The 288,358-nt window shown below is 44.3% G+C and overlaps 1 protein-coding gene across 2 annotated transcripts; it reads right to left on the bottom strand.

The window, feature by feature from the left end:
- Positions 1-119,212: 119,212 nt before the first annotated feature.
- CPLX1 (complexin 1) lies at positions 119,213-253,105 on the bottom strand. Of its 2 annotated transcripts, none has more exons than XM_033173588.1 (4): positions 252,736-253,105; positions 250,525-250,639; positions 169,096-169,271; positions 119,213-119,522 (listed from the first exon to the last, which is right to left on the bottom strand). In XM_033173588.1, the coding sequence occupies exons 2-4, from the start codon at positions 250,553-250,555 to the stop codon at positions 119,325-119,327; spliced, it is 405 nt and encodes a 134-aa protein (XP_033029479.1). In that variant the 5' UTR covers positions 250,556-250,639; positions 252,736-253,105; the 3' UTR covers positions 119,213-119,324. The 2 variants fall into 2 exon arrangements, with proteins under 2 accessions (XP_033029479.1, XP_033029480.1); XM_033173589.1 differs by lacking the exon at positions 252,736-253,105 and adding an exon at positions 252,472-252,518.
- Between the last annotated feature and the right edge of the window lie 35,253 nt (positions 253,106-288,358).

The following is a 288,358-nucleotide window of genomic DNA, read 5'->3' as shown; positions in this document are numbered from 1 at the left end:
CCATAGTCGCCTTTGACTGTACTTAACCATCCAGGGGTCCTTTACCTTTTACCTTTACCTATTTATCTACTCGCACTGGTATGCTTTCAAACTGCTAGGTTGGCAGAAGCTGGGACAAAGTGACAGGAGCTCTCCCCATCGCGCAGATTCGACCTGCCGCCCTTGCGATCGGCAAGCCCAAGTGGCTCAGTGATGTGCCTCCTCAGTCTCCTGCTCCAGGTGTCAAATGTGGATGGGCCCCTGTTCTCCCTTCTTTGGATATATATCTTTAATTGCTGACCACTCAGCCCATCATACTGTGAAATAGAGGACTGTGAAATAGAGGGCCTTACCGGTTGTGGCACCTGCCCTGTGGAACGCCCTGCCATCAGATGTTAAGGAAATAAACAACTATCTGACTTTTAGAAGACATCTGAAGGCAGCCCTGTTTTGGGAAGTTTTTAATGTTTGATTCTATTTTTAATATTCTGTTGGGAGCCGCCCAGAGTGTATAAATAATATATTATTATTACTACAATAATTATAAAGTACATAAAGGTAAAGGTAAAGGACCCCTGGCAGTTAAGTACATACCTTCCAACATTTCTCCAATGAAGATAAAGACATCTTATTCAATAATAATAATAATAATAATAATAATTTTATATTTTACACCCCGCCCATCTGACTGGGTTGCCCCAGCCACTGTGGGCTGCTTCCAACATATATAAAAACATAAAAAACATTAAACATAAAAAAAACTTCCTTCAGATGTCTCCTAATGGTCGTATAGTTACTTAACTCCATGGCTCAGGCATCGCATAATTCTATACCCACAAACATTTCTCAGATTAAAATAGGGATGCCCTACGATATCCTCCATCGAAGAAAATAGGGATTCCTAGGGGAAAGTGGGACCCTTTGGGATCAAATCAAAAACCGGGATGGTTTCTGTAAATCTGGGACTGTCCCTGGAAAATAGGGACACTTGGAGGGTATGCAGATGTGGGTGGGCCCCTGTTCTTTGGGTATATCTTTAATCCCAGACCATTCAGCTCTTCAAACCGCAAAATAGAGGACTGTGAAGTAGGCCATGTAGCCGTGCAAAAAGGTGCAAATGATTCGCTGCTACTGCCCTTTGCTTAGGGGCCAAGAAATTATTATGGCAGGGATTAACAAATTAGGGTCAATTATTCCGCTGTATTCTTTTAAAAATGTAATATTAATAGATAATGCATTAGCGGTTTTGTTAGCAGGGCCAGAGTGTACTGCTGGTCATTAGGCTAGCCTTGATTATTTGTTAAATTCCTCTCCCTGGGTGTTTTATTCCGCTTTGCTTCATTAGAACGTGTATCGAGCAACCTTTATTGACCCTTTAACAAAATAAGGCTTCCCACCTCCTCCTCCTTCCTCCCCTCTCTTCAACCTCCCTTCCCCACACTTTCTGTGAAATGAGCTCCATGCCTATCGGGGCGCTGCTCATTATGGTTGCCATCAACAAATTCCACATAAATAATGGAGCCAACTGAGGATTAAATGCAACCATAAATGTGATGAATGGTAATGAGAGATGCAGACTATGGTAGGGAAGAGCTAACATCTTATCGTCTTGGGTTTAGGAAATACTTTTTGGCTTTGCGCATCGGCGCTTTTCAAATCTAGCGAATGTATCACTCCGGATACAAAGTGCCGAGATTTTACAGTACTGTATAGTTAATGTTCTTTTTAAAGGCACAATAGAAATCTCACCTGTTTGGTTTTTCTTTTTTAAAAAATAATAATCCATAAGGGTATTTTAAACTGCACTAAGGCTGCAGTGTTTTGTCAATTGAGCCCTTCTCAGGTGCTAGAATTCCCCATTTGAGGGGCATACCCTCCAACATTTCCCAGCTGAAAATATGGATGCCCTATTCCATAATAATAATAATAATAATAATAATAATAATAATAATACCCCACCCATTGGACTGAGTTACCCCAGCCACTCTGGGTGGCCTCCAACACATATAAAAACAAAATAAAACATTTTAAAACTTCCCTATACAGGGCTGCCTTCAGATGCCTTCTAAAGGTTGGATAGTTACTTATCTCCTGGGCTTGCGAGTTGCATAGCTCCATACCTTCTCCGATGAAAATAGGGGAAAGCGGCACATCCTGGGATCAAATCAGAAACCTGGATGGCTTCTGTAAATCCGGGGAGTGTCCCTGGAAAATAGGGACACTTGGAGGGTCCAGATGGTCACTGTGTGGGGAAAAGCAGAGAGTGCTGTTCTCCTCCATGAGCCTCCATGAGTTGGAGAGCAAACCTCTGAAGGAAGAAGCCTTCTGAACTCATGGTGGCACTGGGTCAGGAAAGGGTGAGGTCTAGGGAGGATACCGAGGGCTCGGTAGAGAAGGCCATATTAGGCTTTCGATTCCCCACCTGTGACCTGTACGGTGGCGCCAGCACGAAATAAACCTATAGTTCTCTCAAGGTGAAAGATGGGCTAGCAAGCGAGGTACAGGACCATCAAGCAGGCCTCAGGCCCTCTGAGACACCTTCCTTCCAGAATTTGCTTCAAATGAGGGAAGAATCTAAATGCCCCACCTTTTGTTGTTTCAGCAACAGGAGTACTCCAGGAAACTGGAATTCTACAAAGATAAAACAGGGAACAGGAAATTGCTGGGTACTTTTTTGCTGGTCAGATAATATGGACCAAGCTCACCAGTCTCAGAGGCACTTTCAGTTCTTTATGTGGCTGTGTCTAGCTCCACTCTTAGCTGCCAGCAAAGTAAATGCTAGCTGGGAAGAACAAACTATTCTGAAAAGCCAATAATGTCTCAGGAAAATCCCTCAGGAGTTCCAGTCACGTTCAAAATGTTTGGGTTTTCTTTTTCTTTCTTGACTCATGTCTTGTCTTGCTCTTTTTCAATGCCTGTTTGCACCTCTCCTTCTCTGTCCCCTCTTTAAGTGATTTCACAGCTATGACAGGGATGTCTGGGGAATTATGTCACTGGAGAGAGAGAGAGAGAGAGAGAGAGAGAGAGAGAGAGAGAGAGAGAGAGAGAGAGATATCAAGGAACCAGTTCACCTTCCACCAAGACAACTGTAACCTCAATGGGAGAACAAGATAATCTACTGGAATCAGGCCTCTCTATGGACTGATTCAATTAAGTTTTTGCACTAGCTGAAGCCAGGGCAAACACTACCCACTACCTCTGGCCACCTTGTAATGACAAGGTCAGCTCAAAACCCCACATTGACCAAAATTCCATAGAATTTGTCAGCTGCCCAGAAAAGAAGACAGAAAAATGGAAGCCTCTTTTGCAGAGGAAGAAAACCTTTGAGACAATGGACAACAGATTTCAGCATATAATATTTTTATTAGATTTCATTACAATCCAATAACAGCCTCATTACAACAATGCCAAATTATAATACAATTACTAATACCAATCATTCAGATACCAAATTATATAATTTTGGTAGCCCACCGCGTGCTAGAATTGATGGTTTGATTATATTACTTTATTTATGCGTTCCAAAATCTTACTAATTTCAATTACACTCTGCTCAAAATAACAATCCCTTATACAACAACTGCAATATTAACAACTTCCATTCGCATTGACACATTAGATGATTTATAAAACTACAGGTGAGGCACTCAAACTATATCCTTGTTCTTTCTGTGTGTGACAATTATTCTGTCCGTGATGTTTCTTCCTGTCCTTATAAAATATCATATCTTATCTTTTCCCGGTTGTTGCTGTTCTCCACCATGCCTTGGGCAGAGCTAATATCCCATTGTGGCTTCAGAAACCCTTCATTGCTCCGTCCCGATTTCAGCACAGTTCTAGATAAAATATCAATTTCCCACCATCGCCCCCACCAGTTCTGCCACTACTATATGGCGCTATCTATGTACTTGCCATGTTACGAAGAGCTGGTATGGCAGGTTCATACCCCAAGGAGATTAAAATATAAATTTAGATGCCATTTCAGGTGGAATTCAACATGGTGCTATTCAAAATGTTCTATCACTGCAAACACTTCATATGGAACGATCCCTCCTCTCCTCTCCCTGCATGCTGTTCTGGGGGCTCCCCAACCACCTCCAAGTGCCAATTTTGGGGGTGCAGGGTGGAAGAGAGCGGGGAAATCCCCACTGTGCAAGTAGACATCCTTGCTTGAGCTTCCACAGATTAGTTGAATCCTGCCCTAGTTCTTTACTTTCTTGTTTTATGTCATCTTTTATATATCTACAGGTAAAGGTAAAGGGACCCCTGACCATTAGATCCAGTTGCAGATGACTCTGGGGTTGCGGCGCTCATCTCGCTTTACTGGCCGAGGGAGCCGGCGTACAGCTTCCGGGTCATGTTGCCAGCATGACAAAGCCACTTCTGGTGAACCAGAGCAGCGCACGGAAACGCCATTTACCTTCCCGTCGGTTCGATACCTATTTATCTACATGCACTTTGACGTGAAATGAAATGAAATGAAATGAATTTATTTACGGTCACAGACCAACTCACTAAATCAACAATACAAAAGTGATACATTAAAATTTGCACAGCAAATACCATACACGTATATGCACGTATACAGCAGCATCTAAAATATATAGATTAGAATCGGGGCATTTAAAATATTGCCTAAAAATTGCCATTTAGGGTTCTGTTCATAGCGATAACACCGCTCGTTCTCTGAGCCTCATGGCTGCTACACAGTATTTCCAATGTCTGGAAATGGCGCAATTTTTGTAGACAAATTCGGCACCCTAGAGGCTATCCAAGAGGAAGTCTGATGGACAGATTCAATGGGTGGAGGTTGTGATGGACAAAGTAGGCACCTCAATCCAGTCCTTCCTTCAGGTGATGTTTCTTCTCCTTACCATACTTCACCCACTCCACCTGAACTCACCACGTTGGAGAAGCTCTCCTTTGTAACATGGAACATTGCAGGCTGGCCCAAAAAGACATGTGATCCATCTTTTGTAAAATTTATACAAGGCTACGATATTGTTCTCCTACAGGAAACTTGGAGTTCTAGTGAAATAGCTGCACTTTGACGTGCTTTCAAACTGCTAGGTTGGCAGGAGCAGGGACCAAGCAACGGGAGCTCACCTTGTTGTGGGGATTCGAATCGCCGACCTTCTAATTGGCAAGCCCTAGGCTCTGTGGTTTAACCCACAGCGAAAGGGGGGGGGAACCCATATGGATTTAGCAGAAGCGATTGTCCTGTTTTCCCTTTTATTATTGTAATCCCTCCCAAAAGCAAACATTTTTAGATCAGTCCTGCCAGATATGTTGGTAATCAGTCTGAGCTTCTCTACATCTTCAGCCGTTGTGGTCTGGGGAAGACACATTCTTTTGTGTTATACCATCTGTACAGCATTAAAAAAGTATTTTAAAGTGATGCTGTCTTTGGCCAGCTGCTACAGAAGAATCTATTTGCTTGGGTAAATATATACTTCCACATATCCTTCATGATGTTGCTGTTCAGATCCTTTCCCAAGACTGTTCTAAATGTTTGCACATCCTAACATTCAGTTTTTAACAAAAATATATTGTATTTAGAAAGCTGGGGATCACAGTGCTAAAGACTTTTTCCAATTACGTCAACTGTCTCTCTGTCTGCCTTTTCCTAAACACATACCGGTACAAAATATCTGATTTAAAAATCTTGAAATGAAACTGGTCTTATCTTCTTACATATAACCAAGCCTCCTCACCCCCCGTATCATTTGGTTGCAAATTCTATGTTCGCACTAATATTTTATACATTGGCTAGATGACAGGCTTTTGCAAGAAACAGGAGTCAAGGATGTTCATTGCAGGCAAATACTATATGATTGTGGATGTGGATTTATATCTCTTCATCATATATTCACATTTTATTTTTATATTAAAGGTTGATGTGGCCACCTGATGTGACAAGCTTGACTCTAAAGCCAGATATGCCTATTGGAAAGGATGCTGAAGCCAGTGATTTGGGGAAACACAGACGATCTTATTGCCTGTTTAATCAAAATGTGCTTTAGCAGGGGGTCGTGTTTGCTAAAGAGAGGTTCTTCTAGCTGCTCTTGTTGAAGCTATTGAAGGGGGGAGGGCAAAAGCAACCCTTAGGTCATGCACTGACCAAAGGTATATTTGGGAAGAGACAATGTGAACCCAGAAGCTTGTTAAAATAATAAGTTAAGGGGTTGAGAACTCTTCCACTATATCCTTGAGTAAAGGTCAGCAGAAAACATTGTTCGGGCTTTCTGTTCCAGAATGTATTTCTTGCTTGTTATTTGTGAGTTAGTGCTCCTTGAGCTGGCGCTTTGTTTCACACAAGTGCACAAACATATTTTTTAAAAAATGCAACCGAAAGCTAATAGTTGTGTTCCAAACCAGGATATCAGCTGGCATTAGAAACATGGGAACTTGTGGGGTGTCTTCCTTTTGCAACGGGACTCCAGCTGAGATTGATCTGAATCACTGAGTCTACTTCGACAAGAAGGGGGTCCCTGTGGCCACGAGTCAGGTAGCCTGAAGGACCCTGCACTCTGAGAACATGCGCCAGCCTTTCTTTTCCGAAAAGCACCATTTGGTGCTCTGTCGAGCATCACTTTGGTTCTGCTATTTTGAGCTGCTCACATAAGCAGATAAAAGGTACCTTCCCTTTTAACACTTCCTTGATCCCTTCCGCTTGTGAGCATGGAAGAAGAACAGAACTGGATCAGACCAAAGGTCTACCTAGGGCACATCCACCCCACACACATAAAGCACATCCAAGGCACATGACTCCCCCCGCCCCGAAAGTCATGGGAACTGTAGGTTGTTAAGGATGCTGGGAATTGTAGTTCTGGGGGGAAGGGAAAGTACAGTTTCTAGTATATGGGGAAATAACGTCTTTTAAATGTGCATTGGATGTTCTTTAAATGTATGGTGTGGATTTGTTCTTAATCTAGCATTCGTATTTCCAAAAAATAGCTCCATGGAAGTGCACAAGAAGTTGATGGCCATTCCCTGGTAATCAGAGGTATATTGCCCTTGAACAGGGGTGGCCAACTCCCAAGAGACTGCAATCTACTCACAGAGTTAAAAACTGGCAGTGATCTACCCCCTTTTTGTGGGTTCAGGAAGGCCTATTTTTGGGGGGTTTGGGTCAAAGTTGTTGAGTTTTTTTCAGGGAGGAGGTAAAATGTTGAGCATTTTTTAGGGGAACCACAGTTGTTCAGCTTCTTTGGGGGGGTGTCAGTGATCTACCAGTGATCTACCACACATGTCCAGTGATCTACTGGTAGATCACGATCTACCTGTTGGACATGCCTGCCCTTGAACATGGAAGCTTTACTTAGCCACCAGTAGACTCATCCTCCCATGGACTGGCCTAATCCTTTCTAAAAGCCATCTAATCTATAACTGCACCTGGAGACAATCAGTTACATGGACTGATCCCAAGTTTTCCACTCTACCGCTACCACTTGTATTTTTTTTTTTTATCAAACTCTGCTGCCCTGCATCCCCACCCCCAGTCATGCCATCCCTCTAACCTAAAATGTCCCAGTTGCTTTGACTTTGCCTTGTAGGGAAGGTATTCAAATGTGACAGCGACTATGGAGCACAGAAGGGCAATTATTATACTTGAAACGCTTGCCGTTTTCCCAGGGAATTGTAAAGCAGGGATGGAACATATAATTGAAGCTCTTTCCTTTCTGGGCCACAGGGAGGTTCTTTAAATGTGGAGCCAGATCATCAAGCTAATTTTTACAGAATGAGAGCCTGTCCTTAACCCAGCCTCAAAGTTGCATTTCACAGCTTGTGAGGATTAAAGTTATACAGCTTCGCTCCTTCTGCATTCAAGGTGTGGCTGCAAGGCTGCCAGAGTACCACCCTAATCAAAGTGTTGAAAGGAGAAACTCCCTGTCGGATAACCTCGTGTCTTTTGTTGTGAGCTCATCTGAGAGCCTCTTTGGTGGCTGGGGGTTGGACCAGCAGTTAACATCGTCCTCTCTTTGGCGCCTCTCAGCTGAGTTTAAGTGCTGTGCAATGTCTGGGATGTTCCCTTTGGCTTGAGGTCACTAGTGGAGAAGCCAGATCATGGCAGTTCCATGGCCACAAATTTTGATAAGTGATGCATTGAACCAGTTATACCAGGGCATGGTCTGGGGGCATAGCCAGTATATGGTTCAGCTGATTAGAGTGTGGTGCTGATAACACCAAGGTTGCAGGTTCAATCCCTGTATGGGACAGCTGCATATTCCTGCATTGCTGATCCTTAGGGCCCCTTCCAATTCTCCGATTCTACGATTCTATGATGCAGCCACTTCAGCAAGCCAAGCAGGTCTGAATCTGGTTGTTGTCTAGGTGGGAACCCTGTGTAAGTCACCTAATTAATAGCAACACTAATAATAAATCAATAAATCAATAAAACAATTCATTTCATGATTCTATTGGCTGCTAAGCTTCTTGCCAGTGAGCCACAGTTTGATGGGAAAGCTGCAGAATCCTTTTTGGAAAATCATTTCCCAATAAACAAATAAATAAAGGGTTTTTTAGAAATGCAGTTTGTTCCCTCCTTGTTTAATAACAACAAAAGTAATAAGATCATGGAAAGAAAATGGAATGGACCTGAGATTTCGCCATCACAACTCCTAGGAATACCTCAGGTCATTGAAAAGCAGAGAATTCCTCACATTTATTAGCTCCCCCTCCTTAATAGCCTTACCATTAATTAAATCATGCCTGAAGGTGTGAAACTCAAAGAAGCCTAGTCATCTGAATAAAACATGAAGCAAAGGAGTGAAATATTACTTTTCTGGTTAAATAACAATGGCGGAAGCCCCTCTCCGCATCAAATTGCTAGAGCAGTGATAAGGAAGTGCTTGTGCCACCATTTACTGAGTCTTCTGTTGCAGTAGAGTGGGCGGTGCCAGGTGGGCTGTGCCCCCGGGTACACAGTTTTTGAGCAGACGTGAACCAGGTGCCCCGATGCAGCCCAGCCCAGTGCTCCTCTCCACCCGCCAAAGGCTGCGTTGGCCTTCTGGGCTTCCCCCTGTTCGAGTGGGCAGGTGGCTCAACACAGCCCCTATTTGCTCTGGTAGGGGTTGGGTCACTCTGGCGGCATTGGTGGTGAGGGCTGGGCTGGCATCCTCCCACCTGGTGCATGTCCTCCCTGGGCACTGGCAACTGATGCTACACCACTGCTGCCTTGATGTCCTTTGCAGATATAAATGCAATACATAAACAGATAACAGAATAAACAGATAACAGAATAAAGCATTCTCGAGCACATATTTAAATCAGGATAAGATTGGCGGCTTCTTCTTCTTCTTCTTCTTCTTCTTCTTCTTCTTCTTCTTCTTCTTCTTCTGCATCTCACATCCATCTTTGGATATATAGTCGTACCTTGGATCCCAAACGCCTTGGTACTCGTCAGTTTTGGCTCCTGAAGGCCGCAAACCTGGAAGTGAGTGTTCCGGTTTGCAAAAGTTCTTTGGAACCCGAACATCTGAGAGGCTTCTACAGCTTCTGATTGGCCGCAGGAGCTTTCTGCAGCCAATCAGAAGCCCCACTTTGGTTTCTGAACGTTTTGGAAGTCGAACGGACTTCCGGAACGGATTCCGTTCGACTTCCAAGGTACGACTGTACTCCTCTTCAAATTCTGCACATTGTTTTCTGTTCGCATAGGTGGCTGTCCCCTTGGTCTTTCAAAATTGTGGGGTCTCTCGGTATTCTGGCAACTCTTTGGGATTTTGGAGGACTTGTGCATATGAATGGATTAAAAGGGACTATTTGCTTTAACTGTAGCAAAGAAGAACCCTGAGTGATTTCTCACCCCTATCCAGATCTCTAAAGGGTGTAGGGAAAATATGCATTGGTATTTATTGCCGAGGTAAGATCAGGCAAAATCATCACCTCTGGCTTGCCAAGTACAAAGGGTCATGCTTTTATCTTAAACATTCTGAAGACTGTCCTGCAGCACACAATCCTTTTAGTCTAAGGTCACTATCTAAGGCAGGGGTCTGCAACCTTTAAGACACAAAGAGCCACTTGGACCCGTTTCCAAAGGGGAAAAAAACAACTGGGAGCCGCAAAACCATTGCGACATTTAAAACAAATATAACGCTGCATATATTGTTTCTTACCTTAATGCAATAATAATAAATAACGTATAGGAGCCAATGCAAAGTATAATTAGTAAAAACAACAAGAATAAGTTCTTACTTTTTTGCATTGACTCAGGGGCGTACCCAGGATCAAAACTGGGGGGGGGGGGGCAAGCCATGGTCGTTCAGGTTGTGACATTTCAGCACGGAAAGGCGAATGAAACCAAAATTTTAGGGAAATTATATATAATTATAGCAGTGCTTTATTACAGTAGTTATTACAATTATTTGCTTGGTTTTTAAATTTTTTTATTCTAGTTACATGTCTTATGCCAGGGGTGGCCAACTCCCAAGAAACTGTGATCTACTTTCAGCAGTGATCTACCCCCGTTTTTGGGGGTTCAGCTCAAAGTTGTTTGGGGGGGTGGTGGGTGGGAGAGAGGGCTTCCCCCTCTAAGATAGGTTGGCAAGCGAACTAATAAAGAAAGAAAAAGGGGGGGTGGGAATGGAAAAGTGGGGTGGAAAAATATAAATTGGGGGTGGGGTGGGGTGAGGAGGATATCTATTAAAAATATGTAGTAGTTTAAAAAATTAAAATAAAGGGGGGAAATCTTTTTCTTCTTTTTCCTTTTTTTGAAAACAAAAACAAAAGGGGAAGAGAAAAGAAAAAGGGGGGATAGAGGCAGAAAAGGGTAATAATAAAAATTCAAATAGAGTGGCTGCAGCAGCTGTGGGGGGTGTTTGTTTGTTTTTCGTTTGTTTGTTTGTTTGTTTTAAAAATGGGATTTCTCCCCTTGGATTAAAAAAGGAGGGGAGGAAGAAAAAGAGAGGGGGTGGGAGAGCAAGGCAAAAAGCAAAAAAGCAAAAAACAGGTTTGGGGGGGGGGAATCGCGCCAGGCACTGCAGCGCGCCGGCCTTGGGGCTCCGGGCCCCCGAGCCGCCCTTGGGGCCGTCGTTGAGCATGTACACCGCCCGCAGCGAGCGCTGGCAAAGCACTGGTTGGCGGAGGTTTCAGAAGCAGCCCGGACGTTTTTGCCGCCGCCGCCCCAAAGCAGCTCTACTTCATCCTGTCGGCGACCATCACGCCCTCCCGTCACGGCGACGCCTGGCCCGCCTGCTCCGCCCTCCGCGCGGCCGCTTTGAAAAGGATTCCGCCCGACAGGGGCCACTCCAATCGCCGCCGCCACCTCCTGCCGCCTTTATTATCCCGACTCTTCTCTCTCTCTCTCTCTCTCTCTCTCTCTCTCTCTCTCTATCTCTCTCTCTCTCTCTATCTCTCGATAACTCGCAAAGCCCAGCTCCTTCTTCTCCCCGCCCTAACGCCACCCTCATTGGCACGTTCCCCTCAAACAGGAACAGGCATCCCGGCGGCTCATTGGCCGGACGAAGCGTCGCTCTCCCGTGCCCGCCTCCCGCCTTCATCCTCAGTGGCTACCTCGGCGGTAAGGCCCCGGCTCCGAGCCTATGCGCCAAGGCGGGCAATCTGTCCTGCCAATCGGCACGCCGAGGTGGTAAAAGCTCAGCCCTCCCCACACGCTTATTGGTGTGAAGAAGTCGCTTCCTCTCTCTGGGAGTGGTCAAGGTGGATATCAATCTTGGGTCTGTCCTCAGGAACCCCGAGAGGGCTGAGAAAGACCGCCCAGCTGTTCAACGTTGATGCGGATTATTCATGGTTTTTTGGCCCTTTTTTTGCCGATAACCATTTAATTATTATTGAAAGGGCATTGAAAGGGGGCATGCCGGAGCCGCAGGAGACCTGTCAGAGAGCCGCATGCGGCTCCGGAGCCGCAGGTTGCTGACCCCCGATCTAAGGGCTTGATTGACGTCAGCAGAGAGAGAGAGAGAGGGAGGGAGAGAGAGAGAGAGAAACATTCTTTACATTAAGTGTCCTGGATCAGCTTCTGTTGAAAATACCAGGATATGCAGCTCCCAAGCCTCAAAGACTTCTGTTGACAACTGAAGTGAACAAGTCTTATAGCAAGTTAACAAAAATCTTCTGTGTGTATGTGATTGCTGGTGGCATTACATCCTTCTGTGTACCCCCCATTCTGGGTTTTTTTCTGAACTAACAGGGCTGTTCCTTTTTAACTGGAGCAGAAGAGCAAGAAATTCTTCAACTCTACCCTGGTATGACTCAGCTCTTCAAGGAACATCTCTGCAAATTGGGAGGAAGGGGGACATTTCTGTTCATGGTCTACACACACACACTTGCAAATTGCTGGGTTTTTAACTATTCAGGTCTGTCCGGACTGATGGTTCCAATTCTGCAGACACTATAAGTAGTAGCATGGGCTGAGTCAAAGCATCTAAGGGAACAATCCTTCATTTGTTTGTATGTTAAAGCACCCAACAACAAAACTGCTGTTAGATCTAAAATTAGAAGGAGCTCGGTACTATGAGAATGACTGCCTGCAGGAGATTTCAGAGTGGGGACCTTCCAGAAACTGGTCTGGTGGATGGATGGCGGCTAACAGATTGAGGTTGAATCCTGACAAGACAGAAGTACTGTTTTTGGGAGACAGGGGGCGGGCGGGTGTGTGGGACTCCCTGGTCCTGAATGGGGTAACTGTGCCCCTAAAGGAGCAAGTGCGCAGCCTGGGAGTCATTTTGGACTCACAGCTGTCCATGGAGGCGCAGGTTAATTCTGTGTCCAGGGCGGCTGTCTACCAGCTCCATCTGGTATGCAGGCTGAGACCCTACCTGCCAGCGGACTGTCTCGCCAGAGTGGTGCACGCTCTAGTTATCTCCCGCTTGGACTACTGCAATGCGCTCTACGTGGGGCTACCTTTGAAGGTGACCCGGAAACTACAACTAATCCAGAATGCGGCAGCTAGACTGGTGACTGGGAGTTGCCGCCGGGACCACATAATACCGGTCCTGAGAGATCTACATTGGCTCCCAGTACATTTCCGAGCACAATTCAAAGTGTTGGTGTTGACCTTTAAAGCCCTCGGTCCCGTATACCTGAAGGAACGTCTCCACCCCCATCGTTCAGCCCTGACACTGAGATCCAGTTCCGAGGGCCTTCTGGCGGTTCCCTCATTGCGAGAGGTGAGGTTACAGGGAACCAGACAGAGGGCCTTTTCAGTAGTGGCACCCACCCTGTGGAACACCCTTCCATCTGATGTCAAAGAAATAAGCAGCTATCCTATTTTTAAGAGACATCTGAAGGCAGCCCTGTTTAGGGACGTTTTTAATATCTAACGCTGTATTGTTTTAACATTCGTTTGGGAGCCACCCAGAGTGGCTGGGGAAGCTCAGCCAGATGGGCGGGGTACAAATAATAAATTATTATTATTATTATTATTAATTTATTGAGCCACCACTTCCCCCTGAAAACCAGAGATCTTGTAGATTTAGAACCAAGCCACCTCTCCTGGCTTGGACTGTAATGTGAGCTGGAAATTTACCTCCCCCCCCCTTCTCCCCCCTTACTTACCTAGCTCTAGCGGTGTTGGTGTTAGCAGGGAGAGAGGATAGCACAGAGATTTCTCTCTCCCCCTCCCACTTCCCCTCTTTTCCCTTGTTGTTTGGAACACTGTTGTGGCAGGGCAACTGGGAAATGCCATTTTCCCATGGTAACTTATACCCATCAGTTGCCAAGCGGAAAGGGAAGTATGGGGGCAAGAGGAAGAGACAGTAGACCCCCTCAGCTTGTCGTTGCCAGCCAAGTGCCTGCTGTTGTAGCAATAATACCAGCAACCAGTGCCACTATTCTTACAGCAGCCAGGGAAAGGGGTTTGGGAAATGATTCAGACCCTGGCCTATCATGCTCCCAGAGAGGCACAGTGGGGTCTGAATAGGTCTCAGAATTAACTGAGGGCTTACCCACACTTCCTCTTGTTCCACTGCTTCCCAGGGGGAAAACACTCTTTAGCACTGTATCAGATCAAGCAACAATTTGGTTTTTCGCCAGATGGATGTTTACTCCGATTTAGCACTAAATAGTGGATTTTCACTGGGAAATGAGTGGGGGAAGGGGAAAACTGCTCAGACCCACAAGCGATGGTCTGAGGTATTGTTTTCCAGCTTGAACTGCTGACCCTGCTAGCATACTAAGTTGATGGACTATGCCGAAATGGCAAAATTAACTGGGAAGCTCAGAAATCAAGAAGACAAGGACTTTAAGAAAGAATGGGAAAAGTTTATAATTTATTTACGAAACCACTGTAAGCAAGTTTAAACATTAGCAGGATTTTAATCACACTTGTAAAATAACGGAAAGTATGGATAATTTAGAGGGATAAAAATTTGGATAAGTATTGGTATGCAGTTGTAAATATTATCATTAGGACCCATGGAAGGGATGGGAGGAAGTCAGGAGATTCAGAGTAATCTCGATATTTGGATTTGGAATTTTTTTGTTACATGTTTATACTTTTTCAAAATCTCTCTCTCTATATATATGTACATGTATATGTATATGAACTGCTAACCCTGTTCTTCTTCTCTGTGCTCTTTGACTGAACCTGTCCTGTTGGACTGCCTGCTTGGCTCCTCTCCTTGGCTTGGCATCCTGGCTTTGAATCCACCCCATCCCTCTATTTAGGCAGCTTGACCTTAATGTTCTGAAATGAAATTCATGGAGAGCCACAAAAGTTATGCCCGAGGCCCTGATCTTGCAGGAGAGGCTGTGCACCTCAAATGCACAACACCAAGCTAGGTCTATACAATCCTAGTTTCCTTTATCACACATCCACCACATATGATAAAATTCACCGTCTGAATCCTTACACTTCCAGCATGTTTTATCCCTCATTCTTTGGGAGTTGATCTACAATGAATTAAAGAAGATGTTTAGATACACTTTCCCTAAAAAACCAGAAGCTTTTTTACTTGGTTTGATGGGAAATGAGATTGTGAGGATAGACCAAAGACTATTTATGTACGCCACAACTTCAGTGAGAACTTCGTTGACCCCAAAGTGGAAGTTGCAAGAAGTAGCTACTATTGCGGAGAGGCAGACGAAGATGATGGACTATGCAGAAATGGCCAAACTGACTTGCAGAATCCGAGACCAGGATGATCAGAAATTCCAAAGGGACTGGAGTAAATTTATTGCTTATTTGAATGACAGTTGCAAGAATCTAAAGACACTAGCGGGATTGAAATAAATCCTACAATGTGGATTATAAATATAGACTTAAATTGCGCAATTGGATTGGAAAAGGTATACCTGTTGAGGGGAGGGAGGGAAGTTGCAAACTCGGCAGAGCTGAATGTTCTACGGTGTGGTATTGTAATGTGGAGAATGTTGTTTAAGATGGAAAATAATAAAAATTTATTTTTTAAAAAACCAAAAAACACCCTAGTTTCTTAGAAACTCTGTCCGTGGTACTGAAAATGCCTTTCCAAGCATAGTTCACATTCTCATGCTCCACCTTCACCCCGTCCAAACTCTATGTATCCTGCCACCCCAAACACAACCTCCACCAATGTGACACTCCCATAGCTGTCAACTTTTCCTTTTTTGTGGGAAATTCCCTTATTCCAGCGCCGTTTCCCAATGCAAAAAAAGGAAGGTTGACTGCTCTGCACACCCCAGATGTTTTGCATTACAACTTCCAACAGCACCAGCCAGAACAGTGGCTAGGTTTGATGGGAATTGTAGTCTAGAACATCTGGACTGCTCCAGGTTGGCAAAGGCTGCCCTAGCATAATAATCTGAGCCCTCATTTCTTCTTGATTCATGGCATCATTTTAAAGGGACACACCCCTTGAGCTTGATGGTGGTTTCAGCATCTGGGACTATTTTTCTTCTCAGGAGGGAAGAAGAAAGAAAGAGTTGGGAGGACAGGAGCTGTTTATCCACAGTCTATGGCACATCCCAACACAGCATGGAGGGGTTGTTTTAGGGGCCCTGCTGTCTTGTCTTCCCAGCACATGGTGACTCAGCCTCATGACTAACCTTTTTGCTAAGAAACACCAACATGTAGACAAATAAGGCAAAGTCAACTCTGGTCTTTTGATGTAGACCTAAAACTTTCTGAGAAACATTTTGTGGACATGGGTTTGGAAATGACAAAGCAGCTCGCCAGTCACTTCTTTAGACTGTAATGGACAGAATGCACAGTAGCCTGCAGAGGGATTTATGTATCTATGTTTTGGGCCGGCGCCTGAGGTACCTTTATTGAAAAGAGAAAAAAAATAGCTCAGAGCACAGGCTGCTCTCTACATCACAGGGCACATGACTTACTGGAACTGAGGCAGCTCAGGTTGCAGGTGGGCAGGAGCTGGTTGCATGCCTCATGTGAAAAATGCATTGCATGGAGAAATATGGCACGTCAGGGAGAAGGCTATGCCAGACACCTTTCCCAGATATGGTTTCCTATGGGCACTGAGATTGTGATGCTGTCCCTTTGTTGGGGAAGGGCTGTAGCTCAATGGTAAAGGTAAAAAGGTAAAGGACCCCTGGATGGTTAAGTCCAGTCAAAGGCGACTATGGTGTTGCAGCACTCATCTCGCTTTCAGGCCAAGGGAGATGGTGTTTGTCCACAGACAGCTTTGCGGCTCATGTGGCCAGCATGACTAAACTGTTTCTGGTGCAACGGAACACACTGTGACGAGTGCCAGAGTGCACGGAAACGCCGTTTACCTTCCTGCTGCAGCGGTACCTATTTATCTGCTTGCACTGGTGTGCTTTCGAACTGCTAGGTTGGCAGGAGCTGGGACAGAGCAATTGGAGCTCACTCCATTGCAGGGATTTGAAACACCAACTTTCCTGATCAGCAAGCCCAAGAGGCTCAGTGGTTTAGACCACAGCGCCACCCGCTCAATGGAACATCAGCTTTGTATGCCCACCTTCAATCCCTGGCATGTTCAGGTAGGGTTGAGAATGCCTCCTGCCTGAAAGTCTGGAGAGCTACTGCCAGTTGGGGTAGACAATTCTGAGCTCAATGGACCAATGGCTGGACTTGGTAGAAGGCAGATTGCTATGTTTGTGTGTGTGTGTGTGTGTGTGTGTGTGTGTGTGTGTGTGTGATTCAAGCTTTTTATCTGCTGTCTGAAATTGTATGATCCCAGAAACTCTGTTCCATGAGATTTGCCACAATACATAGATTGGCCCTTATACCTAGTTATACTAGCATGTTAGACCAGCATGTGAGTGAGGAACAGAAATGTGTATTGCTATATCTGTAACCAGAAGACAAGTGTTATCATGGATGCGCTCAATACAAGGATCTCTCTATTGCGTCTGTTATGACTTAGATGATGACTTCTCTAGAGTCTGCTGGACAAAGTGTTCAAAGAGGAGCTGACTCCCAAACCAGCTACCAGGTTCTGATTCTCGGAATAGTATATTGAGTCATTGGACATAAGGTGTGTGAATGGGCTTACACACTATCTAACATCATTTTCTTTCTTTGGGGTGCTCCACTGGAAAAGGCCATCTCGGTACACTTTGAGGCCAACAAATGCCATGCAGCTTTACATGAGGGGTGTGGCTCTGGCAATCTTTGGTCCTGGCTTGGCAATCTAAGGACTATTGCCTTTGGCCCTCCAGAAGTTGCTGAACTACAATTCCCATCATCCCTGGCCATTGGCTCTGCTTACTAGAGCTGATGGAAGCTGTAGTACAGCAACATCTGGAGGGTCAAAGGTGTTCCATTCCAGACTATTGGAGCAACATCTTTGAGCTCTCCAAGCTTGCTATCTGGAACCTGCCACCTGCATCCCTTTCCTGGGCAATTCCTGTTCAGTGTGAGCTGCCTGCCAGACTTACATAGTGCCTTTTGGGCCCTTTGAGCACACAGCAGAGCCAGAACAGGACAGCCTTGTTCAATGCAGAGTCTCTCTTTCAAAGAGGGAATTGTTGCTGCCCTGGTGAAGATAACGGCTTCTCTCACATCTTCCATTTACAGTCATTCACATCTTTAGACAGCTGCCACTTGGACAGTCACTCATACATTGCTTGCCTTTCCTTGTTTTTCTCTTGAGGGGGCCTTCTCCCCATCTTCTCCTCTCTCCTCCCCTTCCCACCCATGGTGATTTTTCTCTCTGTGGGCAGAAAATTGGACATAGGCTCCACGGTCTTGGATCTGACTGCCTAATACTCTGCCTCCTGCTTCCTGGTAATGAATAAGTGACCTGGCTCATTGTCTTGTATTTATGCTCCATGTCCTTCATCTCGTCTCCTCCCAAGTGCCTCTAAGTCAGCCCCTCATTGTCTGCTGCACTTGTGGTATCATTTGTGCATCTGCTGACAACAGCTCAGGGCTCGCCATCCCTCTGGTACCCTGCGGCCCTGTTTGTTCCTTCCCCCCTCATTGTTTTGGAATATATATGTATGTTCTACCAGATGCACCCTGTACTTTCCCTGAGCCACTTAGGAAAAAATGATAGGCATTAAGTGCTGAGTTCCTCTAGTATTACCTTCATGCTTTCTGTCTGCTGTTGTTCTTAGAATGATTTCAGGAGGAAGGATTTCTCCCCACCCGCCTTCCACCCCACGATTGAGGCAATCCATCCAGGATATAAAATGAAACCCCAGTAAAAAGAGTCTCTTCCCCCTCCCTTCTTCCCATTCAGTTTCATTTTATTCTTTGATGAAGAGCTGAAAGGAGGAGTGGGTGGCAATGTGGGTGGCAAGGTGAGAAGAGAATAGGTGAGAGCAGTATGGCAGGGGCAGCAGCCGATTTGAAGCCAAGCATTTTGCGGCTGAGCCTTTCAAAAGAGGCTCCAGGCAGGGATGGGGATTGCGAAAGCTCCACTACTTATTCTGGAGGGGTTGAGACAAGGATAACTGGGGGCATCTTCTTTGGCTATTGTCAGGAGTGCGTGCAGGAGCCAGGTCCTGGGACCAGCAGGGCTTCGCAGGACTGGGGCCCTCTTTGGCTTGTTCTGGAGAGGCAGGGCGTGGTCCCACAGGTGAGGCTACTTGGTAACTCACTGCACCTGGTGGCAAGAGCCGGCAGGGGATATAAGGCCAGCTTTTCCCCTCGGCTCTTTGCCACAGCAACGCATTCTCTGCCTCGCTGCGTGCTGCCTTGTTTCTTGACCGCGACTTTGTGCTTCTGGTGCCTTGACCCTTGGACTGTGACTTCTGGCTTCTTGTGTCTTGACCCTCGGACTGCGACTTTGTGCTTCTTGCTCTTCGACTCTCAGACTGTGACTTCGTACCGCTTGCTGTTCGACCCTCGGACCCCTGCGCTTCGGATTCTTGTTCCTGCCATCTTGCCCCTGGTCCTGACGTGCCTTGCTGGGACTTGTTCGCTAACAGCCCAGACCGTGACAGCTATTCTTTCTGCACACCTTAGCCAAAATGCTGCCATTTCCAAATTCCACCACCACCATTTATTATTTATACCTCGCCCATCTGGTTGGGTTTCCCCAGCCACTCTGGGCAGCTCCCAACAGATTATTAAAAACACGATAAAACATCAAACATTAAAAACTTCCCTAAACAGCGTTGCCATCAGATGCCTTCTAAAAGTCAGATAGTTGTTTATTTCCTTGGCATTTGATGGGAGGGTGCCACTACCGAGAAGGCCCTCTGCCTGGTTCCCTGTAACCTCACTTCTTGCAGTGAGGGAACTGCCAGAAGGCTCTCAGAGCTGGACCTCAGTGTCCGGGCTGAACAATGGGGGTGGAGGTGCCCCTTCAGGTATACTGGGCCTCTATTAAGAAATTCCACTTTATATATCAGAGTCAGATTTGGGTCTTTCAAATTTCACCGGTGTCCTGTGTGAGGCCAAAAATTGGCTCCCCCTCTCAGTTCACTATACCATAGTTGCAAGGCCCTGCTGTGCTCCCCTCTGCCCGCCTCTGTGGGGATGAGACCAAGTTGTTTATCTGGCTGCTTGATCACCAGTAGTTCAACCAGGAATTAGCCCCAATGAGCTACAAGTGTGTGTTAAGGGTAAGCCTTGACCTTCCATGACGTTTCCTGTTTCGTGACTGCAATGATATCCGATTGGATAAAATCAAAAAGATAATTAGACCAGACCTCTTCTGTCCATTTTTTTCTATCCTTCCACCCCAGCGCTATTGTTGCCTTTCCTGCTAGAATCATGGCTTTGAATGTAAACTGGTCCCCTTTCTCTATGGCTATATTTCCAAGTAATCCCATTGTCATTTGTAACCCAAGGTACCACTGTAATATATCCTGTTCCACTGCAATCCATGGTCACACCCTCATTTGCCATGCAATTTTACAGCACCCCCAGAGCTGCTACAGGAAACCTCTCTCCCATTGACTGTGGTGCGAGAGGAAATTTTTTGATGTTTGTTCCCTTGCTGGAGAAGAGCTCAGTGATACAGCATTTGCTTTACATGCCTTCGAGTGAGGGGTTGTTTTTTTCAGAAACAGCCATACCTGCAGCAATCCCCCCCCCCCACATCACCATCCTGGATGGCTAATGTTCCTTTTGCGCAGCATTTACCTGTTACGCTATGGAACACTGTCTTTTCAGTGCATACCACCATGTATCACACTAAATTTTAAATGGCAGAAAATAAATGTATGCCAGAAGATGCCCCCAGATTTCGTCACGTGAAACTGCGGTGCAAAATTCCCTCCAATTTTCCAGCTTAACGGAGTCGCAATCCAATTTCTCCTGGAGGGAAATAACATGGAAATGAGCGCTGAGCTTCTGCTACATTCTGTTAGTTTTCCAGAAGTGGCTTTTATGTTTGTATGAAAGATCACGTAAAATGAAGGATCACATAAAATGAGGAAATTATCAGGGAGGGAAACGTTGGGAAGAGAAGAATGCAGACTTCTGCCAGCCTCATAGTTCCAGTTTGTTGCTGAAAACTGAGTGCTTTTGCCTTCATGACAAAACCAAGCGCTTTGGACTCTGTAGTTCAGGAGTTGCAGCACGGTGTTCTGTTCTTTTTATAAGCCTTTGAAGGGTGCTAACAAAGGAGCGGCATCATGTTTTCCTTTGTGGTTAGTGCAGAACAAAACAGTTCCTTTCCACTGACTTAAAATGTGAGCAAAACAATGGAGCCAATCCAACAGGACACCACCTGAGACAGTGGCTGCCCTGCAGCAGAAAAGTGGGGTGGGTTTGGCCCATTGGATTAGGGAAGGAAAAATAAAATTAATATGCTCAAGTAGGGATATTATGTCTGTTTCAGTTTCTCTCGGTTTTTCATTTTCACAGCCTGAAGTTCTGTTCTCTGCATTTTTGCATCAGTTAAAATAATAATAATATTCTCCTGTTTTTTTAAGTGCAAATTCCTCCTAATAGACAAGTTTTAATATAGCAATTCTCCAATATATGCACTTGACACACACTTTCCCCTGATATACACATTTTGGAACACATTATTTGATTGGAGAAAAGCATAATGAAATCCAGAGAGGTGGAAAATTTGAAGGATAGAGCGGATCCTCCATTAAAGAGGTCACGTGTTGCGGTGCTACCTGGCCACCTGACCCAGTGTTGTGGGTGGGTAATCTTGGAATAGCCACAACCCCTGATAGGTGGGTCCTGCGTTGTTTGGGGTCAATCTGACCAATGGGGTGCTCTAGAGAAGGAGCAGCGCGGGACCTATATAACCCATGCGAGGCTTACGAGCTTCCTCTTTGGGGCTATCGCATCGGAACACCCGCCCACCTCTCCCTATATTTAGGGCTTGCACTTGACCTTGCTATGCCGTCATGTGTCATCTGCTTTTGGGGCAGGGGCATGGTAGGAATTTTCCCCACTTGGCTGATTGGCTGGTACCATTTGGGTTTCGCATGCCGCGTAGCAAATCGTCACATCTTGTAAGGTTGCAGATAGGCTCTGGTTCAGGTGATCGGCGTGGCACGTGACATGGACATGCCTATGCAATGTAGGGTATTACGGTAAAGGAATCCAGGGACTCACTGGTTTGGCGAACCCCCGAGAGGGGTTCGGCCCGTGCCCGAGTCCAGGGGACATTAGGGCGGCTGTTTGGTGCTCCCTCCATCAGCTGTCCCATGTGTTCATCCTTGGCTGTCCTACGAACTTGGCTCTGGGACAGCTCAGGGAGATAGTCAAACCAGAACCTATGCAACCACTCACTTGGTTTTAATCAATAAAGTTGTGGCCTAAATTTCTGCCAAAAACCAAACCAAATATTTGACTCCTGTGTGAATTTATTTATGGGGAAAGGTAAAAGGTGTAAACACACAACTATGTTTGCATAATGTAAATTAGGGAAGTTCTCAAGGCAAAAAATGAACCAAACTGAATTTCTTCCCTATCTCTACTCTTGAATAATCTCATCACTGAGCCATTCTATGCTCAACAACGCTTTCTTCTATGGCAGGGGGTGGTGGTGCAGCAGCTTGACAGAATGCTAGAAAATGAGTGCTTCAGAAAGTGCCCGTTTCAAGGAAGTTGCGGTGTTGATGCTTATGTGGAAACCCACACACTTTGATGTTTGATGAATTCTTCATGCAGAGCAGAAAAATGCCACTGAAATGCTTGCAGCTTGCCGAGGAATGAGATTGACTTCAAATCCAGGAAGAGAGAGGAAGAGAAAAGGAGACATTTATCAGCTCCCAATAAGGCTATTTATGTGAAAATTGGGGATTGTCTGACTGAGCATAGATTGCATGTTCATAGTTCGTTGAAGGATTTAATAAACACATTGCTCTTCCTTTGGCTAGCTGTTTGCGAGTTTTATTTTTCTTACATTTGCTGGAGAAGCCTAGTGCACTACTATAGCATTGTAGAACCTGATATATGTAGTGACATTTGGTGAGTGAAAGAAAGAACATCCTTATCTCCTCAGGTGGATATGAACCGCACACCACCTGAGAACTAAGCCAGACTGTTTGTGTTCTGTGAACTGCCCAGAGACCTCTGGGTATAGAGCGGTATATAAATTGAATAGATTAATAATAATAATAATAATAATAATAATAATAATAATAATAAATACTCCTTGATGGGTGAATCTGTTGATTCTAGTTACAGGTAGGTAGCCGTGTTGGTCTGCCATAGTCAAAACAAAATAAAAAAATAAAAAAATTCCTTCCAGTAGCACCTTAAAGACCAACTAAGATTGTTCTTGGTATGAAACAAAAGCTCATACCAAGTACAAACTTAGTTGGTCTCTAAGGTGCTACTGGAAGGAATTTTTTATTTTGTTTTGACTGTTGATTCTAGTTTGCGTCTCTTTGCAGATTTTTTTTTTTGCCACAATTCAGTATGTGTGTGTGTGTATATATATTTTCTGTTTTACAATTTAAAATACTCATTTAAACAACCTTAAAATATCAATGAATTCCCTTCTTCTCTTTCCATGGTTCATTTTGCATGACATAAATCCCTGCATATTTTATATAAACTACCGTAAACCATTCAGTATTCCACAATGACATCCATCAAAACTTATTTACACTGTTGAATTTATCTTAATGCTGCCAGTGTTTTCACATCTACTTCAACCCCCCCCCCCAACTATTCATTAAACATTTTCCAATCTTCTTTAAACGTATGTTCTTCTTGTTCTCTTATTCTATGAGTTAAGTCCACAAGTGCACATATTCCTTCAGTTTAAGTTAAGTTAAGGACTTCCATTTCAGTGTATCTGAAGAAGTGTGCATGCACACGAAAGCTCATACCAAGAACAAACTTAGTTGGTCTCTAAGGTGCTACTGGAAGGAATTTTTTATTTTGTTTTGTTTTGACTATGGCAGACCAACACGGCTACCTACCTGTAACTTCAGTTTAAGTTGCCATTCTTCTTTGGTTGGGACCTCCCACATTTTCCATTTTTGGGCTAACAAAACACGGGCCACAGTAACGGCATACATAAATAACCTTTTTTGACACCTGGGAATTTCCATCTGAATTATCTCCAAAAGAAAGGATTCTGGGTTGTTGTTTGTTGTTGTTTTGAAAAGTGCTTTTAAACATTTTTAAAAAGTGCTTTAAAACATTTTTTTTCTCAATTCAGTATAAATTATTTTCCAATACTCTTTTACTCTTTTACAGGTCCACCATGTATGAAAGAACTTCCCCTTAACCTCATTCCATCTCCACCACCTACCGGTATCTGATTCAGATTTATACATCTTAGCAAGCCTACTTGGAATTAACTACCGGTAACATCTGTAAAGCATTTTCAAGTAGTTCTCCTTTGAGGAATAACATGCTGTAAGCTTCAGATCTCTCTTCCAAAGTCTATGTTATGTCCTATATCTATTGCCCATAATGATTTTCAATCATGATGGTTTGGGGGCAGTTATACTCATCCTGCCTTCAGTATTGTTTGTGCCTGCAAAGGTTCGGGATGAACATACTGCTTCATTCCCAGTCAGTGCATATTCTGCAGCTTCCTGCTGAAGTCCTGTAATTTTTTAATACCGCAAATGGTCCCTTTTTTGGCCCCAATTCTGTGTCAGTATAGTGCAAGAGCGTCCCTCCGGATGGCAATAATGTGGCAATCTTGGAGAAGCATTGCAGTTGGCCCCCGTGAATATTTGACGTTTTCTCCCCTTATGGCTTTGATCTATAGGCTACCACTAAAACGAGGCTGCATTTTAAGCTGCATTTTAAGCTGTATTCTAACTTATATTTTAATTAACTGTTTGTTTGGTTTTTTGTTTTGTTTTGTTTTTAATGTTTTTACTGTATTTATATTCGATGTAAGCCGCCCTGAGCCCAGTCTTGGCTGGGGAGGGCGGGGTATAAACAAACAAACAAACAAATAAATAAATAAATAAATATTAATATTATCACAGAAGAAATAAAATGGAATGATGTGGGGGTGGTCCATTATAAATCCATCACTAATGTGCTATTACTGCATCAATGATATGTTGCAGAATACACCTGCAAAAAAGCACCAGTCCAGAGAGTCTGTTAGTTTCAACCTCAACTTCTCTGTATATATCCAGGAAGTCAAACCAGCCCATGAAGAAAAGCTTAATTGTCCCCTCTTACAGCCCTCCTGTTTTCCCAGTAGTAATGTACAGAAGTGAGAGCTGGACCATCAAGAAGGCTGATCGCCGAAGAATTGATGCTTTTGAATTATGGTGCTGGAGGAGACTCTTGAGAGTCCCATGGACTGCAAGAAGATCAAACTTATCTATCCTTAAAGAAATCAGCCCTGAGTGCTCACTGGGAGGACAGATCCTGAAGTTGAGGCTCCAGTACTTTGGCCACCTCATGAGAAGGGAAGACTCCCTAGAAAAGACCCTGATGTTGTGAAAGATGGAGGGCACAAGGAGAAGGGGACGACAGAGGATGAGTTGGTTGGACAGTGTTCTCGAAGCTACTAACATGAGTTTGGCCAAACTGCGAGAGGCAGTGAAGGATAGGCGTGCCTGGCGTGCTCTGGTCCATGGGGTCACGAAGAGTCGGACACGACTGAACGACTGAACAACAACAACAACAGCCCCCCTCCACCTTGTATTTGACAAACCCTGCCCCACCCTGCCTCCAAGTCTGAAGATCTCTCATGCACCTCTGAGATCTTTTTGCCCTAGACACTGCAGTGAGCAAAACTACAGTACAAGCTGTTCATTATTATTATTTTTTAACAACATTGAATTTCCAGGATCGCTCCCACAGCCCTTTTGCATTTCAAAAGTGCTTTTGATGTGAGCTGAGAGAGACTGTAAAATACAGATTTTCCAAAAAGCGTTCTCCGTGTGAACTCACTATGCCCTCATTATTAGAGTTAAACCATCTATAATTGGCCCTTTTTAATTAAATCATTGCCTATACCTCATGCATCATGAATAATCTGACAAAAGTAGACGTGAATAAGCTTAGCAAAACTCTGCATTTGAGGCCTCGTTCACATTCACCTCTCTCCAGGTGGAAGGGAGGTGGTATTAAAATTGGCTTCCTCTAATTGGTTTACTACCTTTTAAAAAAAGAGAATTCCCATAAATGCAAACTACCTCTTGCAAGTGGTGCCATTGTAGTCTGTAATTTCCTGGTCTTATAACTAGGTGTGGAGAGTCTGATAATACTGGAGCCATGTTGGTTATCTAGCTAGTCCAGCCAGTCATCAGAAATGGATCTAATACAGGTCTTGAAAAGACCGACAAAATTCCGTATTACCTTGTCATGTGGCACTGCTTTCCCTCTGTGATCTCCCAGTGCATTTTTTTCCAGGGCAAACTAATCCCTAGATTTATTGGCTGAGTGAAGTGAATATTTTTCGAATGCACTCACCTATTCAACTATTTAGCATTAGCTTCTTAGTAATGCAACAGGCACTTCCAGACATGAGATTCTTAATCTCAGGGTCATGGGTTCAAGTCCCACCTTGGGCAAAAGATTCCTGCATTGCAGGGGGTTGGACTAGATGACCCTCGTGGCTCCTTCTGACTCTACAATTCTGTGATTCTGTGACTGCTGCTATTTTCAGGTGGGGTTCAATCACAGTCTGGCAAATTCAGATAACACAATTATAGTTGATTCAGATTCTGCATATGACTGGGGTTTGGTTTTGTTTTTTGCAGAAAGGCAAGTGACAGGAAAATGCATGGGGAAATGTGAGAGAACATTTGCTTTGATTCAGCAGCAGCATTTAACCTCCCTGCAAACAAATGCTCAATAGGTATTTTAAAATGTGGGGTTTTTTTTGGGGGGGGGGGTTATTGGGTTGTTGCTTTTATTTTGATTACAGTATATTCTGGCGTATAAGACTACTTTTTAATCCAGGAAAATCATCTCAAAAGTTGGGGGTCGTCTTATACGCCAGGTGGAAAATTTGTGGTCGAGTATATCTCAAACTCTATATTTTAACTGGAAAAGTTGGGGGTCGTCTTATACGCCCAGTCGTCTTATACACCGGTATATACGGTATGTATTTTGTGGTTTTATATTCTGATTTTATTCTGTGAACTGCCCTGAGACCTCCAGGTATAGGGTGATATATAAATTCAATAAATAACAACAACAACAACAACAACAACAACAACAACAACAACAACATCTCAGCTGAAAAAACAGGTATCAGACTGAAATCTGATATGCTATATATATGTCATAGATGTCAACTTTTCCCTTTTCTTGCAAGGAATCCTATTTGGAATAAGGGAATTTCCCTTTAAAAAAGGGGAAAGTTGACAGCTATGATATACGTGTGTGTTTGTGTATAGAAAGGAAAATTCCTGGATGTCAAGATCCAAGATTGGGGCAATTACTCTTTGGTGTGAGAACCCTAGCAGAGATTTGTAGTCACAAAATATGCAGCAAATTAAAGCATGGAAATATAGGCTGTTGGGCCTTTGAAATATGCCAGGGGTAGGCAACCTAAGGCCCGTGGGCCAGATGCGGCCCAATCGCCTTCTTAATCCGGCCCACGGACGGTCCAGGAATCAGCGTGTTTTTACATGAGTAGAATGTGTCCTTTTATTTAAAATGCATCTCTGGGTTATATGTGGGGCATAGGAATTTGTTCAATTCCCCCCCCCCAAATATAGTCCGGCCCACCACATGGTCTGAGGGATGGTGGACCTGCCCAAGGCTGAAAAGGGTTGCTGACACCTGAAATATGCCCTTCCAAGTGGCTTCCAAAATTTCCTCTTTTCCCAGCAAAGGAAAAGACCACACATTTGGTAAGTTACAAATTGGTTTACTTACAAACTCTTCAAAGGTCAGATTCATGTCCTTTTCCACATCAGAGAGAGATAGTGTAGGGAGAGGGTCACTCTCCGCCTTCTTCAGAGAAAATAGCCACATGAGACCTTGACCCTTATAGGGACTGCCCCATGCGGGGAAGAGAGAGGGCATTACAGGAAGTTGGACCAGGTGACTAGATGACCCTTTGGGCCCCTTCCAGTTCTACGGTTCTCTGATTCTCCAATTCTTTGCGTGCAGCAGCCCAAATCCATTCAGCCTTTTCCTGAAAAAGAAAGGAAGTGGCCAGTTCTAAGACTGCTTTTGGACTTGATTGTTTAATGTAATGTGTAGTTTGGCTGTACAAGGAGTGGAACAGGCTGCCTGGGGACAGATGGGATCAGTGCCAGGGACTCAGAGCAGAGAAGGGAACAATGTCAATTAAGCTGATGGAAGGTGTTAAAAATTAAAGGCACCCACAAATTAAAATATAAATTATGTAGGTGAGTGGGGGGAAAGGTGAGGGTGGAAATTGCTATCGCAGGTTCTTCCGTAACTCTGCCAAAGAAAAGTAATGAAGGGGGAAAGGAGGGGGAAAGAACACTCATTTTCTTATGTGAATAAAGCTGCCTTCTGAAATCAGACTGCATTTTGTATTTGTTGATGGCAAGAAAGAGTTTTGTCATCGCGGCTGAATCGTTTCCCCCAAAGTTAGATCTTTGGCAATCTGCACAGTTCTGTGATGCTTCATTGTGTGACAGTGCATAAAAGGATGTTTCTGACTTTCCTCAGTTTACTTCGATGGTGACAGGCAGTTCTGATGCCCAGGATTCAAAGAGTCACAGGACAAAAGGCACAGAAATTCTTTGGTCAGAAAGGACTGGAAACATGCGTGGAAAGCTGAAAAGATCAGTTGCTCTGATGTACAAAATAAATAAGCAAGTCCTCGACTGCTATTCTGCGAGCCGAATCCCAATGACTCTAGGCATTTTTCACCAGGATAAGAAATAAGAATGTCTGAATAAGAAATGTGTCTTGTGGGATCACAGAAACTTTTTCAAACTATTGAAATGTTCTGCCCTTCTGTCTTCAGAGCAGCCTGAGCTAGGGACATTTCTCCATGCTATTCAAGCTTGTAGCCTTGGTGGAGCAGACCAAGAATCCATCTAAGTCTTCTTGCATCCCAAGAATTTGCAAGAGTAACCAGAAAGATGAGCACGGCCTTTTGCACATTGCAAAAAAGAAAGGTTGGGGTGGGGTGGGGGTGAACACATCATGTACAGAAACCCAAACACTGATTTGCATAACATAAGGAAATCAGCCCTGAGTGCTCACTGGAAGGACAGATCCTGAAGCTGAGGCTCCAATACTTTGACCACCTCACGAGAAGAGAAGACTCCCTGGAAAAGACCCTGATGTTGGGAAAGATGGAGGGCACAAGGAGGAGGGGATGACAGAGGACGAGATGGTTGGACAGTGTTCTCGAAGCGACTGGCATGAGTTTGGCCAAACTGCGGGAGGCAGTGGAAGACAGGAGTGCCTGGTGTGCTCTGGTCCATGGGGTCACGAAGAGTTGGACACGACTGAACAACTAAACAACAACAACAACAACAAAGTTGTATGTATGGATGCAAATATTTAGAAATACAGTACATTTCATCATAGTGTCAGTCAGATTTATTCATCAGAAACCACTGGTCACCAGGAAAATGCAAACAGGATAAGGTACATTTTAGTATAACTGTAGGTGGTCCCCAGAGCATGAACGTGCATGTTGCACAATGACATTTTGTCTGGTCCGTTGGGCTGCTAAGACAAAACTTATATATAGTATATTTATCTCTGCCCATCAATTTAGTTTTCTGCTCATTATTTGAATGAGAAACACTATGGGGAATTCCTTTGAGAAATTGATCTCTAGGAGAATGATACTGTACAGGGAGCATCTCGGCACATAACGAAAATGTCTTACCATCATGTGGAAGACATTGACCCATGTGCCTTCTCAGTCTACTGTCCAAGTTCAAATTTTGTTGTTGTTGTTGTTGTTGAGTCATTCAGTCGTGTCCGACTCTTCGTGACCCCATGGAGCAGAGCACGCCAGGCACGCCTATCCTTCACTGCCTCCCGCAGTGTTCCATGCATAATAGGATGCATGATAACCTTAGATGGTAGTCAAGTTCAAACAGGCATGGTGAGAAGCTCCCATGCAGTGTATTCAAGTGCCTTTGCACAGAGATGGAGATAGGTCAAAGAAATCCTCTGACTTAGCTGGGGATTTGGATATCTAAATGGGCACTGCAACCCTATACAGTTTCCATTAGGAGACACGGGTTGCGCTGTGGTCTAAACCAACAAGCCTCTTGGGCTTGCTGATCAGAAGGTTGGTGGTTCAAATCTCCACGATGGGGTGAGCTCCCGTTGCTCTGTCTCAGCTCCTGCCAACCTAGCAGTTTGAAAGCATGTCAGTGCAAGTAGATAAATAGGTACAGCTGCAGTGGGAAGGTAAACAATGTTTCCGTGTGCTCTGGTTTCCACCATGATGTTCTGTTGCGCGAGAAGCAGTTTAGTCATGCTGGCCACATGACCCAGAAAGCTGTCTGTGGACAAACGCCAGCTCCCTCGGCCTGAAAGTGAGATGAGCGCTGCAACCTCATATAGTCACCTTTGACTGGACTTAACCATCCAGGGGTCCCTTACCTTTTTACCTTTACAGTTTCCCTTCCAGCAAATGGATGTGTGTGCAGCAGCTGTTTCTGTGCATGGGGCCTCATTTCCGGATGGGGTACTTGTAGCAGCACTGTAGCATTTTCCAGTTCTTTTGCCTACGATGTATGAGGCTGGGTCTGCACTCTTTGGACAGGAAGCGTTCTCTGCAGCCTGCTATCGCTACTAATTTTCAGAAGAGCATCTCCTGTAAATATGGGCAGAAACCAAACTGTATGAAAAAGAACACACAACGTCTGAAATTGGCTCAGGGGCACGGCAAATCACACAAACTTCATAAGAGAGAAGGATAAAACAATCAAAAACAACGCGGCTGGAACCTTTCTCCCTGCTATGAAAAACATCTCTGTAGGGGTGATTGACAAAGTGAGGGAACTTTAATAAAGACAACATATATACCAGATCAACAAACTAAGAATTAGTGTTGGAGAAAGCAGGATGCTTTAGATCTCTAGCTGAGCTCGAGGTACATAAATAACTTTTATTAATTTTGCGAAATGCGGCCTTCCTAAATATTTAAGAAATTTATTGCCGGCTCCAGGATGGCAGCCAAGTCCTTTTTTAATCAGTCATCTGCTTGTAAACTGCACCACAGCACACAAGTCTAGCATTTAGGGACAAGCACAAGGCCTGTCATTGCCATTTGGGGGCCATGATTTGATGTTTATTATGTCTCTCATATTTTAAGTGTGCCTACTCTCTCTCCCTCTCTCTGTCAGCATCTGCCTCTGGCTTATCCTCAGGCAGGCAGAGCAGAGAGCATTAAGGAATGCAAAAATGTGATCGTTTGCCATTTGGACTTGCTCTCTTGTGTGTTTGTGACGAAGCACCAGAGCTGAACCTAAACTTCTCCGTAGCTTCAGCTCAATGGCAAGCTTCAATGGGCAGTGGTGGCTGTATATTAACCACCATTCAACCAAGGTTAAATGTGGCGGTTAATTTCAGTGGCAGGTAGCATGGTGATAGTGGATAGAACATTGGCTTTGAGTCAGGTCAGGGATGGGAAACCTTTTTCAGTCAGGGGCAACCCACATGGACAACCTTCAGAGGGCTGCATGGCAATGATAGGTGTGGGCAGGGCAACAGGTGACCTGCCTTTGCAGAGTGAAAGTCAGAGGCCTACACAAACGACACTCATCACGCCATCCTGCAAGCAAAGAGGAATTATCAATCAGGGAGAAAACACTCAAGTAGGGCACAGAGCAGAGCTGCTGAGGTGTGCAGCTTGGAGATAAGGGTGTGTGGACTGGGAAGGGGGCATGGTCAAGGAAGACTTCTGAGGGATCCTGGGTCTGAGGTTCCCCACCGCTGGATTAGGGAGACTCCCAAATCCCACCTGGCTGTGTAGGTGTCATGGACTGGTTGGACATAGTGGAATGGTGGGAGGAACCAGCTGGGGAACCAGCAAGGGATGAAGGTTCAGAGCCTGGGAAGGTGCTGGTATGAGAAGGTGGTATGAGTGGTCAGAGGGACAAGTGTGGGAAGAGGAGGTGTCAGAAGCTGAAGAGGTAACAGGGATTAGTGAGATGGGAGAATCAGTGGCAGACAGAAGTTCAGAATCAGAGGCAGAAGCTGAAGCAGGTGAGTGAGGCAGAGATGAGTCTGGCTGGTGAAGAGTCATGGGTGTCTACCGTTCCTTCTGCGACAAGCTCGACTCCCCAACTGGACTCCCAGAACCAGAAAAGGCATGAAAAGGGTGGAGGAGAGATTGACTTCACAAAGACACAGCCTCCAATTGCTTGGGAATAGCCCTGGAGAGGAGGGGACATAGATAGCTGTGAGGAGGCAACTTTCAGTTTCAGCATCTGAATTTCTTGAAGGAAGACCACTGGGAATGAGCTGCGCTGTTCAATTAGGCCCAACACTCAACCAAGTCTGTGGAGATTGTGTTTTTGTTAATAAAGAGTTAACTCCATCTTTGAACTTTGTGATTACTGATTGGCACACTCACGTGACAGAAGGCAAATATTGTAGCCTAGAGCAAGTCACAGGCTTCTTACCCCACCTCTACCCCACAGAGCTGCTTTGAGGATAAAACAGGTTGAGTCCCTTGCTGTCTTGCTACCCTGAGTTCCTTGATTCAGAAAAGGGACTCTGCTGTCACTTAAATCAGGATGGGAAACTCAGTGGTTCCAGAAAATGCCACTCGGGAAGAACCAGAGAGTGGATGGTGATGGCGGGCATAGAGACATGGCACAAGCATACTGGTTTCATTTCTCTTTAACTGTCCTTGATTCCCCCAAAGAACCCTGGATTGGACATTGTATTTTGATGTGGAGCTGAGGTCCTCCTCTGGCCGATTGTAGACCTTCAGATTCCCATGAATTCCTGAGAAGAGCAGCTCTTAAATGAACCCATCTGGGGCTGTAATTGTATGAACACAAACATGGGTGTAAGACCCACTACGTTCCATGGAAATTACTTCTGAAAGCAAACATAAATAGAGCTGTGCTGTAAGTGTGTGATGTTGATATGCCCCAAAATGCTGCTAAGAAAGATTGGCTGCCTCCTATAAATGGTGCTCTTGGATTCCAGCTTCAGAATCTTGTAGGAGTTCAGTCCAGGTTGACCATGGGGTATTCTGGATTATGTTTTTTTTTTCTTCAGTTGGAGGCAGTGTGCTCATGCCATTTCACTAATAGATGAGAGAAGGATTCATCTTCTGCTTCAGTGATGTGATCATGCAAGGGGAAATAGTAGAGCTTCTCACTAAATAAATACCTCTAAGAGAACATCAAGACTATTCCCCCTCCCCTCAATGGCATTATAAATTCCTCCTCCTTCTAATGTCCTGGAAGAATTTGTCCCCTGTGAATTCCAATATGAAGTGACTTCATCCACATCTCCTGGATTAATATGGAAATTAGAACAGATTTTCCACCTCTCCACATTTTGTGAGGGAGTTCTTGGCTCCAGAACTGTACCAAAGGGATATAAGCTGTGTCTATTAGAAATGCGCCATTGGAAGGAAAATACATTTAGCAATGTGTATGTGCTGAATAAATATGCTTTAAAATATGCATTTAAATATGAAGTTTTGTGTGGATTAAAACACCTCCACAGATTTATGTGGAAATGGTACAGATTGGATTTATGAATGAATGCATATGCAGCTAGCAGAGGCTGGATACAGACTGATCCATCTATCCCTACCTGTGGGAAATGTGCAGTCCATGCTTTGTGTTTTTGGAAATGTCAGAAAACATAGCATTATCACCAAATCTGTTGCAACTACTCAGGGTGTGCATCAGCTCTGTATGTGCAAATTATGTGGTGAACCGAGAGGTGAATCAGAGACTCTGAAGCTTCCAAGTGGCTCTGGGATTTCAGCTCTTCAAAACAACAAATGGATGTTCTCTTCTGCCCTGGCCAAAAAACAAGCTGTCTGGGGACAGGCCCAGTGACAGAGAGGGGAGGGAATCTTTTATTGTGATGGATAGCTCTAGCTTTTAATCACAGCGAGTTATTTCCCCAGGGCACTCCAATCATAGGGACTGGGAGGAGGGATTAATAATTGTGTTTGTTTTCTTCACATGGAACTGTGCTTTCCCTTCTGCAAGTCAATGGAAAGACACTTTTAAGATCGCTGCCTGATAAATCTTGTGTAGAAACGTTTAATGTGGTTTGCTTGTGAAGCTTTCTGGTTTTGCGCAAATCTGAGTGATCAAAAGAAAAAGAAAAGGGGGGGGGGAGGCTACACTCCTCCATTCAGGAGCAAGCCAGAAATAATTACAAGCACAGCCAGAAAAGAAATGAAAGCATCAAGTGTTGGAGAGAGAGATTTGGAAGAGAGATTCTTATTCAGCAGCAGCTGAGTTAGTACAATGTCAATTGCTCCAAGCACTTTAAAATTTAGTTAGATTAACATCTGTCCTCACCCACCTTTAACCAAATGCTCACCATGAAAATAGTTAGGCTAGAATAAATCTCAGATGCTTAGCTTTGCAAATAAATCGGGTCCTCCCTCAAAGAGGGCACGTATTGCGGTGCGACCTGGCAACCAAACCCTGTGTTGTGGGTGGGATCGTTTGGATAGCCACAACACCCTATTGGTAGGTCCCTTGATGCTGGGAGCAATCTGACCAATGGGACGCAAGTAAAGGACACCGAGGGACCTATTTAAGCCCATGCACGTGTACTTGAGCTTCCTCTTCAGGCTAGTGCATTGGAACACCCGCCCACTTCTCCCTATATTTAGGGCTTGCGCTTGACCTTGCTATGCCGTTGTGTGTCGCCTGTCATTGGGACAGGGGCATGACAGGAATTTTCCCAACTTGGCTGATTGGCTGTTGCCACTTGGGTTTTGCCTGCTGCGTAGCAAATCGTCACAACTTGTAAGGCTGCAAATAGGCTCTGGTTCAGGTGATAGGGGTGGCAGAAGGGTCTCGCCATCCCTATGCAAAGGGTATTCCAGTAAAGGAACCCAGGGACTCAATGGTTTGGTCAACCCTGAGAGGTGTTGTGCCCGTGCCAGAGTCCAGGGGGACATCCGGGTGGTGGACTGGTGGTGTCCCACTTCCTGTTGTCCCTGGTGTTCATCCTTGGCTGACCTATGATAGAGCTCTGGGTCAGTGCTGCCTGACTGGTGCAGGGAGCTAGTCGAACCAGAGCCTATGCAACCACTCACTTGATTGTAATCAATAAAGTTGTGGCCTAAATTCTGCCAAAAACCAAACCAAAAATTTGAGTCTTGACTGAATTTATTTCTAGGGAGTGGTTAAAAGGTCTAAACATGCAAGTGGAGAATTAAGTCACAGAGTTTCAGGAGTTACAGCAAACCAGTCTCCATCCATTGGCAGTAAAATGATGAAGAAGAAAAGTTTCCAAACAATTTAAAAAAGAAAACTTGTTTCCTTATAAAAAGGGTCATGTAATCTTTGGGTTAGTAGGCTGTAAAAATATTCTTTTAGAGAGACTTTTCATTCATGTGCAGCATTATGCTGAGCTGGGAACCAAAACACTGCTTTCTTCCAGGACGTCAAAGAGAGACAGAAAGAGGGTGGAGCAAAGGCTGCTGGGAACCTGCTAGCACCACCCACTGGCTACCTGAGCTCTGGGCTCAGGCTAACCCTTTCATGCATGCAAGTGTGAGTCGATAACTATATATTACAACATTGAGGAAGTAGTGGGCATGGAAAGAGAAGTCGCAGAAAGTGACAAGTACACTCACTCCCAAACACCAAAAGAAATAATCTGCAACCCTGAGTGCTGCAGTTTGGGATCTGATTTCCCCCCATTCATCAGATTATCCTTGTATTGGGTAAACCTAAATTTAACACAGGGAAGCATCCAGGTTGGTGTTGTTGAAAGGTAGGCTAATGTCATGTGAACTACACAAACTACACGGAAACACAAACAGCTGTAAATACGCAGTAAACTGTGGATGAGTCCTTAATTCACCCTAGAGGGGAACCACCAGCTTTTCTACTTCTGCAGAAAAGAAAATAAGTTACAGCCACTTTCAAAAATTTCCATTTGTAATGAACGAGAAGCACATAATTTCATTTTATACAGAGCAGCTTGGATTGGAACCGAGAGAACAGATCGAAGAGAAGTGAGCACAGAGCGTTTCAGAAACAGATTAGAATTTTTAAAAATCACACCAATTTAGATGCAAGTGGTCTCTGCATATCAGATGATTGCCCACCTTTAAAACTTGGCCCACAGGGGTGAGGGAGTGATAAATATCTGGTCCATGGGCCTGAAAATGCCCCCCTTGAGTTATGTACAAACACTTTTTGTACATAAAAGTAAGCTTATGTTGATTTTAACAAATACAAAGTGATCTTGTGAAGTTGGCCTTTGGTTCCTTCACAGGTCATCTAATTGCAGGGCTGAATCAGGCAGTGCTGTGATCTGCTGAATGCCCAGCTCCTGACAGGCTGAAACATCACCATCTCATCTCTCCAGAGGGATCCTAGTGAGTGAGTGAGTCTGATTTGCTCTTAAAGAGACTTGAAAATTGTTAAGAAACCCAGGGTGTAAGCAGCTGGCCTCCCAAAAGGATTTCCCCATGTTTCCTGCAGGCAAAAAAAGGTCAGATGGTAATTTCTTTTATTCGATGGAGACCAAGCTGCTGCTCCTCCCCCCCTGCCCCCCCATTACCTAATGGATTAATATCGCAAGTAAATGGAGATGACTCGCTGAAGGAGCAGTCCCTGCATTAGGGGGAAACGTATTACTTTCCCAGAGACGTTTTATTTTATCTGCTGCATTCTTGCCCCTTAACATCAAAATTAAATGTGATCTTAACACCCTTGTTCTTGCTTCTGCAACTTGTTATTTGAGGAGAAACAGGAGCTTCCGTAGCCTCCCTGAAGTGCAATTCACACAAGCAGAGCAAGCATCCCATCTTACGGAAAAGAAAAAGAGGTTCAGTACTCACCAAAAAAGAAAATCGAATGAAAATACTTTGTCAGCTACGCTGTAAAAACAAGAAATGGAGCACAAATAAGGCGATGACATCAGAATCTAGAGAGTGCAGTCTGTTCAGGTTGAGACCCGTGGTAGCCTTAGCAGACTGAGAAGCAAGGGATTGTAACATTGTCGCACCCAGGAAAAACTCGTGTGTTCAGGCTTTAGGGCAGAGAAACCTCAGGCACAGGATTTTACCTGGTGCCTAAAAGCAGACAACAATGATGCCAGGTATGTTTCCTTGGGGAGAGCATTCCATGTGAGGAGTCACCACTGAAAAGGCCCGTGCTTGTGATGCCACCCTCTGCACCTCCTTTGGAGAGGGCACACAAAGAAAGAACTTGGATAGTGCATACAGTGTCCAGGTTTACATACTCTCCAACATTTCTCCGATGAAAATAGGGATGTCCTGTTCAATGATGATGATGAACAAGTACAGTGGTACCTCGGTTTATGAACTTAATCGGTTCCGGAAGTCTATTATTAAACCAAAGCCATTCTTAAACCAAGGTGTTGGAGTAACCTGCTCCAACTATTCCAGAAGGTCGTGAGATTTGAGGAGTAGAAGATAGGAGGTTCAGGGCTGAAGAAGCAAAGGCGGCTGAAGAAGCAAAGGCGGCCGAAGAAGCAAAGGCGGCCGAAAATAAAAGGACTGCAGTCATTAGTTCAAGTGCGCTCAATCGTAGCGAGTGAGCTCTCCTCAAAGCCAGTGAGCCAGTGTGGTGTAGTGGTTAAGAGCGGTAGACTCGTTATCTGGGGAACCGGGTTCGTGTCTCCACTCCTCCACATGCAGCTGCTGGGTGACCTTGGGCTAGTCACATTTTCCCTGGAGTCTCTCAGCTCCACTCACCTCACAGAGTGTTTGTTGTGGGGGAGGAAGGGAAAGGAGAATGTTAGCCGCTTTGAGACTCCTTCGGGTAGTGAAAAGCGGGATATCAAATCCAAACTCCTCCTCTTCTTCTTCTTCTTCTTCCTCTCTTCAAACAGAGGCAGGGGCTGTTTATTAAGAATTTGTACAATAACGTAAGCATAACAATAACCAATAACATCTAAGCATAAGGAGCCCTTCCGGGCGGGAAACAGCTTCAGGGACCGTTATTCAGGGGGCTTCCTGGCACGCTTTTCCTGGAGCGGAGGGAACTCAACTCCAGCTCCGTGATCTCGGCCAGATCTTCTTTCTCTCCTCCGTGCGTGGCAGCACAAGATCAGGAAGATAGCGGCTGCGCGCGCGGGAGGCGACGGAGCGTATTCCCACACCAAGGCACACTTTTCCTAATGAGGCCCCCCACTGCCAGTGCCCTTCTACCATTCAGCTTCCGTTCATAGACCGAAGTAAAGTTCACTAACCAAAACACTACTTCCGGTTTTGCGGAGTTCGTATACCGAATAGTTCGTAAACAGGGCTGTTCTTAAACTGACTTACCACAGCACTACTACTGCTAATAATTATATTATTTATACCCTGCACATCTGACTGAGTTTTCCCAGGCAATCTGAGGAGCTTCCAATACATATAAAAACATAATAAAACGTTAAACATTTTTTTTAAAAACTTCCTTATATGGGGCTGCCTTCAGATGTCTTCTAAAGGTTGTATAGTTACTTATCTCCTTGGCTCAGGGGCAGTGATGGATTTATGTATAAGCTAAAGAAGCTATAGCTTAGGGCGCCACTCTCTTGGGGCCCCCCAAAATTTTTTAGGGGAAAAACCCCTGGATGTACATTTCCAAAATATAAGATAAAAAACAAATAACATAAAACCTACATACAGCAATAGTGTTTTGTGTTGTGTAGGCTCCTATGTAAGTAATGGGCCCCGCCTGCTAGCCTGCTCCCTAAAATATCACTGGTTTGCTCATTTCTTTATATCGGGTCCATAAATTACCATATAGCATATTCAACACAAAAAACAGCGACAATTTGTTGTTGACAAAGGACAGCTGGACATATAAAGGGCCCCATTACCTTCAGTAGCTTAGGGCCTCATCAAACCTAAATCTGGCCCTGGTCAGGAGTCATTTAACTCCATAGCCTCCAATGAAAATAGGGACATCCTAAGGAAAAGTGGGACATTCCAGGATCAAATCAGAAACTGGGACAGCTTCTGTAAATCCAGGACATCTCACCCCTTGCCTTTCCCTGTAAGACCCTGCAAAATAGGGACACTTGGAGGATCTGCATCTCCTGTTGCTACCTCCTGTGCACCCCAATTGTCTTGGGCGTGGTGGTGGTTGGGAGAACCCACAGCAAAGCATACTAGGGGGAGGAAAGGGAGACCGTTCCATTTGGTAAGCTGACAGAATGATCTCCACTGTGCTGTGTTGAATTCTTCCCAGAGATTCTTCGCCCAATCCGCATCTCTCATATTCCTGCATTCCTATGGATTCACAGCATCCACCCACACTGCTGTGGCCATGCCGATCACAATAGTTTTTAGCTGTGCTGAAAATAATCTCCGCTTTCTCCCCAAACCAAATCCTAGCAACCAATTAGATCATCTAATTTTAGCCACAAGAAACAATGTTTTGTGACTATCAATAAATAACACTTAATCATATGTATTATTTCACCATCCAGGATACAGTACTTGCCAAGGACCTGGAATTCATTGCAGAATGCCATCACCTCGAAAAGGAAGGCAATTTTATGTTCCAATCACCATGTTTCGTGAATGACTTATGTGCGTGTTTTTGTAGCATAGGTGATTTTTTTTTTTTAAACTCATGAAAATGCACAGGAAATCTCCCCAAAAGCCACAAGAATACTCTTTGTCCCTCTCCTTTGGAGTTGTCCCCCCCCCCGTCTTCCCCAATTTGTTTGATCAAGTAGAAGACAGAACGATTTCTGCAAATGTCCCATAGAGCACTGCAGTGCATTTATTCAGAGGGAAAGGGCCCTACAAGTTAAAACTAGGTCACCTTTTACTTTCTTGCTGTAACAGCAAGAGGGGGGAAATGGATTTTAAAAGGGGGGGAGGAGCCGTGGAAGAAATAAGATGCAGTGAACAGGGAAAGGGGCATTTTAAACTGGGGAATGAAAGATCATTATGGATATAATCTCAGCACTAACAATTACCGGTACAGTAGGGGGGTGTTTTGGGCACATTTGGAAAGCAGACTGATCCCATCTTGGAGCTAATCTGTGTCTTTTGAGGCCAATCCAGCGTTTTGTTTCCTCATTATTTCAAGGTATTTCATTCTTTTTTTTCTTTTTTCTTTTTTTAAATTTATTGTACACTGTCTCGATTTCTTACATCCACCATTGTCTCAAACATTTTATACATGCTTTCATTTGTACTTGTTTTACAAATTAAATTCCACAGTATAAATTAATAAAATGTACGTACCCCCCCCCCCCAAAAATACATTATTTCAAGGTATTTCAAGTCACTGGTCTGAGAGTGGGGCTGTTCCCCCTCCTCACTTTCCGTGGGAAAACTCACTCTGAGAGTAAGGATGTAAATGGAGCTCTTCAGGAAAACAGCTCTAGGCTAAAGGGGTTGGAATGTAATGCAGGCCATGGAGAGAGAGAGAGAGAGAGAGAGAGAGAGAGAGATATGTTTGTCAGCTCTGATTATAATTTTATTTTACTTCTAAGATGTTGAACCTGTGCTGGACAGCACAATACATTGTATATAGATATTTTGGATGTAATTTTGATGCTTTTGTTCTGTTTTTGAAAAAAAGTTCTGCAAGTAAACTTTGGAATTAAACTTATGGGCCATGATAATGTTTTCATTCCGAAAGGAGTCAGTTTTCATGCCTTCAGTCACTTTTAACGGAACAATATTAATATTAATATCTGCAACAGATATAGTCCCTGGGTATGTGCTAAATTTCAACCTAAAAATGCCTCCCCACTTTCAAAGACCCATGCCAGAGAAGTAACCCCTTCCAACCCTCTCCCCCCAACAATCATCCAGCTTTGAGACCCCTCCACAACATTTCAAGATGTTCTTATAGCTTTCATCTCACCCCACACCCCTCATTGTGCTAGAGAAAGCTCTCTAAGAAAAAAAGTTCTTTCAGCTTTAGCATGCCCCAGAATAATTCAGTGTTTGTGCACTGTGCAATAGAGAATGTGAAAAAGTAATTCATGAAGTTCCATGGGCATGCCAAAATAAGGCGCACGCACACACACACACACTCTACTAAAGTAGTATTATAGAATACAGTGGTGCCCCGCTAGACGAAAATAATTCATTCTACGAGTGTCCTCGTAGAGTGAATTTTTCGTCTAGCGAAGTGGCAATGCAGAGCGGAGGTTTCGTGACAGAAATTTTTTTTTCTGTCTTGCGAGGCAGCCCCATTGACATTTTTGTTTTGAGGGGCAGCCTTCCGCTAGTGAATGCCATTCGTTTAGCGAGTTTTTCATCTAGCGAGGCATTCGTCTAGCGAGGCACCACTGTACTTTATCAGAGAAAACCTCTAGGCAGTTCAAATAAAACAATATGAGGTAGGTATTAAAAAGAATGAGAAAACCAAACTATAAAAACAAATTGATATAAGTAAAACCAGCAATGTTAAGGCAAAAAGAGTAAAATTACATATCTGAGTAGGCATATCAGTTGGCACTATGACCAACTGTCTCCCCCTCCCCCTTCCCCCTCCCCCCTTTTTTCTTCCTCCTTCTCCCCAGCTGCACAACTTAGGCTGAATAGCATAAAAGCGTGGAAGAAAGGCTATAATTGACAGCAGAAAGTTCCCTTCCTGCTTCCCATCACGTGCCGAGTTGTTGTTTTTCCATCGGACAGCTTGACAGGCATTGCCGACTTAATCAAGTTCTGACTAACAAGCTCAAATGGCATGATTGACGTTGACACAGCTATCTCTTAATAACTCAGCATGACGCGTAAGCTGGCGCCCTTTGGTGGTGTGTTGAAATGGAAAGTGAGGAGACAGTGATGCATGAAGGTGCTGCTGGGCCGGGCGGATTTATCTTGCCTATCCAGCTGATTTTTCTTTCGTGCCCTTTAATGCCGGGGATTTAAATTGCTCCTAATCCAGTGCCAAGGCGAGCCATTGCTGTATTCTCCGCTTTCCTATCTCAGGGTGCAGATGGGAAAGAGAGGATCCCTATCACCACTGAGCCTCCAGATTATTACGTCAGGCGGGGATTTTAAATGCTGCCAGGCTGAAATTGCAGAAAGATAGGAAATCATCCAGAGTTGAAGAGCTGTTTCCATGAGAAGTTGCTTTATGCTGAGTCAAACCATTGGTCCACCTAAGTCAGTATGGTCCACCTCTTCAAGAATTGCGGCATGCATGCTGCCTCCTAATATTTGCTTAACTTTACTTCCTTGCTACATATTTTCTATGTACATAGTGTAGTGAGCTGGGGGTGGGCAGGGGGTAGGTTGTATCATATCATCCAACATCTCTCCAAAGAAAATAGGGATTGACCACTGGCAGGTGTATGTGTATGTTGGAACCAGGCTAGCAGTATGCTGTAGGCAGATTCCTGTGAGGGAGAGACAGGCTTGATTTCTCCTTGAATCCAAGGCTTGTGGCTATAGGAGAAGCAAGAGCACCTCAGGATGCTAATGCTGTAACCCCCTCCATCGTAGGCTCAGGTTGCAGATATGTGTAAATAAACCATCTATGCTAAAGGCACCATGGTTTCTGCTGTCCCTCTTTCCAAGGGAACCAAACCCCGGGGAAGTGCCCATAACCACACACTGCTCGGAGATCAGGCTGGTGTGCAACAATATTTTCTATACAGCGTCGCCGTCATAATGGTCCCCAGAGCTATTTGCAAATAGACTCCACTGTGGCGCAAAAGTTCTGCTTTGTAGGTTAGGCTTACAGAACATGCTTATATAGTTGAACTCTGTGTGACTCCTACATTGTGCGACTTGTCCCACACCATACACATTATGGAGAGAAGATGTGCACGCCTGATAACAGGTCGCTTGCAAAAGCACACCATCGCTGCTTGTTGTTGTTGTTAAAAAAAAGAATGGGTTGCCTGGGCTGATTGACAGCCTTTGAGAAAATACATCTTTTGTTTATCCAGCAAGTGAGAATAGGTAATTGCTTTTCCAAAGTCTTACAAAGGCCTGACAGATGGGGGTTATGGAACTCTGCTATGGTTCAATGGGCAATTTATAACTCATGTTTATTTGGTCCTTAGCCTCACTGATGAAAAATGCTAACATAAAACTATAATGGGGGAAAGCTTTTTATTGCATCCCTACACACACACACACACACACACACACACACACACACGGAGAGATCTATAGTCTTCTGAAGACTAGAGGAAGAGAAGAAAAAAATCAATTTAAAAGGGGGGTCTTCCCCCCCCCTTGAGGTCTGGATTGAGGGGGAAGGGGATGAGGAGATGAAAGACTCACAAGCAAATCCTGTTCTGAAATAGGCTTGGCTATTCAGTAGCAGCTTTTCGAGGAAAACCTGGTGTGTGTGTGTGTGTGTGTTTTAAATTTGCATATGCATTTGTAGGTAGCATCCTACATCTTCAGCTGCAAAAGTGGAATACCGGTAGCTAGCAGCAAGGGGCACAATGCAGCTAATGGGATTTTGATTCTTGGCCACCCTCATTTTTAGAGGAACAGGAAACTGAACTGTAAATAACACGGGGAAGCAAGAGGCATACAATGATAAAACTGAAAAGAGTTCACTCCATCTCTATCAAGGAAGGAGACCTTCTCCTCTCTACCGTAAGTGTTAACACAGACATATTTGTGTATGCATTCCTACTCTGCTGCCTCCTATTCCATCCACTTGCCATGATTTGATCTCTTGAGGACTGTTCTGAGGTCTCGTTACTGCAGTCTCCAGAAAGGTTGAAAAGCTTATTCACAATTTTATTTTATTTTATTTTATTTCTGTTTTTTATGCTTGGTTTATGTCAATTCATACTTGCCCCTGCTTGGATGGAATAAAATATGTTGACTAGTATTGAAAGTATGGACATGCATGGACATGGGTTAGCTTCTCCCCCTGGATTCGAAGACCAGCTCCAGCAGATTGAGCTGAGGAGACCAAACGTGGGTCCAACACTCAAGAAGACAGTTTCTGCACATGCTGCAGAGGATAGTGAGGGCCAGATGGAGCTCATCAACCTGGGAAGGTGGCCCATCTAGGAGTTGGAAAACTCTGGTTTTAAATCTCAGCTGCCTTGTGGGACATCTTTGGGAGAAAAAAAGGCTAGGGAGTAAACCCTACACATCTTAGTGGAGTCCCTAAGACGGTTGGATGGTGCCTTGTACACCTCTTTCTGGCAACTCTTGTAGCCAAGCTGTTGCCAAATGTATTGCTCTGCTTTCATTCGGACCACATCAATCTTGTTGTCTGGGCAGCCTAGGACCTCCATACACACTGCCCAGGCTTGCCCCCCCAAGGTCACTTTGGGGCTGCTAACACGGCAGTTTGACTTCACCCCTAGAGGTGTCTCTTGAGACAGACAGATGCCGACAACAGCATGGATATGTATGGAAGATATTGGCAGCTGGAGGACATGTGTGCACAAGAATAAAAGAAAATAGTAAGGAAGTTTTGGTGAAGATCAGAATGCTGAGGATGACTACAATGGTTTTGATGGACATATAGACTAGGATCCAAAGGGGTCTTTGTGTGAGTGGAGGGGACCCTAATTTCCACTGATTCTCCGCTTTGTGTTGTTGCATCCCATGTCATTTCTGGGGGTTCCCACCCCTCTGAAGTGGATGTTTGGATGGAGGATGCAAAGAGATACATTGGCAAGGAACAAGCTGGAATGCCCCATTCCACCCACAGAAGTTAGGCTCCAAATGATAAATCGACTTGGAATTAAGCCCTACTGAATTCACGGGGGCTTAAAGTCTCTTCAGCACAATGTGTGCACACACAGTTGCAGCTGGGCAGCAGAAAGCTGAACATGCTTTTTGCAAGGATTTTGTTAAAAGATGACCAGGAACTACAGCAAGATAGAAGAGAAATGAGTGTGTGCACAGCTTTGCAATGACCGTGTCTTTGACTCTGGTAAAAACAATGGTACTGTATTTCTCCTGCCTCGATTCCTTTTCCACTCTCCCACCCTCTTCTTGGCATTCAGGAATCAAAAGGATAAACAGCAGGTGACAATGATGATGATAATGATGGGGGCTAGACCTTTGCTAGATCAGGCAGCTATCTCATTCTTCTCAGCTTGTCAAGGAACAAAGCCGCAAGAATTTCCTCCTGCCTCGCTCATTCTCAATAGAGCAGCAAGAAACCCACAGGACAAACACTGAAGGCGGGGGTGGGGCACAGAAAATAAATCATGTTCTTTTGTCAGAGGTCTGAAGCCATTTACAACGAGGTCTCCATTTGGCTTGGCTCACTCCAGGGAGAGCAAGAAATAACTGAGCTGTGGAGGCTGTTGCTGCATATTACAATCCGGGATGCGGGTGGCACTGTGGTCTAAACCACAGAGCCTCTTGGGCTTGCCGATCAGAAGGTCGACAGTTCGGATCCCCACGACGGGGTGAGCTCTCATTGCTCTGACTCAGCTCCTGCCAACCTAGCAGTTCGAAAGCACACCAGTGCAAGTAGATAAATAGGTACCGCTGCAGCAGGAAGGTAAACGGCATTTCCATGCGCTCTGGCTTCTGTCACGGTCCTCCGTTGCTCAAGAAGCAGTTTAGTCCTGCTGGCCACATGACCTGGAAAGCGTTCTGTGGACAAATGCCAGCTCCCATAGTCGTCTTTGACTGGACTTAACTGTCCAGGGGTCCTTTATCTTTTTGCCTTTACAATTAGAAGCCCTCTCTGGCTTTTTCTCTGCTGATGCTATTGCAGATTTGCAAGATAGCCATGAAATCAGTGACTTCCTGTCCTTAGAACTTGGGAGGCCCTTTTGCTGAGCTTTCACATCTCGCCCAAGATCACTGTCCCCACCTAGTACCTAACCCTACTGGTAGGCCAGAGGAGCTGAATGGATCCTTCCTTTTGTCAGCCATGAGACTAGAGATGGGGGAAGAAATCCATTTGGTTCACACTTCCATGCTGAACAAATCTGATGCACGTTACCATGACCCAGTGCACAAACTGAAACACAGCTATAGGTAGGTAGCCGTGTTGGTCTGTTTGGTGAGGTTGATGGACTTCCATTTCATGCGGCTCAATGTGGTGCCTTCCATAGTTCCAGTTACAGGTAGGTAGCCGTGTGCTTCAGGATTCGGACATCTCCAAATTATGCAATGCAGCTCTGCGGCCCAAAGGTGTACAAAAGTGCAAATAATTAGGAGAAAGTGTGCCCCAAAATACATAGTGAAAAGATATGTACAAAAAATGTAACTTTTATAAATTGCTTGCAAAATGTGCATGTCAGGTGAAATTCTGTACAAAAATGTGTATGTTGTGCATGAAAATGTGTACAGGTTTTTATGTGGACTTTTTCTTTTTTAACAAGAAGCAAATGGTTGCACAGATGGGGTCAGTTGAACTAAAGATGGGAAAACTGAAAGGAATCCTTACATGCCACCAGAATGCTTGGAAAGAAAGATACATTGCAAAAATACAAATTAAAATGCAAGTAAACCCAGCAATATTAAATCCCTCAAGATCAGGACAAAAATGAGACTACCCCATAACAGCCAGTTCTAGTCAACTTTATTAGCATTGTCAGCAATGCCAACCTCGATAACATAAATCCTCCCAGATAAATACCCATGACTTGGGGGGGGCAACTAGAGATGTAAGATATTTCACAAGTCAAACAGAATCTCTTCTTGCTTTGCTTGAAATTCAGTTCTGCTTTGAGTGGCATCTGAAAAAGTAGTATATGGACTAAGGTTGCCAAAGTTCAAAAAGTGAAAATCCAGACACAAAGGCTGTTGAGCCCCCCCCCTTTTTTTGCAAAGCTGTTGAACTTTTGAGCTATTTTTAATGAAAAATGTCAAAATCTACACTATCAACATGGGCTGTAATTCATCTGGATTTTTCCAGACATTTCATCTTTTCATTTTTAAAAGGAAAACAAAGAAAAAGGAGCTATTCCCTTATTACTGTGCCATATTGAAAACTACCATTTTGGTGGGAGTAGAAGGGACTATGACTTCCCACTGTTCCTGATTATTTGGGGGATAAAGTAAAACAACATCTGGAAGTCCTCAGGTTCCTCACCCGTGCTTTATATCTCTGTGCCAAGGGATACAGGTGGCACTGTGGTCTAAACCACTGGGCCTCTTGGGCTTGCCGGTGGGAAGGTCGGCAGTTTGAATCCCTGCGATGGGGTGAGCTCCCATTGCTTTGCCCCAGCTCCTGCCAACCTAGCAGCTGAAAAGCACGCCAGTGCAAGTAGATAAATAGGTACTGCTGTGGCGGGAAGGTAAATGGCATTTCCGTGTACTCTGGCACTCATCACTGTGTTCCGTTGCGCCAGAAGCGGATTAGTCCTGCTTGCTACATGACCCAGAAAGCTGTCTGTGGACAAACGCCGGCTCCCTTGGCCTGAAAGTGAGATGAGCACCACAACCCCATAGTCGCCTTTGACTGGACTTAACTGTCCAGGCGTCCTCTACCTTATCTATCTATCTATCTATCTATCTATCTATCTATCTATCTATCTATCTATCTATGGAGGAAGCTATTTACACCTGTGTTAATCACCACCCAAATGGCCATATCCAATACTATTTTTCCAGAAAAAACAGGTGCCAGAGCTCACCATGAACATCTCCTTTGTTCTCTTAGAATGGCAGTGGCGTCTGCCTGAGAGAAGAAGCTCTGGGCGTATCCATTAGGAAACCAGAAGGAACAAAGTGGCAGAGCTCAACTGGGAACCCTTTGGAGCAATATGGGTTCCCATCCAGCTTTGTACTGCTTACATTAGCTGACAAAAGTTACATAAGCATGGCAGAATTAGAACTTGTCAGGACGTTTGATCCTATTCATTTGAGGTGTCAATTAGCTAGCAATGCTAAGATAGCTGGCATAATCAGCAAGTGCTACCATTGTAAATGACCCCCCCCCCTGCTTCCTTGGAGTACATTTCCATTTCAATTCAGTTGCCAATCACTGCACTTTTTAAATATATATACACACCCCTCCCTCTGATCTCGCTGCTTACCATTCTTCTTTCTCTCCACAGATCTGTGCATATATACCTGCTAACTGAGGGTAACACTTTGCACATCTGGTGAAGTGGGCATGAAAGTAGTACATGAAAGTTGATGCCCCAATAAATGTATTAGCCTTCGAGGTGATACAGGACTCCATCATTTTCTAAGTTCCCATAGTAACCACCAGGAGGAAACACTCGAAAGGATCCCATCTTGCTTTCCCCCTTGTTCTTGCTTATTACTACAATATATAGGTCAAGGTTTCCTTTCATTCTTTTCTCCATTGCATTCGTTCCCAGGCTAGGAAATGAGACAAAGCACAAGGCCGCATGGGAACCCTTGCTGAACGGGCTGTGTTCGTCAGCACGAAAACAACTTCAGTTGTAATAAGCAGAATTCTTACATGTTCTTCATTCTTTTATAAAGATGGACCAAACTCTCTGGTCAATATTTATTATGAGTTTTGATTGTGTCCTCCTTGAAAAAGGCAGTGTATACTATGCTCTGTGCTGGGTACATCAATTTATGGTTTCTCGGTAGACAGGGTCTACAAGCCTGCGTGCCAGTGTAATTCTGGAGCACTTTGGAGCCATGAGGGTAAACACAGAAAAACAGCAGCTGCTTGGAATCCACTTCAGATTGCTTCCTGCAGTAGCTGCACATGGAGCACAACAGAGTTGCCTCCACTGGCATAGCAAGCCCAGATAGTACCAGGTGCGGAATTCTTTTTGTCACCCGTCCCCGGACCCGCGGCAGCGCCTGTGTGGCACCCCACATGAATTGCGCATGTGCGGAATCCCGCGCATGCGCACTCTGTATGAAATGCTGCTAGACAGGAAGCAAAACAAGAGTCGTAAGGGTCGTAAGTTCAATATCTTCTGTCAACGCCGGAAGAAATCTTCAGAAGGATCATCTTGAGTAATGATGCCAGAGGCTTTGTCAGAGCCGTCCAGAGCTATCTGTTTGTTTTTGCAATAAATCCTCCTTTTTAATTATCTACACTTACTGTGTTATCAAGGGACGCGGGTGGCGCTGTGGGTTAACCACAGAGCCTAGGGCTTGCTGATCAGAACGTTGGCAGTTCGAATCCCCACGATGGGGTGAGCTCCCATTGCTTGGTCCCAGCTCCTGCCCACCTAGCAGTTCGAAAGCACCTCAAAGTGCAAGTAGATAAATAGGTACCGCTCCGGCGGGAAGGAAAACGGCGTTTCCGTGCACTGCTCTGGTGCACCAGAAGCGGCTTAGTCATGCTGGCCACATGACCCGGAAGCTGTACGCCGGCTTCCTCGGCCAGTAACGCGAGATGAGCGCTGAAACTCCAGAGTCGGACACGACTGGACCTAATGGTCAGGGGTCCCTTTACCTTTTTACTGTGTTATCAAGCTGGGAACCTAGACTCCTGACACTATGAATGGACATTTTATTTTGTATAGGAGACTCAGTTCTACATACATTCACACTCCCTTCTCTATCCTCCATCAGGTATTCATGAGGCATTATCAGAGTTCAAGGACACGTTCAAGTCAGGAAATGCACTCAGGGTTCGATGCAGGGTCAGTGGGGTATGTGGTCTGGAGAGAGTCCAGACAGAGGTCTGGAGGGCCACATTCAGTCTGTGGGGCTGAGGCTCCCTACTCCTGTTTAGAGCATAAAGCTGTGCTGTTACTATTGCACCTCTTACAGATTCTCCATATTGGACTTCACTTGCTCAGTCACTTTTACGACTGTGCTTGTGTGGGGGTGGTAACATGATTTTCCAAAGCTGCCTATTACAAGAAGGAAGCTGGTAACTGGGAATTAATTGCATGCGTGTTAGGTTGAAAAGTGTTAAGATTAAAGCTGGGAAATAAATTTCCTATGCAAGGGGAACATTTCTTTTGAGACAGGCACCGCCACGCCAGTCCGATCGATGGAAATCAGGGCAGGAATGTTGGCTCGGTAAATCCCAGGAGAGGTTCAGCTGCTGTTTTGAGGTCATAGAACCTGCCTCTTCCTCCCATCCCTCAATCACTATTGCAGCAAACACAATCTTGATTCAAAGTAAGAGTGAAAAATTATCTTTTATTGTAGAGATGCAAAACTGAAGAGATGAAATATTTATCAGTAGGAAGCACTTTTCATTATCTGTATGGGGAGGATCTCTCCAGAGCAAGATAAAGGGAAGTGTGGGGCAAGGGAGGGGGGGAATGTAATCCAATGGCTGAGAGTGGGGGCAACACACTAGACAGATATAATGAGAAAGCCTTCATTTGCTCACAATATTTTGGTTATTTCAGATTTTTCGGTATGATTGGGATTATTTTTTTTAGCATTTTCTTTTAAAACGTATTAAATATGCAAGTTATATAATTTTGCCACAGTGGGTGAGGCAAATAATATTTGCTGGCAGAAGATGAATTGCAGTGGAATGGAAATGCGCAACAAATACACAGGGCAGATGGTTTCTTACATCCCTACTCAGAGATGTAAGTGCTCCTAAAAATATTTATTTGTGGTCTGAAGCACAGAGGTAATGATGGTGGCTATCTACCTCTGATTTCCACCTCTTTCTGGAAATGTTTGAGTACCTCTTTCTTCCTTCCTGCCTGCCTTCTTTGACAAGGTAAGACTTTATAACAGGGTAGGTGTCACAGTGCTGTCAGGCAAGGAATGTCCAGAATGAGGAATTTATTGTGAAAAATACACTTACAACTTAGGGAAAGGCATGTCCATCAGGCCTACATCTCTCACCTGATGAGGAATTTGCAGTAACAGAGAGGCCCCAACCCGATCTCAGCTTATGTATCTCCCCGAACTGAGTTGCACGTAAGTAGGCAAAGACTACACCTGCATGTAACCTGCTTCTGCTCCTCCCTCTTCAACCCTCTTCTGATCCTGGGGGACAGTGGAACAAGATAGGTGGGGGCAGGGGAAGGAGGAGGTGTGGAAGCCCTTGACTCTATACCCACCAGACCTCTCTCTCCCACCTCCTGCACCTGTTCTCCACTCTTCAGTCCTGCAGCTTCTCCTGCCTCTGACTCTTGCCTCCTGGCTGTTACAGGCTGCCCCAAGTCAGTGATCCCTTCTTCCAAGTCAGTCATCGACTCCCCTTCTACTGGTACCCACTCCTCAGTGTCCAGCCAGCCCCTGACACCAGGGGACCTGTGTGCCTCCTGATGCTATTTAACTCCAATTTCCATCAGTCCCAGTCAGCATAGCCAATGGTCAGGGATGATGGGAGTTGTAGTCTAGCAACATCTTGAGGACGGCAAGTTAGGCACCCCTGCTTTATAGGGAGTAACATTGAATACAGAACTCTTATGCTTATGCTCATGTTGTGTGGGGTGTGCTTCCCATAGACATCCGGTTGGCCACTGAATGCCAGACCCAAGGGGCCTTTGGTTCTTAAATCTGTGGAAAGAATAAAAATACATTAGATGGACAGAGCAAGCCTTGACTTTCCTCTAGCAAGGACTGTAGGATCTGCAGAGGAGTGAAAATATATGATGATATTGCAATAAAAGGGTTTGATAGAGGAGAAAATAGCCTGAAAGTTGATTCCATTTAAATTGTAAAATAAGTAGTTCTTGTCAACTCCAGGAAAGAAAACTTTAGGCAGCTGTTGAAAAATAATTGCCGCAGTCAGTAATGCCGAATCAGTGAAAAACTGCCCTAATTAATAAACTGGTAGCTAGCTAAAATGATAACTATTTTGTTTCCTACAGAAGAGAGTGCTGATTGGAAGCCCAAGGACCAAATCAAGCCCCACCCACAGAATTTTACCCAGGACTGAATCAAAATTGTTTGGTTTTTATTTTAATTTTCACTTAGATTGAAAAACCCCCCTTCTACAGTACCTTTACTGGATACTTTTGCTATGTTTTGATCGATTAGCCCCAGGAAATATTCCACATTGTTGAATCTACACAGCTAGTAAAAACAACAACATAGGTAACCAAGATGGTGGCAGCCTGGTGGTTTTTTTTTTGCCACTCCTCAGTTAGAACTAGGATCTTTTCTAAACCACCGAGCCTCTTGGGCTTGCTGATCGGAAGTTCGGTAGTTCGAATCCCCGCAATGGAGTGAGCTCCCATTGCTCTGTCCCAGCTCCTGCCAACCTAGCAGTTTGAAAGCACACCAGTGGAAGTAGATAAATAGGTACCGCTGTGGCAGGAAGGTAAATGGCATTTTCTTGGGCTCTGGTTTCCATCACGGTGTTCGGTTATGTCAGAAGCGGTTTAGTCATGCTGGCCACATGACCCGGAAAGCTGTCTGTGGACAAATGTTGGCTCCCTCGGCCTGAAAGCGAGATGAGTGCCAGAACCCCGTTGTCGTGTTTGACTGGACTTAAGCACCCAAGGGTCCTTTACCTTTACCTTTCTATCAAGTATATACATCCTGCCAGGGCTTTTTTTCCAGCTGGAGCTCAGCTCTGGCACCTTTCAAGTGGGCACCAGTGCTACTTTAACAGAAAAAGGGAGAGGTTCATGGTGAGCTCTAGAACCCCTTTTTCTAGAAAAATAGCACTGCTTCCTGCAATAAACATAGCTTTCTTATTTTCCTAAACTTGGAGTCACAGTATAGTTATATCGAGGCTGAAGTGTGCTCCTCCAACAGGGATCGGCTATTCAGTTCAGCTTATTTCGGCGCTTTAACTCCAAATGCCAAACACGTAGGCTGTTTTTGGAAGTGAGGTTCATATTAAATGATGAACTGAATTCTCCCCTTGTCACTAGTTCTGGATTCTGCACCTCATTCTGGAGAGAAGGGCAACCCCGTTGGGTAGAAGTTGGCCACCCTTTTCTTCCAAGCGAAAACTTCTCATTGGCTCAGCAGAAGCTGGGAATGATTTGATGCAATGCAGCCCCTCAGCTGCAGCCTCTCTGTCAGGCAGTCAATGTACTTCTCTAAGCTTCTGAGGCAGAAGCAAAGGTGTTTGGGTAAACAAGGACACCACAATGACAGACTTGTTTTATAATGAGTATCTCAAGCCTGCTGGTATTATGGCTGTGGCTTCTCTCTGACTCGGCTGTCTCAGGCTGCCTGCTTCTTCTTTGCGTTTCTATTCTAATTGGGTGCAAGCGATGGCAGGACTTAGCCTATGCAGAAAAGTGTTGCTTTCTACTTGAAGCAGTTATTTCACTTTCCCATTTTTAACAGTTTATTGTTGTTGTTGTTGTTGTTGTTATTATTATTATTATTATTATTATTATTGGGCTCGGTTTAACTTCAAGTCCCATGGAACTTCAGGGTACTTATTTCTCTGCAGACATGATTGAAACATGAGTGGGGAAATGTGAATCTGATGCAAGCCAAAATGCAGCTACAGTGGTGCCCCGCTAGACGAATGCCTCGCTAGACGAAAAACTCGCTAGATGAATGGCATTCGCTAGCGGAAGGCTGCCCCGCAAGACGAAAATGTCAATGGGGCTGCCTCACAAGACGAATTTTTTTTTTTGCGCGCGAAAACCTCCGCACTACATTGCCGCTTCACTAGATGAAAAATTCGCTCTACGAAGACACTCATAGAACGAATTATTTTCGTCTAGCGGGGCACCACTGTATTTTTCATGAGGATATATCTATTTTTAATGCAAATGGATGCAGAAATCTGGAGAACTTAATACAGGAAAAAATAAGAAACCGAGAGAAACCAGAACATGGCAGATTCCTCAATCCATATGGAGACTGGAACTGGATATTACAATGTATACCTCACTGGTGCTGTAAATAGCAGCCCTGTGCCTTCGACTTCTCAGTAATACAATATGTCATTGTGTACTCGTGTTGCTCTTCACTTAATTAGCTGCCACTACCAGGGGACCCTTTGCTCGGTCCCTGCTCCTGCCAACCTAGCAGTTTGAAAGCATGCAGTGCAAGTAGATAAATAGGTACCACTCCAGCGGGAAGGTAAACAGTGTTTCCGTGCACTTCTCTGGTTCGCCAGAAGCAGCTTAGTCATGCTAGCCACATGACCTGGAAGCTGTACACCGGCTCCCTCAGCCAGTAAAGTGAGATGAGCGGTGCAACCCCAGAGTTGTCTGCGACTGGACCTAATGGTCAGGGGTCCCTTTACCTTTACCTTTTACCAGGGGGAAAGATGGCAGGAGGAATTTCCAGGGAGATTTTCCAGGCCATCTTCCTCCACGAGCAAGAATTCCTAATGCGGGAGACCCTCGTTCTGATTTTGATGAGTTCCTTTCCTTCAATGTAACATATAACATCTATACTGTGGGAATGTTTTGGGATGCAGGAGAGGATATATTGTTTAAGATATCCTATTCCAACTTGTGTTTACAAGTCCCAGAAATTAGCAGAGTTCTCATTCCCCTTTTTAAACACACACACAGCAGATAGCTTGCTCAGGTTTGTTAAAACCTCTGTAATAAATGTCCCGGTATTTTCCCCATTAATCCCACTCAAAATAAGACATTACACAGTCTTCTATAAAAGTATAAAAGCGTTTACTCACGAGAAGTCATCTGTTCACAATTGGATCCCAGACGGCAGACTTAAACTTAGTAAAAGTTACATTTACTCAGGAGAGAAAACATAAGGGAAAACAGCTCCTTTGTGTTAGCGGTTTCACTTCTTTGAGAGTGTGGTCCCAAAGAGGAAGATGGAGTCTTGCCCCTGTGTTTTTGTGTTAACCTGCCCAGGTGAGACCACACCCATCTCCAGTTACACAGAGGAAGTCCATCCCAGTCCAGGAGAAACAGCAAATTCCAACTGGCTGGCCTAGAGTTCCCCTTCTATGTCTGCTCTAGCAATGTTGTGTTTGATTGCTCCTGCGTTTTACACCCCACATATACTTTTATGTTACACTGGGACAACATTCAGAGCAAAAATTTGGAAGATAACGCTGAGTGCAAATGCTGTGTGACTTTAAAGATGGCCGTTGTTTTGCATAGTTGTTACCAAATAATTTTTTATTCCTAGTAGGGCTGCAACCTCAAATGGGCAAATGATTAATTGGTGGTGACTAATTTTGATCAGCGAGGAAAAATGATAATTGGACATTGCTTGTTTTCTGAGGGTGTTTTTCATCTGAAGTGTTATTGTAAAGGAAAATGCATTTTAAAATGGTCTTTCCTTACTAAGAAAGAGCCGTTGCTCTTGTTTATTATGTTATAAGTTATTTCCCGCCATCTTTTAATATTTCAAAAAGGCACTTGAATTGCTGTTTTGGTGACATTCACATTTGTTTATGCTTCATTCATGAATTGGCAAAAAGGAAGCTGATGAATCACTTAAGGGTCACTTAAAATTCTTTAATCCACCAACAGCTCTAATTCTGAATCATAGAACAATATATCTTACTTTGTGAATGCACAAGAAAGGAAAGAAAGACAGAAAAGAAACCCTGTGCTAAAGAAGGATAAGGTTTTGGCTATCAGAAAATGCTGTTTTGTGTAGAATATGTGCTCTCATAAAGTATTTATCTTTCCTTCTTCATGGAAACCTCAATGGCAGTGAAAAGGGACTTGTAAGACACAAGCCGTTCATTCAATTTGATTTGTTTTAATTCATATGATTAGGCTGGCTGCTGTTTCTACTCTCTCGTGATTGCTTTTGCATCTGAAAAGACCAGCAGCAGACAAAACATCAGGCCATCAAGGAAATGGTAGCGGGGAGCATCCATCTTCTTCTTTGCCTCTTTTTAATCCATGGCAAAGCTGTCACTGGCATCAGGAAATACCCTTTCAACTAAGGATCATTATTTATGTCACAGATCTACAGCTGGAAGGTACCACTTCCTTCCAAAGCCACTACGCAAACTGCATACATTTGCAGGAAAAATTACGGCTTTAATCTGCTCCCCACCCCGATAATATTTAGAAATAATGCTTCCCCCGCAGATCCCCAGCATCTGCTTTCTGAAATGTTGTATTCTTTCCCTAATATTATGGGTTTGTAGTCAACTAAATTTTACTCATAGTAGACCTGTTGGTTTCCCCCCCCCCAAATTTTTTAATTGATTTTTAACATAATACAAACAAAAACACTACACACTACATACAAAAAAGAAAAACAATAAAAGACAATATAAGCAAACAAAAACAAAAATACATATTTAAACCTATCTATTCTTCTATATAGCATTGTAGGTTGACTTCCTCTCGTCCTCTCTGGCTGCTTTCCTTGTAAATCATCTTTAGTAATTTCCTTACCTTCTTCTATTCTAACTTAAAACTCTAATCATCTTATCTTATTTTAATTACCTTATCATTACTTCCTCTATTACTAAATCTAATCTAGCTTCTATATCTGTAGCCTGCCTATTTCTACCTGTCTGCATTTAAATACTAATTTTAGTATATTTTTTCAAATATACTTTAAATTTAGCCTAATCTTTCTCCACCGCATCATCCATCTGGTTTCGGAGTTTCCCGGTCAGTTCGGTGAGCTCCATATAGTCTATCATTTTCATCTGCCAGTCTTGAATTGTAGGTATTTCTTCTTTCTTCCAATTTTTTGCCAGTAAAATTCTTGCTGCTGTTGTGGCGCACATAAAGACTATTTCTATCTTCTCTTGAAATTTCTTGGTTTACGATACCCAGTAAAAAGGCTTCTGGTTTTTTACAGAACGTGTTTTTCAACACTTTTTTCATTTCGTTATAAATCTTGTCCCAGAAGTCTTTTACTTTCGGGCACGTCCACCACATATGAAAGAATGTCCCTTCTGCTTGTTTGCATTTCCAGCATTTACTACATTGTCCATAATACATTTTGGCCAACTTAACCGGGGTTAAGTACCATCTATACATCATCTTCATTACATTTTCTCTCAAGCTATTACTATGCTGAACATAGTAGACCTGTTGGAATGAATGAACCTAAGTGAGTCATGTCCATGAACTTCGATGGCTCTAGGCTGAGTAGGGTCACCCCTCAGCTTTTACCTTCTGTGCAATAGACAGGAAACTTTTGTCAGGAATCTCCATGATGAATTCTTCCTAATATTTCTACCTTTGTGTGGTCTAAGATTGGCAGATGAGTGGGAACCAGAACATGGGTGCCAGCTAGAATAAAATATTGGGGGGGGGGGCAGGTAATAAACCCTGCATAATCAATCACATGTTGCGGCGCATACACCATCAACTGTTTGTGGGTGGCCCTCTGTGGCGTTTGCCCTCTTATGCTGGTGATGTCATCCCAGTATGAGAGTGAAAGAGTTAACTGACTGCCCAATGAGAACCCAGGGGGCGGAGTCAGGGATCATAGAATCATAGAGTTGGAAGAGACCACAAGGGCCATCCAGTCCAAGCCCCTGCCAAGCAGGAAACACCATCAAAGCATTCCTGACAGATGGCTGTCAAGCCTATGCTTAAAGACCTCCAAAGAAGGAGACTCCACCACACTCCTTGGTAGCAAATTCCACTGCCGAACAGCTCTCACTGTCAGGAAGTTCTTCCTAGTGTTTAGGTGGAATCTTCTTTCTTGTAGTTTGAATCCATTGCCCCGTGTCCGCTTCTCTGGAGCAGCAGAAAACAACCTTTCTCCCTCCTCTATATGACATCCTTTGATATATTTGAACATGGCTATCATATCACCCCTTAACCTTCTCTTCTCCAGGCTAAACATACCCAGCTCCCTAAGCCGTTCCTCATAAGGCATCGTTTCCAGACATTTGACCATTTTGGTTGCCCTCTTCTGGACACGTTCCAGCTTGTCAGTATCCTTCTTGAACTGTGGTGCCCAGAACTGGACACAGTATTCCAGGTGAGGTCTGACCAGAGCAGAATATAGTGGTACTATTACCTCCCTTGATCTAGACGCTATACTCCTATTGATGCAGCCCAGATGTTATAAGAGTAAGCACAGAGGTTTTTAGTTAGAAGAGAGGAGAAGTCTGGAGTTAGAACTCTGAAGAGAAGTTGAGTCTGTGGGTCGGGCTAGTCTCGTGGGAGAGCGAGAGAATTTGTTAAGAGGAGTCAGTCAGGAAGTTGAGATAATCAGTCAGAAGGCATTAGGAAGATATAGGAAGGTATAGGCTGGTATAGAAACTAAAGTTAAGATGCTGACAGGATATTATCTGAGAAACCAATAAGCTTGTTACTGTTTGAAAATAAACTTGTTTTTTGGTTCACTTTTAAAAACTGCCTGGACTCAGTGATTTACCAGGGAGTACCTGGTTGGCGGCAGCGGGAAAGAGGGAATGTGGTAGCATAGGGATCAATAGACAATTAAACGTCCGGGGACCCTGTGTGCGATCGCCACCCCCCCCCCCTAAATATTTTATTAGGATGGGGGTGAAGGAACCTCAGCTCCTAGGAGTTGGCTCCTATGAACCACAACAAAAATGAAGAGTGCTTCCATTCTGTGATTCAAACAGCCAGTGAAACTGCCTTCCATTCTGTTCTCTTTATTTTTCATCCCCAACGGACACACAAAATTCTGTGGCCACTGGAAATGCTAAAGTTCTTATTGGGCTGTTTCTCACCCTTCCCCCCAGGTTGATGTAGATCTTGGGGTGCCTCCAAAAATTCTGATACCTCCCCCTTGTTCATCACTAGCCTTGTTTGAGCTATGTAAACCAACAGTCTCTACACCAGGGCTGGGGAACTTTTGAGCCACCGGATTTTGCTGAACTATAACTCCCATGCGCCCCAGCAACCATAGCCAATGGCCAGGGAGGTGTAATTCAGCAAGATGTGGAGGTCCACATGTTCCCCGCACCTGTTATACATGATGGCTTATTCAGACATGCAAGTCTGATGCTGCATATCAGACAACGAACCAGCCCTGATTCAACATTTATGCACAAACTGGCCACTTTAGGGCTATAAATAAGGGGATATGCCCATGTCTAGACAGCTTTATTGCTGAAATGGCAGGCAAAGAAAACTGCAGATGTTTTGCTCACCTGCTGTTTGTTTCCACACTCTTCATGATTGTTAGCCTAATGCTTTTTGGTGTCTTTTGTTTGTTTGTTTGTTTGTTTTAGGTCTGCACTGAACTGTGCCACAGTTTCTTCTGCAGCGCAGACATATGTTACAGGACGCTAAATTTTCCTGTCTCTTATTTGGTGGTGCAGTAAGTTATGCTCCATCAGGCTTGGACCCCCACCCCACCCAGCCTTCTGCTGACATAAAAAGGGGGGAAAGTGCTCTACTGTAGTAACTTTCTTCTTTTCTCACAGCCAACTGTGAGCAACTTGAGTAGAGCAAATGGGGGAAAAGATGCTCTCCAGAGACAGAAAGGAATGCTCTCAGTATCCAGTAGAATTATGCGATATTAGCATTTCAAAGCTTCTGAATGCGCAGTTCGTGGCGAGACTTGAACGCTGGAGGAAGCAGCAACCTAGGTGGAATTGTTTGTGCTTCATCTGTAGATGACAGTAGGTGTTTTGCAGAGCATGGAGAGTGTCATTGAAATGCCGGAAGCAAATACGGTAGCCTTTTTTTTTTTTTTTTGAAGGAATGGGAAGTTGACTCCCATAGTAATGGAAATTAATCACCTGTTTAAGTACTACCTCTTTGTCAGGGACTGGCAGGACACTGACAAATGTGCACTGGGGGAGGGGAGCTGGAATCTGGCTTGGGAGAGGAGGCCAGTGATTTGTGGGGAACTGTACAAGCGAGGAGGCAAGAGTCGGAGGCGAGGGAAGCTTCAGAGCTGGAGGGTGGAGCACAGGATGCATTGGAAGAAGAGAAAGATGAAGCAAGTCAGGCAAGTGAAGGACCAAGTGCTTCCTCACCCTCTCTTGCACCACTGTCTCCCAGGACTGGGAGGGAACTGAAGAGGGAAGAGCAGAGGCAGCTTCCACACAGGCATAGTCTCTGGCTGCATGCACACAGTCTATCAGGGGAGGTAGTGGTGAGGGGGAATGTTGCTGCAACTGTTCCATAGAGCACAGACCACAGAATAGCTGCTTAGAATGCCAGATTGGTGTGGGTGGGTAACTGGAGCTGTAGAAATGACTGTAACTGTCCACTTTGACAATAAATAGCACCCTTGACACACTAGGTCAGGGGTTAGCAACCTTTTTCAGCCGTGGGCCAGTCTACCGTCCCTCAGACCATGTGGTGGGATGGACTATATTTTGAAAAAAATAATAATGAACGAATTGCTATGCCCCACAAATAACCCAGACATGCATTTTAAATAAAAGCACACATTCTACTCATGTAAAAACACCAGGCAGGCCCCACAAACAACCCAGATATGTATTTTAAATAAAAGGACACATTCTATTCATGTACAAACACGCTGATTACCAGACCGTCTGTGGGCCGGATTGAGAAGGCGATTGGGCCGCATCCGGCCCACAGGCCTTAGGTTGCCTACCTCTGCTGTAGGTTTTTCAATTGGTCTCCCCCACCTCCCCATGTAATGATCTCAGGCAGGCAAGCAGGCCCTGATAAGAATTAATGACTCTCCGGCAGTTTTATGTTACGTTTATTTATGAAAACACATCCAGAGCATGGCTTCTCACCTGCTCGCAAATCTGAATCTCCGCCCCCTTCACAGCAGGAAAGACGTCAAATTCCTGCCCTTCCTCTCTTGCCCTTCCGTAGCCCTCTGACCTTATCCAGTCTCCAAGAATGAGGACTGAGAGACTTCCACTCGACACACTCTCAGTCCTTTGCTTATCTGCTGATTGCCTAGCAATGCTTTGGCTGCCTCCTAACTCTCCCGCTTCTTGAGAGCTAACAGTGTCTTCTTCAGGAAGGGTGTGTGTGTGTGTCAAATTTCCCCTTTCCGGCTCTGTCAGCCAGCTTCCATCTGCAAAGTCAGTCTCTCTCTCTCTCACTTGGATCAATTTCTGAGTCTGACTCTTCCCCTGCGCTCAGTTGAGCCACATCCCTCAAGTGTCCTAACTCCATGTTTCGAAAGGCTGAAACAGACACAGAGATGCCCCATGTCTCCTTCTTCCTAGAATGTTCAGGCATGCACAATGCCTGCATAGTATGCCTGCATGCTATGCGTTTCCTTTGCCTCTCCAAGCAGCCACTAATACCATGGAAGAGGGATGGGGAAGCTCACAGCCAGGACTGAATGCCTTTGTATAACACAGTAAGCTGAACTATGGCTTACTGCAGGGGTGGGGGACCTTTTTGGCTCCAAGGCCAAAACCTTAGGAGGTTTTACCTTGTGGGTCCATCACAATGATATCATGTGTGAGGTGCTTTGAAGTCCTGAAGTTGGGACTACAAAGCACCTTATACAGTACTGCTAAAAGGATAACCTCCCCTCCATTTCTTACATGGAATCCTGCCAACAGCTCAGGATTCACCCCACACTCATCTGATGTGGGGTGTGCTAAAGCTTGCTCAATTTGGCTGCCTGTACTCACTCACCTGTCACTGCTATTGGTATATCTAGCCAGCTGTGATGGCAACACTACCCCAGGAGTTACTAAAGCCTTCTGTTCTGGCATGCTACTTCAGTGGAGAGAGGTGGATAAGACTGACACCCCTCCTTTCTCCCCTTATATGGAGCTCTCCTGGTGCTGCCCCAGCTAGGTAACTGTTTTAAAGGCAAGCAAGAGTGGCGCTTGTGGGAATTAGGTGAGTGGAACAGAGAAGGCTTCCCCTACCTTTCTCCACCAAGTATTGTTGGACTACAACTCCCATCATCCTGACCATTAGACACGTTGTATGGGGCTGATGGGAGTTGGGGTTGAACAATTTCTGAAGGGCAATGGGTTAAGGAAGGCTGAAATAGAGGGGCTTGTGGGAAGGCTGGCTGAGAGAAGGAATTCTTCTCTGGCTCAGATCTAAATCTGAGCCAGAGAAGAATTTTTAGGCTCTTCAGGATCACCTCTTACTTGAGTCAAGCATTACGAGAACCCAGGCTTGTATCTGCACCCTGATATGATGAGCTTCACTAGCATCTGTAGCCGAAAGGTCCAGGTTAATTAACACCCAGACATTGTACCCTATTGCTTGCCATTAGCCACTCTGAAGCTGTAGTAGAATATACCACCAAAAGGTTGGAGGAAAATTTATTTCATTTTTTTGCAAACCATCTTGGCTTTCTCACACAATGGGCTTATATCAGCACACATCTGCTCGCTAAGACATCGCTTCGGTGACTCATCCACTTCTAGAAGCTGACCCCAGACACCCAGGGAGCTATAACTTGCTTATTAACGTGCCCTTGAATGTGATAAAAGCATAACTATTCTTTACTTGAAGCATTTGTGCAAGATGTCATCCCTCTCATGAGATGAAATCGCAAGTGCCAAGGCAGCTTATTTACTGTGTGCCATGAAGCAGCCTTAGGTGGTCACAATCATCAGTTTTCGAGCAACTGAGACAATTACAGCAGGGATATTAGTAAGGAAATTAGGGAAGAGTGGGTATCCCCATTGACTTCCTCTATTGTTTGGTGGGTCCAGCTTGTGACACATGAAAAATTATTATGGCATAGAACTAATAGAGGAGTTGTTGTTTTTAATTACTCACTTTCACAACTACTGATCGCCGAAGAATTGATGCCTTTGAATTATGGTGCTGGAGGAGACTCTTGAGAGTCCCATAGACTGCAAGAAGATCAAACCTATCCATTCTTAAAGAAATCAGCCCTGAGTGCTCACTAGAAGGACAGATCCTGAAGTTGAGGCTCCAGTACTTTGGCCACCTCATGAGAAGGGAAGACTCCCTGGAAAAGACCCTGATGTTGGGAAAGATGGAGGGCACAAGGAGAAGGGGACGACAGAGGATGAGATGGTTGGACAGTGTTCTCGAAGCTACTAACATGAGTTTGGCCAAACTGCGAGAGGCAGTGAAGGTTAGGTGTGCCTGGCGTGCTCTGGACCATGGGGTCACGAAGAGTCGGACATGACTGAACGACTGAACAACAACAAATCACAACTACCACATGGGCAATCAGCCAGGTTTGTTTCCCCCTCCCACTTTACTTTTTCCAGGCTATCATAAAATCATAGAGTTGAAAGGGATCCTGAGGATCATCTAGTCCAACCCCCTGCAATGCAGGAATACGCAACTGTCCCATACCAAGATCAAACCTGCAGCCTTGGCGTTACTAGCACCATGCTCTAAGCAACTGAGCTATCCTGCCTAGCTATGGTGGGCTAAAGTAGCTACAATAGCCAGCCTCTTGTTTGGGCACAACTGGCAGTACAGAAGAGTCTTGGGGGATTTTAGCATGCATGCTGAAAGGGGTTTTGCCCCAAGCCAATTTATTGAAGTTCACTTGTGCAAGAAAAACAACTGTCTGGAATACCAGTGGGTTTCTTTATTTTTATTTATCAGAGTTTATACTTCAGCCAAAAAAAAAAAAAAAGCCTCTAAGCAGTTTACATACAAGAATCCAAGATATTCACTTAGAAAGAATGGATAAAATCAAATGTTTAAAAGAAGTTGGCATAAGATTTGTCAAAATAGAAATAAAACAGTATTAAAACAATCTACACAGTGAAGTCACACGTTAGAAATAAGCCACACGTTTGCCTTAACGGAGACCTTTTTTTTTTTGCCACAAACAATGCAACGATGGACGGCTAGGAAATGAATCCTTTCACATCAGATTATCTCTGGGATGGATTATGTAACATTTGCCCATCTCCATCCATCCAAAACGGCACACACAAAAGCAGCCCTTTATCCTACCGCCCTCTGCTCCAGCTGGCTTACGGTGGCTGATATCAAGGAAGATTTGCATCACTTTCAGAAAGAAAGGAAGGAAGCTTTTCTTGTTTATTCTTCTTGCTTTGGGACAAACCAACATCCCTGGCACAATTGTTTTGACTGGTGTCCCTTGGAAAGATGCCAGACAGCAGCTTGAATACAACCCCAAGCTTCATTCACAGGTCACTTCACCATCTAAAGCATACCGCTGCAGGCCTTCCTTTATGTGGAGGGTTTTTTTCTTTTTCCTTTTAATACAGGGGGATTTTTTTTTAAAAAAATAAAATCTTATTTTATTGCTTTGACAAAGGCTAGCACTGTGTTGACAGCTGCCGTGTCACATAAATGCTAAATGAGGAAACGTGAGACACAACAGCCTCATGTTTTTCTAGCAGCTGCTGAAGTACCCCATCCTAAAGAGGACTCTTTAAATTTTGGCCCGGGCTTGGTGTCAGGGACTGGATTGAGAAGGAGTGGTGGAGACCACCCCCCCTTCTCCTGAAACTTCCCAAGAAAAGGAGGACAGTATAGATTTAAAACAGTGGCTTGCAGAAGGTCATAGTTCAGAGGCTGCAGAGGGGAGAAGCTGGGAAATATTGGGAGAGCAGCAGGAAGAAGCACCAGGGGAGAGACAGCTGACAAATTCAGTGTCTTTAGAAAGCATTCCTGACCCCACTCTCCCAGGACCCAGTGTGCATTGAGAGTAGTAGAACAGAAAGCTCAGAGGCAGAAAGCACAGATCACCCGACACAGGGATGATGTATAATAGGAGAGACAGAGGGGGTGGGACTTTACTCGGAGCAACGCTATTACGTAAGAGAGAAGGCATTTCTACATCTCTGTGAATATTGAATAAAAGACTTGGTAAGAACCCTTCTTGTTTATCTACTTCTTGACTGCCACAGTGGGAGGGATCAGATTCCCTGAAGCCTGACACTTGGTGGCCAATCCCTGTAGTCAAAAATGATGACTGAACGCCCTTCAGCATTCTCTGAAAACCATTCTCAAAGCTTTATTTTTGTGGATACGAATGCACATCCCTCTAGTTACACCTCATGATCCATGGCTGATTGAAATATATATCTAATAATCTGTAAATCTGCAAAACCAGAGAGCCCCAGTGAGGGGGAGTGGGAGGAGTTAAGAGTGTCAGATTAGGCCTGGGAATCTCCCCACTCGGCCATGAAGCTCAATGGGTGACCATTTATCCCCCCTTTCCTCTCCCTCTCTCTTGCTCCTCTCTCTCATCCTAACTTTGCTGTGGGGATAAAAGAGTGATGGCATACCCTCCAAGTGTCCTGATTTTCCAGGGGCAGTCCCAGAATTACAAAAGCCACCCTGGCTTCTGATTTGATCCTGGAATGTCCCAATTTCCCCCACCGGTGCTGTGGTCATCAAACTCGGGGAGGAGGATGAGCTGGTTCTCGTCCTGTGCGGGGGATGCAGCTGTGAGGGAGCATCCCATTGCCTCTCCATGGCTGCCGCTGCAGCCTTCTCCCTCAAGGGGGCAGCTCATAGGGGCTGCTGAAGAGCAGGCAAGGAGGAGAGGCTATGGCAGGGGTCAGCAAACTTTTTCAGCTGGGGGCTGGTCCACTGTCCCTCAGACCTGGTGGGGGGCCGGACTATATTTTGAAAACATAAAATAAAATGAACAAATTCCTATGCCCCGCAAATAACCCAGAGATGCATTTTAAATAAAAGCACAAATTCTACTCATGTAAAAACATGCTGATTCCCAGACCGTCCGTGGGCTGCATTTAGAAGGCAATTGGGCTGCATCCAGCCCCCAGGCCTTAGTTTGGGGACCCCTAGGCTATAGCCGCCAAGGCCCAGTCTCTGAGGGGTAGGCAGTGGGCAGGGCCCCCAGTGGAAAGGGGGAGTGGAGCGCAAGGAGTCATGATTTTTTTTTTTTTGTAATGCTTTGTGCATCCACATCTAATTTTGCTCCCTTCTAAAATTTATTTATTGGTTTTTCTTTTTGTAAATTGACCCCAAAATAAAATAAAAGTAGGATTAAGGGGTTTTATCAGCATGGTGGAGGGCATGTATACTGTGTCTGGTTGGTATAGTAGAGGTGGCACTTGCCCTTCTTCTGATAGGAAATGCTCGGGGGCGGGGAACGCACCAAAAATGGGGGGGGGGTCAAGGAAGGTCAGTTGGAGGGGGAGTGAGCAATACCCCTATTTTCATCTTAGGAATGTTGGAGGCTATGTGATGGAAGAGACCCGCATGTCCTGCCTTGAGCTTCTTGGATAGAAGACAGAATGTTAGCGTCATAAACAGATAAAGCCATTTAGCCTGGCCGCTAACATGGGCATTGCACTTGGGGAACTTGCTTCCCCTTGAAGAATCCTCATCTTTAGTGCTAAATTGGAACAAATGTGAGTCAGGCTTGTTCTGGATTGATATTTGCTCCGATTTAGCACTAAAGAGTAGGTTTTCCAGGGGGAAACGGCAGGACAAGGACAAAAACGCTCCAACTTGTGCCTAGAAAGTGTGGGGGCAAGCGTAAAACCGCTCAGACCCAGGCTTTCTAAGCATGGGACGAGTGCAAGTCTGGACGAGCTCTAAGAGGATATGGCGGTGTTTCATTTTTGTGTCAAAGTCAAGGTTTCTCCCTATTTCCTATAAAGCAGGGAGGCAATTTAAAATGCTGTCTGAGGCAAGGGGCTGAATCTATCCTGTACTTTCCTCCCCAGCAGTTTGTCTCCTGGTTGGCTGCAACCTACACCGGGAGAAAAACAGCCGGCAGTGGGTTGTTCTTGTGGGGGGAAGCCTAAACAGGAGGAGGGCTTGGTGCCCCACCCAAGCCATCATGCCGTGCTTTTTTGAAAAGGCCCCACTTGTTCTTCGTTGGAAGTGGACCATTGTGCTGCCTCAATACCTAGTTTGTTGTTCCTCAGCGGAGGAGTTTGAAGTGCCATTTTCAACCAAGCTCTTTTCATTTGATTCACAGCCCAAATTAGAACCCCTTATATGTTAGCTTTATTTATTTAACCCCCTTGTCTATTTAACCCAAACACTTACAGGCTCTTTTAGGGTAATGTGTGTTTAGAGTTGAAAACAGTTTGCAAGTGTTTGTAACGACACAGCCTCCTCCTTTTCCTATGACTCACCACCAGAACATTTCAAAGGGGCATGGAATGATGTTTGAAAAGTTTGTCCCTGAAAAAACTCCACAACAGCCTAATGGAGGTTCAAAATGAATTGTGCCAATTAATTTACAAGAGGTGCCACCCTCCCCGAAATACTCAATGATAACCAACGTTGTGAGAACAACATGAAACAGAAGCAGAATAAGTGTTATTCAGGGTTCCTTAAGCATCCTTCTATTTTCTTCACAACAACTTTCCCTCGCATTCTGCAATTTGCATTCTTTTTCAGAGAATTCAGTCTGAGCAGACTTTGGGCACAATCCATCTCCTTGCATGAATGCAGCCCTACATGTATCATTCTTTTGAAGTGGCAGCAACAGGGATTGCCTTTCCCTACAAATGCAAACAGAAGCTTCAGAGGGATTTTTCTCAGGATTGCAGCAGGGGAGAAAATGGTTAGCTTTCTCCTACATGCCTGCTGCAGTCCCAGTAATGATCAGCTCCCCTCAATGGATGCTATCTGCAGCCCCAGCCCCCTCCCCAAAAAAGTGTGTGTTAAATGCAAGGATGGCATTTAAAATCATGTCTAAGTTTGGCCCACAGATGTCCCTCTGCAACACTTACTTATACAGGTGAAACTCAAAAAAATTAGAATATCGTGGAAAGGTTCATTTCTTTCAGTAATTCAACTTAAAAGGTGAAACTAATATATGAGATAGAGTCATGACATGCAAAGCGAGATATATCAAGCCTTTCTTTGTTATAATTGTGATGATTATGGCGTACAGCTGATGAGAACCCCAAATTAACAATTTCAACTTTGGGGTTTTCATCAGCTGTACGCCATAATCATCACAATTATAACAAACAAAGGCTTGACATATCTCGCTTTGCATGTCATGAGTCTATCTCATATTAAACTCCAGTAGATAATGAAAACAACTGCTTACATAAATGGACTTTTCAATGATATTCTAATTTTTTCGAGTTTCACCTGTATATCCCTGGATTTGTAATGCATAGATTTGAAGATACCACTTCCCTGACCACCTGTGAGAATTGCTTCCAGCAACGAGACTGGGGAGTTTTTCTTACTACCAGTTGAGAGCCAGTGTGTTACAGTGGTTAGAGTGCTGGGTTCTAATCCTCGCTCAGGCACAAAGTTCCCTCGGTGACTTTGAGTCAGTCACTGTCGCTCAGTCTAACCACCTTGAGCTCTTTGGAGATAAGGTGGAATATAAATGCCATAATAAATAAAAATATGTTTAATTATAGTAATCCTTTGGAATGAGCTACAGCCAGCATGGCCAATGATCAGAGATGATGGGAGCTGCAGTTCAGCAAAGCCTGGAAGGTTCTTCATTCCTTTACTAAAGTGATAGCATCCCATTGCCCCAATGAAAGATATAGGCAGAAATAAAAGTTCAGGACCCCATTAGTGAATAAGACTGAATAAAAGGCAAACAAGATGCAATATTCAGTATTTTCATTCAAAAGAAGTTAGAAAAGCTCTAATGGAATAACTTTCTAGCAAAACATGATTGTAATAAACATCTTAATTACATGGACTGAAAATTACTTTATGCATTGACTTCCCCTTCCATGGTTTCCATATTTACTCTTGAGTGCTGCATATTTCACGTATACCACCCGTTTTAACCTATTTATCTTAATAATTAATGATGTTGCTCATATTTCAAGTCCTGCATGCACTTTCATCTCATTATAGTAGATCTTTAAATACTCCGTAAAAGGTCTCCAGCAGTGCTTTTTTCCTGGGGGTATGCAGGGGTACGCATACCCCTAAACACTTTGTGAATCTTTGTACTTTTGTCCATTTACTGTATTTATTTTTTTCCAATTTGAACTGTAAAATGGTGATTTTCTTGAGTCAAACATTTATTTATTTTTAGGGGGGAAAGCACTGATCTCCAGTCCCCAAGGAATTTTGTGTCATTTGGGTCTCTTACCTCTGCTGTTAATCTTGCCAGTTCCGCATACTTCATCATTTTCAAAAGCCATTCTTCCTTCATTGGAACCTGGCAAAGCTTTGGTTCCTATTGAGAGTGACTCTAAGGTGACTAAACTCTGGATAAAGGTGCCTGTGAATAAACGTTAACAGAAATATATTGCACGATTTTAGTGCGTTGGGTTTCATTCAAGCACATTCCCTCTGACATTCCTGTCCAGTATATATCCTGCGATATAAACTAGCCTGCAATTAACTCTGGACATTTTGGGATGTGAGCTCAGACCAGGTATCACAAATGCCGAATGCCACTTCAAAAGAAGGCACAATTAAACATCTACAAATACCTGGTGCTGAAGGAAAGAAGCTGTGCAATTTCCAACTTGTTCCTCTTAAGTCTTTCTAACTGTACAACAAATGACAGATCAACAATGTTCTTTTGGAAAGATGCCATTTGTGACTCCATCAGTAGAGACTCTGCATCATGTTGCTGAGTGCAAGCCTGCGCTTCTAAGCTCTTTGATCAGCACCATTTGCTGTCCTGAAATTCATGCCAAGCACCATCATTACTAGCCATTAAGAATAAGTAAGGCTGCCAACTTAATATTTTTCAAAAAAGAAATGCCAGAGCTCTGGATGGAGGTAGACAGATGGAGCCAGGGAATCCATGAATCTGGAGCCTAGGAAACAGAGCCTGGGCAGAACTCTGATGATGCTAAGCAGGTTAGTGCACAGACAAGCCAGAATTTTGTACTGTAAGTAAGCAGGACCAGCCCTACCCTGAGGCAAAGTGAGGGGAAAGTGGTCGACAGAGCTCTGTGTGCCATGTAGCCTGCCCTGTGTCCCCTAGGCTAGCTTTCTTCAGGTGCAGTGGATGTTGCTGTCCAGTTTTGCCAGCCTAGCAATGAGATTCATCTGCTAGTGTGATCAACTTTTATTCATGGAATGGGGAGAAGCTGCCATTTTGCCCTTTGCCTCGGGTAGCAAAATGTCTTGGGCCAGTTCTGCAAGTAAGGAGTGGAGTTTGATAGGCCTCTGATGGAGTCACCGTGGAACATGTTTGTTCCTGACAGATCCTGGCAGTAGTAAGTGTGGGAATGTTTTGGGATGGAGGAGAGGATATATTGTTTAAGATATCCTATTCCAACTTGTGTTTACAAGTCCCAGAAATTAGCAGAGTTCTCATTCCCCCTTTTTAAACACACGCGCAACAGAAAGCTTGCTCAGGTTCGTTAAAACCTCTGTAATAAATGTCCTGGTATTTTCCCCATTAATCCCTCTCAAAATAAGACATTACACAGTCTTCTATAAAAGTATAGAAGCATTTACTCACAGGAAATCATCTGTTCACAATTGGATCCCAGACGGCAGACTTAAACTTAGTAAAAGTTACATTTACTCAGGAGACTGTTCCATAAGGGAAAACAGATGGAAGCCAAGAGAGCATCCTAGCGATCTCGCTTCTTTGAGAGCGTGGTGCAAAAAAGGAAGATGGAGTCTGGTTCCTGTGGTTTTGTGTTAACCTGCCCAGGTGAGGCGACACCAATCTCCAGTTACACAGAGGAAGTCCATCCCAAACCCAGGAAAACCAGCAAGTTCTGACTGACTGGCCTAGAGTTCCCCTTCTATGTCCACTCTAGCAATGTTGTGTTTGACTGCTCCTGCGTTTTACACCCCACAGCAAGTAGGTATGCACTGGAGCATTGAGCAAGCAATGGTGATTATAGAATCTGAGAATTGTAGAGTTGGAAGGGACCCCAAGGGTAATCTAGTTCAACCCCCTGCAATGCAGGAAACTCAGCTAAAACATCCATGTGTTGGATGACTGAGCTGTGTGAACCCCACAGTCTGCCTTGCACCCCCTAAGCTGACCTTCTGCTCTTAGGCACAGTGGGAAGCACACTATGCTCTCAGCATTGAAGAAAGATCCAATTGCCAGTCTGGCTGCCTTCTGTGCATGGAACTTGGATGGAGCGCCAATTTGTCCATTGCCTCAGGCAAGCCCTGCTTTCACATCCTTCCTGTTAAAACATAAAGCATTTATTTCCCCCCCAGCCAAGGTTCCTTCCCATTGGGAAGGGAGCATTGTAAATATGTGTCGTTTACATACTTAGCATTTGTAATGCTTTTGAAGCTTCAAGGAGCAATTAGGTAAATAAACTGCTGCTGTTGCTCCGGGAACAATTTGTTGTTGCTCAAAACTACCAGAACTCTTTCCAAGTTGGATGTTTTCCAGACTCCTTTTAATGAAATGTAGGGCAGAATCCCTGTAAAGGGTCCTCCCCATAGCAGTTCACCTTGGTTAAGGATTGGTGCTTCTGTGAGGAAAGAAACCAGAAGCTGGTATGGTAGTTTTCAGATCTATATTACAAAAATCGGGTGCCACACCTACTCTCTGCAGCAAAATTCCAATGGGTTCCTGGCACTCGCCCACAGTCTGTGGTACTTTGGAGAATTGAGACACATATAAAAATATGTTGAATTTGCCATAAGCTCACCATTGCCATCTAGTGCCACATTTGTATAATGCACTTAAATTTCACATAAAATATTGTATTTGCAGCTGTATAGCTGAGTCCTCAGCTTTACCTCAGTGACACCTGGGAGGGAAGGAAAACAGGGGAAGACGAATGGGCAGGTGGGAGTGCACAACGCCAGGAGCTGGAGCTTACAGGACATTCACAAACTGATTCGAAACAACCTCTCCAATCTTTGGCTCTAGGGTCAAATGCATTTATGCATTTTTAAACATGGCATATTATACTACTGTTTGAGCTAGGCAACCCCTTTCCTTTCCCCTCACTAGCTGCAAGATTCCTCCTTTGAAAAACAACCCGAAATGTATGTCAGAACCACTCTATTGTGATGTGTATTTCAAAGCTATGCTTTTCAAAGGCAGTACCACAATTTTGCCCTCATTTGCAAGGCTTCTATTGATGTGACGCTAGCCGTCACTTCTTGTTTTCGCCAAAATACCTCATCAAATTGAGGAATGATTCTATACAATATGAAACACTCTGCTAGCTTCTCCTTTGTGGCAATTTGTGGATGGAATCTTTTTTCCCCCTTTTCTTTTTTTCTTTTCTTCCAGGTCACATACCAAGGTAATCTCAAAAAGGTTTTGCAATTTGTTGTCATTTTATTTCTGGGCATTTGATAAGAATGTTCTAAACCATTGTGTGGACTTGCATTGAATGCACATGGCCAAACTATAGTGTGGATCTTCAAGCATTTAGGTGAGCTCTAGCTTATCTGCCCAAGTGCAAATCCAATTGTTGGGTTCAAATGCACGAGGGTGCAACTGCCTCAGCTCCACCAAGCTGTAGTTGGCTCAGCAATATATTGTTTGTGCTATAACAGCAATAGGCAACATGTGGCCCCCTAGGTGAACTACAACTCCCATCAGCTCCTACCACAACGCTAATAGTCAGGGCTATTGTAATCCACCAACATCTGGAGTTGTAATCCACCAACATCTGGAGGGTACCACATATGCAACCTGTCAGGTGGCAGAGGAACCAACCCCCACGGCAGGTTGCCAGGAGCGGATAAGACAAGGAAAGGTCTTATCACCTGCTTTTTATTCAATATTCACAGGGAGAAGCTTGGGAATGCAGCGTCTTGGAATAATGGCGTTGTCCCAGGTGACTCTCCACCCACTACGTCTCTCCCACTTCGCCGTGAGTCATCGCTATGGGTGCTGAAAAGTGTCCTCTGCCTTTGAACTCTTTGCTCTCCTACTTTCAAGGCTTGCCAGATTCTGGGAGGGGGAGGTCTGAAATGCTTTCTAAAGACACTGGGTCCATCAGCTGTCACCCCTTGGTGCTGCTTCTTATTCCTCCTCCTCTCCCATTTCCCAGCTTTCCCCCTCATCTGCCTCTGGGCTGTGACCTCCCTCAAACCTCTGTTGTAATTCTGAACTGTCTTCTTCTCTGGAAGGGTCAGGCTGGGGAGGTGGTCTTCATCATTCCTCCTCTGTCTATCCCCTGACACTACTCTGGTGCTTTAGGGTACAATGTGGAACAGCATGCCCTCAGTGTCCTGATTTTTCAGGGATAGTCCTGGAATTACACTGTTCCCACCCTCCCCCCTCTAACTTTTCACTAGGATCCCTCTGAAGCAGACAAAGGCTGTGTCAAAGGGGTGGGCCCTGGGCCCGTCTGGCCCATTGCTCAGCAACATGCAAGACTCTCCTCGAGCTGTGTGTCGGGGGTGGGGAGCCAACAGGCTGTCCTCCTGCTGTGTAGCAGGGCCAACCTCCGACTCCTCTCTGTCAAACTGTGCTCACACTGATACGCTCAGCCTCCAGCCCTGTCCTGGAATAGCCTGATGTCAGACTTCGAGGAATAGGCTTCCTCCCCTGTGGCAGTAAATAAGCAGATCAAACGAAAGGAAAGTCTTACCAGTTAGTTTCTTTAATAAACACAGCGAGAGACAAAAGAAAGTATCTCTGTAGAATGGCAGTGCTCCCAATTAAGGCTTACCTCCTCCATCCCTGTTAATCTATGTTACTCCTACGTCAGGTAATCTGAACTTGTACCCTCTGCGCTTTCTGCTCTAATACTCTCTGAGCTCTCCTCGTCCTTGGGGATGGGGGGGGGGAATGCTGTCCAGAGACTGTGAATGTGTTAAGCCTCTCCCTTCCAGTGTTTCTTCTCCTAGCTGTTCCCCCATCCAGTATTTCCCAGCTTCTGCCTTCTGAATTATGTCCCTCTGGAAACCACTGTCCTAAATCTATACTGGCCTCCTGCTCCTGGGAAGATTCAGGGTCAGGGGGAGGGGGTGGCTCCCACCATTCCTCCTTAGTGCAGTCCTCCTCCTCACAGCACCTGACATCTGCTTCTCCTGATCCCCTTGATCACTCAAATCTCTTGGCTTCTAGCACCTCCCAGCTCGTTCCCTTCCCCAGACTACTCCCCAGTGTCTACCACCACAACCCAGGGTTTAAGCCTTGTGTCCTCCCTGGGGGGTTCTTGTGTGGGTTGCTCCCTCCACTCTTCCTCATTCAGCCAATCCCAGACAGGCTATCTGTTACAGCACTGTTACTTATTGCTAAATTCAGACGTCTTCCTTCAGGTCCTAGGTAGAAACTAGCCCTTGGATTATAAAGGCGACCTACTAGTTCTTATTTTCAATGGGGGTCCCGGTTTCTCTTGCCATCTGTGAACCAGCCTAGTAGAAAATTTAATTTCTCTTTTCCCAATTTCTATACTGCAGGGATAGCAAAACCAATGTTCGGCTAATGTGTGGCCCTCCAGATATTCCTGGATCCCATCATCCTTGACCGTTGGCCATGCTGCCTGAGGTTGATGAGAGTTGGAGTGAGGGATCAGGGAGAAATGTGATTCAGCTCACATTTAAAGGCGAACTGACCTAATCCACACTTCCCAAAACAATATGCAAAACAAACAAAACACAGCCATCCTTGGAAATCTGCACCACTTTGAATTTTGCAATGCCGTTTCCCACCCAAGTAATGCGTACAAAATTGCATACACTAAGTGTGCATAAAAATGTATACATGAGTGAAAGCAGCATACAGAAATGCATTATATTTTGGGGAAATGATTTTTTTTAAAAAAATGTTGATATTAGGCAGAATCGCATACAAAATGTGTGTATCAGGAGAAATTCATGCTAAAATATTGATACATTTCCACAAGGACTTCTTTCTTCTTTTTTTAAAAAAATGCAAAATGATGCAGAAATGTGGAGAACAGAATTTAAAAATCTAGAAACTGAGAAACCAGAACAGATTCCCTCATCCAACTTATTGTTACCATTAACCCATAAATGGCCTGGGCATCCGGCAGACTTTTATCTTGCTTTCTTATTGCAAGATACAGATCAGTATGTAACTCTTCAAATGCTGAAATTTTTAACTTCTGTTCTGACATATAAGAGATATAATGGACTGCTGTTTGGAAAGTGAAATTTCCTTATAAGAAGAAGAAGAGTTTGGATTTGATATCCCGCTTTTCACTACCCGAAGGAGTCTCAAAGCGGCTAACATTCTCCTTTCCCTTCCTCCCTCACAACAAACACTCTGTGAGGTAAGTGGGGCTGAGAGACTTCAGAGAAGTATGACTGGTCCAAGGTCACCCAGCAGCTGCATGTGGAGGAGTGGAGACGCGAACCCGGTTCCCCAGATTACGAGTCTACCGCTCTTAACCACTACACCACACTGGCTCTCATATAATTATAATTCCCGTATTTAATTTTGTATCCTTATTAAGGCTTTTATTGTCATTCATTTTTTTTAATTTAATGTGTGCATTTGTCTTAGTAAGTATTGTTATATATGAGCTTAAAGCTGAAATAAAGTGATTGATCATTGATCCCTCATCCTTTGGAGTCCAGTAGCGTCCAGAGAGTCACAGGATAGTCGCTGCACAGAGATGCGCTGCTTAAGTAAAGTTCCTTTCGTCATAATTGCCAGTCTGCCATCTGCATCACTTACAGAACGTGCAGCAGCAAATATCACACAACCCATTAGGGACTTGCTGTGCATGGAGCATTTCCTTCCTCCGCGACCTCGAGCTGCAGTAGAGACCTGGCTTTTGGGTCAGCCAACCTCTTCTTTTTCATTAAAGACAAGCGACCGCTTTCCTTCAGCTTGGCTCGGATGATGAGAAGCAAAGGAGCGGAACCCTCGAGCTCCGGCACTTATTTCTTCCTCCTTAGCACATCTTCATTTGCTTTAGCTGAATGGCTTGCTGGCAAAACACCAGACCATTAAATATGCAGGCCCATCTTCTCTTGCGCCAGAGAGATTAATAAGACTTTTCAGTAATCTGCACACTTCTGATTTGTGTAGACTGCGGCTGCACCGCACAATTTAGCTGTGTTATTCGGAGATGTCACATATAATAATGTCCGCAGATGTGCGATGACGGGAAAAGGTGAAAAAAGAAAGAAAGGGGGGGGGGAGAGGAGGAAACAGAACTAGTGGAACATCAGAGATAATTTCAAGCTCAATCGGAGCTTTGACCTAACTCCATTTTCCTACATGAAGGTGTTTTCTGATCTGCATGCTGAAACGTATCTTAAACACCACCACATTGCGGCATAATTTGGGAACATCTGAGCATGTCAGATACTTCTTTTGAGCACTGAACTTTGCCACAAAACATGCAGTCGAGTGCGTTGCATTTGGGCAAAATTGCAGGGGGGGGGTCAGCAATTCACTGCCTATTGTATTGCTTCTGACCAGTGATGGCGAGTGGTCATTTAACTGCTGACTGGCTAGCTGCCCTTATTGATATCAAGAGGCTTCATCTGTACCAGAAGCTTACTGATTTTATATAATGAGGCAGTAAGCAGAGGTGGTAGACTTCTGGACCATACCACTTCACAGTTCTATTACAAGGCTCATATAGTGATGGGGTGGGTGGGTTTCAATTCTGTTTGCATTTAAAGTCAACTTTATCACATCCCCAAAAACAACATGCCACCCCAAACACAGGTATCTATTATATTGTGGGTGGACATAGCAGACAACACAGTGATTCTCCAAGCAGCTCTCTTTATTCTCAGGCTGGAACAGAACTGAACTGAAGGGCTGAGCCAGCCTGCTTATATAGTACTCAGTAACATGCAACAGTAGCGACTCTCTCTCTAGCTACCCAATCTGTGAGCGGCACCCTCAATCCTTCATTTGCATGTGCGGACCTGAGTGAGAACTGCAGCCACGGTAGGCAGAGTGAAACTATATACACAACACCCCTGGTGGCCTAGGGTGAGAACTTCAATACATAACAGCATCCTTTGAAATTTGCATTTATCTGAATTTTGTGGTGCATTTCTCCAAGCAAACAGTAGTTACAAAAAAATGCATATTTTATTCAGAAGCTGATCATTCCTGTAGTCCTCTCTAGAGTCAAGAATGGCCCTGACTACAGAACTCTTTCTCATTTGGGTTGAGCAACCTGCAGGGAACAGAGGGGGTGGAAGCTGGAAGATGCTGTTGAATGCTGGCTGGCATGGGATTTCATTTTTCCTAAACACCTCCTTTTATTAATTTCATTTATTAATGAAACCCCCACTGGTACCAGGTGCTCTGGAAACAGAAGCGACAAAAGCATTAACAAATGCCGGGGGGGGGGGGAGATTACACAAAGTATTTGCATTGCTTTCCCTTCTTTACGCTTCCACCAGCCTACATGCTGGCAGCTTTTTCTTCCAAGTGAGTAGTACTTTAAATCAATGAGGGTTTAAAGAAGCTCTTCAGCAGCTATTCAGGATGCAAGTGGTCTCCCCTTTTCTGCAGAACAAATAAACTGCAGTGGGATGTGAGGTTGGATTTGAAGCAGCATCAGGAGCCAGACCAAAGAGACCTGACTTACTGTCCTGTATTTTTGCAGGAGACTACCTTGGATACTTAAGGATTTTCTTTTAACTGAGAAGTAATTCACTGGTTTGACAGGATCCATCACTTTGCAATTGTGCATTGCATTACGGACTATTTGGTGCTGGGGCACACTGAAGGACACTCGAGGTGTATCTGAGTGGGGTGGAAAGGATTTTATTTTATTTTTCATGCAGCACCGCAGAGAGTTGGCCAGTGTCAAATGTAAAGGTGCAGAGTCCCACTGTAAGAGACCACTGGGTGGGATTTTAATTTTATTTGTTTTATTTATTAAATTCATTTAGCGCCCTTCGTCTGAAGATCACGGGAGGTTCACAACAAAAATAAAAAATGAGGACAACAAATACATATTAAAACAAAAGCAAAAGAAACCAGTAAACCCCCCCCCCCCAGACACAGTCCTCCAGTCCCATAAAATCTAAATCATGGGTAGGCAAACTAAGGCCCAGGGGCCGGATCCAACCCAATCACCTTCTAAATCCAGCCTGTGGACAGTCTGGGAATCAGTTTGTTTTTACATGAGTAGAATGTGTCATTTTATTTAAAATGCATCTCTGGGTTATTTGTGGGGCATAGGAATTCATTCACCCTCCACCAAATATAGTCCAGCCCCTCACAAGGTCTGAGGGACAGTGGGCTGCCCCCCTGCTGAAAAAGTTTGCTGATCGCTGATCTAAATGTTCCACTTGGTTATTGCTGGTTGTTGCACTAATCCTGGTCACATTTCTTCTGCTTCTTCCTTGTAGGCACACCTACGGCAGTGGCATAGCATGGTTTGTCAGCACCCCGGGGCCGTTTGGAGCTGGGTAGGAGGGAGGGAAATGGACAGAGTATGCATGCACATTCAACTGCCTAACGGCGTCCACATCACCCAGGATATCACAGCCACAGAGATAACAAAAGAAGAGGTCACTTCTGGGTTTGTGTGGAGAAGCTGTTTTCAATGGAGCCCAGTGTCAGGGACTGGGCAGAGGGGAATGGTGGAGACTGCCTTCCCAGCCTGACCGTTCCAGAGAAGAAGGAGACAGTTCAGAATTACAACAGGTGTCTGAGGGAGATCACAGCTCAGAGGCAGATGAGGGGGAAAGCTGGAAAATAATGGGAGAGGAGGAGGAAGAAGCACCACCAGGGTGTGACAGTTGAAGAACACAGTGTCTTTAGAAAGCATTCCAGACCCCCTTCTCCCAGAACCCGGTGAGCATTGAAAGTAGGAGAGCAGAGAGCTCAGATACAGAGGCTACCCATAGTGTTGACACATGAAGGGAGAGGGGGGTGATGGAGACTCATTCAGGGCAACACCATTATTCCAAGAGGCTGCATTTCCAAGCCTTTCTCTGTGAATATTGAATAAAAAGCAGTTGGTAAGAACTTTTCCTTGTCTTATCCATTCCTGGCAACCTGCCGTGGGGGTTGGATGGACTGCTGTCTGACATCCAGGAACAGAAGCATGCAGCTGTACTGAGGCAGCACTGGGTGTTGAAATTTTGTGCCCCTAACAGCCATGCGTGGCGCTGTCATCTAAACCACAGAGCCTAGGGCTTGCCAATCAGAAGGTTGGCAGTTTGAATCCACACGATGGGGTGAGCTCCCATTACTCGGTCCCAGCTCCTGCCAACCTAGCAGTTTGAAAGCACGTCAAAGTGCAAGTAGATAAATAGGTACCACTACGGTGGGAAGGTAAACAGTGTTTCCGTGTGCTGCTCTGGTTCACTAGAAGAGGCTTAGTCATGCTGGCCACATGACCCGGAAGCTGTCTGCGGACAAATGCTGGCTCCCTTGGCCTGTAAAGCGAGATGAGCGCCGCAACCCCAGAATCGTCCGCGAATGGACCTAATGGTCAAGGGAACCTTTACCTTTACCTTTAACAGCCACCCCTCCCCCCCACTATGCCACTGCCTTATAGAGAGACACCCTTGGATTCAGTAGTGCTGAATCCAATGAGGCCCTCCTGCTGCCCCCTGATTTCTTGTTCCAACCTTTATCTGCAGTGGTGGGAGTACACACAGTTCCTTGTTGCCTTGTAATAGAATGTTCTGCATTTTCTCTAATTCTGCAGACTAATAAATTCTCCTCAATCAATTAGCCTGCATCTTTGTCTGAGAACACAATGCACTTGCACTTGAAAAACAGCTTTAAAATATTGAGAATTCTTCTTTAGTTTTGTGAAATTAAATTATATGAGCATTTGCTCAACCAAGAGGATATTTGCAAAAACTGCACACATTAATAAATGGATGAGCTCTCAGAATAAACATGAAAGCGGGGGTGGGGAGGGGATAATGCGATGGTAAATAGACAATGCAATCATTTTCCTGCAAAGAGGGGAAATCATTTCACATTCCTTTGAATCCTTTCACTCAAAACCATCTGTCTTTAGGTTTATTGTGGTAATATGCTTGGGCACTGCAGGAGGACGAAGAGTTAATGTTTGCAGATAATAAGTAAAATACCGGAAAGTTAAATTGGATTAACTGGAATGTGGGCCACAAAAAATAAAAATAAAAATGTAACACTGATGTAGGAGGAAGAGAAAGCAGGCCTTCCTAGTTGGGGAAGGAGGTGTTTGCATGTGGTAGCCCAAGGTCAAATTAACTACACTCTGCCATTCAGAGCATCTGTTCTTTCAACAGAAAAACAATGTCCCAGTAGACACATATGTTTCTCTTGCTGCCTTGTAGGCTGTGAGGGCCAAGCTAGATGCTGCAAAAGAAACACAGTGTTCCAGACTAAATGTTTCCTTAGAAATGCAATTTTGTGTGTGTTGCAGGGCGTGATGAGGGGTGCAGGAGAACATTTTTGGAAGAGAATTAATGGGTGGGAGAGAGTTGTTGTTCAGTCGTTCAGTCGCGTCCGACTCTTCGTGACCCCATGGACCAGGGCACGCCTGTCTTTCACTGCCTCCTGCAGTTTGGTCAGACTCATGTTGGTAGCCTCAAGAACACCGTCCAACCATCTCGTCTTCTGTCGTCCCCTTCTCCTTGTGCCCTCAATCTTTCCCAACACCAGGGTCTTTTCCAGGGAGTCTTCTCTTCTCATGAGATGGCCAAAGTATTGGAGCCTCAGCTTCAGGATCAGTCCTTCCAGTGAGCACTCACGGCTGATTTCCTTCAGAATGGATAGGTTTGATCTTCTTGCAGTCCATGGGACTCTCAAGAGTCTCCTCCAGCACCATAATTCAAAAGCATCAATTCTTCGGCGATCCGCCTTCTTTATGGTCCAGCTCTCAGCTCTCACTTCCATACATCACTACATGGAAAATCAGGGCTTTAACTATACGGACCTTTGTCGGCAAGGTGATGTCTCTGCTTTTAAAGATGCTGTCTAGGTTTGTCATTGCTTTTCGTGGGAGAGAGTACTTAACCCATTTTCTACTTACCAATGCTTTTGTGCCAATGTCCTCCCAGTCCATTTTTTAAAAAGTACTTTTTATCTGATTTTACAAGTGTAAAGTTATAACAATACCAAGTGCATATCCATATATGGAGATTTCTCTGAATCTCCAGATTTCCCACCCTCTCCTCCGTGGGTCCTATTGTCAACATTTTCAAATGCATATTATTTCATAATCCATGTGTTACACCTCTCCATATTGTCCATAGTGTTTGCTACGTTACAAGTGTTATTAAAATCCTGCTAATGTTTTCATCAGCTTACAGTGGTCTCCTAGATAAATTATAAATTTTCCCCATTCTTAAAGTGTTTGTCTTCTTTGTTCCTGAGCTTTCCGGTCAGTTTTGCCATTTTGGCGTATTCCAGCAGCTTGGTTTGCTATTCCTCTCTGGTAGGGACTCTGTCTTCTTTCCATCTCTGGGCTAGCAGCATCCGTGCGGCTGTTGTTGCATTCATAAAAAGTATTTTCTGGTCCTTTGGAATATCAGTACCTACAATTCCTAATAAAAAAAGCTTCTTCTTCTTCTTCTTCTTCTTCTTCTTCTTCTTCTTCTTCTTCTTCTTCTTCTTCTTCTTCTTCTTCTTCTTCTCAAAGGTTATTTTGAACATTTTTTTCAATTCATTATATATCATTTCCCAGAATGCTTTTATTACCTTACATGACCAGCACATATGGTAAAAGCTACCTTCTTTTTCTTTACATTTCCAGCAAGTATTTGTACTTGTGTCCTCCCAGTCTTTTTAAAGTGAGCTCCAAAATCAGAACTGATGGGAAACCAGTTGCGGATGGGCGGGGAATATATTGTCAAAGAAGGTCAGGAATGGGAGGGTATAAACATTCATATTTTTTTTACACCTTGGCAATCTTCTCATCTGTGTATGTGCCCCCATCTATGTTATCTCAGCCCAGGGTTGTGACCAGAGCCAGCCCATTCATGAGGCAGAGGAAGCACTTGCCTCAGGCATCAGAAGTGCAAGAGCAGGCGATCTACAAGCCCCACCAATTCAGCCACCCAGAGGGTGATGTTCTGGCATGCAGCCCCACAAATGGGATAATAATGTATTGAGTGGGCCACAGAGTTTGATGGCCGCTTCCCTCCCAATGCAAGTAGCAGCTTTGGAGGAGTAATTTTAGTCAGACTCACAACATGGAAGTCAACCCCACCCAGTTCCTTCTGCAATTCCACTTACTGTTTCATTTATTTATTTTGTAAAATCTATGCACCACTTGCTTGTAAAAATGACAACAACCCCTCAAAGCGGTTTACAAAGGGAATGAAACAATAAAATTAGCCGTAAAAACTGAAGCACTTTTTGATTGTTGGAAAGGCTTCAAACCAACTTCTGCACACTAACGGAGCCCGGCACGCTTCCTCTGTGCACGTACCTGCTGTTCGTGAGCATTTGCTTCCGTCTCCTGTGCTATCAGCAGAGTTATCTTCTCTCACGCAGCGGTGTGTGTGCATACCAGCATACCAGCAAAGTACAGACAACAAAGTCCAGCTTCCTTTCTAATCTAGAAGCTTTATTTTACAAGGCATAAATCATTCCGGGAGATACGCTCGACATTAGAAGCAACTGTTTAAAACATTCAGAATCGAAAATCAGCAATACACTGAAAACAGATTAAAACACACACCAGCATTTTACACACCTGAGTAGGCTTGTCTAAACAAAAATGTTTTTAGCAGGTGCCGAAAAGAATACGCCTGCCTGATGTCAATAGGTAGGGAGTTATAAAGTGCAAATACAGCTAGGGGAGCTACTTATTGATTTCTTTTAAATGCTGGATGTGTGAAACCTGTAACAGTGTCAGAACTGCAGGATGCATTATCAGGATGCATTTAATGTCACACCTAGGTCGAATCTGTTGTTGTTGTTGTTCAGTCATTCAGTCGTGTCTGACTCTTCGTGACCCCATGGACTAGAGCACGCCAGGCACGCCTATCCTTCACTGCCTCTCGCAGTTTGGCCAAACTCATGTTAGTAAGCTTCGAGAACACTGTCCATAGGTCAAATTTAGACACATATAAAAACCATTCTGAAAATGCTTTTTTAAAAAGCGTTTTTAAAAATACATTGAATTTTCCATAAGGCTCACCATCACCATCTAGTGTCACATTGTATATTGCACTTAAAACACACTTAAAACATTTTATTTGTTGAGTCCCTAATCTGGCCCTGAGTTAGTTGGCAGCAGTGGGGAGCTGATGCTTGGAGAAAATACCTGCTACACATGGGTTTTGGAAATAATATTATGCATCTTAGGTGTGTATTTAAAGGAACTTACATGTTCACCTAAAAACTGTTTGAAGTGGCCGGTCATTTGGAGATTTTAAAACACACACACACACACACACACACACACACACACACGTGTGAATCACAATTCTCCTAGTATAATCTTGAGTGTGGTGTTCACAACCCGGTGTAATTTTAGCACCAAGTTTAATCTGTCCTCTCCCACAGGAATCTTATACACTGTGTTCCTTCTTATCTCAGGCAGGCAAATCTTTCCTTTAGGAACGGCAGATACACAATCCAGGCACACATTACTTAATTCAACAGGCATCTCATGCAGGCATTGTTATGATTGCTGAGACCGAATTGGCAGTCACGACTCCTGGCTCCATTGTGCAAGAATATGGGAGAAATATTCATAATTCATGGAGGTCACACTTTTCATGGGAGCTCAGGAAAATTATTAGATATATATTTTTTTTACAAAGGGCTAGACGTCCGGTTATGGAAGTCTGAGGTCAAAAGTGCTTCCGTGGCAGAAGAGGTGTGGCAGTCTGTATCATTTCAGACTGCAGGAGGAGGATGTGCAGGGGAGCTGCTTAAGTATCGCCAAAAAGAGGAAAAGCATTAGCAAAAAAAAGAGGACCAGATAAAGGAAGCAAATTTGCATAGAATCACATTTAGCAACAACGGTTACAATTTCAATAAAATATAGTGCATCTCCACATAGTGGGGGAGACTGTGAGCTGCTGACCTGCAGGCCATTAAAGTTTTAACTGCCATTAAGGTTTTGTTTTAAGATTGTGAACTTGAGGGCAGATTGTCTCAGTAATGAAGCCACCCTGACTACCAGTCTTTGGGGCTTAATGGCAGTGTATAAATTAGGAGGAGGAGGAGGAGAAGAAGAGGAAGGAGAAGGAGAAGGAGAAGGAGAAGGAGAAGGAGAAGGAGAAGGAGAAGGAGAAGGAGAAGAAGAAGAAGAAGAAGAAGAAGAAGAAGAAGAAGAAGAAGAAGAAGTGGAAGAGTTTGGATTTGATATCCCGCTTTATCACTACCCGAAGGAGTCTCAAAGCGGCTAACACTCTCCTTTCCCTTCCCCCCCACAACAAACACTCTGTGAGGTGAGTGGGGCTGAGAGACTTCAAAGAAGTGTGACTAGCCCAAGGTCACCCAGCAGCTGCATGTGGAGGAGCAGGGAAGCGAACCCAGTTCACCAGATTATGAGTCTACCGCTCTTAACCACTACACCACACTAGCTGATTAGGGCAGAAATGCATTTTGGCTGACTTGGTTGGATTACCCCAGAGCAATTTGGGGCCATCAGAGGGTGGGGCGTTGGGAAGGAAAATGGAGCTTTAGCTGCACGCGCCTGCAAACACAGTCAAACTGAGCAGGAGCAAGCCCTCTGCTCGCCAGAGGATTCCCTCCTGCTGGTTGTAGGGTTGCAGTCCTGTATAGGGAAGGTTTTTTTTTTAATGTTTCATGCTTTATTATGTTTTATATATGTTGGAAGCCATCCAGAATGGCTGGGACAGCCCAGTCAGATGGGTGGGGTATAAATAGTATAATAATAATAATAATAATAATAATAATAATAATAATAATAATGGAATAGGATGTCCCTATTTTCATCAGATAAGTGTTGGAGGGTACGCTATTTTGAAAATATGTTGTTGATTTAACTTCTTCCGGCAGAGTTTCCCTTTTTATTCAAGGTTAGGGCAACTGGTTCAACTGACTTTCTGCCATTCTGCAGATGCGCTGGGATGACTGACATTTCAGATGAAAAGATAACCACAGAGATCTTAATTCAGAAGCCATGTTGTGGAAGGGGGTTGGGGGAGACACTCTGCTCAAATAAGTACATTAATAAGGGAGAGGGGTTGAGGACATATTATGAAATGTTGCATCAAGGCTAATTGTTTCCTCACAAGCCATTGTTATTCTGTTTAACGTTTTTCTTTAAAAAAACAACAACAACACTTAGTCACATCAAAGTGATGTGGTGGTAAGACTATATTGAAAAGACTTTCCCACTTTGTTGAATAAATATCAGGAAGGGACAGCATAGATCAGGATCACAAAATAATCCCATTTGAAGGTCAACCAGATGTTCTGTTTAGCTTCCGTCCACTGTCCTTTGATCTCTTATTTAAATGTACATTCCACATTTCCTCCAACGAAGTCAAGACAATGTACATGGCTCTGTCATCTGCCCATTTTATCCGCGTAACAACCCCAAGAGGTAGGTTAGGCTGAGAGACAGTAGTTAGGCAACTGTCACCCAGGAAGCTTCATGGCTGACTGGGAATTCCAACCTGATTGCTACACCACACAGGCTTTTCTATTGTTGAAAAGAAAAGAAAAATCACAGTTATTCAATGTGTTTTAAGTGCTCCTGTCAAATCTATATACCATATTGGCCTGAATATAAGCCTCACTCCCCACCCCCACCCCAAATTCTGACCGTGAAAAGTTAAAGTGTTGCTTAAATTCACAACCTTACAAAAATAGGCTTTTACTGTATTGCTGCTGAAACAGACATACGGTAAAAGGGAACGGGTGGGAGTGCCTGCAGAATTTTAAGGGAGCGGCTTATATTCAGGCGTGGCTTATATTTGGGCCAATACGGTAGTAACAGTGATCTAAAGTCTTTGAATGATTGTGCCTATGTAGACAAAAGGGACACGCCACATTGTTGTTGGCATCCACCTGCCTTGGGGAGACAATGGAAGAGTGTGCCTTCAGAGGCAAAGTCAGACTGTTGGAAGGTTACATCTGCTGTGGCTGTAGAGACTGAAACGGGAGAGAGATGTTTAGTTGCAGCTGAGGCAGATGAAGGTGTCTGGTTGTGCTGCTGCAGATGCACCATGGCATTTCTTCTGTCTATGTTCCTCCCAGCAATCTTTGCAGTGGATACACAACCTGACTGTCTCCAGGCACTGCAACCGTCTGCAAGGGATTCCCATATGGCAGGGTTAATGTTGCCAGCCTTCATGTCATGTCTGCAGACAACTTTGTAATGCAGAGTTGGTTTGCTAACAGGCCTAGTTTCCCATAGGGCACATCCTTGGGGATCCTGCCCTCTTCCATTCTGTGTATATGACCAAGCCAGCATAGACGTCGCTGAGGCAGAAGTGCATACATGCCACATACCTTCCCGCTGCAGTGGTACCTATTTATCTACTTGCACTGGCGTGCTTTCGAACTGCTAGGTTGGCAGGAGCTGGGACAGAGCAATGGGAGTTCACCCTGTCACAGGGATTCGAACTGCCAACCCTCTGATCAGCAGCCCAAGAGGCAAGGGCAGAGGAAGGGGGGTGCAGTGGGGGTGGGCCGCCCCGTGTGTCACCACTGAGGGGGGTGACAAAATGCCAGGTGGCACTCACCACGGGGCCTGCAGTGCGCCCGAGCCACATGTCTCTCCTGGGAGTGACACAGTGGCTTGGGCGCCTGCAGGCTCTACTGTGCCCCAAACGGTCCTCCTGCCAACTCCCCCTCAGCTGTAGGGCGGCTGAGTGGGAGGAGGTAGCCAGACTCCTCAGAGGCCCCATGGAGTGTCCTGCCCTGGCTAGCCCCACCCCATGGTCGGCTGGCCCCACCCCTGGGCTCAGGGCATGCGTGCTGCCCCAGGCACCCGATTGGCTTGCTCCGCCGCTTCCAAGAGGATCAGTGGTTTAGACCACAGTGTCACCTCACGGTGTTTTGTTGTGCCAGAAGCGGTTTAGTCATTCTGTCCACATGACCCGGAAAGCTGTCTGTGGACAATCGCCAGCTTCCTATGCCTGAAAGGGAGATGAGCGTCACAACCCCATAGTTGCCTTTGACTGGATGTAACTGTCCAGGGTTCCTTTACCTTTTTACCTTTACATGCCACATACGCACAACAAAAGGGGTATTGGGGTAACCCCAAGATTTGCAGAAATGTGCAAATGAGGGCTGAGCATGCTCAGTGTCTACAGAATGCTGGCTAATTTTTGAGAGGGGGAAAAGTGAAAACCACGTGGGAGAGGGGAAAGCTGTGTAGTGACTGGCAATGGAGAACAGAGGAAGAGACACTGACATAAAATGGGTAGAGGGAGTCATATAATTGTCTGAATAGGTGGTTTCAATGTAGGCAGGACTGGGAAGGAAGGAAGGAAGGAAGGAAGGAAGGAAGGAAGGAAGGAAGGAAAGTGAAATTCTCAGGACATTTAATTTTGTATTTAGTCACTCATTTATTCTTTCGCCGTCTGTGTTCTTCTGAAATTGGCGTACAAGCAGTCCTGCCACAGCTGTTCATCTGAATGCATTGGCAATGACTGAATAATTGGTGTGATTGCAGTCATGAACAGAGAGGCCTCAAATGCGAATCAAAACGCGTTGTGAGCATGCAAAAGGCGTCCATTCAAACGGCTGAATGACATTTTGCATATTTTGACGCCTGAGGTGTATCTTTCTTAGGACCACCCTGTTTTTGTGATTGCACATTGATTTAAACTATTCTCTGCATTCCAATTAAATTGTTGAAACCCACGTTTGGACCATAGAGTGAAAGGCTGGCAATAAACAAACAAACAAACAAAGCGATGGCAAAAATGAAAATACTCATACAACGGGGCTAACTCCAAGCTTGAGGGGGCCTTGGCAAAGTTCTATGGTGACCCCCATTTTCGTTTCCTCCCTCCCCTCCAACTGTGGGCTTACTGAATGGCAAAAGCCAATGATTACGAGACACCAATGAATATTTCCCACAATGCCCTGGTGTGCCTGACATAATGTGACTCTGAGACACTGTGGGAAAATTTAAACATTGGCCTCCAGTGGTAGTGTTCCTGGGCCTGACACTTCACAGGTGCCAGGGATAAACCTGGCTCCCTATTGAGCATGGTCTGACTTAAACGGGAAGTGGACATGAGGAAAGCCCTGACTCATGTGAGCTTTCCATGCATTTTAAATCGAAATGCTGTATGTGTGGACCCAGGAAACTTTAGCACATCAAAGATCCCTCTGGGCAGCTAATCGACTGCTTGAATGCAGTCTAAATATATTTAAGAGTGACCACATACACATACAATTCTTCCTTTACAAATCAAGCCCTGGTGTGCATATTACAAATATATGCAAACATAACTTTTTCTACACTGGTTGACACTTCAGATCATTGGTCTTTATCTCCCTCACACCTTGTTGCCCAATTTTGACAAGTGTTTGGGACTAGTCACATCTAACATCATAATGACAGGAAATGGGCAGATGGGCTGTCCCATTTACCTATCAAAGTTGGCCCACAAGTGTGGGGAGGTCCCAACTGGGCAGGACTGAACTCCCTGCACAGCTGTTGGTGCACAGGGGTTTCTGTGCTGCTTTCTGGAGTGATTTGTCATCACATATGTTTGTTTGTTATAAAAAAAGGTAAAGGGACCCCTGACCATTAGGTCCAGTTGTGGACAATTCTGGGGTTGTGGCGCTCATCTCACTTTATTGGCCAAGGGAGCCGACGTACAGCTTCCAGGTCATATGCCCAGCATGACTAAGCCGCTTCTGGCAAAACAGAGCAGTGCACGGAAACACCATTTACCTTCCCACTGGAGTGGTACCTATATATCTACTTGCACTTTGACGTGCTTTCGAACTGCTAGGTTGGCAGGAGCTGGGACCAAGCAACGAGAGCTCACCCTGTTGCGGGGATTCGAACCGCCGACCTTCTGATCGACAAGCCCTAGGCTCTGTGGTTTAACCCACAGCGCCACCCGCGTCCTTGTTTGTTATATTCAGCTTTAATAACTTAGGGCGATGGGGCTTCATGTTCCAAGCTGAAATGAACTCACAGAGGAGTTCATTCATATTTGAAAACATTCCGAACATTGCAAGGCATGAGTGATATTTGTCAAAGTGAATAAATTAACAGATTTTATTTTATTTTTTTAATTGAGAGAGGGTAGTGTGTTATTCTTTGATTGTGGCCATTTAGATGCAAACTTGAGTGAACTATATGTCTTGACAGCGAGGAACTGAAGTCCAAAAGAAAAAAGAGATGTTTGCTAGTGCACTTGCGGTAGTCTCATGGTACGATCAGAATAAATTTAAAAAAGAGCTCCAGATCACAGTATTCTACCTTGGGAGGAAAGGGGATTTTCCTCCCTAGAAAGTTGCAGTGGTTTGATTCCTTCTCCCTCTCTCTGTGTGGAATGTGTAGAAATGTAGAAATGTCATACAAGAATGAAAATATGTTCTTCAAGCAGCTTGGCTGCCTCTTTAAATTTTCATCGGTGAATTTACGCATGCATGAATCTGTCTAGAAATATATAACTTGGCCTAGAGTTAGCACGCAAAAGGTTCACTTCAGTGGAAAACTGGGCATGTAGGTTACAACCCCAAATGGTGTGAATCATCATGGTTTTGTTGCAAACTAACAATTGAGGATCCGATGGAAATCTGTCCTAGTCATGGATGTGAAAATGCGATTATGTGCAGTGTGTTGGTCAGTTTTGCTAAGTCTGGCATGAAAGATAAAAAGTCTAAAGGTCACAACTGTCTGATCCATAGCTGGCTGCCCAGCCATACTAGGCAGGTATAAGCTCCTCATCACAGGCAGCTGATTATAGCTTTTCCAAGATGCCTCATTGGGATGAAGCCGCTTTGGTCCTCTGGCCTGACCAGCTTATCAGGGCTATCAGACCAACATGATCCCTGGAAGGTCACACATGAAGTCCACCTCTGAGAATGGAGGTATCACTACAGATTTGTGACCAGATCTTCATTTTTATATAGGGCAGGTTGGTGAACATTTAGCTCTCCAAAGGCTGCTGAATTTCAACTCCCATAATCCCCACCAAGTATGACCAATGGCCAGGGATGACAGAAATTGTAGTTCAGCAGCCACTGGAGGGCCAAAGGTCCACCACACCTGATATAGACCAACATGGTCTGAAGAGTAATACCTCAAATATTCCCAAGCATATCTAGGCACTCTCAAACATTTACATTCATTGTTGTTTCTCTATCGGTGAACATCATGAGGATTACAAAGCTTAATAAATGCAATCACTGAACACTGGACAGGACGGTGTATTGTCGTGTGCATGGTCCTCTTGCAAATTCTGTGTTTCAATGACCTAGGACTGCAGCTGGCATATATTTTCAGATCCATAGAGAGAGCAGCAGCATGCTTTTCTCAGGGGTGCCTTCATTTCTAGATCACCCCCTGCTGAGAAAGCTTTGTTTCCTCGTTTAATCTGCCCACCACCCCATTAACTCAAGTTAAATCTAATTACAGTGGCATTTTACTTCCATAATTAACTTTGAAAGCATAGCTGATTGCAGAAATGAGTAACTTGCAGTGCCAAATAGGGAAGTGTTAGAGCCCACCCAATGACACAAATAAATACATGTTTGACTAATGGAACTTTTGCCAATATAGTCCTTGAAGAAAATAAACCTGCCCGAAGGTCTTTTTCATCTACGAGTTACTATCTTTACGAGAGGAAAATAGCTAGAAAGGAAATCCCAAGAATGGGGCAGATGTAAAGGTGGTTTATTTATTTCCATTAAAACGTTTCTCTACATTTTACGTGCAATATTGGATTTTTTATGTGCATGGCATTTATCAGGTCGTTCCCCCCCCCAAAAAAAATCTATGCCACTGGCACCCAGGATAATATTGCCCTTGACATACTTTCAACAAGGACCCATTTCCTAATAGCATCAATTTCCTAATTTCCTGGGGAAGTGACATGTTGATTGCCCCTTGATCCATGGCCTCCATGCAGGAATAGGCTCAAAAGTGAATTCCTGAGACTTATCACCACATCTTGTGATCGATTATATTTTACTCAAGTTGGCACCCTTGATGCCAACAGTCCCTTTAGTTAGCACCTTACTGCCATGCATGGTTGCAAACTTGAATAAAATATTGGGGGGGGGGGAGGCAAACAAGCCCCACCCTGCATAATCAATCACAAGACACAGCACACACCCACACCATTTGAATGGCAATGCCCATCAATTTTGGCCCCCCCCTCAAATATTTTATTGGGGCCCCCAAACGGATCCTGGCCCCTAGGAACTGACTCCTGTGCAGTGATGGCAAAGATCACTCACCATGGTGGTACTTCTTTGGGTGTCCCCACAGCAAGTAGAAAGAAACCATGCCATCTTTTAAATTCTCTTACCCATTGGGGAAATGGCTTGCATGAGCTCTGCTGAAATCAAGGAAGGCTGTGCAAGGAGAGAGTATCCTCAGGGCTCATGCCAATAACATGCTAAGGAATGTTGCTTCCATTAGAAAACATGTTTTTGAATTATGGTGCTGGAGGAGACTCTTGAGAGTCCCATGGACTGCAAAAAGATCAAACTTATCCATCCTTAAAGAAATCAGCCCTGAGTGCTCACTGGAAGGACAGATCCTGAAGGAGTGCTCACTGGAAGGACAGCTTCAGTACTTTGGCCACCTCATGAGAAGAGAAGACTCCCTAGAAAAGACCCTGATATTGGGAAAGATGGAGGGCACAAGGAGAAGGGGACGACAGAGGATGAGATGGTTGGACAGTGTTCTCAAAGCGACTAGCATGAGTTTGGCCAAACTGCGGGAGGCAATGAAAGATAGGGGTGCCTGCCGTGCTCTGGTCCATGGAGTCACGAAGAGTCGGACACGACTGAACAACAATGTACTTGTTGCCAGAAATTCCTGGGACCAGCTTGTCTGACACATTGGCAACAGCTAAAACCTCCCCATTTTCTAAAGAAGCTTCCCATACAGAGTCATGCTGCTTTGTTACTGGCAATGTTCTTTTAACAGCTGTTTCTTCTGGTGCAAATTATCTTAGATCCTGCTCCCAGTTTACACAGCAATGCTTAAATAATCATCAGCTGTATTTTTATTTCCGGAGTGTCATTCATCCATCTGCACAGAAGACAAAACAACTGCTTTACGACCTCTGTAAGAAGAAAGGTTGTGCTCAGCCTATAAATAAGAAGGGGAATGTGGAGGGGACATGGGACTGCACTCCCATTCAAAGACAATAACTTGTTTACACAGTGAGGCTACCCTGAGATGATGCTCCATTAACTCAGCACAATTACTGCTTTGTCTATGTGTTTAAAGGGTTAATTGCAGCGAGTCCATAATGAGGGCAAAGGCTGAAAGAATTAGAGACTGCTGAGTTGCCTCTGTTTCATCTCAAGGTCGAGTATTTAGAAAAACCTCAGTGTGATTGATATCTCAGGGATGGTGAGTGAGGCAAAATTCGGAATTTACTGCCTGGATGCAAAGATAATACAGCGAAGGTATGGGATCATGTCTTGGAGATTATTTTGCGAGCTTCTGTTTGAGGGGTACCATTTAGTGCAGACACCATCTGTGTGATTATTCCTCCTTGGGAACTCTATATTTCTGGCCTACTTCCTGGTTCCGTTGCCACAATGTCATGCGACTGACATGGAAATGTTGGGTCTCCACAGGCTGGAGGCTTAGAAAGGGCGGGAGGCTTGGAATGCAACTGACTTTTATTTACAGAAAGTAACACAGCGGGGTCTCCCTGGCTCAGCTCTTTCAGCTTGAGATGTTGCTGGGAACTGACCTCTGGCCCTCCCCAGCTGATAGAGACTGTGACATGGGGGTGAGCTCCTCCTCTAGGCTGGGCTGACTCTTTGCTTGGCAACATGCAGGACTCTCCTGGAGTGGGGTGTGCAGTATATCCATAGGAAGGTGGGGGCGATGGGGGCGGGGAGCCCCTGGTTCCAGGGGAGGGGGGTCACACTTGGCGTGCCCTCCTGCCACTCCCCAAGCCAAGCCCCACCGCCCGGCACGGCACCCCGTCCGTGCGGCAGTGGCTCGTAAGTTTGCTTTGGGAGCAGCAGCGCCGGCCCGGACGGAGTGCACATGTGCGGAATGTTGCACATGCACACTCCATCCGGGCCGGCGCTGCTGCTCCCGCAATGACCTTGTGAGCCGCCGAGCGATCGGCAGCTCGTGGGGCTGCCCTGTCTGTGCTGCTTTTCGCGCATGGCAGCCCCACGAGCCGCCAATTGCTCGGCGGCTCTCAAGGTCGCTCTCAAGCAGCGCCAGCATGGAGGACTGCGCGTGCACAGTCTGTCCTGACATGCGTCGTGACATCACAATGATGTGACAAGCGTCAGGACGCCCCGCCCCCAGGGGGTGCCTCCGTTTGCTGCCCCGGGCGGCCAAGCGGCTTCCTCCGCCACTGGGGATGTGAGAGGAGGAGAGCCAGCAGGACTGAGATTGGCCTGCTGAGGGATGGCAGGTGTAGCCTCTGATTCCTGTCTGCGCTCACATTGAGACTCTCAACCTCCAGCCCTGTCCTGGAAGGATCTTCTTCTTTTGATCCCCCCTTGTTCGCTCCAATTTCCTGCTTTAAGCACCTCCCAGCTCATCCCTTCCCCGGTCTCCTCCCCAGGGTCCCACCACCAGGACCCAGGGTCTAAGTCCTCATCTTCCCTGTCCTCCCAGGCGGTGGGGTTGTGTTCCTGGGCAGGAGGCTCCCACCGCTCCTCCTCATCAAGCCAGTCCCTGACACACAGTTATTATAAAGAATTACATGACCATCTGCTTGTGTTGATAACACAATGTGTTGCTAGCATGTATGGAGGTCTCTGCTGCACCAGACCAATAATCCATTTAGTCCTGAATCCTGTTCCCCACAGTGGCCAGCGAGGTGTCTCTTGGTCGCGCATAAACAGAACATGATGGCAATAGCCCTCCACCATTATTATATCCAGATATACTTACGAGGTGTGGAAACGCTACCATGACAGATGCTTTTAAATTTTACTACTACTACTACTACTACTACTACTACTACTACTACTACTACTATTATTATTTGCAATCTACTTTCCTGTCTCTTCACCACCCCAGCTGAAATATGAAGGTGGCACCTGTTTTCTTTCTTCTTGGGGACTTCGCAGCCTTCCAAAATGAAACTCCGTCAACTTCTAAAAAGAGAAGCATATGGTCGTCTGTTTTCCAGAGGCAATGGAAGCTTTATCTCGCTGTCCCTGTAGATTTTGTTACGTGAGGATTTCTCTGATATGCATCTTTCCAGCGCGAAACCAAAGGCTGGATAGCTGCCAATTGCAGAACTGGCAATGCATACCAAAATCTGGATTATGCATCTGCAGGATATGGCCCCTGAGAGAAACATGCCCACTGTGGGTGACTTCTCCCTTCACAGAATAAATCTCCAGTAGCATCAGCGAGTCCCAGGTGGATGCAAATTCATCAACTGGTTGACAAGAATAAACTCCTTGCCAACATATTAGCACCTTCACCACCTCTTTTACAGCTAGCCTGTTCCATAATCTCTTCCAACTGTGGCTTGCCGATTTAATGTGGCTCTCTTCATGGGCTATCATCCCTTCTCCAGAGATCCTGATTGGTTTAGCTTTTATCACAGGGTCAAAGGCACGAGGACTCCCCCAATTAATGCCCCCCCTTCCGCCTTGAAAAACATGAATCCCATGTAAACACAATCGAGCGATTTGTCTAATTTTGTACAGATTCCCAGGGCAAAACTAGTAATGAAGTTACTTTGTGTTTAGTTGTACACAGCAGCTGGTTCCTTGGCAAGGCTCCCTCTAATCTTTCTTTGGCTTCTTTGCGGCTTCTCAAATGGGTAAAGGAAAATATTCTGTCAGGAAAGGAGGATGCTGATAGATCTGGGGGTGTGCGTTTGCTGACAAGTACTTTTGTGCAGCTTCCTTCTCTGAATGCAAAGCTCTTTTAATTAGAGATGCTCTTAAGATTGCAAGGGGGGGAAGGAGGATGTGATTCATTAGACAAACAAATCCCTCTAACCATTTTGTTAACTTAAAATGGATGGTTGTGGTGTGATATTTCTCTCTCTCAACCCTTAAAGAAATTGCTTCTGCTTTTCCTGCAGGTGGGGAAATAGAGGTTTTTGTTGAAAGAGGTTTGATTGCATTAATAAATGAAGGTATTTGCCAAGTTGTGCCAAGTTGTAGGTCTATTCCTGCTGTGGTCTAGTAGTGGGGTAGGAGAGTTGGGGAGGGGGGGGGAAATCACACCTGGCAACCAATGTTCTCCTTTGGTTTCATACAGTAACATGGGTAGATGAGTCTAAAAAGCCCAAGAAACAGCCACAATGTAACACATGCATTATCAACTACATATGTGACATGTGAGCCTTATAAGAGAAACGGCATTACAAAATTTGGGAAAATTGACATTTTGAAGGATGGCTGTGTTTCAGTTCTCAGCTTGTTTTGGAAACTATGAATTTGGCAGATTTGCCTTTAAATGTGAACTGAATCAAATCCCTCTTCCCATCCCTTTGAAGCAATATAAGATGCTTCTTGGGTCAGTTAGATGCTAAGCATTTGTACCACTGGAGTCACAAGTGTCTGCTTATCTTTGCGAGGGAGTAGGATGGGGAGGAACCAGAACAACTTGGCCACACCTCCACGATCTCATTGGCCACATCCTTGTGACCAATGTGACCATCCTTCTAGCAAACCTGCCAGGCCCAGTGGCATCAGCAGCCACTGATACCAAGGTGTTTCAGGCTAGGTGGGCTCTATACCTGGGGAGCAGTTAAGATCACCCTTTAACCTCTCCAATATACAATGTCCATTTCCCAAAAGGTGGTGGTGGGAGTGAGTATGAAGGAGCAGAAACAGGAGGAAATTCATTCTTCTTTTCTTTCCAAATCAGATTGGGTGGCACTGACCTTCTGTTGAAGCCAAAGTTCCCATGAGCCCTTCAATTCCTGGAGGAGAACCATGAAGCAATGAGCCTCAATGTCCCCTTAAGCCACTGAGTTATGATGATGCTGCCCATCTGACCAGGTTACCTGAGTCATTGGGCGGCTTCCAACAAATTAAAACATAATAAAAAGATCATAGTCCAGTTCTCAGGAGAAAAGCGTTCTGATTTATCAATGATGGAGTTTAAGCTCTGTTTTAATCCAGTGCAGCAAATCAATAATTGTCTGTGAAAAGCTTTAGCAAGAGAGGAAGGGTCAGAGGTCTGACTGGCAATCAAATTGATTGCTGGCATTGAAGCCTCAGCATAGCTGTCAAGTTTTGGATTAGAAAATAAGAGATCAGCAGTCTCACCTATCCCGGGGACAGTCACATATCAGTGGTGGGCGGAGCCAGAAGCAAAAGTGGGCGGAGCAGCAATGTAAACTCCAAGCGGGCTCGGAGCGGAGCAAAGAGGAGGGCAGCCATGTGCTCCGCGCAATGGAGCCCCATCGTCTTCTTGTCTGATCCCATCAAAACAGGACAGGAAGCAGCAGCTGCTCAAAGGCAGCCAGGCTCCACCCGCCAGCTAACCCTATTGGCCGGCTGAGGGGCTCGGCGGCAACGGATAGGGGCTGATGCAGGGGGAGGAATACACCCCCCTGTAAGCGCGGGAAACGGCTCCCACTTGCTTTGAGGGCTGAGGCTTTTCTCTCCAAGTAGGCGAGGTCTTCCCACCCAGTCCCTGGCCAGCAGGGGAGGAGCTGCTTCCATTAAAAACGGGATATTTAAGGGAAATAAAAAATAAGGGAGAGCAGCGGGAAACTGCTTGAAATAAGGGAGAATCCCGGGGGAAACGGGATACTTGACAGCACTGAGCCTCAGCAATTTGATGATCCTGAAAAAGGGAAAGAAAAGAAGAATCCCCCCAAAAACTTGATGCTTTGTTGTGAAGGCCAGCATTAGAGGATGACTGATTTGCATGCAGAAGGTAAAAACTAACCTTTCCTGAAAGACCCGAGTTCCAAATAGCAACTTGCACCTGAATGGTCTTGGAAGACATCTCTGGGGCTGCATTGACAGAGATAGCAGCTTGCTGTGTGTGTGCCAATGGCACTGCAGCATTTCTCCCTGATGGAGCTCCATCTTGTCAGAGAGCCCATCTCAAAAAGCAGGAATGAAATGGAAAAGTTTTGGACAGAGGTCTCTCTTCCAGACCTACCTGGAACTGCTGGAGATTGAACTGGACCTTTGGCAAGCAAACAGATACTCGACCCCAGACTGAAATTGAATGATTCAGTTTCACCTGAAACAATAACATAGCAGAATTATGTGTGTGTGTGTGTGTGTTTCTGTTTAGCAATCACTCCCTATACAGTATCTTGAAGCAATTTAACAATAACAATATTAACAATTAATACAATTTCTAATAATAATAATAATAATAATAATAATAATAATAATAATAATAATAAATTTTTATTTATACCCCGCCCTTCCCAGCCAAAAACCAGGCAACCAGGCTCAGGGCAGCTAACACTAAATAAAATCACAGCAAAAACATAAACACAATCAATTTAAAATAACAGATTAAAATACAAATTTAAAAATTCAATATTAAAACTGCAGTCTCATTTTCAAATAACCCACCAATAAAAGAATGAAGCATAAATATCAAACAGAAACCAACCCAAAGGCCAGGTGGAACAGCTCCGTCTTGCAGGCCCTGCGGAAAGATGCCAAATCCCTCAGGGCCCTGGTCTCTTGTGATACACTGTTCCACCAAGTCGGGGCCAATACTGAGAAGGCCCTGGCCCTAGCTGAGGCCAACCTAGCATCTTTGTTGCTCGGGACCTCCAAAAGATTATTATTTGAGGACCTTAAGGTCCTACACGGGACATACCAGGAGAGGCGGTCCCTTAGGTACGAGGGTCCTAAGCCGCATAGGGCTTTAAAGGTCAAAACCAGCACCTTAAACCTGACCCTGTACTCCACCGGGAGCCAGTGCAGCTGGTAGAGCACTGGATGAATGTGGTCCCATGGCAAAGACCCGGTAAGGAAATTAATACTAATTTCAAATCCAATGCAGATCCAAACTGGTATAATAAAATGACCTGCCTTGTCGGGAGGAGGTGGACTGTCAAAAGACAGTGATTTGCAAAAAAAAATTGGCCATTTTTTAAATTTTCCAAATTTTATGCAAATTGGTATCCTCTTTCATTGTATTTTCCTGGTGATGCAAATCCTCTTGTTGGCAATGCAGAACTGCACACCCCAGTGAGGGTTGGAGTCAGAAATTGACATGGTCAGGCACCTGCTAAGCCCACACTCCGGCAGGATGTATATGTGGGTGGCACTGTGGGTTAAACCACAGAGCCTAGGGCTTGCTGATCAGAAGGTTGGCGGTTCGAATCCCCGCGATGGGGTGAGCTCCCATTGCTCAATCCCAGCTCCTGCCCACCTAGCAGTTCGAAAGCATGTCAAAAGTGCAAGTAGATAAATAGGTACCGCTCTGGCAGGAAGGTAAATGTCGTTTCTGTGCGCTGCTCTGATTTGCCAGAAGCGGCTTTGTAATGCTGGTCACATGACCCGGAAGCTGTATGCCGGCTCCCTCGGCCAGTAACGCGAGATGAGCGCCACAACCCCAGAGTCGGACACAACTGGACCTAATGGTCCCTTTACCTTTACCTTTAACTCAAGGGAAGTGACCTCACACAGTGCCCTCTCTAGTAAGCAGGAACTCTGTGAGTCTTAACCCCTTCAAATCCTTATTTAGCAAACATGCAAGGTTATCCTGACTGCAAATTCCCACAGAAAGGATCTGTAGAGCTAGGGAAGTACACCCATGTCTCATGGACTCCCAGAACTCAGTAACTGCACCCCCCCCATCACCCTGGAGTCTATTAGGTTGGCTGAGGAGAAAGACTCCACCATTTGGGGCAGGGACAAAGATACATTCACCTATATTATTTGACTGCCAAGTTTGTCGTGTTCCGCATCCATCCACCCACACAAAGAGGGAAAGGAGCTGCAAATGGATACATACCAGGTCAGCATGCAGCTGCCATTTAAGCAGGCTCTTATGTGGCTAGGATGGATATCAGAAAACAGATTTTCCAGTGAAAAGAAGGAAGCATGCAGTGAGGACCCTTTAATGAGGAGCCTGAGACAATTCAGCAAAAACAAATCGATTAAATCAGAGATACAATGGGGTATTTCTTTACAGGAGCCTGCCACATGCAGCTTCCATTGATTTGTGAGGTCTCAGCATCGCTGGGAGAGAAATACAGCAATAATCTAGTTTGTGGGGGTTTTGGCTTTCAGTCTCCCACCAGCTGGAAAAACCTGCAAAAAGATCTGGCAGGTTCAGCCCCAGAAAGGCTGGTGTTTGGCGCCATTACACTAAGAACATAAGAAGAACGTAAGATGGATGCTTTAGTTGAGATTCCTCCATTGCAGGGGGTTGGACTACATGACCCTAGTCTATGATTGTTATCATCCTTGGGATGGGGACCATTCAGGAAGCCGCAAGGGCCCACTGGGAGCCCCCGGGCATCACAATATTTATCTGTACAGCCTACAAGAACAGCTTGTAAGGCATAGCGTCCAACATTTCTCCGATGAAAATAGGGACATCCTATTTTACAACAGAGGGATGTGGGCGGCGCTGTGGTCTAAACCACAGAGCCTAGGGCTTGCCGATCACAATCCCCACAACGGGGTGAGCTTCCATTGCTCAGTACCTGCTCCTGCCAACCTAGCAGTCCGAAAGCACGTCAAAGTGCAAGTAGATAAATAGGTACTGCTCTGGCGGGAAGGTAAATGGTGTTTCCGTGCGCTGCTCTGGTTCGCCAGAAGCTGCTTAGTCATACTGGCCACATGACCCGGAAGCTGTCTGCGGACAAACGCCGGCTCCCTCGGCCTATAGAGTGAGATGAGCACGCAACCCCAGAGTTGTCTGTGACTGGACCTAACAGTCAGGGGCACCTTTACCTTTACTATTCCATAATAATAACAAACATCCTTAAGGAGGAATTCAACATGGCGCAATGGCAATCATTCCATCAGGGCAAGCAATTCGCCTCGTGAGACAGAACAATCCCTCCTTTCCTCCCTGCACATGCTGCTCTGAGGGTTCTCCTGACCCCACAGAACCAATTTTGGGAGCAGGAGAGGGGGAGGGGAAGCCCCACTGTGCTAGCAGAGGTCCTTATGCAGGTTTCTGCTGGCAGAACCCACACCAGCTCTTGAATTAAGACTCACAATCTAGGTTACATTTTATACTGAAACCTCCTTCTGGCAATGGCCTGTCTTCTGTTACAGTGTAAAGCCTCATGTGCCTTCACAGTAAAATACATAAATACATAATATAGCAGCAGCTGTCAAAAGTTCTTGAAGACCCTAAACTTCTGGATAGTTTAAATACCTAAAGCTAGATATTAACAACCTGGCAATGAAACTATGAATACAATCCAGCTGAAGGGGCACTTCTGAGACCTACTGAAATTAACAGGCAAAGTTAGTCCCATGATTCCTTTCTTTTATTAAGTGACTTTTAAAAAGCCACATTTCAGGGCACCCTGCTACCTTGATGTGGGTGTACCAATGTATATATGAGCATCAGATTAAAGCCTACATTGTGTGGGATGTAAACACAGAGCAGCCAAACCCAACACTGCTAGAGAGGACATGAAGGTAACTCAGTCCTCCAGGCTTAACTTCCTGTTTACCTGGACTGAGTTACAGGAACTAGAAGTAGGTGTGGTCTTACCTGGGAACAAGAACCCAAAGAAGACTTCTCATTTTGCCTCGTCTTTTGAACAAGCAGGATGCTCTCTCTCAGCCTGCAGCTGAGAGAAGCAGAGGTGAAGCCTGTTCCCATATGGAAGCAGCTTCACCGCATGTAAATAGATTTATCTAAACCTATCTGCTTCCTTGAGCCTGTACAGTACTGTGACTCATGGATGAATGTAAGTAAACTCTATTATATCTAATAATCAGTACTTTGTTGTGTCTTTGCTTTTAAGAGGGAACAAGGGGAATATACCAGGAATATATATTTCTTATAGAGGCTTTAGAAAACCCATGCAACCGTTTTCTGCTGTGTTTTAAAAGGGAATGTGACTCTGCTACCCACACATTGCACTCGGCTAAAATGAGCAGTGGCAATTCCTCAATTAAAGGGATGTGATTAATTTCAAATAGTCTAGAACAAATACATAATTAAAAAAAAACTGATTGAAATAAGAACGTCTTACGAATTCCCCTTTAAAAATGACAAGTACGGGGCCCTGTGAGTTTATAGGGGGAGAGAATTTCATAATTAACAGGACCACCAGCAAATGCCCCTACCCATCAAACCAACACCTCTCTTGGACTGACCAGGGAGTACGGCCTCAGAAGCGAACATTGCACAACTCACTAGGGCTTTAAAAAGCTTAAATGTGTTGCATCATGCTATACAGCTCTGTACACTATCAAACCCTCCAAGTGTCCATATTTTCCAGGGACAGTCCTGGATTGACAGAAACAGTCCCGGTTTCTGGTTTGATGCCGAAATGTCCTGCTTTTCCTTAGGATGTCCCCATTTTCACTGGAGAAACTTTGGAGCAAAGAAGAATGGCAACTGAAGCTGACAGAATATGCACAACTTGCAGACTTGCCACATAGAATAAGAGAACAAGAAGAACATACGTTTAAAGAAGATCAGAAAGCATTTATTGAATATATGGGAAATAATTGTGTCCAGCTGAAAACGCTGGCAGCATCAAGATCAATTCAACAGTGTAAATAAGTTTTGATGAATGCAATAATAATGGAATACTGAATGGTATAGTTTTTGTAAAATATCCAGGGATTTATGGTATGTAAGATGAACCATGGAAAGAGAAGGGAAGTCATTGACAACTTAAGGGTGTAAAATGAGTATTTTAAATAGTATAACAGAAAATTTAATAAAAATTACACTCACACACACACACACACACTGTATACAGTCGTACCTTGGAAGTCGAATGGAATTCGTTCCGGAAGTCCATTCGACTTCCAAAACGTTTGGAAAGCTCCTGCAGGAAGCTCCTACAACCAATTGTGAGCCGTGGAAGCACCATCGGACGTCCGGCTTCCAAAAATATTTTGCAAACCGGAACAGTCACTTCCGGGTTTGTGGCGTTTGGGAGCCAAAACGTTTGAGAACTAAGCTGTTCTAAAACCAAGCTAAGTATAGGGAAGTTTTTTAAAAAAATGTTTAATGTTTTATTATGTTTTTATATATGTAGGAAGCTGCCCAGAGTGGCTGGGGTCACCCACTCAGATGGGGGGGGGTACAAATTACAAATTTTTAATTATTATTTTCATCGGAGAAATGTTGGAGGGTATATATGTACCAGTAAAGGTTGATGATGCATCCAATATTTAATGGCTTTTCCTATGCCCCCCTAACACAATCCCCCGCTAGTTCATGGCTCTCCTTTTGCACTTTGCCTGCTAAGCTTCTGCCCCCCATTGTGCCTGAAGGGCATATTAATCTTACCTGAGACAGCACTACAAAAGTGGCACAAAGCACCTTCCTATTATGCATATTCAGATCCAATCATTTTAATGCTCCCTTGTCATAAAGAAAAACCAATTTCTTTTCTAAAGAGCTATTACACAGCCATTTGGAGAAGAAGCTTTTTGAGGCGCTGCAAAAGTAGCCGGCAGGATGGCTTCACATCCCTGCTGCAGTTTCCCTCTCCCTGTTCCTTCATGCATTTTACAGTCTTGGAGAGGCTGAGTGCAGCATAAGAACTGAATCTTTGGAGCGGTTCCTGGGTTGTATATGCAATGATGAAATGCATGGAGGTGTTTGGGGGAGAGGTGATTTGATTAGCCTGCTTATTGCTGAGGGACTAATCCTTACCCTACAACATCTATCCATATTTGTGTTAGCAACATGTATGGTGTTTGTTTTGGGTTTTTTACATTTTTAATAAAAAGTAATATTTATAGAGTACAACCCCAGGGATGCCTACTGTCTGCAGAGGTGTAATTATTTCTGAGATGCCTATTTTGCTAAACTGGAGCACTGCCTGATTTTTCATTTCTTTGATGCAGTGTGACCTATCTGTCAGGGTCGAGTCAGATGAGGAGGAGGAGTGGCAAGCCCCCCCTGACAAGGCAGCACCCACAAAGGAATCTGAGGAATTCGTACCTGGGGAAGACTGGTGGCGGCATTCCTCAGAAGAGGAGGAATCTGACAGGGAGGAGGAGGGAAGACCAGAGCTAGAGGAAGAAGTGGGGCCAGGAGCAGGTCCCAGTCAGGAGGGGAATCAGCCGATCCCCTCTCCTCCTCCCTTCTCAGCTGTAGAACGCCGAGCTGAGAAGCGAAGGCGGCAATTAGAGACAGCTGTAGCTCATAGGAAGCGTGGGAGTGAACCAGCTTCTTAAGGAAGCCAGTTGCCCTATTCTACAGCGTCTGCAACGATTGTGCTGGGCGCGTGGTTGCTTTTGCTCATCTTGTTCCTGTGTTCCTGGTTTGTTCCTGACTCCTGGCTTGTTCCTGACTCCTGGCTTGTTCCTGACTGATTTGGCTTGTTCCTGACCTGGACTGTCTCTGACTTCGGCTTCTCTTGACCCCTGTACTGATACCTGACTTCGGCTGGCTTCTGACCTGGACAGTTTGACCTTGGCTTATCTCACCCTGACTGCTGCGCCTCAGCACACCAACTTGTTGGCGCCCTAACACTATCCTAGTTTAGACTGGAAGCACATTGGGGCGATGTATTTATTTTGAGATGTGCCATGCACTTTGGGGAAGGGCTGTGATTCAGTGGCAGAACATCAGCTAGCATGCAGAAGGTCCCCAACACCTCCAGCGTAGGGCTGGGAATGTCCTTAGTCTGAAATCCTGGAGAGCCTGTGAGTACTGTACTAGAAGGACCAATGGTCTGACTCCAGCTGTTTTTGGACTACAATTCCCATCATCCCTCACCACTGGTCCTGCTAACCCAGGGATGATGGGAGTTGTAGTCCAAAAACAGCCGGAGACCCAAGTTTGGGAAACTCTGAGTTGGGCCATGCCCTTCAACGTAGAAACATTTTCAGGGCTCCCTACAGCAAGGACGCTAATACCAATGATAATATCAACAGTTGAAAAAAATAAACAGAATAAAAGCAGTGTTAGCAGGATTCTTATGGGTTGCTGGGACCAGGGATGCTGTGGGAATACACTTCGTGGATTCTTTGAAATCCGCGGTTATTTGTTTGTATTAATGTTTATTTAAGCACTACTTTTCGTATCCTTCCGTTAAAAGTGAAAGTAAAACTAAAACTCAGTGGGCACTTTGCCACTGAGATCACTCCGCCTAAAATTGTAGTTCCAGAGGTTTTCAAAGTTATCAATGGATGTTTATTCTGCTTCCCGCCTTTTTGGGGGGCAGCAACAGTGGTTTTATTGGTTAATATATTGATCGTGATGTCATACCTGGTTCTCAATAAAAGGCTGAGGCTCCCCGCTTTAGGTATTCTATTCTATTCTATTTTAGTTGATCTCAGTTCAGTTCAGTTTAGTTTAAGGGTTTTTGGGAGCGGGCTGGATGGGTTGGATGGTTTTATTTTAGTTAGGGTTTAGCTCGCGGAAGATCTTTCGGTAAAGGTTAGATAGCCTTTAGACCTAGCATAGGTTTAGATCGCGGAAGATTTCTCGGTTTAGTTTTATTTCGCCTTAGCATTGCGGAAGATTTGGCGGTGTAGGGACTGAAAGCTTAGGGAGAATCTTAGAATAGGGCTAGGAACAGTAAAGTGTAAAGAGCCTATGTGGGTCAGCCAAAGCCGTAAAAGAAACATTGGTGTCTGTCTTTATTGGGGAAAAGGTTTCTATTTGATTTTAGAAAACGTCAGGGGTTTTACCTTAATGCTTTAACTTTGCCCTTAGTTAGCTATCTTACTTTAGTAATAGTTCAGGAGGTACCAAGCAACTTCAAGATTATCTTCGAGGCATCCATTCATTTTCGAGGCATTTCCGAACTTACTCACGCACCTTCAGATATGAGGCTTGGCCGGCGCCCGTGCCAATACGCATCGCGGAACGCTGGCTGTACATCCCCAGCAACTGGTATCTCGTGCGTGGGTGTCCTAGACTCACGCACGGGAAGCTCCAGCACACGAATCCCCGCAGGATGCCAACTTGAATAAAACATTGGAGGGCCCACGTAGGGAAAAGGTAAAGGTAAAGGAGCCCTGGACAAGTCTAGTCAAAGCCATTTTACTGCATTTTATTTGAAAAAAAGAATTAAGTTGCTGTGATGACTTAACTTGTCCTCCTGATGGCATCGGGACTTCAAAATAACTAATTTAGGCTCGCTCCCACCCCTTTATACCGATGGTGGGTGCTATGTAAGGGATCATGGCATAAATGCTTATATATGTAGAAAGAGATGTTCTTAGTGCTAAATTCTACTTCTAACATCCCTTTCCATTGCAATTGGAATGAATGCCTGTGCTGGTTCACCAAAGAAGATCAAGCACCTGTATTTCCGGTACTTCAAAGTAGGAAAGCACCTGCTGAGGGTGCCGGAAGCTTTGAACTGCAGCTTTCTCTGTATCAAAGGATCAATAAGGGGTACATGTGGGAAGATTCACCTTCAGCAATCCGTTTTAAAGAAGCTACAGCCTCCTTGGTGGGGTGAGCCTTTCCTTTTCCTCCCTTTCCTAAAAGGACTAAGAAAGTACGTGGAAGGTCTTCCTGACCCCACCCTTAAATCCTTTAAAAAAGAAGAAGAACACGGTGTGTTCTATTCTTTTCTTGGGTTCATCTTATTTTAACTTATTCATTGTGTGCTTCACTGTGAGTTATACTGTAGGGTGCCATTGATCTACACAATGCCATTGATCTAATATTTCCCCACCATGATATAATTATGTAACAAAAAGTTGGGATCCAACTTTTAATCCTATATGCTTGTCTCTGAGTCTGTTTAAAATGATTTTAATATAACAAATGCAAATACAAAAGTATAATTAGCATAAGTGCTAAAGTTCCAACTCAGTAACTAAGGAACATCCAAGAACTAGGCTGAGGATGGATGGATAGATAGATAGATAGATAGATAGATAGATAGATAGATAGATAGATAGATAGAGATAGATAGATGATAGATAGATAGATGATAGATAGATAGATAGATAGATAGATAGATAGATAGATAGATAGATAGATAGCTAACAACAACAACAACAACAACAATATTTTATTCTTTTTCCATACTGAAAATTACATTTGTTACTCAACAGTTGTATTCCGATTCAACAAAACTAGTGACTTCCCACTTACCCAACATCAATGTTTACAACCCAAATTGCATACAATTACATTTTAAGGTTCTGTCTTATCTATTTTCATCCTCTGTAATGTGTTTCTTAATATATTCTGCTATTTTCTTACACTCCAAACCCTGCTGTGGTCTTCACATATGGGAAACAACTTTTTAAATAGACTAGAAAAGGTTTCCAGTCTTCTTTAAAGGATTCTAAATTTGTGCGCTTCAAATGTTGAAAGCCAGCAGGCTGCATAACGAAGGTGCCAGGTGTAACTCTGCGGGGAGGGACTTCCACAGCTTAGGGGCCACCACAGAGAATGCCCTCTCCTGGCTCACCATCCCCTGAGCTTCTGAGGGTGGAGGAACTATGAAGAGAGTCAACAGGTTTTGTATAATCTATAGTCTTAGTCTATGGCCAAGGAGACAGGTTTAAGTCCTCCTTCAGCCATGAAGCTCACGGGGTCACCAGTCACTATTGTTTCTTAGTCTCCTTGATCATTCTGCTGATGTGAAGATGGAGTTGTGACTTGTAAAGGTAAAAGGGAAAGGACCCCTGGATGGTTAAGTCCAGTCGAAGGCAACTACGGGGTTGTGGCGCTCATCTCGCTTTCTGGCCGAGGGAGCCAGCGTTTGTCCACAGACAGCTTTCCGGGTCATGTGGCCAGCTTGACTAAACCACTTCTGGTGCAATGGAACACCGTGACAGAAATCAGAGTGCACAGAAATGCCATTTATCATTCTGCCACAGCTGTACCTATTTATCTACTTACACTGGCGTGCTTTCGAACTGCTAGGTTGGCAGAAGCTGGGACAGAGCAACGGGAGCTCACCCCATTGCTGGGATTCGAACCGCCAACCTTCCCATCAGCAAGCCCAAGAGGCTCAGTGGTTTAGACCACAGCACCACCCGTGTCCCATCTGTTGATGTGAAGATGGAGTTGTGACTTGTATGCCGTCCTGAGCTGCTTTGGAAAAAAATGTGGAGTTAAGCTATCATTAAAAAACCATGAGAAAATGAAATTTCGTACTATACCCCCAAGTCACCATCCTTCTCAGGTTTAATTTGACTTCATCTCCTCACACAAAAGAACTATGAACAGCAGCATGAGCTTATGATTGCCAGCGAGTAACATGCTCATCTTATTGCTTGGCCATTTTCTGCTTCAGATCAGTAAGCCTTAATAGAGTAGCTGCCACATCCCATTAACGCCGTATGCAAATGACAGGCCTGCTTTCCAATTGCTAATAATTTACAGAGCACTTTGGTGTACAAAACACTTTATGACCAGTTATAACACAAAACACCAGGAAAATGACCTAGGCCCATTTAATCTCTGTGTTTTACAAATGGGTAGCTAAAACTATAAAAAGAAGCACGCTCAAATGGTCTAGTCCAAACTCACATAGTGGGTGTGGGGTTCACCCCTGAAGGAGGTTCTGCTGACATGCCAGTGGTGCTTGCATGGTAAGGTCTAATATTTGAAAATGTGGCTGCTGCAGGTGAGGTACTGTAATAATAGAAGCTCAATTCAGTCTTGTATGCTTGTGGCATAATGACACATATTCTTCCTGACCAGTTTGACAAGCCTCCAGGCTGTTTTTCTGCGCCACCTGCTTCTGGGGCCATTTGAAAGAAAGTGGTTTTAAAATTTCTTGTGCGTACAGAACCCCCCAGTGCACAGGAAAGGACTGAAATGGAGGAGAGACTTCTTCATGAGCCAATGTATCAGCTGTCAGCATGCCAGGGTAACAAAAGCCCAGTAAAATAGTTCTGTGGAGGCTTAGTTCTATTCCTACTGTGGAACCATTCATATTTCAGATAGCTGGTCTAAATAAATCCCCTGCACATAGAAAGCTAGCCTGTCAGGGACAAGGCTCGTTAGGTTGCATGCAGATTGGGGCTCAAAAGACTGAAAGCTAGCTCAGTTGGTTAGAGCGTGTTGCTGATAACGCCAAGGTTGCAGGTTCGATCCCTGTATGGAACAGCTGAACATTCCTGCATTTGCAGGGGGTTGGACTAGATGATCCTCAGGGGTACCTTCCAATCTATAATTCTATGATTCTTCCATACAGAAAGAAAAAAGAAAGTTCCCTTCATCTAGAAAAGTAGATGCTGTGGAGAAGTGCTGTGGTTTAACATGCGTCCACAACATGGTTTCATATATGTAGTGTTCTTTTCCTTCATGGGGTAGCTTTGAATCACGTGAGCGATTACTTGGGATATTTCTAAAAATTTTGTCATAACAATGGTTTGCCACAGCCTTCTGTCTCTGCTCCCTGCTGGTGCTTGGCTTGGGAGAAAGGCATGATATAAAAGAAATGTTTGTATTCTATGTTTTGAACATGTTTATGTGTTTTTACCTTGGTAATTTTTTCCGGCTTGTAAATCCTTTCAGGACCTTTTGTAGTGGGAAACGATGTATAAATTTAAGTAACCCAAACTTATCAATATGCTTATACATACTGATACACCCCCCCCAACCAAAAACCCCAACCAACCTTAATGGCAGGTAGGTAGCCGTATTGGTCTGCCATAGTCAAAACAAAATAAAATAAAAAATTCCTTCCAGTAGCACCTTAGAGACCAACTAAGTTTGTTCTTGGTATGAGCTTTCGTGTGAAGGTAAAGAAAGGTAAATGGACCCCTGACCGTTAAGTCCAGTCGCGAACGACTCTGGGGTTGTGGCGCTTATCTTGCTTTACTGGCCGAGGGAGCCGGCGTATAGCTGGTCATGTGGCCAGCATTACAAAGCCACTTCTGGCGAACCAGAGCAGCGCACGGAAACACCGTTTACCTTCCCGCCAGAGCGGGTACCTATTTATCTACTTGCACTTTGACGTGCTTTCGAACTGCTAGGTTGGCAGGAGCTTGGGACTGAACACGAGAGCTCACCCCGCCGTGGGATTCGAACCGCAGACCTTTGATCGGCAAGCCCAAGGCTCAGTGGCTTAGACCACAGTGCCACCCATGTCCCAATGAGGTTGTACATATGGCTATATTCTCATTCTTTTCATGTAATAATTTACCATTCTGGAGGATCGTAAGCACTCCTCAGTACAACGCCACACAAAATTCATCTGGATTTATTTAGGTATATATAATCATGGCAAGATGTTGCTTGCCGCAGCTTCTAGCCAGTTTTATTTATTGGTTGACATCTGCCTGTCTCAGGAGACAATGGGGGGAAGAGCTCCTTTGGGGGTGAAGCCAATCTGTTGGAAGGTTACAGCACCTTTATAGTTATACAGGGTGTTGAATTGCAGTGATTATTGCAGTGAAAAACACGATTATTTCATTACAATTTATTTTTGGACTTATGCGTCAACATTGGTTTTGCACACAGAGAAGGCTACAAATAATAAATTGTTTTAATTTGTTGTTTTAATGATCAAAATCTCTGTTTTGCAATCTTTTATTATCGTGTACTTCATGCATGCTGTTACAACACAAAGGAAGAAAACAATACTAATGAACTGAAGGAATTCAACGCTCTGGCCAGCTCTGCATGCTGTTTTTTTTTTTTACTCTTTAAATTATTGTATTTTTATGGTGCTTTTGAAATTGTGCATTTTAACTGTTTTATTCTGAACACTACTCTGTGTTTCATTGGAAACTGAAGCACAAGGTATAATCATATGCTGAAGGATGAGGTATAATACCATACCATACCATTGCAGTCTTTGCAAAAAATAAAATAAAAAATACTGCATTTTCCACTGTGCAATCTCCAAGATTATTAAACCTTCCTACAAAACTTTCCCTTCCTCTTTCCTGCCTAACCTCCTGCTACTGATATCTGAAGCAACATCCCTAGACCTACATATTTGTCAAGATAGGGTGGGAAACAATATTGGAGGAAAAATAGAGCAGAATGAAATTTTATTTTGCTTTTATTTAAAAAACAACAACATGCAAACATAACTGGCAACATATTTCTTTCATGAAAACCTTGCGAAAGCCACGCCCTGAAATGTAGGTACTTGAAATCAGCAGCATTAAAGTCTTTGATTACCTTGGGACAAATGGTGGCAAATGGTGGTGTGGTTTTTAGTGCACCTAGCTCCATACTTACCATAGAATCCAGTTTGGGTATGAGGGTCAATTTAGCATTTCCCCCAATTCAGCTGAGGATATCCATGTTGTATGCAGGGTGTTGTTGTTGTTGCTGTTGCTGTTGTTGTTGTTGTGTTGCAAGCCTGTGTCTTGCTGGACTAGGAGCTGTGAGCATCAGTCAGATTGCACTCCCTCTAAAGGAGTTGATCCATAGAGCCATGGTTTACCAGCTCCAGCTGGCGCAACAGCTAAGAACGTACCTGGACAAGAATAGCCTGCTTGAGGCTTTGGAAACCTCACAGTTAAGGTTATTTGAATGTGCTGTATGTTAAAGAAGCCTTATGCTTGGTTCTGAAGCTGTAGCTAGTGCAAAACGCAGGTGCTTATAGTACTTAGTGTGACACTGTCGTGGACTGGGCAGAGGAGGGGGAGGAATTGTGGATACTGCCTCCTTGGCCTGAACCTGCCAGAGAAGAGGGAGACAGTATAGTTGTACAATAGTGGTTTGCAGAAGGTCATAGCTCAGAGGCTGCAGAAGGGAGAAGCTGAGAAATATTGGGAGAGGAGCAGGAAGAAGATGAAGCAGCAGGGTAGAGACAGCTGACAGGCAGTGTCTTTAGAAAGCATTCCAGACCCCCCCCCTCCCAGAACCCGGTGGGCATTGAAAGTAGGAGAACAGAAAGCTCAGAGGCAGAAAGCACAGATCAGCCAACAGAGGGATGACGTATAATAAGAGAGATGGAGGGGGTGGAGCTTTACTCGGAGCAACGCCTTTACTGTGAGAGAGGCAGTTTTCAAAGCCTCTCTCTGTGAATGTTGAATAAAAGACTTGGTAAGAACTCTTTTTGTTTATCTCACTCTTGGCTGCCCACCATGGGAGGGATCGGATTCCCTGAAGCTAACATTAAACTTATTACACTGTTGTCGTATCATCCACAGGGACTACCCACTAACTACTGAACCACGTTCAGATTTTCGTTGCTGACATTTAAAGCCCTAAACAACTTGGGACCAGTATGCCCAGTAGGTTAATACAGACCAAGCCGATTTATAAGACCTTCCAAAGGGAAATTGCAGGTTTCCACCATATGGAAAGCCCTGGAAAGCCCTCCTTTGGATAGTTCATAAGACTTATACAGTAAGGACCTTTAAACACTTCTTAAAACCACATGTATATATCCAAACTTCCCTGGACTTTGACTTAATTTTAAATTTGCTATTTTTCACACATCCCTGCTTTATTTGTGATATATACTGTAGTCTCCATTTTCAGCTCATTTGTAGGGAATTTTATGAAATGCCTAAAAGATCTGGATATCATCAGGCCTGTCGTGAGATTCTGTTTTATGGCAATGAGGACAAGACAGGCCGTGGTGACAGTGATGGGCAACGAATGAGTACTGATTTTAATCTCTGGAATACAGATGTCAGCTGAAGAAGTACTATTTTTTAATGCAAATAAGTTTATAGAGAATTTTTAATTCTGTTTCTTGATGAGGATGTGGCATATGTTGCTGTTAACTTTGCTGACCATAATAAAGATCAATCGATTGATATTGAATGTCATTGTTTGTACTTTATTGCTTTCATGCAAACTGCTTGCAGATTTCTATTATGTTAAGTGGCTATTCAATGAATAAGCAAAATTGATCAGGTGCATATCCAAATGCACATTGGAGCAGGCTTTTGAAGTGTGGATGTGGCCCGTTCACATTGCATCAGAAGTGTTGCGGTGAGGCAGGAGGGGTCAGTGCTGTGCTGGTCCATTGATCAGCATGCAGAATTGGCCTTCTGTCAAGTACAGGAGTTCCCCTCTCCCTTTTGGTGGCTCAGCAATAAGAATTAAAGGCATTTGGTAGATTATAGTCCTTTTATTACAGCATTATGTTGCAAGCACAAACAGGCAACCCTCCGCAAGGATATCAGTTGCCTACCCTGACTCCTCCTCACTTCCGCAGCAAGAAGTGTGCCAACAGGAAGTCCCTCCCCCCGTGTCTCCTTTGTTCTCTGACACACTTGGACCTCCGAGTTTGGGGAGAGGGAGGGGGTTCCCTCCACTCTCGATTGATGTATTGTCCAGCTGCTCCCTCCCTTCTGGTTGCTTAGCTACTATCTTATAGCTGGGTAGCTCCTCTCTCAACTGTGCAGCTTCTGTGTCTGCCTGTCTCTCTGCTTCTGGAAATGCTGGAAGCAGGGGTGGGGTGAATATTCCCCCTCCTCTTCTGTTAGGAGCTGATCTCCCTGCCATTGCATTCCCCTATCTTCCGATCCAGACCAGCCCCAGACACTGTCCCAATGTGCCCGCACAGCACTAACCTCTCACCGCCATGCCCCACCTACTCTCCCTCCTGGTAAGCAGCAGTGATGCCGCTGCCAAGAGGCCAGGTGTGCACAGCCACCCCTCACACCGACTGCTGCTGCATTTCATTGCTTTCAATAGGTTGCACATTTGAATGCGCACCTCTGACCATATTTGGATGCAGCGGGATATGTTGTTAATATGTCCCAGTTTTGACATCTCTACAGCTAGACAGCGATGTTAGGGTACAGGTAAAAATGCAACGTACGAATGAAACAAAGACGTATTTGCTCCTGTTCTGTAGGTAGAGCATAAGACTCTTAATCTCAAGGTTGCAGGTTTGAGCCCCACATTGGGTGGGAGATTCCCGCATTGCAGAATGTTGCACTAGATGACCCTTGTTGTCCCTTCCAACTCTATAAATCTATGATTCTATAACAGCATCCCTTTCCAGAAATAGCTGAAGACATTTTTTGTTCTGACAAGCTTTCCCAACTGGATAAATAGGTTTCTGCCATGGGGCGTTTCCATTTATTGTTTCGCTATTCATTTGCTGTTATTTTCTGTGCTGTTTAAATACTTGTTTCTATTATACCACGTACATCACCTTGAGACATATATGTGAAATGTGATTAATTGATTAATAAAAAAATAATACCATGGCTGTTTGGATACACAGGCATTGTACAAATACATTCACCAGAGAGCTGGGATCGGCTGCAGTTTTCTATAAAGTGTACCTTGGTTGGAAACCCAAATTTTGAATCATGGAATGTGTGGCTAGTCCTATATTCTTAGTTCCTAATAGGAATTCCACAGGAAAGCATGGGGGGGGGGAGGAGGGGAGGGATGAAATCACTTTTATTATTACCATTTGTTTGTTTGTTTGTTGTTGTTGTTTATTGGCTGTGATTCCATTTGAAAAGAACATTGTACCATTGAACCCACATCATGCAGGAAAAGGTAGCAGGCAGATTACAAACAGAATTTACATTCACAAAGTCTCTACTTGAAGTCACCTTCTGGCTGCTTTCGAAGGTGCCGCATGCATTCTGAAGAGGAAAAAAAGAGCATTTTTTGTTTGTTTCGTTTCGTTTCGCTTATTAGAAAATGCCCATCTAGTTAGTGTTCTGCGCTTTTTTATTATTAGTATTAGTATTACGCGAGTGTGAAAACAAGCATTGTTTAAAAAGACATTTACTGAAAGATGTTGCTGACTGAGCACATATAACCGGAATCTTGGTTAACACAGAATAAAACGGATACAGGTAAACGGGTTCAGAGAGATACAAAGGACATTACATTCAGATCACAACAATGGAATTCCTAACAACAATTGGTTCTAAGAGCCTGTTCGATTGATGTATTGAACACCACTGGTATGTTGAAGGACTGGGCAGATGGAAACTAAGCTAACATATTTTACTGGAAACATAGACAGAGAAATGCCGAAGTGATTTAGCACACAATGCAAGTTTGTTCGTTGGTTTGTTTAAAACACAGAATAGCATTCATAATGAATATTGCAGTCTGATTTCATATGGCTTTCTCTAAAGATATATGCATGAAGCTCAATGCCAAACTCACTCGTAATCACCTGGCTTCCCCTGAAAGTGAAGGCCTTTTGATTAATGCTGCTTTAATTTATTGATTGTTTAAAAATAAAACAGAAAAGGCTTTGGGAGAGGGAGGTGAACAAAATGCAGAAATGGGGAACTGCCCAAGCTTTCCATATCAATATAAACTATTTTTTTCTTAAGGAAAAAAACCCCATATACCTGAGATTGAACATATTGTGATTTAATTCCTTTAAAAAATAATAAGAAGAAAAATGCTGTGGAAGGAGAAAGAGCTATTCAGAACCCAAGCAAAAAATCACACTTCTCTTTGGTGTTGGTTTGTGCACATCAAGTTGCCGAGTGCTAGGTGTTAGTGTTTTGTTAGTGGTCCTCAACTCCATAGATTTCAGAAGCAAAGAACTGAGGGGTTGTGCTGACATTTCATTTCAGGGAAGGGAAGTGCCCATTGTGACTGTGTTGACAGCAGTTTAGGCACTTTGGAGGCCAGGGACCATAAAGTTGTAGAGCACTGCTCCGGGCCATTGATTCAGGGCTGATCTAGTCAGCCAAACCAGGTGGCAAGAGTTCTTCTTGGAATGTACCAGTTCATATTTCAACAGGTGATGGGAGAATCTCATTTCTGAATACTCCCCCATCTGAAAAAATAGAAAAAATAAAATCCTTGCATGCTGAAAAGCAGCACATCAAGAAGATTGTCTGGCTAGATCCTTTCTGCCTGGAGTGCTAGGTTTGGATGTGCAAGGGCTTTCCCCTAACATTAGAAGAAGAAGAAGAGTTTGGATTTGATATCCTGCTTTATCACTACCCGAAGGAGTTTCAAAGCAGCTAACATTCTCCTTCCCCTTCCTCCCCGACAACAAACACTCTGTGAAGTGAGTGGGGCTGAGAGACTTCAAAAAAGAGTGACTAGCCCAAGGTCACCCAGCAGCTGCATGTGGGGGAGCGGAGACGCAAACCCGGTTCACCAGATTACGAGTCTACCGCTCTTAACCACTACACCACACTGGAGAACATTCATAACTTTGAGAAGCTATCTGCTACCTGAAATGGAACAAGCCAGGAAAAAATAATACTATATGATTCCAGGGAGCATGTAGATGGGCTTCAAGCCCATCTATAGAAACATCATTTGAGAGACATTCACTGGCTCTGCTTTTCTGAGTGATACACTATTCCTAGAAAAATAAAATATTTAAATGTATGTCTCTGTTAATGGGCCAGAATCAGGAGAACACCTCATATAGAACTATTTCTGTTTCTTCATGTTTATAGGTGCAGTTTGAACCCCACTAACCCTGGAGTAGCAAACCTCATTGCCTGGGGTTTACTTTTGAGTAGATATGGTTAGTATTGCAGCCTTAATCTCCTTTTTTTGGCCACAGTCAAGCAGGTGCATATGGCCAGCATGCAGAATGGACGCTGCAAAGCTGGCCGTAGGGTAAATCAGTTCCCCAACTGCTCTTCTTCAAGGTGGAACACTGTGGACCGAAAACAGATTGGTATTTCTTGGATCAGCCAAGCATTGCTATGGACAGAACCAGCTAGAAGGCATACGGAGTGAACTCACCATTCAGCAAGGGCAGATTTTGTGTGAGCTGGTCCTTAATAGGGAAAACGTTGCCTAAATAGTTGTAGATAGACAATACACTGGTCCATGGTTGGTGAAAGAATAAAGATTCCTTTGCCCAAACAGCCAAAGGCTCGGTCACTATGAGAGTTTGAATAAGAGCACACCCTACATTTACAGATTCTAATAGGTATAACAGGAATCACTTTCCCCCAGAGAACCCTGGGAATCTCAGTTCTGTGAGCAGCGTTAGCGGAAGCAAAGGAAGCACTATCAGGAATGTTCATCACCTCTACCAGACTTCATTTCCCAGGATTCTTTGGAGGAAACCAGATCAGTGACATTGGTACATGCCAATAGAAAGCTCATATTCATGCTATAGATGGGGTTTCGGAAACCTGTGGCCTCAACTTGAAACCTGGGCATTTGGGAAAGAAAGTGGTAGAACATCTCAGCAGCCTTATGCTGGCATGGAGGGATGAGTAAGACAATGCAGTGAGGGAATGCAGACACCCTAAATCTCGTTACGCTACCAGTTCGCTGAAAATGAAAAGTTTACCTCAGGATTCATGACAAGCCCACTTTCCTCTCATAAGGTTATCTATCTGGTGGGGCTTTCCTTTTGACCGGAAATGCTGGCCACCAGAAACAGTGTTCTCAGTTTGGAACTCCCGACCCAGAAGCCACATTCAACCTTCTCCCTTATTGCTTTAAGAAGATGGCAGAGAAGCAAATGATTTCGGAGGGCGTTTGTGGCCCTGTGAAGACCAGGAAGGTTAGATGTGTTATATTTGTATCAGCTGTAGATTCTTCTCTCATTCTCTATACTTGTAGGGTGTTTTTTTTTTTTTTAAGAATTTAAATAATTAAAGTATAAGTTTGTTTTGTAAGGGTTTCAGTATGTCACGAACCACCTCTCTTTGAAACATATGTTTTATAAATGCAAAAATTGTGACCTTACCCCCAAGCTGCTGGGGTTCAAGTGAAAACATACCTAGTATTATCTGTGGAAATATGAATGTAAGGTTATTGTTGTTTTCAAAAAATAACAAAATTCTAAACTGGAATTGCTCTAAGTCAGATTTTTAAACATTGATCTAGATGGGGCTTCAGAACGGAGTTGTTCTGCCTAGATATAGCATATCCTTAAAATTGCTTTTCTGGCATTATGGATATATAACAATAGTCAACATTTGGGAAACTAATCTGTCTTTGTACAACAGGCATGACCAATATGCCAAACTAGAACACAGCAAAGCAATGAAGAACACCCCACTCCTGCCACCTCACACCTTAGGATGCTGGATGCTAATAAATATTATCTTTTAAAACACACACACACACACACACACACACACACACACACACACACACACACTATGGCTGCTCATTTCATCAGCTGGCCTTGCCACTGTCTGGTGAAACTGACTCAGTGCTTGGCTGATTTCCAACTGAGCTTTTATTCTGAGGCTAATGCAGATTTGGCCATTCAGACTACAGGAACACTTCCATGGGAAACTTTCAATAATAGGACTGAGCTTCACAATTTGCAGACTCACATTATATATCTGTTGTTAGATCAGAATACAGGTGGGGAATTCAAATATTTAAAGGCATTTGCTGGCTCAACCCCTGTTGGTGCATCCTCACCCCCCCTCTACCCATGAGCATTGGACTCCCTGTGTGATTCTAAATCATGTGAGGAACCGATATATGCACAGCTAGACCCCCTGATCCAGACCTTTGGCCTCAATGTGTGCAGAAGCACATTTCCAGAGAGGGCGGGGCCAGTGGGTGTGGTGGGCCTTAATGCTGGAAGATTTCTATTCAACCATTCAGGTTGGAGTTCAATGTTAGACTATCACAAACATTCCATCTGCAGAAGCGTATCAGCTTGCAAAATCAAATGATCCTCTTCCCGCTGTGTGTCATTCTGGGGGGGGGGGGTCTCCTTACACCACCACAGACAATTTAGGGGGCATGGAAAGTACAAATGGGGAGGAGAGGGGGGGAAAGCCTCAATGCACAAGTTGAAGCCCCCCATCAGTCTCCCACTTCCCTGGCTACCAGTAGTGGTATAGACAGACCAGCGACAAACAGGCTTTTCACATGGTCCTGCTGATCATGTGATTCAGCTCCGATTCCAGGATCAGACTGGGGAACGTTACACATAGAAAACAATGAACACTGTGTTCCACCACACTAGCAAGGTAACCTCAGTTCTGGCACTGGGACAGAATAAATGCCGGTGTGCAGAAGCTGATCTCCTGAAGTATCTAGAAAGCCAACAGTATCTAGAAAGCAAAAGCACCAAGAGAGAATCTTGTTGCACCTGCTTAACACTTTTGGCTCATCTAGCTCCATATCGCCTTCTTGGCTAAGCAACAGCTATCCCAGATCTCAAACAGAAACACCCCCATCCCCCTGGGATTTCTTATCTCCACAGTATTGCTATGCCAGTGAACTATGGCCCTTCTCTGATCTGGGATAGGCTTCAGTGTTTCCAAACTTCAGTTTCACAGGTGAAAAATTGGCCATTGTTATTGGACATAGGCTCATACCCATTTATTTTCTGAAGGGGGTACGAAGCAGGATGCCTATCACAAGCAAATACAAGGTAGAGAAGCCTCATATCTACATTTTAATAATGGTTTAAGTGACAAGTGCCCACCAATTTGGAGCAGGTTTGCTTCTAAATGAACAGCAGGGTGGAATATTGTAGTGTGCACTTCCCCTGCTCCTAGTCTCTCTGCAACTAAAGCATTAGAGGTGCACTTTCATTTTTTAAGACCTTGGAAATTCAGTGAAGGGACTCCCTGTATCTCCAGGGAAGCATGGTTCCTTAACCATCCCTGTCTGGCCATGAAAAACAAATTGAGGGCTTCAACGTGAGTTGACTGGATAGTGCAGACTATCCAAGTGTCTCCAAACAAAGCTGGAGACTTTATAGATTAGAGGAAATGTACCTGCAGACTTTTGTTAAGATGGAATGGGAAGGCAGCACATTGCAAGCCAAAACTGCAGTTCTATATTCACTTACCTGGGAGTAAGTTTCACCATACTAAAAGTGCCTTCATTGGAGATTTTGAAGCAGAGTTTGGATGGCCATCTGCTATGGATGCTTCAGCTGTGATTCCTGCATTGCAGGGGGTTGGACTAGCTTCCTATTATGGCTGTTTTCAAGGCTACGAGACCCTTGCCTAGAAGATTCTGAGGCACGTATATGCTTTCTTATAAAGTGCAGTTAAATGCAGCTCTTCCACTCCTCTGACATCTGGGCTGGAATTATGGACAGTGAATGGTCCAGTTTCGACATGATCTCTTATCAGTGATGAGGAATAATGGGAAATCAAACACGTGTTTCCATTTCAACTGGGCTGGAGACACCCTACAAGGGCAGGGCTTTGCTGAATATACCCCCATTTCCATTTTTTGGGCCAAAAGTAGTGATTTGTGGAGGCTGAAATATTTGTTCCAAAGCAGTGATTGTGAATATATTCATGGCCCTCATTGTTTTGACACAACTGACATTGTTCCCTTAGCTGCTTTGCTTATCTGCCACTTCCACCTGCCTCTATTGCCTTCTGGGGTTAGTCATGCTGGTCACTGGGACAATGCCCTATTGCTATGTAGCCAATCATATTTGGCATTTTGGTGGCATCGCTGAGGACAAATCTAAGAGAGGAATGTTGCTTAGATTAATCATGTAAGTGATCCTAGCCAATCAAGCATCTCACAGGGAACAAGGCAATATTACTACATTATGCAGCGGATCATTTTGTCTATGTGGTGATGTCGCTGAGGGAAAACCAAGTCAGGTGGAAGAGAGAAGAAGGGTGGACAATGACACTGGACAGGCGAAGAATTTCACAGGCATTGCCCCACCCCCATCACCCAAAACGGGAAGGTGGTTCTTTTTTATACTATCCAAAAACAGTGAGTTCTTTCAACTTTTACCTATAAAGGGGCATCCTAATGGGTGCCTTGATTCTCTGTTAGTTACAAATTCAGTAAATGAGGTGTGTGTGTGTGTGTGTGTGTGTGTGTGTGTCTATCATTCACTGTGGGTGAACCCTCCCCCTTGCTGGGAGACAAAAGCGAGCATGCTGTAGTCCCTTTTGTCTGCTTAATGTACACCTGCCTCTCTTTAACATACGCAGAACTATGGCTTTATAACAATAAAAAGTTGTGTAGACTGCAGCTCATTCATCTTTACATCCACTTGGAGGCATCAACTAGATGTGAATATGTACAAATTAAGGAATGGATGGGAGAGGGAGGAGGGTGTGGGTCGGGGTGGGGCTTGAGTAAATGGGAAGGGGCTGGAGGGGTGGGTGGGGAGAGGTTGCGTGATGTGTGGCAAGTATAAATTCCCCATTTGGTCAATGGGAAATTCATTTCCTTTACTGTCCACGGACAGACTGGCAGTCTGTAGCCATTTACTTCTTGAACATGTCCTGGAGGGGACCAGGCAGGTATTTGATAACGGTGTCTAGAATGCTCTCCTCTTCCTCCTCGTCCTCGTCGCCACAGCCAGGGGGGATGGCCTTCTTTGGACGTGTCAGACTCCCTTCGGCATTGGCTTCCAGAGCAGCCTGGGCTTCTGCTTCCCTTTCTTCCTTCTTCTTTATTCCATACTGCATCAGGGAATGGGGAGAGGAGGAGGATTGTAGGGAAGTAGAGAGAGGGAGGGAGGGAAGGGGGAAAAATATATCACAATTTTGTCACTCTCACAGCTAACACCAGGAATTAAAGCAGGAGAGGATGCCGTACTGAATGTTAATATTTGCTTCTTGCAAAGATCTCATCTCTGCCATGGCCTGTTGGTGGTCAATATTGCTGAGCCTTTAAATCAAACAGCCTCTTTAAAATGTCAGGCCAGCCTTGAATGACAAAGCTGAGGAAAGAGGCATGACCCCTGAAAATCAAGGAACATTATATAAAGAAACAAATCCCTCTTAATCCCCTGCTCGGTTGCACAAAAGTTGAATACAGAAGACTTAAAAAAAAGAAGAAGCCCCAACCCAACTGGTAATTTACTGAGTGGATTTTCAACCATATGGAATGCTTCTCTGTGGCTGCTCTGGGGAAGAATTATTCATTACACACTCTCCAAGTTGCCTTGGGTATATGCATGTCTGAAGGGCTGTCACGAAGAAGGTGGAGCAGACTTGCCCTCTGTCACTTCAGAGGGAAGGACTATGGCAAGAAATAAGCTGCATTTTAGGAGAGCTGTTCCGACAGAAAGAGCAGTCTGATGCAGAACGGGCAGCCTTGGGGAGGCAGAGAGCTTTTTGTTCACTGGAGATACTCGTCCATCATCTGTCAGGGATGCTGTAGGTGTATCCTAAAGCATGGGTTCCGTATGGCAAAGGGAATTGGGTTGGATATGCCCAAGATACCTTCAAACTCTAAAATTTAAAATCTAACCTTCACCAAGCTGGTCCCCCCCAGATGTGTTGAACCATGACTCCTACAAGCCCTGTGCTGGGTGGAGCTGATGAGAGCTGTGTTCCAAAACATCTGGAGGACACTAGGTTGGGCAAAGACTGCTATACTGTAGTTCTGGTGTCTACCAGCTCCATCTGGTATGTAGGCTGAGACCCTACCTACCCACAGACTGTCTCGCCAGAGTGGCACATGCTCTAGTTATCTCCTGCTTTGACTACTGCAACATGCTCTATGTGGGGCTACCTTCGATGGTGACCCGGAAGCTACAACTAATCCAGAATGCGGCAGCTAGACTGGTGGCTGGGAGTGGCCACCGAGGCCATATAACACCAGTCTTGAAAGACTGACATTGGCTCCCAGCACGTTTCCGAGCACAATTCAAAGTGTTGGTGCTGACCTTTAAAGCCCTAAACGGCCTCAGCCCTGTTTACCTGAAGGAGCATCTCAACCCCCATCGTTCAGCCTGGACACTGAGGTCCAGCTCCGAGGACCTTCTGGTGGTTCCCTCACTGTGAGAAGTGAGGTTACAGGGAACCAGGAACAGGACCTTCTCGGTAGTGGCACCCACCCTGCAGAATGCCCCCCCATCAGATGTCAAGGAAATAAACAGCTTTCCGACTTTTAGAAGACATTTAAGGCAGCCCTGTTTAGGGAAGTTTTTAATGTTTGATGTTTTATCATGTTCTTAATATTCTGTTGGGAGCTGCCCAGAGTGGCTGAGGAAACCCGGCCAGATGGGCGGGGAATAAATAAATAAATTGTTGTTGTTGTTGTTGTTGTTGTTGTTGCTGTTGTTGTTGTTGTATGACAGTGTTGGGTGGTAAAATCAAAGTTTGACAATTATGCTGGATTTTAACTTTGGGTATGAGCAGTTGAGAATTTCCAGTCCCATTTGAGCCCACAGGTAGGGTTGGGAAAGAGTCCCTGTTTGAAACTTTGAAGAGCTAGTGAATACAGTACAAATGTAGATGGACCAATGGTCTGAGTTTCCAGCTTCCTGTGTTCTTATGTAACAGCTTCTGTACTTTCATCATTATATAAAAAGGGAAATGCTGTAGGGTATGTTTAGCCTGGAAAAGAGACTGAGAGGAGATCTGAAAGCCATCTTCAAGTATCTCAAGGACTGTCACAAGGAAGATGGAGCAAGCTTGTTCTTTACTGCTCCAGAGGGTAGGACTCAAACCAATGGGTTCAAGTTACAAGAAAGGAGATTCCAACTCAACTTCAGGAAGAACTTTTTGACAGTAAGAGCTGTTCAATAGTGGAACAGACTCCCTAGGAAGGTGGTGGACTCTCCTTCCTTGGAGGTTTTTAAGAAGAGGTTAAATGGCCATCTGTCATGGATGCTTTAGTTGAGATTCCTGCATTGCAGTAGATTGGACTAGATCATCCCTAGGTTCCCACCCAACTCTACAATCTATGATTCTATGTAGCTGTAGCATAATAAAATGTTGGCATATTTTTTAAAGGGACTCCCTCAAAATAAATAGTCTAGCATTTAAAAAATGAAATCAGTTAGTAATCCACATCCCTTTGGCTCAGATTTACATGAAAATCTATAGCTTGGGAAATGACCTGCTTTTGGCCACTCCAAGCCATTTCAATTATACTGAATTAAGAAGGCACTTCATGAGCAAAAGGGCACAGAGGGTGTCAGATTATCTCCTGCAAAAGAACTCATCCATCTGATCCAAAAGTAATTGCTTTGTCTGAATGATCCCCACCTTTCCTTTCACTTTTGCATTCTAATTAAGCCACGTGCTGGAATCAAGATGAAATTCAATATACACGATTCGCGGGATAACTGGTATGGACAAACTCTCCGCAAAAGCTAGCAAAACACTTGATGAGAACGAGCAGCTTCGGGGGAAAAAAGAAAAGAAAATTACATGGGATTTACAAAGGGATCAAAGGATTATCCTGGGACAAACTCTTCAGTGTTTCCCCTGGACTGACTATTGTAAGATGCAGGTGCTCTTTTGACAGTTGGTCTGCTGAAACTCCCTCCCGCATGAATGTGGCCAGCCAAGTGTCAATAACTCAGCTCCACTTTTTCATAAACTCCACAGGGGAACAAGGTACACTCAACGTGGCTCCGGTTCCCCTGAGACCCTTCTTTGTGTTCCTCCTCCATGAGAGCTCTGGATGGTGGCAACATGAGAATGGTCTTATTCTGCTGTGGCTACCCCAAAAAGGGGGGTCGATCCAATGTTGGAGGTGTAAAAGAGAACCCAAATCTAGCCTTAAATGTCATTAAAAAGTTTTCTCAAAAAAGGGGGGGGGGAGAATGCTCTCCCCAGGGAGGTTCGGTTGGTGCCTTCATAATACCACTTTAGGTGCCAGGAGAAGACATTCCTCTTCAACCAGGCTTTTGGCTGCTTGACATTTGATGTCCTTTTAAATGTATTGGGCCAGGGGGCATACTGGTTTGTTTCTGTTTTTATTTGTATTATGTAATTTGCATTCTTTATATGTAATTTTACATTGTGAACCACCCTGAGACCTGCAGGAAAAGGGTGGTATACCATTATTATTATTATTATTATTATTATTATTATTATTATTATTAACAACCAAGAGGAGTGCCAGAATAGCTCCACTGGTGAGTTTGCATCCCTCTGTGATTCATCATCATCATTTTGTTTGCACCCTGCCCATCTAACTTAGCTGCCAACAAAATCCTTGCTACTTAATAAACATTTCCCTACAATTTTCTTTTTCTGATCTTTTTATTCTCTCCCTTGTTTCAGGCAGAGCAGCTGAGGTGGGTGGAGATTGGTTCACGTTTTGAGCTGCTGAATCACAGAGGGGTGCAAACTCACCAGTGGAGCTGTTCTGGCACTCCTCTTGGCACCGTCCTCCCCATAGCCTCTCCTACCCTCTTCTCCTTCCTGGTAAGCAGCAAGCGACTCCGCCGTCGGGAAAGCCCAGCATGCCCTGCCTTTCCCCAACTCTCTGACCAGGCCCCCTGAGCCCTCATTCTCACTTGGATGCCCAGTGGTCACCATCCTTGACCTTGCATAAGGCTCACAGGATTACCCAGGGGCACGGCTACAATAGGTCAACAGCCAAGAGGTTGTGTGGCTCTCAGTACATTGCAGTGTTGCCAAGGGGTAAGCCCACCAATGTGGGGGTCAGTGTAGGCAGAGCTGAGCAAGACCAGTGACCTGACTCGGTTTAAGGCAGGTAATACGTTCCAATGATAAGAAATTATTCTGTTTTGCTATTTCGGTTCATTTCCCCAGTACTCCTTGCTTTTCTTCCACCATCCAAATGACCCTAACCTGTTCCCTGCTAAGGTCTTCCTACTGTGATTACAGATTTTGGCAAACCACACGGGTATTGTTGGGACTTGAAATAAATTGACACTGCCAGCTGGGTGTCAGTGCTGACCTTTAGCTCCACATGCCCTGGAACACAAATGCTCACTGGCATATGGTGCTGTTTAAAGGGGTGGGGAGGGGATCGACTTTGGAGAAAGGAGCTCTTCCAACAAGAAATTCATCTTTCATTGATAATCAGCTGGCATCAGCTACCCTAAATAAAGGAAGCGGGGAAGCCACACCTTAGTTGCTCTGTTTTGATTGCAATTTGATACGTATTGTATAACCATCTGGAGCACTTTCATTTGTAGCTACATTTTGTGCACTTCCTCTGACGTTATGGCTTTCCTTTGCAGGAGTGTACACATGCAAGGGCTGTACACCGATTCCTCAAATCTGATTTCTGGGCCTGATTTGTAGTTCTGGATTGGACCTGATTCAGACCAGATCAATCTGAACATCATCTGGTCTGCCCCAGATAACAAAATACAAATATTTGGAAATCAGTTTGATTTGCATTGGGAAACCAAAATAACCATACCTTTCTTGTTTTCTACCAAATCTGCAGGCATGCCAGCCCCTACAAAATTGTAACACTGCAAAATTACAGACAGGAAGCTCCAGGGTTTTTTGTTCTTTTGAAAAAAGAGAGACTGTACTGCACCGATGTTTGTAATTATACAATTTTTGTGCTGCTTGTGGACTTGACTGTATACATCAGGGGTCAGCAACCTTTATCAGCAGGGGCCGGACCACCATCCCTCAGACCTTGTGGGGGGCTGGACTATATTGGGGGGGGGATGAATGAATTCCTATGCCCCACAAATAACCCAGAGATGCATTTTAAATAAAAGCGCACATTCTACTTATGTAAAAATATGCTGATTCCCTGACTGTCTGCGGGCTGGATTGAGAAGGCGATTGGGCCACATCCGGCCCCTGGGCCTTAGGTTGCCTACCCCTGATATACATTGTACTCAAAGGACTCCCACCCTTACAAAAAAGTTCTAATAATGAAAGACACCTTAAACAGAACACAGCTGTAAACAAACCTTGTCAAAAGTAGAGCCAAAATTGGGGGAGGGGGATACTAAGACACAGACAGCAAACATTTAAAAAAGGATGGGACAAATAGGAAAGGATGGAAAACATTCAAACAGATATATACTGTGAAGGAAACAAATCACAAGCTGAACAAATGGCATCAAACTCTTTCTAAGAGACAGAACTTATGCATTAAGACTTTACCATCCCTCCCCTCAAGCATTGCAAATGGAGATTAATTGAGCCCTATAGCTCTCAATAAGCAAAGTCCAGTTCTCCTTCTCTCCTCCCACCCTGGAGTTTGCCATATATGGTGCTGTAATTAATAACTGCAGCAGTTTGGAGACTGTCTGGCTTTCTGAGAGACAGTTTTGAGCAACAGATCCACTATGTAGCAATTGGTAGCTGCTTCAGCAAGGTGCAAGTTAGCCTGAATCAGTTCAGGATACAGCCAAATCCGATGCACAGCCCTAATACATGCAAGCTGAGAACCTGAGCAGCAGTGGTCAGTCACATTACTGCTGCTTACTAGGAGGTAGAGGCAAGGAGGGAATGAGGGAGTGAGGAGGTTGGCACAGTGCAAACACACCTGAGGAGCTAATCTGGTGTTCCTGTGGGTGTGTTTGCACCACACCAACCTCCCTGCCACATCCCCCTCTACCTCATGCTAAGAAGCAGCAACACTACTCTCCAGAGGTCAGGTGAACAGCAGCACTCCACCATGCCATGCGTTACTGCCTTACAGTATAGTTGTAACAGCTGCAGCGATATAAGGTTTGGGAAGCACTCAGGACACTTGAGAGGGCTGTATCTCTTGAATGAATTTACCTGAATTCCTTCCAAACATACGCAGAGAAAACCACCAAAAAGCTACTTCCTGCCCTCCCATATGGCAGTCTCACAGCCCATTAAAAATGGGGTTAATAAGGAGCAAGGTTTCCGGGTCAGAAAGCATGCCTTCTATGCAGGTCTCGAGCCTGGCAACCTTTCTTTGAAATGGATCACTGCTCTGCTAGTCCTCTCCCTCACTTTTTGGAACAAATCCCCACGATTCAGTCAGAAGCTCTTGAAAAATCAGCCTATTCATTTCAGAACAACAACTTTCAGCAGCCTGAGTACATAATATTGTTGGCTTCTCAAGTATAATTAAGCGCATTTTGTTTTCAGCATCCTTCTCCTTTCCATCCTGTGGATGCCTTTCACCTCGCCTGCAGTTTGGAGGACAATTCTGACAGATCCAGCTGTCTCTGTGTATTCCCCCACCCCCACCCCCAAAATCACGGACTACGCTACAGCTTGCATTTTTCAGCGCGCATCATGAATATTTATTCGTTTCTCAAACACACTTCAAAGTTCTTTATTACGCCTTAGGGAATCTGCAGCATGGCCGGCTCTGGAGGGAGGGAAGGCTGGGCATTTGCCAGCGCTACAAGACCAGCAAAGAGTCCATCGCCTCAGGGGGATAAGCAAATGTGTCAGCTTCGGTTTCTCTCCACTTACCATTTCCCCAGCCAGAAATTCAACCCCACACATTTCTGCACCGCCTTACCATTTCCTTCAAAATCCCCACTTGTAATTGCCTGCATTTCGCTGCAAATTTCTCCTGATATCACAGGCTGATTTTGGGGAGCGCAACTGGTTTGGCCGCAATGGGTGCAGAGCCTCGGGGGATGCCGCAGGGGGCTCCACAATTATTACGTAGAATAATTGAGGGGGGGGGGGAAATTTGGCATCACCCAGGGCATTGCTGAAATTTCAGACCCCATGATCTGCCATGGCTAATATATACATTTTTCATGCAATTTTGCTTTTTATACACCAGTACCACCCTTTAGCTAATTCAAATATAGCTCATTGTATAGCATGATTCATATTGTTTTGCATCAATGGGTCTAGACCCATGGTTCCCAACGTGGGGCATGCTCCCCACAGGGGGGCAATTTGATTTTTAAGGGGGGGGGCAATTCGAAAATGAGTTATTAACTGTGAATGGCATTTTAGGCTTCCTCCACGTGAATAGGAGTTCACTTTTTGAATAATAAGAATTATATGTCATGGGGGGGGGGGTCAGGATTTTAGAGATGCTTAGGTGGGGCATGGCCAGAAAAAAAAGGTTGGGAAACACTGGTCTAGACTTTCAAAACTATTCTCCAGAATTCAACCTAATCCCCTGGCAGTCAAACCAACAGAGTTCCGTGGGTACTTACAAGTATGGATGCAAGGGACAGCAACTTCTGGAGTCGTCCTGCATACTGGCATGGAGGGGAGATTGAACTATTATTTTATTTTATTTTATTTTATTTTATTTTATTTTATCAGAGGCAGTGCTGGCCACAGGTTTTTGATGACCCTTGGGCAAGACATGCTGGCTTGAGCTGTAGGGAGTTGTAGTCCAACAACATATGGAAAGCACTGGGACTTGGGAAGCCTGCATGAACCCATAACTGGCATGGGGATGTGCTTTTGCAACTGATGAAAGCTTGAGGGGAAATCACCCCTTGCACTGATGAGTTCAAGTCTAGTTGATCTTGTTTCTGTCTCCTTTCCTTGCCTTGGGATAGATAGGACTCCTCCCTGCTTTCATAAAAAGGATCTCTGCCACAGTCCTCAGCCTTCCCCATTCCACTGCCCTTCTTCCTTGGCCTCCACTCCATTCCAGCTTTTCCTCAGGCCACCAGAACTCACCTTCCCTTCTATTTTGGGTATGAGGAGTCCCACTCATGGACAGATAACATTATTTTCCTCTCATCAGCCAAACCAACCGTAAGGGTTGATCGCTGCTACTTCCTCACCTATCAAGGTCATAGCATCATCAGGCACTTGCTGAGACACCCACTTCAACAGGGGACCCCGCTACTGGTAATAGAGCCCCCTGGACCTGTTGCTGCTCCCCTTGTCATTGCCACCTCCTTTGTCCCCTCTGGCCAAGAGGGAGGGAGGGTGGGAGTACCAGAAAGGAATGGGAGTGAAAAGGAGGAGGAGGAGGAGCTACCACTTCCTCCTTGGTCTACTGTGTTTCCTCTTTTCCCTGCTTTGCCCTCATGGAATGTTGGAGTGTATGGGATTCACACCGTTCCTAAAGGTGTGAATCATGTCAGATCACATCTGGCCCTAAGTCTGTGGCTCAACCAGGCAGTTCACTGGAGGGCAGGTTTCTTTTTCTTCAGCAAGCAATTTCAACCCGTTTCCATTTGTAGATGCGGGTGGCGATGTGGTTAAAACCATCGAGCCTCTTGGGCTTGCTGATCGGAAGGTTGGCGGTTCGAATCTCCACGATGGGGTGAGCTCCCGTTGCTCTGTCCCAGCTCCTGTCAACCTAGCAGTTCGAAAGCACACCAGTGCAAGTAGATAAATAGGTACTGCTGTGGCGGGAAGCTAAACGGCATTTCCTTGTGCTCTGGCTTCTGTCATGGTGTTCCATTGCACCAGAAGCGGTTTAGTCATGCTGGCCACATGACCCGGAAAACTGTCTGTGGACAAATGCCGGCTTCCTCAGCCTGAAAGTGAGATGAACGCCGCAACCCCATTTGACTGGACTTTACCGTCCTTTTTTACCATTTGTAGAGAAGGGTGTAGAAATGTTATGATGATACTTTTAAGTCTTAAATTATAAAAAACATGGGAAGGGCATTGAAAGAGAGAGCACTCCTTGGAGTGAATTGTGCCTGAGTTTTGCTTCCCTCCCCAGCTACACTAGGCCACGCTAAGGTCATTAGGAGTGATATTACTTCAGTACAATTAAGCACCAAGGATGCTCCATTAATTTACATTAGGCACAGGCATCTGCTTGGCAGTACGCTGTTCACCAGGTGTGAAGAGCTCAATTCCCCTTCTCATAAGCTCATTCATTATCTTCTTCATTATCGTGGGAGCTCGCTTTGCTCCAAGAATGCTGCCATAAGGACCCATATGGATTGCCCTGGTGGTAGAATGGGGATGAGTCAATAGATTTGCCACCCAGCCTGGGCCATGAGGCTGAGGCACTGAAGCAGGAAATGAAACACACTCTCCTGCCCCCTAAGAGTGGGAGAGAGAGGAAAGGACTAATATGCAGCCTTTGAAGGCTAAAAAGAAACTAACTATTTACTTGTTCTATGTATTTCATCATGCCAAAAGACCTCACTGATGGAGGGCTATGATAAATAACCTCCCATTTTCTGGCAGTTGTGTTCCAAGTAGAACATTCAATGCTGTCAGACAAATCACTGGCAATATATATCTTGCCAAATTATTTTGATGTTGTTTGGGAATGGCTTTGTTCCCCCACTACCCAGTTTTGACTTCTCAGCACCATTTTTCTTTGCTCTCACTGATCACGGCCTCATTTGCCCGCTCTTCAATTCAACTGACTGCAGCAACCCACATGGTTTTGTGTACAAGCCTCCATCACATCGTACACAGCACCACACGGTCCCTGGCAAAATCATTCTGCCTGCCACTTCCAATGGGTGTGCCCATGACACCAAGGAAAAGTGACAGCAAATGTGTTTTCAGCAGGTGCAGCACCCCTACCCCCACCCCGACAAAACCCTTTCATCACTCACAGAAAAGAAAGCAAAATTAGGCACATAGTTTCAGCTCCGCTCTCCACTGATCACGGATGATTTCTCTCAGGCAAGGGGTCAAAGTCAGAACAATTTCACAAGCCGAATCACAATTTTTCATTTGCGTGCACGTTCAGCTGAGTGCTTCAAACTCTGTGTCTATTTAAAATGTCATGGGGCACATTCATATTAATACACCTTTGCATACTCTAAACTTGGTTTCGAATTATCTGAGCATTACTAAGGAAGTGGTGGTGCAGATCCAGTGACATATGAACTTCCATTCTTAAGGCCTGCTCTCTATGATGAGGGTGGTCTGACCAGGAAGGAGACACAGCTTTTCCCATCTGGTTTTTATTTCCAGGTGAGTGTCTCAGTTATGCTTTTTTATATTTTCTCTTCCATTGACATCAGCTGGAGGGGAAACTGCTATCTCCACTCCAGGGCTGGTGCACTAATTTATCTATTACTCATCTGTGGCACCCCCCTACTGGGGAGCAATTTGTTTACCCATGATTCCCTGGAGCCAACAGCAGGTGAGCCCATTGATGCCCTCAAGGAAGCACTTTGCCAGGGCTCCCCTTCAAACAAGTCTGATTTTAACCCAACTTTCCTCTATGACTAACAGAGAATGAACCACACTCCTTACCTGACAGGCACCCCACTCGTTTTCCAGGAGGGATGCCTGCAATGTGAGGTACCAAGTACTGCACTCTCCAGGCACTGGCTAGGAGAGCTGTACACTGATGCTCCCTTAGTCCCTCAGTTCCCACTGGGAAATGAGAGGTTGCCTCAGAGACCCCTGAGAAGGCCTTCCAGAACCCTCTGGGTCAGAGATTGCCAGTGTGGTGCCCGTACAAGAGGCTGTTAGCTCTTCCTGCTCAGTTCTTGTATGCACTGCCTTAGCTTCTGCAACAGCAACTATGTCCCCTTAAATAAAAATGCATTTCATTCAGTGTCTCTCAGGGACTGGACTGAAGAGGAATGGTGGTAACCCCACCCCCTTTTTTCTGAACCTTCCCAAGGGCAGAAGGACAGTATTGATTTAAAACAGTGGTTTGCAGAGGGGCATAGTCCAGAGGGGAAAAGCTGGGAAATACTGGGTGAGGAGCAGCTAGAAGAGCAAGCACTAGGAAAGAGGCAGATTCAGGCTGGCAGATTCAGTGTCCTTGGACAGCATTCCTGACGCCCTTCCCTTAAGACTAGATGGGCTCTGAGAATGATAGAACAGAAAGCGCAGAGGCAACAAGCTCAGATTATCCAACGTAGGAATGACGTAGATTAGTGGGGACGGAGGGGGTGAACCTTAACTGGGAGCAATGTCATTTTGTAACATGATATGCATTCCTTGTCTCTCAGTGTGATAATTAAAGAACTTATCTGGTAAGAACGTTCCTTTCGTTGGATCTGCCTAATTACTGCCACCGGGGGAAATATCCAATTTCCCGAAGCCTGACAGAGACAGGCTTGGACACCCACCCTCCCATCCTATTCTGAACAGAGGAGAGCTGCAAATATCTTCTCTGTATGAGTGACAGTTATAGTGGCTAATGTAGGTGCCTTTTTTTCATTGATGGAGTGGCTGTTGGTGGTGGGGGAATCATGCCCACCCCATTTCGTGGTTCTGTGTCTTTTATGCTCTTTTAGATGCGGCAACCATTTTGTGTTATGCCCTCCAAGGCGGCCATTTTGAGACTGATACCCATTCCACTTTCTCAAAATTCCTAATGTGCCCACTGGCCCAAAAAGTTTGCCAGTCCTTGCTCTGGGTAAAGGGTACATTCTCGTGGTTCCCACTTATTATCTCACAGGGACTTCCAAGAAAACTTCTTAAGCCTGGCTATCTGTGGTCTCTATTCAGGCTACTGAGGGGAGGGGTGAAGACACCATGGCTAGTGGGAGAGATATGGCACCCCTAGAGGAACTGGGCCAGGAAGAATATGCCCCCTCAGTCTGAAGACATTGGTCAGGCCTGCTTTAATATGAGATACTTTGTGGCGATAAAAAAACCAGCTAAATCCTAGCATTTGGTGAAACGAAAAGAGATTCTTCCAAGTTTCTGAAGCCTTGTAGCAGTAGCTGCAGCTCCAAGCACTGTTTATGCAAGATTTCATTGCACACAAAGAGAAGAAATCTACTTGGATGCCAAATCAAATGTAAATTGGACTTAACTGTTGATGCAAGGAAGGAGAAATCTCACCATTCGCTGCCATGAAGAGAACTTTAGCAGTCATTATTCCAAAGAATTGAGCCCTACAATATCAGACCACAGGTGTGTAAATAACTAAAGCTATATGTCAGCCTTGTCAGCCTGCTGCAGTAAAGGAAATGGAGTTTTTAGTACAGAGCGAGAAACCAATAAAAAATTATGGTGGGAAATAAAAAGAAGTTCCAAACAAATATCAAAGGGTGTATCTTCAAAGTTAGGCTTCCTGTCTGCTGGGGATATGATGGAGTTTTTACCCAGTATGGGTGACAGATTATAAAAGACTTTTCAAAAAAATAATCATGGGACATATTGTACTGATTGTTAGACTAGGGCTCTTTGCTGTGAGTCTATTAACAAAGGTAGGTACTCCAACTTGCATCACAAATAGCAGAATTGGCATTCCTACTCAAGGGCAGGTGCCGCTACCTGCTATTTCAAGGAAGACCTTAAAAGTGGCCATCATCTTTTTGGTGATTGTTCCTGTACCTTGAGCAGCTTTATAGTAAAGCTAGTAACACTTCACTGAGGTGCCATATCTCCTGAGATTAAACTCAGAAATCGGAGTCCAGACAGACAGCACCGCCAGCTTGAGGTACATATCAACAGCTGGTGCAGTTGTGCATAGAGACTTGGGCATGGTGTGATGGTTGATGAGAAGCTGAGATGTTGCTGCTGCATTGCACATCAAGCACCACTCATCCCATAAGCTCTTCTCCATCAAATTCAGACCCTGAGTTGTCATCTCAGTGGTGAGGACCTTGATCTGGCTGCTGAGATGGATCCTGACCATCTCCACCTCCCTATAGGCAACTTTGACAGGTGAGTGGGGCTGCCCACCTGTCAATCATCTGACATCATTAAAATCTCAGGTGGCTAGTTCAAAGGGGCTTGCTGATTGGCTGTGACGGTGTGCCTTCAAAGGGGATTGCTGTCAGTGCTGATCAGCTGATGGGTGCTGACAGGGAACCCTGCTTTGTCCATTTGCAGACATGGTTTGGATTCAAACTGCAGCTGCAAATGGACATTTTCCCTCTGCAAATCTGTATGCAGAGGGAAAATGTCCACTTGCAGTCTCAGTTTGCATACAAGCCATGCTTGCAAATGGACAACATCAAAGGGGCTCACCGTTAGCCTCTTTGATCCTCTGATCAGAGTGTTTTCAAATGAGCTCTCTGTTGAATGCCAGTCAGCAAGACCAGTGATCAGGGATGTTGGCTGCCTATGGCCTAAAGTGTACCTTAGGTTCCGAAGATGAGACATCTGTTAGAGAAAAACTGAAATTCAGAGTAAATTTGCACGAAGAACCATTTGAGAAATTTTGAGGCACACCCAAACAGATTCAGTAAGACTTGCAAATACCTTAAGGAGTTGGGGGGGGGCGCAGAGAGGGCAGACACTTTTCAGCATTTTTCCAGATGGACAGAAGTAGTTAGATCACAGAGTTTATACAAGCAATTTGTCTGTGTGGTGATTATTGTTTTAGGGCAGGGAATAAAAAGGGTGGCCAGCTTCTTTGTTATTCCATGCTTTACTTACTTACTTACTTACTTACTTACTTACTTACTTAGGTAAAGGTAAAGGGACCCCTGACCATTAGGTCCAGTCGCGGACGACTCTGGGGTTGCAGCGCTCATCTCGCTTTATTGGCCGAGGGAGCCGGCGTACAGCTTCCGGGTCATGTGGCCAGCATGACTAAGCCGCTTCTGGCGAACCAGATTAGCGCACGGGAACGCCGTTTACCTTCTCGCCAGAACGGTACCTATTTATCTACTTGCACTTCGTGCTTTCCAACTGCTAGGTTGGCAGGAGCAGGGACCGAGCAACGGGAGCTCACCCCGTCGCGGGGATTCGAACCGCCACAGCGCCACTCGCATCCCACTTACTTACTTACTTACTTACTTACTACATAAATGCCAAAATCTCTCGGGGCCTTAAAACATATTTTATTAAAATATACAAAGAAAGCATTTAAAACAATAAAATCGGAAAATCTGTTCAGGGCAATGCTTGCCTATATTATTATTATTATTATTATTATTATTATTATTATTATTATTATTATTTAGTGTATGTACCACTTATATGTGGCCAATGGCATTGTTTTCATAAATTTAATTCACCTTATGTGAATTTGCAGGTGTATTTTTACTTCCAATATTCAGGGAGGGGGGTCTAACAGGCTAGTTCACATCCAACAAGCTATTATTTGGTTCTCTGGAAGATGCTCCATTTCATAATTGCATGTCAATGCTATCTCACAAGCCATCAGCTGCAGGAGCTCAGAGGATATGTAGTGGTTTTCAAAAAAGTTGGGCAGAAATTGTATTTTGTTTGCTGTTCCTGTTGGTGTTTGGAGAAATGGATTTTGATAGAGATCTCACTGCTTCAGCATTTTCACAAGTATGTGAATTGCCGTTGAGGACAGACTGCCATTGCAGCCATGCAGCTGTTAGCAATTGTGGAAAGTTACTGAGAAAGGCATCACTTTAAATTACAAACTCTAGAAAATGAGCATTGGCTTTTTGGCTAATTGAATTAATTGACAGCCCTCTGCACCACATTTCCCAGATTGTCCAGTGGCTTTCTCCTGTGGAAATTGTAACAATGCTTGGCATTCTTGAAATACCCTTCCAAATCCTTTTTTCAAAGCTAGAAATCCAGAATTGGGGGGGGGGGGTGGAGGGGTAGAGTGGGACAAATCTAGGACCTCTGGGCCAGTTTGCACAACTTAGATCAGGGATGTCTCTACCAGAATCCAGACCTTGCATATGTATTCTTTGTTGGCATCCATCTGTCTCGAGAGACAGTGGAGCGTGCCTCTGGGGGTGATCTCAAACCGCTGTGTTTGCTGCACCAAAGTGGCCTTTCTGGGACGCAAGCCTAGGCAGTGTCTGTGGAGGTCCTGACTTGGCTGCAGGAATCGCCAGAAGGAGGCATACAAAGCACCATCCAACTATCTGGTTGGGAAACTGGGAGGTTGCGCTAGCGCTGCTCCTGGAGGAAGGGACTGAAAGAAAGTGGGCAAAAGATATTAGCTCTGTCTACCAATGTCAGGCTTCCTCCCCCGTGGCAGTAAATAAGAAGATCAAATGAAAGGAACGTTTTGCCAGTTAGATTCTTTAATAATCACAGTGATAGAAAAGAGAACACGTGTCCCTAGAAATGGTGGTGCTCCCAATTAAGGCTCACTCCCTCCTCCATCCCTATTAGTCTACGTCACTCCTACTCTTGTAATCTGAGCTTTCTCTTCTGAGACTTTCTGAGCTCTTCTCGACCTTGGGGAGGGCGGTGGAGGAATGCTGTCCAACAACTGCGAATCTGTTAACCCTCTCCCTCCCAGTGTTTCTTCTTCTTCTACCTGTTCCCCATCCAGTATTTCCCAGCTTCTGCCTTCTGAACCATGCCCCTCTGCAAACCACTGTTCCAAATCTATACTGTCCTCCTGTTCCTGGGAAGATTCATGATCAGGAGGAGGGGGTGGCTCTCACCATTCCTCCTCAGTGCAGCCCTCCTTCTCACAGTCCCTGACAACCAAACACAAGTCCAGATCCTTGAGGTTGATATATCAGGAATACCAAGTGTTGAGGTGTCATCCTGCTTGCTATGTGTAGGGTCCAGTTTGTCGTCACCCACCACTACATAGGTTTGGCTGCAACACACATATGTACCTCACATGATGACTGCAACACCTAGTGATAATGGATGAATTGGTCATCAAAGGTAGAAGGCCTAAGAATTTCTTATCACTTCAGCTCTAACATGTTTTCTGTTCACACATTGAACTGTCACTCATCATCAGCACAGATGTGTAATAGCCTCAGAAAACTAATGTTTCCACATAGGCTTCACATTCGTTTCAAGAGGTGGTTTTCAATTAAGTTTTACTCAGAGCAGACCTATTGAAATTAATGGATGAATTTTTAAATTTTATTTATTACCCGCCTTTCACATTAATGTCCCTGGGCAGGTAACAACATTAAAATACAATATTAACAACATTCTCAAACAACTAAGTCACTATGCTAATTTCAATGGGTCTACTCTCAGTAAAGCTTAGTTAAATACCACCAAGTGTGAAACTATTGTGAAAACTGAAACGAAGCTGAGGAACTAACATGGGACCTTTTTAAAAAAAAGTCTCACACAAGAAGCCTTGCTTTGCAAATGGCTACATGCCAGGAACAGTGTCCTAACACTTGCTTTCCTTGAAAATTCAACCATTGCTGTTATGTAGAGAAAGAAGGCAAACTAGGACATTCATGGCACTGTGACAATGAAGCAATAATTATTTTTTTTTTAAAAATGGAATTTACAAATACCCTGAGTAATAAAGCTTACTTATTTTGCATCTGCAAACTCTCCCCCTCCCCACTCATCTGAATATTTATGAACATCTGGATTATTAAGCGTTTGCTGGCAGGAATGATCAGAGAAAGCAAGATCATGGTGACTAACTGTTCAGACTCTCACATGCCCATCTTAATCAGGCTCTTTCTCCACTAGGGCTATTGATACAGACACAGATATAGATTTGCACATTCCTGATTTTACAAGAAGGCAAGCTGTCACTTCCTACCTTATCTCGCAGCATTTCAGACAACTGCAAAGTAATGTGCTAGCCCTCCAGAAGATGCAGCTGTCTCCACCCACATGGTGTGCCAGGGATGCAGTGGGTAACAGAAGCGGTTCAGCCAGTGGAGTGGAGCACCAGTGCTAGCTTTCTGGCAATTGTGCCACTGAGGGCTTACCTTGAGGGAGAACAGAGGTGGCAGGGAGGTCAGGAATGTGGAAGTAGATTAGTGGAGCAAATCCAGCTTGACTGGCTCCACCAATACACTTACCTCCTGGTAAGCTGCAGCAAAACCACTGCTGGGCAGCTAGTGTTGCAGCTCTGTGTTGCAGATGAGCCATTTCTGATGGGTAGGTAAGCTATTTAATCAGAAGGAACAAAAAACCCACCACTTCTTAGCTTGTGCAGTGAATGCTGGATCCAGTTTTTGTTGCTTTTGGGAGGGGTGGCTCACTGCAGTCAACTCTTCTTCACTGCTGCCTGCCTCCTCTGGGTCAAGGCCATACAGCTGCTTCAATCACTACTGACTTGGCAAAGTTCCAATTAGTCGGAGGGATGTGGATCAGAACAGTTTGGATCAAAATGTACTACTGCTTCTATTATTATTATTATTATTATTATTATTATTATTATTATTATTATCATCATCATTATCATTATTATTATTATCATTATTATTACTATTATCCCGAGCGTTGTTCCTTGATCACAGGGGTGGGGGTGGGGGTTCTGTGACCCACCAGAAATTATTGGGACAAAGCTCCCATCATTCCTGATCGTTGGCCAGGTTGATGAGAGACGGGAGTCCAACGGTAATTGCAGGTCATTATCTGACAAAGAGAACAGGTCGTTCGCGGATCAGAGAAAGAGAGTGAAACACTTGGCTAACTTACAGTTAGTTTCTTTGTTAAGGAAAGCAGGACAAAGAACACATGGAGACTTCTAAAAGTTGCTCCTGTCTTAGTGAAGCTGTTGTCTGGACTGGCTTGTAGCTCCCTCTTCACTCCCTAGCCGTCTGTGTAGGCCCCTCCCTCGGTCTACTGTGAGCTCCAAGGGACCATCTCTGTGTCAGCCTGGCTCTCTGCTTGGCCACATGCAATAAATGCCTCGTTCTGGGAGAGGGGGGCTTAGAAGCTGTCAGAGTGGCTCTGTGGTAGAACTGCCAAGTCTGACTACTGTCCCTGCCCTGTGCTGGGCCACCTGCTTGTGTCCTCCTCTTCAATATCTCTCAAGCTCTCTGCCTCCAGTACTTCCCATTTCGTCCCCTCATCTGGGCTGTGGCCAGTTTCCCACCACCAGGATCCAGGACCTAAATCCTCTTCCTCTGTGCTTTCCGGGGGGGGGGGGGGGCTTTTGGTCAAGTGGCTTCCACCACTCCTCTTCATCTAGCCAGTCCCTGACATTACCATGGATGAAGATGCACCTCGAGGAGTTGATTTTGAGGTTCAAATGACTGGCAGCAAAACCGCTAAATAGCACTTCTCTGTTGGCACTCTGGCTGACTACTCATAGATTTATTTTCATTCCTAGTTGTTCTCTGCATTGCCTATGCTGTTTGGTGGGGAGAAAATATCTGTGTTTCATTCCATGTATATATAACAGGAGAGGGTGTCATTTGGCTTGGAGGCAGCCACAGCATAAGTAAATGTTGAGATGTATTTGTGTCTCTCCATAACTAGCCGTGCTCCAGTTGTGCTGGGAAATCTATTCTCTCCAAGGAGTGAGAGGTGCAAATTGTTCCCAAAATGTTAAGGGGAATATATATATATATATATATATATATATATATATATATATATAATCTGTGTTCATTAAACAGTGATAATTGGGTCACAGTTTATGCTACATCCATTGAGAGAGGAATGGGTAAGCACAAGAGGCAAGTACAATGTGAGGATGTCAAGGCAGAAATGAAACATGCATGAGTGTGCCCTTCTGCAACACATCATTGGCACAATCTCAGTGCATTTGTGGTGGATTCAAGGGCACCATCTGTGGTGCTGGGGGGCCAGGGGGCCAAGTGCCCCTCATTTTTTCATGTGCTCTACGGCAGGCATAGGCAAACTGGTCCTGTTAGTTAGGGATGATGGGAGTTGTAGTCCCAAAACATCTGGAGGGCCGAGTTTGCCTATGCCTGCTCTATGGGGAGATGGCCTCAGACACCAGGCCTGTTGGTATACCAACTCTGTGTTACAAAGATGCCTTCAAATGTGACATGGAGGCTGGCAACATCAACCATGCCATGTGGGAATCCTTTGCAGATGACCGCAATGTCAGGGGGGCAGTCAATCAGGTCCATAGCAGTGATCAGAGGAGAAATGACAGCTGGGAGGAACACAGAGAGAAGAAACACCATGATTTACCTGCAGCAGCACAACCAGAAACCTTTATCTGCCCCGGCTGCAACAAAGCATGTCTCTCCCACATTGGTCTCTACAGCCAGAACAGGCACTGCAACCTTCCAGCCAGTGTGGTGTAGTGGTTAAGAGTGGTAGACCGGTAATCAGGTGAACCAGGTTCACGTCTCCACTCCTCCACATGCAGCTTCTGGGTGACCTTGGGCGAAGTCTCTCAGCCCCACTGAGAGGAAGGGAAGGGAAAGGAAAATGTTAGCTGCTTTGAGACTCCTTCGGGTAGTGATAAAGCGGGATATCAAATCCGAACTCCTCCTCCTCCTCCTCCTCCTCCTCCTCCTCCTCTTCTTCTTCTTCTTCTTCTTCTTCTTCTTCTTCTTCTTCTTCTTCCAATAGCTTGACCTCACCCCCAAAGCACACTCCTCCATTGTCGCAGGAGACAGACAGATGCCAACCACACACTAAAGAAGGGCTAATCTGTGCCTAGGAAACAGCTGGGCTTCAGGGGGACCTTTACCAGTTTGGGCCACAGGAAGTGCCCTATTTGCCCAGCTGCTGACGCCATGCCTGTTTGCTGATGATTGGTGCTTTGATTCAGCTTTCAAACTGCAACACACCTTTAGCTGTCAAATATGTGGGGCTTCTGCAATGTATGACTGACATATTCTGCAGCATGGGGTGGGGTGGGGACCATGGGAGAAGACAGCATTATTAAATCATGCCTGTGCTGGGTAGGATACTGGTCTTGCGCATTAATTACTGTTAGCTTCAGAACGAAAAGGAAAATAGCTGAATTTTATCGGATACTTTCCCCCCGACTGCATTAATTATTGCCTCACTGAATTTATTATTTATTTTGCCAAGTACCTTGAGGCCCTTCCTGAAACAGCTTGGAATCTAGGTTAATGACATGACGTAACTTGCAGATGAAGAAAACAAATGGTTGGGTTTGATTTCTTCATTAGAGGCAGAATTAACAAATGCCAGAATTTGAAATACCCCGTTAACAAGGGCTTTGCTTCATGTCAATGACCCTTAGGAAGGTTCGCATGAATCTGCTAGCATCCTTTGAGAAGAAAATGTGATGGGAAGGGAGGTAGGAAAAGAGGGGGAGGCGTGAAAAAGAGGGGGCAACATGGTAGATAAGCAGAATCAAGGAATATTTCAGTAAGAAGAGAAATGTCAAAATACGACCGGGGCCATTTGCTTGTTTGTATTAGGACTCCCTCCCTGCATGGTTTGGGGTTTGGGTAACAGATGAGCCGTTGGCCCACCCCAGCCATCTCCAACAGGTTCAAAAGCTGTGATTTCCCATCTAGATTGGCTTTCCTGACAGTTCTCCCCTGGAAGCTGAACACATGTAAATCATGATCATTGGCTGTTTCCCCAGGTATGAATGGAGATCTTCACCCACCCACAAGAGAATCTCGTGTTTGGATCTTGGATCTCTGGCTGTATGGCTGACAACTTCTAGGGCAAGGACTACATTCTACAAAGCAAGCTGTAATGGAAATGCTTATGAGTTTTCAGGATGACTTTTTAAAAGTCACAAATAGCTGCAGAAATGTGGCCAATGGAATGTAAAACTGGGAAAACTGGAAACAGAGAGAAGCCAGCATTAACAGATTTACCCGTCCCGACAATTCCACCACAACCACCTTCTATGTCAGAGATGCCCAATCTTTCATTCTGCAGCCAAACGTCTTGGGACCAGACATCCCCAACAGTGATGCCATTGTACCAACATTTCCCCACCTCCATTCTACATTTCCTTTCAGAGGCATGGAAACCTGAACCGCAGCGGTGTCATGTCACTCAGCTTTGCTTACTGAAGGTTACAGGGGAGAGGGAGAGAAAGAGATGCAGGGTTGCGGTTTCCAGCAGCACTAGATGTTGTGTGTCACTTGTAGTGGCTGGTTCTGCTTTTGCAAAACAAAGGAAAGCTCACTTTACAGTCTACCACCAGAAGATTCAGTGGTATTCTCCCAAATGGTCTAGGGCAGGCATGGGGAACCTCAGATCCAAGAGCCAAATGTGGCCCTCTAGGCCTATCTATCTGGCTCTTGGTACTCTCCCCAGGCCACACTCCTTCCCCAGTCACACTCTCTTCCCACAGGCCACATCCCTCACCAGCCTACATTCACACCATCCTTGAGTGTTTTTCCTGCTGGGATTGTGTCATTGAACTCTGATAATGCCTCTTCCTTTCCTGGATAGAGATGTGTGTAGAAACTATCCTACTGGAGAAAGCTAAATTTCATATTGTTACAAAAATTGGGTGCCTTCCCCTCTTGCTGCCAAGCAGTAGCAAGATTACAAGGGGTTACAGGCTCTCACACAGGGTCTATATTCATTTGGATAATTGAGACCTGGTGGAGACTGTCACAGCTTTAAGAAATATGGTTTTTTCCACCTATTTACACCTTCAGTCTGCAGTCCATATCTTACAGCACGGTCATTTCAAGAGGAGCTTGAAGAGCCAGCCTGCCCAAAATGGATCCCAGTCTTTCTTCTCCCCCATTTTTCTTCCCAGAACACCTTGCTAAAAGACTCAATTTTCCTGTCACCTCACACACAGTTAACCTGGCACCATCTGTTTCCCCAGGCCAAAGGTTTTCTCTTAGATGGCCCATCAACTTCCTTTGTCATGTTAACAGATTTGCCCTTCACTAGGTCACCCAGGCTGGTTTGCATAAGTCAGCCCATGAATTCCTTGTCTGACACAGTTCTGCAACTTGTACTTTCCTCCATATCCCAATTAATCAAAATCCTACAATTTATTAATTTATAGGCTTTAGGGGGGGTCACACAAATCTATAACAATATTCATTGCTCCTCCGACTCTGACCTCCAGCCCAATACACTGTCACTGAAATTCTACTCAATATTGATCCAGAGTAGATTCCAATGTATAGCTAGCAGAGTAACAACTTAAACACATTGCAGGATTCCCCAGAAAATAGATCAGAGGCAATTGTATTTCATCCAGCAGAGCTTTACTGCTACCGAAGGCAAATGAGCATAATGGTCACAAATCCAATATATTCAGGATTGCACTGTCCATATGAAATCCAATTGCTGCAGGCTTAACTTAAACTTGCAATAACTTTTAATAAGTCTAAACCTTAACACTAAGCATACTATGTACAGAACACCACACCAGAATGAAAAGAGATAGAATAAGTGAAACCCAGGCTCCTTCTGGCCTCTTATTATAGTCAGCATGAGCTTGAAGAAGATATAACAGAACCAGTTTAATCCAGTTATACCCAGCTTCTCTGAAGGTATAACCCAAACATCATGAAGCTTCTTTCACACAGAGAAGCTTCCAGAAGCTTCCAGAACCCTCTTGAATTCATTAGAATAGGAAAGATCTCTACACATCAGATCAATACTTTCTTCACTAAAAAATGTAGACTGACATACGCACCATTGACAAGTGGCCTCTGAAAGGCTCCTCCAGCCCTGATCTAGGATGACCACTGCAGGGGTGATGGCAATTGAATTTGCAACTTGCAAAAATAATTGCAGCAGGAACACACATCAAACAAAACCAATTTCCTAACAGGATATGGTACCAAACAACAGTGGTCAAGGTAAGAAAAGGATTTATGAATGGGAATCCATGCAGGTAATTATGATAATGAATATATTTTAACACCTGAGCATAACCATTTGTTTCTTTGTTTTCATTGCAGGGAACAGGAGTGCAGTAGCACTAAAAATCCAGAGGGAAAGCTGAGAAAGTTTTCTGCAGGTAGGTAGGTAGGACACGGGTGGCGCTGTGGGTTAATCCACAGAGCCTAGGGCTTGCCGATCAGAAGGTCGGTGGTTCGAATCCCCGTAACGGGGTAAGCTCCCATTGCTCGGTCCCTGATCCTGCCAACCTAGCAGTTTGAAAGCACGTCAAAGTGTAAGTAGATAAATAGGTACCGCTCCGGTGGGAAGGTAAACGGCGTTTCCATGCACTGCTCTGGTTCGCCAGAAGCGGCTTTGTCATGTTGGCCACATGACTCGGAAGCTGTACGCCAGCTACCTTGGCCTATAGAGCAAGATGAGCGCCGCAACCCCAGAATCGTCCACGACTGGACCTAATGGTCAGGGGTCCCTTTACCTTTAACCTTAGTCACAAAAGAAGTTCACTTCCAGCTTGTAAGCAACGATGCTCTCGTACATGGATTTCAACATCGTTTTCCCCAAAGGCCTCTTTCTACTTTGCTCTTTAAATCTGAATGACCCTGTCAGAGTGGTTAATAAGTATAATTAGCACTGAAGCACATCCATGAACTAAAAAGCTGCTATGAAGTCTCAGAGTGTCTCTCTCTCGCCGAACTAGTTATATTGAATATTATCCATCAGACACCTATGCCTTAAACTTGTACCACAGGAAGGAGCCCTTAAACCCCTTCTCTGTAGCAATCAATTATGATGTTCTCAGAATTGTCGTTTCAAATGGAGGATGTGGGCCAGGATCACATGAGTGTTTATCAATCACAGCAGTGGGCTCCATCCTGACTCAGTTAAAAGCCGCTGCAATAATGCCAGTGATCTTGGCTGAGTGACTGGTCTTTTGCACCAGAAGTGGGTGAGGAGAGAACAGAATCAGACATACTGTTGTGAATGCTAATGCCATCATCGAGGAGCGTGGGGCCCCGACTGACTCCAGCTACAAAAGTTGAGGCTGCTGAACATACTCTTGGGCTGGGATGTTGTTTGGTGGAATTGTGTGTTGGGAGGTTTATGTGGAAATTGTTCAGTTTGGTTGTGTGTGTTTTACTGATTTATTTATTTTTTGATTACTTTTGTTGGGTTGTAGTTACCGGTACGTATTTTTTTTCATGTTGTAAGCCATATTGAGCATGGTTTGAACTGTGCAAAGGTGGCATACAAATAAAATTAGGTAGGTAGGTAGGTAGCTATTTGCTGAAAACTTTTATTTGCTCCCAAGCCTTCCTCCATTAGGCTTTTTTTATTGCTGCTGTTTTTATACCTTAACGTTGTTTTCATTACTGCTATTATGTTTTATATGGTATTTTGGTATACTACTTTTTATGCTGCATAATCATTTAGTGGTACTGCATTATGTATTTTGATATTTTCTTATCAAACGGAGGACTATAAGTTCCTTGGTGGAAGAAGTTTTAAAATCCATTTTAAAAGTCTAAATGAATGAATGAAGGAAGGATGATATTGTTTTAGCTGAATTAATCTTGGGGAGGCCACCTCTAAGGCTGTGTTCATACCATCATTTAGTTGCTGCATTTCCAGTACTGGGCTTTTAATCTGTATTTTTTAAAAGGTAAAGGACCCCTGACAGTTAAGTCCAGTCACAGATGACTTGGGTTGCAGCGCTCATCTCGCTTTACAGGCCGAGGGAGAGCTGGCATTTGTCCGCAGGCAGTTTTTCCAGGTCATGTGACCAGCATGACTAAGCCGCTCCTGGTGCAACAGAACACCGAAACCAGAGCAGCGCACGGAAACGCCGTTACCCTTCCCGCGGGAGCAGTACCTATTTATCTACTTGAACTGGCGTGCTTTTGAACTGCTAGGTTGGCAGGAGCTGGGAAAGAGCAACGGGAGCTCACCCCGTTGCGGGGATTCGACCCGCCGACCTTCTGATCAGCAAGCCTAAGAGGCTCAGTGGTTTTAGACCACAGCACCACCCGCGGCCCTTAATTTGTATTTACACGACATTATCCACAATGCAGATATATCCTGTAGCTACAAGATACTGTGGTTGAGGCAGTTTTTTCTCAAACCAGTTTCACTCTGATCGAAGTCCTTAAGCTGTTCTTGATTTGTTTCTAGCCAAGGTATAAGCACCTTAGCACAGTGCAAAGACATCTCTGCCCATGCCCCTTGGTGTCTGCATGAATAGAAATGAATAGTACTATGAACATACCCTAAGTAAAGCATTAAGCTTCTGATACAGGGTGGTCTTTTCATTCCATTCATTATAGGGATAGTGGGGGCAGTTGCTCATTCATATAATATGGACTACATACATTGACAAAACCCCAGTTCTGATCCTTAGCTTTTTGCCTGCAAAATGAGTCAACCTGAGACAAAATGAATTTTTGTACACATCTAAAACTACTGTACAAATGTTTTAAGAAATACTACAGAGGTCACTAAGTCCTATGACCACCACCAAGGACAGCTCTCCTACTACACTCTGTACCCTCACAATATTTGGGGAAAGACAAGCCTGCAGTTCAGAAATTCAGAAGTTCAGAAATTCTCATTTTGTGCTAGGTTAGGGACAAGAAGCAGGATTCCAAAATGTGAAGGGACGAAACTGAAATCTGCGAAGTGAAAGAAAAGAGTTGGGGGAAAGGCTGGATGGGAATCCAAACAGGACTTGGTTAAGATGTTATTTACAAAACCGTGTGAAGCCAAGACAGCTCCAGCTTGATTTATCCCACATAGAGAACGACAAAAAGCAATTACGAGACAATCATTTTTTTCCTGCTGAACTATAGGGCAGTGGTGACAGCGCATGGAAGGCATGAGAAGAGAAAATGAACCAGCCAATCTCACCCACTGAAATGAAAAAGAGAAATGCACACAGCACTTGTGAACATCTCATGCAAGCTTCTCTCCTCCTGGAAAGAACACGGCCCCGACAGAAATGTATGATTAGATATCTGCACATGCCAGACTCACAAATCAGACACTAAAAGCAAGAACAAAATGGGAGCTGCGGGGGACTGCTCCATAGCCTCATTCATCTGGAAGATTGAATCCAAGGAACTAGATGTTTCAAGGCAAAGGTGGCTCTGAAAACATAAGGAGACTGCTTCTGTGCTACAAAACAGCAGCAGCTGGTGAGAGGGGGGTGGAAATCATTTGCAGCAGAGAGACAGGTAACCCTAACTCTGACCCTAGCTAAAGTTTTTCCTACAATCCCTTCCAAGACTTCCCCTCAGTTAATGTGGGTAGCAGGGGGAGCACACACTCATCTGGGAACCCTTGGAAGAAAGAAACAGTCTGCGGCGTGGTATAGGAAAAATGTTGTGGGTGGGAGAGAGCTCAGCACCCCTTGCCCATCAGTCTGTCCCCCCCCCCAACAAATCATCTCTGTAGCAGGGAAAGGGCTGAATGTGTTCCTGGGTTTGTGTTTGGCACCAAATCTTAGAATCATAGAGTTATACATTAATAATAATAATAATAATAATAATAATAATAATAATAATAATAATAATAATATTATTTATTAATACCCCACCCATCTGGCTAGGTTTCCCCAGCCACTCTGGTGGCTTCCAACAAAACATCAAAAATAAAATTAAATATCAGACATTAAAAACTTCAGATGCCTTCAGATGTCTTCTAAAAGTCAAGTAGTGGTTTATTTCCTTGACATCTGATGGGAGGGCGTTCCACAGGGTGGGCACCACTACTGAGAAAGCCCTCTTGGCTGGTTCCCTGTAACCTCATTTCTCGCAGTGAGGAAATCGCCAGAAGGCCCTTAGAGCTGGACCCATGATGGGGGTGGAGACGCTCCTTCAGGTATACTCTGAGAATCAGCGAGTCCAACCCCCTGCAATGCAGGAATCTCAACTAAAGCATCCATGACAGATAGCCATCCAACCTCTGCTTAAAAACCTCCAAGGAAGGAAAGTCTACCACCTCTCATGGAAGTTTGTTCCACTGCCAAACAGCTCTTACTGTCATTAAGTTCTTCCTGAAGTTGAGCTGGAATCTCCTTTCTTGTAACTTGAATCTATTGGTTTGGGTCCTACCCTCTGGAACAGGAGAAAACAAGCTTGCTCCATCTTCCACATGACAGCCCTTTAGATATTTGAAAATGGTTATCATATCTCAGTTTCCTCTTTTTCAGGCTAAACATACCCAACTCCCTCAACTGTTCTTCATAAGGCTTGGTTTTCAGACCCTTTATCGTCTTGGTCACCCTCCTCTGAGCATATCTCAACTTGTCAATATCCTTATTATACTGCAGTTGCTAGAGATAGACACGGTACTCCAGGTGTGGTGTAGCCAAGGCAAAATACAGCCTTGGTCCCTTGATCGCAACGCTATATTTCTGTTGATTAAGCCCGGAAGAGCATTGACTTATTTGTTGCTGCTGCATCACACTGTGGACTCATGTTAAGCTTGTGGTCTACTAAGACCCCTAGTTCCTTTTCACGTGTAAGCCAAGTGCAGCTGATTATTCCTGCCTCCGTGTAGAATCTGACATTTGTCCCTGTTGAAATTAGTGTTATTAGTTTTGACGCAGTTCTCCAACCTGTTAAGGTCATCTTGAATCTCGATTTATAAGCTACCTCTCCCAGTTTGGTGTCACCTGCAAATTTGACGAGCAACCCCTCAATGTTTCATCACCTTTGAAACTACATGAATCGGCCTACACCAGATCCACCCCCCATCATAAAGCAAGCAAGGGAGGCATCTGATAAAAGGTCATATGGATTAGAAGTATGGAACCCTTTCTTACTTAGTCTCTGCTATAGAACTTCATTGCAGGCTCTTCAAACTATTCTACAGATGGGGAGCCAGTCTATTATGCAGAATGTGGTGGATAGACTTGTGGGGGTAGAATTCTGGACCGTACCCCAGGCTGTGCTGATTGGCCGCTGCCCCCAGGGAAAGCCCGCCCTAGATCTGGCTCAGGCCAATCACCAGCAGGTGGTCAGTCAAGCCCCCGGCCCCCTCACCAGATCACTGCAAGGCCCGTGGTCTGGCTGCAACACCACCCACCAGATAAGGTGAGCAGAAATTTCAAATATGTCTGGTGAGGAAATGTGTTTTTATAAAACTGCATTTTGAGAAAAAATACATTTTAAAAATGTTTGTTAAAATACATATTTACATGAGAATTTTAATGCAGATTTAAAAAAAAAACCAATAACAGCAAAGCCAAATTAATGCAGAAATGGGATAGAGCAGACTTATACTCCTTCACATTTGATGCTGAGTACTGTATAGTAATCTGGCACATTAGGGAGAGGGCTATGCTAGACTTTTCTCCCTGAAAGTGCTAGTTTAATACATGCCACACAGTCTTTATTTATATCCAGTTACTCACCTCAGACAAGCAGTGAGTATAGACTTGTACATCCACACTGAATAAAGGACCTAGACCCCCTGGTCTGCAGAACATGAATTTTGGCATTTGAGCAAGTCCCCCACAGAACAATCTCTCACGACTTACCACTTTCCCTCTTTTTTCCTCTTCTTCATCAAGGTCTAATATAGATTCCTATTAGTTGGCTGACTTCGTGTGCCCATATCTCCCACATAAATAGAACAAGTGAGGCAACCTGAGCAGTTCAGAACCACAGGAAGAACATTGAAGTTTTGAAATTCCTGGGTGAAATTTGCTCTGCTCTCCACCAAATGCCAGCCTTGTGAAAATGGGGGGGGGGGATTAGACTATATAGATATATAGATATATATAAAAACAAAAAAACCACCAGAGCTTCTAGCTTCTGCTTGCATTGCTATCTTGGCTCCCTCTCTGGCTCTCCAATTACCGTCTATTACATGCAGGAATTCTAGTACTAAAATTCTACTACTTCTGATTACTTTTGGGTAATGTGTAGTTTTGGCTCAGAGTCAGGGGTAGCCAAAGCAGTTTCCTTCACATGCTGCTGGACCCAGCTCCCACCAGCTCTAGCCAGCATGCCCAGTGATCAGGGATGATGGGAGTTGTAGTCCCACAGTGCCTGGAGGGCCACAATGTCAGAGTGTGCCAAATAGGATGGATGAACTGGTAGCAGGTGCCTGCAGGGGGTTACAATGAGAGCCACTTTATTCCATGCCATTTGTGCTTGCAAATTGCAGGTCTGCAGCCTTAGACTAAAGCCGTAGATGATATTAACTCTGGCAGATTGTATCAGGGAAAACAAAAGTGCTTTTGCAAATGAGTTCTACTTTATGGGTTAGTATCTTACCTATAGTCCTCCTCTCTCCTCCAAGTGCCTTTTCGTTTCACCAGAAGGGACCAAAGGGATGAATAGGGAGGGGAGGGTCATTACATTTAGAAGCAGAGTTTTCTACCATCTAATTAGCTACAAGGCTGTATTTCAATGTGCAACTTGAAATCCTCTCCAACCCAAATAATCTAGCTGTGCTAATTGCCGAGTAGAAGATACATAAAACGGAGCCAGGAGACAAGACAGTGGTAATCTGAATATCATCCCAGACAAACTGCAATTACATGTCACAGTCATATTCTCTCTCTCTCTCTCTCTCTCTCCAGCCCCAACCTCCAGCTCCCATAATCCACTCACTACAATGGATGGTCTTTTAGATTCTGGTTTTACCATTAGATGACAATATTACTTACTTCAAAAATGTGGTAAGCCAGCACAGAGATGCAGACAATCTTGCAACGGAGTTGTACCATTCAAACTGCTAGCATGGAGGAGGAACCTTGTCAAAGAAAAAGGATTAAGTACCCAGCCTCTGCTTGGTAATTTCTCTCATTTTCTGGCATTCTAAGGTAAACATCACAAATAAGCACGAGCTCCTTATTCACTTGTCAAAGTAGCCTGTCAATCACCCCACTGCTTTCGCAGACAAACTTGTCCTCACTATTGTTCTACAAAAAAGTCCCAGGGCTTTTTCCACTGCAGCACTGCTCATTCAACTGTGCGAAGCCCTTGGCTTGCTTGCCACATTTTGGAAGTTTGTAATAAACATTGCCATCTAATGGTATGCCCATTAAGTCCAGAATCTAAAATTACCTAACTGCCCACTGGTTTAAAAGCTGATATTAGTTTTATCTATTGCAGTGATTGGGGAGAGAGGGAGAGGGAGAATGCAGAGAACACAACACCTAATTGCAGTTTGTCCTGGATGATGTTCAGATTACTGCTGTCTTGTCTCCTGGCTGCATTTCATGTATCTCCTACTCAGCAATTAACACAGCTAGATTATTTGGGTTGGGAAGGATTTCAAGTTGCTCACTGAAATGCAGTCTCATAGCTGATTAGATGGTAGAAAACTCTGCTTCTAAATGTAATGATCCGCCAATCTATCCCTTTCGCCCTTCCCAATGAAGCTAAAAAGCACTTGGGAGCAGGAGTAAGGAAGACGGAAGGAAAGGCACTTCTGCTTCTGAAGCAGTTTATTCAAATGGACAGCCTGGACCTGAAAACTCATTGCACTTCCTTCACTGTCCATCAAGTCTGGCTCCATGGGATTTGCTCACTGAAGAGCAAAATCATGCCATAAGGTCAGGGGTGAATGTGTCTTATGGCACTACATAGATTTTACTCTTTGGTGATCAATTCCCATGGAGCCAGACGCAATGGTAGCATCGGTTTCAACATCCAGACTTTCCATTTCTATAAAATGTAGTGGAAGAGCTGAACTCTGCTCCCATTTTAAATAAAAATGCATCGAGCCTTTGCTTTAGTATAAAGTAAAAGGTAAAGGTAAAGGGACCCCTGACTGTTAGGTCCAGTCGCAGACGACTCTGGGGTTGCACCGCTCATCACGCTTTACTGGTTGAGGGAGCCGGCATACAGCTTCCGGGTCATGTGGCCAGCATGACTAAGCCACTTCGGGCGAACCAGAGCAGCACACGGAAACACCGTTTACCTTCCCGCTGGAGCGGTACTTATTTATCTACTTGCACTTCGTGCTTTCAAACTGCTAGGTTGGCAGGAGCTGGGACCGAGCAATGGGAACCACCAACAACCCTAGGCTCTGTGGTTTAGACCACCCACATCCCATTAGTATAAAGTAGGGATCAGCAACTGACTGTGCTTGAAGGGTACTGCTGGGCCTGCAAGTTGCCTACCTAGAAGGGTGGGGAAAGGCTGTGGAGGAAGCAGTTTCTATGGAAACTGAAGTTACTGGCATGTCACTTTTTTTGGGGGGGAAGGAATTGAGACTTTGGCCCATTGACCTCTCATTCCAAACTTGAAACCATCCTCCAAGAAAACTAGTTGCTCACTGGGTGTTTAAAAGAATGCCTAAATATCTTTACAACCATGACATCCCTGAAACTCACTGCCAGGTGAATGGGCTGGGGACCAATCAATACCTAAATATAGCTGAAAGTGGTATTGTGTCCTACTTTGCAGAGGACAACTGTCTGATTTGAAGGGCTGTCAGAGGATAGCGCTTTCTTTGAAAGAGCCCTCTGTTTGAAGTACTGTCTGCTACAAAGTCAGTGTAAATATCAAGAACTGTAAAAAGAAATTAAAAGACGCCTGCTTCTTGGGAGGAAAGCAATGACAAACCTAGACAGCATCTTAAAAAGCAGAGACATCACCTTGCCGACAAAGGTCCATATAGTTAAAGCTATGGTTTCCCCAGCAGTAATGTATGGAAGTGAGAGCTGGACCATAAAGAAGACTGATCGCCGAAAAATTGATACTTTTGAATTATGGTGTTGGAGGAGACTCTTGAGAGTCCCATGGACTGCAAAAAGATCAAACTTATCCATCCTTAAAGAAATCAGCCCTGAGTGCTCACTGGAAGGGCAGATCATGAAGTTGAGGCTCCAGTACTTTGGCCACCTCATGAGAAGAGAAGACTCCCTGGAAAAGACCCTGATGTTGGGAAAGATGGAGGGCACAAGGAGAAGGGGACGACAGAGGATGAGATGGTTGGACAGTGTTCTCAAAGCGACTAGCATGAGTTTGGCCAAACTGCGAGAGGCAGTGAAGGATAGGCGTGCCTGGCGTGCTCTGGTCCATGGGGTCACGAAGAGTTGGACACAACTGAACGACTGAACAACAACAACATAAAAAGAGAGGAAAGGGTGTCCTGAAGTTGCCTATCAGTAATCAGCACTTGGACAGCAGTGTATAAAGCAGGCAAACACAGGTCTTCTGCACTATGGTGAGATGTACTGTATTTCTACTTAAATCATAGTAATTATTTCTAAATTTGCATCTGTACATATGAATCGGCAGATGCAAATTTTTATATAAATCTGGCAGCTGTGGCAAGGAGTGTGTTTGCCCAGTTTAGGCGGGTGAGCCAGCTGCATCTGTTCCTTGAAAAGGCAAATTGAGCTAGAGCAGCGCATACTCTGTGCACCACTGGAATGTGGCCCTTCAGAAAGGAATGCGGCCCTATGGTTGAATACATTCCTCCACCCCAGTATTCTACCTAATAGGAAGTCTCCAGGAGGATCCTCTGTGTTAGAGGCCTGTGAGGGAGTGGGAGAAGAATTAAAGTGCGCCACCGAGCTGAACACATGGGAGACAGTGGGTAATTCTGTACGTAAAGACCAGGAGTGGTATTCAGCTACGCTTTACCTAGAGTAGACCTACTGAAGCTAAGAGGACTAAGTTAGCCGTGTTCATTCATTTCAGCGGGCTTACTGTGAGTAAAACCTACATGAATACTAACCCAGATGTCAAGAATACTTGGCATAGGCAGGCATAGGCAAACTCGGCCCTCCATATGTTTTGGGACTACAACTCCCATCATCCCTAGCTAACAGGATCAGTGGTCAGGGATGATGGGAGTTGTAGTCCCAAAACATCTGGAGTGCCGAGTTTGCCTATGCCTGACTTACAGAATGGTGCTGAGATTGCCGACTCAGGAATTGGTGCCACCAAGTTCAGTGGCTATCGGAGCTCATTTGAATTGTAGGTTTTGGAGTCAGAGAGGATAGGGATGATGGAAGGGGGGGGGGAATGGTATTTACTTTATTTTTGCTGCTCCAATATGTCTAGGGCAAGTCAAAGAGCTTGACACTAATTAATAATATTTTGAATAGGACTAATATTTCCCTTCATTTCCATTTGAATTTTCCAGTTGAGAAGCTTTATGGTAAGTGACTGCAGCAATAATCAGTGATGTGCAGCAAGCCTTGATTTAAAATCTTTTCCCCCAAAGACCTATCATATTAAGATTATTTTTTTAAAAATTGTCTGTTACTATATACTATGCAAACTCCATCCATGCTGACAGGCAGCAAAGAAGTTAAAAAATGGTCTAGATATGCAGATATCTCAGGTTGGGGTGGCGGCGGCAGCTGTTAAGTAAGCAACTAGTTTGCCGAGGGAGGGGGAATTTCTCTTCTTCTCTGACCTGCCTTGCCAATTGCAGCCTGTGTATGTTGTCCTTCAGAACTTAATGAGAACAATAGAGGAGGTTTTTCCTATTGGGAAAGACTTTTCTGACAGACTGGTGGTGACGATCCACCAAGCTTCAAGCGGTAGCCTTCCTAGTGAAGAATTTACCAGACTGACTTTGCCCACCAAGGCTGATGATTGGTTCTTTCTGGACAAGAAGGTGTATAGCATGATTTCCTTTTCCAGCTGAGCCTTGCTTGAGCAACAAGGACTTCCTGAGCTCTGGTGTAGTCCTGCATCCTCAATTGTGCTTCGGTTCTGGATTGTGGGTTGCCTCTGAGTGCTGGTTCGTCCTTCAGTCCTGACTTCTGGCTTGCTCTTTGACTTGACCTTCCCATAGGAGGCAGTGATGGCCACCAACCTGTGCAGCCATGGAGGAGAGGGCTCTTGAGGGCTACCAGCTATTGTGGCTATGCACTACCTCCGCAATTGGAGGCAGCAATGCTCCTGAATACCAGTTGTGATTCGAGGACCCTCCTCCCGCATGTCAGGAATAAAACACAACGACACATAGATTTTAGGTTAAATGGAGATTAAAAAGGCCACAACTTTATTGGTTACAGCATGTGAGTGGTATTGGCTTAGGCATTGGGTTGAACAGACTATAGTTGACTCCCCCCCGCAGAGCGTGGAGTCACTCAAGGGTTAACTGCCCATGAGGCGGAGCCCGTTGATGCAAGATACAACTGGAAGCTCCACCCCCTGAAGTCACCGAAGGTCGTGCCATGGCCCCTGGCCACCAACAGGGCATTGGACAGGATCCACGACCTCCGGATTCCTTTACGGAATACCCAAAATTTAGGAGGGTTAGGCGATGGCCCGAACCTTGCCCTCCAACACCACACTAAACCCAATGCCTAACCGCCAATCTAACAAAGTTGTGACAGTTTGCTACGAGGTAGGCGAAAAACCAATGAGGCCGTGCTAGTTTGCCACATTGGACAAAAACTCCTACCAGGCCCCTTGAAAATACAAGGCGACCAACCGAAGTCCATAGCAATGTCCTAACCAAAAGCAACCTAAGGGAGGGTGGGCGGGTGATCCGGCGCAGGAACGAAGCGGAATGGCGGATGGGGGCCGCCGCGGCTGCTAAGGTACAGCCAAAAACCCCGCCCCCAAGCCAGCCCTATTGGCTAACTGCTAGGGGCGGGGCGCGGCGGCGGGGCAGGTAAGGCTGGGGGCTAAACGCCCCCGCGCAGATGCAGGAGGCGGCTCCCGTTCACAACCCCTCCCCTCGCTGAGGAGGAGAGGCTTTATTGGAAACTACAGGAATCATAGAATCATAGAGTTGGAAGAGACCACAAGGGCCATCCAGTCCAACCCCCTGCCAAGCAGGAAACACCATCAAAGCATTCCTGACAGATGGCTGTCAAGCCTCTGCTTAAAGACCTCCAAAGAAGGAGACTCCGCCACACTCCTTGGTAGCAAATTCCACTGCCGAACAGCTCTCACTGTCAGGAAGTTCTTCCTAATGTTTAGGTGGAATCTTCTTTCTTGTAGTTTGAATCCATTGCTCCGTGTCCACTTCTCTGGAGCAGCAGAAAACCACCTTTCACCCTCCTCTATATGACATCCTTTTATCTTGTGTTTGAATCCTGCTTGCTGGTTTCCCACAGGAATCTGGTTGGCTACTGTGAGAACAGGATTCTGGACTAGATGGGCCATTGACCTAATCCAGCAGGCTTCTCTTATGTTCCCTGCCTCCTGGTTTGATTTGTAATCCTGGCTTGCTGTTTCGGCTTGTTCTGTGACTTCAGGGCCCCAGTTCCTGGCTCACCCTCAGACTGTTGCCCAAAGCCCAGCCCCAACACAATTCAGTCGACAGGACTTGGTCTTTGAGATGAGGTGGCACTCCATACAAACCACAACGGTTTCAATATTTGCACATCAGACATTTTATACATCAAGCACTGAAAAGATCAAGAATTGGAGAGAGCTAATGTATTGTGAAAAGCTTTTATTCAAATGAGACCAGATGAGGAGGTGCTACTCTGAAAAATGTGAGGAGATACTCTCTTGGAAAATTAGAAAAGGATTCTCACAAAGATGAAATTCAGCAGAGATGAAAGTGAAGTTCTGCATTCAGGAGCAAAAAGACAAAGGCACAAGTGTAGGATGGGGGGACCTGGCTTGGAGTCAACTGGGGGTCTTAGTTGATCACAAGCTGAACATGAGCCAGCAGTGTGATGCAGCTGCTAAAATAAGCTAATGCTGTCTTAGGCTGCATTAACAGAAGCACACTGTCTAGATCAAAAGAAGGAATATTTCCAATGTATTCTGCCTAGAGCATCCAGAGTACTGCATCAAGCACATTTTAAGAACACTAACAAACTGGAGCATGTGTAGAAGAAGGTGACCAGAACGGTGCAAAGCCTAGAAACCATATTCCATGAGAAATAGTTGAAAGAGCTGGTTATGTTTAGCCTGGGGAAGAGAAGAGTAAGTTCTCTGTTGCTCTAGAGGGTAGGGTCAGAGTTAGAAATCTCCCCAAAATGTCTTCTCTTTAGTTTGCATTAGAGCCAACATAACGATATGGAAAAAAATAGTATCATTTATATTCCACAATTAAACCCAGATTCTCAGTTATGATGCCTATTTAGCAAAAATAGAGACACTAACAAACAAATATGGCCATTTGCCAGGCATTCTTTAGCTGTGATTCCTGCAATGCTGCAGGTTGGACTGGGTGACCCTTGGGTTCCCTTCCAACCCTATGATTCTATGATTCTAAGAGAGAGGTTTCAGTGTGCTCAACAGAACCCCAAGGTTTACAAAAACTAAGGAGGCAACCACCCCTACAATTCAATGAAGATCACAGAATGCTGAGTGATGAAGAAATGGAAAAACAAGGGAGTGCCTTGCTGACTGGAATACTGTACAGAGTACTTCACACTGCAACAATTAGTTGCAGCTCCCACCTGTTACCCATATTTTTGTTTTAGGTTTCTTTTTACAACTACTACAAACCAGCGTTCTTATGGGAGCCATTATCTCAGTAGACTGTCCCTTCACATGCATAAGCATGTTCTTGATTGTTTAGTCACACTAGAATGTGACAGAGACTGAACTCAGAAACTGGACTTCTGTTTTCCTGAGTACTGAAACCCAGGCAGTGTTAAGCTTCTATTACTATTAAGGTTTCATTAATATGTTAATTCTTAGTGAATAACGGCCCACATTTCAGCACACATCACTACACCAGGATTTAATGGAAGGTACTAACTCGGTGGGGGCCCCAGTTGCTTTTCTGCAGATGGGTGAGGATGGGAGCAGTTCTACTATCTATGGTCTACAAGTATACATGGAACAGCTCTTTACTAATGGACCCCATCACAGCCTGAGCTAAAATGAATCTGCCCTCCAAAATTCTCATCTGAAAATGATGGTGGTAATTTTTTTATATATATTTGCAAATAATCTCTGACATCAGCATTTGGTGTCAGATTTTCCACTAGTGGTCAGTAGTGCTTCCTGACAGGTAGTGGTCAATATTGGCATACAACCAGTAGCAGATGCTCACTTGATCTCTAGTTGGTCACTTTGCTGCTGCTTACAGGGGAGTAGCACAAGCAGAGAAAGGCTGCGAGGAAGTTGGTGTGGTGCAAATGCACCGGCAGTTCTCTGCTGATGAATTTGCACTGCGCTGACCACGCCATCGCCTTCCTGCTCTCCTTCCACCTCCCGGTAAGCAGCAGCAGTGAGACCAACTTGAGGACAACAGCCACACCCAACCCCACCATGTTTTCTGCTCCTACATATAGCAGGCATCAGTGGTTGACTGTTCTCAATAGATGGCTTGCTAATAGTACATAGCACATTTTCTGTTAACTTCATCCATCCATTTCATCCATCAAAACACTCAAATTTCAACCAATTAATGTAAAATATTGAGATTAGATTTTGAGATCAACATCCAAACTGTGACATTGGCGAGGGCGGGGAGCTGCTAAATTCTTCAAAGTGATTTTATTTCAGCTGTGGTCTAATTAAAGCCATCTGGCCATGACAAAGTGTCACTGCACAGTCCTGCTCCATCACACAGGAAGCGGAGATGGACCCAGTTGCTTCTTTACTGCTGGATCACTAGCTCATCACTTGGTATAAATCTAAAGTAACCTTGCTTTGTCCTTTACCAGCGCTGTGTGTTTCCTGGAGCAATGCAGCTGACTGTAGACTGGGTCCCCCGCCCCCAACCTGCCATGAGTATTATGTCATTATGTCATTCACACTATGCAAAATAGCCATTTCCCCACATTGTTACTTTCTCCCCTCCCCTCCCCCAAAGACAAGGAATATGACAGATCTAAACAACACGGTGAAGCTTATATAACCTAATGAATGGAATCTGTGGCTGGCAGCCTTTCCTTTTAGGCAAACCCATCAAATGAAGCGAAATTAGATTGATCAGCAACAGTACACACCTCTGGGGCACGGCACCATCGAAAGCCAGAGCCAGGAGCATTGATGTACCGACAAGGCACTACTTAGAATCTGAGGGCCAAATGAGTGCAGTTAAATTGACAGCTTTTATTTTGGAGTCAGGGGTGGGGAGTAGGAAGGGCTCTCGTCATCTAGTCTACACACCCTCCCTCGTTTGAGACAGAAAAATCCAGAGCTAATTGCCTTCAGATATGCACTTCTTGTCCTACAGCCTAAAGTGGGGCAGCCCCAGAAGAAATTTGACCACTGAATTCTGCTTATCAAACCAAGTGCTATGATCTCATTTTGCTTTCATAGGGCACTACTAGGAGTGGAATGCACCATGGCACTGTGGGAGGATAAACCAAATTAACAACTCTGGCAACAAGAATGCAACAGATATATTGTTGAGGTGCTGAAGTATTTTATCTAAATACTTATTAGACTGAATTGGATATGTTCCAGTTTTGAAGCCTTGGTTGCAAAGATAGATTTCAATGGTGTAGAAATGTGTGTGTCTGTGCGTATTAAAATACATTTTGTATGAAACCCCCTCCTTAACTTGCTCAGTGCCATTTTTCAGTCTGGTGTCTGTTCCTTTCATTATTTTAAATGATTGCAGGGGGTGGGGGAGGAGACTGACCAAAATCACGGGGAAAGGGAGGCATTTATGACACTGCTGAAAATATTGGGGGGGGCACACACAACCCAGAGTGGTTTCTGAATGAGTGCAAAAGTTTGCAGCATCTTATTCAAAATAATAGTGTAATGATTTCATAGAATTGCAGAGTTGGAAGGGGACACAAGGGTCATCTAGTCCAGTGTTTTTCAACCTTTTTTGGGCAAAGGCACACTTGTTTCATGAAAAAAATCACGAGGCACACCACCATTAGAAAATGTTAAAAAAAATTAACTCTGTGCCTATATTGTCTATATATAAAGTAATTTTCCCACGGCACACCAGGCAACATCTCGCGGCACACTAGTGTGCCGCGGAACAGTGGTTGAAAAACACTGATCTAGTCCAACCCCTTTCAGTGCAGGAATCTTTCACCCAATGTGGGGCTCAAACTCACCACCCTGGGATTAAGAGCCTTGGGATCTTGTTTAGGGGAGTTTTTAATGTTTGAGGTTTTATCGTATTTTTTATATTCTGTTGGGAGCTGCCCTGAGTGGGTGGGTATAAATAAATCATCATTATCATCTACAAATTGAGATATCCAGCCATTTGTGTTTAATGCATAGCTGTCAACTTTCCCCCTTTTTAAAGGGAAATTCCCTTATTCCGAATAGGATTCCTCGCAAGAAAAGGGAAAAGTTGACAGCTATGGTTTAATGCATTCAGAGTTTGAACTCATGAATTCAATATATGGGGCATTTTGTTCAAACAATGTATCTTTTTAAAAAAGTAATGACTTTCATTTCATTTAATACACAATATTGATATGATGGACTGCAATGTTTTCCAGGTAGTTTGCAGAACAATGGCAGGCAGGAGGTTCTATCCAGTGCTATGCCAGCAGCGTTCCGCTGGTACGACGGAATTTCTGTTTCATCTCCTTCCCCCTGTACCCTTCCAAAATCTGCTCTGCATGCTTCCCCAACCTTCTGGAGCTGATTTTGAAAGTACACAGAAGGCAGGAGAAGAAGAGGAAGCTCTGTTGTGCACATGGGACAAGAAGCCAGGCAATCTTCTGAAACCAGGGTGCCACTGATAAGGCACTGAGGGAACTCGGGGAAGGACATTAGAAGAAGATTTCAAAGTCCAGGTAGGAAGAAGCAATCCTTCAGGGAATCTTGCTCCAAACTGTGAAGGACCTTCCAAGGTCAAGCGCAATACATTGTATTGGGCCTGGAAACAGTCTGGAAGCCACTGAAGTATATAAACAAGCCCTCCAAGTGTCCCTATTTTCCAGGGACAGTCACAGGTTTACAGAAGCCATCCCGGTTTCTGATTTGATCCTGGAATGTCCTGCTTTTCCTTAGGACGTCCCTACTTTCATCGGACAAATGCTGGAGGGTATGGTAGGTTGTCCCTATTTTCATCAGAGAGATGTTGGAGGGAATGGATTTATGCGACCCTCCTGAGCTAAGGAGATAAATAACTATACAACCTTTAGAAGACATTTGAAGACAGCCCTATATAGGGCAGTTTAAAAAAAAAAAGTTCGATGTTTTATTGTATTTTTATATATGTCGGAAGCTGCCCAGAATGGCTAGGGCAACCCAGTCAGATGGGTGGGATATTATTATTATTATTATTATTATTATTATTATTATTATTATTATTATTTCCTATTTTCATCAGCCCAATGTTGAAGGGCATGGATGAATCACCAGTGTAATAGGTTCTTAAGGCCCAGCCTCAGTTATCAATCTCCTAGTCATCTTCTGGACTAAGTAAAGTTTCTGAGGTCTGACCCGTTTTCCAAGGCAGCTCCATGTGCGAAGAGCTGCAGCAATCCAAAAGGGACACCAGACTCCTAGAGTCAAAGGCAGAATGTCTGGATTGAAGACTGTCCTTGAATACAGCCATGAAATTAAGGTATCTGTAAGGTGTCTTACAGTACTTTGGCCACCTCATGAGAAGAGAAGACTCCCTAGAAAAGACCCTTATGTTGGGAAAGATGGAGGGCACAAGGAGAAGGGGACGACAGAGGATGAGATGGTTGGACAGTGTTCTCAAAGCCACTAGCATGAGTTTGGCCAAACTGCGGGAGGCAGTGAAAGATAGGAGTGCCTGGCATGCCCTGGTCCATGGGGTCACGAAGAGTCGGACACGACTGAACGACTGAACAACAACAAAGGCGTCTTAATTCATACAATGACTTTTGCAAACCTTTCCTATAAGATAGCAGGTATTTACCCTTGCTTGTTTCAATGAAAGCTCATCAGTTAATTCACTTGCACAGGCATCCCATTCATGGCCAGTGCCATCTCTGATATATGAAGGGCTTCAAAGGTCAACAGTAGCCCCCTATTGCATAGAATGGATTATTAAACAGTCTTTCCCATTTCACGCAGGATTCTGAGGACAAGCAGCTGACACTTATTAGGATGTAAATGAAATGTCCAAATGCCTCAAACAGCACAATTCATTTCGACTAGTGTAGACTTACAAGAGGAGTCAATTTGTAATGTCTACCCAATCAGGTATTTATTATGTCAGCGGGCAAAAAGCTAAACTAAGCCAGCTGTGGTCCTCCTGAATAATTTCAGATGAAATTACTTTCTCAAAGGGGGTGGGGAGAGATCTGTTTGCTTCACAGCTACAGCATTTAATACTAATAATATAGGGTTGCCATATTTCAAACAGTGAAAATCCGGACACAGAAGTTGCTGAGCTTTCTTTTTTTGGGCAAAGTTGTTGTTAGTTTTTGTTAGCTGAAATATGCAATGCTGTTAAGAATCATAAGAATGGTTCAAACCATTCTCAAAATTCTCCTCTTCATTAAATATTCCCTGGATTTCCTCTGAAGAATCAAATATTTGTTGAATGATCATTGAATATTCAGTATTGGTATTCAACAGCCAATGAAACCGCTTTTTCATCTTTGATATTTCAATTCTGCATAGTATTTACTGATAGTATTTCATAGCAAACACAACCATACTATTTAGTATTTGGCAATATTTGATGAAAGTCATGTAATGGTCCTTAGGATTTGATAGAAGTTATTTAGGATTTATAGAGACAGCAATTACATTTATTTAGTTATATGCACAACTGGCAACTTATGAGACTCCATGTTTGACACCCTTCAGTGTCAAAATAATCAAGAGATATCTGTGTTTGCATTTGTTAATTGTAGGTGTGGTGTGGGTAGATGTTTTATAGAAAAATGCCAATAAATTCTTATAAAAAAAAAAACAAAATAATCAAGAGAATATCAACACAGAAGTATAGTACTCAGTTCTGAGGTAAAATTTTAAATCCTCAGATAGGAAATTTGAATGGTGAGAAGTCACATGTGGACAAATTTCACCACCCACAATAAATTGTGGTTTGCTCAAGTTAATAGTCATATCGACAAGTATCAAACTACCAAAATGCTATGGATCAGGACAGAAGTAAACTATCCTGTATATAACCAGTGATTCCCAAACCACCACCCCATGGGAAACTTGAAAAAAAAACATGAGGTCTTGGTGGATCATTTGGTGGTTTTTCCTGCCTGTTGTATCAATTGTGATGCACTGTGCTAGATGCTGTGTGACCTTTAATTGTATTTATTGCTTTTTATTTCTTACATTGCATTGCATTCTATAACAGTTTGAATTCCATAGAATTAAAATTGTAATGTTCTTCACAGGCATGCTGTGGAGCACCTGAATAAAGCTTGCGGATCACTGGTGGTCTAGTGGCTCACAGTTTGGAAAGCCCTGCTGTGTACACTTAATTGAGTGTATTTTCCATTGAATTAAATGGGGAGTGTCTGTGAGTAGACATGTATAGGACTGCACCGTTCAAGCCTTTGGGGGATGACTGACCTCAATTTATTCAGCAAGCTCTAATATGATTCTGCTTTGCGTACAAGCTCCTAGGTTCAATTCCAGGCATTTCTAGGTATGCCAGAAACCCTGGAAAGTTGGTGCCAGTCTCTGCAGACAATATTGAGCTAGATGGATCAGGTTCTGACTCAGGGTAAGGCAGCTTCCTATGTCCTAATTGCTCATATAGTCCTAGATATCAGGTGAGATCCTGCCTCACTGGAACATGGAAGTATTGAACTATGATGACATTCATTCCACCTCAAGAGCAGTGTATCTGTGCATTAAAAAAAAAAAATCCAACCTGCTTCTGAGTTGTTCTGATCTGTCTCTGATTTGATTTGTGTTTCTGGTTCCAGGGTGTTCTTATAAAGCAAAGCTCCTTGTTCTCCCCATGGGAGATCTAAAAATGCCTATAACCAGAACATGCTTGTGGAATTTCCACCAATGCACATAGGCTCTGTGATAGGGCATGTAGGAATTTCTCGACAGAGTCGTCAGTGAAGAAAGGGGTCCTTGGAACAGAATATCTGAATTAGAGAATAAGGTGTTTTTAAATTTAATGTAAACTAGGCTGTCCCTCCAATAAAATGGGAAACCTTGAGTGACAGTGGCTATACCAGGGCTACCAATCCTTGCTTAGCTCAAGCAAGGACCTTTTCAGCAACACAACACAGCCACTCAAATAAAACCTCAAAAGAAGCTGCAAATAGGGATGGACAAGTGTGTCATTTTTTGTTTCTCCCAATTCCTCTTTTTCCCAGTCTTCAGTTCTCCACATTTCCAGATCAGTTTGTGTTTTGTTTTGTTTTTTTAAAGTCCTCATGAAAATTCACCAGCACTTTAGTGCAAATTTCTTATAATATGCACATTTTTAATGCAGTTTTGCCTAATATACACCTTTTTGCAAAGCAACTTCCTCTAACAGAGTACATTTTGAATGCTGTTTTCAATAATGCTTTCCCTCTCTATGCGCACTTCACCCAAGTATATATTTGTACACATTACTTGTTTGCAGATCTGCATTGCAAAATTTGGAGAAATGTGAATTTTCGAAGGATGCTTGTTTTCGATTTACATATTGTTCCGGAAAGAGCACCTTAGCGAAGCTTGTCTTTATAAATGAACTGAATCAAATTTATCCCCCACTGCTAGCTGCAAGGACACAGAAAGGTTTAACTCATTGGGGTTTTCACTGTTCTGTTCTGTTCTGCTCAGTTAGATGTTGCGTTCTAGTCTCTGGTGAATTTTTTCCTTTGCTTTTTTGTACTCTTTGCAAATAGGAGCTTTGTTTAGGTAAAATAAGAACCAAACAGAACTAGACGTTCCAGAAGAGCTGGGATTTGCTTAGGAAGCATGAGGGACTAAGCTGCCCAGATCTCATTAGGAGTCAAGAGGAGGCTTTGATACATATATTGATTTGACACCTTGCTGAGTTTTAGTCTTTAAGGGAATTAGGTACCCACAGCTCCCTGAATTTCAAAGGGAAATCTTCATCCCTAGTTTCAAGCAATCTAGAAGGCTGTTCTGCTTCCAACCTTCATGCATCCTTCAATTCCACCTAGTTCATGTCAATATCACATTCCACTGGGTCAGTGTTGGTGCTGACCTTTAAAGCCCCAAACAGTCTCAGCCCTGTATACCTAAAGAAGTGTTTGTACCCCCATCATTCAGCCTGGACACTGAGCTCAAGCACTGAGGGCCTTCTGGCAGTTCCCTCACTGTGAGAAGTGAAGCTACAAGGAACCAGGCAGAGGGCCTTTTCAGTGGTGGTGCCCACCCTTTGGAACGCCCTCCCATCAGAAGTCAAGGAAATAAACAGCTATCTGACTTTTAGAAGATATCTGAAGGCAGCCCTGTTTAGTGAAGTTTTTAATGTTTGATATTTTATCACTTTATTATTAATAATAATAATAATAATAATATTCTGTTGGGAGCTACTGGGGAAACCCAGCCAGATGGGCAGGGTATGTATGTGTGTGTGTGTGTATGTGTATATATATACACTACTACTACTACTACTACTACTACTACCGTATTTTTCAGTGTATAACATGCCCCCGTGTATAACACGCCCCCTATTTTTTGAGACATAAAATAAAGAAATCCCCCACATGCAATATCCATGTATAAGACGACCGCCAATTTTAACCTTGAAAAATAGGGGAGGGGATATATTCTTATACATGGAAAAATACGGTAATTGGCTGGGCCTTGGCCAAAATCCCAATAAACCCAGTGGGAAAGAACATTGATTTGAACTGCATTAAATGGAATCACTTATTATTCCCCCACAACTCCCAGGCTCTGGGAATTGCCCCCTTCCAAAAAAAAAAGTCATCAAGATGACCGAATCCATTTCAGTACCAAACATAAGCCTCCAATCAGACTGGGTCTAAATAATCCACGTCCTCCAGGCATGCCTGAAGCTGCAATGTTCTCCCCAGCTGGTGCCCGACAGTATGGCTATTCAGGCAACAGGTGGAGGGTTTTTTGGTCTCCCAGGCCTTTTGATTATAATGTGTACCTCTATTTAAGTGCATTTCGATCTTATCAGTATGGCGTGCCACCCACTCCCAACAGTGGCCATCTGAATAAGCTTCTACAGCAGAGAAGGACTGAATAGTGAGTTTGTTCGTATATCCCATTCATTTGCATGATGATTACACTGTAACCACACATAACTTCCTGGCCATTTTAACTCATTGAAGCAGAAGAAGGTCAGAAGCTGTTAAACAGACTATTGGTTGGTTGGTTGGTTGGTTGGTGTTGTTTTTAATCAATTTTATTAAATGTTTTCAACCTAATATACAACCTAAGATTCAAACTAAACTAAAAAGAATAATGAAAAACCATATATCAAACAGAAAAAACCAAAGAGGAAAAGAAAGTAAGATACATTAAAAATAATCCTCATATGATCCTCATAAAACACAAAATTTTAAATATATCTATGTAGCCCTCAGTCACAGTTTTATCTTACTCTTCACACATACAGAGAGTTGAATCCTCCCACCTTCATTTATCACCAATATATGTAAATACATACATCTAGTTGATACTACTACCACCAAAAATCAAAGATCACACAAGAAACCCAATCTAAAAGGAAAATGAAAAAGAGAAGAAAGATAGAGAAAGAAGAACTACTGGTTGGTTGGTAAAAGTTGTTGTAGGCGAAGTACTGCCCCATGAACACTATTTTTTTTATCAAAATACATAACCATCAAAGGAGGTGGGGCCCCAGTTTATTACACAGATTACCAACAGTTTCAAATAATAATAAAGCCAACACAACAAACAGGATGATGCAATATTTCAAGAGAATAATCTAGATGTATTTACAGAACAAGTACAGAAGAAAATGAAAAAAAAACCCAACAGGCCAAAATAACAAAAAATTAAAAAAAAACCAAGTCACACGACAGGTTCTAATCTTACTGCACCCCAATGGACCATAGCATTGTGGCTTGTATACCATCCAGAGGGGCTATCTGCAAAAGTGAAACATTGAAGACTGGCAATGATAGGACACCCTCTTCTCAATCCCCCCCACAGCTGTTCCAGGTGCTAATACTGGTCTCACTGCACTTCTCTCAAAGGGCCAAGCCTCCGCCATGTGTGAATGTGATAAGGAGACACTGGAGTCTCTCCAGCACATTATGTTCGCTTGCCCCTTGTTCAATGTGCCACGGGCAAATTTGTTGGCATCAATCATACAGAAACTAGAGGGCACCCCACCAGAATTCCACCTCGCCCAAATCTTGCAGGACAAGGATACTCATACGACCCTGAAAGTGGCAAGGTTCCTGGTCGCTGTCCTTACCCAAAAGCGACGCCAAGGAGCACTTCAAGCTAGCTAAGGCTTAGTATGCCATTCTATTTTATTGTATTTTATTGTTACTGTGGTGTTTTAGCGGCTGTTGTTCCCACTTGCACAAGTTGTTATCTATGTGTTTTTTACTTGTATGGGCCTATGGCCGTAAATAAAATTCTATTCTATTCTATTCTCACTGCACTTCAAGGGGGTGGGGGTCACAGTGACCCAAGCCAGGTGCCGACCTGCGAGGTGAAGTGTATTAGCATTCCTATCACTTGCTCTGAGATGGTGCTAAATATATAATAATAATAATAATAATAATAATAATAATAATAATAATGATGATGATGATGATGATGAAAAGGGCATTGTTGAAAGAGAATTGCTAAGCATATGAGCTGTTTGATATTTATTTTGCTCTGGGGGGTACGGTCCACAATTATCCTCTGATTCTTTTAAAATGAATTTATGGTAACTAGATTAAAATGCAGGCAATATCCAATATTGCAAATGAAAGGTGTTTATTACAATATAGAACATTGCTGTTTGTTTATTTATTTATGCAGCTAAATATCCATAATGATCCGAAATAGCAATATAAGCATTTGAATAAAGTTTTTTGGTGAGGGGCACTTTGAGTGCCTCCCTTCTTCAAAATGAAACAAAAAACCCTCTTTATTTTATATTTAAAATTACCAATAGGGTCTAGTAGTTGTAAAAGTTAAGACACATTATTTATGAAACCCATTAATCCTGTGGTTTGAAATTCACATCGTTGGGGAGTTATCAATAATTAAAAGGGAAGATGTCATTAAAGTCTGCTGGAAAGGACACAGCAGTCACCTGGGATGTAAACTTTATCTTCAGAATTACAGAACATGATTAATGGGGAGGGAAAAGTATTATCTCCGTTTGAGGCCCCTGACCTTCAGAGAAGCCCAGAATATTCTTCTGCCTGCAGACAGCTATGGCAGTGGGGCAGGAAGTCTCAGATGCAGAATGAATATTCTACATTACCCAGCAGGAAAAGAACATCTTCAAACCTGAATTTTCACACAACAAGTTTTTTCTCTTTTGAGCCAGTTTTCTTGGGGCTTCCAGTGATATCAACCTTCCCCACTCCCCCTTCCAACAATATGTTTGTAAAAAAATAGCCATATAGAATGATGTTTCCTCTCTACCCTACACATTTGCTGTTCTGGGGAGTCTCCTAACCTCTCAAAGCTGATTTGTGGGGGCAGGGGAGGACAGGACAGAAGTTGGACTCATTGCACCCCCTTCAAGCACAACTTTTAAGTTGAATCCAGCCCGCGGAAACTAGGGAATTTTGCTAAAATGCCCGCAAACCTGTTTTGTTCTTATTCCTCTCCAGTCTCTCATGTGATTCAGGTAGTGAAGTAGTTATTGATGTATTGCAACATCAAAACCTTCAGATTGTCCAGAGGGAGGGAGATCTACATTGGGGGGTGGGGTGGGGTGCTCAGCACACAATTAAAAAATTAGTACACCTACATCAATCTACAGTTTGCTGTACTGTAACATTTCATGATTCTATATATTGGAACTTAATTTTCTCTCCAGATGCTACATAGCTAGCATGAACGAGACTAAAAGTGAGATTATAGATACGTGGTGATAACTGGAGTCTTGGGGATTCTGGAACGCCTGGTAAAATATTTTTAATATCTGCAATGTATTTGGATATGCCTATGTGGTACAAAGCTTCCCTCTTCAAAGACCTTCCACACATTAGAAGTACAACTCAGAAAGCTGACACTCCCTAGAAAACCTTATCAAAAGCAAACAACTATAAATAAATCATCCACCCATCAAAGATGCTCTAAGTAGAGCTTTGAATCCAGAAAAGGGTGGAGGGAGGAAATGAGAAATATCACTTTGGGCCTTCTCACAACAAGGCTTTGGTGATTTCCACCCCAAAATCAGTTTATATTGAGAATGCAAAATACACATTAGCTAAAATGCTCACATGAATTTAAAAAAAATCTCTTTCACACTTTCACATAAACAACCACACATTCAAATAAATAGTGAGAGAGACACTCCAGGCAACTGAAACCATGTGAATCCCTTTGTTGGCCAAAAAATTACTATCCAGCCACTGTGATTGGCGAAATATTTCACTGTTATTAAAACTTGGAGCTGTCTGTCAAAATGAAAGATACTCCCACAACTCCATGCCTTCCCCAGTCATGCTCAGGATGTTTCTTTAGTCATAACAACAACAACAACTATTATTATTATTATTATTATTATTATTATTATTATTATTATATGCCGCCCAGCTGACTGAGTTGCCCCAGCCACCCTGTGTGGCTTCCAACAAAATATAGAAACACAAGAAACCTCAAACATTAAAAAAACCTCCCTGTACAGGGCTGCCTTCAAATATCTTTTAAAAGTGAGATAGATCATGAGAGAGACACTGACATCTGATGGGAGGGCGTTCCACAGGGCGGGCGCCACTACTGAGAAGGCCCTCTGCCTGGTTCCCTGTAATCTCACTTCTCACAGTGAGGGAACTGCCAGAAGGCCCTCGGAGCTGGACCTCAGTGTCCAGAATGAATGATGGGGGTGGAGTATACAGCGCCAAAGCCATTTAGGACTGTAATGGGTCAGTTTGTTTTTGCTTTTTTACAAATAATATTTAAAAAAATTCATTTATTTAATAAAACATATACACTGCTTGATTTTTAAAAAAATAAATAAAAAATCTCAATGAGGAAAACAACAAAATTATCTGTGAAAATGGTTAAAAGCAACTCTATAAAATATTCAAAAAAATTAAAACCAGCAATAAACAAAAAAGAGATTAAAATGCTGCTGTTGCCTTTAAAATCCAGGTCCAGAGAGTTTTTTTCAGACTTTAGGGAGCCCCTTAGCTTACCTGAGAGGTTTTGTTGCGGCATAAATCAATCTCATATAACTAACATGCTTAACTCTAATCAATGCATGAAGGGGTTAAGATCATAAAGTAAGCTATCCTGCCAGGCTCAGCTAAGTCACACCTCCTCACCTTGGGAGGAAGGGCTACCGCTTTATTTTGTTCTCCCACTTTTTTTCTTTTTCCCCACCATGTGAACTGACTAGTAAGGATGTCTGGGCTGGTTGCTCCAAGCCGAGACTGCGTGGCATTAGCAAGTCATCTTTGTGTTTTTACACAAATAATTTAGAAACATTTACCACTTTTTGTAACCTAAGCTAAACTGCCTGTCTTTTATTGCTGCTGTATGGGAAAGCCCATGAATCTGACCTTTGAAGAGTTTGTAAGTACAGTAAACCAAACGTGTAATCTCTTTCTATGCTAAGAGGAGGTAGGTAGTTTTGGGAAGGGGGTATTTAAAAGGTCTAAGAGTTCCATGCTTTATTTTGCTGCATGTGTTGTGATTTTAAATTTCTGCTGGAGCTCTCTCACCAAAGAGTACTCCCCACCCGCACTGGATTTTGGCAACTGTGAATTCTCATTTTGTTCCTTAATGAATTACTTTTAAAAAACCAACACTTGTTACCCCTGTTACCTTCATTCACCATGTAACTGAGGAAGCATGCAGCACCAATGCACACCCCTATTAAATACACACTAAGGGGCAGTCGTACCTTGGCTCCCGAACGCCTTGGCTCCCGAACAAATCGGTTCCCGAACGATCGAAACCTGGAAGTGAGTGTTCTAGTTTTCAAATGTTCTTTTGGAAACCTAACACCCGGTGGGGCTTCCGCAGCTTCCGATTGGCTGCAGGAACTTCCTGCAGCCAATCAGAAACTGCTCTTTGGTTTCCGGACATTTTGGAAGTCGAACAGATTTCCGTAATAGATTCCGTTACACTTCCAAGGCACGGCTCTACTTCCCCATCCACACATGCTTATGTCCCAGTTGGACTCTCTGATAAGCTGGTCTTACCTTATCCCGAATCCCTTGCCTCACATTTTCCCTTTCAGCCTCCATCTTGGCATATTTAGCTTTCCTCTCTTCTTCCTGCTGCCGAAGGGCTTCCTGTCGTTCTTCTTTCCTTCTTGGCAGCATCTGATCCTTCTCTTCTTCTCCACCCAGCATCTTCCCCATATCTTTGGTAGCCCCTAAGGAAAGAGTGCAACGAAAAGGCAATGTGAGAAGGAACCGAGGCACTAAGAAGAACCTTTGTGGATGAGTACAATGCTGCCCTTGTGCATCAGGAGCTGAATCCATTTACTTTGTTTTAAAAACGAGTCCTTCCTTACAAAGAATGGGCTTCGATTCAGAGAAGCCTTTTGAAAACAGAAGGAGACAGAATAAGGTAAATGTTGCTGATTTCCCCTACACGGACCCTCTTGCCAATCAACAGGTAACTTTATTTCGAATGCAAGACAGTTCATTCCTAAATTTGTTCTACCTCTCATCCACGTCAATCTGTGATTTTTTTTATTTTAAAAATGCATTGCATATGTTTTGTCAGCATTTTTGTATACTTTTTAGGCATTTTTGGTCCCTTTTACCCTAAATGCACATTTTATATGCATTTTGCTGTCTTCTAAAGCATTGAAAAATTCAGAGAAGGGTGAAAACTGAATGAGAGCTGCTTTCCAATTTGAGCATTGGCCAGGGGAAGTGCAAATGAGGTCAGTTTACAATCTGAACCCAAGTAAAATCCTCAAGCATCCTCATTTGCCCCTTCCAAGTTATCCTGGCATGTTTCCCATGTCCTCCAGAGTGGATATTCAGTGGGTACAGGAAGGAAGTGGACATCTGCTTACATCACTCCAAATCCACTTCATGCTGTTGTTACTGGTGGCTTTGGGAGTAAACATGGAGGAAAAATCTTGTGGGACATCTTCAGGGAAAAGAAAAAGCTAAGGAGTAATAATAATAATAATAATAATAATAATAATAATAATAATAATAATTATTTATACCCCACCCACTGGCTGGGTTCCCCCAGCCACTCTGGGCAGCTTCCGACAAAATATAAAAATATAATAGTCCTTTAGATATTAAAAGCTTCCCTAAACAGGGCTGCCTTCACAAATCTCTTTTAACCCCACATATGAAAGAACATTCCCTCTACTTCTTTATCTCCAGCACTTATCTGATTCAGTCTTATATATCTTAGTAAGCCTACTTGGAATTAAATACCACCTGTAAATCATTTTCAAGTAGTTCTCCTTCAAAGAATAACATGCTGTGAACTTCAAGTCACCTTTCCAGTGTTTTTCCCAGAGGTTAAAATCTATATTGTGACCTATATCTATTGTCCAGTGTGTCATTGAGGTTTAACAAGCTTGTCTTTTGTTTCCCACTCTAATAATAAATTATACATTTTAGACATAAATTTCTCTTTGTTTTATAAAAGTTATTTTCAAAATTGTGAGCTTTGATCCAGAAAACATTTTTTCTATCTAATGGTATTGTAACCAATCCATAACATGGCTGCTTACATTTTCCACTGATCTCAGTTTGGGTTCCCCCCTGTAAAGTACAGCAGTTCCCTGTAGGTTAACCACTGTCTAGCCATATTAACTCTCTTAATAGTAATAGCCTTGATAGAAAATAGCCATAAAGGTGTTTTCCTTTTCAGAAGATTTTTATGTATCTCCCAAACTCTATACAGATTCTTCCTAAGAATACGGTTCATAATTTTTAAAATAAATGTTCACCTTCCCATACCAAAGACATGCATGCCAGCCTAATTTTAAACCATGACCTTCTAAGTCCAGGATGTCTGCATTATCCAATGTAAACAATTCTTTCAACCAACACAAACAGGCTGCCTCATAATACTTTTGCAGGTCTGACAGGTCAAAGCCTCCTCTTTCTTTTATGTCTATCATAATTTTATTTTTGATTCTTGGCTTTCACCCTGCGAGATAAATTTAGAAATATCCTTCTTCCATTCTTTGAAGCAGCCTGAATTATTTTTAACTGGAACTGATTGGAATATAAACAGCACCCTGAGCAATAGAGTCATTATAATAGCTGAGATTCTGTCAAGCAGGGAGAGCTTCATTCTCTCCCAAATCTCCAACTCTTTCTTGATCTCTTTCCACAGTTTAACATAATTATTTTCAAATAAGTTGAGATTTCTTCCTGTCAGCCAGATTCCCAAATATCAAACTTTTTTTACATACAGTGGTACCTCCGGTTACGAACTTAATTCGTTCCGGAGGTCCATTCTCAACCCGAAACCACTCATAACATGAAGAGCACTTTTGCTAATGGCGTTTCCTGCTGCTGCCACGCTGCAAGCACGTGACTTCTGCTCACATCCTGCGGCAAAGGTCACAACTGGGAGCATCTACTTCCGGGTTAGCGGAGCTCATAACCCGCAGTGTTCGCAAGGGGGATGGTACATAACACAAGGTTCCATTGTATTTTCAAACCAGACATTTTTTTCCTAACATATTTTTTGACTTACCACCCATGTTTTTCACCAACATTTTTGTTTTATCTGAATTTATTTTAAACCCTGAAACCCTGCCATGCTTCCTCATATGATAGACAACAGTCCATGCATAATGGCCACTTAAAGTATATATGCATTTACATATAATATGCATCAGTCCATACATACCATCAAGGACAAGTAAATCCTGTTTCTTCCCATTGCCAAATAAAGAGAATAAACAGGGGGTTGTGTACTGCCTGATCAATGTGCATAGACTCCAAATGATGCTGTCGACTGTGCACAATCTAGAGGCATAAATAGAGTATTTTGCCCTTCGCTAGGTCAATAAGCATATGGTTCCCTTGAAGAATATTCCCTTGAAGAGACATTATGTACATTTACCAGTGTGTGAAATTCTCACATTCTCCAGTATCACTTGGAGATTATGTACATTGACCACGCAGTATGAAAAATCCTGTTTAAGATGTTCATTTGTGCATGTTCCCCATAATGTACACAATAGCTGGTATTTGGGGTGGGGTTATTGGGTTGTTGCTTTTATTTTGATTATGTATTTTGTGGTTTTATATTTTGATTTTATTCTGTGAACTGCCCTGAGACCACCGGGTATAGGGCGGTATATAAATTCAAATAATAATAATAATAATAATAATTTGTGCACATTCTCCGTTCAACCCAACATACATATATTGCAGCTCCTTTTCAGCTTGATGTCTGTACTAGATATTTACCCAGATGTCAAACTAGTACATTTTATTTCCTCTGGACTCAGATGTTATTATGGATTCCGTCTACATACCTGCCTCCTATGCTTGAATTCTCTCTCAGCCTCTCATGATGACTTGTGTGCTGGTTTAACATGCATGCATCACTCGGTCTCTCTGGTAGATTAAAGTACATTTGATGATTGGCAGCTAGGAAAGGAAACTAGGCTCACATTGTGAGAAGTGATGTGAAGTGATATATGAGTTTTATCTGGGGTGTTAGATCTGTGGTCACACACACACGCAGAGGCAATTCATCCCCTGATGTTGACGAATCTCTTATCCACTGGCATCACCCTTCATCTCTGCTCAGTCAGTCATGAACTGATTGTACCCAACTAATATCAACTGGGTCCATTCTCAGTAGAAGAGAGACAGCTCACAGACCGATAATTGCACTCTGTAGAATTTAATATGACAGAGGCATGATACATTTGGAGTGAACGGAAAGGCTGCAACGTAGAAAATCCTCAGTAGTTTTGTTCCTTTTCCAATCAAAGCATTTTCTCTGGAAATGGTGGCTATGGAAGGCTGGCTGACCTATGTCCCTCTAGTCATTGCGTCCAACTCCCATCAGCCTCAGCTGGTATTGTTGATTGAAAGGACCGCTGGGAGCTGAGGTCCAGCAAAACCTGGAGGACTACGGGTGAGATACCCTTGCTGTAATAAATGAGAATTCTTAAGAGTTTTCATTCTGTATAAGTTGAAGAACTCTTGAAAGAGGATGTGGACAGAGAAGATGTGGCTTCAAAGCCCTGGTTCACCCATGAAACCTGTAGGGTGGCCTTGGGCAAGTCTATGATAAAGAGCATGGAAACAGCATTGGGCTGAGTAGGGTGATCATATTTGGAGGAGAGGGCAGCTGCCTTCAGGAGCAGTGTGGGGGAAATTGCCTTTGAGGTGGTGATGGTGCTTCTGTTCTTAAGATGCCCGGAGGCTCTGAAATCAGTTGCGCTTTTAATATAAAATTAACAGTTTCTTTCATAGGGAGCTGTGTCTGTTTTGGTGGTGCCCAGATAACACCTCTAAGTTACTGTTATAACACAGCCTCTCAGGTTTTGTGGGAGATTTTCAACTGGAGATTTCCTACCTTCCCAGTGAAGTCTGCCAGGCACCATCATTAGCATCCTTGCACTGTCAGGTAAAAAAACCTCACCTTCTCCCAGGCATTTGACAGAAAAGGATATCGACAAGCTGGGGCAGCTTCAGAGGACGACGAACAAGTTGATAAAAGCTCTGGAAACCAAGTATTGTGAGGAAGGGTTGAAGGAGCTCAGTACGTTTAACCTGGAGAAGAGACTGAGAAGTCATATGATAGCCACCTTCAAATATCTGAAGGGCTGTCACATGGAAGATAGAGCAAGCTTGTTTTCTGCTGCTCTGGAGAGGAGGACCCACACAAATGGATTCAAATTACAAGAAAGGAGATTCCAGCTAAACATTAGGAAGAACTTTCTGGTGGTGAGTATTGTTCTACAGAGGAATGGATCGCCTTGGAAAGTGGTAGTCTCTCCTTCACCACAGGTTTCTAAACAGAGGTTGGATGGTGATCTGTCACAGATTCTTTACCTGTAATTCCTGCATTGCAGGAAGTTGGACTAGATCTCCCTTGGTGCACCTCCTAACTGTACAATTCTATATTTTTATTGTTTGTTGGTGGCATGTTTACACTGCTGTTCAGTTGGGTATGTTTTATAGGTTTTTCCTATAGATTTTATCATTTTTCTGATTTTATAGAATTATTATTATTATTATTATTATTATTATTATTATTATTATTATTCCCTGTCCACCTGGCTGGGTTTCCCCAGCCACTCTGGGCAGTTCCCAACAGAATATTAAAAACATGCTAAAACATCAAACATTAAAAACTTCCCTAAACAGATGCCATCAGATGTCTTCTAAAAGTCGGATTGTTGTTTATTCCCTTGACATCTGATGGGAGGGTGTTCCACAGGGCGGGTGCCACTACCGAGAAGGCCCTGTGCCTGATTCCCAGTAAACTCACTTCTCGCAATGAGGGAACCGCCAGAAGGCCCTTAGAGCTGGAGCTCAGTGTCCGGGCTAAATGATGGGGGTGAAGACGCTCCATCAGGTATAGTGGGCCAAAGCTGTTTAGGGCTTTAAAGGTCAGCACCAACACTTTGAATTGTGCTTGGAAACGTACTGGGAGTCAATGTAGGTCTTTCAGGACCGGGGTTCTATGATCTAGGCAGCCACTCCCAGTCACCAGTCTAGCATTATGCTCTGTGCATTATGAAATTTGCTTGAGGACTCCTTATGCAGTAAGCAACAGATAGATTGAAACAGTAATACTAGTAGTAACAACAACTCATACATAGAGCCATTGCACACGGTTAGCACTGTACTAGGACAGCCCATCTGAAAATTGCTGGTGGAGACATATCCCAAGTTTAGCATTTTTATTTCCGCTAGATATTTTTGAGTCGGCAAAACTACATCAGCTTTATCTTCGGTTAGTTTATCTCTGCTTAGAGCTGCCCTGACTGTAATGAGGTAAGCTGCTCAGGAAACTGAATTCAGAGATACAGTGACAGAAGAAAAGATACGCTTATTGCTTCTAAGCATTGCTTTATAGGCTATCATTATGTCACAACAACACAGCCATAGTCTGGCTGCTTCTGTTGGCTAAGGTGAGGCTGCAAATCGTTGTTGCTTCTGGATATTGAGGGTATAATTCTGTACTATGAAAATCAGTGCTATTGTTGAAGCATCAATCCAGCCCTTACAAGCAATAGGTGGTTGATACAGATTTGTGTTTTATTTTGTTTTTGTTTAAAGGAAAAATAAGTAAATTAAAGGAGGGTTGCTTTGATGCCAAAGATCCAGGTTTAGGGCAAGCACTCTTTTGGTGAGAGAGAGCCCCAGCAGAGATTTAAAATCATAAAATATGCAGAAAAAATAAAGTGTGGGGAAATAGGCTGCTAGACAGTTGAAAAATATCCCCTTCTAAGTTGCTTCCAAAATTTCCCTCTTCCCTTAGCATAGAAAGAGACTGCACATTTGGTAAGTTTAAAATGGTTTACTTATAAACCCTTCAAAGGCGCAATTCATGTGCTTTTCCATACAGCATTAAGGAAAGGTTGCACAGGTAGTAAAACTTGGCTTGGTTACTGTAGTGAAAGTTCCTATATTATTGGTATAGGAACTCAAGAGATGCTTGTTAGATTCATATGGCCTGAGCTTGGAGCAACCACCTTGGATCTCTTTACAGTGTGGTGTAGTGGTTAGGAGCGGTAGACTCGTAATCTGGTGAACCGGGTTCGTGTCTCCACTCCTCCACATGCAGCTGCTGGGTGACCTTGGGCTAGTCACACTTCTCTGAAGTCTCTCAGCCCCACTCACCTCACAGAGTGTTTGTTGTGGAGGAGGAAGGGAAAGGAGAATGTTAGCCGCTTTGATACTTTGGGTAGTGATAAAGCGGGATATCAAATCCAAACTCTTCTTCTACAGGCTGACCTGCTCAGGTAGAATGAGGTACAGCAGTAGGTACCCTCTTCCCAAGGTGAGGGAGAATGACCTAGCTAAGCCTGGCAGGACAGCTTATTCTATGACATTAACTCCTTCTTGCTTTACTTAGACTTAAGAATGTTGGCTATATGAAGCTGGTTAGTAAAAGGCAATAAAGCTTAGGTTCCTAAGTGGTAAATGTTTCTAAGTTATTTGTTTAGAAATACAGTGGAACCTTGGTACCCGAATGCCTCTCTTGTCGTACGTTTCGGTTTTCGAACACCGAAAACCCGGAAGTAAATGCTCCCGTTTTCGAATGTTTTTCGGAACCCGAATGTGTTCTGCTGAGTGCAAGAAGCTCTTGCAACCAATGGGAAGCTGTGTCTCAGTTTTTGTACCTTTCGGAAGCCGAACGGGCTTCCAGAACGGATTTCGTTGAAGAACTGAGGTACCACTGTACAAAGATGGCTCATGAGGTCTGTTTTGGAGCATTCAGCTTAGATCTTGCTGGGTTCACATGGTGGAAAACGGGAAGAATAAAGGGTTCCAGGGGTGCCAACTTGAAAAAAATATGGGGGGGTCAGGTAAGCCTCACCCCACATAGTCAATCACAAGACATGGCAAAAACACACACACACACACACACACACACACACACCATTTGAATGCCAATGTCCATCAACTTTGGGGGGGTCCAGCCCAGACCCCTCAAGTGTTCTGATTTAATAGGGACATCCCAAATTTACAGAAGCTGACCCAGCTTCTGATACCAATCCAGGCCATGCAGAGTTGGGAGACACAGTGTCTTGTGGAGGCCGCTCCAGGAGGCAGAAGACAGCAAAAGTAAGAAAGGGCAGGGAAGGAGGGGGCGAGCAGGCGGGTGGGTGAGGAAGGGGTCAGCAGCAGAGATGAGGTGAGCAATGGAGATGAAGGATGGTCCAGGATGCCCTGAATTTTTCTCACAAAATGGTGGAGGGTATGCCAGCTCCCTCAGATATTTTATGGGAGGGCAAAGGGACCTCAGTGCCTAGGAGTTGGGTCCTATGTGCCCACCCTAGCTCAGATTCCAACTGCAAGGGAGGCCAAAACCTGGCTCAGCTGGGACTCATGAGACTGGGTGCCTGAACAGTACAGAGGTAAAGGTAAAGGTAAAGAAACCCTGGACAGTTAAGGCCAGTCAAAGGCGACTATGGGGTTGCGGCACTCATTTCACTTTCGGGCCGAAGGAGCCGGCGTTTGTCCACAGGCAGCTTTCCGGGTCATGTGGCCAGCTTCTGGTGCAACGGGACACCATGACAGAGACCAGAGAGCATGGAAACACCACTTACCTGCCTGCCCACAGCGATACCTATTTATCTACTTGCACTGGCATGCCTTTGAACTGCTAGGTTGGCAGGAGCTGGGACAGAGCAACGGGAGCTCACCCCGTCGTAGGGATTTGAACTGCCAACCTTCTGATCGGCAAGCCCAAGAGGCCCAGCGGTTTAGACCACAACGCCATATATCCCCACACCCTTATCTTTTTTAGATGGGCCTACCATGTCCCTAGAGTATGTGAACTGCTCAATGATGTCTCCTCCAGGTCCATACTGGAGTGTTTATTGGGGATATAACTCCCTTGTGGGCACAGTGGGCCTGCACACCAGGTCTCCATCTCCTTGCAGATGCAGGCACCTGCCCTTCATGTGTGTGAACAGAGGGGTGGATGGTGCTCCTCATATCTAAACCCATATGCATAGATGACACCTTGGAACAAAAGGACATTTCCCAGAGTTCTTGTAGATGCTCTCCATGTCATCGAAGACAGAAAAGGCACTTGTTAATCACAGTGACTGTTGCTCTGTGATACATTGCTAATTGTCATGTACGCCGTGCTCTACAAGGGGTTCTGATGTAGCATTGTTCTTTATTCAGCATGTTACTTGGGGTGGAAGGGGGGGATTAAAATCTTCCATCCCTCTCCTCCTCCCTACTTTTTTTGAATGATGCTATTAAGAGGTACTTTTTTTTTTTTGGCTGTACAGCAACAAAAGCCCCAATGATTAATTTATGTTCAGCAGAAATCCTTGCAATTAGAACAGCTGTCTAAAGAAAGAGAAGCAAATTCTATCTTTTCTCGGGGGCTTTGGGGGAAAGTACCCCCCAAAAAAGGTCATAGTTTCCTCTCCCCACCTCTAACAACAACAACAACAACAACAACAACAACAACAACAATGAAAGTCAGAGAGAAATTGTCTAATTAACTCTCACTGTCAATCTATGGCCAAATGCCCCAGTCTCTTAGCCACTGAAAACCTGCTGCCATGATTGTCTCAGCAACAACTGGTCACCTGGGATTGTGCATTCAGCTTGCCATATGTAATGATCCCTCTTCTCTTTTACCCGTGCAGTATTTCTGGGGCATCTCCTCTCACCCACACCAATTTTAGGGTGCATGAGGGAGGAGAGGAGGAGAATGCCTTATTGTGCAAGTCCTTGCCTCTAATTCCGCCGATGGGAAGTATCATTTCCTGGCAAAACAAAGCTGCTCCCCTCCTTACTAAGACCCATCCTATAAATCCTCCTTCCACAGCCACACTCAAACCCCAATACCAGATTCTGGTTCTCAGGAGGGACTGGTCATGCCCCACCAGTCAGGTGAATGGAGGAGAAGCTGGGTCACATCTCAAAAGGGAGCATTATGAAGGGTGCAATAAAGCATAAGAGTTAGGAACAGTGGGGCGGTATGTTTAGCACCCCCATGTGTGCGCGCACACCCACACCCACACACCACAACTTTATTAGGTTTCCCTCTAATCTCTCCCCCACCCCTGCCACAACTATTTCATTATCTCTCTAAAGCAGCCAGTGTGATTTTTTTAATTATTAAAGCAAATACCCTTGACATTTTCATAATCAAGCGACTACATGACAACTCATTCCCCCCCTAAAGACTATTAAAGTTAGACAACTTTTACATGTCTGGACCTTAATTGAAGGTCAATGGAGCTTATTAAAAGAGCTGAGTCACTGTGGGGTGGGAAGGGCCTCCTTTTAAAACGAATAATTATTTCCCTTTTCAAAAAAGAAAAAAGAAAAAAACCCACAGATTGATTTCAACGGTCAGTTGCTTGGAAGACTATTTGCATTCTCTTAGCTGCTGAATCTCAGCCCCTTACACGGTTTGGGAAATGTCTGTTTAGAACTATACAACCTTAAGCGGGAGGGAGAAAGCATAGACTCAGATAACCAGTGCTAGTCTTCAAAGAAGCAGCACCTGCCCCCCACAAGCCACAATCTGCCCTCCCTGCTCCCCAAGGCTGCCCCAGGCCATCCATTTCCAACAAATCACCTGCTCTCTTTTCCACTGGGGTCCTTGCAAGTGCAACACTGTCTGTTCTGTAAATAGCATGTAATGTACCTACCTGTGTTCTAGGATTATCAGTCAGCCCTCTGTGACCTATTAAGGAAGGCTATTTGGCTGGGAATCTGTACAAAAGGCAAGGAGGGCCCCCGCTTCACAGAACACACCAGCATTATGTTGCCCAGAAGCAATTACATATGGAGAAGTACTTTACACATTTTTAGGGCCTTGGCTACAACAATGTTGCCCCAAACCAGCCATGGTTGTGATTGGATAATGAGATTCCTTGCCAAGCCAGGCACACACCTGTCTCCCCATCTCATCCCATCCTCCCCATCTCTTGGTAATCTTTTATCCTCACCCACCTTGGCCACTATTTTTCTACTTATCTCACTGAAAACAAAGATTGGGCTTGTTATAGTGCCACAGAGGTCACAGACTGTAGCAGGGAAGTAATTTAATTAAGAGATGCATTGTTTCATCCCAATAGTTTTGTACCACACAATTTAGCTGCCCCCCCAAAAAAACCCCAAAATGTTGTTCTACTTGTTGTTATAACTCATATCTTCCATTTCTGTTACGGTTTGTGGTTATAATCATCTTAACCAGTTAATGATGCCTACTTTTTAATGGGAATGAATGGGATTGGGGGTTGTTCCAGGCTTTGCTTTATGTGAAACTAGGAATGGATCTGTCAGTTTCATTTCTCTCAGTTTCTCATTATTTACACCTTCAGTTCAGATGTTTTGCAGCTATCTGCAATTTTTTAAAAAACAACAGCAAGCAAACATGAATATTCACCAGTACTTTAGTGCAAATTTCTCCTAATAAAAACATTTTACATGACGTTTTGACTAATGCACACTTTTTACAAGCAGTTTCCATCTGTATAATGCATGTTGTTTGTTACTTTCAGTGACAGATGACTTTTTACGACATTTTCCTCTAATATATGCATTTTTGTAAACACCGTTTGACTGACGAACTGCATAGAACAATTTGGATAAAGGCGAATTGTAAGATATAGTTGTGTTTCAGTTTACATATTGTTTTGAAAAGTGCAAATTATTGATAATTTGGCTTCAAAGAATTCTGTAGTTTGTAGAGGCTGCTGAGAGATGTTAGGAGATCCCTATTCCACTCCCAGAGCTGTAGTTTTCACAGTGGTCCAACAGTCAATCTCTCATCCCATGGAACTCTGGGAATTGTAGCTCTGTGAAGGCAGTAGGGGGCTATTTAAAGTAGCACGATACAGTTTTAAAAGTATACTGCAGCTGAGGCCTTTCTCTTCCTCCTTGCCCTCTCTACCTGTCATTTCAATTGCCTTATGATTTCTTAATAGAGAAGAGCAAAGCCTCCTGATGTCTGAATCATTCAACACACCAATGTTGCCTAGATCAGGTTGTCAATAAATAATGATCAGTAAAAAAGTAATGACATAGAACAACTTGGGAGAAATTAAATAGTCCCTGCAAGGAGCATAATGCAAAATGGAACCATCAGCCAGAGCAGACAGCTCAGTCCATAGAGCATGAGACTCAGTTTCAGGGTCGTGGGTTTGAGCCCCACGTTGGGCAAAAAAAATTCCTGCATTGCAGGGGGTTTGACTAGATGACACTTGTGGTCCCTTCTAATTTTCCGATTCTGTGAAAACAGCCATACCTCTGTGATGAGTGACATAGAGCTGTGCATGTAGACCAGCAAAAATGAAATTACTAACTTTTCTAGCACAACAACAGGGTCAGGCTGTGTTAAAATTATGTACTCAAGAGGCAAAATAAGTTCTGCACCAAGACTAGTAGATGCCTGTGACCTATATAAATTCCACAATGTAAGCCTATTAGTATAATCCCTCTTCTTTTACACCATGCATCCGTCAATTTGTATTCTGCTGGATAAGTTATTCAGAGTCCCCCACCCCCTCCATTTCTGGTAAAGAACAAGAAGTGATGGAGAGCTCTGATGGCTTTGGCTTCTGACTTCAGCAGGTGCACTGCAAAGACACTTGCAACCATATTGGTGGGAGAGATTGATAGTTGCTTTCAAGTCTCCCACTTAAAGGGTATGTTTAAAAAACACAGAGCAAACCTCCAGATGGAAACCTCAGAAATCCCAGCCTCAGAGTGCTGGCACCTGCTTTTATACACCAACTAGGGGTGTATGGTAATAGTAGTAATGTATGGAATGTACGGAAGTAGTAATGTACGGAAGTGAGAGCTGGACCATAAAGAAGGCTGATCGCCGAAGAATTGATGCTTTTGGATTATGGTGCTGGAGGAGACTCTTGAGAGTCCCATGCAAGAAGATCAAACCTATCCATTCTTAAAGAAATCAGCCCTGAGTGCTCACTAGAAGGACAGGTCCTGAAGTTGAGGCTCCAGTACTTTGGCCACCTCATGAGAAGGGAAGACTCCCTGGAAAAGACCCTGATGTTGGGAAAGATGGAGGGCACAAGGAGAAGGGGACGACAGAGGATGAGATGGTTGGACAGTGTTCTCGAAGCTACTAACATGAGTTTGGCCAAACTGCGAGAGGCAGTGAAGGATAGGCGTGCCTGGCGTGCTCTGGTCCATGGGGTCATGAAGAGTCGGACACGACTGAACGACTGAACAACAACAAAGGGGTGTATGGGGTGTTCAGGGGAAGGTTAGTACCTCTGGTGGGGAAAATGCTGTGCTTCTTTTGGGGTAGTTTGTCCACCTTGGGTCCCCAAACTGCACTTAGCCACACCATGGGAACAGCTTCGATTGACCAGCTAAACCAGGGGAGGGTAGCTGATGGGTCTCAAACCCTCAGTGAGTTAGAGACCCACCCCCGTATGAAAAGACAGACTCTAGCAAATTGAGCGGACAAGACCCATAGCGGGTCCAATGGTCAAGAAGACAGTTTCTGCATGGGTTATGGGGAGAAATGAGGGACAGATGGGGCTCATCAACTTGGGGAGATAGCCCATCTGGAAGAAGCAAAATTCTGATCCCAAACCTCTGCAATCCTGAGGTTGAAGAGTGGGCTGTAGCATTCAGTATACAGGAAATAGGGATGGGATGAAAATAACTTGGCTTCAATGTGAATCTACCTAATTTGCACCTCCCAAAGCAATATGTGAACCTAAGTGCATCCTTCAAAGCTGGCATTCTTCCAAAGTGAGGGATGCAGTGCTCTCACCAGAAAAAATGTACGAAAATGTGCATGAAGTGCACATAACAATGCAGATACTGATGAAAATAAATGCATATTACCTAAAGTTGCTAGCAAAAATGTGTAGAGCAGGCAAAATTGCCTTTAGAAACAAGTATAATAGAAGTGTGCACCAAAATGATGATGATTCCCCCCCCACCCCCCAAAAAACACCCCTACTGCTACTATAGTTCAATGACAAACTGACTGGAAAAATGAGAAACTGCGAGAAAGCAAATTTGACAGATTTGTCAGGCCGTAACAGTCATTTCTGAATGCTCCTTCATGTTAAAAAACAAGTAAGGGTGGAGGGTTACTACTGGGAAAACCATAGCTTTAACTATACGGACCTTTGTCGGCAAGGTGATGTCTTTGCTTTTTAAGCTTTTTAAGAAAAAAAGGAGGGAGTGGGGAGATCCTAAGACATTAAGAAGACAAATTCTAGCCCAGCTTGCTCCCTGCTGTCCCAGTTATCTGCTGGCAGAGAGCTTTTGATTTAGGAGGAGATTTGAAAGCATGCCCTCTTTGTCACCCTACCCTGCAGTCTGATGTGATCAGGGTAGTGCCATATCATTGCTGCATCATTCTGCTGCATGTGCAGTTCAGGCCCAAGATTTTGAGCACATGATACGTCACTTCAGCTGGGGACTAGGGGGACAAAGCCCCTTCCATCATTCTGTTTGCCGAGCCTTGTTTTAGACAGCTAAAGCTAATGAAACTGTGTTTCCAAGCCACCGCAGGCCTTGGAAATGATAATTTAAGCACCTGACGCAATTCACAGTGTGTTTGGCTGGGGGCGAGGAGAACTGCATGGGTCGTTTCTTCTTTTTGGCTTTCCCCTCACTGAAGCAGCTCAGTTGCATTGCTTCTTGCGCCCTATTTGTGCATTCATTTCCATATTGGTCCACACAGGACGTGTCAGAGAGCCGACAAGGAGAGCATGTCACTCACAGATCAGAGGAAAAGAGTGAAACACTTGGCTAACTTACAATTAGTTTTTTAATAAGGAAAGCAGAACAAGGAACACACAGAGACTTCTAAAGTTTCCTCCTGTCTTAGTGAAGCTGTTGTCCGAACAGGCTTGTAGCTCCCTCTTCACTCCCTAGCCATCTGTGTAGGCCCCTCCCTTGGTCCACTGCGAGCTCCAAGGGACCATCTCTGTGTCAGCCTGGCTCTCTGCTTGGCCACATGCAATAAATGCCTCGTTCTGGGAGAGGGGGGCTTAGAAGCTGTCAGAGTGGCTCTGTGGTAGAACTGCCAAGTCTGACTCCTGTCCCTGCCTTGTGCTGGGCCACCTGCCTGAGTCCTCCTCTTCAATATCTCTCAAGCTCCCTGCCTCCAGTATTTCCCAGTTCGTCCCCTCATCTGGGCTGTGGCCAGTTTCCCACCACCAGGATCCATGATCCAATCCTCTTCTTTTGTACTTTCCCTGGGGGTGGGGGCTCTTGGTCAGGTGGCTTCCACCACTCCTCCTCATCTAGCCAGTCCCTGGCAGGAGAAAGCAGTGGGGCCATGCTGAGTGGTCCTGCCCAGGACGTTGCAAGCTTCTCACTCAATGTTCACACCATATGCATGGACATCGGGGAAGTGTGCACAACATCAGGCATAGCCCTGTTCCTTGCACCTTTGCTGTACAGCAACATAGGAAGCTGCCTTATACTGAGTCAGACTATCGGGCCATCAGTATTGGGCCTTCATCCATAAAACGCAGTGCCTACACTTACGGGTACCAACTTCTTCTCAGCAGCTTCAACATCCTCATGCTGAAAAATGGATCACACACACAACAACAACAACAACAAAAACAACACAACAAAAGACTGGAACACAGAATCATGGAATTGTAGAGTTGGAAGGGACCCCGAGGATCCTCTAGTCCAATCCCCTGCATTGCAGGAATGTGCAGCTGTCCCATATAGGGATCGAACCTGAAACCTTGGTGTTATCAGCACCCCACTCTGACCAACAGAGCTATCCAGGCCAAGTATACGTTCCTTGTAACAGGAGCAACAACAACAATTGATCCTTTTTGAGGTGATGGAAACGTGAAATATTTCTTTTGTTGCAGAGGAAAGCTGACCACCATTAAGGAAATGGCATGTAAAACCCTACTCACTTCCATGATGGGGAAGGGCTGTTGTTGTTGTAGTAGTAGTAGTAGTAGTAGTAGTAATATTTATTTATTTATTTATTTATACATACCCCAGCCACTCTGGGCAGCTCTCAACAGAATATTAAAAACATGATAAAACATCAAACACTAAAAACTTCCCTAAACAGGGCTGCCTTCAGATATCTTCTAAAAGTCAGATAGTTGTTTATTTCCTTGACATCTGATGGGCGGGTGTTCCACACTTTTGGTAGCAGATCTCCAGGCCCTGCCTCCTTAGGGGCTTCTCTCTAAAAGATGCACATCTAAATGAAGTGGGATGAAAACTGGGATGCAAATTCTGAGGAACAGGTTTTGTTTGCCCGTGAGGATATTGCAAGTCCTGCCTTGCTTACCTTGCCAAGTTGTCCATATGCTACCCAGATACCTTCAAGCAACTCTTTCTCCCCCTGTAGCCATCTTTATTTTCTCAGTCACAAAGCCAAATCAAGATTCGAGAAGAAAGGGGAAGGTAGGCAAGGGAGGAAATAGTAGCTGCTTTTCAAGGCATGGTGAACAGTTAATTTCTTTCCAGCTCTGTTGTCTTTCAGTTTCGTTGCCGAAATAAGGATTTAGGCTGTAGTTCACACATTGATCATGTACATCCCTTGATCATTCACTTGCAATTAAGGGGGGAAACAGAGGTGGGAAGCTGTCGCCCTCAAGGTGAGCTCCAGCCCCCATCAGCCCCAGACAACATGAGCAATGGTCAGGTATGATGGGAGTTGCGGTCCAGACACAGGTTTCCCACTCCTTGTTTAAACTAAGTACTGTACATTGAAGAGCTTGAGTTAGATCAGACTGTTAGTCACACACTTAGTCCCCATAGAAATAAATGAGAAACTAAGTGTGAATAAGGCTGCACTTAGTATCTACTTACTTGGAGTCAGTCTCATTGTGAATGTAGACTGGGGATTGGGAGCAAACACAAATTTTTTTAGGACTGGTCTCTTCATTATTTCCATGTTACAGACATATGTACTTTCCTTTACATCAACTTTGTTGGACTGGTCATGTTGTGCGGATGCCTGATTATAAATTTCAATTTCAATTTATTATCATCTTCCAAAGCAACTACTCTATTCCGAACTTAAAAATGAAAAGCATAATGCTGGTGGTCAACAAAAGAGGTTTAAAGACTCTCTCAAGGCAATTCTTTAAAAATGTAGTATAAACACTGACAACTGGGAAACACTGGCCTGTGAGCGCTCCAATTGGAGAACAGCCTTTACCAAAGGTGTCATGGGCTTTGAAGATGCTCAAACTCACGATGAAAGGGAGAAACGTGCTAAGAGGAAGGCAAGCTTGGCAAACCCTCACCATGATCAATTCCCACCCAGAAACCTATGTCCCCACTGTGGAAGGATGTGTGGATCCAGAATTGGCCTCCACAGTTACTTATGGACTCGCTTTTAAAACTGTGTTTATGGAAGACAATCTTACTCGGCTACGAGTGATTGCCAAAGAAGAAGACTTTCCTTTACACTGACAGTCAGAAAAGCGGGTGGCACCAGTTCATGAGCAAAGTTGCAGTCCTGTGTATACTTACTTGGGAACAAGTTCCACTAAACCCAGTGTTCCACTAAACCCAGAATTCATCCTATATTTCTTTCCCCATGCTGTCATTTTATAGCTTTGTTTTTATAACGCTTTCTACCTCATGTGTTTTGCCTGACAATTTCTGTGCAGCACAAAAATGGGAAAAGAGAGCTTTGCTGTGCCAAAACTTTTCCACAACTCAATTTGAGCAACAGAGCTGATTAAATATGAAGATAATGGATATGACAGTTAGACCACGGCTATAAGATCCTGCATTTCAATTTCAAACTCTGTTGAGACCCAAATGAAACAGTGGAATGGCATCATATATCAAAGTTAACAAAACTACCATAAATTTTAAAAAGTTAAAAAAAAACACCTGTGCTATATTCCCTAACTACATAAGCTGATGGTGGTGTGGTGGCAAGGGGAAAGAGAATCGGATGCCTTCAGTATACTGGTGACACCAAACCCCAAACTCTGAATGACCTCTCCCAGCGGTTTCATGTAAACATCAAATAACATGGACAACAGAACAGAACTCTGAGGGACCCCACAGGCCAATAGCCAAGGCATCAAACAATAGTCCCCCAGTATCACCTTCAGGGTTTGCCCCTCTAGGAAGGAACAGAGTCAATTTAAAGCCTTCAAGTCCCGTCCCACAAAGGCAGCCCAGAAGGATACCATGGTTGATAGTACTGAAAGCCACTGTGAGGCTAGATTTTGGCTAGATTTTCCACTTTTGCTCTACTGTTTACATGTGATAGGATTCACTGGGTGAGAATGGATAGCTAAGTTGAGAAGGTGACCTTGTTCCTTACCTTCATAGTCCTCAGCAGCTTTGTTTGCCTACATTGCTTTTTCCCCCCTCTCGGCTATGATGATCCACATATTTTGTTCAGTAGCGTAACTGACATTCATGGACACTTGTAAACAAAATCATGAATGTCACCGTGGCCAGATTTAATGGTAGTGTGGGTCAACCGAAGTCATAAATGCTGAGCCAAGGAAGAAGATGGTTCTGGGAGGAAGGAGACAGCATCAATATACAATGGATGTTTGGGGAAGCCTTTCTTGGTACAGTGGTACCTCTGGTTGCGAACGGGATCTGTTCCGGAGCCATGTTCGCAACCTGAAAGGTCCACAACCTGAAGCGCCGCATCTGCGCATGTGCACAATGCAATTCGGTGCTTCTGCGCATGCGTGATGTCATTTTGCACCTCTGCACATGTGTGAATTGCCGAACCCGGAAGTAACCCGTTCCAGTACTTCTGGGTTCAGTGCGTTCATATCCCGTGATGAACACAACCTGAAGCAATCGTAACCAGAGGTACGACTGTAATTTGCTCCATTGGGTCTAATGTAAGACTTTGGAACTGAACAGTTTAATGGAGGATTATTTGGCACAGCCTTAGACATAAGCTACATTCTGGATCTGTGGGGGATCCAACTACCTCTATGGTGCTAAGAAGCTGTGATATTTCAAAGAAGAAGGGGAATCTTAAATAACGTCCATGAGAATCTCCTGCAAATTATGTAAATGTAGCCCAAAGAGGAAAATATGTCAGCAAGTTGTATTGCTTTTCGTTCTACACAAAAGACCAAAGACTTGTAAAACTTTCCTTCTGCATGAAAATATTTCTAATTCCCATGGATGCAATTCAGCTTCATTAAACTCAGTGGGATCTGTATCATTGACCTCAATGGATTACAGCCCACCTAATGAAACTTTACTATTTTTATTATTCTGTAAGGAGAAGCTTAATGGCAATGTGTCTTTTCCACCCACATCGATACACCTGACAATTTCGGAGAAGCAAGGTTGCATATGTAAATGACAATCCTTCAATCTAGTTTATTCAGCTGAGGAGACTGCAGCCTGCTGAGGGACCCAGAGTGCTGTGCTGTGGCTTAAAAAACCAATTTAAAGATCCTTTGCAAATGCCTCTCTCTCACCAGGCACTTGGGGAGGGGGAGACACTTTTTTCATCTCTTGGTACTCACTGTCCTTAAAACCTCAGGAAAGCTCTCTCTGCCCTGCTTGGCAAAATAAGACAGAGATAGAAAGCTCCTGGATTCCCACACAGTGACTCTTTGACGGTTTAGAACTACAGTGAAGGAATTTCTTTGGGTAGTTAATCAAGTCAGGCAAATTCACATTTCTTGCCTTTCTGAATCTGAGCAGATAAAGAGATTTTGTGTGTGCATGTGTTTGTTTGTTTGTTTGTTTGTTTGTTTGTTTGTTTGTGTGTCTGCTGTTTTTTTTTTTTTAAGACCCTGGAAAACCTGAACTGGGTCATTTCTCTCTGTCAAAACAGCGATCCTATATTGGTAGAAGATGCTTTCCCTCCTTAGCCTTTGGATATATGGGCAAAAGCAATCTATGTAATCGATGTAGACTCTGGATATTTATTCTACATATGTATATAGTGTTTTGTGTTTGGGGGGTACCCTAAATTCCTGGATCCAGTAAATAGAATTTAATCAAACTTCCTGAACCCCTGGATCCAGCAAGGGTTAACATATAAGCTAGGCTAGTTTCCTGAGAGATGAGCCATTAAGAAAACAAAAGGAAGTTGATGAGCTGTTAGGAAAACCAAAGAAAGAGGGCTCTTTGCCAGATGGCAAATGGGATGGGAGGGGCCCCTCCTCTAGCTCTGACTTAGTAGACAAAGACAAAGTTTGAAGCAGAGTTTTAGAGCTGCCTGTGATGTGACCTAGTGGGGAAAGGCTGTAAAAGGAAGAGCATGGCATTAGCTTTTTGCTGTGACCCAAGGCTGTAGTTATGGGACAAATAAGACCCTTTGGGATGTTAATGCTATGAACCCCTTCTCAGGTTTTATATATCTGCAAATAAACCATATATCATAAAGACACCACAGTCTCCACTGTGCCTCATTTACCCATGAACCCTGAGTAAAGTGCATGGAAAATCTGGAATCTCACACCGCTCAGAGATTAGGTTGGTATGCAACATTATTTATTTTATTACACTGCTATCCAATCTGGTAAGGTAGCCCACCTACATAGGAGAAGGAAAATCCTGATCCTAAACCACCGCTGCCTTGTGGGATATCTTCGGGAGAGGAAAAGGCTAAGAAGCAAACGCTACACAAATCCAGAGCGGAGTCCTTAAGACAGCTGGATGGAGCTTTGTATGCCTCCTTCTGGCAAGTCCTGCAGCCAAGCTGGTGCCAAACATATTGCTCTGCTTGCCTTTGGACCACAAGAGCCAGGCCAAAAGGTCTTGTCATCTGGGCAGCCCAAGACCTCCATACACACTGCCCAGGCTCATGCCCTGGAGTGGTCACTTTGGTGCTGCTAACACAGCAGTTCGGCTTCAACCCCAGAGGCATACTCCATTGTCTGTTGAGACAGACAGATGCCAACAAAAACTGATATCCGGTTTACATGCCCCTTAAGTAATCTGTCACCCAATAACTGAACCAGGATTGTGCATACCATACATTTAAAGCACATTTAAAGAATCCTGGAATTCAGGGTGGTGCGAGGAGCGGCTTACTTTGAACGCATGGTGTGTACAGGTAACAAGTCCACACCTGCTTTGTTTCTCCAGTACTGATCATTCCTAGGCTACCTGTTGGGGTGTGCAGTGAGCATAAGGTCATATATAATGGGTATTAATTCTTTCCTCCTTCCACAAAGCTGTGATTAAGGAAGTGATGGGAGAGAGGTCCCCTCTGTCCATTTCTCTGCTCGAAACACACACTCCCAGCTACTTCCAACCATGGAGAAAAGATATGGGTCAGGTGAAGAGGGAAGGGTTAAGCAGCCACCTCTGCCATTGTGCCACTCAAAGCTCCACAGCTTCTGAGACTGCTTCTGCTTAACAAATAATAATCAGGAGAAAGACAGGTGCCATTGTGTGTCTGAGCTGGGTTGATTGTCACACCAAGGCTCACAGTAAACCAACCAAAAGGATTTCTTCTCTTGCCATGCAATTTAGTAAAAAAAATATTTTTATATATATAAAAAATCTCCAATGCCAAGAATAGCGGCAAAGCAGCTTGAAAGAAACCCTTACTTCTAAAGTAGGTCAGCACTTTTCAAACTTTCACCTTTATAGGCTACATAGGAGCAACTCATTCAGCCCCGGGGAGAAAAAAGTAAGGCAGTTGTGGGGGGGAATTTAGATTTTATTTTATTCTGCACACTCTTGTTGAGATTTGTGTATACATACTAATGCATTTATTAATTTATTTATGCAAGTATTTCTGTAGCACCAAATCACGTAACATATTATACCGTACTTATTATTTATTATGATGATGAGATGCATCGACAAAGTAAGAATCAGTGAGTTGCAGTTAAGCATCAAGGCTATCTATAGACCATGTAGACATTCTAAAGCTATTTTTATTTCATCTCCCTTGAATATTTCTATTGATCTGTGCACTATGACAAGATGACCAGACAGCAGAAGATTTATGAGCTCACACTGGTGCTACCAGCCCAGACTTGCCTTATAATGGATTTTTTTTTTTCTCACACAGAAATGTTCTTGGAATATATTTATGGGACTTGTCCATAATAAATCAAGGAACTGTTGCCCGATTAAATAAATTAACAGAGCAATCCTATTATGGTGGTGATAGTGAGAAACCATGGTGAAGCTATCACTCCATCCTATGCCCTAGCTACTCATTGCAGCTGGGGCAGGGGGTGTGGGTTGGATTTTTCTTCTCCCTTCACTCCTGCCTTTTTCTGTTTGCTTGTTTTTTTAATCCCCCCTGCATTGACACCAATTATGGGGTATTAACCATGCCACCTGCAGGGCTAGCACAGTTGTCGAATCTTTGGAGAGGGGCACATCAAGTGACCAAAGTGAATTTGAATCTTATGTATCCAAACTTGCCCTAATATAACCCTCCCACCTCCCACCAGTGTAGTCATTTTACCTGTGTGAATGTGCATTTTGCCAGAGTGGTAGAAGACAATTCATTAAAATCTCAGCTACCAAACAAAATACAGTAATTGAAAAAGAGAAAATGCCTATGAAGATCAAACCCAGCTAATTCATCTAAAAATAAATCAGTGGTGGATCAATGGGAATTAATTACGGGATGCACAGAAAAATCTTCCTCTTGTACAAGCCGTCTTCAAAATAAGGAATTGTTGTTGTTTCTGATTGTATGCCTGCACACCTAAAAGATAGGCTCACCCCTTATATGCCCAACAAATCACTGCACTCTGCAGGAAAAGGCCTCCCGCAGACAGCATCTCACCAGGAGGTCCATTCCATACGATGGAGAAATCAGGGGAGGAATTCAGCATTGTACTTCAGTTAGTAAGGCTTGAAGATGTGGACAATGTGCTTGGATTGGTCAGAACAGCCACTTGTGCGCTGCACCCTTGCACTTCTTGGCTGATAAAAACTGCCAGCTAGGCCAGGGAGGTGAATAATGCCTCCCTGCGAGAGGAAGTGGTTTCTGCCTGGTTGAAGGAGGCAGTGCTAAAACCAGGGGCGTAGCTAGCCGCTGGGCTGCCGGGGGCGGCAAGCCCAGCGGCACCCATGGGGGCGGGGCATCGCTCCGTGCGCATGATGTCATGACGCATGCGCACGGAACAACGCCTCCGCGCGGGCCAGTTGGCCCGCCCCTCTCCCACTGCACTCCGTGAGCGGAGCCGTCCCGGGGAAAGGAGAGGGGTTGGGCCAGCAAGGGGGGTGTCATTCCCCTCACTGGCCTGCCCATGTCCTTTCCCCCCGGGCTCCGCTCCCTGAGCCTAGCGGGCAGGGAGCGGAGCGGCGGCGCGTGGGAGTGATGGGAGGGGCCGCCGCTTGTCACCCCACGTGCCGCCGTTCGTTCCGTCGCCCCGGGAGCAGCAGCACCGCATACACTGTGCGCTGCTGCTCCCACGACGACGGAGCGAGCGGCGGTGTGTGGGGGTGACAAGCGGCGGCCCCTCCCACCACTCCCCACGCACCACTGGTCACCCCGGGAGGAGCAGCGCTGCTCCCGGGGTGACGAAGGGAGCGGCGGCGCGTGGGAGTGGCGGGAGGGGCCGCCACTTGTCACCCCCACCCGCCGCTTGTCACCCTGTCACTGGGGGCATACCGCCCCTACCGCCCCTCCCCAGCGACGCCCCTGGCTAAAACCACTACCTTGATTCGCTACAGCATCTGATTGTATCCAAATGTAGATTAAAACTGGCCCCTTCATCTTGAGAACCATCATGCCAAGTTTGGTGGTGGTATCTCAAGGGATGTCCAAATGGATGGAGAACATATGAACCAAAAGACAAACCACTTTCCAAAATATATGTAGTAGATTGAGCCAGTGAGCCTTCTAACATCATTCCTTGCTTTGAAGCTGCAGCCGCGTTATGCCTCAGCCAAGCCAAGCCAAGGCATTGTTATCCATTTGTATAGCTCATGTCTGGGAGCAGACAGTTTCTAGCAGTGGAAGGATCCTTGCTGTTTAATTCTCAAGGCAGAGACAAACAGCAGGGGAACACTTCTTGCATCGCTTCGTCTGTTATTATTTCAGCTTCCTGTCTCTAAGGTTTCTAACATGTAAGTGGGGGCAGGGGCGGGAGGCGAACAGAACGTAAAAGCCATTCTGAAATCAGACCTGGAAAGAGAGGTGGAGTTGCCCGCATTGTGATCCCAGACATAAGGGCAAAGCAAAGCCAAACAGAAAATCAAGACTGCGTGCGCAATCAAAACAAGATAATCACATTCCCTCCAATATTTCTCTGATGAAAATAGGGATGTCCTATTCCATAATGATGAGAGGGACCCAGGTGGCGCTGTGGGTTAAACCATAGAGTCTAGGGCTTGCTGATCAGAAGGTCGGCGGTTCGAATCCCTGCCACGGGGTGAGCTCCCGTTGCTCGGTCCCAGCTCCTGCCCACCTAGCAGTTCGAAAGCACATCAAAGTGAAAGTAGATAAATAGGTACCGCTCCAGCGGGAAGGTAAACGGCGTTTCCGTGTGCTGCTCTGGTTCGCCAGAAGCGGCTTTGTCATGCTGGCCACATGACCCGGAAGCTGTCTGTGGACAAACGCCGGCTCCCTTGGCCTATAGAGCGAGATGAGCGCCGCAACCCCAGAGTCGGACACGACTGGACCTGGTGGTCAGGGGTCCCTTTACCTTTACCTTTATTCCATAATGATAACTATAATAATTTTATTATTTATACCTCACCCATCTGATTGGGTTGCCCCAGCCAATCCGGTCGGCTTCCAACATATATAAAAACATAACAAAACATTAACATGAAAAAAGTTCCCTGTACAGAAGTCTTCTAAAGGTTGTATGGTTACTTATCTCTTTGGCTTGGGGGGTCACAATAACTCCATACCCTCCAACATTTCTCCCATGAAAATAGGGATGTCCTAAGGAAAAGCGGGACATTCCAGGATCAAATCAGAAACTGGGATGGCTTCTGTAAATGTGGGAGTGTCCCTGGAAAATAGGGACACTTGGAGGGTCTGTAATCATTATCATCATAAAATAAAATAAAAAACCATACAAAGGAACAAACAATTTTCCAAAACACACAGTAGTTATTGGTTAGTCAAGAGATGGGGAACCTGTGACTCACCAGATGTTGCTGGAGTCGAGTTCCCATCATCTTTGACCGTTGGCCACACTACCTGGGGGTGTTGGAAGTTGGAGACCACCACCACTTGGAAGGTCCCTAGCCCTGGGCTAGAGCTTGCTTAATTAGGGAACCAGTGGACGACTAATCTGTTTGAAATGATCTTGAGATTGTGTCCAAAGAGAAATATTCAAGTAAACTGCATTCAAGCCTAAGCATTTGTAAAAGGGACTGAACATACGAATCATACTTATAAAGGGATGCTGTGATTTGTTTCAACATTTATCTCTTCAACCCTGCATTTGCTTAGCTCTCTCACTGAAATCAACGGGATGTCAGTGTATCACTTGAGCTGGCTCATGCCCACAGGTCTTTTAAAAAGTCTCTCTCCAATTAAAACATCAAAAGCAATTCCCATTTTTGTGTGGAGTTCTGAAACAAGAGGACCAATCCTGAAGACATTTGGCACAAATTTGAAATTCATTTCCACTTCAGGTAATATTGAAAAGTAGTGGGGGCACAGCTTTTTCTTCTAAAAATTCTAGGCTGCCTATAACAGCTTGAAAGGAGTCTCCACCATCTTGCACCTGCCATTGGCAATTCATGAGGTTGAGTAGGAGCAGCAGAAATTGAAAAATGGCGCCAAGCTACACTTTGCATTGGAGATCTGTGCTCAGATTCCCCATTTTAAAGAAGCAAAGCTAGCAAACTTAAAAGCAGTTCGAAGGAGGAACAAATTGGATCAGGGCAGCACCACTGAGGGAGGGGAACGCTCTACTATTTTGACCTCTGCCCTCCTCTCCCCAGCCCGAGTGGGGATGGGGCCTAGACATTGACCAAGGCCTCTTCATTCCTGACCCGAAAAACTACTGTATTTACTTGAATGTCATGCACCATCAAATCTAATGTGCTCCCTTTGGCCAAAAAAAGAGGTGTGCACTAGATTCAAGTAAATACGGTATTATTTTCACCCTGCTTTTCTGTATGTGGCCACACAAAGCAGCTTACAGTATTAAAACAATAAAGCATTAAGACATAAATAATCATGCCTCCCTCCTCTCCAAATGCGGCTGATAACCACTTGGAGGTGGGGTGGAATCAAGCAGTTGGGGGAAATGGTGTGAAGAGGAAAGGCTTAACCAGTCCTCTGGCTGCCACTGGTGCATTCCAATTTGAGGCGCTTGGAGTTGCTTTTAAAAATATATTGGGAGATCCAGTTGTGGGTCTACAGAGGGCTGTCCATGCCCCCTCTTTCTGCTACTGAGCCTTGATCTTACCTCTGTGCTAGCAGCAGGGATATCTGACATACTCAAACAGGTTGTTTTATGTCTGCTGGTTTATTTTATTTTTAATTTGCCCCAGTCCTCATGGGGCCAGTATTCAATACGAAGCACTAGAGGAAGGGGAAAGAACAAATTGAAAGAGTTGAACTGTACAGAACCCCTTGCTGACTTAATAGATTATCTGCTAGTAAAATAAAGCACATACCACTTATGAGTCTCCAATCCATTTATATTCACATAGGAAAACTAAGAGTTTTAATGAAACAAGAGGCGTTGCTCCATTGGCTTCAGCTAAAACAATACATTTTTGGGTGTGTGCCAGTTTATTCAGTGCATTTTGTCATTTTGTGAACCATGTGTTTTGGACCATTGATCAAAAGAACATTTTGCTTTTAGATAGAAGAAATCTCCAATGCTCTTTGTATCTTGCCCATTGTAAACTTTTGACATTTGCTTCCAATCCTGAATACCAGACCCTCCAAGTGTCCCTATTTTCCACGGACAGTCCTGGATTTACAGAAGCCGTCCTGGTTTCTGATTTGATCCTGGAATGTCCTGCTTTTCCTTTGGACACCCCTATTTTCATAGGAGAAATGTTGGGAGATATGGTAGGGTTTCCCTATTTTCATCAGCAGTTATGGAGTTATGCAACCCCCAAGCCAAGGAGATAAGTAACTACCGGTATACAAACTTTAGAAGACATCTGAAGGCAGCCCTTCAGATAGGGAAATTTTTTAATGTTAAATGTTTTGTTATGTTTTTATGTATGTTGAAAGTCGTGTAGTGTAGCTGGGGCAACCCAGTCAGACGGACATGGTATAAATACAGTTGTTGTTGTTGTTGTTGTTGTTGTTGTTGTTGTTGTTGTTGTTGAATAGGACACCCCTATTTTCATTGGAGTAATGTTGGAGGACATGGAATATAAATGTTAGAACTGGACCCTATAGAAAACCAAACCTTCTGGCTGAGCAACAGCCCAAAGACCTCCCTGCATTGCTCTTGGGGAAATGCTGGCATAAACGTATGATCCAAGCCTTTTTTTAATGAGGGACTTCAAAAGTATACTATTTTTTAAAGCACAAATGGGGAACCTGCCATCTTCCAGATAGTGCTGAAAGAAACTCTCATCAACCCCAGCCAGCATGGCCAATGGCCATAGATCTAAGTCTACCAACATCTTGAGGGCCAGAGGGCCCCCCCCCCAATCCTGTTATAAGCTACAACCCATCAATAGATCAGAGTTCACTGCATTGCTTCACGATAATGGAGCCACCACAATTGCTTTTTGCCTTTTACTCCAAGACAGCTCAGCTCATAGTAGAAGCAACGACAGATTTCATCTCGTCCAGTGAAAAAGATGTCATGCCACCAGAGTGAACAGCATGTGTTTCGGCATGAATCTGAACACAAGGCCATGGGCAGGGGCAAGGTGATTGGGTCAACATATGGGAGGGCCAAGATGGTGGAAATGAGGCCTTTTGTAGACTAATTGAAAGTATTCTAGTCAAAGAAAATCACTGGCAGGATTCGATATATGAGCAGCGGGAGGGGGGGGATGATACAATAATTGCATTAGAGGTGTTTTTTAAAATAATAGATAAGAATTTGATATACAATGCAGTAAAATAAAAACACTGTGGAGGTGTGAGTGGGAAGACAGTCTATGAAAGATGTTATATAATGGTAACTATTTGATTTTAAGTTAATTTGTGAAATTCTGAATATATATGTGTGTGTGTGTGCTAGTAATGTGACCAACATTATCCTGTCCTAGCAAGAATTAAAAGAAAAAGGCTCTTCTGAGACTTGTAGAGACTCTTTCAAGCTACATGTGGCTACTACTACTAGTTTCTTATGTAATTCCTCAATTTAAAATAGGAGGTAGTTGCAGGTGGCATAACTAATCATTTATTTTGGAATGAGAGAGGAATTTGACATTTTCATGTATAAACCTCAGTCAACAATTTAGTTTTTTGTGGTGGCAGGGATTTTTTAGAAGACTTTCTTATTTATAAAATGTGTTAAGTTTTCTCCCATTAAATGTTGAATCTGTTAAAAGATGCAGGCCGCTTGCTTCACATCACACTCGTTGTTTGCCACTGGCGCATCCATTTCAGAAGCCCACCAAAAGGAAGAAGAGAATTTGCTGTCGTGGATTCTAGTGAAAAGGCACACTGAAAAGACAAATTTACTTGGGGGACATGGATCTCTTTCATCCTAATTTTCCTAGCACAAAGAACAAAATGAGCAACAGGAAGGAAAATGGCTGCCAGAATGAGATTCCTCTTCCACTCCAAAAGCCTTGTTCTCAACACAATGCCTTTCAAATCTACAAAGGCTGCCTCTTTCTTTCAGAGGAGGAATGAAAGGCATAAAGCAATGCACTGCAGCATAGTCTGCAAAGGATCGGATAAAATTCAGGGGAGACTTCACAAATGGTGCAAAAAAAGAAATCCCCAAAAGACTTTCGGTAATGAGTGGCTAGAGGGTGCTAGGCCATGCACAGGCCCATCTCATCCATTGGGGCTGGTGGCGCGGCGCCTTCGCCCTCCAGCCCCACTGGCAGCACCTGCCGGCAGCGCCCTCCGACTGCCCGGCGAAGCAAGGGAGCTGGCCAGCCACGCCACGCCCTCCGACTGCCCGGCAGAGTGCGGGAGCATGAGCTGGCCAGCCGCGCCGTGCCATCCGGCCTCCCGTCCTGGAAGCGCTGGAAGGGCGCGCAGAGCCCCGCGCCGCTCCAGCGCCATGCCCCTCATCCCCCGCTCGCCCACCCCCCCTCCCAAGGCGCGGCAAGCGCGGGAGGGAGGCAGCGGAGAGGTGGCATGGCGGGGGCGCTGGAGGGATAGCCGCGCCACCAGCCCCTTAAGACGGCCCTGGCCATGCATCTTTAAGATGGCTGCTAATTTTGTTGCTGCTTGCATCACATATGTTTCATATCTCCCTGGGGTTATTGGGAGCAGGGAGATTCCCCTTGTACTATGAAATTTTCCAAACGACCATTTCCTCCAGTTCTTTTTAAGGGCCAGCACTTCAGCCTGAGACAGAGTAGCCCCCTCTATTTCCCTATGTGCCACCGTCTCCTTCTCATCCCCCCTTTTTGCGGCCAATTGATGTGTAGGTTTACCAAGGCTTTCCAGGGCCCCCCATATGAAAATGCCTCACTCTGATTAATGATCCTAGGGAATTTGGGCCTTTTCAGAAGCCACCTTCATACCACACATTCAAAGCGCCATGATATCACTTTAAACAGTCACAGCATTTCCCAAAGAATAGTGGCAACTGTGATCTGTTAAGTATGCTGGGAGTTATTAGGAGGACTGGTGACTGGGAGTGGCCACCTAGATCATATAACACCATTCCTGAAAGACCTACATTGGCTCCCAGTACATTTCTGAGCACAATTCAAAGTGTTCGTGCTGACCTTTAAAGCTGTAAATGGCCTCAACCCAGTATACCTGAAGGAGTGTCTCCACCACCACCGTTCTGCCCGAACACTAAGGTCCAGCACCGAGGGCCTTCTGGCGGTTCCCTCCCGGCAAAAAGTGAGGTTGCAGGGAACCAAGCAGAGGGCCTTTTTGGTAGTGGTGCCCGCCCTGTGGAACGCCCTCCCATCAGATGTCATGGAAATAAACAACTATCTGACTTCTAGAAGACATCTGAAGACAGCCCTGTTTCAGGAAGCTTTTAATGTTTGATGTTTTTAATATCCTGTTGGAAGCTACTCAGGGGGCCAGGCCAGATGGGCGTATAAGTAATAAATTGTTGTTGTTGTTGTTAGGAAGACCTCCTATCCCCCTTGCAAAACCACAATTCACAGAGTTACCTGTGAGGAGGTATCGGTTGTTAAACCACTCTGAGATGTGTGGCTCTGGGAGGGGTATGGGGGGGGGTCTCCTAACAACTCTCAGCACCATTAAGCAACTGCAAGTCAAACAAATTCTTCAGGGGAAGCCATAACTGTTTAAAGTTGTTTCAAAATGCTTTAAATGTTTGATGTGAAACACTGAGGTAAGAAGACCCCACTTTACTGCAACAACACATACCATTTGAAGTTCAAGAGCACAAACCATTAAATTGCGAAGATTAACAGCTTACTATTGTTAAACTCTAAATAGTATTTGTGTCATGAATATTAGATGGGGGGAACATATTCATTTGTGTCCCGGAAACCTTTGTATCCTTTCTCAAGTATTTTTATTGCAGTATCTTGTGCTTTCCTTAATAATGTAAGACACTTGTGGTGTAAAGGTCAGCCCCCCAGCAGACACCTGGAAATGATGTCATGATAGAGGATAATCTCCAGGGAACTTGGGGCATGGAAAGCATCAGTTGCATCACCATGGTTACTGGGAGGTAGAGGGGAAGAGGTGAGATGGTGAGGAGGTCAGCACAGGGTGGGCACGGTGGCCATTTGGTGGTACAGCCCATAGATTCACCAGCTCAGTCAGAACTAAGCCAAAGTTTCTTCTTCTTCTTTGGCAATCACTCGTAGCCAAGTAAGATTGTCTTCCATAAACACGGTTTTAACAATGGGTTTGTAAGTGACTATGGAGGCCAATTCTGGATCCACATGTCCTTCCACAGTGGGGACATAGGTTTCCAGGCAGGAGTTGATCATGGTGAGGGTTGGCCAACCGTGCCTTCCTCTTAGCATGTTTCTCCCTTTTGTTCTGAGTTCAAGCATCTTCAAAGCCCTTGACACCTTTGGTAAAGGTACTCCTGCTGGGAGTATGAGACTCCCGATGGCTTCGCTCACAAGGGTCATAGGAAACCCACTCACAACAAGGTGATGATTCAGTGAGTGAGAAGCCAAAGTTTAATCACCTTGCAGCACCTCAAACAGGGCATTGGCTCAGTTGCAGAACATCTGTTTTTCATGCCAAAGGTTCCAGATTCAATCCACAGCATCTCCAGGTAGGGTGAAAGACTCCAGTCTGAAACCCTAGAGGACTACTACTAATCAGACAGTACTGAGCTACATGGACCAATGGGGCAACTTGGTACAAGTCGGATTTCTCTGTTGCTACTCATGAACAGTGTGTGCAATTTGTGCTAAGAAAATAAATCCCATGCCAGAAAGAGCTTGATCCCATCATGTTGCATTAATTACAGGATGTGCACTGAATAAATCCCAAAATGAAGTGGGCTGCTTTGGACAGATACAGGGCTTGCACAAGATGAACCTAGGTTTCTCCAAAGTGCCCCAAACAGGTGACTTCCAAAATGCTTCAAGGCGATTCAGAGATTTGGATCTTTAAAAAACACTGCAGTCAGTGTGCACGCGTGCAAAATACAAACATTTCTCCCCTAACTTATAATACAAAGAAAACACCAGGGTGGGTAGAGGAGGAAGAGTTGTCTTGTAACTGACAGGTCTAGATTCTAATCAGAATGAACTATTTTGGCAGGACTCTCCAATCACAGTGCTTTGGGTGGAGGAAGTCGAAGTAATGTATCACCTGTGCTCTTTCCTAGTTCTGCTACAATGCTTGCCAAGCGAATGCTACACATTCAAGTCCTCTTGTCTCTGTACCACATGCCCACAGATCCGCTCCTGTCAAATCAGTTTCACACTTTTAGTACCAAATGAGTAGAATACAAGCCAGAATTAGCTCTCCGCCGCCGCTGGCAATTCATTATCATTCCCTTGCCTCTGGACAGATCCTATTCCCAGCTGGGATAGCTCAGTTGGTATAGCATGAGACACTGAATCTCAGGATAATAATAATAATAATAATAATAATAATAATAATAATAATAATAATAATAATAATAATAATAATAATAATAATTGTACCCTGTCCATCTGCCTGGGTCCCCCCAGCCACTCTGGGCGGCCTCCAACAGATATTAAAATGGTAATGGATTTGAGCCCCACATTGGGCAAAATATTCCTGCATTGCTAGGGGTTGGACTAGATGACCCTCAGGATCCCTTCCAACTCTAAAATTCTAAGATTCTATGAGGCATTACAGATTGCTTTTTTGCTTTCCTAGAGGAACCTCTGCAGTGCCATGGGTTGTTTGTAGCGATGTTAAGCAAAACACCAATTTATGAAGGCCTTATAGAAATAGTAATAAAAAGATGATACACTTGCCCACCCTCCACTCAGTGTTATTTCTATCAAGGTTTGATCTGCTGAGCGTAATCAGCTTTCTAATCTTGATCAGCAGCAAAATAAAGCGCTGCTTACCTGAAAGTACACATCCCCCAATTAGCTTCATTGTGACTAATCATGCACTTAAACCTAAGTACCTCCAGAAGTGTCTTTGGTGGGTGAGGTCCTTGCTGGGTGTATTTCTTCCAGGCATAATCAAGAAGATGAATTAGAATTCTATGTTCCAGCAGCGTTGGAGGGCAAACACTCTCTAATACGGTGCGGGAAGGTCACAACTCTAAATCCTAAAGCCAGTGTGGCGTAGTGGTTAAGAGCGGTAGACTCGTAATCTGGGGAACCGGGTTCATGTCTCCACTCCTCCACATGCAGCTGCTGGGTGACCTTGGGCTAGTCACACTTCTCTGAAGTCTCTCAGCCCCACTCACCTCACAGAGTGTTTGTTGTGGGGGAGGAAGGGAAAGGAGAATGTTAGCCGCTTTGAGACTCCTTCGGGTAGTGAAAAGCGGGATATCAAATCCAAACTCTTCTTCTTCTTCTTCCTGGCATAGGAGAGTTCTCGGAGGTACCAGGCCACAGGCACAGACTCTCCAAATGTGTGTGCCCTTCTGGCAACGAAGCATCTGTGATTACAGTCATTTAATACAGAAGCTGGAGACTAGGCACAAGGTAGGGATTATGCTGGTTGCCCTGCTTAGTGGTTAAGACTTGGGCTTGGAAGGGCTGTGAGGGGAGAGAGACTTTCTGTTGTCCATCAGACCATGGCTTTTTCCATTGGCCTTGCCCCACCCTCCAGACCTTGGAGCCCTTTCCAGACCAAGAATTCGAGATAAAGAAAAGCCGCTGGGGAGAAATAAGAGAAGTTCTCTCTATAAATTTATAAATTGTGTGTCCTTATTTCTCAGTTTGATCCTTTCACGTGGTTTTGTATGTTTTGTGGTATTTGATGCATTGGGACTTGCCGTTATTTTTATTGGTGATAGCTTAGTAATCCTTTATTGTAACTGATAAGTGTAAACGGATTAATTATTATTTGCTAATATTTAATGTTACTGTTTACTATTGTATTCTAATGGATTGTAGACTATTGCTTTATTTAATATGAGTTGTTTGTTTTAAAATTATTGTGACTTTTTGTATTAGATCTGATTGTGTGTGTGATCTTTGCTGATAACGCCAAGGTTGCAGGTTCAATCCCCGTATGGGACAGCTGCATATTCCTGCATTGCAGGGGGTTGGACTAGATGATCCTCAGGGTTCCTTCCAACTCTATGATTCTATTATTTAACTGCAAAGTGGCATAGTTGTCAACTTCTCACTTTTTTTAAGGGAAATTCCCTTATTCTGAATAGGATTCCTTGCAAGAAAAGGGAAAAGTTGACAGCTGTGCAAAGTGGGGATATAGCACTGACCTTACAGGGACATTGCAAGGGTTACCAAATTATGTGAAGTGTTCTGAAGACTGAAATGTGCCATGTCACACTAAATAGCATTCCTTTAAACTGACCGTACGACCGTAGCTGAAGAAGTGTGCATGCACACGAAAGCTCATACCAAGAACAAACTTAGTTGGTCTCTAAGGTGCTACTGGAAGGAATTTTTTTATTTTATTTTGTTTTGACTATGGCAGACCAACACGGCTACCTACCCGTATGATTAAGTTTTGTCTTGTTTGATTGCAGGAATTTAAGGGCACTCCTTGGTACAGAATAAGCTTTCTGTTATATTGATCTAGTATAGAGTTATATATTGATCCGGAATCCAGATGCACTTTTATTGCACCATGTGAGCAGTATTTCTCCGAAACCAATGGCACAAAAATAGACCAGTCTGGGGCCAATGGCACTCCTCCAAGAGAAAGATGCAGTCTCTGTATGGCATATAAATGTAAGTTCATTTTCTGCCTGCATTCACTATTATTCTACATGCCCATCCATGCAGCAAGCTGAACAGGAAAAAGAACGGTCTGTTGGCAGGAGGAAGACTGCAGTGCAGTCTGAAAAGCAGGCAGACTCTCCCAGCACTATTGATTCCGCAGTGATGTTGGACTACTCTATCACATCTGTAGATTCAAATGGCAAAGTGTTTCCTGGGGCTCCTTCAGGCAACCTGTTTGTTGAGTATTCATCCTGATTTGCTTGCTCAAATCTCATGCAGAGTGTATATGATGTCTAGTCTTTGTTGAGCATGCATTCAGATTTGTTTGTGGGGAGGTTACTCAACAATGACCATTCATCCCGATTTGCTTGCATAACCATTATGCATCTTCCCATTAATCACCCCACACTTTTTAGTGCATTTCCTAATTGCAAAAGGTCCGTGCTTTATTAAATTGGATTGAGTGCAACAGAGCACTTTAATCCACTTTAAATGGTGCGAACATAAATTTCTGGTATGCGATTGAGTGCCTCCTGCAAAATACTGGCAGGCAAACTTGTGTTTGATTTATAACATAGAACACAACTACTTTATAATATGATCGTGGAACATCCAGAAAGTGTAGAACAATGCAGCTACATAAGGACAGGAATCATTCCCAAAATATAAATATAAATGAAGCTCTTACATATGTCCCTTAAGTATGTATACAAACTCACTAAGAGGTGTGAGCTCGTTTTTGCTGGGTAGTCTCATTTAAAGGTAAAGGTAAAGGGACCCCTGACCATCAGGTCCAGTCGTGTCCGACTCTGGGGTTGCGGCGCTCATCTCGCTCTATAGGCCAAGGGAGCCGGCGTTTGTCCACAGACAACTTCCGGGTCATGTGGCCAGCATGACAAAGCCGCTTCTGGCGAACCAGAGCAGCGCACGGAAACGCCGTTTACCTTCCCACTGGAGCGGTCCCTATTTATCTACTTGCACTTTGATGTGCTTTCGAACTGCTAGGTAGGCAGGAGCTGGGACCGAGCAACGGGAGCTCACCCCGTGGCAGGGATTCGAACTGCTGACCTTCTGATCAGCAAGCCCTAGACTCTGTGGTTTAACCCACAGCGCCACCTGGGTCCCTATTTACAAGAGGTATTTACAAGAGTCTCATTTACAAGAGGTCTAATTTGAGACAAACAAGCCCTCATCTCATCAACACAAAGTAGCCTTTATCTTTTCTGATCTTTCATATTTTTCAGAGTTGAAAATCCCTGCTCACAAAAATATTTTGTGGAGAACTACAGAAGAAAAGCCCATGCTCTTGAAGAGAGGCATGGATACTGTTTCTGGTTGTATATCCATACCACCCTGAAATGTTTAAATGTTTCTTTTGGTTGTCCTTGACTCTTCCTGCCACACCTGCCATCCTCTCTTGCCACACCAGAGTGGTGCACCACACCCTTTGAGAACCACTGTCCTAAGGATTGGACCTTAGTTCCACATATTAAGGGAAGAGATGGAGGTGGCACTGCAGTCTAAACCACTGAGCCTCTTGGGCTTGCTGATCAGAAGGTCGGCGGATCAAATCCGCTAGACGGAGTGAGCTCCTGTCACTTTGTCCCAGCTTCTGCCAACCCGGCAGTTCAAAAGTAGATAAATAGGTACAACTGCAGTGGGAAGGTAAACGGCATTTATGTGTGCTCTGGCACTCATCACGGTGTCCTGTTGCACCAGAAGCGGTTTAGTGATGCTGGCCACATGACCCAGAAAGCTGTCTGTGGACAAACGCCGGCTCTCTCAGCCTGAAAAGCGAGATGAGGGCAGCAACCCCTTAGGCGCCTTTGACTGGACTTAACCTTACTAGGGGAAGGACTACATCAGGGGTCAGCAAACTTTTTCAGCAGGGGACCGGTCTACTGTCCCTCAGACCTTGTGTGTGTGGGGGGGTGGACTATATTTTGGAAAAAAAATGAACGAATTCCTATGCCCCACAAATAACCCAGAGATGCATTTTAAACAAAAGGACACATTCTACATCCTGATTCCCGGACTGTCCGCGGGCCAGATTGAGAAGGTGTTTGGGCCGGATTGAGAAGGTGATTAGTTTACCTACCGATGGAATACATGGTCCTCTCAACACAGGAATGCTGTCAAGAATTGAGGTCGCACGCCAAGTCCTTCCCTTCCTTGCTTTGACCCATAATCTTGCCAGACTGATTATTTCCACACCCGTGTTGCACCTCACTGGCTGCCCCAGATAGGAGCAGGGAAATGTACAATCCGAGGACAGCATGAGACAGGCAAAATACAGAGTTACTGGAGAGTAAGCTTCATTGAACTGAGAGTCTCTTAATTCTGAGTAAAGAGCATGGGCTTGAGCTGCAAGGCTAAACTCGATATGGACTGTGCCCCAGAGTTTAATGACTCAGCTACTTCACTTCAAGAATGGGATAAATGTGTCACAAGGCCATGGTCCTATCAATTTACCACTATTTATTTGTGCAGGGAGCAAACCAATCCAGCCGTATTATGGTCCAAAAGCATTAGAACTTTTTATAGCTCTTTCACAAGCGGATAGCAAAAAGATCTGTGCTTGGTCTATTTTCATCTCTCAATGAAGAGCTGAGTTTCTCCCTCTGATTCTAAATATATAGGCCACGTCTGCTATTGATCCACGTTTCTTTAAGCTGTGGAGATCAAGTCACCTCGGTGTGTGGAATTACTTAGAAAAGCTCAAGGGATCAGGGGATAATTGGAGAAGAAAAATAATTGATGTCATTTCAGTTCTTTCCCCCTTTTCCTGGAGGAAAGTCAAATGATAACTGAAGGACACGGAAGTTCTGGATTGATGAGGGAGAGAAAAATATATATCCCTATCTACCTAATATACAATTTAGCATCCTTGTTAGATGGGAGAACGCATAAAGGAAAGGATGAATAGCTTTCGGCTAATATGCTCTTGGATCAAAGACAGTTGGCCTAGAAAAGATGTCACTTTTTGAAATAATAAAAATAATACAGAACTGGGATATTAGCAACACAATTTCAGACACTCACATTCAAATGGTGTCAGGGAAGAACTACAGCTATATGCAAGAGGATATCTGCAAACACAGAGCCTAGGCTTGCCTGATCAAAGGTCGGTGGTTCGAATCCCTGCGAAGGGGTGAGCTCCCGTTGCTTGGTCCCTGCTCCTGCCAACCTAGCAGTTTGAAAGACGTCAAAGTGCAAGTAGATAAATAGGTACCGCTCCCAGCGGGAAGGTAACCGGCTTTTTTCCGTGCGCTGCTCTGGTTCACCAGAAGCGACTTAGTCATGCTGGCCACATGACCCAGAAGTTGTACGCCGGCTCCCTTGGCCAATAAAGTGAGATGAGCGCCGCAATCCATCCGCAACTGGACCTAATGGTCAGGAGTCCCTTTACCTTTACCTATCCTTTAATGCAGAGGTTGTTGATATGTGGGCCTACTACTTTCATTCCTCAGCATTAGCCATTGCTGGCTCGGCCTGTTTCTTTGACTGTTCTGAGCCTACTGCCAATCAATTTCATTGTTTGTCCTCGAGTTGTGGTATTGTAAGAGTGGGAGAGAAAGAAAACTCTCTGCCTGTTCTCAGTACCTCAGCATACTTTAGAATCTCTACCCATGTCCTCCCTCACTAGCAATCTTCCTTCAAAGTGAAAAGCTTCAAGGACTGTGTCTCTTCCTTGAAGGAGGAGGCTCTCAAGAGTCAAAACCTTCAATAATTTTGCCTGCTGCTTCTTTTTGTTGCATCTGCATTAACGCCCTGCCTCCATTTCAGCCACCCTAAGGAACGTGCCCAGTGTTTCATTTTGGGGAACTCGCCTGCATTGTTGATGCAAATATTTTTGTGTGCATTTTGTATTTGGAACACTGCACAAAGTATTAGTATTTCACATTTGAAATATTGCTGAATGGCGTGTTTTGTGTTTTTGTAATGACTTACTCGAAAATATCGTTATAGATTTGCCTCCCCCAAACCATAGAAATTAACAAATGGTAGGATTTTGATTATTTGGGATGTGAAGGGAGAAATACAGACTGCAGAGGAATTCCTGAGCTAACCTTTGCAAAAAATAAAAAACAAGGCCTTGCCAAGCTAGGGCCATTAAGAAATAATACAGGGCCATTGAGGTCATTGGCAAATCAAGAGAACAGTCTCCCCCCCCTTGCCCTGAGGTGTGAACAGAGACTGGAATTTTGGAGGTTGCCAGGGTAACTGGGGTGTGAGGGACAGGAAAAGGAGTTCTTAGCAGGGTGTTCTGGAAAGAAGGAAGGAGAAAGACTGGGATCCATCTTGGGGAGGCTGGGAGAGATGTATTGGAATTGAGTCCTGCGCTGCTGTGGCGGACAAGCCCCTCTGAAATGAACACGCTGTAAGATCTGGACTCCCTCCATGCAGACTGAAGGTGTAAATTGGTGAATAAATCCTATTTCTTAAAGCTACAACAGTCTCAGCCGTGTCTCAGTTCTCCAAAGGAACACAGACTCTGAGTGAGGCCTGGAACCCTATGGACTTTGCAACCGCTAGGCAGAGAGAGGGGGAGGCACCCAACTTTTGTAACAAATGTACTTACACAGCTCTGACTCCAGTTTAAAAAAATTAAAATATCCCTGCCATTTGGGGGCACCCCTCTGGTTACTTGTAGCACAGTCCTATACATCTCTAATCAGAAGTAAAGTACCACTGAGTTCAATGGGACTTAGCACCCACTTAAGATAAGGTACCAGATTTTTTTTTCAATGAATCCCGGGGACAGTTTTCAACTTCAGCAGGAATGATAGGGTTTTGTCAGGGACTGATTTATAAATCCGGGGGCTGTCCCCCGGAAACGGGGACGTCTGGTAACCTTAAGAAGATATAGGATTTAGTGATGGAGGATAAATTTTGTTCAGTTCAGCTTGAATTTAAAGGCAAGCTGCTGAACTTGCACTTTCTGAAATAATATGCAAGCCAAAAAAAAACCTCACCAGCCTTGAAATGAACACTTCTCCAAATATTACTGAACATAACATACAAAAATGCATTGTATTATGAGGAATTGCTTTGTGAAAAGGTGTGAATTAGGCAAAATCACATACAGTGGTACCTCGACTTACGAATTTAATCCGTTCCGAATGCACATTTGTAGGTTGAAAAATTCGTAAGTTGGAAAAAGCGATTTCCCCATAGGAATGCATTGGAAATGAAAAATTCGGAAAAAATTGTAAGTCAAGAAAAACTGCATCTAAAATTTGTAAGTCAAGTAAACCCCATCTAAAACCGCCAACGGATGTCCTCTGGATGTCGAAAAATCCGTAGGCGTGCGGGCACTTTTTCATTCGTAAGTCAAAAAATTCGTATGTCGAGTAATTCGTAACTCAAGGTACCATTGTATTAAAATTGTGTACATTAGGATAAATTCTCACTAAAATGCTGAATTTTTATCATGACTTACAAAAGAAAGGAAAGTGATATAGAAATGTGGATAAATGAGAAATTGAGAAGAACTGACCTTGAGACAATCACCTATCCCTAATAACATTGTAGAGTTAATATCTCTCATAAATTACATTTGTTTTGAAGGTAATGATGTATTGGCACACTTATTTTATACCGTGAAACTATGTAAGAAATGTTTAGAAAATGCAATCTTTTCTTGGAACCGTTATCTTCAAAGGTGAAATAAAGGCTGCCTTTTTCATTCTTAGGCTTCTTTGCTGTTGAAAACATTGCTACTGAATTATACTGGGCAAAGGTTAGTAGGTGTTAAATACATGCAGTACAAAATGCAATATATTCACTGTGCCAACAATGACTGTCTTAAATCTGTCAGAAGAACTTTTGATGAAGCTCCTTTTCCAACTTGACGGTTAAACATTTCCGGGTTTTGCTTCTTTAGACAAGTGCCTGAGGCCAAGTTTGCCTAAATAGCTTGCCACTGTCTGGAGAAGAGAGTGAGATGGGTGGTGAGGTGAAATACATCAAGTTTGTGAGAGCAGAGTGTTCCTGTGTGAAAGTCATCTGGGGGGGGAGTCATTTGTTGCCCTAGATTAACAGGGAATCCAGTCATGTCTATCAGAAGTAAGTCCAACAGAGTTTGATGGGACTTGCTGGGTGAGAGTGTACAAGATGCATAAGACTTGTTGGTTATCAGAAGGCTACATTTTGCGAATTGATCCTTGGACATTCCAGGTGATGCAAAAGGTACGCTTTTTATTCTGTCAATATTAAAGAGAGAGAGAGAGAGAGAGAGAGGAGAGAGAGAGATGCTAGAGCCCTAATATGTCATCCATGATATGCATGTAAATATGAACTGGGCTCTGCTTTATAGATTTTGATATTCCACCTCCCACACCAATAGGAACTACCGCTTCTTAAAAGGAGAGACCATCTTAAAACATTATCTATTCTGTTAAAAGGCCAGAACCTCAAAAATAAATAAAAATATCAAGAAAACAAAGAATTGTACCCTTTACTCTGCACTTCAGAATCAACATTTGTCCTTATTGATTAGCCAACAGGAATATTACTTGATTAATCCACTGATTAAAATCCAGTTCTGTGGTTTGGCAAGTTACTATTTTTATGCACAAAAGAATGCTCCTAAAAGATAATTCAGCGAGCTATTTCTTTCCTTCCCAAACAAAGAAGGGAAAAATCACTTATCCTTATTCCATACATTTCTTACCTATACCCACCTTAAGTTATGGTTACCAGATTTTTTTTCAAGGAATCCAGGGGACACTTAAAAAGAATAATCATGCTTTATTTTATGGGATCAATTTCAGTCTGTTACTCGGGATGTGGACAGCTGCTTGGACGAGTGAAACCAACCACCTGTCTCCTTGATCCTTGCCCACTGGCTATAAAAGCTAGCCAGGGGGGCTGGGCGATGGGCTGCGGGGGGTGGTGAATGTTCCCTCTGTGAGGGAGCCTTCCCAGCCCCGCTGAAAGAGGCGGTCATTAAAACCGCTTCTTAAAAAAAATCTTTAGACCCGGCCAATATGGCCAACTATCGCCCAGTCTAAATCTGCCATTCTTGGGCAAGGTGATTGAGCGGGTGGTTGCTGAACAAACTCCAGGCACGCCTGGAAGAAGCGGACCATTGGATCCCTTCCAATCGGGATTCAGGCCTCACCATGGGACTGAAACCGCTTGGTCGCGCTGGTCGATGATCTCGGGGGCTAGGGACAAAGGGTGAGAGAGGTTTCCTAGTTCTGCTGGATCTCTCAGCGGCCTTTGACACCATCGACCATAACATCTTCGAGACCGGCTAGAGGGGTGGGAGCGGAGGCACTGTATACAGTGGTTCCGCTCCTTCCTCCTGGGCCGTGTTCAGAAAGTGGTGGTGGGGGATGAGTGTTCAGACCCATGGGCTCTCACTTGTGGGGTGCCTCAGGGTTCTGTCCTCTCCCCCATGCTTTTTAATATCTATATGAAGCGCTGGGAGAGATCATCAGGGGGTTTGGGCTGGGTGTTCATCAGTATGCAGATGATACCCAGCTCTACCTTCTTTCAAATCAGAACCAGTGAAGGCCGTGAAGGTCCTGTGTGAGTGCCTGGAGGCGGTTGGAGGATGGTGGCGGCTAACAGATTGAGGTTGAATCCTGACAGACAGAAGTACTGTTTTGGGGGACAGGAGGAGGGCAGGTGTGGAGGATTCCCTGGTCCTGAATGGGGGTAACTGTGCCCTGAAGGACAGGTGCGCAGCCTGGGAGTCATTTTGGACTCACAGCTGTCCATGGAAGCGCAGGTTAATTCTGTATCCAGGGCAGCTGTCTACCAGCTCCACCTGGTACGCAGGCTGAGACCCTACCTGCCCGCGGACTGTCTTCACCAAGGTGGTTGCATGCTCTGGTTATCTCCCGCTGTGGACCTACTGCAATGCGCTCTACGTGGGGCTACCTTTGAAGGTGACCCGGAACTGCAATTAAATCCAAAATGCGGCAGCTAGACTGGGACTGGGAGTGGCCGCCGGGACCACATAACACCGGTCTCCTGAGAGATCTGCATTGCTCCCAGTACGTTTCCGAGCACAATTCAAAGTGTTGGTGCTGACCTTTAAAGCCCTAAACGGCCCTCGGCTGTATACCTGAAGGAGCGTCTCCACCCCATCATTCAGCCCGGACACTGAGATCCAGCGCCGAGGGCCTTCTGTCGGTTCCCTCACTGCGAGAAGCAAAACTACAGGGAACCGGCAGAGGGCCTTCTCGGTAGTGGCGCCCGCCTGTGGAACGCCTTCCATCCAGGTCAGGGAAATAACAACTACCTGACATTCAGAAAAAACCTGAAGGCAGCCCTTTTTAGGGAAGTTTTAATGTTTGATATTTTTGTATTTGATTTCTGTTGGAAGCCGCCCAGAGTGGCTGGGGAAATCCAGCCAGATGGGCGGGGTACAATAATAAATATTATTATTATTATTATTATTATTTTAGGAAAGGGCTGCCCAGAGTTCTTGACCTTCTTTTAGGGAGGGGGACCCAAAGTTGTCGGCGCACACCTCAACACAAGGCAGGCAGAGAAGCACATCTACTAACACACAAACGCCAAAAAATAGGAGGTGGAGGGGAGAGAGCAGGTAAAGGCGCTCACTGGTCTTGGGAAAACACGCATTAAACACACACACACACACAAGGCACCTGCTTCCATAACCAGGAGCCCATGAAGGGCGAGTGCAGTCTCTGCGGAGATTTAACTGGCGGTGGGGGCATCTCGTTACCAGAGGTGGACCAACAGCGGACTCGCACACAGCCCTCCTCACAAGAGAGGCTGCTGGTGCTGGAGGAGGCCACAGAGGGAGGGAGGGAGGCTCCGTCTCCGAGAATGTTTCTTTTTTAAAAAAATAATATTTATTGAAGATTTTACAATTTAAACCGAAATACAAAACATGATTAAATTTTCCACACTCCCCTTTCTTCACCAAGGGAGCAAACAAAAAACAACCCCCCTCTCACTGGGTAATTAACAATTCTTTCCCAATTTAACCAATTAGCTCGCATACATCATCTTTACTGACTTCCCCGATCCGCCCCCCCCCCGTTGAATTCCAAATTAAACCCTAATTCACAGTTATCACCAATTAAATCTCCGTACTACTTTATGCACTCTAACATTTTTCCTTAACCCCTTTACCAAATAATTATTCATCTGACGTAATTTACTTATGAATTTGACATATCCTCTGCCTCACAATATTTCTGAACCTTCCATAGCCCAAATTTAAATTTCCATAAATAAACACATTTTAATTAATTCATTTTTGCTCTTCTCCACCCCTTTCCTCCCTCTGGTCCCCAAAGTTTTGGCTGTTAATTTTTAAACATTATCCATTATCCATTACCAATCCATCTGTCAAAACCATAAACAAAGAGAATATCCATACAGACGTACATTTTCTCAACCCACCCCCGCCCTCTCAAATTCCTGAACCCAAAAGTCCTGGGAAACTGGCTTCTTCTTCTGTCTTATCTCATATGTCCTTGAAACATTGTCAACATTGTCCAAGCTCTGTGCAGATCTCCATAATTCCTTCTTCTTTACTGCAGCTTTCCCATTATTCCTTCTTTTTTCCCTTGTCCATTCTCCCATTGCTCCTTCCTTTTTGTGGGTTGACTCCAATTGGTTTGGCTCCCAAGAATGTTTCAACCCCCACCCCTGCGCCCCGCTCCCGGCAGGAAGGCAGTGCAGCACCGCAGGGGACAACGGGCTCCTCAGCAGCGCCTTCCTCCTCCTGTTAAACTCACCATCTCCGCAGTGGTCATTGGAGGGAGAGGAGGGAGAGAAAGCAAAGGAGCCCACCTGCCTGACTGCCTGACTGCCTTCCTCCCCCCCCATTTCCCCCTCAGCCTTCGCTTTCGCGCCTCTTTGTTCTCATGAGAAGCTGCCACCGCACTCCGTCTCTCTCTCTGTGGTCTTGCAACGCGGCACAGCTCTTTTCTATGTTTCCCCCCCTTCTTCACCACCTCAGCGCCTCACTCGCCCCCCCAACACACAGAGCCCGCAGCAGAGGAGCACCGGGGGGTCTTCTGCTGCGGGCAGCTCTGCATGAGTTCGGGGTGAGCATTGATCAAGGAGGTGAGCCAGAAAGAAGCTCTCTGGCTTGTGCCTCGGTTTAAATAGTGCCCCCCCCAGCCAGGAAATTGTCTGGCTGGAACTTGGACATGGCCAGGACCTCTGGTGCTGCTCACTGCCATAGCGCCCACCATGTTGCCTCACTGGAAGTCTCCAGGCATAAATCCGGGGACATTAATTAAAATCCGGGGACAGATTTTGTCTGGGGACAGATTGGTGAATTCGGGGAATGTCCCCAGGAACCAGGGACATCTGGTAGCCTTACCTTAAGTGTCTCAGTATGGAGTCAGGAAAATATATAAAATTCCTGTGGATTATTCTTCCCCCTGCCTTTTTTATTTTTATTTTTATTTTTTTTTTGTAACCAGCCAGAGCTCATGAAAGCAAAAATGCAGCTCTACTGTTGATCTTTCAGGTATTCTCTTTTTTGCTTGTGGTTGTTGGATATGACTCATTGCAGATGTACTTTGCTTTGGGAATATAAACATAGGCATCCCATAACTTTGCAGAGAGAAGCTTCTTTGCCCTGTAAACACATCCCTGCTGTTTTTACAGAATACTATTTTCTTTCTCTACATTTTCCACCACAGAGAGTTGAACATCTGCCACATGGGCTTCCTTTTGTAGTGTGCGGAGCAGAGCTCTCTCACCATCACAAACAGAAGGGAATCATTCTTCATCTTTCCATCTGCTCAGTGACGGAATTAGGGAGTGCATCAGCTCTTGCTTAGCTGAACAGCACTGCCATTCCTTCTTTGGAGATGAAGTTTTGGAGGTGTTTCTGAGTTGTTGCACCCCTCGTCATTATTCAGAGTTCAGCTGCTGAAAATCAGGCATTTCTCTCCAATTTCGGGTCACATGATGAACCCTTTCAAATCCGTTCCCTGGTTTCCTGCCCGCTTTGGCATCTGATTCCAACATAAACTCCATATCCTTAAAGGCTATAATAACAGCTCCTCCAAGTGTCCCTATTTTCCAGGGACAGTCTCGGATTTACAGAAGCCATCCTGGTTTTTTATTTGACCCTGGAATGTCATGCTTTTCTTTAGGACATCCCTATTTTCATTTTCAAGAAGACTGACTGCCGAAGAATTGATGCTTTTGAATTATGGTGCTGGAGGAGACTCTTGAGAGTCCCATGGATGCAAAAAGATCAAACTTATCCATCCTTGAGAATAAATACAATAAGACATAACAAAAAAGAAGAGAAAAGAAAGAAAGAAAGAAAGAAAGAAAAAGAAAGAAAGAAAGAAAGAAAGAAGAAAGAGATGATAGAGAAAGAGAACTAAAGATATTTACAATATTACTAAGAAAACAATCCAATACAAAAATCGAAAACAAAATTTGTAACATAATTTCCACAAATTAAAACATTCTAATGTTAATATAAAAAAGATGTTGTGGTGTTTGTTAGATGTCTGAGTGTTTTTTAAAATAATAAAGCTATTAAAAAAACAAACAAACTTATCCATCCTTAAAGAAATCAGCCCTGAGTACTCACTGGAAGGACAGATCCTGAAGTTGAGGCTCCAGTACTTTGACCACCTGATGAGAAGAGAAGACTCCCTGGAAAAGACCCTGATGTTGGGGAAGATGGAGGGCACAAGGAGAAGGGGACAACAGAAGATGAGATGGTTGGACAGTGTTCTTGAAGCGACTAGCATGAATTTGGCCAAACTGTGGGAGGCAGTGAAAGATAGGCATGCCTGCCGTGTTCTGGTCACGAAGAGTCGGACATGACTGAATGACTGAACAACAACAGCAACAACAATTTTCATTGGAGAAATGTTGAAGGGTATGGAGTTATGCAACCCCTGAGCTATGCCCTCCCACTGGCAGAGGAAGAGGAGTGCAGGGGGAGCGCACCACCCCTGGCAGCGCGATCCCGGTACTACTCAACTACTCAAGCTACTCAACTTTTAGATGACATCTGAAGGCAGCCTTGTTTCATGTTTTATTATGTTTTTATATATGTTGGAAGCCACCCAAAGGGGCTGGAGCAACCCAGTCAGATGGGAGAGGTATAAATAGTAAAATTATTATTATTATGGAATAGGATGTCCCTATTTTCATCCATGCCATAATGGACACCACACATACCACCACCCACACTGTGTTTCTGCTCTAATCTCTTGGTATCTTCCTGTTCCAGGCAGATTAGGTGGCCCCTTGGTGTGAGCCAGTGGGACAATTATTGGAGCTCTGTAACTGGTAACAGGAACCTGCAGATCTCTCTCTGCAACCTGCACACGGTGTTGCTCATGAACAAATAGGCTCAATTGCACTGCAATGCAGATAGCCAGGCTGTATTTCTTTCTAAGCTTCACAGCTTCTTGCAGGGATAATTGGTTAGTTCTACAACTTACTGCAGAAGTGGATATACCTTCACATCTGCAGTCAATGTACAGTCCGAGTTGCATACTATCATTTCCCACATGGCTTTCTTTGCATTGAGGCCAATACTGTCAAATTATTGTGTTTTGTGAGTGTGTGTTATCAATAAAATAATTAATGACATGCAAGCAAAACAGTCTCTTGAGAAATTAAGGCTGTCCTGCTTCTCTGTTTTACTATTGTTAATGATTAACACTCAGCAAAGTTGTTTCCCCTTTTAAGTTTTTTACAATTGGTTGGGAGTCACAAATACATGAAAATTTGGCATCAGAACAGAAGAAATTGGCCAACAGATGCTGTGATTCCACAAATCACTCATATCTCTATCTCTATTTCTGCTTGCAAAACAAGTTGTTGAGTCAACTTGCTCAAGAGAATAATCCCTGCAGGAGACGTTGAACTCACGGAAGGTCGATATACATGCTTCTCTGATAAGCAGATTTCATTTCAATTTCATTTCAACACATCAAATTAGGCCAGCACTAACACTTCTTGTCTTGAGTTCTGAATTGGCATTGTCCTTCACTGCGAGAAGCAAAGCTACAGGGAACCAGGCAGAGGGCCTTCTCGGTAGTGGCACCTGTCCTGTGGAACGGCCTCCCATCAGAGGTCAAAGAGATAAGCGACTACTTGACATTCATAAAATACCTGAAGGCAGCCATGGTTAGGGAAGTTTTTAATCTGTGGCATTTTAATGTATTTTAATATTTGTTGGAAGCCACCCAGAGTGGCTTGGGGGACCTAGCCAGATGGGCAAGGTACAAATAACATCATTATTATTATTATTATTATTATTATTATTATTATTATTATTATTTTCCAGAAAGTAAAATCTGATTGGCATTAAAACAACTAATATCTGAAGCTTTAGTGAAACAGGCCCAATAAAACTGCAGACATTACAACAGGCCACTCTCATTTTATTCAGGCTTCGCTCCCCCTGATCTGCACACAGTGAATGGAGGCTTAGCATAAGGAAGGACAGATACAGTCCAGCCAACAGGCAATTAATCTGGGGATCGGTATGGTGTTTAGCATTCAATTGAGATTTGCCTTCCTCAGTAACTAAAATTGTTTATCCAGCAACCATCTCTCTGCAAAGCAGTATGAATTGGTTCGCTCCCTACATCATCCATCAGTGAGGCAGAAAGACATTGTTATAAACGGGCCAAAGGACTCCCTGCCGTCAGTGCAGCGGGAAACCGAGAACAATTCTTTACTAAATGTGTTTAGTAAATTCTTTACTAAATGTGTTTTGCATCTCTCACTAATTTTGAAAAGGCCTAGAATTTCGGCAAGGCAGGCATTAACTTCTTGCATCACTTATTTCTTTCCTGTGCATCATGGTTCCTACTTTGCAGAAGACAGTTGTCTGCCTGGAGGGCTGACAGAGGATAAGCATCTATTTCAAAGTGTTCTCTGCTTGGAATGTTGTCTGGTCCAAGTCCAGTTTGAAGGCTGGGGATGGGCCAATCTTTCCATTTCAGTTTATCCCAGTTTATCTCATTTTTCCACATCAGAAGTTCAGTTTCTACACATTTGCACACCAGTGTGCAAACTTTTCTGGTGTCCTCATGAACATTTGTCAGCATTTTCGAGCAAATTCCTCTTATTATACACAGATTTTGTGTGCAATTTCGACTAATAAGCACATTTTTGCAAATCATTCCCCACCTAAAGCAATGCATTTTTGTAAGTTACCTTCATGGATATAGGCACACTTTAGGTCACAATATGACCTTTCATGGCTGGAGAACTGCATTGAGAAATTCAGAGAAGTGTGAATTTAGGAAGATAGCTGTGTTTTGGTTTACATATTGTTTCAGAAAGTGCAAGGTTTGCCTTTGAAATACAAAGTACATCAAAATTCTCCCCCATCCCTATTCAAGATAAAGCGCCATAAAAAGGAGAACAGGAGTCTTAAAGCTGACCCCTGACAGTGCCTGGACAGGCGGCAATGTCAACAAGCTAGGGTATTTTGGAAACCAATTCCAGTATCAATCAATAAAACCCCCAACACAAATCCTTCCTTTTTAATTTATAACGGTTATTTCCAGGACTGGCATGTCCCATTTCACCACTTGAGTCGAAACAAGAAGTGCCACGCTGTCGCTGCTGTCGCCACTGCCACCACACCTGCTGCTCCTGCCATTGCCATGGCCCACTCTTGCAGTGTCATGCGCCCTGCCAGATGGCGCCAATTTCAGTCCAGAGATCCACCTGGGGGCTTCTGTTGCCTGAGGCAGTGGTCTCTCTTTGCCCAATGGCTGGGCTGGCTCTGGTTATTTCTGTATTTGCATCTAAACATTAATTTTAGCATATGTGAACGTGCACCCTCTTTTGTCCTCAGTTTTAGTGTTTCCCTGTGTTAGTAAAATCAGGTCTGGCTAAAGATATTTTGCCGCCTGAGGCAAAAGCCCTCCTATGAACTATACAGGTGTTGACCAGCAGTTGACTCTAACTTTTGCATTAGCAATGGGACAGCATCTTCCCCCGTTGCTAAGAATAGCAGACTTGGTTACGGGTGAAGGGCAGTGTGTGGCACATTCAGAAGATCTCCCCTGCGTCTCCCCACCATTCCTCCAATACCTTGCTGGTCCCCCTAGCATCTGCCACCTGAGGCAGCTGCCTCACTCTCCCCAGTGGCAATGCTGGCCCTGGATAAGGTGACAGCAATCACCATGCAGTGCTTTGGAAGAGAAGAAGAAGAAGAAGAAGAAGAAGAAGAAGAAGAAGAAGAAGAAGAAGAAGAAAAAGAGTTTGGATTTGATATCCCGCTTTTCACTACCCGAAGGAGTCTCAAAGCGGCTAACATTCTCCTTTCCCTTCCTCCCCCACAACAAACACTCTGTGAGTTGAGTGGGGCTGAGAGACTTCAAAGAAGTGTGACTAGCCCAAGGTCACCCAGCAGCTGCATGTGGGGGAGTGGAGATGTGAATCTGGTTCCCCAGATTACGAGTCTCCTGCTCTTAACCACTACACCACACTGGCTCTCAAGAGACAGAGCAATCTGTAAGTTGAACTATACCTTCTATAGAGACAGAGGGGAGAGTTCGAATAAGTGTTGCCATTTTCAGCAGCGGGAGTTCCGTTTTCTGCCATAGGAGTTTGAGCCATTCAAATCTCTTTTCAGACTCAAAATTCACTAGGTGGCTTGGGGGGAAAGCTGTATTCTGTCAGCCTCAGCCTCCATTTGCAACATTGGGATGAGAATGTCAGTCTACGTTACAGAGTCGTTATAAGAATTACTAAGTGAATATATGAGAGATGTACTGAGCACTTGAAAGGGACACAGTAGAGTTACTGGCAGTGCTATTCTTCGGGGGGGGGGGGATGCAGGTGCTCACCATGAAGTTATTATATTAAGTGCCACACTTTTAACCAGTGTTTTTCTTCTTGCAAAAAAGTTGACAGTACTGCATACACTTGAGTACCCCCAGAAAAAAGCACTGGTTACTGAGTCCATGTTTTGTTAATACTTCTGTGGTCTGCAGCCTTCCATGGCCTGGTTCATAAATGAGGGTTTTAATGTCTCACCTGAGAAATCTTCTTGTCATTTTTTTAACACCATTGAAAATAAAGTCTCTGGCAAGGGGCACATTGTTTCTGCAGCCTTCCGTTTGTTAATTAGCACCAGTCAGTGCCAAGATTGGTGCTTCTTCTTTGACACCAATTCCGATTGGACTTCCCAGGAATCTTCTCGGCAATTTTCATGAATCCTTGGGTTCCGGCTCAGTGAGTTGGATGTACTCAGTAGCTTTGTATGTACAGATGGGAATAATCTGGGATTTAAGGTGCTGCTTCTTAAAATTCAAAACTTTTCTGACATTAGAGCATAGCTTCATGCTAACTTTTCCACTGCTGGTGATGTCCTGGTTGAAGGTGCCCCACCAGAGCTGACTGCCTTTTTGGAGAAACATATTATCTTTTATGAAGACTGAACTTCAGTATGATGTCAGAGTATTTGAATACCTCTAACTTGCTGGTGTGGTAATCGCTTGTTGCTGTCACTCCAGGCAGGAAGTGGACAGGTGTTGAGGTAGGGCCTGAATGTTGCGGGGCATCATGGGGGGTGGCGGTGCTGCACTCATGTTGGGTCCCTGTCAGGGGAGGCCAGTATTAAGAGAAGGGGGAGGCTTTGCCCCACTGCAATAGAGTCCCAAGTGGCATCTATTCACATTTCTGGGGGGAAGGCAAAGAGGTGCAGTCAAGCAAATTTCTGCAGAATGTACTAAGCCAGAGGCAGGGAACCTCAAGTCTTTGGGCCAAATGTTGCCCTCCAGGATTCTCTAGCTGGCCTTGCTTTGCATTCTTGTTGAGTGTCTTTGCCTGGCTGGAATCTCTCTCTCTCTCTCTCTCTCTCTCTCTCTCTCTCTCTCTCTTGCAGTAAATTTTAATTGAATTTTCAAAAGTTTGACATATAAACTTCAATACATAATAAGTTTATGTTTTCTCGACTTCCCTCCCCATTTTCCATGGTGTTTTAATCCCTCCCACCCCCGCTGCACAAGACCTTCTATTTATCATGTCAACACATCTATATTGTATTCAATAATTCCTTCTGCTGCTTATATTTCAAATCCTGCTCGTGAGTTCATCAAGCTTTAATTTTTCCTTAAATAAACCAAAAAAGAGCTCATATTCTTCCACAAAGCATTCATTGTTAGGATCTCTTATTCTGACTGTTCATTTAGCCATTTCTGCATAGTCCATCACCTTACTTATCCATTCTTCTTGAGTGGGATCTTCTTCTTCCTTCCATTTTTTTGCATAGAGAATCCAAGTTGCTGTTGTTACATGCATAAACAACTTAATCATCTTTTTTTTTTCTTTTTTTTTGGGGGGGGACTTATGTTCCTATAATCCCTTTAAAAAGGCTAGAATGTGTATCTAATACATCTTGCTTGTTTGGCTGGAGGATAAGTACAGGTGTGTGAGTATGTGTAGAAAGTAGCCTACTGAACTAAGGCAATGTCTACATTCACTGCTCTGCTACTTTTGCCTCCTCCTCTTCCTGGCATGTGGTCCTTGGGCAGTTGCCCAGAAGTGAATGTGGCCCTCATCTGAAAATGTTCCCAACTCCTGTGAGGTGCCCACCTGCTGCCCTTGCTGACCTCAAATGTTAGGGTAAGACTTGGCAACTCCAAGCAGTCTTAATGGTCATAACTGTTCATTTGGCTCCATATAAGTCAATGGTACCTGTTGAGAACTAAGCCTACCAACATTGCAGAACTAAGGTTCCATGTGTTGAGCACACATCACTTGGGAAGACAGGCGAACTAATGCCACTGTACTGGAAGATCACCAGTGTTGAAGCAATGATTCTTCGACATCAACTTTGTTGGATTGGTCGTGTTGTGTGGATGCCTGATTATTGTCTTCCAAAGCAACTACTCTATTACGAACTTTAAAAAATGAAAGGGTAATGCTGGTGGTCAACAAAAGAGGTTTAAAGACTCTCTCAAGGCAAATCTTTTTAAAAAATTAGTATAAACATCAACAACTGGGAAACACTGGCCGGTGAGCGCTTCAATTGGAGAACAGCCTTTACCAAAGGTGTCTTGGGCTTTGAAGACGCTCGAACTCAGGATGAAAGGGAGAAAAGTGCTAAGAGGTAAGCACGCTTGGCAAACCCTCACCGCGATGAACTCCTGCCCGGAAACCTATGTCCCCACTGTGGAAGGGTGTGTGGATCCAGAATTGGCCTCCACGGTCACTTACGGACTCACTGTTAAAACTGTGTTCATGGAAGACAATTTTACTCAGCTATGAGTGATCACCAAAGAAGAAGACAAGATTGAACATGACAGAAACCAGGAATTGCCCCTGCTTTTGGCAATGTCAGCAAGCGAAGAGATCCTGGAAAACCAGTGCTGGTGTCAGTAAGGAAGAAATTCCATTTTGATCCTAAGGCATTTCTTTTAACATTTTTCAAATGACTGGTGACTAAGGATAATGAGGTATTTCACTTTTAGATGATTGCATGAGCTAGAATTGCTTACACAAAGTATTGGGAAATGAATCAGATACTTCTGCTCAGAGAATAGCATATTAAAATATAGGGTATCACAAATTAAAGTTGGCTATTCAGGCTAGTCGGGAAATGTGTGCTCAACGTTTGGAACAAAACTGGAAAAGCTTGAAAGTGGCAAGCAAATTCCTTTGATTGGTCATTCCTTTCTGCTTATATAAGGAGATTCCCTAAAACAAATTGGATGTATTCATACTAAGAAAGAGGAATGTACACCTTGGTGCAGCCGCCAGATGTCTGCTCGCTCGCTGCCACCAACAGCCCACCCGCCCACTTGCTGCAGTGACCAATCACCTGCCTGCCTCGCCACAGCTGCCAATAGCCTGCCCAATTGCCGCAACCACAGCCAATTGCCAGCAGGCCTTGCCGCTGCCACCAATCACCTTCCCAATCGTCACTGGCAATCTACTGCTTGCTGCTGCCATTAATTCGTCTTATACACAGAAAAATACAGTATGTCCTAAGTGAATCTCTCGGGAGAAAGCATTCCATAACCAGGGTGCCACCACTGAAAAGGCCATCTCCCCAATAGCCACATCTCAAACAGCATTGGTACTCAAAGGAGGGCTTCAGAAGAAGATCTTGCTCACAATAGGATTTAAACAATGTAAAACAAACAGCCTACATGATGCGATTCTGGAATTAATTTTTTTAATGAGTTTTCTTTGTTCTTGACAAAGAATGAATTGGAACAAAAGCATGGGGAATCTTTGACAAATAATTGAACTCTCGCCTTCTTTAATGAAGGGCAAAAACATATCAGTGTGTCTAAATGTTTAAAAGAACTTTGATAAGAACCCTTATTCACCAAAATATAGATAACCCCTACTGAGAAGCTAATATTTCAATCAGTGTTCTTTAATAAAGATATTCAAAAAAAAAGACCCAGCAGGTTATTCATCTAAAAGCTTCTGCCGACATTTTCAAGTGATTACTTGCTATAAATGTATTACATTCCGGGAGAACCCTGATGGGAAATGCTAAACGTGTAAGAATTTCTGGAGACTCTTGTTAGCGCCAGAAGTAGCAGAGAGTCTGTCAGGTTTTCCATTACAGAACCATGTTTTCGAGGAGACCTCTGCAGTTTAAAACAATATTTCATGTAATAGTGTTGGTCAGATGCCAAGAGTAAGATGGTCTTATCAGTACTGCCTTAAATCGGAACTTGTTTTTAAAAACAGGGGCTTCTTCCATCAACAACTCAAACTAAAAATAAATCAGAATTCTGAATTTGGGAGGTCAAGAGCAACTTTCTCAATCAAACTATCCATTCACTTTATGTGTGACTCCCAATTAGGGTTGCCAAGCAACAATATTAGAAAGACCTTCCAAGTGTGGTTGCGCCGCAGATTTGCATTTGTCATTATGATATTGCTAGTCCTGTCTTCAATCCATTTCCCGGTGATCCCTAACAAAGAATCAAACTTTTTTCACTTGCTGCCCTCTGGGTTGACATTTTCATTGAGCTACCCACTGTGGCACCAAGCTCTCTTTCCTAGTCAGTCACTGCCAGTTCAGACCCTATTAGTTAAGGTTTACTGCTTCACTGTGCATAAATGATATACTTTCTAGGGATTAATGGATCTGTCAATTTCACTTCTTTCTGTTTCTCATTTTTCCAATATAAATTCAGTTCTCCATATGTCTGCAGTCATTTACATTTAAAAAACAACAACAACTTTGTGGCTTTTTTCAGCATTTTAGTTCAATTTTCTCCTAATAAACACTACTTTGCAAAACAATTTCCCCAATAAAATCATAGAATCATAGGATTCTAGTGTTAGAATGGACCCCAAGAGTCAGCTAGTCATACACAGGATGATTCATAATGAAGTATACAGAATTATGAACCACCCTGTACTTTATATCTTATTTTCAATTACATGTGTATTTCTGTGCATACTTTAACCTAGTATATGCATTTGTACACACATTACCTGGTTGAAAAACTGTGTTCTAAAATTCAGAGGTGTATGAACGGGTGAGCTCCCGTTGCTCGATCCCTGCTCCTGCCAACCTAGCAGCTCGAAAGCATGAAGTGCAAGTAGATAAATAGGTACCGCTCCGGCGGGAAGGTAAACGGCGTTTCCGTGTGCTGCTCTGGTTTGCCAGAAGTGGCTTAGTCATGCTGGCCACATGACTTGGAAGCTGTACGCCAGCTCCCTCGGCCAGTAAAGCGAGATGAGTGCCACAACCCCAGAGTCGTCTGCGACTGGACCTAACAGTCAGGGGTCCCTTTACCTTTACCTTACCTGGCTGAAAAACTGTATTCTAAAATTCAGAGGTGTATGAATTTTGAAGGAAGGTTGTGTGCTTCAATTCACATATTGTTTCAGAAATTCAGAATTATTACGTTCACATTTAAAAGATGACTGAATTGAATTTCTCAAATGAATGTTTCTCACAATGAATCACATTTGACATTTTAGAATCATAAAACCATATACTTGTAGAGTTGGAAAGGAAGAAGAAGAGTTTGGATTTGATATCCCGCTTTTCACTACCCGAAGGAGTCTCAAAGCGGCTAACATTCTCCTTTCCCCCTCCCCCACAACAAACACTCTGTGAGGTGAGTGGGGCTGAGAGACTTCAAAGAAGTGTGACTAGCCTGAGGGTCATTTAGTCCAAACCTCTGCAATGCAGGAATCTCAACTAAACACCCATGACAGATGGCCACCCAACCTCTGCTTAGAAACCTCCAAGGAAGGAGACCCCATTACCTTGCGAGGGAGACCATTCCACTGTCGGACAGCTTTTACCATCAGGAAGAAAAGAAGAAGAAAGAAGAAGAAGAAGAAGAAGAAGAAGAAGAAGAAGAGGAAGAAGAAGCAGTAGTTTGGATTTGATATCCCGCTTTATCACTACCCGAAGGAGTCTCAAAGTGGCTCACGGTCTCCTTTCCCTTCCTCCCCCACAACAAACACTCTGTGAGGTGAGTGGGGCTGAGAGACTTCAGAGAAGTGTGTCTAGCCCAAGGTCACCCAGCAGCTGCATGTGGAGGAGCGGAGACACGAACCCAGTTCACCAGATTACGAATCTACCGCTCTTAACCACTAAACCACACTGAAAGTTCTTCCTAAAGTTTAGTTGGAATCTCATTCAGGTCCATTTATAGTAATGTTTAATGTTGATTAAATAATTGATTGATTTGATTTATATACAGTCATACCTCGGGTTGCGTTCGCTACAGGATACGAACGCGCCAAACCCAGAAGTACCGGAACGGGTTACTTCCGGGTTTCGGCACGCACGCATGCTCAGAGACACTAAATTGTGCTCTGTGCATGTGCAGAAGCGCCGAATCGTGCCGTGCACATCCACTGATACAGCACTTCAGGTTGCGGTCTTTTCATGTTGCGAATGGGCCTCCGGAATGGATCCCATTTGCAACCAGAGGTACCACTGTACCACCTTCCTGCCAAGGCACCATAGGCAGTTTACCATTTTTAAAGCATACAAGAATGAATTGTAGAGTGACAGAATCCCCTCAGGCCATTGGGAAGCTGATGGCAGAAGCTCCCTGCCCTGGCTTCCTCACTTCATCCTTTCCTCAGGCCAAACAGAGCTCCAGGGAATCATTGCTTCAGGCCCTTGATGGTTCTGTCAGAAGTTGATGGTTTGTGTGCTTCCTGGCCTGGTTTCCCTCAATTGCTCCTTCCCTCAGGGCACATACTGTAAGTACAAACAGCTGAGTGAGGCCTATAAGGCACACTCCTTGGAATAAAGTGCCCTCTGATGGTGAAACCTCGTGACTTCAGTGCAACCAGTGTCCAATGTGTCATGGAAATTCTACTCAATATTGATCCAGAGCAGATTCCAATGTATAGTTAGCAGAGTAACAACTTAAACACGTTGCAGGATTCCCCCAAAACAGAGCAGAGGCAATTGTATTTCATCCGGCAGAGCTTTACTGTTACTGAAGGCGAATGAGCATAATGGTCACAAATCCAATACATTCAGGATCGGCACTGTCAATGAGAAATCCAGTTGCAGCAGACTAAAGTTAAACTTACATTAACTGATAATAAGTCTTAACCTTAACACTAAGTATACTATGTACAGTATACTGTCTACCACACCAGAAGGAAAAGAGATAGAAAGAGAAACGTATAACCCAGGCTCCTTCAGTGTGTCTTAGGATGGTGGGTTTATTTTAACAAGCTATCACCTATGTGTGGTTTCAAAATCCTTCTGTTATCAGCTACAGCAGGGGTGCCAACTTGAATAAAATATTGGGGGGGCATGGTAAGCCCTGCCCGGCATAAACAATCATATGATGCGGTGCATTCACACCATTTGAATGGCAATGCCCATCAACTTTGGGATGGCCTGGCCCCCTCAAATATTTTATTGGGGGACCTGAATACCCCTCGGCCCCTATGAGTTGGCTCCTATGAGGTACAGCAGGCACCCCCAAACTCAGCCCTCCTCCAGCTGTTTTGGGACTACATTTCCCATCATCCCTGACCACTGGTCCTGTTAGCTAGGGTTGATGGGAGTTGTAGTCCCAAAACAGCTGGAGGGCCGAGTTTGGGGATGCCTGAGCTACAGGGTGCTTTGTGAGATTTATTCTGTCCTTTGGGTTTTTTGTTTTTTTAATAGGCCAAAGGATGGGGGTGGGGACGTAAAGCTTCTGTGACCTTCTGGTTCCCTGCTCCCCGCTTTTCTCATTCAAACATCACTCTCACAGGTAACATTTTCCTGTATCCATTGCAGCAGGGACAATTCTGAGCCAGTGGCGGAGGAACCCTCTCCGGCACCCGGGGCAGTGCATGTGCGGCACCCCATACGTACAGCACGAGAGAGCAGCAGCCCGTACGGACGCCGCGCCCTCGGCTGCTCTACACCTGGGGGGAGGCAGGGGCCATCTTGTCACCCGTCCCAGAGTGGCACCCGGGGCGCTCCGCCCCCTCCGCCCCCCTTACTACGCCCCTGTTCTGAGCACCTGACACTTGCAGAAGTATGTTGGCCCTCCTGGCTCTCCATAGTAGAAACTGCCTGAGTCAGCTCTCAAGCTCTCTGTTTTTAGTTTCGCTTCCGCAAGCAGCAGTGTGCTCTGCACTTTTCTCCTCCCCAAACTAATTTGTATTGCTTTGGGCATAATATTGAGTATGATGCATGGACAAAATTGTGGAATGAGAATTTGAAATTTACTGCATGTGTAACTCTGAAAGGAAATGTATACAAGATGATGTATAGATGGTATTTGACTCCAGTTAAATTGTCAAAAAATGTATAGAATACATGATAAATTGTGTTGGAAGTGCAGACAAGAGGAAGGGGACTTTTATCACATGTGGTGGACTTGCAATAAGGTCAAGGCGTTTTGGGAATCAATTTACAACGAACTTAAGAAGATGTTTAAATATACTTTTCCAAAAAAAGCCTGAGGCCTTTTTGTTGGGTTTGATGGGAGAAGAAATAGCTAAGAAAGACAAAAGATTGCTCATGTATGCGACAACTGCAGCAAGAATACTGCTTGCCCAAAAGTGGAAATTACAGGAATTACCAACGATTGATGAGTGGCAGACGAAGATGGTTGAATATGCTGAGATTGGAGTAAATTTGTGGAGTACTTAAGATTGAACCGAGGAAGTTTAAAAACACTAGTAGGATTGGAATAAACCTTTGACATAGTTCAATAGACGAAGGGGTAAAAACTGCATGATGAGATTGGACTAGAAAACCTGCTGACGAGAGGGAGGGGAGTCATAGCTCGGCAGAGCATTGATTTGTGTAATTTGTGTGTAGATGTTAAATTGGCTGTAATTTGATATATTTGAAAAAAAATATTATTTTTAAAAAAACTAATTTGTATTGAAGTTGCTTTTGTTGTGCATCTTCTGCGCGGCCTCTTCTTCAAGATACTTTTCACCAACTCTATTTGGCCCAAACATTTATAAATAGAATATTACTAAAGCAACACCAGCAGTGGCCTGCCTTCTCCTTGGTGATAATGAAATCAGCGGTGCTGAACTGTGGAAGGATTTGCTTCTGTAGAACCAACACCATCACTCCCACCTGCCTGCCTTTCATTTTGGATTAGTTTTTAGAAAAACAAAGATACTTCAAAGTGCTATTTTGGTGCTCCTGGCTGTCCAACTGAGTCACTGTCTGTCAGGCTTGACTCAAGTGCACTTCAAAAGGCAAAGAACACTACGCTTTTGGCAGATCTGCTGAATACGTGCTTGACTGCATAAATTGTTACCTCATTCACGAGCTCTGTTTTTATTCACAAGCCTAATAACAGGTTAGGTATGACGTGGAAAAGAAGAAGTAGAAATCAGTTAGTGCTTGAGCATTCACTTATCAGCTAAGTGGGGTTAGGCTTTTGACCTAGCTCAGTGGTGTGACATTTTTATTTATGTTAAAATTTATTTTTATCCTGCTCTTCAATTTCTTGGATTGTAGCCAATGAAGTTGTCCTGTGAGCACAAGGACTTCTGCTTCCGCAATGGGACTTTCCCTCCCTCTCTTCCCACCTGCCCCTCCTCAATCTGCTCCAGAGGCCTGGGGGAACTTCCAGAACAGATCTGGATGAGGAGAAGGCAAGGAAGAGCCTGGGCAGCTAACAATATCTAAAAATGCAGCATTAAAAGCACATTGAAATCATAATCAAAAATAAATAATGCAAGTGTAAAAGAATCAGTGCCATAGGACTATCAGAAGGGTCAGTTTTATTGTGCTCCAAAGACCTCCAAAATAAATATGCCTTGAGGTGATACCAGAAGGAAAATACTGGGGGGGGGGCAACCAGATCTATACAGGAAGGGTGTTTCATAGACAGTGATGGGCAAAGCCTTATTGGACTGGAACCACCAAATCCTGTGCAGAAATCTGTTTTAAACTGCATCATCCTCTATTCCTACCCAATACTATGACGCTGTGGTCTAAACCATTGAGCCTCTTGGGCTTGCCGATCAGAAGGTTGGTGGTTCGAATCGCTGTGACAGGGTGAGCTCCCGTTGCTCTGTCCCAGCTCCTGCCAACCTAGCAGTTCAAAAGCACGCCAGTGCAAGTAGATAAATAGGTACTGCTGTGGCAGGACGGTAAACGGCGTTTCCGTGCGCTCTGGTTTCCATCATGGTGTTCCGTTGTGTCAGAAGCGGTTTAGTCATGCTGGCCACATGACCCTGAAAGTGAGATGAGCGCTGCACCCCATAGTCGCCTTTGGGGGGACTTAACCATCCAGGAGTCCTTTACCTTTACCTTTACTATGGAACAACTATCAGTGGCTAGATAACTGTGTGAACCAGCCCCAAATGTGGAGTAGTAACATAATATGACAACAAATGTTGCACACATGTGTCAACCTTTCCTGCAAATGGTTAGATAATCTCTTCCTAAGGGTGCTGGTCTTGATTGAATGTTTAACACTGCCAAGATACTTGTCCTTGGCCAACCCTTGTTTCATGATCTTTCCAGGATTAGATGAATCTCAGTCTTGGCACATACATATCTATGGCATATCTGAATCACTTTGCCTAAAAGAAGAATAACATGTTAATTGAATTCATTGGCTACACGAGTTCAGATTCACCCAAAAACCATGGTATGCCAACGAACAAATGTGGTCAATACAATTGTGAGTCTGATAGCAAATACAGCCAAGCACATGTCATTACATGTCAGCCATCAAATACTGTCACAGTATAAAGTATTGAAATCAAATGCCATTGGGTGCCACATATAGAAATCACATTCTTGCCACACATTCATCAAGCAGCCTATGATTTCGAAAATGTCTGGAGAATATTGAACATCACAGTTCACAGCGTGGAAATCCATCCTTTTCATTTCTGGGTTTCCAATTACAGAATCCATCTCCATCCATGCTCTTAGCCTTTACTTTGTATTCTCTCTTTGCACCCATGTCTTCCTATGCACAGGAAAATGTAATTTCCTCATGAGGATCCAAGCTCCACCCTCAGAATAAGGTAGTAATGAAATGCCTATCATTATTATTATCAAATCTATAGCTTAATTAGCTGACAATAGACCTGTCATCTTCACTTGCAGGCTAACTCATTCTGTGTTGCAAACTTCATTGGTTAAAGCATTCAAACTAATAGATTAGCCTGACCCTGTAAAGTAATATAATCATTTGAATGCAACACTGTTTCATTATGTCACATTTTGTAATGGTTTCCCCCCACTCTCAAGTTATGTCTATAGCTCCAGGGAACATTTTCAACTTGTTTCTATGACTAAGTGTCTGCTCCTTCTGTAGCTGGAAAAGGTGATAATGAAGTCTTTTAGCAGAATCTGTACCACTTACTGGAGTACAAGAGGGTGAATGGTAAGAGCTGAATAGATTCTGGCCATCAGCAAATGGAGGGAAGTGAAGGTTGTTTAAACACTTTAAGATGGAAGATAAACACACTGAAAATGAGGACAATCTGCAGTCTATTAAGCTGCTTTGGATCAAGCAGCCCTGAGAGAGCAGGAAGCATTTCACATTACAATCAGTGATTTCCCTCCACGCTGCATTGCAGCTAAACATGTCACTGCAATGCACAGGATTTTATTTGCAGAATATTCTGTAATACACTCCAGGTTGGGAAACCACTGATCGTTTTGATTCAATGTCCATAAACTGGGAGAGCTCACTCAAAAATTAGAGCTGTCCACTGATTAAGGATATTTTTTCTTGATTAACCACATGACTTTCAACCAATCAGTTGAGATACCAATTTCACATTACCCACACCTCTGTACAGAGGCCAATTTGAGCTATGGAAAGATGTGTAAGAAAAGTTACAATTTGCAGGAGGGGGAGGCTACAATCCATTGTTGAAATGGGGGGGATGCATTTCAAGGTGGGTTCACTCCCCGTCCCTGGGTTCACCCCCCTCCCATTTTCTTTTATTGAAATATACCACAACCAAACAAGCTTCAGGAAAGAAAGTGTTTCACCAATTAAAAGTTACTCCAAGCTACTAAAACCAGCCCTCATCAACTAATTGACTGAAGTTTTGATTTAAGGCTTGCAGACCTACTTGAAAATCCTCAGTATGACGAAGTTTGCTACACTTTGGACTGGTAGTTGTTTTGATCATCAGATCTCTGAAGAGGTACCATTTTCCTGCCTCCAGTTGTACCTCAGTGTTCGTCATTTTTAAAAAGCAAACAACAACAAAAGATAATGGAGGTTTGCACTTACAGGAGAATGATTTTGTGGACAGCTCAGTTTCCATTCCCTGCTGTCAGACAGCATTACACTGTTATCTCTATTCCTTTATACACTTGATCTCTCTGTCACGGTTATTTCCCTCTGGTGGCTCATGTGCACGGTGCTTTTTTTTTGCCAGTTTCAATTCAAAAAAAAGGGGGGACCAAAGGGCTTTCAGAATGATAACTCCAAAGCCATCATCTGCAGAGCTGGATGACTCTTAAAAAGCAAAGAGGCAGCTGAACTAAAACGAGACCTCATTTTCACGCTTGCTGGTGCTAAAAGGATCGTGGTGACAGTAATCACTACAAGAGAAGGGCCTTACCTGACGTGGCACCTCAGATTTGGAACTCCCCGGCTCCCAATATTCAACTGTCCCTTGCACTATCCACTTTTAAGTGTCAGATAAATACATCTTATTTCCCAAGTTGGCTGATGTAAGAGTGAGGTTGCTGGTGGGTTGTCTGAATTTCTGATTCCTGCTTGTTTGAGATCTGTTTCACATTGTTCATTTTGTGGTTCTTGTACTTACCGGTACTTGTGCATTTTAATATATTGTTCTCTACTGCCCTGGGAACCTCCGGGTTGAAGGGTGAGGTACAAATATAATTTAATAATAGTCATTATTAGCAATGCCTTCTACTTATCACAGAGAACATGTTTTCTCTCTCCTCTGCATTCTTTCTGGGCATATCCACCTTTGGGTGAAATTATGATGCTACGTGCCTCCAGGCTAATGGCTGGGAGCAATTAGAATGGTTGTATGTCCCCTGCATGGATCCCCAATTAAATCCATGTAACTAAGTTCTGAAGACTAGGAAGCACAGAACAAACAGCTGAAAGGCAAGTGCTTCATTGATTGGGACTTGCTTGAAAAGATCATCAGCTCTGAAAGTGGTATCCTCCTGGAAAGCCCAAAAGTGGCATTTCCAACCCCCCAACAAGGGCATGGCTGAAACAACTGGTCTGCACAGGAGCCAGTAAAAGACTAATTTTGCCTGCAGGGCTTTGATTACAGTTATGATATGAGAGACAGAAAGAAACCAGGTTGACTGGCAGATCTCCGGCTGAGTGCTCACAGCGGGGCAGCAGGGAGGGAGAGAGCTTGCATATTGGTAAGCAGAGTGCATTTGTGCGAGAAAATAAGCAGCAAGGCAAGCAGAAGTGTGCTACAGGGCTGTGGCCAGGCAGAGGGCTGCACCACGGGTGGTGCTGTGCTGAACATTTCTCCTGATTTTTATTTTTTATTTTATTTTATTTTTTTGCTGGTTGTTGTTTTCCCCCCACTCTTGGGGAAAGAAATGGCATTTAAAAGAGGGGACAGAAAATTCCTGAGGAATTCTCATAGGTGGGGTGCAGGGTTTTTCATTGGGCTTACTTCACTTTCAAGGGGTGAAGTAAGTGTCTTTCATTTGACAAATCATATCTGGTCTTCATTCCCAAATTTTCCAGAGTTCCCACACTTCCTGAAATGAAAACTCCCTGATACCCTCAGCCAGGCTTTTTTTGTAAGTGTGGGAAGTTTCAGAGGCTACTTACCATGTATCTGACAGCTGTTTATTGTTATTATTATTTTCTAAAGTGAATACATTTTTACATTTAAATAAATCAGTGTTGTTGTTTTAAAAAAAGAAATATTTCCCTTAAAAACAAGATTAGCAGACCAACCAATCTCAGGTCATTGGTATTCAGCCTCCCCAGCTTTCCCTGCTTCACTCAAAACCCAGGAGAAGACACCAAGAGATAACCTTTCTGCTAAAATAGGAGAGGCCCTATAAGTGCTACCATTCCGCTGCCTCCTGAAGACACACCTGTTTAGGCAAGCCATTCTTCTAAACTATTTTAGCTGTTTTTTCAGTTGTTTTAATTGTTACACTTTCCAGGTGTTTGCTTTATTGTATAGTTTAATTAAACATGTTTTAATGGCATTGTGTATTATAATTATGGATTGAATTTATAGTTGTAAACTGTTTGGAAGCCATTTTGGCAAATAAGTGGTAGGTAGGTAGGTAGGTAGGTTGGTTTGCAAGAACAACAACCCACGGGCCCTTTTCAGATTTGGAAGTGCAAGCAGTCAGGGAGGTTGCAGAGCACCGGAGAAATGTTTCCTGAAAAGTAGGGAAATGAATGCTTACCCCCACCTCCCTTGACCACCTACCAATGATAAGGGAAGCTCAACCCACATCCATCAAATTCTTAAGAAATTCCAATGTGTCCCATGTGTCAGGTAGAAAAGTAGGAGCCTATTTCATGGAACAATTAAACTCTGGAGAAATCAGAGGACAGAATTCGGCACAGTGCTAAAGGTGATGTTGTTCCTTCTGGGGAGGGGCTTCAGCTCAACAGGAGCTGGTTGCACATTATAGCATCAACATTCTGGGGGGGGGGGGGTCTGCCCTCCTCCTCTCCCCTCTCCCACTTAACTTTAATCTCCAGAGGTGCTCCTAGGTCTCAGGTTTGGGTCGTGAAATCTCAGGGACTGGATACTCCTGATCTGGCAACCCGACCTTAAAGGGAAGCCCTGCCTTTACCTGTCCCATACCTGACATTATGTTGAGGCATGACTTCCCCAGAAGGGGAAGCCTGATGGACCACGTTTGGTCCACCAGCCAGAGGTTCTCCACCTCTGTGCCATAAGAATGTTGCCAGGGGTCCACAGCTAACAAGTGACAGATTCCCGAGCAGTGGCTTATACCCTGGGGTAAATAACCAGTTGACAAAAGGACATCTGTCTCCCCTCATGGAATAAACAAATCAGAACTGAGCTGTTCAATGCAAGCAGCCTCCAAGTCTCATAAAGTTATTTCATTCATCTGTATATTTGGCAATGAGCAATATATTTTCACTCAGAGCCGTCTCATCCATAGAAGCCGGTGGCGCGGTGCGCCAGGGCGCTGGGCGCCCCAGGGGCGCCCCCGCGAGCCCGCCGGCATACCGGGCTCCTCCTCCCCAACCCGCCCCCGCCCCCACGGGCAGGCGGGCACTCGCGCGCCGGCGGGCGGGCTGTAAGCCGCCCGCCCTCGCCTCCCAGAGCCCCAGCTGGAGCGCTGGAGCGGCGCGGGGCTTTGCGCGACCTTCCAGCACTCCAGCTGGGTCTCTGGGAGGCGAGGGTGGCCGGCTCGCGCTCCCCGCGCGCAGCCGGCCGCCCGCCCAATGCAGCGCGAGCTGCCCAGCAGCGCTGCGCCGTCCAGCTGCGCGCGGAGCGCGAGCTGCGCGGGAGCGCGAGCCGGCCGCCCTAGCCTCCCATCCCGGAAGCGCTGGAAGGGCGCACAGAGCCCCGCGCCGCTCCAGCGCCACGCCCCTCACCCCCCGCTCGCCCACCCCCCTCCCAAGGGGCGGCAAGCGCGGGAGGGAGGCGGCGGAGAGGCGGCATGGCGGGGGCGCCGGAGGGATAGCCGCGCCAGGGCGGCAGATCCCCTTAAGACGGCTCTGTTTTCACTGTATGCCTACATAAAGAAGCTTCCTTTATGAGAACATTTGATGTGGTTTCAAGCTATGACTTCATTGTTATTGTTGTTTCAAATCCAAGGGAGGAGGCATCAATTTTTAGCATGGAGACCTAAATTTAGATCTCAACTATGGGAAGTCTGTGGTTTTACTGTAATAGCCCTGAATTGCATTAACTTTGAATCATATGGTCCCACTAATAGCCCATGCAAACCCATTTACCAACATCACATTTATATTAACGCACACAATTTCTTGAATTTACTGGCAATGTACCAGTAAGTGCGTTTTGCTTCTGAATTGATGGCTTGATGCCATTCTGGGAGGAAAGGCTTGCAACTGTATTGGCTGAAAAATCCAAACATGAGAGCAGGGGGGCCTGTCTAGGCTGTGCCCTATAATGCTAATAAATTCAATGGGTCTTGCTTGTGCTCTGTTGTCATTTGGGGCTCATCTGAAAGATAAGCCATCAAAAGTAAAACTTGACATTTGAGTGAGACCGAGAAAAGAAGTCAGGTCATCCTTGTTCCATTAACATCCTATTAAACAAATGTCAGGCTGTCTCATCTCAGAGAGAGACACTACCTCACTTCTCGAAATGTCCCTGGCAGTGTCCAGCTCCAAAGGCCAAAGGGGAATCATGAAATAACTTACTGATCTTGAGTCATAGAGATACGACAAAAAACCTAACAACCTTCAGAGTAACGCTCTCCTTGGATTTTCAGTTGGGCAATGCAAAATAAATTGTTTGTATTCCCCTCATATTCACTTCATAGAGGTGCAATTTTCAGTTGTCCTTGGGAAGAGGGGTTGATTGCTAAACCACTGGGAGAACAGTAGCTCTGTGAAGGGAATATTGGGGGGAGAGACATAGTTCATTGAGAAAGAATCTGCATTGCATGAAGGCCCCAGATTCCATTCCTGGCATCTCCAGGTTAAGCTGCCTGAAACCCTGGAGATCTGCTCTCAGTCACCGTTGACCAACCTTTCTCAACCTTGGCTTCCTAGATATTTGCCCAGGAATCATATCAATGGCCAGTGGTCATAGATGATGGGAGTTGTATTTCAAAAACATCTGGGGACCCAAGGTTGAGAAAGGCTGGTGTAAGTTAGATCAACCAATGGTATAAGACTTGGTATAAGACAGCTTCCTGTATTCCTATGATACTAGTTGACCGTAATAAATTAGAACGTAATAAATTCTAACCCCACTTACAAGCAAATAACCACCATTGGATTCAATAAGACTTACTTCTGAGTCCCTATAGTTAGAATTGCACTGTTAGTATGTCTGTTCTGGCCTCATGTTAGTTACTGTTTCACTTATTCTGTATGGGAGTTTTAATGTAACTTTAATGAATTTTTGTGCAGCACCTTGTGTTGTTACAAGAAAGGTGGTTTAGAAATAATTTTAACAACATAAATAAATAGCCATTGAAAAAGTTATCTCCCTTATCAAAAACTGTTTGTCAAAACTTTCTTGAGTTGCTGGTGGCATCATCAGCCTCCAGTCTATCAAGGTAGCATTTGAAAATTTATTTACTGCTTTTTAAGACACACACACACAGAGAGAGAAATTAATTATTAACTTTGAACACCTTAACACATTTCAAACCAGATGCTGAGTGCTTCTCTCATCTGATGGATGCATTGTGTTCTATAAATAATGCCAGGAGTTGACCAAAAGCAGAATGGTTTAAAAGGCTTGTAAAGGTGGGAAAATCTCGCACAAAAATACTCACAAAAGTTAAGAGCACCCTGCTTCAAATAACATTGTTGATATGGAGAGAATATTCTTTCCATCCATTGTCCCCAAATCATGAGACTCTTTAGTATAGGGTTTCATGGGGATGCTGTGAAAATTAACTAGGGCATTAATAGGAGGGGCTTATTTTGCATACAGCCTTGTCAAGATTTCATTCCTATAAACAAAGGACCATCTGCTAAAGAAGAAGAAGAAGAAGAAGAAGAAGAAGAAGAAGAAGAAGTTTAGCTGTCTCTCTAGTTTTGGGGGCCCATGGGCACCTTTGCAAACAGATGATATTGCTGTGAGCAACACCCCACACACACAGAGATAGACACACAGCAACCAAGCACTCACCATGACCTATTTTATTGGCTACAATAAAGTATTTCTTTTATTGGGGGATGGGTGGGGAAAGAGACCTTTTGGGCACCAGGAAAATGCCTCTGTGGGCACGTGGACGGTCATGGTGGTCAGGTTCATCCTAGTGGGGTGCAGGGGGTTCCCAGAGAGGGGAGGAGGTGCCCCCACCTTTGATTAACATTGCAGAGTGGAAGTGACCTAGTGGAGAGGATTAGAGAGGACCACTTCTCCATAGTTGGCTACTCTTCATGTGCAAAAGGGGAGGGAAGGATCTTTGAGAGAGCTTCAATGTGTCTGCGTGCCTTCCTAGCCATGCCCACCAAATTGTAAACCTTCCACAAATGTCTTGCTGTGGATCAAACCTGTTTGCCAGGCAATGGGGCAAGAAAGAATGATATATATATTTTTGCCAAATCGTCTTGTTGGCTCTTGGCAGATCTATACTCGCAGTTTTTTAATGTTAAGGAAGGGTTAAGGAAGGGTTTTGATAACGTATTTGGACACTTGCTCCTTTTAACATTCATAATACGTTATTAAACTGTGACATGTCTCTCTCTGTGGTGTAGTGGTTAAGAGTGGTAGACTCGTAATCTGGGGAACCGGGTTTGTGTCTCCGCTCCTCCACATGCAGCTGCTGGGTGACCTTGGGCTAGTCACACTTCTCTGAAGTCTCTCAGCCCCACTCACCTCACAGAGTGTTTGTTGTGGGGGAGGAAGGGAAAGGAGAATGTTAGCCGCTTTGAGACTCCTTCAGGTAGTGAAAAGCGGGATATCAAATCCAAACTCCTCCTCCTCCTCCTCTGTCTCTGTCTCTGTCTCTGTCTCTCACTGGCCTTCCTGGTCCTTGATGCTACTGCCGGTGGGTTTTCTTTAGAGGGGGCACTTTGTAAATATTGGCCCTTCCAATATGCAGGGATGTTGGTTTTGATGGGGTATGCAGTGGGGGCACAGTGCACACACCAAGAGGGACTCTGAGCAGCACATGGGTCCTGCAACTGGAATAGGTAACAGCTGCACCATCAGAATGATAGCTGGGGGTAACAGACAATCATTTTTGCAATAGTGTGAAGGGACTAGGAATGAGATTGGTTTTTCAAGAGTGCCCTGCCCATAGGAAGGACTCTGTTTGCAATGTGTTAGCAAGTAGGAGGCATCATCTTTTTTTACCCACAAAACCTCTGAAGACGACACTATATAGTGATGTAGCAGCCTTACAGGAGCTATGTGTGTGTGTGTAGCGGTGAAACGGTGACCTATTGGAGTGCACATTAGTAGCTCTGTGGCAGTGACTATCAGCAGAGCAGCCTGTCAAAGCAAGAACACACGCAGCAAAGTCATTTCGCCATCCTCAACACTTTTCAAGATAACCTCCCTTCAGAGTTCAAAAAATAAAGGAAAGCTCCTTCCCTTTCTTATATAAAAGAGCTGTGCGGATCATTCCAGTTCTTATAGTTCAGCGATGGCAAACCTGTGGCTCTCTAGCGCGGACGGTGGTCAGGGATGATAGCAACTGTGGTCTGGTGCCCCTAGTTATCCACACCTATTCTAGCTAAACATTTGCCCTCCTGCTGCCATTTATGAGATAACATGTGTTGTTTTCAGAAGCCTTAAAATGATAAATAATGAAGAAATGTCAGCATGCTTAATGGGTTTGGCCCAAATGAAATATGAAAGAGACCGTAGCAGCATATGCTTACCCTAGCTTTCTGCAAGCTTAATGCTTCATTTTAAATCTTTTATCGATGGCCGCGTAACATTTCCCCACGTCTGTACAAACTGCATAGATTTCATCAAAACACTTTGGGGTTGCTTAATAAGTCTGTTGTGGAAGTGAATGCCTTTAGCCTAATCCTCACTAAAGAATTTCCGAAGAGGCCAATAAATAAATAAAAGGAGAAGTGAGAATTTGAACAACTGAAGTTTGTTGCATCTGTTTCCTTCTGCTGGGACCCTTCTATTTATAATGAAGTCACAGTTTAACCAACTAAGTGGACTGTCTCTTGGGAGAGGGAGAATCTAGGACATGCTCTTTTTAAAGGGTAGTAGGAGAGAGGATAGTTTCATTTAGATGTGTCAAATGCAGCTTCTTACACAACTATCTTTACCTCTTGCTTGATTAGATCTCGAAAGTATATCAAACCCAGGGTTAAAGTTGAGCCTGGTATAAGAGACTTTTCGCACATTTTACAGAGGCAATATGACTTCAGTGTACACTCAACAGGGAGCTGCAGTCAATCACAGCTACCTGACAAGTGCATCTATAAGTTTGCACACATTAGCACCCGCATGCTTGCAAACATATGCTTGTCACAGTGAGGGCTAAAACAAGGCATCATTTCCCATCCCACTCTGTATTTATCACAAGCAGCTCTGTTTCTGTTCCACTACAGTTGGTCTTCAGCTGAAAACATATTCATCTCACTGTCTGCTATGGGCAAATTATGCAACTCGTAATTTCACAATTTACATTCCATATTCATTTCAATGCAAAGGAAACACAATGCAAAAGGGGAGGGGGATGTTATCAGTTATGTAACATTTGTGGACTGAAAGCAGCAGCAGCAACAATGAATGCCAATTGTATTTGATAGATGATTTACACTCCAAACATAGGACAAAGAAGCGAACATTGACAATTTCTGATCCCATTTCCCTTCCTTCCTTCCTTCCTTCCTTCCTTCCTTCCTTCCTTCCTCCTTCCCTCCCTCCCTCCCTCCCTCCCTTTCTTCCATTCTTCTTTCTTTCTTTCTTTCTTAGATTTTTCTACCACCCTTCATCATAAGTACTCAGAGCGGTTCATATAATAAAAACAGGATAAAAAGACAAGGTTTCAAAATTCTCCAGCATCCCTTTACACCCACATGCCAGAAGATCCAAAACAGACTGAGCTGCTTCCAAATGCTACATAAACAAAACAAGTATAGTGGCCACAGCACACCTGTACTGAACAATATTGGACTCACTAGATCTGAAATTTCCTGGCTATCAGAGTTACCCTGAGGCTGGTTCATAGCTGTCAACCCTCCCTGCTGTTTCCCAATGCTATAATAAGGGAATTTCCCACACAAAAAAAGGGAAAGGTTGACAGCTATGGGCTGGTTATCCACCCAAACACTTTTCAGAGCAGTAAAACAAAAAGCAGTTGACAAGCTTGAGAACTCCTAGAACTTCCATTTCACATCCTTAAGCATTTATAATTCATTTCTACATTGCAACCATTTTTTGATGCAGCTTATTATCAATAAACTATGGATGCCTGGGAAGTGTATGTATCTGTCACGGAGCAAAGCGGGGCTGGGAACAGCAGCGCAGAGGAAAGAGGGAGAGAAAGTTGGAAAACAGTCAGGCTGGGGGAGGAGACGGCATATAGAGACAAAGGGCCGGTTATCTCAACAGATACGTCATCGTCAAGCAGCGCCCCCGAGCCAGGGTCGCCGGAGGAAAGAGAAAGTACTCAATTCAGAAATAGACAGGGGGAGGAGAGTCGGGGGGTAAGAAAGAGACAGAAACGTCACTTCAGATTGAACCGGAAATTCCTGTGCTGGAAAGCGCGCGAAAACAGCAGTTAGGATTTTTGTAGTAATGGAGTGCAGACGGGATTTATAGCTCTGTAATTAGCAAGGACAATAAAATGCTTTTGAAAACCGAGAACCGAGCCGGCTGTTATCTCACAGCAACATCCAACGGCAAGGGTTGCCGTGACAGTATCTCTCCACAATTCTGCTGCCTAGGAAAGAAAATATCCTTATGAATTGGGATATGGATACGGGTTCTTCTTTAGATGGTGGTTGAGCTCACTGCAGAGCTTTGATCAAGATGGAAGAAGGTTTTGTCAAGAGCATATGATGAAGCTATGACAACAGAAGAAATGCACTTCCCTCATTAAGTTGCAACATATCACATCCATGGCTTCAGAGAAGAAAACACAGAATTACATGCCCTCTCTTTTGTCAATTGGACTCCTGTTCTTCAACAGAACAGCCTCTCCTTTATTCTCCCAAAGTGCATTTATATTTTCTCACCCAAACAATCCAATTACTCTGATTTCTGTTCTGATTGCTCACCAATCTTTAAGAAAAAGAAGGAAAGCCTACAAGAAACCACATTTTTCGTTAGAAAATGAAATCTGTGAATGTGTAGAAAGCACGTAATTATTAGAGAAACAGTATTTTATCTGATGACATGATAAGGCTACAAAGGGTAGAAAATAGGTGTGTGTGTGTGTGTGTGTGTGTGTGTTTTACTTCCATAGATCGGGAGAGGAGTTTGTGGGATTTTCCACCGCTGGTGCCAAAATAACTTGGCTGGGTTTGGATAAACACCTTGACTTAGGGGGAGCATTTGCTGCTCAGCCTTATGCAGCAAAATGCCTGTAGGCAGCATGACTTGGGCACAGTCAAATCATGAGACAAATCCTCTTAAGTCAGGTTGGACCAGTAGGGTTGTTGTTTTCTAGGCCAGGGATGGGGAGCATGTGCCCCATATCCTCAGTGTTGCTATGCTACAGCTCCTGCTTTGGGATGCAGGTGGCGCTGTGGTCTAAACCACTGAGCCTCTTGGGCTTGCCCATCAGAAGGTTGTCAGTTCGAATCCCCACGATGGGGTGAGCTCCCGTTGCTCAGTCCCTGCTCCTGCCAACCTAGCAGTTCGAAAGCACAACAGTGCAAGTAGATAAATAGGTACCGCTGCGGTAGGAAGGTAAACGGTGTTTCCATGCGTCCTGGTTTCTGTCACGGTGTCCCATTGCATCAGAAGCAGTTTAGTCATGCTGGCCACATGACCCGGAAAGCTGTCTGTGGACAAACGCTGGCTCCCTCAGCCTGAAAGCGAGTTGAATGCCGCAACCCCATAGTCTCCTTTGACTGGACTTAACCGTCCAGGGGTCCTTTACCTTTACCTTTTACCTTACAGCTCCTACCATCCTTGAGTAGGCCCAGGGCCAAGACACAAGTTTCCTGGCAACTGGACCACTGCTGCTTACCAGGAGAGGGAGAAGGAGAGGCAATGTGGCAGGGAGGCAAGCACAGTGCAAACAGACCAGCAGGTGTTGGTTGGATTGGCTCTGCTGACGCACTTCACTGCACCAACCTCCCTGCTGCCTCCCCGCTGCCCCTCTCCCTCTCCCACTAAGTGGTGGTTTTGACCTATAAAGCTTCAAATGGCTCAGGAATGCAATACCTCAAGGACTGCCTCTTTCAATATGAATCTACCCGGACCCTGGGATCATCTTCTGAGGCCCTCCTTTGTGTGTCTCCTCCTCGAGAGGTCCGGAGGGTGGCAACTTGAGAATGGGCCTTTTCTGCAGTGGCTCCCCAACTGTGGAATGCTTTCCCCAGGGAAGTTGGTCTGGCGCCTTCATTATACACTTTTAGGTGCCAGGCAAAAATATTCCTTTTTAACCAGGCCTTTGGTTGACCTGATTGATATCCTATACCCTTTTAAAATGTGGCTTTATATATTGTGATCTTTTTTGTGAACCGCCCTGAGACCTCTGGGTATAAGGTGGTGTATAAATTCAATAAATAATAATAAATACTAAGCAACAGTTACCCAGCTATCAGGAACCTAGTATAGCAGCTCTGCCCCAGCCTACATGCCATTTCTGCCTCTTGCGCATAAACAGTTTGTTCTACCTAAGTGTTGACAGTTGGGAAATTCACTATTGGTCTACCAAATGATGACTGCAGTGAACAGCAGTTCTGTTTGGATTGGCCAAGCAATTTCATCACAGAACCAAGACCTGGTGGCAGGTAGCTAAAAGGCTATCTATTTACAGGTATAACTGTTATTAGTGGCAGTCTTTTTGCTCCTGAATTCTTCACCCAAGTGCACATAACTCTGCATTACTTTAAAACACACATACATAGCCTGTAATGTGCACCTTCATTTATTTGCAGCAGCCTCCTGATGCCCTGTTATGGCCTGGAACTATTTTAACAACCTGTCAATAAAGTGTCATGTACGCTTGTCTAATCCTATCATTTTTGAAGCATCTGTGCATAATTTGCATTTCCTTAGTCTCCAGCCAGTTAGTTGGTTTTTAAAAAATGCTGATGCTTTGCCTTTCCGTGTGTGTGTGTGTGTGTGTGTGTGTGTGTAATTTTAGTTCTATAGAATTACCTGGACTGTTGCAGCTGGCAAATGAAGGAGGAAGGGATATTACACAAACTAGGGAAGAAAAGCAGGATGTAAAAGAGGGATTTGAAAAGAGGGGAAACCACTCTTTCATGCCATCTGGTTCCCCCCCCCCCCCATGTCACACAATGAACCTGCATCCTTCCTTTCTTTTTTCACTGCAATAGTACGTGCGCTGAGTAGAAAACAACAGTGCTCACAAACTTTTCAGGTTTTAATATTTCGCCTATGTCTGAATTTATGAGTCACTGCAAGGCATTCAACGAACTGTGCTACAAAATCAAATATGTTACCTGAATAAAACAAAGAAAGATCAACACACACATACACACCACTGAACAGAACAGCAAAAGAACAGAAGCTGCAGCCCATCCCTGAATGGACACCCACACACACTATAGCTCATACTGCAACAGATCATTGCTAGGAATGGGAGCCTGGCTCACACTCTCCTATATTCTCATGTGCCTTTCCTTACCCCATGCATACAGGTTACCTGTAGGCTGAATGCACACCATTCATAACATAGAATCGTAGAGTTGGAAGGGATTCCGAGGGTCATCTAATCCAACCCCCTGCAATGCAGGAATCAATTTAACGAGCATGGCTTCCCCTAAATAGAATCATAGAATTGTAGAGCTGGAAGGGACCCTGAGGATCATCTAGTCTAACCCACTGCAATGCAGGAATAAGCAGCTGGATTCTATTGGGCCCTTTTACTGATTTCACTACGTGTGACCATCTGCTTGCACCTATAGGATAAACAGTGTAACCAGCACCAGTAAGGACACTTTAAAAATCATCTGCCAAAGAATTTTAAACTTCCACAGCTAAAACATTTAGTACTTTGACATGTGAACCCCCAAAGAGCTGCCTTAAACCAGTCTGACTCTTGGTCCATCCAGCTCAATATTGTCTACACCACCTGGCAGCAGCTCTCCAGGTATTCAGACTGGAGACATTACCTAGCCCTACCTAGAGATGCCAGGGATTGAACCTGGGACCTTGAACATGCAATGCACCTTATGAAATTAAAATGCCTTGGCCAGTGTTTTACAGCAGAGGGTGAAAGAGGGCCCAAGTGGATTTCTTTAGGTAGAGAGTTCAATAGTATGGATGTTCCACCATGGAAAAATCCCTGCCACATTTCCCAGCAGAACAAATCCATGTAAAGGGAAAGACACAGCACCAGACCACATCCATAGCTCCTGAGATAGAATAAACCAAAAGATATTATTCCTAAAATATGAAGGGTGCAAGCCTGTCAAAGGTTAAAAAGTAACAGCTACCAATCTCTTGAAGCAAACAGAAAGCTTCAGAAATAAAGTGATGTGATCTCTGCACGCTGTTCAAGAGCAGCTTTCACCGAATCTGGGATGTTTTGGACTACAACTCTCATCATCCTTGCCAATTGGCTACACTGGCGGTGGCTGATGGGAAATGTAGTCCAGAACATCTGGATGGCACCAAGTTGGGGGAGCTGGCTCAATGCCAATGTGAGAGCAGCAGTGGGAGTTGGTTTCATTTCAGCAATAAGGCTTTTCATCCTTTTGCCGTCCCTCTGTATCATTCATTCTCCAAACTGAGACCCTCCCTCTTTCTGCTACTTGCTTTTCTTAAGTATCGTATGAAGAATCCCAATTAAAAAACAGCTTCGAAAAGAGGAGTGTCTCCTGCTCTTAATGCATCGTTTCTATGAGGACTTCAGCACTCTCTTTCAGAGACAAGGCATGCTTTGGAGTGGTTTACCATGCCACCTAGCAGGGATTTTAAGAACTGAAATTTGCTCAGAAAGAGCTGGTGTGAACGAGAACACTGGGTGTGAAAGCGCTCAAGCAACAAAAGCATGAAAGTTTGGAGCCAGCCAAAAGAGATTCATGGGTGCACATCATTATTAAAAAGGTCTCCAAATATAAGAATGCTTTATTATAGCAACGTGATAAGCTGTGCACCCTCAACACCTCACTATGCTAGCTCTCCAAGTCATGTACTGTTGCCGGGCAGTTTTTCTTTCTTTGTAATACCACAGCACTGCGGAACCACTAATAGAAAAAAGCATCAAGACGATACAAGAAGGGAGCTTCTAGCAAATTTTGGGACAGAATGCTCTCCCAGGGATGGGGAATCTGTGGTCTTCCAGATGATGTTGGACTATGGTTCTCATCACCCCTGACCATTGCTCATGCTGGCTGAGACTAATGAGCGATGTGGATCCAACAAAATCCAGAATGCCACAGGCTCCTTCCTCCTGCTCTGCAGGCGAGATCACTACCCTGCTTCAAGTCTTAATGATCTTGGATAATTCTGTTCAGGATTCAGTGCTTCTACTATCTAAATGTCTACCAAAAGCAGAAGAATGTAGCAATATTTCCTAATTTCATGATCTAATACAGGCTTCCTCAACCTCAGCCCCCTCCAGATGTTTTTGGCCTACAACTCCCATGATCCCTAGCTAGCAGGACCAGTGGTCAGGGATGATGGGAATTGTAGTCTCAAAACATCTGGAGAGCCGAGGTTGAGGAACCCTGATCTAATACCATCTGGTTTTGCAAATCCATATGTGTCCACTTGTCTGCGTATGCATGAATGCAAGTAAAAATGGGCATACTATGCCTAGTCAGATGCCTCCACGAGCCATCTTGGCAGGTGGGCAGGGCTGCCAACCTGTCAGTCACCTGACACCATACAAAATCAAGTGATTCAAAGTCTAATCCATTGGAGGAGGTTAAAGGCCTATCTGCAATCTTAGTGTTCCATTTACTCTAAGTGCTTCGATCAGGGAGAAGAAGAAGAAGAAGAAGAAGAAGAAGAAGAAGAAGAAGAAGAAGAAGAAGAAGAAGAAGAAGAGTTTGGATTTGATATCCTGCTTTTCACTACCCGAAGGAGTCTCAAAGCGGCTAACATTCTCCTTTCCCTTCCTCCCCCACAACAAACACTCTGTGAGCTGAGTGGGGCTGAGAGACTTCAGAGAAGTGTGACTAGCCCAAGGTCACCCAGCAGCTGCATGTGGAGGAGCGGAGACGCGAACCCGGTTCCCCAGATTACGAGTCTACCACTCTTAACCACTACACCACACTGGCTCTCTGCCCCAGACACCATATGACATCAGGTGACTAGATGGTGGATGTAGTTTGCCCAAAGTGGTCTGGTGGACCAAATTTGGAGGCTAGTGGACCTAATTAGGCCTGCAGGCTATGTCTCCCCTATACAGGCAAACCTCAGATATATTGTGAGCCCAGTTCTAGACCACCACAATAAAGCAAATATCACAATAAAGTGAATAACATTTTTTTTTCCTGGCTGCAGGGGCAGGAGGGGGAAAACCCAGCTCCAGCCATAGTCAAACCTCCACTCCTGTGGCTGAAAGAGGGGCAGCAGCGGTGGTGGGCTTCCTTCCCCTAGAAGTGGCTGTGCTGCCTGCAGCTGCACCCACATCCACACGAGGAGCAATATCTGTGAAGCCCAATAAAGCAAAGTGTGATAAAACAAGGTATTCCTGTACATTGCTGGCTCCATGATGATTGATACACTGCATCATAGCAGCTGCAGGAGGCAGATTTAGGCTGTGAGTCTACCTTCACTTACCTGGAAGTAAGTCCCATGAAACTCAGTGGGATTTACTTCTGAGTAGGCCTAGTGAAATAAATGGACCTACATTAACCATGTTCATTAACTTCAATGGGTCTGCTCTGAGTAAAATTTAGTTGAATGCCATTCTCCATTAATTAATTTATTGCCAATACGGTTGTACCCCATGGGATGGAAACACCAACTGGATTTCCCACCTCAGCCCTGCTCCTATATTTTTCTATCAATTTATAGTCACTCTCTTCTCCCAAGACAACTTTACAGCCTCTGCCAGCTAACAGATCAGATCATATTGTTTGTTTCATTTGCTTTCTTAACCTTGCCTCACTCTAAATTCCAATGTCTGCCTTGATGCCGGCTGCACGTTTGACATTGTTTCAAGGTCAATATTGCTGCAAATAAGCTCCAGAATTTCAAGCACACTACAATTTTTCAATAAGCAGTTCATAAGCAGATTCCTCATTGTTCCTAGGCAATGACAAAGAAGCATTCTAATGTCTCATTTAAAAGCAAAAGCCTTGGTAGATTTAATTTGTTTTGTTTCGTATCAATGTGTTTGCACAATGTTGGAGTCCAGCTAGTTTGAAATTAGCTAATTTAAAATTGCCAAACAAATCAATTGAGTCTGAACCTGCTATTATAACCTCGGTCTGCTCCAAAGTGGGGAAATACAGTTGTATTTCCAGTGCAGTTCCAACCTGCCTTGCAAGCATCGCTTCTGTGCTTCTTATTGATTTCCTGACTCATTTGCCTCCTTTCAAAATGTTGGCAGACTAAATTTGTACAAAACATATTCAGAGGTGCCCCCCCCTTTTAATACTACAAGCCACCACATGTCTAGCTTTAGTGAGGCCAAAGCTCACAAACTGTTCTCCCAAGTTCTCGTCTCTGATGTAATACCCAAGAGGGATATGTGAGTAAGTTTATGTTAGAAAGCAGCAATTAAATTGCTGATTGGTTAGGCTGGTATGTTGTTGTTTTTTCCCGAAAAGATCCACTCTCTTCAAGAACAACGGAACTGTAGGTCTAATTAAAAGCCCGTAAATAGCATCACCGAAGCCGGTGGGATTTATTGCATCCTGAACTGTAGTCATGCACTCACCTATCTTAATGAAGCACAAAATGACAGTGTTCGGGCTTGAGTCCTGCATATACACCTACTGGCGTGTTTATGTATAGGTAGACCTGATATGATGGGACCTTCCACCCAAATCAGTATCCTCCCTCCCAGCAGCTGCCAATCAGGAGGGAAGGCCCATGTAATCAGCCATCCACTCATGTGGCAGGAAGAGTTATACACAATGGCAGCATGGCTAGTGTCAGAGGCCAGCATCTACCCTCAGGAGGGCCCAATTGAAGTCATTGAGATGTGATCTCCATGTTGCAGCCAAATGTGCTTACCTGCCTTAGCTCTGGCCAACCTGCCTTGCCTCGACTGTGTCAGAACTGGAAATGAAGAGCTCATGAAGAGCTCATGCACTATCACATCCAGGTGAAGGACAATTCTGATCAGCCGATTAGCGGGGAGAACAAATCTCCTGGTATTGACTGCACTACTGAAATGGAGATTTGGTGGTGCAGAGACTCTTGAAGGAAGCCCACCTTGGAGTCACCACCTATCAGCTGATAGTAACTTCAAGCTCACGGCATTGGCAGTGCTACCAAGTTCTCCATGCAGAAAGCAAGCTAGGAGTCACCACTTATCAGCTGATTGGCAGTGACTTCACACCCTACTCGGCTTCAATTTATACTTTTTATGTGGCTTGATATGTTACAAAGGAAGAATGGTACATTGGGTATCATAGTGTAACTAGATAATGATTGCCAGGTGGGTGGAGCCCTGGCCACCTTTCATAATGGCCCACCAAGGTGCCCTACCTCACACAGGAGTCCAGCCATTGTTACTCTTGCCTCTCTCTTCCTCTCTGCCGATTCCATGCCAATGTTTTAAAGATGGATACAAAATGACTATAGGCATAATCCAGGCATGGGGAACCTTTGGCTCTCCAGACGCCACTGAATTACAACTCCCACCATCCCTGGCCATTAGCTATGCTTGCTGGGATTGATGGGAGTTGTAGCTCAGCAACATCCGGAAAGCAAAATGTTCCCCACACCTGGCATCATGCTTTTCTGTAAGGCATATTAGTAGACCCCTGCAGAAACAAGTACAGGGATTCTACTTTGTTTTAAAATGTTTTTAACATTGTATTTTAAAACTGCTATGGCCCAGCCTGGGAATGTATGGTGAAGGGCAAGTAATTAATTAGATCAAGTTGTAATAAGTCAAATAGATATTTAGTGCCCCACTTCCTTTCCTCCCTGCGGATCCTCAAGGTGTGAGTAAGTTACAAGTCAGGACACCAAGAATGGGATTCACAAGTGGTTGACAAGAAACTCCCAGTACCCACCATGCTATAGTGCTACTTGTTCCCCAAACTGCATCATACAGTAGGTATAATGTTCCCAAGGGAAGGGAAGGGAAGGAAGGGAAGGGGGGAGGGGAGGGAAGAGATGTGGCCCAATTGGATCTTTTAACAATCCTTTTCCCATGGATACAGCTATGCCCACAAAGGGATGGAACATGATGATAAGGTTTCTTAATAGAAATTGACTTTAACAGAATTTACAAGTCCAGACATGTGCAGCACTGTAGCCAAAAATCCAAAAGGTTTTTTTTAAAAAAAATAAAAATAAAATCACAATCTAAATATGAACACTTTCCTTCTCTCTCTCTCTCTCTCCTATCGAACCACTCGTTTAAATCACTCGCAAATGAGAAAAACTATTTCCCTGTACATAAAAAAGAATTAAATTGAATATAAATGTGCCTGATGAAGTAAATAGCTTCATAATGTGTTTATATTGCAAATTGCATCCACACAGCATAACAAACAACAATCCTATCACAAACAGGATAATATGTATGCGGAAGAAAACCTTGCATGACTTGCAAAATCACCAGGAGTCTATCAATGACCTTCAAAGCACGCCTTAATAGGACTTGAAATGACAGCCAATAGAAAAGCCTTTTGAAATGCGCCCCGTAATGGCACAGGAGGAAAAGAAGCCCTCCATAAGGGCACTTGAATAGCCAAGTCATACAGCAGCATCTTCATTTGTACTTTTTCTTGTAAATCATTTGTACCGTGCCCACTTGATTCTAATGGAGCATCCATTAAAAGATCAGACACCAGCCAAAGCAGACCACAACAGGACTCTTTAATGATCGACACTGGCTTTCTTATTGCAGCATTCTCCATTTCACTTTATTCACACCAGTCATCCAAGTGCCATCTGATACTTCTATACCACAACTGCACATCAGCTTGAGGTTGAAACCGGTGTGATGGATAGGGCTTCCCCCGAGCAACTTGGGTGCTTTGTGGGTGTGTTTCTTTATTTTTATTCTTTATTAGCAATATGTGTAGCCCACCCTTTTTATGTGCAGATACCTGGGCAAGGTACAGCACATCAAATAAGGTATATATATATATATATATATATATATATATATCACATAATAAAAACCCTTTTTAAAAAAATAAAGAACCCCTCATCAAGCTATAGAAGCAACTAAAAGCACAGAGCAGGCTTTGCTAAATTAAAACATCCAGAGTGTCTGGGCAAACACAAAGGTCTTAACCTGGTGCCGAAATGATATCAGTGAAGGCATCAGTCATATATATCTAAGGAATTCCAAAAAAATAAGGTGCCATTAGAGAGAAGGCTCCAGTGATGGCTGGTGAGAATTGGAACAAGGAGGGCAGAAAGCAGGAAGACCAACAATAATTCGAGACAGAGCCAAGGAGAAGGAGAGCCAAGTCATTATTGCTTTGTTGCCATCCTCCTTCCTATTGAGTTCTACAAGGGCAGCATTGAAGCTAAGGTGGAGGAAGCTGAAAGCCAGAGCCACTCTCTGGACTGATGGAGGTTGGTGGGGCAGCTCCCCATTCACCCAAATGGGCCAGCCACCACATAACACATCTCACCCAGAGAAAAGCCTTCTCTGCAGATCACAATAATTGTGCTGAGAATTACATAGCAGAAATCCATCACAGAATTACAGTCCTCAAAATCCCATGACTGAGAGCCATGGCAGATGAACTGGTTTAAAACAACATTTCTAATGCAGCGGTGCTGCTAGTAATATATTTTCTCTCTCCCTCTGTCATAAAGCATATGGCTAGTTTCCAGTTATTCTGGTTTGGATCATTCTTCTCTTCACAGTTCCTGCGAGAATGCTGTCAAAGTGGTTTGTTTGTTTTTTAGCAGGGACAATAAATAATGAACAGTATCTGAGCATTTAGAACAAGAGCCTGGAAGTTCAGGAACCAGCCATAGGCTTGAGGCAACTTTCAGTGCTGCCCCCTACTGGCACATTGATTCAGCAAATAGTAAAACCTCAATAATAAGTTGCAAGTTTCACAGTTTGGATACCTTATATAATATATTGGGAGGAGGAATAAAAGGTAAATGTGCAAAGAGAAGCATTCTTTATGTAAGCCGTGCAGTTTGGTGGTCTGCACTGGGCTTCCTCAAATTCCCTTATTCAGTATGAGTATCAATTTGAATTTTTCACTGGTTGTTGTCAAGGCAGAGGGAAAGTGTGTAAATCCGTGTTTAGAAAATAGCGGCAGTCACACCAATTGCCCTTTCCTTACAAATTCCAGAGAGGTGACTTAAGATTCCTTCCCACTAAGCAGTCACAAAATAGCACCATTTTCCTCTTACCTCCTAACGCTTGCTTCATTACAAATTCCATGGTGATGGCTTTAGATTCCTTCCCACCAGAGCAGTTCTCACATGCAATTCAGATGGAGACAAGTTCTTGAGTTGCAGCCTGCAGCTGAATTCAAAAAGCAAAAGATTAGCATTAGGGTTGCTGCATTTTGTATTCTGGGCCCCAGCTCCATGTCTTACTGCATTAGATCTACATCTACCTTTTGAAAGCCTTCTAGGTTGAACTCCCTCCCTTCTGCTCCACACACACGGACATTCATCACACTGGAGCCAAACTTACTTGATCATGTTGTGAGCAACTAGGGAGCATTGTATATTCCTTAACATTCTGTAGTATGATCTTTAGGGAGTCAGAGAAAATGGGCAATCTACTGCTGATACATTGCCATGGGATAGCAATGAATTAATGGGGAACTATTCCCAGAGTTAGATACTATTCACTCTGAATCTTTTGGTAGAAAATCAAGCACACAACAGCTATTTAAGAAAAGAAAAGAAAAAACCTACCTGAGCATTCAATTGCTATGTAAATAGATCTGCACACAGAGCTGTTTAATTGAATTTGCCAGGCACCCATTTAGTTTTTATACTGGGTCATTAGAAAGGAATATTCAATTCACTGCAAAAGCTATTGGGTTTAGTTGACATTTTCTAATGAGTAAAGAGACCAGCATTTTCAGCTTGGTAGTCCTTTGTGATTTTTGAGAGATGGTGCTTTAAAGGGGGGCAAGTTCTAGCTATTAAGAGCAGACATTTGGCTGGGGGGCATTTGAAGGTTGAAGTGCTTGTGCTCCTTGAATTCTCAGCAGCAGGCTTCTCTGTCAGAATCTCCTAATGGCCAACCGCATGTCTGCATCACTGACCAGAAGAGCTACTCCAGTCAAATTGAGTTAAATATCAGACACATTATGAGAAAGATTTAATGCAAATTGGCTACTAAAATGGCATCAAGATCTTGTAAGCTAGGAAACCCTAAAGTAGACTGGGTGTATCTCCCTTTAAAAACAATGTCGATTTCACTAAAAGTTATTAGGAAGTTTTCTTCTGATTCAGCACAATAATTTAGAATTGTAGCATAGAATTTCAGGTTGCGGCAACTAAGTTAAAGCTGTGAAGTAGCAAATAAGGCATCCCCACTCCCCAGGGGTAGGAGTTTTCACAAGCAAAATGCTATACCTTATTTGACAGGTTCATGTCAAGCTGCTTAACAGAACTTGAACTCCAAAAGTGAATTGGATTATTAGAAAGGGAAGATCACAGGTAAGACTTATTAACCAATGATGCTCCATTCTAAAAACTCTGCAGAGAGAACCAAATGCACCGCAAATCCTTCCGAAAATGCTCCATCTCAGTTAAATAACACGTCCTTCTTTCTTTTCTCATTTTAAATAATGATATTGAACACATTTAGGCAGACCTATTTTCCATTGGAGAAAGGGGAATGTGAACGAGAGATAACTTATTAAATGGAACACAGTGCTGCATCATTTTAGCATTTTCTCCTCTTCAAACTTCTACAGGCAAAGAAATATTGTGACCTCAGACTCCTGCTTTTTTGAGGGGGGGTCAATGCATGCACCAAAGGAACGAGAGACATGCTTGAAATTCCAATGAGGTTGCAATGAGTCTACACACAGAATTTGGGAAAGGGAAGTACTTTTCCAGGTATTGTGTTTCGCACCAAGGCGTCCAAGTACCAATATTATATAAACAAACCCCTCCACGAGCTAATAAAACTCTCAACCAGTGAACTTGCAAAGGCAGCTGGCTACAACCCCCTCCATGCCCTGATTTGGGAGGCTTCGCCAAGCAGTACGTGTATCGAAGCTTGTCCCATAGATCCATCCTTAGCACTTCCCCTCCTCCTTCTACACAGCCAGCTACCAATCTCTGCAACCACAAAGTATAGCGGGGTTTTCAGCACCTAGGACAGCTTACCCGCCGCACAGCGAGGGAAAAAAACCCGAGCAATTCCTTATCCGTGGGGGAGCTGGCAGCAGCAAGCAGCAGCAGCAGCAGCAGCAGCAGAAGGGCGTTTGAGCGAGAGAGGGGGAAAAGAGCGTGTTCAGCACCAAGGACACTTCCCCGCGACCGGGCGGTGCCTACCACCGTACTAAGGACACATTGCTGAGAACCGAAGCTTCAGCACCACGGACAGCTCCGGCCTTTCGAAAACAGGGCGAAAGGACGAGCGAGAAATACCTTCTTTGCAGCGTCTGGGTTCCTGCCGTTCTCTCTCCCCTCCTTGAGATACGGAGACAAGGTCCTTTCCCGGCTTTCCTAGCAGATCAGCCTCCCGTTCCTAGCCGGGTCCATGTGTTCCTCGGGAGTTAAAAGGCGTCGCTTGAAGGGCATAGGCAGGAGCAGGCGCGAGAAGTTATCTTGCTTTGAATAGGGTCCTGGCACGATGAGGCAGCAACGGAGGAAGGACAAGCCGCGAGCTCCTTACTTTCTCTACTCCCTCTTTTTATCACGGGATTTCCGGACCATCCCACTGACACTATTCCCTCCTTACACTACGCTGCCTCCTTCCTCCTCCCTCTTCCTCCTCCCGCCACCGAGGCTGCTGGATCGGCATTTCTTGCCTGGCTCTCGCTTTCCCCCCTCCCCCCAACTGCCCAGCATCCCACGGTAAGGGTTGCAAGAGGCGAGCGGCTGCTCCTGCCGCAGGAGGTTGCTGCCGGCACACCTGCAGTTACGGGGAGGGGGCAGGGAGGGGATTGACTGCAGATTGCCGGGGTGTGGGCACCTAATCGAACGGGGAACCCAACGGAACAACGAGACCCCCTTGTAGTTTCGACAGGATGGAGGGGGAGGGGAGTGTGGATGCGTTTGCATTTGTTCAACGGAGCAAACTGTTATATTTGTAATAAGGCATGATGAGAGCATCGGAAACAGTCGTGGAGGTGGGGATTTAGCAGGGTGGGTGGGAAGCGAAGTCAGCAGTTTCTCTGCAAAGCCTCTCGCGCGGAAGCGATACTCTCATGCCTCACACCCGTGATCACGCTCATTGTTATTCTCGAGAATCTGGGACTCTAGAGAGAAAGAGAAAGGCTGGAGGCTCAGGGACAAATATCAGGGCGACGGCTGTTGGGATGGCATCGCAAGCCTGAGAGAGTAGGGTGATGGCCTCCAAATACATTCGAGACAGAGGAATCTCTCTCTTCCCCGCAAGCTGCTGGTAAATTGTGTTGATTTCGAAGAGTATTTTGCCCTCCTTTCTCTCCGCCCGCCTCCCTTCCAAAGGGGCGTCTGAAGGTTAACAGAGCACTATGGCTGGGGAATGTCAAGCTTTCAAGATGCTGTCCCTAGCGGGGCGTGTCAGAAGCGAAAGTAAACCAGGACATAGAATGGCACCGCCTGCCTGGCGCTCCCCAGGCTTCCACCGAGGAAACGGCAGATTGAACAGGAGGCGGTGTGAGTGTGTGTGCTTGTGTTGCTTGTGAGGTGACTTTAGGCGAAGGAAGCCAGGGGGAACCCTTTCGTCCTTCGATCCCCCTCGCCCAGCAGCAGCAGCCTCGCCCTCCCCACCCCGCCTCAATTAAAAATGCTGCAATAGTGCTACATCCTCCTGACTCTTGCTGCAGACCCGGTCAGCTGATGTAGCCTCCGAAGGCTCCTAAGGTACCTCTGTGCTGGCGTGACGGGAAGGAAACGACCCGAACAGGCTGCAACAAAGACAGCGGGGAGCGGGTGGGGGGAAGGGCAAGCCAGGCAGAATGACGGGGGAGCGATCCAATTAAAAATAAAAATAAAAACAGAATAAAAAAAGAAGGCGGGTGGGAAGCCCTCGTGAGGAGGCGAAGAGAGGAAGCGGGTCATTAGAACGCGCTGCTACGCTTCCAGTTGGATTCAAGGTCAAAGGAGCGAAAGCCCATTCTGGCACGTGTGGAAACGTGAGTGGCTTGACCCGAGTGAGAAGGTGAGGGCACTGGGGATGCTGAATCCTATACTTTTGAATCCATTTAGTTAGGTCATAATCAGAGCAGACCCATTTTTAAGCAATAAATTGGCCATGGCTAATTTAAGCCGGTGATTTCACTGGGTTTACTCTTGAAGATGACTTGGTTGGCTATTACCCATACAGCTTGACTGTAGGCATTTTTGTAAATCGGTCCCATGGTTTTCCGTGGCATTTACTCCCATGTAAGCATGCATGGGTTTTGAAAACGGATTTCCTTTATTCTGATGTAAAGGTTGACACTTCGCGCCAGACCGGATTGCAGATCTCCGTCTCACTCTCTCTGGACTAATTCGCAGGGTGTCCCCGCCCCATTGTTTTGCTGACTGCAGCATCAAGGGATGACTTGTGCATATGAAGCATTGGCCGTTGCAGATCTAACATCAAAGGCGCAAATAGTTCCACAGCATTTCAAATCCAATGCATAACAATGCAGTCAGCTCACCTCTGCGGCTGCCATTCATCAAGGGTAAAGAAGCCAAGGGTGAGTTTTACTCACTGCAGACCCACTGAACATAACTAAGTTTGGACCATTAATTTTAGTCTTTCTAAAACTTCATTGAACACCACCCCAATATGTGAACCAGGCACCTGCTATTTTGATTTAGTTTGAGTACTTATATCCTGTCCTTTCGATCGGCAATGACCCCCTCCCCAAAGCAGCTTACAAAGTTAAAATGACATAGAACAAAGCAATAAATCCACCCCCTTCGATAAAACAATAGAGAAACACCAAAAGCAAGCAGCAGTTAACATCAGCCTAGCCCAGACTTTCCCAACATGATTCCCACCATATCATTTGAACTATATTGACCTCATCATCCTTGACTACTGGTCATGCTGTCTGGGGCTGATGGGAGTTCACAGCATTTGGAGGATGTCAAATTGAAGAAGGCTACTCTGGGCCAAAGGTCCACCTAAAAATCCAAGTCCTTTCTGCCCATCCAAAGGTTAGCAGAGATTAGCCCAGGCACACCTGCACAAGAGCATTTCAAAGTCATGCTGCTATGACTGAAGGTGCAATTTTTCACACTCATGGGCATTTGTTTTCCCTATAAAAGTAGTCTGCTGCAGCAAACTGGCACTGTAAGATGAGGAAATAGCTAGACCACAGACCAAAACTATGGAATTCACTCCCACAGGAGGCAGCAATGGTTACTAATTTAAAAAAGAGGATTAGACAAATTCAGAGTGGCTACTAGTCACAGTGTCTATGCTCTGCCTCCATAGTCAGATAAGTTTGCGAGCCCACACACTAAAACCTTGTCCCTGGAGCCCACCACCCAGAAATGAGACATGAGCTTCGGCCCTTTTCTGGCCCTTGCCCCACCCCCAGCTGGCAGCCCGTTGGTCTGCTGAGATGTGGGCAGGGCAACGGCCACCCTGTAGCAAGGTGAGTGACACCTGGCCAGGTCCCGCGCATGGTCACAAAGCTCGCCCACCTCTTGGAGGGGGTGAGTGGACAGTGCTTCTGAATATCACATGCTGGAAACCACCGGATTGGGGAGTGCTCTTGCACTGAGGTCCTTTCCTTGTGGATTTCTCATAGGCATCTGGTTGGCCACTGGGAGAAAAGGGCGCTGGGACTAGATGGACTATGGATCCAGCAGGCTCTTCTTATGTTCTTATGAGGACCCTTTACCTAATGGGAGCACATCTCCTGGTATGTCCCACAGAGGACCTTATGGTCTGCAAATAACAACACCCTGAAGATTCTGGGCCCCAGGGAGATTAGACTGGCCTCAACCAGAGCCAGGGCCTTTTCGGCTGTGGCCTCAGCCTGGTGGAATGCTCTCTCACAAGAGACCAGGGCCCCATGAGATTTGACATCCTTCCGCAGGGCCTGCAAGATGGAGCTGTTCCGCCAGGCATTTGGTCAGGGTTCAGTCTGACTCATTTTCTCTTTGTATAAGAACAAGCATGAAGGAGGTTTCCCAGCCTGCTCACAGGTCCTTATAATATCAGTGGGAAAGGTTGGTCCTGGTAAGTATTAATCGCTTTCAGTTTTAACCTGAGGATTGTCATTGGTCCAGTTTTAATTTTAATTTATTTGAATTAATTTTGGGGTGCATTTTAATCAATTGCTTGCTTGTTTTATGCATATTGTATTATTTATATGATGTTAGCCACTCTGAGCCCAGCTCTGGCTGGGGAGGGCAGGGTACAAATAAAATATCATCATCATCATCTAATAATGCAGTCCAGCTGAGGTAAATGGGGCCAACTCCCAGGTAAAAGTGAAAAGGATTGCTGCCTCAGTCTCCCTAGCAGAGGGACCGTACTGAGGAGGAATGGTGGGAACCACCCACTCCCCCTGCTCCTGATCCTGAATCTTCCCAAGAGCAGGAGGACAGTATAGATTTGGAACTGTGGTTTGCAGAGGTGCCTAGTTCAGAAGGCAGAAACTGGGAAATACAGAAACTGGAGAACAGCTAGCAGAAGAAACACTAGAAGAGAGAGAGTTAACAGATTCACAGTCTCTGGACAGCATTCACCCCCTTCTTCAAAGACATGGAGAGCTCAGAAAGTGTTTGAACAGAAAGTGTAGAGGGTACAAACTCAGATTACAAGACGTAGGAGTGAGGTACGGAGGGGGTGACCCTTAATTGGGAGCACCGCCATTTCTTGGAGACGTGTTCTTTGTTCTCTCACTGTGATTATTAAAGATTCTAACTGGTAAGACATTCCTTTCATTTGATCTTTGGTTTTCTGCCACGGGGGAGGAAACCTGACATCTTAGCACCCTTGACAAACTACACTTCCCAGAATTCTTTGGCTGAAGCCGTGACAGTATAAAACTGAACTATGTGATGTAAACGGCCTAAAGCCCTAAATGGCGTCGGTCCAGTATAACTGAAGGAGCGTCCCCACCCCCATCATTCTGCAAGTACACTGAAGTCCAATGCCGATGGCCTTCTGGTGGTTCCCTCGCTGCAAGAAGCTAAGTTACAGGGAACCAGGCAGAGGGCCTTCTCGGTAGTGGCACCCGCCCTGTGGAACACCCTTCCACCAGATGTCAAAGAGAAAAACAACTACCAGACTTTTAGAAGACATATGAAGGCAGCCCTGTTTAGGGAAGCTTTTAATGTTTAATAGACTATTGTACTGTATATTCTGGCGTATAAGACTACTTTTTAATCCAGGAAAATCTTCTCAAAAGTCAGGGGTTGTCTTATACGCCGGGGGGAGAATCTGTGGTCGAGTATATCTCAAACTCCATATTTTAACTGGAAGAGTTGGGGGTCATCTTATACGCACCATCATTTTATACGCCGGAAAATGTGGTATTTTAACATTCTGTTGGAAGCCACCCAGAGTGGCTGGGGAAACCCAGCGAGATGGGTGGGGTATAAATAAATTATTATTATTATTATTATTATTATTATTATTATTTAGATAAGAACATAGGAAGAGTATTGCAGGATCAGACCAAAGGCCTTGCAAGTTCAGAATTCTGTTCTCACAGTGGCCAACCAGATACCTCTGGGAAGCCTACTAAAAGAGCATGAGCTCCATGGCGCTATCTTAGCAACTGGCATTCACAAGAACATAAGAGCCTGCTGGATCAGGCCAACGGCCCTTCCAGTCCACTGTTTTCACAGTGGCTACTCAGATGCCTGTGAGAAACCCACAAGCATGATTGAGCCCAAGAGCACTGTCCACTCCTGTAGTTTGCAGCAACTGGTATTCAGAAGCATTGCTGCCTCCAACCATGGGTGGTTGGAAAATGGTCACAATTGATTTGAATGGGTTTAAGGATGCTTAACAACACATTGGTCTGTGATCAGCTGGTGTAACTAACACAATAGGTAAGAGCCAATGCACACATCAATGTAGTCTGTTAAGTCCTGTAAATAACCGCACTTGACAGTGTCATATTCATGGGAATCCCCAAGATTTGCAACCCGCCCTTCAAATTATAGCCTAATGAGAACTCAACATATTCAGTAGTCATATAATTTTGAGTGTCAATGGTGGGGAATGAAAGTGATGGGCATCCATCATTGTCCCAAATCCAACACTTTACTTTTCTCCATAGAAATGAATGGTAGCCGGGGGAGGAGATTAAGGGATGTTCTTAGAGATACCATTGTGTGTGTGTGTGTGTGTGTGTGTGTGTGTGTGGCAGTGAGCTCCTTCCAATTATACTTGATTACTTTGTCCCTTAGAACTCAGTAGGACTCATAGCCAAATAAGCAACCCCACCCCCTTTCTACAGAGCCTTGACCCTTCATCTGTGTAACTTTGCCTTGGGTTCCATTTCTTGGTAACACAAGAAACTGATGCTAACATGTGACTGAAGACCAGGAAAGCTAGCTGTCCCATGGGTGGGTGGCTAAGTTAGGGTGCAATTCCTATTTGGCACAGCTCACATTACTGAGATGAACAAACCATTCTGGCAGGAAACTGGAAAAGGGAACCATTAGAATTTTATGTGTTGCGCATGCAAAGGTCTCTAAAGTAAACTTAATTATTGAGGGCAGCAAATAATTCATGTGCATGGAACCATAGACTCATCTTCTTTGTCAATGCAGGGTAGAATTAATTTTACCAGATCCTCAATTCTATGAATACTCTTATGCTCATCCTTATTCAGGAGGCCATCTCTCCAGTGCTTAGTTTTAAGCAGAGAACAAAGGATAGCATTGTGGGAGGAGCAGAACCATCCACAATACTCAGGTGTCCAGGGTTTCATAATTATGTTACAGCCAAGCTCACAGTGGCCACTTCTTATAAACACAGATTTGAACAGTGCATGCAGTTGCAATAGTGCGACATTATGTGCACTGAATCTGAAGTCTCCCAGATTTTGTTGGACTAAAGCTCCCATCATGATCACTGACCAGTGGGCTGGGGGCTAATTGTGGTTGGAGTTCAGCCTCATCTCGAAGGCACCATGTTGGCCACCACTGTTGTAGCCTATTGACCATTTGCAAATATTCAAAAATTGGCAAATAGTTTATCGGTTTTGAATGTTTTTGAATTCAAAAATTTTAATTCATATTTTAGAGGTGAAGTTTACACTTCAAAATGCAAATTATTATTATTTTTTACTTGTTGACGATACTTGATAGATTTGAGCTTAGCAGCCATCAGATCTGAAATGCCACCGGCTGTCCAGTTGTTGACTGCTGTCAGATATCAATTTAATTTGTCAGATTAAAAAATACTGTTACAAGATCATAGGAGCCAACTGCAGGGGGCTGTGGGTACTTGGGCACCCACAATAATGTATTGTGGGGGCCAGGCACCCACAAAGTCAAGGAGAGAAAGCCGGCATGTGGCAGTGGCTCTGCCCTCTGCCTTCTGCAGCCAACTAGCAAGGCACCAGTTTCTGGGAGGGGGGGTGTGCTCAGATGTGGAGGCAGCATCTCTGCCCTGAGTCTGAGCCCCTCCTCACAGAAAAGAGTACCTCACTGGCTGCGGAGAGGAAGAGGCATGTGAGTGGTATGTCACACATCCACGTTGCAGCAGCAGGCACCCACAATCCTGAGGGTGAGATGGCACCCCCTGTGCAGGTTGTTGGGAGGCGCCGATTCCCCCAAATTTCTGGAACCAGTAAGGGGTTAGAAATTAATAATCAAGCCCCCGAATTCATGGTACTAGCAGAGATTCAATTGTTGGAATAGTCAGCCCCAGTCTGATACAGTGGTACTCGGGTTACATACGTTTCAGGTTACATACGCTTCAGGTTACAGACTCCGCTAACCCAGAAATAATGCTTCAGGATAAGAACAGAAATTGTGCTCTGGCGGCGCAGCGGCAGCGGGAGGCCCCATTAGCTAAAGTGGTGCTTCAGGTTAAGAATAGTTTCAGGTTAAGAACAGACCTCCGGAACGAATTAAGTACTTAACCCGAGGTACCAATGTAATGGCTGCTAGGTATGAGTCATTAGCTTAACAAAGACAGGGAGCTGGGCTGTCAGCAAAAGCAAAGACTATGTGACCGACAGAGGAGGGGTAGAACACCACCCTGAGCTCTGCATTAGTTTTGCAGAGACAAAGGATAGTAGTAGTGGAGTATTAGGACTGCAGTGGGCCATGATGAGAGCTGGAGGAAAAATAGTTGCAGGTTGTAAAACGTAGCCAGCTGCAGGGGGTCAGAAAACCATGGTTGATTTCATGTTTGAATCTAGGCTGCAACAATGGGAGAAACCGGGGCTGGATTACCAAATAGGCAGGGTAAGCACTGGCCTATGGGCCCCACAGCTTTTAGGGACCCTGTGACAACGGATCAAATAATATTGATTTGATCTTGAAATAAAATTACAATCAAGCTTTCTTAGTTCAATTGTTAGCCCAGTGGACCACCACACATGAGAAACCTCCAGATAAGAAGCTTTTAAAAACATATTAGGAGATCCTTTGTGAGGAGGGGCGGGGCAAGATTTTGACTACCTAAGGGCCTCCACAGTGTTTAATCCAGCACTGGGAGAAACAAGACCCTCATGGGATGGGATGCTGGGAACCTCTCCATTGTAGATTCAGGTTGAATTTGTGCATAAATAAACCATATATCATAAAGACACCACAATCTCCACTCTGCCTCATTTCCAAAGGAAACACAAACTCTGGGTGGAACCAGTGGAATCTCTCACCGCTCGAAAACTCGGGTGACATGTGTTTTTTTAAATGATCTTCCAGGGAATGCTGAGTTCTTTGGAAGCTTATTAGGGGATCCTCAATCACCAGTGAAGAACTGAAGTGGAGCCTCACTGGATCAGGCCAAAGGCCCATTTAGTCCAGCACCCTCCTTTCCCAATGGACAAATTGCCAATGGGAAGTCCACAGGGTAGACATGACTGTAACTGTGCTCTTTCCACTTGTGTTCACTGGTAGTATTCAGGGGCACCTTCAAAGTGAAGGGAGAACATTGTCATCACAACTAGAAGCCATTGATGGTTTTTCTTCCATGAACTTGTCTAATTCACATTTAAAACCATCCAAACTATATAGTCCCGAATGTTGTAACATTTGCTCCCCTCCCCCCACAAAAAGTGACTTCTGCAATATTGACGATGTAATGCAATTTATTGTGCTGGTCGGTGACCATAATAAAGAATTGATTGATTGACTTCTGCAATGTTCTGCAGATATATGGCAAATACACTGGGGTAATTTGGGGTAAACTAGACAATGTGGAAGCCTTCTCATCCCGATTCGCTGAAAGTTTGCAAGCCTCTGTGGTGGACCACTAAATGTCAGCCATCAGTGTTATTACTGTCCAACACGAAATAACAAATCAACTATCAGAAAAGAAGAAGTACAACATCAATTGTCAGGTAACACAATCTGAAGTAAAATCACGGGATGTCCAACACAGATATCAGCTGTTCAGAAGTTCTTTCAGACATTCAGCACCCAAATTTACAAAGAAGAATGTTGGGAATCTGCAGGGTCAAATTCATGTCAGCTCTACATTGTGTATAGCTAAAACGGGGGCTTTTTTTCCAGCTAGAACTCACAGGAACTCAGTTCCAGCACTTCTCAGGTGGGTTCTGGCACCTGTCAGGTGAGTTCTGACACCAGTCGGGTGGGTGCCATTGCCATTCTAAGAGAATGAGGGAGGTGTTCATGGTTTGTTCTGGCATCCCTTTTTCTAGAGAAACAGCACCGGCTAAAATGAATTATAAAAATGCCATGGCATTAATATGGATTAAAAAGTGCAAGCTGAAAAATAAGCATATAAATTAAAATTCAACAGGCGAGCCTGAGCCTGACTGAACTAGGTAGGTCTGGCATCATTTTCTGTTGACTTTTTGTGGGGATGCTCAGGGCCAAGGACCAATTTTGTCCTCCCCCAGCTTCTCTGTCTAGGCTTCAGGATTTTCTCTTGGCCATGCTCCCCAGTGGTCCTCCTCTACACCCTCCTCCACTAATAATATAATAATAATAATAATAATAATAATAATAATAATAATAATAATTTATTATTTATACCCACCCATCTGGCTGGGCTTCCCCAGCCACTCTGGGCAGCTCTGAGTAGCGCATTAAAAACACGCTAAAACATCAAACATTAAAAACTTCCCTAAACAGGGTTGCCTTCAGATCTCATCTAAAAGTCATATAGTTGTTTACTTCCTTGACATCTGATGGGAGGACATTCCACAGGGCGGGCGCCACTACCAAGAAGGTCCTCTGCCTGGTTCCCTGTATCCTCACTTCTCACAGTGAGGGAACTGCCAAAAGGCCCTCAGAACTGGACCTCAGTGTCTGGGCTGAACGATGGGGGGTGGAGACGCTCCTTCAGGTATACTGGGCCGAAGCTGTTTAGGGCTTTTAGCACCAACACTTTGAATTGTGCTCAGAAAGATACTGGGAGCCAATGTAGCTCTTTCAGGACTGGTGTTATATGGGTAGGGAATGTGTCCTTGAACTATACCAAAGCCTTCTATTAGGTTGCACGGATAGATGTACCTGTCAAAACCTCTGACTCTTGCATGGTGGGACTGTAACCTTTGGTACAAATACAAGAGGCACATCCATTGCCCCACCCCCACTAGTCTGTGGCCCTCAGGAGGTGGCCTACTATGGAACATGGACCTTGGGCTAAAAAAGGTTCCCTACCCAGATTATGATATGAGGTTACCACATACTCCTTAGCTGTCCTCATTATTCCTCGCTCAGGAGTAAGTTTCTTGCTCCATATTTAATGGGATGCACGGGTGATGCCAAAGAAACCAAACTGAGATTTCTATTGAACGACGAAGATCCATCTAGATCATGCACTGTTGCCAAATACTTGAACAGAGTCTTAGCTCTAAAGAAGAAAAAGGGGCTCTGATATGGTCAGGAGAACCCCACTAATCCAGGAGCCAAAATGTGAAAATAGATAGTCGGACAGTCTGTGCTTTTATTTAGTAACGAGCAGAGGGTTTCAGCCTCTGGCGAAGGTTTTAAATATTATAGGTTGTTTGGAATTGTATTTTTATGTGTTGGGCCAATGGCCGTAAATAAAACTTACTACTATGATATGAGGTTGGACTAGTTGACCCTCAGGGTCTCTTACAACTCTCCATTTGTATGATCTATGATCTGTAACATTTGGCTTTTCCCAGGGTCATAATACTGTATATAATAAGTACCGGTAGGTCCTTTTATTTGTTTGCGATTGTGTTTGAAGTTTTATTTATTTATTTATTATACATATATGCTACCCATCCAACCAAAATGCAAAATGCAATGTACAGTTAAAAAACCATTTAAAATAAAATGTAAGAAATCACAAAGCAGAAAGCTCAGCAAAAAGCAAACTAAAATCAGCATAAAACACAGCTAAGGGAGCTCGCTGCAAAAACTGGAGTACTTAGAAAATTGTAATTAAAAGGCCACTTGGAGAATTGTTTTGGGGGTTTTTATCCTGCTCTTCAGTCAAAAAGCCTCTCCAGAGTCTTGCAGATCAGTACAAAAAGACAGCCGCTAATATGACACAAAAATGAAAATTGATTAGGAGGAAGAGAGAAGAAAGTAAACTCTAGTATAAGTTCCTAATTAACAAGCTGGGGCGGGAAAGTTCAAGGAGAGGAGTCAGCAAAAGTTGCTGGTCCCTTAGCTGCATCAGTGGAGTAGCCCTCCCTGCATCCCATATCTTCCACCTTCTGCTCCAGCCTGATGGAATGGCTGCTGCCAGGTGACAGCTGGTGGAAGGAGGGGCTTGGCTTCTCAGCAGAGCTGCTGGCAGAGCTAGCAGGAGCTTTGTAGGTCATGTGATGATGGGGTTTGTGGAGCTGTAGCAATTAGCATGGGATGTGCTGGTGAATGATGCAGCTGAGCCTCACCAAAATTTTCAGGCATCCTAGCCACTGCTTAATATGTGAACATATGAAGCTGCCTTATAGTGAGGGCTCACCCGCATTTCTGCTTATCCTGTGCCTAGAAAGCATGGGTCCAAGCAGTTTCCCCACTTGACCCACATTTTCTAAGTATAGGTCTGAGTGGTTTACTCCTTGCCTTCTCCTTTCCCAAGAAAAACCCACTCTTTAGTGCTAAATCAGAGCAAGTATCAATCTGGAGAAAACCTGAATTGCCATTTGCTCCAAATGAGCACCAAAGAGCAGTTTTCCCTGAGGGAAAGCAGCGGGAGAAGAGGAAGACAAGCCCTGAATCAGACCAATTGTCCTTCTAACCCAGTACTGTTTGTGCTAATTGATAACAGCTCTGGATACTCTCTCAGATCCTGGATCCTGAGATGCCTAGAGCCAGATTTCTGCATGCATTTTATTTAAAGCATGTATATGCTGCTTTTGTGAGAGTAAACTCTTTCAAAGTGGCTTCTGACAAAACACAGAAATACAACCAGGACATTCATAAATACTGGGAAACCAGCAACTAATAGAACCAGTATTACTAAAATATAATCAGGAAAAGCAGGCCAGTAATTAAAAACTACTTCAATGGAAAGCCAGCAAAAAGGTTGAGTCTTAAGGTATTTCCAAAGTTGCAAGGCCACCACACCTTTCTAGGGATTGGGAGAAATTGGTTCACTTCAGATTATAATGTGTCGTGAGGATGAAAGGTGAGGGTAAACCAGCCACTGCACCCAGCGGTTGCACCTCTCCCCTGATGGGTTGAATACAGATGTGAGTGTGCCCGAAGGAGGATATTGTGGGAACAGCTAGTCTAGGGTGTTTCTCTTAGATGCAGTAGGTGTTGCAGAGAGGAGGACAGTTTTGGAATGCTGCAATGGCTGTGTGCGCTTAGACACAGAGGGAGGAAGGGGGAAAGTAAGAAGTTTGTATGTGAGAAAGAGGGAGGGAGGAGTGCACTACATGGAAAGAGGTACAAAACTCAGGAGGTTTGGGGTTTGCCAGAAACCTCAGAGCAAGAAGGGTTAAACAGAGGTGGACATAGCCTGTAACTGGAGAGGTTGCAGGAGGAGATAATTAGGAAGGTGAATGGAAGGTTGTGTTGCTTAGCAAAGTAGAAAGCCAGAATTCTCCCAAGTGAAGTCCAGTAATGAAAAGGGTTGGAAACCTTCCAGCCTTATCCTGAAGTGAGCGAACAAACTGAATCCTAATACTTACACTTACCAAGTATACACATATATGTACAAAATTCACACTTCCTGAACTGATATGTAAGGCAAAATAAAGCTCCCTTTTGAAATTTGCACTTTTCTGAAGTTTGCAATGCAGTTCTCCAAACGAACAGTGCATATGAAAATTTATGAAAGTAATATACCCAAAAATTGAAAATAACATGCAAAGCTGTGTTCTATTGCGGGTGTATTCCTTTGTAAAAATGCATATACTAAGCAAAATTGCATACCAAAAGAAGTGTATATTAGAAGACATTCCACAAAACTGAGTATGATTTTTAATGTAGTTTTAAAAATTATGTATTACTATTGTATGTGGAAATAGATCAAACAGACCTAAGCCTGGAAAAACAGGAAACTGAAGGAAATTGAACTTGACAGGTTCCTCCATTCCTACCTCTGTCTCTTATTTGCCTCAAACATGTACTCTACTGAGGAGTCATGGCCTCTTGCCAAATGTACAGATTATTTCTTATTTTACTACCAACAAGTCTTAGGTATCAGCTTGAACTAATATCATGCTGAACTATATTCTTGGGAAGTACCAGTCTGTAGAAGGGGGAGGACCCACACAATTGCAAACGATGAATCATTCTGATGAGTAATGCGTGGGTAGATGAAATTTTAAGTATCAAGGCATTTCTGTTTAGTATGTCGGTATTAAAAAAAGGTGGCTGATTAGGAGTCACAGGGGAGAAAATGTAAAGAATAAATGAATACCTCTCTGCTGTCATAGGAATACTGGAATATTCGAATTGTTTAAAAACAAAAGTCAGTGTAGTAAGATATGATTACTTGTTTTGGAATTCTGGAGATTTAATAAAGTACCGTGCAATATTTCTCAGCTGGAGCAGATGATCATCTGCAATCCACTTCTTATGAGGCCTCCCAAATGCTATAAAGATGGAAATAAGGATTTATTATAAAACACAACAGTGGTGGACTTTGGGCTTTCAAATTTCTGGGAGCCCTGTGTGACGCCAAATTTCAGTATCCCCTAACTACTCATCTTCCATTCTAAGTCATTGTTGTGGTGTCCTCTCTTGGCTCAGCACGCAATGTGGGCAAACCAGTCAAGTTCCTCTAAATCAGGAGTCAGCAAACTTTTCCAGCAGGGGGCTGGCCCACTGTCCCTCAGACCTTGTGGGGGGCCAGACTATGTTTTTTGGGGGGGAATGAATGAATTCCTATGCCCCACAAATAACCCAGAGATGCATTTTAAATAAAAGGACACATTCTACTCATGTAAAAACCACGCTGATTCCTGGACCGTCTGCAGGCTGGAATTAGAAGGCAATTGGGCCAGATCCGGCCCCTGGGCCTTGGTTTGGCTACCCATGCTCTAAATCAGGAGTAGGCAACATAAGGCCCATGGGCCACAAGCGACCCATGGGGGTCGTTTAACCAGCCCATGAGCCACCCCTGAACCGAACTGCCCGCTCAGCGAGTCCCCGTGGGCTGCACTAAACCGGCACAGCACAGCGCGGGGACTCGCTTCTGCGGTGCTGAAAACCATGTCTGCACAGTCTCAACACCAGAAATTGCATCTGCGCAGACGCAGGTGCAGGAAATCGCAGGTGCGCACACACGCAATCCGGCCCACAGAGGGATCTCCGCTGGAGTGAACTGGCGCGGGCAAGGTAAACCTTGCCCACCCCTGCTCTAAATCCACCTCTGCACAGCACTTTGGATCCATCTGTAACAAAACAACAGGATGGGAAGATCCCACCCATAAGAGCAATCTAGGTGCCTTGAGCAGCACAGCTTATGATCCAAGTATCCATAGTAATGTCCATAGTAATTTGTGTCAGCAAATCTGCTGACAGAAGCAAAGGAGTGGACAGTTCTGGCTTGTCTGCTGTGGCTATCAATTAGCTTCTGGACCCAATTCAAGGTGCTGGTTTCTATATTGAAAGACCTGAAATGGTCCCAGTCTTGCTTCTCTAAAGACAGCACTTTTCCCCATATCAGGAATAGCCAACATGGTGTCCTCTGGATTTTGTTGAGACTACAATTCCCATCCTCCCTGGCCATTAGCCATGGTGGCCGTAAGGAGTTGGTGTCCAGCAACATTAAGAGGGCACCACACTGGATATCCTTGCCCCATACAAACTTCAATAAATGGTGAGATCGGCATGGGATCCTTCTCTCATTGTCATGAAATCTGTAGGAATGTAAAATAGAGCTTTCTCTGCCAAAGTCACAATCAACAATCTCTTCCTTCTCTCTCTCCCTCTCTCTCTCTCTCCCCTGTAAGCTTCATCTCTCAGGTCAAATGCTATAGCTGATGATATGATACTCCTTATATTCTGTCTTTTATTCCCCACTTTTCTTTACAATGATTTAGGGTTGTGTTTATTGATTGCTCATCAGTGCCAGAGCCTCGTGGCAGAAAATGCAACTGACAAATTTATGAGCTAAGTGCATCAATCAATGGAATTTTTTAGCCCAGAGCTCATCTAATGCCAAGCAAAGGGAAGTCTGTGAATATGGGTGGCCCACGTAGGTGGCATACATTTAGGAGCTATGCTCTTAAATATGGAGATGGATTTGTGTGCTCCAACACTACTCCATTTCCTTTGTCCTGATTTCCACAGATTTTCAGATACTTTATCCAGAGTAGAATCCAGTCTTGATGTCTCTAAATGTTTCCTTCAGTGCTAACAGATATCAGAGCCAAAGTTCTAGGATACCTCTGTTTTATTTGGGGTCAGGGTCAACGCTCCATTGCATTTGCAATTCATTTATCATGAACACTGGAGCTAAAGTAAAGTAACTTTGTCCTTGATGTGTGTTGGTCACAGCAGGTTTTATAGGGGACCCAACAATCCTTCCCCCACAGTGGGAGTCAGCAGCCTCCAAACTACACAAAAGAACTCTGCTAGCTGGCTGCTTGAGGATGCAAGACAGGCTGTGCAATACACCTTCTTTGCTGCATGCACTGCCATGTTGTGGGCATGAATATGTACACCAACCAGTTTTGGGTTGACCTCAGAAGGGGTTTGCACCACTTACACCAGGCATCCCCAAACTCAGCCCTCCAGCTGTTTTGGGACAATTCCCATCATCCCTGACCACTGGTCCTGTTAGCTAGGGATTATGGGAGTTCTCCATTCTGAAGGAAATCAGCCCTGTGTACTCGCTGGAAGGACAGATCCTGAAGCTGAGGCTCCAGTACTTTGGCCACCTCATGAGAAGAGAAGACTCTCTGGAAAATACCCTGATGTTGGGAAAGATTGAGGGCACAAGGAGAAGGGGACGACAGAGGACAAGATGGTTGAACAGTGTTCTCGAAGCTACCAACATGAGTTTGACCAAACTGCGGGAGGCAGTGGAAGACAGGAGTGCCTGGCGTGCTCTCGTCCATGGGGCCTCAATGAGTCAGACATGACTAAACAACAACAAGTCCCAAAACATCTGGAGGGCCGAGTTTGGGGGTGCCTGACTTACACTCTAGTCTTCATCTGACTTGCTTCATAGCCCATAACTCCCCAGGATACCCAGCAGTCCCAATGCTGGAGAAGATACTCAGGAACAATCATGTCAACCACCTGTCTCATCTTGTCATCCCACAGTGAGAACAGGGCCTTGACAGCATCATAATCTTTTTCAACTGGAAAATCCCCCAGAGCAATCAGGAATCCATCAGTTTCTGGATCGTGCAACAAACAAGCCCACCACTCTTACAGGGAGGAATTGCAGCCACCAGATCCCCACTTTTGGTCCATCACTCAGGGAACATCTATTTGATGCAATTCCTGCCAGCTCCCTCACCTTAAACAGCAGGGGATGGAGCAGCTTCTTTTTCAAATATTATTTTGCTTTTGTTTGTGTCCCTGACTGTAGTAGCATTAGGGACATTTTAGAGAGGAAAAAAAAGGTTGCCATTATAGCTGCCGTTTCACCATGCCCAAGCTCTGGAATGATGCTGCATCCAGATCACTTTGGGGATAACAAAATGATGACTCATTCACTAAGAGTGGAGATTCATTGCTACTGCTGATGCTACCAGCAGAGGAATCAGCAAAGTAAAGTTTCATAAGAAAACAGAAGACACCACCACGACATCCTGCCTGAGTTTGTTCTTGGTACCTGTATCTGAAGAAGTGTGCATGCACACAAAAGCTCATACCAAGAACAAACTCAGTTGGTCTCTAAGGTGCTACTGGAAAGAATTTTCTATTTGTTTCGACTATGGCAGACCAACACGGCTACCCACCTGTAACTGACATCCTGCCTGTCAGAGGTGAATTGGAGCGCATACCCTCCCCAAAAGTCAGAGAAATGGCCCCCAAATTCACAGCCCACAAACAGGGCTGCAGGGTGGGCATTTCAGTACAGTCCCAACAGTCCTTTACAATCTATCATTGTAAAATAATATTTGAAAGTGTGCAGAGGGAATCAGATACAGACATCAATGGATATTGGCAAATAAGTATTTGGGAAATATTTGAGGAGTTATCTGAGATCAGTGTTCACAAAGATAGATTTCTCAGGGAGAATCATTGGAAGCACTTTAATCTGAGTTTCCTTAGTAAACAATAAGACCACATTAATGTCATAGAGAGAATCCCATTTTTTCATTTGGAATGTGCTTCCATAAGGAATAAATGATTTTCACAACTCCTTTCCTTCCTTGCTTTCAAGTAAATGCTTACATCTCCATAGACTGGTGTTTAGCATCTACTTAAAGCCTTGCACTCATATTGAAACTTTGGCTCCATAAGCATTTTTCACAATACTTCAACTATTAATGATAAGCAACTAATATTCCTTTTTAATAAGCCAACCCATGCTAATAAAGACAGGGGGTGGGGAGAAAGAGAGAGAATTTCCATTTACTGAAATACAACTGATGACTTTCAAATCTCTCTCCCCACACCTTGATCAGTAGGACAGTCAGCCTTTATATCCAGTGGTCAAGTCACTTCCCCTAACAACAACAAAAAGACAACAACTTAGTCTCCTCTGGATCCTAGCATCCCTATGCCTCAACAGCTCTCACTCAGGTAGCTGATTGTCAGCTGTCTTGGTAAGGTAAAGAACCCTGGACGGTTACATCCAGTCAAAGGCGACTATGGGGTTGCGGCGCTCATCTCACTTTCAGGCCAAGGGATCCGGCGTTTGTCTACAGACAGCTTTCCAGGTCATGTGGCCAGCAGGACTAAACTGCTTCTGCTTCGCTCAATGGAACACCATGACAGACACCAGAGCGCATGGAAACGCCGTTTACCTACTCACCACAGCCGTACCTATTTCTACTTGCACTGGTGTGCTTTCGAACTGCTAGGTTGGCAGGAGCTGGGACAGAGCAACGGGAGCTCACTCCATCACGGGGATTTGAATTGCCAACCTTCTGATCGGCAAGCCCAAGAGGCTCAGTGGTTTAGACCACAGCATGCATAAACAAAATCTTGCCCTTCAAGAAGGACATTTGGTGTGTTTTGGAATTAACCGGATTGAATAAATATAAATTAAATCACATTTACATGTAACATTTGTTCATTGTGGTTGCTTTCCCAGAATGTCTGGCGCTGAAGATCACCTTGAAGGACTCTGTTCCCTTTTCTCTCTTTCTTCTGCCTAATGGTTTTAAGTAATCTTCAGATGATCTCATCCATCACATGGGCCCTTTTCTGATATGCCTCAAATCAAGCAGGGATTCGATTCCAGATAAAAACAAGCAGCCTTTCAGAAACGCCATGCCCTCAGACATCAGAACATCATTTTTTGTATTTTTTTGCATGGATCCAATTTGCCTCCTGAAGCAAAGTAGAAGAGGAAAAAATAATTGCATTTAAACTTGGATGTGTAAGATGAGGAGGGAAGGGATGAACACCAGTTCACCCACAGTTAATGTTCTTTCAGTGCACTTTTAAAATTAAATCTGTTACATACTGGTAATTGTCAACCAATGGAAGACTTGTCATGTCTGTAATCTAGAGATTGGTGAACGTATCTAATCTGCACTTTCTGAAACAATACGCAAATTGAAACACCCCCTCCTTTGAAATTCACACTTCTCTAAATTTTGCAATGTAGTTCTCCAGCCGAATAGTGTGTGATTATAAATGTAGAACAACGTCATTTGCAACCTGTCAAGGCCCACCAGCCATATAAAATGGACCCAGCAGAGATTTGATATGCCTTCAGGTTTCTGCTACCTTCCTCAGATGACAAAACAACAGATGAGCTGTCAGGCACCTGTAGGGTGGCCAGAGGAGGAGAAACCTCTTGTGGGAGAGGAAGTTTCAGCCTCTACAGATTGTGGTGCAGCTGAAACTCCCTCTTGGAACAGCAGCCACACAGCTGTTGAAAGGACAGAAGCCCTGTCCTCTTTTGCACCTGGGCACCCAAAGAACCTGGCAGGTACAGAAGACATGACTAGGCAGCTGTCTTCAGCTTGGCAAGCCATGCAGCTTACAGTCAAATTTTAAACAAAAGAGAAACAGAGGGACAGGCTGAGATGTTTCTATGCTGGGAGGGAGGGGGTGTTGTGTTTCCTGCTTTCACTTCTTAGTCATTTACCCCATATGTGCCCATTCAACCACTTTGATCGGTGGAATTGGCACTATTAAAGAGGCCACACAATACCCATTCCATATTTGTTAGAACTCAAGTCTTTTAGTGTGGCAGCACCTATACTTCTCCCTGCTTACTGATACCAGGCAAGCGCAAAAACAGGATCCGCACAGCAACTCATCTCCAGTGAGTCTTGCTCCAATCAGGGCCGTCTTTAGCATATGCGCCACTGGGGTGCAAAGATCCGCCCAGCACCCCCAAATTTAGTTTAGCCACCCTTTAGGGGGTGAACTCAAAGTTGTTGAGCTTTTGGGGGGGGCGCTCATCTGTAACAATGACGCAGCGGGGGGAACCGCTTCTGTTTCCTGACTCGTCAGGAATATTCGACACTATGGAGTAACAGAGCGACAGAGGGGGAGCAGGGACTTTCACTCCAATGCTTTTCACCGGTATACTACAGCACATATACATTTGGCACCCCCCAGAATTTGGTGCCTGGTGCATCGCACCCCTTGCACCCCCGCCCTGGCCCCAATGAAGCAGTTGCTGAGACTGAAGGTCCCTGTCTCCCCACAGCTGCCTAATTCCCCTCCTCTCCTTTCCCAAGCATTATGAGACTGTGCCTGTGTCTTCTCCTTCTCCTTTGCCCTCTTCATACCTCTCCTGGTTCTGGGAGACTAGAGGGGAGGGGAGCTTGTTGCAGCAGGAGAGGAAGACACCTGTGCTTTTTCACCACTAAGACTTACCTCTGCCCCTTGACTTCCCTCCTCTCCTGCTTCTGATTCTGGACTTCTCTCTGACATAGACTCCCCCCCCCCTTGGTAAGCCCTGTTATCTCTGCAGCTTCTGACCCTCCTCCTCCCAGTCTTCTCCCTCTGACTACTCATCATCGTCCCACCGCTGATCCCCAGGCTATCAGCCATCTACTTTTGGGAGTTCCCCAGCTGGTTCCTCCCACCATTCCTCTGCATCCAACCAGTCTGTGACACCTACCCAGAAGTTTGGAAAGCTGATGTGCGCTTTAATTTGTTTTTAGTCTGTCATTGTTTTAACTTTTTCAATGTCTTATTGTTGCTAATTTTTTGATAGTTGTATTGTTTTATCTTTCTTGCAAACTGTTGTTTTATCTTTCTTGCAAACTGCGTTGAGGGTTGTTGTTGCTTTTTACAATCAAGCAGTGGATACATTTTAGGACACAACTGAATAAATTTACATTGCCATCCTATTTGCAATCCTACTTTATTTGTTGGTCACTGACATTGCAAACTACCAGGAAGTAAGCCCCATTGAGTTCAGTGGGACTTATTCCTGGATAAGAATAGGATTTCAGTCTTAAAGGATGAGGGGCGCATCCCCTTCGTTGAGTACAAGAAAGCCCTTTTCGTTACAGATATAATTCTGCAAGTGTATATCATGAATTCTCTATGTGAAAAGTTTAGTCAAGTTCTAGAACTAGGACTGATTTACCAGTCTAGTCTATGTAAGATAAAGCAGGCCAAACATAGAACAACAACCCCTTTGGACCTTAAAATAAATGAAGCATTCTGAACCAGACCTCTCATTCTGCTATTGGTGGTGTATGTGTGCCCTAGATAAGCGATTCTTAAACTCTGTTGCTTTGTAGCTCCATGAATGCAATTAGCTGGCCATCTGCATTGTACCCAATGGAGACCTGATATAGCCAGGGGGCACCATTTCATTGCTGCTGGATTGTCCGAGACTATAACAAATCAAGTTGCTTTGCACTGCATATACAGACTGTGTTTAATATTTCCTGAAGCACTCTGCCCACAGATGGCCACAGTGATGGGATTTTGTCTAAGGTTGGGGGGGGGGGTGCGGTTCTCAGTGTCCCTGTGAGGGCCAGCTCAAGAAATTTTGTTGCCTGAGGTACAGCAGCAAATGGAATTCTCTCTACATCAAGGTGGAGATTTCCCCCCAAACATTGGAACAGCAAAAGAAATATGACCGAGGCTCTGAATATGCATGACATTGGCTTGGGCTGAAAGTCATTCAGACCTGGGTTAATCTCTGGAGAAGCAAGGGAGGGAACTAGCTTCTATCTCCAGAGCCAATTAGCTAATAAATGTCACTAATGACTAATCATAGGTTGCCACCCATTAGTTATGTTCATATTTCAGGAAATCTGTCCATAACAAGTGGGAAAACTCTCTCTCTCTCTCTCTCTCCTCCCTCTCTCTCTCTCTCTCCTCTCTGTGGTGGTGTGTGTGTGTGTGTACACATCTCTCACACACACACCTACCTTCAGGATGGGGGAGAAATTGGGTTCACATTTTAATTCAAATCTAACTAATAATCCATTTTTTCCAAAATCATGCAGTAACCAAAACGTGCCCATTCCTCAAAATTTACACCTCCAGATTTTGTGATGCAAGTCTCCAACCAAATAATATGTGCAAAAATGCATATATTAGATGGAAGTGTGCCTAAAAATGAATATATCCTTGACAATAACATACATAAATGCATTGTTGGGCAAACTGCATACAAAAAGTTATATTAGGGGAAACGTCCCAAAAATGTGGATGATTTTCACAATGACTTTTTAAAAAATGCAAATTGATGCAGAAATGTGACCAATTTAATTCTGGAAACATGAGAAACTGAAATTGACAAATCCCTGAATCCCTGGTGTGCCTTCAGAAGAAAGGCAAAACTCTGGCTGGAGCACTTTGGGGTTCTTTTGTCATTGCCTAACCTTCTCTCTTCTCTTTCGCCAGTGTGGTGTAGTGGTTAAGAGCGACAGACTCGTAATCTGGTGAACCAAGTTCGTGTCTCCACTCCTCCACATGCAGCTGCTGGGTGACCTTGGGCTAGTCACACTTCTTTGAAGTCTCTCAGCCCCACTCACCTCACAGAGTGTTTGTTGTGGGGGAGGAAGGGAAAGGAGAATGTTAGCCGCTTTGAGACTCCTTCGGGTAGTGATAAAGCGGGATATCAAATCCAAACTCTTCTTCTTCTTCTTTCGCTGACTTTGTCTGCTCAGCCCGTAGGTTGCTGCACTTAGAGAGTCTGCAGAAGCAATCCCAAAGCTTTCACACATTGCAGTGGACCAGGACCCTAGTCCCTCAGCAGGAAAATGTGTCACTTGGACAGTGTCCTACTTTGATGATACCTTTTTGGCAGCTCTCCCTTTTAAGCTGATTGCTCGCAGTGTTTAATTATGAGGGATGTCACCACTGGAGACCGATTTGCTGTTCTAATTAGAACAGCATTGTGTCGTGGGATCTTAATGGTTCTTGATATCAATCAAATGGAATGTAAAATCACTGATGGCTACCTGCATGGCACAACAGGTATTTGGGCGAACAAAACACATTAATACTCACCTGGCCATTACTCACCTTTACACAATGGTGTTTATGTAGACACATAATTTTAGGCAGGTCCCAGGAAGGTGGAAACATAAGAGGCACATAAGGTGAGAACAAATGAGAGGCCCATCAGAAAAAGCAACAGAGATGCCTCCTTCCACCCTTAGAAGGTCAGCGGAAGAAAGCATGGGGGTTACAAAATGCAGGTACACAAACATCAAGCCCTATACATTCTTTCTAGAAGGTTAAATGCAATTAATATTGGGACAGTTAGAGCAAAATCTGTATCTATATTTAATATTCAATCAAATATCACAATTTTTGCATCATTGTGGGTAGTTGGCAAGTGTAGAGTCAAACCTCGATTGTCAAACTTAATCCGTTCCGGAAGCCCATTCGGCTTCCGAAATGTTCGACAACCGAGGCGCAGCTTCCGATTGGCTGCAGGAGCTTCCTGCACTCAAGCGGAAGCTGTGTCAGACGTTTGGCTTCCGAAAAACATTCGAAAACCAAAAGACTTACTTACAGGTTTTCAGCTTTCGGGAGCCAAAACGTACAGTAACGTAGATGTTCAGGAGCCGAGATTTGACTGTATCAGTTATGGTGCCTGACTTGTGGGGAAAGGGGGAACAGATGAGAACCTACAAAAGGAAAGGAGGGGGAAGAACACACCAGAGGATGATAAAAATGGGTGGCTGTTTTCCTAGCTAGGGATGCCTCCCTTCCCCTGTTTGTATTTCCCATCCAGTCCTACCATCAATCATGTGAATGGGAAGCAACCTGTCCTGAAGATGGATGAGCAATGGCACATGCACAGCTGTGAATATGTAGGAAAACAATTCCTTCAGCCTGTCTTTTTGCTAAATAGACAACAAGGAGGAGAGTGATGGGAAGAAGCCCCCACTTGGTTTCGACAGAGGGAGGAGAATGGTATGCAGGCCTGGCCAGGACAGCTTTCCTGTTATACCTTCTGGGGTTGAGGAGGCATCTGACCTCAACTGAGCCTTCTGCCTCTGAGGAATCACACACCTCCTCCCTGATTTATTGAGCCCCATGTGGGCTGTGGGTCGTTGCCTGCCTTCCCTCAGAACTGACAGCTGTAAGTTCTGGAATCCTGAGGTCAGGGGTGGTACATCCCATTTTGCCACTTAAGGCAAAACAGGAAGTGCCACCCTGCTCTGCCACACCACCACCACCAGTGGGGCACTCACCACCACTGAGCCACCTGCCGGAGGAACTGCAGCTGTACCACCAGCTGTGTCACCTCCGCCGCTGGTGGAGAAGCAATGCTGGCATTGGTCCCTAAAAGAGCTTGCAAGATCTCTTCCAAATTTCAGGAGATATTTTACTCTCCTAGACATCTTGAAAGACTTATAAGATCTCACAAGATCTTACAGGAAATCAGCAGGAAACCTGTTTACCTGAAACATACAACTTTATTAATTTTTTTAATACAAATTTCTCAGTCTACCAGATTTGCACAAAACAGCAGGCGTGCATGTGTTTGTGTGTGTGTTGCTCCAAGCCAGGAAAGCTGAGGACCTTGGGCATTTGTTTACATACACCCTTTGTGATCTACCATGTGCACATACACCTTTTGTGATGTACCGTGCTTGCACAAAAGAGCAGTCCAAGAATAAAAATAAGCAATGCCTCACTCCAAACAAGGTAAGGATTTGGAGTTCTTCACATGAAAGGCTGCCTGCTGCTTCATTTCCTCATGTAGGCCTGGCCAGGACACAGACCATCCTGCAAGACTTTGATAAGATCTCACAAGATCTTGCAGGAAATCAGTAAGGGAATCCGATTCACTCCAAAGTGGTGCCAAATGCCAGCAAAAGGCCATCTGCAACATTTCCCAGTGAAAACCCCATGTTTCCAAGCGCCCAACAAAATCAGCTTTCAGCACCATAACTCACGGGGTCGCGATTTCACAAGAAAACCGATGTCATCTGATTCACTCCAAAATGGCACAAAACACCAGCAAAAGGCCACCTGCAATATTTGGCAGCGAAAACCCCACATTTTCCTGCAACCCAAAAAATGAGGCTTTGGTGCCCTAACCCGTGGGGTCACGGTTTTGCCAAAAACCTGATGTCATCTTATTGACTCTAAAGTCCCAAAGTCCCCCTGCAACATTTGGCAGTGAAAACTCCATGAAGCTTACCTCATGTTGCTGTATTTAGTTTCTCTCATTATGTTATTATGTTCAAGTGCAACCTGTGTTCATCTGTGGCACAAAAGGCTTGGACATAGAGGTTTCGGGATTATAGTCATACCTCTAGATACGATTGCTGCGGGTTGCGAACGGCGCGGGTTATGAACACGCCAAACCCGGAAGTACCGGAACGGGTTATTTCCGGGTTCGGCAGTTCACACATGTGCAGATACGTCAAATGACGTCACGCACATGCGCAGAAGCGCTGAGTCACGGCCTGCGCATGCGCAGAAGTGGCGCTGCGGGTTGTGTTCTGCTCAGGATGGATCCCGTTCGCATCCAGAGGTACCACTGTATAGCATACCTGCCAAATAAAGGTTTGGTGAGAGGAATGGAAATTAAACATTGTAAAGTTGACCTAAATAGTGAAATATGTGGACGTTGTTTGTTGGAGAAGGAAACAAGACGTTCTATCCCCAAGCAAAGCCAGAAAAGTTCAACAGAGCCGTGGCAACGTATTCACACTGATACATGTGGTTCAATTCAACTGATGTCTCGTGGGGGAAACAACAAAATGGGAAAATAACTTTTCTGCTAGTATATGTTGATAATATATTTTGGTTATTGAGAACATACAAGATTATACAAAAATTGTTGAATGTTTAAATAAGAAAGTTTTGAGAATTGACATGCTAGATTAAATTTTATTAATTCAAATTAGGCACATTGAGTAAGAAAAACACTGGGGCCTAATTTGAATAGTAGAGTGCCTGGTATCTGGTAGGTAATCTCATCCTTTATTTCTACACTGTGGCTCCAGACCAAATCATCTGTCAGGAGAGCTATGGCCTGGCCAGGACGGCTTTCCTGTAATTGCTTCTGGGCTTGACGAGGCATCTGACCCTCACCTGAGCCTTCTCCAGCTGGAGTTCACAACCACAATAGAAGTCTCTAGATATGCTGCACAGAAAGTGGGGAAAAGAGGTAGATGAAAGGAGCAGGCAAGAGAAGTCACAGCTGCTTTTGTCTCCGCTTCATCCTTGGATTTGCTAGCAGCCAGTGAGGCTGCAACCCAGCATCCATCAAAAGGAAATGAGAAAATCTGCTAAAGCTGGAACTTATTCATAAATATGCAAAAATTCAATTGCTATTCATAATTCAAAATTGGAAAGCAAAATTTGCCTTGAGATTAGACTGCTTTAGACTCATTGGCAACATGATTTGATGCTTGACAAACGATCTCATATGCTGTCAGGGCCCATCAGAAGCTTAATGCAGCCGCCTGTCATGTGTCAAATGCCCTCAGACACTAAAGCACATTGCATGCCAACTATCAGATACTGTTGAGTACAGAAAGGAAAGTTTATAACAAAGAACGTTCAGAAAATACCTGAGTGTTTAGCAAATACTCAGCATCAAAATTTGCAGAGGATTTTGAAAAGGAAATTGGTTTGCGTTCTGGAATCTGTAAACAATCAAAAACAGAAATCTTATGCCCAGAGAGAACACAGTGGGGGGAAATATATCAGATGCAGCTCTACAAAACCACAAAGTACCTAGCTTTATCCAACAAGTCATGCAAAGTGGTTCACCTCCGACAGGATTTGCAAATTTCACTTTTCTGAGCTTCAGTAAAACTTAGTGATGCACCTGTGCCCAAAATGTCACAGTAGTGATATTTTTTTTCCCCATGACACAGCAGTCTGTTTGTTTCTGCTTGGATCGACGTAAAATGCCCTACATTTTGAGTTCTTTTTAAGTCCTCGCTTTGAACAAATGCCATGGTAGGGGAGAGGTCTTTTGAGAGAGAAAAAAGATGGATTTATCATAAGGCGTGCACACACACGCTTCCCTTCTTCATCTATATGCAGTGTAATGTCATGAAAAAGGAAAGAAAATTTAGTCTATTTAAATCAACATTCTGCTGCCTGCACAGATGAGACATTCTGGTTAGATTTCAGACTGAGGACTTCCGGCGAGGACGCCATGCTGGGCGGTCGTGGGTCGTTTCGGTAGCGAGACGACCCACCAGCCCGGGGGTAGGAGCCCCGCTACTGCACAGCGGGGCTCCGATAAGCCGCGGGAAGAGCGTCCCGCGGCTTGGGCTCTCCAGCGAGCCCGCTATAGCGCTGGGCTCTTCTCCCGATCCCCTTGTAAAAGGGGAAAGGGAGTGAAGGGTACCCAGCGCTGGGCTGTGGAGGCAATGCCCCAACCGGGCGGCGATGCGGCGGCTGCCGCCTGCATGAGCGCGTCATTCTTCTGAAAAAATGAAAAGGAAAAATAAAACCCCGTCTGCTGTAAGTACGGACTATTTGGATTACAATTTAACAATTGGCAACCGGGAGGGATGTTAAAAGGAAGCCCGTCCCTCTCCTTTGTTGACAGAGAAGATAACTAAGTTTCCAGTAGCTGCAGCTGCACCATTGGATACAATGTTGTTTTGAAGTTTTTTGACAGATGAGACGGATTGAATCCCTGTTAGGGGATTGAAGGTATTGGAAATATCTCTTCTTTGGAGCTTTGGATTGTAATCTTTTCACTCTGCCTCAGGGAAAAATGGCGCTGGGAAACTAGCAGTTAAAGATGGAAAAATACTGAAATTTGATACCCTTTGTCTTCTTCAACCATGCTCGCTTTCGTTTTCAAACTGGTTTTAGATCCGGGTATTACCCATGAACAAAGGATAATCCTTTTAAAATTAGAATTGTTGAATCAGAAATTGGATTTGATAAGACTGAATTTTGAAGAAATGTTTTATGGAGCAGGAAAAACTAGTGAGATTTTGGAGAACTCTGCCAAACTGGAAGTAAACCTTGCCAGGGAACTGGAGGGAATATTGGAGAAATATAACAAAGCGACTATGCAACTCCAAGGAGCTGAAAAACCCTGCTGGAGTGAGAGACACAGGGTTGGTGCCCTAAAACCCTGGGGGAGGGGTTAAGAGACCCAGGGTTGGAAGATTTATATCCTGTCTCTGGGGTGAGAGTCCAGAGATGAAGGTCAGAAGATTTTTGAAGATACAAGTTGAAGATGATTTGAACTTTGAAATGGTGTTGCTGGAAGATGAGAGTTGGTGTTCCCCGAAGCTCCCTGCAAGGAAGTCTATGGACTGTGTTGTGATTTTTGGCATTAAAGAAAAAGAGGTGACACTGAACAATGATGGTGGAGGGAGGTGGAGAGATGATTGGTGGGTGAGCCTGAGATGGCCAAGGAAAATGGTTAGAAGAGGGATAGGGTGAAAATGATAGAATTATAATTAGGACGGCTCTATGGTACCCTGAGGATAGCGTGTTAAGATTTTATGATTTTGAACTAGTGAAGAGATATGTGATTGATTATCAGCCAGTTTAAGTAAAATAAGATTTAAGATTTGATCTAAAAAGTATTATGTTGTATTATAAGATGTTAAGTTTTTAGGATTTTCGAACTAGAGAAGAGATATCTGAATGATTGTCAGCAGAAGTTTAGGTAAATAAGATTTAAGAATTGATTTAAGAAGTAATATGTTATATTATAAGGTTAATCAAATGTAAAGAAGTATATTTGGCTATGTTAATGATAATGGATAATGATATTGGATTTTAAATTTAAAGATGGATGTTATTAAAGTAAATTAGCATCGAAAGCAAAGGAGAGAAAACGGGGGAAGTCACCCCAAGAAGATTCGAAACAAGAATATATATTTTTTGTAACAAGTAAAGGGATGTTGGTGTTCCGGCTTAGATTTATTTATGTTTAGGTTTGTTTGTAATTGTTGTATGTTATATTTGTGTTTTGTATTGTCTCTGTGTTTTTGTTTTTGTGGAAAACCAATAAAATTTTTGTAAAAAAATCATAATAGATTTCAGACTGAGACATGCTACGCCAAGCTTGGAGACAGCAAAAAATAATAATAAAACTAACAATGACCCTTTAAGAACGGATGATATTGAGAATTCTCCACCTGTGCTTGGCAGAATAGCTAGCCGCTCGGGTACCCAAGGGTGGGGCAGGGCGCACTGCATGGAGCCTCTACGAAGTTCACTGCTGCCTGTGGGTATGTTGAGGGTGGCAGGAGAGGATATATTTATTATTAATATCCTTCCTAACTTGCACTAGCAAGTTCCTTTACTTAGCAGAGTGCATTCCCCTTTACACAGCAGAAAACTAGTTGCAAACTCGTGTGAGTTTCTTAAGACAATAAGCAATTCAATCTGGCTTGTCCAGATTGAAATGTGTTCTAATATTTTCCTGGTGAGACCCCTTGAATCCCTCCTAAAAGAATAAAGACACCACTGTCTTATTCATAAGCAATAAAAAGAAAGTTTACTCACAATCAGGCAGAGCACAGTGTGATTCCTGAAGACAGGCTTAAGGCTTAAAGTCACAAGCATATACAAACAGGTTTACCCCATATGTGGGCTGACCTAATGACTGCAGTTAGCAGTCCGGGAAATTCGCAGGGCAAAAAGAAGATGGAAAGAGAGTAGCAACATGCCTTGTCCTTTTTACCAGGTCTGGAAAGGTCACGCCCACCCACTAGTCACATGCAAGGAAGGATGCTCCAGGCCAAGGAACAGGAAGTTTCGACTGGCTGGACCAAACATTCCCTTGCATGTCCACTCTAGGAAAACATGGAATGTTGTACTTGACTGCTCTCAGTGGATTACATCCCACACTGCCTCCCTCTCAGTTGTAGGGTGGCTGAGGGAGAGGGGCAGCAGGCAGACGCAAACCCCACACTGTCATTTTGGGTAGCGTGGAGCCTGCAGCCGCCCAAGCCACCGCATCACTCCCAGGGGAGATGCGCAGCTTGGGCATGTTTCAGGCCAGGCCCTGCAGTAAGTGCCACCCACTGTGGGGTGCCACCCAGTGCACCCCCTAGCTATGCCTCTGCCTGTACTACTTGCAGAATGTCCATCCATTATCAAGGTCTCATGGTTTAACTCTACATGGTCAAGTTTATAATTTGTATGGGGAGCCTACATAAGTACAGCCAATGCTTTTTTTCTTTAAAAAATAAATAAATAGGGGTACTCTCATTTTCCTACTCATATTGAAGGTAAAGGTAAACGACCCCATGGTTGTTACGTTATATGAAATATTAATATATATATGATATTCCCCCCCCCCTTTCCCCCTATGGTATTATGTATTGTATATGTTTATTTGCTGTACATCACTTGGAGACTTTTGAGTGACAAGTGGCTAATAAGTTTAATAAATAAAATAATGAAAATAATGCTAGTTACTTTCCTGGACACTGGCTGCAGGATGCATTTGTAATGCCAACGGTCCCTTCTCTCTGAAGACTGATGGAAACAAAGAACAGAAATGCTTTCTGTTCTAAAGACACATTATGCTCGGAAATGTACCAGTAACCTATTTCCCCCTCCAATGGCAGATGTACTGTGCTGGCTGCTACCAGGCACCAGAGGTCCAAATACAGCTTAGATGGCTGGACAAGACTGCAAAAAAGACATGTGGTTTTTATGGAACCAGGTTTGTTTTAAAGGCTTATCTGATAAACAAGGGAGAATTTGTTAACCAAAATGTAATCAAAGTGCAATGCCCTCTCTCTCTCTCTCTTCCCACTGCCATCACATCTGATTGCTGGGGAATAAATAGAAACAGCATCTTTTTTTTCTAATCAGCCTGCAAGTCTTGGCTGATTTTTCACTGATTCTTGGAGAAATCACAATCAATCACTTTTCATTGTGATGTCAGAAATGCTTCACTTTGGTGGCAGGAAGAGGAAGAGGATGCCCGAGGATGTAAACAGTGTTAACTTCAGCAGAGAAACTTTTAATAGGTCACCTGGCTGTTCACAGATGGAAGAGGTGCAGGAACATCGATTTAAGGAAGGCAGTAGGATGAGTGCATTGAACCACCATCGGCATGTTTTAGAGCTCATGTGATTTGTCTTCTTCTTTAAGAGCACCAGAAACTTCGGTTTAAGCCATTTCAGCGGATTAAGGCACCCTGCCGCAACAAATCCACATTTTAAATAAATAAATTGACTTTTTGCAGTTAGGAGAGCAAATGAGGAAATTCACTGAAAAGCATGGGCTGAACAAACGAATAACAAGAAGACATCTAAAATGCCCCGCAAGTAAATCAGGACAAATTTTCATTGCTGTATAACTGCCCAACAAGCATATCAGAACAAATGTTCGAAGACGACCTGGAGGTCACATCCACGCCATACATTTAAATCCTGAAAGCTGCATCTCGCTGCTTACAGAGCTACACTTCCCAAACCCCTTTAAAAAACTACAGTTCCCAGAGCTTTGGGGGGGATGTGCTTTCAATTATTATAACCTCGCTCTAAGCAGGGCTGCCCTTGAAGCTGACCCAGAAACTCCAGCAGGTGGCAGAATACCGTGGCAAGGCTCCTCACGGGGTCCTTGCCACGGGGATCACATTCATCCCAGTGCTTACCCAGCTGCACTGGCTCCCGGTGGAGTACAGGGTCAGGTTAAGGTGCTGGGTTTTTGACCTTTAAAGCCCTATGCAGCCTAGACCCTCGACCTACAGGACTGCCTCTCCTGGTATGTTGTTTTCTGCTGCTCCAGAGAAGCGGACATGGAGCAATGGATTCAAACTACAAGAAAGATATTCCACCTAAACATTAGGAAGAACTTCCTGACAGTGAGAGCTGTTCGGCAGTGGAATTTGCTACCAAGGAGTGTGGTGAGTCTCCTTCTTTGGAGGTCTTTAAGCAGAGGCTTGACAGCCATCTGTCAGGAATGCTTGATGGTGTTTCCTGCTTGGCAGGGGTTGGACTGGATGGCCCTTGTGGTCTCTTCCAACTCTAGGATTCTATGATTCTATGACTGACCCAAGATCAGGGAGCTCATGGCTGAGTCGGGGATTCAAACCCTGGTCTCCCAGGTCCTAGTCCAACTGCTAACCATTGCCCACACTTGCTAGGCTCCTCATTTTGTCCTCCTTCCTTCATTGAAAAGGTAGGGATAATAATGTAAAATGGCAGCCTGTTAGATTTTCACCTGCATGTCAGGTGCTAAATGCTGCTAATCACAGCAGGCGTCTTGACAAGGGTGGGGATGCCCACAGCAATCAGAGTGTGTCTTCCTTTGAAGTGACAGCATAGAGATGCTCTCCAGTGCTAGCCAAGGCACCCCGGTCCCTATCCCCATCAGCCAAGCTCCACATTATTATCCACTGCACATCCCAGCTCACTGAATAGTCTAATGAAGGACTTCAGAAATATGAAATGGCCACTCACACAAATGTCCTTTCAGAATCTCATTCACTCAGAATGCTTCTACCTGGTCAGTTGGTGAATAGAGATGGAATAAATATGCATGATCTTCACATATGAGAAAGCAAATTGCCTTTCCGTTGTTGTGGGAAAGTTTTCTGAACATAGCATTAGGTTCTGAAAGTTAACTGTACAGATGGAGGAGAAATCCACAGAGCTCAGGTTCCAAAGTGGACTCACCTGATTTGGTCCAGGTGGAGCATGGCCTGGAGCAGATAATGAGCCGTTTTAGATTTTGCTGTCCTGTGTCTCTCATTAAGAGGTGATCTGAGGGCTTCGGTGCTGCCCATTCTTTTTTCAATAAAAGTTTTCCTTTTATAGCACTCCAGAGGAAGTCACCCAGTTGCTCACAGCCAGGGCAGCTAGCGTATGGGTCTTCTTGCCGCCATGTGCTTTGAATAGAATAGGGCATGTGCCTCTAAGCGTGATGAGACTGATGACATTATGTCAAGCTCAAAGGGATGACTGTTGAAGTAAGGATAGCAAAATTGCAGCTAGGAAGTTCAAATAATATAAATGACTGACACCCTTATTGGGAATTAAACCAGTGTCCAGACATTAACATTCAAAGACTTTACTTGCAGAAACTTATAGTTACAAATGAATAATATTAACAGTCAAGCATGGACCTACTGTCTCTTCTTCCAACTTCCAATAACTGTATTTCCCCACCCTTCCCAGAGCTCAGCACTCAGCCTTCTGTATCTCAGTTAGGCCATGCCTTGCAGCTCCTATGAGAGATTTCCACTTTACCTTCTCCTGCAGCTTTGCTCTCTTTCTTTCAAGCAGAGAAGCACTCCAACAAACACTCTATTCAACTTAGCAGTGTTCACAGTGGATTCTAAAACACAGTCATCTTGCTTCACATAAATAGAGTCTCTTCTTCACTAGATACCTCCCATGTGACCAACATTAGCCAATCACATGAGAACTACTAGAGAATCTTTCTAGAATTCAGTTACCAACCAATCAAATTTAAACACATTAATGCATACGATTTCACCCTGGTTTACCTCACCGTTTGCCCCACAAATAGTGCTGATGCACACCACTGGTAAATACATCCTTATAGAAAAGACAGCACAACTGGTGATCCTCCCTAAGCCAAATAGTGCTCAGAAACCATCTATGGTGGCCCACCGGGGACAAATCATTTGAGTACCTGACAGCCTGACATATACATATGCCTGGCGGTCTGCATTTGACTTGGTGGGTCACCACTTTCAGAGGCTTGTTACAGCAGGAAGAGCAGAAGTCTAAGGACCATTGCGCGATCTCTGGATTTGCGGATCAGAACAGGTTATCTCATAAATCCATTCATTCTGTCCCTGGAATACTGTCCCATCATAGTTATTGGTTCTTTCTATGTGATATATGTGATAGCCTGATCTTCAGGGACAGGAGAGCATCATTGGCTACAACATCATCTTTTTATGCAGCCAGATAAAAAACAAAATTCTTTGTTTTCACTATGAAACATCTCTAAAACTCAGAACAGAACATCAAAAAACAAACATGTGCTCCTCTACTAAAAATAAGAGCAGGAAGAATTCAAGCATGTGAAATAAAATAAAAATGAGATTAAGATTTAATAATAAAAACTTCACATTTTATTGTGGCATATTCTAAAATGCATGTCAAGCATAACCAGGCTGATTGCTATTTTTGCATTCCAATAATCTTAACTAAATTGGCAGAAGTAGCCACTTGGTAAACAATTTTTGGTGTTCATCGCTCAGTATGTTAGTTTCACAGAAATTGGATTAAAGGGATCATTTTTTAAAAAAAGAGGGATGGAGAGATTTACTAGTGTCAGTATCTGACATGTTCAGCTTAAGGATCATAGATGATGTGGGATTATGTTGTAGGTTACTTCCATTGAACATTGTTATTACACCCTTCCTCCATAGAGATCAAAACATCACTGTAGGCTCAAAACAACCCTGCGAGGTAGATTTGACTCAGGGAATTGTGGAAGTCTACCAAACAAACTTGACATCTAAATCACAGACACTGCTATAGTGCCATAACTCAGTGGTAGAGCAGACATTTGCCACAGAGTCTTGTACTTTAAATATTTGGAAGGGATTAACTAACTAGTCCTGGTAGCAGAAGCCTTGTGCAAGGACTTGTGCTAACGCAATGGGGCTTTGCCCCTCTACTCACTCCACCCCACCAAAAGGCAGGGGTGGATAGAAGAATGCCCAGAACAGCAAATGGGAGGAGAAAGGGGGTAATTGTTTATTCTGGCAAGCTGAAAGTGTTTTCTGATAGAATGATTGCCATAGCACTATGTTGATTCCTCCCTTCATGCCCTGTTTTAAAAATAATCAGAATAGCTCTCAACTCAAGGCAGGGGAAGTAAAAGAGCAATATGTGCAGAAATAGTTCCAGGGGGCGAAAGATTTCAGATAGTGGCTCAAAAAAAGACATTGGCTTTAGTCACACACACCCCAGGCAGCCACTTCCATGCGGGGCACACAATATTATACTAGATTAAGGGAAGTCACATGACACCCTCCAGATGTGTTGGACTCCAACTCCCAAGAGCCCCAGCCAACAGGGCCAATGGTCAGGGGATGATGGAGCTAGCTTGGCAACACCTGGAAGGTCACACTCCTACACTTGGGTGCCCAAGATGCTGTCTTCCAGATGTTAGGGACTACAACTCCAAGCATCCTTGACCATTGGCCATGTTGGCTGAGGCTGATGGGAGTTGTAGTCCAAAATATCTAGAGGGTACCACATTGCTAGGTACTAGATAGGCTAATGGTGTGTTTCAGTATAAGGCCCTTCATGTGCTCAGTGTACTACCTTGGATTGGGACTTGCACAGGGGTGCTTCAGTGCAGACCAAGGACTTTGGGACAGCAGTCCAGGGTCCAATTCAGAAGAATGAGCAAAAGGAGTCCACTAAAGCAGCAAGGATCCTGACTTACCACATCTTGAAGTAAGTGAAGTAATGCTCAGTGCCATCTAACAAGATCACTACTCCCAAAGACCATTAAGTCTAGAGTCTAAAAATTATTGAAAGGCACCACCAAGGCCATGGGGCAGTCAAACTTAAAGTTCATTACTGAGTGTGAGCCTTCAACTTCTGAAGCATCAATACCCCCTTGGTGACAATGATACTTATGAGTTCCTGAGCATCATGCACCAAGTCTCATGAAGACAAAGAAGTCACTGTGTTGCTCATCTTCACTTGTAATTTCCTCTCATTAATCATTTCTAGATGAACCGACTTTCAGTGCCTGGTGCACTGAATAGAAGTGTGGGCGACTGAGAAAATGTTGTGCATGAAGTAGAGAAGATATTTGAGTGGGTTGGAGAACAAGCAGATGGAAAAGCAGGAGGATAAGGCCACTGGCAGTGGAGGAAGGCTGCTAAGTTCAACAAAACAACCTTCCAATCAAGCAAAGCAAGCAAATACTGAAATGTGAGACATTTGGCAACCAAGGGGGACATTGGTCATGAGTAACGCTATGTAATCAAGATGCGGAAGTAGCATCTATAAAAGAGAGAGAAAGAAAGAACTAAATCTAGCTG

This window comes from Lacerta agilis, chromosome 16 (genome assembly GCF_009819535.1).
Source record: "Lacerta agilis isolate rLacAgi1 chromosome 16, rLacAgi1.pri, whole genome shotgun sequence".
NCBI lineage: Eukaryota > Metazoa > Chordata > Lepidosauria > Squamata > Lacertidae > Lacerta > Lacerta agilis.
Note: the sequence above shows the minus strand (reverse complement) of the source record. Positions and strands in the feature narration are given on the sequence as shown.

Bases quoted from the DNA above. Each gene is read 5' to 3' on its own strand.
- CPLX1 (XM_033173588.1), bottom strand. From the start codon at position 250,555: ATGGAATTTGTAATGAAGCAAGCGTTAGGAG. The intron at 169,272-250,524 runs GTAAGAGGAAAA...CTCTTTCCTTAG, and splicing joins AATGAAGCAAGCGTTAGGAG to GGGCTACCAAAGATATGGGG. The intron at 119,523-169,095 runs GTAAGACCAGCT...TCCCTGATGCAG, and splicing joins GGCAAGGGATTCGGGATAAG to TATGGAATAAAGAAGAAGGA.